This window comes from Copadichromis virginalis, linkage group LG7 (genome assembly GCF_057382275.1).
Source record: "Copadichromis virginalis isolate Kocher_CV1m ecotype Utaka linkage group LG7, C_Virginalis_male_GT1.1, whole genome shotgun sequence".
NCBI lineage: Eukaryota > Metazoa > Chordata > Actinopteri > Cichliformes > Cichlidae > Copadichromis > Copadichromis virginalis.
Genome location: NC_140624.1, coordinates 5,891,072 through 6,179,429, shown reverse-complemented (window position 1 = coordinate 6,179,429; position 288,358 = coordinate 5,891,072). Strand labels below are relative to the sequence as shown.

The window sequence follows — 288,358 nt, the reverse complement described above, 5'->3', positions numbered from 1 at the left end:
AAAGCAACCTGGGCTTCAGTAACACCTCAGCAGTGTCACAAGACTGACTGTCTTCATCCCACGCTGTACAGATGCAGCAATGTGTACGAATATACATCCTATTCAGAAGCTGGGCAATCTTGCATTTTAAATCTTGTTTGGATTGGATTGGTATTAGAATGTTGTGATCATTTGAGATACTGGATTCCAGATTAGCCATGACTGTCAGCAGGGCTGTGCGATATGACCAAAATCTCATATCCCGATATAAGAATTCTATCATCCCGATAACGATATAAATCACAAAAATGTAACATTTTCTGTAAATCCTGTGAATCTCGGGCAGCTCGACTTACGGGAAGTGTTTCTAGTTGCGCGTCATGTAGCTGGAGTCGAGTGTTTTAACAGATGCATGAAGCTATACATTTTTAGACATAAATTGTAACAGCCGCTGTTTTCTTTGTATTTATTACACAGCGTGCTGCGGGGAAAAGCCTGTTCTAACGTTTGAGTCTAAGGTTTGTTTTTTTGGCACCTGGTGGCTCTTTTTTACTTCTCATCCGTAAATAATCTGCTATTTCACGCGAATCAGTTTATTTTGAAAAGTCTCAACAGGATCTTGAGCTTTAAATAATTTCCCCCAGGGATCAATAAAGTATTCTGATTCTGATTCTGATTTATTGTGAAAGGTTTATGTGGAACATAAACAAGCGGACACGCGATGGTTTTTGTCACTACCCGATCCGTACCGGAAACCCGATCGGTACCCCGCATGCGCAAATCTTACGTCACTTCCTCTCTTTGCCAACATTGCGACATTCAATATATTTGAATGATACGGTTAGCGCCCAGTTAGCTCCTAGCATTTCTCAGCAGCTCTGCCTCCTTTTCGACTACCAGGATATTTAAACAATGAATAATCCGTATCCGCAACAAATTTTTGCTTTTCTCCTCAACAGAAAGCGTTCCCCGATTGAACAACAGTGCTGTAAAATAAGAAGAATGGTGCCTAATGACAGAGTTAATAATACAGACTTTATAATATGTCACGTGAAGATTCAGCAGCCAGATGAAGTGTTTACTGGCAATTGACAGTGATAGCGGACATTATCATCACTTTTCCAACAATCCTCTCCACACAGACAAGCATAAACACACTCGATTATCACTAAATCAAATGTAACACACGTTTGTAATGACGCTAATTCAGTTTACAATAGGGTTCATTCGCTCAGTCAGCAGGTGGCGGTATCCTCGTACACTGGGGAGTACACTGCCATTAAACGAACAGAAGAAGAAGAAGAAAACCCCTGCACATGCGCGGTACGGATCGGGTAGACCGATTTGTACGGTCTGACTTTGCACATGCGCAGTAAGGATCGGGAGTCCCGATCCGTCACTATCTTTTAATTTTTTTTATTTTTGTCTACATTATATTAAATGTTTCATTATCGGAAACATGTTAAGAGATACTTGTTATTCTTAACATCTTAACAGATACTCTGACCTGTAACTATCGTAAAATGCTTCGACCGGAAGTAGACACCTTTCGCGCATGCGGGGTACCGATCGGGTTTCCGGTACGGATCGGGTAGTGACAGTTTTACCACCGTTGTTGCTAAACACAACGCATAAAAACAGGCGCTTGTCCGTCCGTTGTGTGGTTATATTAAATATAAGAGAAAGAGAGAACTTTAAGAAATTAATATAGCCACTACAGTGACCATCAAAACGATGAAAAGAATATTGCTATAAACAGTTCATTTTGCGACACCACGAAACAAACAATAGCGTAAAATGAAACAATAGATGTTTTTATATCGTCATCCGACATATATTGTAGCGGGTCAGGGCTGTTCGGGGTTCTGTTTTTACAGTTATGGTTTGTTTATGTTACCATAGTGACAGGTGATGCCCTCTCGCTGCCACGGTGTGTCCTTCCGGGGTCAGGGGGCGCCCTGTGTGTTGTTGTTGCTGTGCTGTTGCCACGCTGAGCAGTGAGCTAGCGGCAGTGTTCTCCTGGCAGATGTAAATAAATGGCTGTGCTCCCTGGCTAGCTCATGGGAAGCAAGACCAAACGATACCTCTGTCTCCTCCTTGTCTGAGCTCGCCACAATATTGTAATGACCTGGCTGGGGTTGTTAGCCAGGTGCATTCTGGGTATTGTGTTGTCTCTGTGTTTTCTATCGTTCTACTAGTTCATATGTGTTGATTTGCATGTTGTGTTAGTGTTATGTTAATGTAAGCCACAGTGAAGTTGATGTGTGTTCTGTGGAGGGGGGTGAATTGGTATAGTTGGCTGACACCGCGACTCTATGTGGTGGGAGCGTGATAGGGGTTCGGTGTCAGCAGTGTTACGTTGTGTGAAAGAATACGGCAAATAAATGACTGGTGTGAACCACTACTGCCTCCTGCTGGATCATTGGGGATTATCAGTCTGCTGCTGAGACGCTCGGGGTCGTGCGGTGTATGAGGCACGAGCGCTCTCCACTCGCTGTGAAGTATAGCGATAGCCGCTAGCGCCCCGCTAGCCGTTTTAGCTAGTGAGCAGTTTAGCCAGTTTAGCTCCACTAACCCACGGTCGTTACAATTGGTGTCAGAAGTGGGATGCATGAGTGTCTAGCAGACACTATGGAGCCGACCATAGGCGAATTAGAGCGCGTAATCCGAGACAACAGCTCGCTTCTGGAAAGCATGGCTGCCGAGACCCAGCGGAGAAGACCCGAGCTGGGGCGGCCAGAGGGCCACAGCGCGCCCCGGAACAGCCACCCCCTGCTCTCCCTGCGACGGGAGGGGATTCCTGGGGCCGCACCACAGCTTCCTGGCAGGACGGCTGCTAAGCTACAGCACTACACTGGGGCGACGCAGCTGGAGCCGTATCTGGCCCAAGTCACGCTGGCTGCCACTCACAACGGGTGGGGCCAAGAAGAGACTGCCACCCACCTGGCGCTTGCACTGGAGGGCCCAGCGCTCCAGGTTCTGCTGGACCTGCCCCCAGAGGAGCAGCGCGACCTCCGGGCCTTGACCACGGCGCTCGGCAGACGGTTTGGACAGAGACCACCAGCCGAACAGAGCAGGGAGGAGCTGGCTTGCCGACGCCGACGCGAGGGAGAGAGCCTGGGGTCCTTTGCTGCGGATGTCCGCCTCTATGCCCGACGGGGCTACCCGACATTCCCAGGAGCGGCACGAGAGGAGCTGGGTCTCCACGCCTTCCTGAGGGGCCTCACACCGGAGAGGCTGCGACAGCATGTCCGGCTGTCATCCCCCCGAGACCTGGAGGAGGCACTGAGGGAGGCTGAGCGGGCTGAGGAGGTGCTGCGGGGCGAGCCAGGGACCCGACGATCGGCCAGGATGGTCGAGCGAGAGATGAACGCGTCCCAGTCGGATGAGGAGGAGGAGGCCAGACGAGCCCAATCAGAGGCAGTTCCACGTCGGAGGCGCCGGACGGACTGCTGTTATCGGTGCGGGGAACCTGGTCACCTCGCCCGGAACTGTCCCGCACCTAGTCCTCGGAGCCGAGTGACATCACCGACGGGAAACGGCCACGGGGTGGGACAGTGAGGGAACCCCCACCCCAATCGTTAAACCCTCTCCATGACACTCATCCCGTGGTGGGCCGCTGTGGGTCCACCCGTGGACTGTACCTGGACTGTATAGTTGATGGACGGTCTTGCCGGGCCCTGGTAGACACGGGGTCCACCATCTGCTTGCTGCGAAGGGGGGTGCTCCCGGAGACGGGTGGCTCATTGCCAAAAGACTGGACCCCTACTCACACAGCGTTGTACACTGTCACAGGAGAAAAGACCGTGATGCCGGGGAAAAAGACTCTGCAGGTGGTGGTGGGAACGAACAGTGTGAACCATGAGTTCTGGCTTGCCGACATAACAGACGAGTGCATTGTTGGACTGGACTTGCTGGCCCACTGGGGGGCACGGGTCGATGTACCGGGAGTTGCCATCCACCTTGGTACTGAGACCGTGCAGCTTCAAGTGGGCCGCGGTAGCCAGGGACAGACCCCCACCCCACCAGCACCCCCAAAGCCCTTACGCCCCGCAGCTCCATGCCACAGCCAGGGGCCGAGGGCGGCAAGGGTGCGGAAGAGGACCCAGGGGGTGGACGTAAGCAGGGCCAACATCCCGCAGCCAGAGTCGCCGCCTAGCTCGGCAGTCTCCCCGTCACCTGAGACTGTCGCGGCAGTAGAGGAGCTTGGGCGGCGAAGTGGGGTGCACCTCAGTGCGACACAGCAGCAGCAGTTGCAGAGCCTCTTGGCAGAGTTTATGGACACTTTCGCCGCCAGGGAAGAGGACTGCACAAGGACGGGCCTGGTGCAACACACTATAGACACTGGAGCAGCTGCTCCAATCCGGCTGCGGCCCCACCGCCTGCCCCTCGCCAAACGCCAAGCTGCCGAGGGACTGATAAAAGAGATGGCAGCTAATGGCGTCATTGAACCCTCGGATAGTCCATGGGCCGCACCTATGGTTATGGTGCGGAAGAAAACAGGGGGGTGGCGCCCTTGTGTGGACTACAGGCGTCTGAACGCGGTCACCCGCAAGGACTCTTACCCGTTACCTCGCATCGATGACGCACTGGATTACATCGCTGGGTCCAGTTGGTTCAGCTCGCTAGACCTCCGCAGTGGGTACTGGCAGGTGGAGCTCGCTGCCGAGGCGCGGCCCAAGACTGCATTCACCATAGGGCAAGGACTGTGGCAGTTTAAGGTGATGCCTTTTGGACTATGCAATGCACCAGCCACGTTCGAAAGGTTAATGGAAAGGGTCCTCAAAGACATTCCCCGTGCCCGCTGCGTGGTCTATTTGGATGACTTGCTGACTCATGCTAAGGACTTTGAACAGGCCGTGGCCAACCTACGAGAGGTTCTGACTGCTATCCGCGGGGCCGGACTAAAGCTGAACCCGGCCAAGTGCAACCTTCTTGCTCGCCAGGTGAAGTTCCTGGGACATGTGGTGAGCGAACAGGGGGTGGCTACTGACCCCGAGAAGGTGGTTGCTGTGGGGGACTGGCCTACCCCATCGAACGTCGCCGAGCTACGAAGCTTCCTGGGGCTGGCCTCCTATTACAGGAGGTTTGTAAAAGACTTTGCCACCGTCGCTAGCCCCTTGCATCAGTTGACAAACAAGGGTCAGCGGTTTGGTTGGACGGAGGGCTGTGCAACGGCTTTCGAGCAGCTGAAAACTGCCCTTGTGAGTGCCCTGGTCTTGGCGTATCCTGACCCCAGCCAGCCTTTCATTTTGGACACCGACGCCAGCAACGTGGGGGTCGGAGCGGTGCTCTCCCAGAGGGGAGAGGCTGAGGAGCGAGTGGTGGCATACTACAGCTGCAGCCTCAGCCGGGCCGAGAGGAATTACTGTGTTACCCGGCGTGAGCTGTTGGCTGTGGTCCTGGCGGTTCGTCACTTCCGACCTTACCTCCTGGGCACTAAGTTCCTGCTCAGGACAGACCACGCCAGCCTAACCTGGATGCTGAACTTTCGCCAGCCAGAGGGTCAGGTGGCCCGGTGGCTGGAAATACTACAAGAGTACGACTTTGAGGCCCAGCACCGACCAGGGCGGCAACACGCCAACGCTGACGCCCTGTCCAGGCGCCCCTGTTCTGCGGATGAGTGCCGGTACTGCAGGCGCATGGAGGAGCTGGACCGGGGTCCGACATCGGCAGCAGCAGAACCTGAGGGTGTGGGTGAAGGGCAGGAACCTTTCACCGCGGCGGAGCTACAGCAGCACCAGGTGAGCGATCCAGCGCTGGAGATGGTGAGGGACTGGATGGAGGCAGGGACACGGCCAGACTGGTCCGCCGTGTCTTCCCAAGGGCCCGAGACAAAGTCGCTGTACTCCCAGTGGAACAGCCTGGAGCTCCATGGCGGTGTAATCTACCGGCGGTGGCGAGCGCCAGACGGGGGAGGCGACATACTCCAGCTCCTGGTTCCCCGGGCCTTGCGGCCTGAGGTCCTCCGCTGGGTCCATGGGGCTGCAGGTACTGGCCATTTTGGGAATGGCAAGACGTTGCGACGGCTGAGACGGCGGTTCTACTGGCCGGGGTGTCGTCAGGACGTGGAGATCCACGTCCACTGCTGTGACGACTGCACGGCGCAGAAAGGTCCCAGCCAGCGCTCCCATGCCCCATTGCAGCAATACCTAGTTGGGGCGCCAATGGAGCGGATTGGAGTGGATATCCTGGGTCCATTCCCTGTGACTGATGCCGGCAACCGGTATGTCCTGGTCGCGATGGATTATTTCTCAAAGTGGCCAGAGGCGTACGCGGTGCCGGACCAGAGTGCGGTGACGACGGCGCGGACTCTGGTGGATGAGATGTTCACGCGGTTTGGTGTACCGGAGGAGCTCCATAGCGACCAAGGGAGGAACTTTGAGAGCCAGGTGCTGGGAGAAGTGTGTCGGAGGCTGGGGGTGAGAAAAACGAGGACCACCCCCCTCCATCCTCAGAGCGATGGTCTGGTTGAGCGGTTCAACCGCACGTTGGCCACCCAGCTGGCCATCCTGACCAGCCAACATCAGAGGGACTGGGACCAACACCTGCCCCTTGTTTTGTGGGCATATCGAACAGCAGTGCAGGAGTCAAGTCAGTGTACTCCTGCGGCGTTGATGTTCGGAAGGGAGCTCCGGACCCCAGTGGACTTGGTGTTCGGAGCGCCCCCTGAGCCGGAGATTGCTGGTGGACCAGAGATGGACTACTTCCGGCGGCTCAGGGAGCGGTTGCACACGGTGCATCAACTGGCAAGACGGACATTGGAGGGAGCCGGGGCCCGCCAGAAACGGGCGTATGATACCCGTGCGCACGGTCCTATGCTGGGGGCCGGAGATCGGGTCTGGGTGTTCTGCCCCCAGAGGAAGCGGGGGCTGACCCCCAAGCTCATGAGCCACTGGCAAGGCCCGGGCGAAATCCTGGAGCAGCTGTCGGAGGTGGTCTTCAGAGTCCGGATGCCGGGGCGGGGAAGGCGGGTGGTGCTACACAAGGACCGGCTGGCGCCATACCATCCGCTTGCCCCCAACCCGCAGGCTGGTGTGCAGCCTGGGGACTCCTCGCCCCCTGCGCCCGGCCCGGAGGGGGGCGCCATGGATTCCCAGTCGAGGCCGAAGCGTACTCGACGCCGGCCCGGACATTTGCTGGACTACATTGTGGACAGTTAAGGTTGTGGGGACACTAAACCTTTTTGGGAGGGGGCTGTGTAATGACCTGGCTGGGGTTGTTAGCCAGGTGCATTCTGGGTATTGTGTTGTCTCTGTGTTTTCTATCGTTCTACTAGTTCATATGTGTTGATTTGCATGTTGTGTTAGTGTTATGTTAATGTAAGCCACAGTGAAGTTGATGTGTGTTCTGTGGAGGGGGGTGAATTGGTATAGTTGGCTGACACCGCGACTCTATGTGGTGGGAGCGTGATAGGGGTTCGGTGTCAGCAGTGTTACGTTGTGTGAAAGAATACGGCAAATAAATGACTGGTGTGAACCACTACTGCCTCCTGCTGGATCATTGGGGATTATCAGTCTGCTGCTGAGACGCTCGGGGTCGTGCGGTGTATGAGGCACGAGCGCTCTCCACTCGCTGTGAAGTATAGCGATAGCCGCTAGCGCCCCGCTAGCCGTTTTAGCTAGTGAGCAGTTTAGCCAGTTTAGCTCCACTAACCCACGGTCGTTACAATATGTTATATCAAACAGCCGTAACTGTCTGAAATAATACAAAAAAGGCTTGGAATATTTCACATTACATTTAATGAATGTCTCTTTGAGTGTATGTCTAGTATATGACTAACAAATGCTGGTTTTTTTCATGATATTCTAATGTTTTGAGATGCACTAGCAGAAGTAAAGTGACAATCTAAACAGGTAAACAGAAAATGACCTTGAGTGTCAGTGGTATTAAATCGTACCTGCAAATAAAAGAAACATTGCTAACCTGAACAGCATTTGGTTGCTTGTACACGGCTTCTCAAGCTTTAAAACTGTCATATTAGCATTTTTGTAAGCTTTACATATTCTGTAGGACTTTACATGAGGGTACATCATTAAGTTAATACGTCTTCCCGCATACTGGTGAATGTTTTAAAGGCACTCTTAGATAAAAGAGTGTGGATTCAACGAAGAAGGGGAGAGACACAAGCCGGCACCTATGGAAAACTGAAGGGAAAGCTGAAAAGTAAATCAAAACACAAAATCCCCTCCAACTCTTCTGGGATATGGCACTCGCTCTAAATCTGGCAAACAGGGAGTACTGATGAAAGCAGGAACTGTTCCCACAGGGATGCAAATGAATCTTCTCCACCTCTTCCTTAGACCCAACACAACATGCCCACACCAACAATTTTATTTCAATTACTCACATCGCTCTCTCCCTCCATCCATCCATTCAGCCATCCACCCATCCATGCTACTCTGCTAAGTCTTCTTATCTGCCTCTTGTCAAATAAATTCATGAGCAGTAGGGGATTTGTCAAGAAAGATGAAGAGACGGGTGAATGCTTTGCTTCTGTTGTTTAGCGTTTTTCAGTGCGGCTCTTATCCCGGCCTTGTTTCTATTGTTAACAGATTCCTTGAGTCTTTATGGGACAGAAAATGGAGGTGTGTGCAGTTTTTGTTTCCCTTTATCAAGTGGCAACAGGAGCAGCACCTGCCTGTTTAATCTAGCAGACACAAACACTGTCTGAGTATAAACCACTATACTGATGACTTCCACTGCAAAGCCATTTACTGTCATCCAGTCATCTAAAAGCACTTAAAACATTAAGCACTTAAACACATTTGTCTTGATGCATTTCCCATTGAAGGCCTTTGACCAGCAGATCGTTCTCTTCTCATACAGCATTATCTGCTAATGGTGGTGTATGATTAGTTCTGCATCTTATAATACATCACGTTTTTATCTATTGATGGTCATGGCAGCAGCAGTGTAAACCAAGATACCCAAGCTTGTATCTCCATGGCCTCATCCTCCAACTCTTGTGGGACGACACAGAGGCTCGCCAAAGCTCACCAAGAGAAATAATCTCTCCACCGGCTCCTGGATCTACCTGAAGGTCTCCTCCCAGTAGGACATATCCAAGACGCTTGACCTCTCTTTATTCAGAAGGAATTGTAGCTAAATGCCCAAACCACCCCAAGTGGCTCCTCCTGAGAGGAGTAAAAACTTGACTCTTCTAAAATGACCTGTAAGCTGAGCCCATGCAACCATCGGAGAAAACTCACTTCTGCTGCTTGTTTTTTTTTTTTTTTTACGTGTTTAATAAATATTTTTAAATTGGTTATTTAACACCAACATATACTATGAAAATTCCATTCAAATCACAATTTACAGTACTGCTGAAACTATGCTAAACTATGCCTCCTAACTAAAAACTATGCTTTTATACATGGGGATAACCCATGGATAACTATCTTGTGATGTAGATATTTTATAGAGTGCAAAAACATAAAATAAACAAAGGTTTGCCTCATTGTCAAGCTTGACCAGACTTTTATTGCTGTTGCTTTTTTACCTTAATGCTCTTTATATTCTATGCAAAGCACTTTGAATTGCCTTGTTTTACTTTATTTGTCTTTAACAGAAACTTAACTTCACCTACCTTTAATATAACCTACCCCACTGAGGAAGACTGGTGGGGATTAGATGCAGAAACAGAGATAAAGACCAGTGTTACGTCTTATGATCTAATGACCTTCACCCAGCATGGCCCCAGCGTGAAACTGAGCTGTAACAGCAAACAGACAGCCCGAGACAGATTAACACTGACCACTGGTGAAACAAAGCAAGCTGGTGGGAAGTGGAGCGAGTGCAGGAAGAGCGGGAACCTTCTAAAAGGATTGTAGCCGATACCACAGAGTAATTCTTCTCCTCCTCTCTAACTGGGATACAGCAAATGGCAATAAAGCTAAATGCTTTCAAAGCCTAAAAAGGAAGGGAAAAAACCCCAAAAAACAAAAACAAGGAAAAGTGATAAATTATTTATAAAATGGACATACTGAGCTGTCCATTTTGAGATTTTTCCTAAAGCATGAATGCATGTTTGCATGTATATTTCAGTGCATGTGTCCACACACACAGCTGTTGATCTTGACAAACAGGCTTCTACTTTGCTGGCATCTGGTTGTGACAGTGCAGACCTCGGTGCTGGAGTCCTGCCTTGGAGTTTACTGCAGGCCCACAGCTTGGATTTCAAGCTTCTGTGAACTAACACCAGGCTGACAAATGCCTCAGTCGTAATAGTAAGAATGAGTGAAGGCACTGAAACACCCGCAGGAAAAACAATTCTGGACTGAATCTTTAAATAGCCTCCTATAACGGAGCTGTCAACACTCAGAAATGTGAAAAATGACAGAGAAGAATTCATTGTCTGTAGGGTTGCAATCAGTTATGAGAGGCATTATCAGAGGCTTATGGCTACATAAGGGATATGCACTGCTGCATACGGATCACAACTTTAAAGAGCATCAAATGAAACATCAGTAGAACTATGCTCAGATTTTTTTCTGGAATACATATGTTTTAGTCCTTTAATTGGGATCGATCAAAGAATATACTGAAGGAACAACGTAGTAACCTTAATCACACATGTTACCATTACATTACATGCAAGCCATGAAATCAGGAATCCAACATCCTCATACAATTTCAGGAAACCATTTTTGTTTTGTTCTCCTCTCTGATTTGTTCCACATTCGATCCGTTGTGTAAGATTGTTGCAGTTATTGTGTTTTGTGACTCACTGTTTCTGTGTCATTCTTATAGAGTTATGATTTAAAAAAAAAAACACCCTGTCTTAAGCAAGTTTATTTACCTAATTTTAAGAGGTATTAAGGACCTGATTATTTTATTATTATGTCCTGATATTTAAAACCTCACGACTGACAGAGGGTGTATTTTTCTTTTACCATGACCATATAGAAATCCTCTCCATCTTAGTTTGTTTCTCTTAACCTTCTGCTGCTCGGGCTATCAAGTTGTCCCATTTCTCTTAAGTGCCTTATGAAGTATGCGGGTTCAATAAAAGTTTATACTTTACAGTTTGCTTCATAGCTCATGTAGCGATAGAAAGGATTTTGCTGTAATAATTCTATTATCTCTCTGTCTCCCATTTGTCCCATTTAGAATGGCAACCTGTAGCTTAACCCCAGAGACTCTGAGTCCTTGATTAAAAAACAAAAATGTAATTAAAGTATTTTGGCGACCGGAGTGACAGCACACTGGAAAATTGGACAGAAAACAAAGTATGTCAATGTGAGGTCAGGCATCCTTGAGAAGGGTGCTCAAGCTGATGCACCAAGTGTCTCATGGGAGATCCATTTCCACTTGGCTAGCTGCAGATTCAATCAGTTGGCAGGAGAGAACTCTTTCAACCAAATGTCAGCGATGATGTCACTGAGTTGCTGTGAATTCATCATCCTGAATCACTGAATCACATCAACTATCCTTTTTAGCATGTGACAACATTTTAAATGCTAAATGTAATGGGTACTTGGAAAAAAAAAATGGTCATGTGTCACTTTTCAAATGTAAATGTAAAACTGAGCAGTTATGACGCTAATCTCAACGGGTCCATTTACAGATTAAGTGATTAAGTCTAATACCCAGCCAGCACACACAGCCTTGCTTCATCAACGACAAGTTTGTGTCGTGCAGCCGAGTGTGCTGAGTGTCACTGATGATCGAATATGTTTATTTACTAGTCAGTCTATGCTCTCTGCTCCTCATTATTCTCCGGGAAGTCTCCTACTGCCATCACCACCTCCATCCCATCTCCCATAAACCATCGGCAAGGCCAGAGCAATGTAAGGCAGCCGTATTTACAGCCCTGAAAGCAATTGGAGGTTAACAATGAGGCCTGGCTGCTGCAGTTTATGGGCCGCTGTAAAATTGCCACTATGATTAAAATCTCCGTCAGGTGAAAGACAATGGTGCAGCCCTTTATCTCAACACTCCCATGAAATATCTACTCGCACTCATCCTCCCTTTCTTTCCTCTATGACCTCATTTGCAGGCCTTTACCTTGGTTAACTGGCCTTTTACGGCTCACTGTCTTATTAAAATCTGGGGAAGCGTTCTAAGAGTTGTTGGCCTGCCCTTTGTGAAAGTGTGTGTGTGTGTTTGACAGTGCATTGTTTGCATAGCAAGAGTGCATGATATTTTTACAGACCTGATATTTTTGTGGTGTCTTTCTGATTTACCATTTAAACTGTTACAAAAAAATAACTTTTGACACTCCTCACTGAAGACTGGTAGACCCTCTTGACTTCCAGCTTGTGACTACCAAACAGTCTCTGCTTTGACAGGCAGAGCAGGTTACACTGAATACAGTGTCATTGAGCTGAATTACGTTTGTCACCTTGCTGTCTCTTTAGTCATTAAATAAAGGGAAAGGGTGAATGAATCCATCATCAGTTTGTTTAAAGTGAACTTTTTTTTTGTTAACTTAATGATCAGCATTCTTAAGAAAAAGTTATAAAGCAAAAATCAAAGTGTGGGTTAAACCACCTGGTGGATGGACTTTGGCCATATTACACACGCAGTGTAAATTCTAAAACCTTCATGTGCACTCAGATAAGGCACCACCAGCTGTTAATTGATTCAGTAATAATTAAACAACTAAGTGACATCTGGTTGTGACAGAGCAGGTACATGCAGTGTTGAATGTCTGCATGTGGCCAACTGACAAGGGCAAGCAATATACTTGAGTGAATTGCTTCCAGTATTACACCCCCCCCCCCCCCCCCCCGGACTATGAAAGGTAATTTTGAGTTCCGTTTTGCAACTTTTCATGAGCAATTGGTGGTTGAAAAGATAATACATAGCCAATGTAATCTAACTGTAAGCTATATTTACTTGTTGGAAGTGAACTTTCTCACAACAGGGACAGCGGGAAAGTTGTGTTTGTTTTTAGACACGATGTGGGTGTGTAATCAATACATTAATAAATTACAGTATAATAAAATATTGGTATCATCACAGAAATCATTCAGTACAATCCTAGAACGTATAGATAGGGAGTACAATAACATATAATATCTGTATTTCACATATTTACATAATGGCTACTGTATGTGCAGCAGCAACACACAGAAACTAAATTAAAGCGACTCCACGGGAGGAGCTCTCCCAGGTTTCTGCTGTTATATTGCATTTTGTGTGTATTTCATACCATCAGAAATACCATTACTGCAAAAGTAAATTTCAGTATTGTGGTATTCTGTATCTAACATCAATGGCAAGCATGTGACTCAAATATTCATTTACTTTCATACCAATCCAATCTGCTCATCGCTAATGCGTCTCTTTTTTCTCCTTTAGTCTCTTAATTTCTTATGAAGCCTCAGCACTTCCCTTCCCTTCTTATCAGGTACAAGAGATGAAGGGGTGGGCCCATAAAAGCAATCTGCCAGTGACAGGAATAGCAGGAGGCAGGGCACCGAATCTATATCTTGTTCATTTTAACAACATACACATTCATACACACCCACCATTCAACGCCCACATGTCCATATACTCTACATTGGAATATGTATGCACCAAATGGCAAAGAGGAAAAAAAAAAAAAACATCCTTTATGTAACCTCATTCTCATTCTAAAAAAAAGCAAGGCAACCACCTGGAGGCTGCAAATATACAACTACAGGCAGTTTGTGACAGTGGATACATTCATTATAGGTAAAAGCAGGTGGCTGGGAAGATATTATATCTTTCATTTTTTTTAAAAAAAAACACCCTGACTTAGTTTCTATAATTTCCAATCATGACAGACAACTATTGAAACAGATTTTTCATTATTATTGATTTACAGGGAAGAATGTACTTTTTTTTTTTTTAAAAAAAGGTGCAAACATTTGCTTCTCAGATCAGATGGTACTTTGATACTCCTCATCTTTACACGTCTCTAGACACACGTCTTATCTGTCCTCTTCTTCAGCGTATTCTTCATCCCATCCTTATATACTTGCCCTTAAAAAGTCCAGATAAACACTTTCTGTGTTTCCTCCGTGCCACCACTCTCTCGATGCATCTGACAGCAACCAAGAGAAGCACAGAACGCATTTACAAGGCCCGTGTGAGGACTGCAGCTTACTTTTTACACTAACACTCACTAATATCTATGATGCCACTGAGCTTCATCTATCTACCTCTTATCTGTTTGAAAAAAATACACTTCTATATGGCTCTGCTGTGAGAACCTGCCTCTAAAACACTGCCCAATTGCAATAAGGTCATTCTATTTTGGTTTAGGTTGTCTATTAATCTTGAGTGCATAAAGCCTTAAGGGATTTTCTCTGTTTTCATCCAAGCCATTTCATTTTATTGTTTGAAACTTCTGAAATGGCAGCTTTAGTGAGCTATTAGTGCAGCACTAAACATTAGAAAAGCTGAACAGGAGAGGTAAACAAAAGAGAAAAGACCCATATGCCTATGACCCATATTACAGTTTTTTTTGTTTTTCTTTTTTAAACACACTACACCTTCCTCTCTCTCGCACCAACACACACACAGACAGACACACTCAGCTTTGACTACCAGGCCTTGAAACACGAACTACAGGTTTGACCTTTGGCAGTGACATTATCTAAATAGGGAAGTGTTCACAGTGGAGCAGCGTAACATGAACTGAAGGTGTCAGCTATGCTGCTTTAGATATTCCTCAAAGATGCCAGTGCTGAATAAGAAGCACTGGCATCTTTGATGCACACACACACACGCATGCGCACACACACACGCATGCGCACACACACACACACACACACACACACACACACACACACACACACACACACACACACACAGGTCAAGCACTGCTGGAACAAAGAGCGGCTAAACGGTCATGTAAATTTATAATGAAGAGAAATGCGGTTATAGAGCCCAACAGGAAAGTCGTACGGGTGAGCCATGTTAACATGCACACACACAAACACAGGTGCACACACACACACAAACACTTGAAAGGAGAAAATAATGCTTGCTACAAACAAAGAGGTGTTATAGATAACCATAAATGGAGCTCCTGTACGGCACAGATCGTAAATCCAAATAAGCACCTCCAGCAGCGGGCCATTCCTATCTCTTATATTGCAGTTGTGATGATTTAGGGCATGTTTACAGTCAAAGTATGAACACCGTTCAATTTAAGTAATCATTATTTGAAGCAAACCAAATCTATCACCTGTCAATTAGGGGACATATGACAAAGTGGCACTATTAAAATTCATGAAGAGCGTGCCATAAACTTTCTTAAACATTTTGGTGACTTCAGCAAAACGCTTACAGTGTAGCTGAATTTTTGAGCTTCAGCGGACAAGACTGACTCACTCTGAGAGCTGCTTTCATTTAACTATTATAAAAGAGAAACCCTAACACCATCAAGAAGGTTTAGAGTTTAGAGGAAGGCGGTTCAGAAAAAGCCTGCCGGCTTCCCTTCACTACTCTTATCGGTGCAAGCACATTTTCTAAAGTCTTCCCTTAAAACGATTTTGAAGACGACTGCATTTTACAGAGCGAGATACATCGTCCTGTTCTTATGGCCGGGGCCCTCAGCTAGTCGACAGTTGCACAGCAATGTTTTAACAATGTGGATTTTAACTTGAAGTTTAATATTTTTAATATGTCTGAAAAACTCTTGGTTGAAACTCCTTCTGCAACAATAACCTAAAATCAGCATTTCTGGTAACTACAGAGCACACTGGCATAACATGTGGGAGAAATTTAGATTACAGAGCTGCTTTAGCTCTGACATATTCATAGGATATGACATCAGTGTCAATCCACAGAGTGCACAGTGTTTCTATTCTACTACAGTTTCCCAGCTCCTGAAGCAATATCATCCTTTATTATTATCCCAAATTCTACTTTCTATTCCATAATTAAGTATAGCTTTATTGATTTGTTCCCTTGTTTCATCTGTTTGCCTTTATTATTATGGTTTCTTCTTCTTGTTATCATGTATTATTTATGTATCTGTATCCTTGTAGAGCCTCACAAGTCCATCCTCGCACATGTAAGACACACACACACACACACACACACACACACACACACACCGGTTTTAATGAAATATGGAGAAATGCATTAATATTTCTTATTTTTACCTCCACACTTCAATATGTTGTATATTTGCTGTAACATTTTACAAAATCTGGTGATTTCATTTCAGGCAGTTAAAAGTTAGTACACCAGATTAAGCTACATATGTCTATATCATCTGCTTTTCAAGGGTTTATACCTCTTCTGGCATAAAACATTCAACACAGTCAGTGAGTATTTAATTACTGCATATCCGCCTTCAAAGAGTGAGCTGATCCTTTAGCACTTCCAGTAGTTTTATAGATATCTGAGCCTCAGGCAAGATACTGCTTCAAGGTAGACGGGCTGTCAACATGAGTGGCAAGTGATGGTGTGTAAACCTGGTCAGCTGAGATTTTGAAGAAGATATTAATAATAAATTGCCTGCCTTAAGGCTAGATGACAAACGGTGACTCCTCTGAGTATTAAATGTTCGTTTTTACAGCTAAAAAAAAAACAAAAAAAAAACTTTTGAGTCACCTCCCATTTCTGATTATTTTGTTTCTACTATAAGGAGCCAGACTTTCCTGTAATTTTTTAAGGTGATCTTTAGTAACAGTTTGTCAGGCTTTCTGAAAGTCCTTCAGGAGTGATTTACTTTTTGGGGGGAGATATTAAGCCACTTTATACTGATCTGCTCATTCAAGCACAAAAAGGCAACTAACTCAAGTTCTGAACCACTGTTGTGTCTCCACAAAACAGAGAAAGAACCAATTTTAAATAGTATCTGAGGCACTTTGTTACTGTTGCAGCCTGTTGCAGAAACACGTAAATTGCTCTAGTTTCTTTGACATTCCAACAAAGAAAACCCAGGAATAAAAATTGTGTTTTTGCACCAACAAGGTACTAATAGCTAATGGCTTTTAGCAAAAATAGCAAAAAAAACTTGGGCTATCTCAACATGATGTGTAGTGCGTCCTTAAAAAAATAAGGAAACTGGATGAGTGGATATGCCATGATTAAGGGAGGGTAACACGGAGAAAAGCCTGAGGTATGCCGAATTACACGAAAAAAAGAAATTGCAAGAAAGTTTCACAAGACTTTGTTGAAGTATTGACTAATATTGACTTTGACCTTGTTAGAATTGTAAAAACTTTATTTTATCCTTATATACCATTTTTCAATTTGTGTTTGCGTCTCAATAAATCACTGCACCCATTTCCCATGTTCCAAGCAAACCATAAAGAAAGGGCGGTTCGAGACTTCTGCACAGTGCTGCTAAAACAAACAAACACAACCTTGTTGCAGTTGCTGTGAGAAAAGAGAAACTATTACATGGTAGTTTTATGACTCCATAAATGTTCTCAATTCTGTAAGTCCCCAGATGGTTTTCAATCTCTAAAGACCAAATCACCCAAAGTAAGCAGCAGAAAGTACAACGCAGAAGCTGCTTTCCATGGAGAAATTATCAAAATATTTTTTCTTTGTAATCACTCCGCAAAAACTTCAATTCACATTGTAAATAGTACCACGATGGGTACATATTTGGAGAACGGGGTTGTAATGACAACAGTTTATCACATTTATTTTCACAGCAAGAGTTTTTTAAGAGGATTTTTGATAATAGTCCTCATTTGGACTGCACATGGGAAAAAAACAAACTGGTTTGTCATTTCAACACACAGCTGGAGGAAGTCTACCCCGGAGGTCCCGTACAGCTGAAAATTATCTAAAATAAATGAAATTGTCTAAAATTGCTCTACTTTCCTCTAAATAAGACTTGAAGTAAAGGGAAAAAAAGACTAAATATGAGCTTAAGTGTCAGATTATCTCTGCGGCTTACTGCTGCATGTACCAAGTGCTAATGATCCCTGGCTGTGGTCCAACTCTGTCTTATATTTTGCCATTGAAAATAACTCAGACTAATTTCACATCTCTCTGCGTGAAAACTATCAGAGAAATAAATGCTCGAAGAGGAGGTTAGATTGCATAATGTATTCACAATCTAATTTGAGCTGTGGCCTCCCAGAGCTGGAAACATTATTAAAATTCACTGCAGTGGGTGGGGTCAGGAGGCTAAGCTGGAGATGGGCTGGAGTAAAAAAAGAAAACTTTCTAAACAATAAAATCTGATGACAGACGCCTTTATTGTTTCATCTTCAACATTAGCCAGTTTCATGGACATCTTTACCTGTAAGCTGATTGTCCTGTTTAATTATGTTTAATGTTTTTAATTATAATGGGCGGGCTTTGTAGCACTGGACTCTTGCAGAATAAAACATGTAATAAGCAGTAGGTGCATGAACAGGACTACCTGAGCCCCCTGCACATAAGCAACGATCCACATTGCTGCTTAGTCAAAATGATGTGGGCCGGGTAGGGAGCATGTGATTAGTCATGGGCATCAAATTAATATTCACTCTTGAGTGGTAACACAGAAAATAGGAAAGGCATTAAGAAAGAAACACTCACTCCCGCATCGTCCTCCCTGCTGTCGCTGGTGTCCTCGCTCTTGTGGTGTCCGGCTGAGGAGCGAGTGTCCCTCTTTCGGCTGGCGTCGGTCCCCTCCGTCTGTCTCTCTCCATCTGGACCAAGGGGAAACATGGATATTGCTTAGAAAGACAGCGACCGCTATTATCCCAATTTTCAGGTTATTGTCATTCACATTTCCACTTTAATCATCATTAATGGCATCATTGTCATTCAGATTTCTCTCATTATCATCACCGTCATCATCACTGTCGTCAACAATAATTTGAAGCTATCACCCTTTTTTCTTCCAACTCAGCCTCTCCACTGTCATCAACCCCAGATAAAAGTTCCCAGAGAAAGGCAGATTAAGTGTGAAAAAAAATTGTAATTGGAAAAGCGAAAGGAGACAAGAGGGAAGAATAAAACCGAGTCCAGAGGGGAAATGTGAAGCAGGGGGAATGAAAATGGAGGGGGGGAGAAGGAAAAAAAAAAAAAAGCAAGAGATCGACAAACGGAGAGATAGAGAGAATAGCTTTTGCTGGGAAAGCTAGACTGCGGTCATGCCACCGATGGATTATGGGAGTTTTGCTGCACAATGATGACAGTTGCCTTGGCCAGGAGCGAACAATTGGAACTTAAAACTACTCATTACACGTGTGTATGAGTGTGTGTCAGCTTTTGTGTGTCTGTCACAGAGCATATGTTCAAAATTGCCATTTCTCTGCCAGTAACACGTGCACATGCATACACACGCGTTGCCACGGATGATCGCACCGCACGACTCAATACAGAGAAGTTACAAGATATTTAGCACTTTATGAGAGCCTGGTTATTTGGAGTTACAAGGACCAAATGGATACTATAAGGTTTCCTCTAAAGGTTTTCACATCTATGAGGACTTCATATAAAAATAAATAAATAAATAAATAAAGAGAATCCATACCCAATTCAGTCCAATCTCATTTTATTTGTATTGCCCTGGACTTGATCCCATTTGGCTGACATGGTACATGAATGCACAACACTTCTGCAGCCTGGATGGGCTGCCATAAAAGGTGGCGCCACTGCAATTGACTTGCCAATAAAATGGGAGAAGGAGGGGCCTCGATTGCATTACAGTGAAAGTGGTTCATTACTGTCCGCCTGGCTGCTGTAGCTGCGGCGTATATACACACACACACACACACACACACACACACACACACACACACACACACACACACAAGAATGTGCGCACATGCACACAAGGGATGGAATGTGATTAAAAGACAGAATGGGGAGAGCGGGTGGTCATAAAGCATAATGAGAGCTAATAGTTTTCCAATATGTCCCCTTAACAATGAGTCTGAGTGGGCTGAATTGGATGCGAAAGGGAAAAACAGAGAGGTATACTTGTGCTCATTCTCCTCATTCATGTACAGAAACGGAAGGGAACAATTGAACTACTGTCAAAAAGCAATCCAAGCCGAAAACAGACAGAATAAATAAAATGTCGCAAAAGTAAAAGTTTTCATCTCTCTAATTCAGCTTGTCCTGCATCCTATCAAAGTCTCGAGCAAACGTAATATCTGCAGACGGTTTGTTTTCCTCATTTGTTTGGAAATCATCCTGCCTGTCTCTGTTCATTCCCTCCGCAATCTCACTGATTCTACACAACTGTAATAAAAATACACTTTGATCTGAAAAATTATCATCTTTTTGTGGAACAAATGAAGCACTGGAGAAAATTACCATGTTCACAACGACTTTCCTTAAATAAACTCTATTCCCATCTTTCTCTCCGTGATTGTGTTCCCCTCTAGAATGAAGTGTGCCGAAAATGATTTTATAACTAATAATTAAATAAAAGAGACACTTCCACAAAACGGACAATAACACAATAACAACTAGTGGAAGCGGAGGAACCTGTAAGTGCCATTTTCATGTCTCAAACAGCCACTTGAGCCACACGAATTGTGCTACGAAAGCCATCACCCCACAGTAGAAGTCGATATGGACAGCCTAAGTACAGCCTCCGGGGTCTATCAAAGCTCCACCAGATCAAAGAGCAAAGAGCAGCTACGCTAAACCTCATCTCACTTCGAGCCCTACATTGTGGAGTCAAAAATAGAAGGACACTTCAACTTCCAGCACTATAACTTGTCAGATGTTATGAATGCGCATTTCCCTGGTGGGGCGTGTGCCTTAGAATGATTTAGAAGGCTGCGATATTAAAATGCCAAGACGTCATGCGGCATTGTAAATAAAGTATAGCAAGTTACCCAAAAATCACTCCAATGAAAAAACAAAATATCATTTCTTGATCATTTATCCAGCTCTTCATTTTGAAATGTATTTTCGTTCCTCTTCTGAGTAAACAGTGTGTGAGTCACTGCATGAGTCAACTGGCAGCATATCTTTCTGTAACCATTTATCTGAGACTATTAAGAGTAGGCACTGCACCAAGACACTTTTTTCCTTGTCTTGCATCATTTATGTAAGTGATCACCTTAAATGTGAATGTGAATACAGAAATTATTATAAAAATTAAACAACAACAACAACAAAAAAAAAAAAATCATCTTTGAAGCTGAGTGAGATAGTTTCAAACCCCACAACGAAGAGCAACCAGAAAGGGAAAAAAAAAAACCCATCCAAAGCTGATTTCAATAAATCGTGATTTGCATGCAAAATAAATATCAAAGCAGTACAGTCAAACAGACCAAATCCATTACAGCTTTTCTGAATGCCAACAATAAACAGAGAAAAGATTAACGGCATTAGAGTTACAAAGAAAGAAAATGGAAAGCAGGTGTCAGAAAGCAGGTGACCAACATGAGAAAGCAAACTTTCTCATGAAAAATGATTCATCTTCCAGCCTCTGAAGCAATGTCTTTTAAAATTTGAGAAGAATATTTATCTAAAAAAAATAGTGTATCTTCACGATAATGTCCATATCCCTACAAGAACAGCCCTATCAAATGAAAAGGAAAGTGGAAATTAAATTTATGCTGATATTTGTTACATTATAATTACACTTAAATCCTTTGGGGTCACTTTTAAGATTGAAATGTTTGGAAATACTGAAAAAAAAGGAGAAGATAGTTTTTAAACTAATTAATTCAATCAACTCTTCAACAATACAAAAAAAAGTGAAGATAATGAGAATAGCAAGTACTTTTCTGTGTGTGTGTTTTAGTTAGTGTGCACGTGCGTGTGTGTTTTTGTGGACAAATGTTCAAACATTCATTACCAACAAGTCCCTCAGCACGCTTTAATACTCTAAAAATGGAGACAGTAATGCAAATGTAACGCTGCATGGGTGCGAGTTCCTTTCTTAGCATATAAACCAAGTGACGACATGTGGTTCTGCACGGCTCTGGAGAATGACTCATAAATAATAGTCTCTGCTGGAAAGAAGTGATTTGATGACCAAATCAAATGGCACTGTAGTAAACTGGGACACGTATTCTCCTATGTAACCAGCCTGCACTCCTTCAGTGGTTGTGCACCAACTACAACTTTAAAAAGACCGAAAGAACAGGATGTGCAGACGGACAGCACAAGCAGACCATGATGAAATGTGCAAAAGCCACAGTATGGCGCTGCTAGCAAGTGGCTGAACTGTGACGGGACTTCAAGCCTCGATGCCGGCTCTAATGAAGTAATGAAGAGCCGACTGGCAGGTTAATGGAAGCCAATTGACTGTGCGCTCTGCCACCAGCAGGAGACCAAGCAGAATACTAATCCTTGAGGAGCCACCTCTCTCGTTTCTTGTGTTCTGCCTAATCAGTTCATTTCCCCCCCACTTCTAAAACAGGAGCACTATTTACTGTGAAGATAAGATGGTGCAGAGCAACTTCTTCAACCTCCAGAGGACACAGATAGTGAATAGCTTTTGGAGCACTTTGCAGATTAGATCTTTTGCGGGGTATATCGAAAATCACAATAAACAGAAGTGTTATCCAAAGGTTGACGTGGGCACAATCTGTGGATAGAGACAAGGAAGTGTGTGTGTTGGGGGGGGGGGGGGGGGGGGGGGGTGTTCTTCGAGCATCTTCTTCTTTTGAGAAGTAAGTAATAAATTCACCTTGCCTGGCTGCCCTTTTAAAAGTAAAGCTATTCTAAACTCTATGCCTTTTTAGTGAACTGCAGCTGTCAGAGCTCTCATCAGGGCTGTACGTGTGCCAATTTAAATGTATGCCTGTACTTTACTGTGTTTGTGCATATATGCATGCATTTGCGTGTGTGTGCAAACGTGCAAGCATTGTCTGCATCTCCTTTCATCTTCTAACAGGACTGACTACACTGGGTTTCACTTCGAGGTGGTGCTCCACTGTATGTTAAGTGATAGACAGAATGGTGATACAGCAGAATACTAATCACAGAATCAGAGGAGCGAGTGTAGCAGGAGCTACAGGCTATGCAATGAAATGAGAAAGAGGAAAAAATAAAAATAAAAAATCCAACATTATGGAGAAGAAAAATAAAACAGAGCTGGTTAAGTAGGACAAGTTTAGTTTAAACAGATATGAAAAAGCCAAGTCAAAACAAATTAACTAATAATCTATGTGGGAGCCCCCCAGGATCTGTTCTATGCTCAAGTCCCTCTGGTAAACAGGAAGAAATAATAGCAAATAACAGCACGCAGTCAAACATGCCAGCTCACAGTGGTTCATGAAGAACGCCAAGCGTCATTATCACAATTTATTTGCCAGTGTCATCTCTAGAGCGGCTCCTACATGGTCTCCTTTCAACTTGCGCAGTTAAGCATACTCTGTGTTAACACGGGACTGGCAACAGAGCCAAAGCAGGAAAGGAATATATTAAATGACTTATGGTTACAAATGGAAATTACAGTGTCAAAAAGGGGGTTAAAAATAACTGTAGTTCATTACTGCTGCAATATTTTTCTGTACAATGTCAGATAATAGTAAAAGTATTTAGTGATAAGTACTAAAATTTTGAACATATCAGCAAATCTGCTCATTGCTTTATTTGTGCTATTATCATATTAGAAAGTGGTCTGTCATTCAGAGCACAAAACACTGAACAACAACACAGCAACAATTACAAAATATTCAGTTTGGGTACAAATATGTCAGATTTGTACATTTCAGCTACTAAGGTCCAAATATTGTTTATTATTTAAGAACACATTAAACAATTTAGCTTAAATGGTCCTTGGGGTGCGGGTGTGTCACCAGGGTGCAGGGGAGACATCCCCTGCACAGGGGAAGGGGACAGGGGGGGGGCCCTGTCCCCTTCTGGCCACCTGTGCCTCAATTTTATCTCACAACTTAGACATCCACATTACTTACACTCTCATAACACACACACATATATATATTGGGCCTTGAGAGTGGGCACGTTAACGGCATCCAGTGGACGGTCTGTGTACTCAAACCTACCTCTGGCGCCAGTGCCCACCTCTCAATTTTAAATCCATGTAGACATTGAGGGTTCTCGGTAGGGGCCGTGCTAACACCTGCTGCTCTCTGGCAGCAGCACCATGCTCTCCCTTGTTTTAAATGCACTTTAGAACAACACGCAGCAACACTACACATGAGCGGGAGGAGGGAGGTATGGGGTCTTCACACACCCCCGTTCTCTACTAGCCATCGGGGCGGGGGGGCTGGGAGGAGATGTTGGCTGTCCGATGGGCCTCCCTGCTGCTGCGGAGCCTGGGACGGTCCGCTTGCCTCCACCCCGGGGAGAAGGGTAACATCTCTTGGGTCTGGGTGCTGTTTCCCCCTCTGGGGGCGAGGGTACCTGGACCCGGGGTATAGAGTATGTTTGGGGAGTGTGATTGTGTGTACATGTCCATTTATGTCAATCCTTACGTTGGGTGAGTGCTGAGTGTTTGTATATGTGTGAATGAGGGTGGGAATGCATGTTTGTGTCTGTGTGTGCCTGTTTGTCTGTGTCTATATGTCAGGTCGGGTCTTAGACTCCACCTCTCTGGGAACTCCCAGGCCCTCCAAAGTGTGGAGGCCTATCTCCCCTCACCACACTCCCTGCCGGTGACTGATGCCCTCAGGGGTCGGTGCGTTGGTGGTTCTTGGTGTCCGGGGCTGGGCGCTCAGGTATGTACCAGCTCACTCCCGGTGGCTACTTGGCGGGGCCTGGCGCCTGTTGCTTGGTCAGGCCTCCTCCGGGGTGCGGGGGGCCCTTGGTCCTCCGGCCTCTGGGCCTGCAGCTCGTTTCACTCTGGCACAGCTGGCTGCCGGCAGAGCTGGCGGGCACGCCGGTGCAGCCCCCTCTAGCTTCTGCTCGGTGGCTACTGGGTGACACCTCGTCTGGGGATCCTCAGCCCTTCCCATGAAGGTGGCACGGATGCCCCTCCGGTGGTCCTCCTTGGGCTCTCGCACTCTGGGGCCTCTGGATGTCTGGGGCCTGGATCTCCTCCATGCCTGCTTCATGCCCTGGGGGACAAGGCTCTCTACATCCTCTAGCAGACCATTACATGTGGAAACCATTTGAATACAAGCGCGCTGATCCACACAGGTGTGCACATGGATGTTCACTGTTCGTAGACTTAAATTACACTTTTCTTGGCTGCTACTTCAAAGCACATTGTGCGCTGTCTGTCCTGCGTGCTGCACAACAACATTGAATATTTAGTATTTACTGCTGTTTACACTTAGCTAGATTAATGCGATGGTGTTGTGTTTAGTATGTTGCTTTGGGTTTTTTTTTTGCTTGTTTTCTATTCTTTTTCTCTCAACAGGTGATCCAGGAGATTTTTTTTTTTTTCCCCCCTTTCTCACTGTCCCTCTTCCCTTCTGTTTTTCTTTTCCTTCATCTTTCTTTCTCCCTTCCCTATCCCCCACTCATGTCTGTCCCGTCTGTAACAACTGAAAATAAAATAAATAATAAAAACAAAGGACTATCAAATGGACCAATACAGCAATGCCACGATGATCCATTTGGCAAAATAAATCCATTGGGTATCTTGGTTGGTCTTCAGACAACAATTCTGACGGCTAAAGAACCAAATGGGACAGGCTAAATAAATAAATAAATAAATGGAGACAACAAGGAATCTGTAACTGTACAGCGACAGATGCAAGCTGATGAGGAATAAATCTATCACCTCCTCGCCTGATCTCAAGGTAATAGCAAGGGAGAGATTGTGCAGGGCTGAGACGGGATCCTCCCAGCAAACATTTTGACGTTGAATTATCATCAGCTGGCATCTTGTCATGGCTGAAAGATAGTTCCAAGATGAAAGTTGAACTGATGTTGTGGATATTAGTGCAACATTGGTTCGAGCTACATCTTCAATGTCGTCTAGAGGTCCATGTTAAACTTTCTAGTACTGGAAAGTTTGTGTTCAAGGATTGTTTTCCTACTATCTCTTTGTTGATTAGAAAAAACTAAATAAAGAAAATTAAAAACATTTCTCAATAGAAAGAACTGAGAAGAACATATTCCCTTGCTGACATTGCGGACAGCAAGGACATAATTGTATGAATTTGACACGATAAGGTCCGCACACCAATAAAATGATAAACTGTAAATGGCTTAATAAAACAAAAACAGGCTCAGGTGATACTAGTCTGTATACGTGGAGACGACTTTCTCTGGATGTCTGTTCACAGCCATGTGCCAACCAAGTCAGTTGCTTTTACTTTTAAATGCAATAATTCCTTCTTTCTAATAATTTGATCTATAATTCTCACTTTGTAAGAGACAGCCTGCTGTCATACAGCAACCAGGGAGATGATATCAGGGTTTCAACCATTTTTCTGGGTTATTGAGTTCTATTATACAGCAGTAAGTGTTCATGTCATACTGAAAATAAGGAATAAAGAAGAGGCCAAAACCAAAGTATTTTTTAATGATTGTAGAGTGAGTCACTCAGTTTTTCTACTGGACACTCGTCTTTGCCCCAACCATCCTCATACTGTAGGTGCCAAACTGGCAGATATGTTTGAGTTTATATATGATTAATCATCTTGTATTTTTTCTACTCTATATCAGGCATCTGTAGTTTTGTTATGATGACCATGAAGAATATCATAAACCCACACATGTTGCTGGATTTTAAAATTCTAGAGTGGGATGACTGTAGGATGGAAATGATAAATGGACTTGTTTTTCAAAGCACTTTATTTTACAAACCTCATTCACACAAACACTCTTTTCCCACTATTTGCTTTATATGTGCTTTATATGTAACATTAAAACTCTGGGAGCATCAGGAGGAACTTTGGTTAAGGAGGTAATTGGAAGATTGGTGGATTGATCCCAGTCTGTGTGCCAAAGTACAGTATGTTAAACATTCTGAGAAAAAAAAAAAATCATAAATGACCCCGGTTTGAAAAATTGAGCAAGAAATTTAAAATACAGGATCGCTTTGAATCAAGTATGGGGTGAAATGTAAACTCTGTGGGCAAACATTTGTCTGTCACATGTCAAATCAGACATAGTATTCTCATGTAAAACATGCAGGTAGCCTGATACCAGCCATGTAGCAGAGCTGCTTTTTCTAGCATAGATAGTGTCTCATAGTTTCTGGGTCACATCCAGAATCATTACCCTTCTGCTGGTGTCACTAAACAGGCACTCTGCTGCTTTGAGCTTTTGTCAGAATTATATTTTAATTACCTTTTTTAATTACCTTTAATTTTTAAAGCCTTATTATCACAATATTGTAATTCTCTATAGTGCACCACAGCATTGAGGCTTGCTCGGGAGGTAAATTAAAAAATAGTTTTTTATTTCTAATATTATGAAGGCACATTATAATCACTCGAACTAACAACTACTATACAACAGGTCCACGTATTAATGTGGAAGGTTTAGTAAAATGTAATTGTCTTTAGAGGCCTTTTCTTTCTCTGTATCATCTTCAGCTTCTTTAGCTTTATACTACAGACTTACTATGTGAAATCATCCCAAGGCCTCTCTATCGTATTAAGTCATAAGGACTGTGCATCTCAGTGGAGCACACTAAGGTCACCGTCATGTTTCTGTAAACATTCTGGGATTCTGAAAAGGGTAGCTGTGGCATTATTTTGCTAGAGGCAGCCATGTGAAAAAGAAAAAATTCTGGTCAGCAACAATCCTTAAGTAGATGCTGGCATTCAAATGAAGCCTAACACCTGGTATCAAGGCGACTAATTTGTGCAAGAAAATACGCCCACCCATTTACCACTAGCGTGTTCTTTGCAACACAAGGCAGGACTGATGGATGACTTCATGCTGTTTACTTCAATTTCTAACCCTGCTGTTAGTGTATCACAACAGGAATTAAAATGTGAAAGTTGCAGTAAGCGAGTAGAGCATTTTAAACAGTTTGATTAACAAAGTTTGATGATTGTGAAACCACAGTGTAGTCGTCTGCTGCTTCAAAGTTTGATTAACTGAATTTAGAGATGGTTGAGCTGCTAACAGGCATATTTATCTGCCTGTTAGCTTAAACAAGTTTAGTCATCTGGCCCTGACCTTCCTCGCTGTCAAGGTGGTTTTGCATGCTCAACTGTAGCAAACTATGTTTTGTTTTCCTTTGTTGCAGTCAAATCCCAGCAGGCCAGCTGGTTCTGAGATGCTGAAACAACAATGTCAGGAGCAGCAGCAACAACACCTTGCTTATGCATCGTGCCTCTTCTATTGTTAGCGTGATCATTTCTGCAGTCACATCCTCTAACTTACTTGTTGAGTACTAATGCATATGTGCTTAGATTTTGGAGGGACATTAAGCAAAAATGAAACCACGAACGTGAGGAAAGCCAACACATGGTATAAGGGTGTTTGGACATCAAAGCAAACGGTGATTTTATAGGAGGTCGGGACAGCAGACACGCACAGTAACAGCATGCGCCGAGTAAATTATTGACGAGTTGAACTCGTCTACTCCACGAGTACACTGTAACTCCATCTCAATGACGTAGGCTGTAGTCCCCTTGAGCTTGCCGCACCAAATGTGTGGGAACACTAAATACACCCCTCCCTCTCTCTATTGGGGAGATTAAAATTGCATAGGAAGATGAAACAAAGGACTGCAGCTTTTAAAAGCATGAGAATGGGAGAAAGAAAGGAAGATCAAGTGAGAGGGGAACAGGTTGCAAAAGTGGAGAGAGAAAGAGGGTAAGAGGGAGGGAATTATATAGAAAGTCAAGTAGAAGACAGGCACAATGGTGAAGACTATAGGCAACTTGAGCGGGATGCAAAGAGACTGTAAGAGAGAATAGAGGTGTGTAACCACAAGGCAAGGAGCCAAAGCTCACCCAGCTGCTCACACGTTCGCTAATTTAATCACTCGTTTCTCAAACAACCATTCATTGACTGATTTAGTCACTTACTTGTTCCCTCTTTATCTCTCCTCCCCTCTCTCTGTAATGCATTTCCAATACACTGCCCTATTTTTTATAAGAGGAGAGCTTGTAAACTTTTACAAAGCACGGCTTTTAACTCAGCAATCAGGCATTACAGTATAAGACATGGTTGGCATAAGCCAGTGAAAGATGTCAAACTGTTGTGCCAGAATAGTTTCTTAATGATTCCTTAAGGACCAACAAACATCCACGCATACACACACACATATAGATACACACAGGATAGCATGGCAGGGGGTAACTTAAGTGTAGCAGGCTTCACTGGGGCTCTGCTGGCCAAATGGAGCTAGCTAATTATAGCAAATAAACTGCACTGATCTGTGCTATTAGCTGGTCAGTAATGAAGCAGAGTGGAGGGCTCCTTTGACACTGATGAATGGGCCTGGCTCTGAGTGCTGCACTCCCTGGCCTTTAGTTCAGCTCTACTAACACAGCATTCTGAGCAAAGTGAGGGTGCATTAAGGCAAGGAGCATAACAAAGCTTTGCAGATGAGATAAATAGAGACAAAAGGATTGTGACAGAGAGGAGCGAGAAACAACAAAGAACAGACAGAGAGAACTTGATGGGAGGAAAGATGAAAAAAAAAAAAAACACAGCAGGAAAGTGTGCTTGTAGGCCTGTGGGTGTGTAGGGCAGAAATAAAAGACTGCACAGAGATGCATAATGTGCTGTAATATGGGTCAGGGGCAAAGAGGTCCCACAATCTCTCTTTTAGCCTTTCCTGTAGCATCTGTAATGTTTTGCACTTCATTAATAGCCATCTAAAGCCAATTAGGAAAAGTCAAATAACAAAAAACAAAATGCCTGGATGGAGACAAATCAGAGCCGCAACACCCAGCACGCACTCAAAGATTAATAGACACCCTGAAAGAAACTAGAATGACCTTATTGCAGTGTCAGGGTAAAAAATACTCACACGTCTACGAGCACACACATGCACACACACACTAATACTTAACAGGGTATTGTTGCAGCAAATCTAATGAATAGAATCAATTAAGCATTTGCATTTCAGAGCAGATGATTTTGGCAATTTACAACGACGGGGATCAGTGTGAGGTCTTTTGGCTTCACAATGAAAGTCAGTGCGTAAGAACTTTGCTCATTAATATAACATCTACTTTAGTACATGCATAAATACTAAAGGCAAGCTTTGGCCTTTCATTTCTCCATATTTGCATTACTTAGCATAGCGTGGCAATGCAGAGAGTAGCATTAAGTTGTCAGTTTACATCCACAATTAGGATATGCCAGGAAGCGCTTAGAGTTTGTCTTGAAACCATCTGGACTGTAATGAAGTTTTCAGCTGAATCTACTTGAAAATTTAATACAAATATTATCTGCTCTTAAAGTTTTCAAAGCTTCTGCAATTATCTTTTTCTTAGCTCACTAGGGCCAAGGAAACAAAGAATCAACTTGTTAAAATTTCAAGATACATTTTTTCCCAAGGGAGACAGAAAAGCGTAATCTGATCTAATCTAATCAGTGCATGCAATCCGGCGATTGAAAACAATGGTATAAATGTAAATATGTGTAGTTATAAATGTACAGTTTGTATTGCTTCTGTGAATCAGGAAGTTGGTGGTTGGGTCTAGTTCACATGGACTACAACCCCACAGAGTCCCAGGTCAAATTACTGACCTTCAGGTTATTTCCTTCAGTGTGTAAGTTTGTGGCTAGACATAAAAGAGCTTTATATGGGATAAAGCATTTAAATGTGTGTGTGAATGATTGAATGTTGTTTGTATAAGATGCATTTGAGTGGTCAGTCTAGCTTTCTATTTTGAATCGCATGCAAGAAAAAAAAAAAGACAATTCTGTTCGTGCCCATCTAGATGGATGGATCCTGGATATGGGCTGCTGAATATAACAGTCTGATTCCTCTGCTACCTGCCAGTACACTCTCCCCGCTAACCCTCAGATGGCCGTCTACCATCTTCTCCTGCTGCTCAGTGCCCATGGCCACCCTGAACTTCACTGGCCATCTCGAGCCCTCTAAGGTCAGCTTTGGCCCTATGCAGGGTTACCATGGAGACAGGAGTGTAAAATAAAACATTTTCATCAATGGCAAAATCCACCAAAAAGAGAGAAAGTAGAGCCAGAGAGCGAGAAAAGGAAGATGTTAAGAAGCTGCAGCAACCACTCACAGACAGACACATGATTGCGACCAGAGCAGATCAATTATATCCAAATGGAAGTACACATACACACACACAAAACAACATTAACTCAACATTGCAAAATGCCTTGACGCACCTGTGTGTTGCATTTGCATCAGTGCAAATAAATGCTCAAAGTGTGCAGACCTCTGGATAATGATGGTTTTAATTACAGCGCTGTGAGCAAAGTGTACAAAGATATATATGCATATGCGCACACACACCACTATTTAATCCTCACTGTTGCTAGTGACACCCAGAGGCCCCTGCTCCAATCATAGCACAGAAGATAAGGAGGCAACTCTGAGCCAATGCAGAACCACAACCGTCAAAGCTGATGTGTCACCGGGGAAGGAATTAAAGCGAACACACAGGGGTCGCCTGCTTCCTTGAGTCCCCTTCGCTCATTAGCATACATTTGTAAACAAAGAAATGAAGGCAACGAGGGCCTTGGTGCTAGTGCGGTGTCATGCTGTTAGCAAGAGTCAGAGCTAAACAGAGCATCTAAATGAGGTGAGAGCTTTGGAGGAGACCTTTCTATGATAATGCATCGATCTTCTGTGCTCCTGACAGCTGAGCAGCTACACTGGAAGACAATGAGAGAGAAACATTTTGTGTCTGTACCACGCCTGCATCTCTCCCAAAAAAAACTTCAGAAGACAATCTCACGAGTCGAGGTCCAGGCTTCAACTTGGTTAGTACCGAGCGACATAAGCCAGACATATTTTTCTGAAGACACTTTGCTTTAAGAGCAGGAAGAAAAGACAACATAAATGAAAAAGGAAGGTTAAGGAAGAAGAAAATGGGAACTTAGCTAGGGGTGTCAAATTATCGCGTTAATTGCGATTAATTAATTACAATGCTATTTAGCGCGTTATGTTTTTTAATCTCGTTAATCTAATTTTTAATCTCTTGACGTCATTGATTTTGTATGAGAGTTGCTATGTTATAAAATCCGTTTTTATGTGCTGGGCTCCTTGTGCTTGACTTGTTGGGGGTGGAGTCACGTCGTGAGGTCAAGGTGAGAAGTGGTGATTAGCTTACAGTGTGGATATGGAGGCGCATCTGAGAGTTGTTGGCCCAATGAATGGGAAATTTGTATTTCATAAACGCCCCGACGGCACCATTGACAAAGGTAAAGTGGTCTGCCTAGAGTGTAAGAAGGAGTTTGCTTACCACCGAAGCAGCTCAAGTTTGGCCTATCACCTCAACGCAAAGCACCCAGCCGCGAGTGCAGCAACAGCTAGCAGTGAAGACGTTAGCAATATAGCAAGCCAGAGCAAAGCTTTTCGCCAAACAAAACTAGAGAATACCCCTCGTATGAGCAAGTCTGCGACCGACAGGCTGACTAATGTTATTGCCAAGTGGATAGCGATGAACTGTAGGCCGATAAATATAGTAGAGGACGAAGGATTGACAGAGGTGTTGCAAATTGCGTCCAATGACCCGTCATACAAGCCGCCGTGCAGGACTACAGTAACGACCAAAATCAGCAAAATGTACGACGGCGAAAAGAAAAACAAACTTGAGATTTTGGCGGAGGATTCTCCCAACTGTGTTGCTATAACCGGAGATCACTGGACCTCAGCTGGCAACCACAGCTATTTTGGGGTGACTGGACACTTTATTGATAGTGAGTGGAACCTCAACTCATTTGCACTGACCGTCATGAGAACAGAAACCAGGCACTTTGCTGATAAATGCGCCGAACAGTTCCTCAAGGTAGCAAATGACTGGGGTATTGAAAACAAGATATCCACCATTGGCACAGACAGCGCAGCAAACATGCTGGCTGCTATGAGAGCACTTCCATATGAGCACATCGCCTGCAATGCTCACATTCTCCAGAGGACCATCACGGTATGTCTCGATAGCAGTGGTTTTGTCGGTGTACTGGCAAAGTGCCGCAAGATTGTTGGTCATTTTAAACAAAGCCCTGCGAGTACCACAGAACTTAACCAACAACAAGTAGCACTCGGAAAGAAGAGCGATCAACTTATACAGGATGTACCCACCAGGTGGAACTCGACTCTCGCAATGGTCTCACGCCTCCTATGTAACCGAGAGGCTGTCCAGGCTACGTTGGACCAACAGAACCACAGGTTGGTCTTGCCAACCGAAGCTGAGTGGGCGAAACTGCAGAGCTCCTGCTTGAACCATGCAAGTAAGTTCAAATAAACACCTTCCCATTTTAATTATATAAACTACTGTTACATGTGTAAAATCAAAATTAATGAACATAACAAGGAACTTTTAAGGACAATTAAATTGGAAATCAGTTACACTTTGATTTAAATGAATCCAGCTAGGTTTATTTAGCAAACCTCTCCACCTCTGCAGGTATGTGACAGAGCTGCTGGGTGGTGAGGCCTACGTCTCTTGCTCTGTAGTGCTGCCTGCTTTTCGCCATCTGTACCGTGTCATGGACATTACTGATGATGATCCTGCCTACGTGGTGAAGTTCAAGAATGCCTTCCAGAAGGATCTGGCAGCACGACGAGCTAATGGCAACGAGATATGGTTCGAGGTGGCCACAGCATTGGATCCACGGTTTAAGGATTTGAAATGTCTTCCAAGAGAAAAGAGGGAACAGGTAGGACAATAAGGTTAAGCTGGACTAATGAGTCCAATTCATTATCAAATCTAACTTTTATTTATTATATGGAACACAAAGTTCTTTACAAGATTAAATAAAATAAAAAAAAAAGCACTTAGTTTTAATCACAATCATTCATTCATTCATTCATTCATTCATTCAGGTGTGGACCATTCTGGAGAATATGCTCCAGGCAGCAGAGCCCAGAAGAGCAGATAGTCTCCAGCCCTCCACAGAGGATGATGGACCAGCTCAGAAGAAGAGGAGGAGCGAACTCCTTCTGGGGTCTGACTCTGACTCAGAAGATGGAATTGAGTCTGGAGAGCTGCAGCGCTGCAGAGCAGAACCCAGCATCAGTATTGATGACTGTCCCCTGCAGTGGTGGTATGCTCACTCAGGAGTCTATGAAAAGCTGTCAGTCCTAGCACAAAAGTACCTGGCCTCCCCAGCTACCTCTGTACCCTGTGAGAGACTCTTTAGCCTTGCAGGCCACATAGTGCAAAAGAAAAGGGCAGCCTTGCTTCCAGAAAATGTTACCAGGCTGGTGTGTCTTAGCGACTGGCTGAGGAAGAAGAAATGAGACACATGTGGTCAGCATAGCTGCTGTGTCATTTGTAGCCTACTAGAATAGATTGCTTGATGTTCAGCACTTTTTTTTGTGATGGAAGAATACTTTGATGTGCTAACTTGCAGCACTGCAATGTCAGTTTTATTTTTCATTATCTGAAGCAGAGGAATTTCAGTGCTGTATTGCTCAGAAAAGAGCAACTCTGATGTGCTAACTTGCAGCACTTAATTTATTTGATTTTATTTGTATTTATTTTTCCACTTATTTTACAAAAGAATACAACAGTATGTAAATGGTTGCATCTGTTTAACGTTTGTTAAACAATAAATGACTTTATAAAGTCACTTTCTTTGTTATATCAGTCTTTTGGTCTGCCACAATAAGTTGAGGGCTTTCCTCAGCTATTTTTAGGTGAGATTAAAAAAGAGATTAATTAGATCAATTAATTAAAAATCATAATTAATTAATCTCTATTTTTTTTAATCTCTTGACAGCACTAAACTTAGCTATACCACAGTAGGTTTGACCTAGAGCTTTTCAGAGATCTCAAACACTAACCTCTAAATAACCTGTTTACTATCTGTCCATCTTTTTGTCTCCCTCGCAGGCATCCTTCTCCACTTCCCTTTTATCTTCACTACCTCATTCTGTGCCATCTCACTTGCAATTACTCTTCCTACACACTTTGTATTTATTATCCCCCTTCTTCTCCGCTTTCTCTCTTCATCTCAATCACTCATTTCTTCCATTTGATGTATTTGTAGCAAAATAATACTTGAATATGGTTTCCGTGTGGAAACCCCGATGTGGTCATTATCTTCCACCAAGTGTCTGATTATCATCATTCCAAGGAGTCATTACTCTGCTGATCATATCACCTTTGTGCTAAGAGAAAGGAAGATGGTATATAAGGGTGGTGATGGGGAGAGGACAGATATAACAGATAAAGCAGGAGTTTAAAAAAGTATGTCTTGACATGGTGAGAGAAGAACAAAAGAAGAGGACAGGAGAGAAGGAGGAAAGAGGAATAAGAGAGTATCTAGGAAAAAGGAAGTGGTGATATGTTACATTCAAGGAGAAGGGGAGGAAAGGGAGATGGAAGAGGAGAAGGAGGAGGACAGAAACAATAATAGCCTTGTCTTATCACTGTACAGTGATAAATTTCCTTCTCAGCAGGGAGTCGGTGCCCAGGCTGGGGCCAGGCCTGATGACAAACCACTTCCACCCTGCAGTGCAGTACTGGCTATTTATGATCAGGCAACATATACGAGCTAGCCACGAAACCAGCAGGGCCCCAATTCATCTTGGGCCGTTGTTGTCACTCTTGGGCCCCAGTGACAACCTGAAATGGGCCTACTCCCTCACATCCCCCAACTCTGCCCTCGACTGTGACAGACACTTCAGCACATCATCCGCTGCTTACTGGTAATGATTCAATGTTACGAGCAGTTTTTCACCTATGTGGATTGTTACCTAACCACACGTGACATCTGACTTACAGTAGTTTTAAGGCGATGGGTAAGCAAATGTTTTATAGTGTTTAAAAACAGATAGCTTATATTGATGTACTTGTTGGTATGGATAGCACGGGTTGCCTAGTCAGCATTTCTGTAATGAAGAACAGTCGGATTAAGAGGCAAATTTAAAATTGCTGCGGTGGTGGGGGGGAAAAAAAGTGTAAAACAGTGAAGTTTCCTTTTAAAACGTGACGCAAGAGCATAAAACTGCAAGGCAATTATTATCCCTCATCAACAAGCCCAACTTCACTTAGTTGTTCTGTAGAAAAATCCCCCAGGACCGCCGACCCCAACTTAGTCACTAAGGACAGAGAGCACCAATAAGCAGAACACAGGGCACTCCGTAGTAATTAAATCATGCAAGCTGCTGTGATTGTTTGCATTTTGTTTCTTGTGTCTGTTTACCTCTTTACAGATTCCTGCTTTGCATAAATTATTCATTGGTGTTCCTTTTTGTATCCTCCAGAAACAGCAGAGGCTGGTCGCGCTGCAAATCTGAAGGCAAAAACACAACCCACTGATAGACATCTCTGACAGTGGCTTGGAACTGAATAGGAAGGAAGGAAGTACTGCTGTTAAGCTTTGGCACAAAGCACATAGAGATCAGCCAAATTCTCTATTCTTTTCATGTCAATCCAAATATAAAGCTCCTATTAAGAAATGTCAGACATTTGCAGACATTTATAGCGCAGAAAATGACAATTTGCCATGCATTTCCATCTTGTGAACATACTTTGTTCAAGTAGACCTCAATTGTTTAATGGAAGATATGGAATCTACAGCAAAATGACTATTGAAAATCATTGTAATTGAGGCAAATCACCAGCAGGAATGGAATATATTCAAAAGGGAAAAGAAGTGTTTCTAGGCACCCCTGAGCCATATTATGGCAATAACACACCCATCCTATTATTACAATATGGAATAAAAACAAGAGATTGTCCTTTTATGTGAAAATTAGGGAAGATTTTTGCAACCACATCACTTCCAACAGAAACCAAATTATAGCTTATTGAAAAGTATATTATGAGATAGCAGAGCTGTGTAACAACTGATGAATTCTGAATGTTGTGTATACAGCTCCTTTTGGTATTTGGCGAGTGCCTTTGTGTGTATATCTCTGTCACATGACATGGTTGTGTTTTTGTTGACTTTATAGCAGTAAAGCAACAAAACATCTTTAATGGAATTTTATATTTACACACTCAGGATTCTCTGCAGCTTTGCAGCTTTCAGCGTTACATGTTCACGGTTTGCATCAGTATCAACAGCAGAATTTGGAAAATAAAGATCTAACCAAAATGGTTGCAGATTAAAAAAAAAAAAACATAGCAACATGCATCATTAGTCTGCTGTGTGTGTAATTGAGAAAGCAAACTGACAGGTCCACTTTCAATTTTAAGGTATCGTCAAGGGAGATGGCATTACTAGGGTGAGAAGAGTGTGCTACAAAATCATTTTAATGTGCCTAATTGAACAGATGCCTAGCTTGCTCAGTGTTTGAGCACAGGCAGAGCTTCAATCAATGTGTTGTTTCCTCTAATTTGCAAAGCCAGATCACAACATGTCCAAGCACAGTGTGAGAATATCTCCGGCATTTCAGAGACGTAAGACATGATAATAGCTATTTTACAAAAATTGTCTGGTTCAATATGGATGTAAAGAGCAGTTAAAAAACTGTGACTATTAAGCAAGGTGACGTGCAACATAGGACACAGCTAGCATTTGAATGCAATAAGTAATGTAATGAAACAGAACAATACAAATTAGCGAGTTAAGTCATGCACTTTATCAAAATTAGCGACTATGTTGTGGTATGGAAAAATGAATGTTTCTTAATGAAGTAGACTACTCATACATATAAGAGTAGATATTCATTTCCTTTAGAAACTAATGCGGTATCATGACTTGGTAGTCATTGCCGAGGTCTTTGATAGTTGCAGTACAGACGTAGGTGAACTTTCAGATGCATGTTTATATAAAATTGTGCGAATAATCTAGAACAAAAACATTGCAAGTCAAAGTCATTCTTAAAAATATATCTACAGTTTCTTCACAGGCTGGTGATTGTCTGGAGACAGGTTGCATCCCACTTGGCAGTCTGTGGAATCACGTTGTGATTGAAAGTGGCTCACCTGTGAGCAACCAGTTGGTCACCACAACTACTTGCAATCAGTAGCTAATTGCAAAAAAAATTGCAATTACTAGACAAGCATCAATTTTTCATAGTCACAGGGATGTTGTGATCCTGTTTTTGTACCAAGCCGTTATAAGCACATTTGAAACAATTACAAATCACTTTTGTCTTTTGTTTTAAATAACTGCTACACTTTTCTCCGTACAGGTTTTATCTCAGATATTGTCTACATTGTCTTTTTATGCCCCACAGTCTGTCTCTGCCAACCAGTCAAATCACAGTTTCGATCCATGTCTGTCCAGACTTGTCATTGCTTTTGTATTTTTATGACATTAGACATTTTTGCGAAATGTTGTCATAGTTGTCATGTCAATTTTAGATAGTAGCAAAGCATTTTGTGGTAGCAGTCTGAAAACGGGAAGAGGAGACGAGGGGAGGAGAGGAGCCGAGCGGCGAGGAGCTGTCTTGATTTATTCACCTGTGACTGATATGGAACATACTGTCACCCATATTTAAACTTACTCTGCAGCCATTTATGACCTACTGAGTCAAGTGATGCATACCTGATTGAAACCTTAGCTAAACGTACAAGTTACACAGCACTGTATAAACACAAGGTTTTTCATTCTGTTTAACCTCAACTAATGAGAACCTGATAGGAGGGGCACTAACAGCTAATGCTTGAGATGTAAACCGGCTTTCACTGTCTCTATGGACCTTTGTAGTTATCTCTCTGGGAAACCAGGCATTCACCCTGTAGGAGGATTTAATCTTGAAAACCATCGCCTTGGGCAACAATGCTGACCCAAACATGAGCTAGAGGCAGAAAAGCAGAATTCGATCGGTTACCATTCACAATACTAACGTTATTATCCTGCTTTCGATGTATACACCGGCAGGAAAGGAAAAGCAAGACTTCCCTCGAGTCGTGAGCTAGTATTAACCTGACACAATCGTTCCTTCCTCTCTCCTTCGGTTGCAGCAGTGTACTTTGTCTTCTGGTTGCACCCCTCTTCCATCTCTGAACTTCTTTTTTCAATTGGTGTTTTATTTTGTAATTCCCCTTTCTGCTCCCAATACAATCTTTAGATTTTAGTTAATACATAAACAGACAAGCGATGAAGCAAATGGACTGACAATCAGCGCTTCAATACAAAGTTGTGCAATAGCGTGTAAACTCCTAGTGATTCTAAAAACATATTCATGAGGGAAAAAGCTCACTAAAACATTACCTTATAAAGAGAAAGTCAACACCAGCTTTTCAATTGGATAAAGTTTAAATCTACCACAGTGTGATTTGGGTTGTCTGAGTCTAAAGACCACTACAGATCATGTGACGTGGCAATAACTGCAGACATGCATCCAGCTATTCAGTAGATGTTATCCTACAGCTTATATGTATCTAAAATGACGCCCTCAACAGCTTATTAGAACCGCAGTATGTATGCCACACACACAATGTTTGCTTGTAGCAAACTTCTAAAACGTATAGAATTACCTGCACACTGTTAGATTGCAGTATCTTAACAGGAATTACCTTATCTTTGGGTCTCATCCCCAATGCAGGCTCCTGAAGAGTGATCAGTGCATGCCAAAAGGGTGTAAAAGTGAAAGAAGTCTGTCGATTGTGCAGGACTGCAGAAAAGAGGGCTGTTAGGGGAAGTCTGTCTCTGCTAAAGACAAAAGCTCATTCTGCTTACAGTGGTAATGCTCGTGAAAGCATTGCTTCTGCAACAAGTTATGCAAAGACTGAGGACATTCAACAAATAGGCCAGACAATACAGCCGTGTAACAAACAAGAGGGGGCCCAGACTGTTACTCTGCTATTGTTGCTAAACACATCTACTATGCACGTTGAACAGTAGAAAACAGAGGAAACGGGCCACAGTGTCAGGTGAGGGGATGTGGGTTGATAAGTATGGCAAGGACTCAAAAGACAGACAGATTACACGCAGGCCGTATCCACTTGCGTTCTATAAACTTACAGTTTAATCAGACATACTTCTTTATAACCAGGACACACAGAGACAGGAACAGAGATAAATAGTAAGAGAGAAGTAATAGGAAGAGGCAAATGAGAATGACAGAAAGAGAGAAAAGGACAGCGGCAAAAATAATGAGATAAGACAGAGGGTGACCTTAATCAGCCACTTGTCAGGATGTACATGTGCATGCACAAGTGCACACACGTATACACCGACACACACACCAAAACACCTATAAACCTGGTTGGTGTGTGTTTGCACAGCAGTACTCTGTTTCATTACAGGACCATTTCGCCCAACTAATACCCAGACAGGAGCTGGTGATAAGGAATGTACACACTCTCCTCGGTACACAACATCTCATTTGAGCAGAGGAAATTGGAACGAAGAGGAGAAAGGAGAAGTGCACAGAGAGGTGAGGAGGACAGCAGATGAGGAGTAAAAAGAGTGGACGGAAGAGTGCAGGATAGCAACGGTGAATGGATGTTTGCAGGAGCAGAGATAAGCCTGGTCCACCTCGCGCAAAGGCAAAGCTGTGAGTCCGAGATTGGGGAGGATGGAGGAGAAAAGGGAAGAGGGCACATACATAGTGGGAGACTGAGGTAAAAGGACATGCTGAGGGATGCAAAAGAACAGAGAAAATTATTTTTTCTTCACTTTTTTAATATTAGCCACCAGAGGGATTAAAAAAATATGCGGAGAACCACAGCTAAAAGAAAGTGTGATGGTTTGCTGGAAAACGCAACTACATAAAAGGAGGGACAGGAGAAAAGAGAGAGGTGTGGTACATCCTGATTTCTTTAATTGCAAGGACATTTTTCTTACACAGCGTCTCCCACTGAAGATGTAAGGAAGGGGACAGGAAATATGTGAGAAAGGACAGACGAAAATAGTTTTGAAAGAAGGAATATGTTCTTTCTTCTTAAATGGCTTCTGAAGTCCCATCTATCTCTAGTGATGGCGGCACAGCAAGTTCAGCTGTCAGTCAGATGTTAAAAGTTCTCTGTTCCCTTTTCTTGGTTCTCAGTTTGTATTTGTCCCCAAATATACAATTTCAAATGCTAATAAAGATTCACACTGCCGTTTATTTTTCCACTAACTCACAAACAACTTCAAATTTGCTAAAAACCCTGGTCATGCTCAGATGAGTCCAATTTCCTCATTGCTGAATGCAAACAAGTAACATGTTTTCTAAATTGAGTGAAACCTTCTCATGTCATGTCTATAAATTCACTAGTTAATTATACATTTTACCATTACAATGTTTGGAAGAAATACTTTCAATCTCACATGTTACTGAACAGAAATGACAGACAATTAAAATACTCTTGATACTTTACTGTAAGGCTTCATCAGTTAGCATGAATATATTCATGACTTCATGTGTGGAAAAGCACCATGTAAAACCACATGAACTATCGGGAACATACATAAATTAAAAGCATTTCATGCATGCCTTCATCCACAAACAACTGATTAGTGCAACAACTAAAGTGTTTTCAATCAAGATTCATGTTTTATTAATAATGTCCATGTCTTCATTGTCAACTCTGCAGGTCATGGAATGGGCTAGAAAACTGAGCAGTGATGACTGATGATTGATGACGAGGGTGACAAGAAATCGTCCATCTATCCGTGCTTCACCTATCCCAGCTGTCATAGAGAAAATGTGGGGTACACACTGGAAGAAAGTAACTTTCTTTCCCTTTTTGTATACAGCCTCTGTGTTCCAATTCAGCCTGATGTTGATGTGGAAGCGAAGATGCCCAATTACTTGTGCTGCTCCACCACATCAACATTCTGGATAGAAACAAGTGTTGCAGACATCTCATTCTCAGGTTGATCACCATCTCTCCAGTCTTACTCACATTTACAAGAAGCAGATGATTTCTCCCAGACCACGCCACTAAAAAAAAAAAAAAAAACCCACTAGTGCTCTCCACTCCTCCTCCTGCCCATCACCAATATATCCGACCACTGCAGAATCATCAGACTATTTCTGTAGGTGGCATGACTCAGAGTTGTGCTGAAAGTCTGAGGTGTACAAGATGAACAGGAATGGAGATAGCACAGTTCCCTGTAGAGTTCATGTACCACACATCACCAAATCAGACAGAGCACCGCCCAGTCTCACACATTGCAGCCTGTCTGTCGGTTAGTCAGCACTCTGAGATGGTGGGCATCATTACTGACCTTTTCTCTCTCAGTAGCAGGCAGTGGTAGTAAGGGAATATAGTGATGCATAATTCTTCATGACTTCAGAGACTTTCGTAAATAGTGTCGCTCACAGAAATGAAGTCAAAATCTTGGATTAGTTCTACTATTTGGCCACTGTATAATGTTAGAGTGATGATGATGTAGTCAGACAAATACGCTGCACAAATCACTAACAGAATCCCAGAAAAGGAGGGCATGTGTCCTCCTGCTGGCTGTTTTTTGTGTTTTTCACCCAAGGGTCCCCTCTCACCTCTTGTTTCTCAGAGCAGGAAAAAAAAAAACAATCACACTGGAACAGGTTTTGCTCGAGTGAAACACTTTCTGGTTCCTGCAAAGAGCGAGGACAATCGGTTAAGGGAAAGGGATGCAACACCAATGGCAGCAAAACTACTTAAGGCAAAATTTAAGGGTCAAAGGAAACAAAAACAAGTAGCATGACACATACAGAACAGCAAAAATGCACATGATGTTGATTGCTCAAGACAATAGGCCAGGAGCGCTCACACTATGGCCTGCACTGAGGGTCACAAGAAAATACAGAGGGCGTGACAATATTACTTGTAACACAAAGTAAAATGACTATTGGGCTGTGTCAAGGGACATGGGTAACACCAAACTTCTGCCAGGAGCTGACTCATGTCTGTGTTAACAGATCACAAAATAGGGAGTGAGGGGATAAAAATCTTACTCACTATGGCGAATCTAGCCATAAGGAATGCTGCCCAATTTGTATTCATCCATACAAACAGGGGCAAACAACTAGGGAGGACAGCAAACACTCATGCATACACTGCAGGGTCCTGGCTATGGGTATGCAAACACACATCAGTGATACAGTAAGCACTGAGGAAAAATAAGCAGAGGAACAGAGACACACACTAGCGTTGTGTATCACATTAAAAAGCAAATTGATATAGTATAGTTAGTAGCATGTTTCCCATCCCTTCACCCATACAATCTTCTGTAGCCTGCCAGTGAAGTTTGCAAAAGATTAATCTGCTGTAGCGTTTGCAGGATGTAAACTGTAGAAAATGAAATGTGAATGAATGTTGTTTTTCTTACAAACTATACCGTAGGATGAATGAATGTCTGCAGTATATCTATGAACAAATTCCATTTCCATTCTTAGCAGCCTCTGCCCATCTGTTCTTGCTCTGTGCAGCATCCATCACAGAGTCTAATGGTGGACCAATACTGTCAAATGTCTACTGCTCAGGATGAATTGAGCACCTACTCACCACCCTTGACCATGCCAGCGCTTGACATCAGAAACCAGGTCAACAGAAGATGAAAAAGGCTGCTGACCAAGCATGCATGCTGACTATCTCCCAACAAATGCACAGACAAATGCGCACATATGGTCCAGTTGTGTATTCATTTATAACCTACAGCAAGTTTGAGATGGATACAAGGTAGAAAGCAATTGCTAAATCTAAAATCAAAGGCAAAGCAAAAGCGATTTTTCCTAGTTATTTTTTCTTCATGTACAACAGGCACTGTGGTGAGGCTCCCCCCTTCCACATTTCCTTCACTGTAAAAATGAGTAAGGGAGAAAAAAAAGATAACATCTCACTGAAATGCCTTTAGACAATCAGGGAGAAGAGATGCACTATTATTATCAGGAAGCCCTGAGGCATGATTACTGGCTGAGGCAGCCAATTACATTGAAGCCATGATTGCCATGATTGGTTGATTCCCTCTGTGTTTCAGCAGCTAGCTGAAAAGAGAAATGCTGGCAAAGATGCTCTTGGCCAACTGAATTGCCCGATTAGAGAGGTAAGGACAAGAGAAAGGTGCAGACTGTTGGTGTGTTTCGTCAGAGAGACGAAATCACCACTGTAGATACATGTATGTTGAGATACATCAGTGTCCTGTAACTTTAAGGACAGCACATAGCTCATTATTCAATTTGCATTAGAGAACAATTAGGCACAAAAAAAGCATACAGAGGCAGAGTTTTGTCTTTGCAAATTGGGCTCTTCAAAGCAATCACCACATAAGCATATAGTCAAAAACAAACATTGATTGGAGCTTATGTTAAACAAAGAAAAAAAAAACCCAGATGGTGTGTGAGAGGCAGGCAAGCAATTTCAACAATTCCACAAACACGCACAATAAAAAACACTGGAAAGAGCCCTTAGAGGGGTTAGGTGTAATCCTGCTCCAACTCTCACGATGCCACTCTGTTCAATCATGATAAGCATGGGCAATCTCCATAAACTGGTGTAGAATTCGCAGGGGTCTGCGTTGTGTGTTGTGTGCATCTGTGTGGGCAAACATGTGATGCAAGATCAACATTGTTATGAGCAATCATGCTTAGGCTCCGTTTCATTATTTTCATGGTTGTAGACACCGAGTGATTGCATGTTAACACACATTTCTGCTCCAAATAACACCAAGAAGAAAATGGGTATTACCTCATGCAAATAGATATGTGGGCCTGTCCATCTACTGGTGCACATGCTAGAATCAATACACGGACATCATCATTCAAACACCGCTCGATGCTGGCACTAGATGTCAAAAGCTTCACATGGAAAATTTAATGCTACATCAATATTCTTTCACATGGATATTTCTGTACATGAAAGAGGGAACTCACAATGGCATGCTCGAAGAGTTTACGCATGACGTTTCAGCATCTTTTACTTTCTACAGCCTTCTGTACGGTTTAGTGTCATTGGTCTGAGAAAGACCTTTTCAAATTAAAGATGTTTAGTCACGTAATAAAAAAGCTTTAAGATAAAAATCAAGAAACAAACATGATATACATTTAGCAACAACAGTTTAAGGTGGGGAATAAAAACAAACAACAAAAAAAAAAAAAGAGGAAAAAAAGGTCCAACAATATTGGTGTTATTTAGAAAGATAATGGTACTACACCCTCCTCAGCATGTGCCTATATGCCTATGCTTTAAAGGGCAATAACCATTAAAAAGCGATAAACAAGATGGATAGTCCCTCTCCTCTTTGGTCTGATGACATGGCATCATGGCATGTTTTCCCCCCAAAAATGTCAAATTTAGATTTGTCTGGCCACAGAACAGTTTTCCACTTTGCCTGAGTGTTTTTAACTTTGGTCCAGAGAACATTGCAGCATTTGTTGATCATGTTGATACATGCCTTCTTCATTGCATGATAAAGCTTTAACCTGTATTGAGTTATTTGGTTGCTCAGCCACCAAGGGGGCCAGCGGCTCCACTGCCTGGGTCAGTCATGCTTCTGCCACGCCACGATCCTGGGTTTCGGCACCACTGTGACAGAACGACGGACCCGACCATATAGTTCGCACTTTACAACATTTTATTTGGTTGTTGTTTCCTCTAATACTCTATCACAGCTTTTCAGATGCCACCCACACACTCACAACAACACCTCAGGTCCTTGCACATCCTTTAAAGGGGAGACGTAATTGGTTGATGGAGCTCCAGTGTGTCTCAGCCTCCCCTGCAGCTGAGCCCCAAGCCACACCCTGCCACAACATTATGTTGTAAGAGTAAGAGTGGCTGGATCCAGGCAACTAACCACTCTTACTAGATTGCATAATGTCACCTCAACAAGAACAAATTCATTTGCTGAATTTCATGCAGATGCTACATGATTTAATTACGTTCACCATAGAAACATGGAATTATTTAGTTCAAATGACAAGTTTGGATCTTGTGCATGTAACAACCACCCAATTTCATTTTTTAAGTCGACTCACGAAATTCACAAGATCACATTAAATGTCAAACCACAGGAAAATCACTGGGGTTACAAGAGGCAGACAACCATACCACGTGTATGCTGTTACTATTTCTTATGGTTTAACTTGTCAAGGACAACGACATAAAGCATCATCAAGCATAGCTTTCCTACTTTTGTTAAGTCTGTATTGACAGATTAATGCCATGGTGGATCGTGCTGTTGCCTCAGAGCAAGAAGATCCTGGGTTCAAATCCACAGTGTGGCGAAGTTTGCAGTGGGTTCTCTCTGCGTACTCTGGTTTCCTCCACAGTTAAAAGTCATGCAGTTATAAGGGTAACTGGTTATTCTAAATTACCCAAAGGTGTTGAAGTGCAAATGGTTGTTTGTCTCTGTATGATAGACTAGCGACCTGTCCAGTCTGTACCCTGCCCCTATTACTTCCGCAGCCCAGATAAAGATAAGAAGATGGGTGGATTGGAAGTTGCTGCAAGTCTCTTGAATTTTTTTGTTGAACATTATGTAATATGAATACAACATGTACTACAGACATAAGTTACATTTCATTCATTCAACGAGATTATCATTGGTGTAACAAACAAATATTTTACTAGTTCATGTAACAAGACTGACTTTTGATGTGGCAAAGTGTTTAAACAATATAAGATGAATTTAAATAAATCTAATTAGACTAATGTGGTACAAACATGTTGATTGAACAAAAGTCAAATTAATTGAATGTTAATATTATGTTAAACCTACACACATATATCGTGTTGACACAACACAATCAAGATGGATTAATATAACATGATTTGTTTAGATGGAATATAAGTGGCAAGATAAAATTACGTTCATCCAATGAATTATTTTTTTGAGTGTACTTTTCCAGCCTTTGGTTGACCTCATCCTAATTTTGACACGTTTCTGCTCTTAAATTTAAAATGAGCTAATATTTTTAAGGAAATAGTAAAAAAATAAGTAAATGTAAAATCTGACATGTTTTACTGTAAATAAAGTCTGGGTTTATGAGATTTGTTTTTTTACATTTTACACACAGTCTCATCTTTTGGGAACTGGAGTTGTAAAATTTCACAATTGCAGTTGACTCACTTTCTGCTACAGTCTAAATACACATCTACTAGATTAAATAGTGGTTTTAAATCTAACAGGCTGTGTGTCATATATGTGGTTGTCTGTTTCCCTATTGTAGGTTAACCTGTCCAGGTGTCCACTTGCTTAACGAGAGCTGAGAAAAGCTCCAACCACACTGCAGAAGTTGGATAAGGGTTAAAAAAAACGAGTGGATGGCTTTATCCTCATTACTTAATAAAAATATCGATGTAAAATATGCAAGACCAGTACTATTTTCTAGCTTTTCAATTCACGGAGGAAGAAAGCATGGGGTATTTTCCACTGTTTTGGCGCTCAGGCATATTGTCAGTTCTAAAATACAAGCTGAAAAGACTCATAAAACTTAAAGAGTATCCCCATTAGGTTGGACATGGCCTCTGAGAGGTTTTTCTTGTGAAAGGTGAATAAGAATGGATGTCTCTGGGGCATCCCTTCCCTCTCAGTAAATTACAAAGAGATGCTATCGGCCCTCATGACGATAAGTTTTTAAAAAAGTACATGTGATAAAGGTTGAAAAAAGAGAAATACAAAGACAGAATGAAGTCCCTGAGGCCTCAAGTCTAGACTTTAGACCCTGTAATCATATTATCAGTGTTTCATTGTGTGTGGCTGGGCTTTTTTGTCCCAACAGTATACATTCAATAGTGCCTGCATTTTCCGCCGCTTCCTTCCAGTTTCAGCTTGGAGCCCAGGGTGCTTCCAGCTCCCACATTAGAGCTGGATCACTGCTTTCTTTCAAAACTACATATAGCCACTATGTCCAGAGCTTCTCTGATTCCTTGTCACCCTGGGTCAGGGTTAAGTAATTGGCTTGGCACAGACTCATCGCCTATAGATAGCTATACGATGACACTAACTGGGAAACAGTTCAACTTGCTACAATGTCACAACGAATCCTACCAAAGGTAATGCACTTATGGGATACCCATAGTTGGTGGGTATGATTAAAAATATGTATCTGGAAGATCTACTTCTTAAAGATCACACATTTTTGTGCATCAGACAAATTGGGCGAGTGTGTCTCTGGTGGGCAGGATTTCATTAAACGGCTCCCATCTGAATTGCTGTTCGTCTGAGTTAAAAGCCATCGATTTCCACACCACCTCCACACAAAACGAAGAAAGAAAAAAACGTGCCACATGCAGAAACAAGTCCCCATTGATTCCTCAATGGCATGAAAGAAACCTTGGCACATATAGTCTGACACTAGGACAGTTAGCTCCTTCCTCTCATGATGGGGGTTGCTAATTGACTTGACAAGTCAGTGAAACAGCACCAGAACCACAAGATGCAGCCTTCTCAGCTTGGATGTAGAAAATACTGAAGCTGCTGAAGTGCTAGAATTTTAAAGACTTTATCCTTTTTCTAGCATGGCACTGGCAGATTATGATTCAAGTCCTCAAAGTGGACCAGAAGTCTACTGGCAAAGACTACACAACAAGCTGGACTTCATATAAGTATATTTATGGATAAAATATATGGAAACACGTCCTCGGAAAATATCATAGCTTTTGTTACTTTTAGATCAATAATCTAGATCATGCTACACATGAAACAAAAGCAGGTCAGTTTGTCACCCAGAATGCACACCACTACATGCCAATCAATGGGTCAGCCTGCTAATTAGTTCCATACTGGGATAATATGGTGGAAGTATTGACTGGTAAGAGTTTGTCTACAATGCTACATAACTTTCAACTGGGATATTCAAACAGCATCTTCTTATTTTTGGAAACTGAAAGCTACAACTAATCTTTCCATCTATTAAAGTCTACAGCATTATGATGACTTATCAAACTTTACTGAAAAAAAAATATATCGATGCTTTAATATTAAATAAAAGCATGGCTAGCTTGAGATCAAACCAAGTGTGGTATTCAGCTCTCATTCTGATATCAACTACACACCTCTGAAGTGTTGTTATTCATGCTGGGTGGTATAAACAGGACTTGATATAAGCTTAAAGTGGCTTGTTGTACAGTCAGGAGGATCTGTGATATATAAAAAAAGAAACATGATTAAATATTTTCTCAGGATAAAACAAAATATTAAAATGATATCACACAATAAAAAAGTGAATAAAAGCTCCACTAGTAAAAACTGCCCCTAAATAATTAAAAACCAAACATTTGGCACAAGGCCATGAAAAAATTAAAGCCAGAACACTGAAGTGGCAAATTGACCTGCAGTATGGCAACATCCTGCAGAGTTGGGATGCTATTATCGAGACAAAATCTGTCTACAGATGGACAGATGGATAAATACCATCTACTCAGAACCCACTGGCTATGCTGTTGTGGGTGGCAATAAAACCCCTATGAGAGAATTATTGTGTCATCGTGCTGCCCGTGGTTCTCCATTACATCATCAGAGTTTCCATCTTCTGGCCATGCCGTGTTTCGCTGCCACCCAATGTGCTGGGGGAGGGGTGGCGACAAGGGGCCACAGAGGGCAGACCCTGGAGGGAAATCAGAGCCCGCTCTCTCTTTGTGTGATTCAATATCACGCTTGTGTACCCATGAACGGACGCCAAGACATTTAAGTTCAGAGCCAAAGAACAGGCCATGGCCACATACGGATTTAGCAAGGGCCAGGCTTACAAATGCACATCCTCTCACACACATTATACACACGCAAGGTAATAATGAGATAAAGTAGCTTGCAAACAAATATGCTGCGGGTGAGAGAATTTGCGAGAATCAGGTTAACTTTTAGAAATCCCATCCATGCAGTAAGAGTGTACACATTCTTTCACGCCATTCAAAGCAGCAGGTGAATAAAGAATAAAGAGGACTGCCTACACCGCTGCCAGAGGCTGAAAACCTTTTTCACGTACAGAAAGTGAAAAAGACTTTCAATCAGTCACTTCGGAATTTTCGGAAGTGAAGATAAGGGACGTCCAATTACCAGAACGTCACCTGAAGAAAACATTTTTTTTCTTTACACTGCAGTTTACGCCACAGTCAGAGCAGCCTGCTGTACAAACCTCTGAGTCTTCTGCTCACAGTCACTGATGTTCCACACGTCAGTGCGCCTGCCCCTCTGTGCTTCTGCTGCTCTCGCCTTGGCAAGTGGGTAGGAAAGGGGAATTGTGAATTATGAAATTGGATTATGAGTTCGGGAATTCACTGAGCCCCATATTGTCTCTCAGATGCTCAAGAGAATATTGGGAAGGGAGAATTTTAATATTTTTGAAATAAAAAATGAACTAGAACGGCTGTTGCACTAACATGCTGGTAAAAAAGAATAAAAGGATGCTTTATGGGGTGGTGAAGAAAAGGCGATTTGATATGTCTCAGTAAAAAGCAGCTTAACAGACTTTTAAAAAAACATTAAAATAAATAACGTATTTGTGTACAAACTAAAGCACTGAAAAGCAAAATGAAAAATTATAATGAATAATAATTTTAATTTTGAGAAAAATATGATTTTACAGTGAAAGAAATGTGTGGGATGTCTATTGCATGCTATGCTATTATTGTTTAGCCTTCTCGGTTTATTTAAAAACAAAAATCATGCTTTTAAAAGCTAGTTAAGCTTATCAGCAGCAATTTCACTGAACTTTTATTCATTCAACTACATGTACAAACACAGTGATAGCTGGGATTCATATTTTTTTTTTAATTATCTAAAACTTTAATTTTATTTTCAATTCAATTTTATTTATATAGTGCCAAAATCACAACAACTGTTGCTTCAAGGCACATTATATTGTAAGGCAAACACCCTGCAATAATACAAAGAAAACAATCCCCAACAATCATATGACCCCCTATTAGCAAGCACTTTGGCAACAGTGGGAAGGAAAAACTCCCTTTTAAGAGGAAGAAACCTCCAGCAGAACCAGGCTCAGGGAGGGGCGGGGCCATCTGCCATGACTGGTTGGGGATGGGCGGATAAGGACAGGAGTAGAGCAGGGCGATATGGCCAAAAATATTTATCACGATATATATTTGAAAATTTGCGATAACGATATAACCGACGATATAATTGATGCGAGACAAAATACAACTCCACAACATTACTAGCGCAAAAAGACAACCTTCCATTTATTTTCACTTAAACAAGAAGCTGGTTTTTATGTACATTAAAGCTTTATAAAAATGTAACAGTGCAAATGCAAATTCCTTGCTGAAAGTTTAACCAAAAGGCATTTCCAGTAGAAATGGGCTGACATATCCTGAGCATAACCATGTATAATATCCACTGAAGTTAAAAAGAGGTGCTTTGCAACATTAAACTGCAGTGTGCAGTACGTATTTTTCGGACCATAAGGTGCACGGGATTATAAGGCACATTAAGCGAAACAAAGCAGTCAGATAAATCAAACTTTATTAAACTCATTCTTCTTGCTTCCTCCACTTCTGTACCATTGATTCATTAATGTTGAATTCTCTGGCAGCTGCTCTATTCCCATGTTGTTGCAGTATATTAATGACTAACCTCGTATTGTGGATGGATTATCTCAGTTGTTCTCCTGACTGAAGTTTGGTCCGTTTACAGTATCCTGCCATGCGATTGCATTTGTCTCTAACCATGAAGAACCTTCACGTTAACTTTTATAAGTGGAAAAGTGTTAGTGTTCGTCCTCCAGCTTCACTGTTTATGTTATGCTAACATAGCTGTGTCGCTAGCGATCACGTAGCACATCATTATATACCAGCTAGCCCAACTTCAGTAACCCTACAAACGTCACTGCTGTTTAGTTTCCTGTCTTCATTTATGTTGGAAGTGATAGCAGAGCTGTACGTTAGATTTTTTTCAGAAATCTCTCCGTCAGAACATGCTATATCATGCTTAGGTAACTAGCGAAACTAACGAGCTAACTTCCGCTAGCTTCCTGCTAACTTCTAACTCCGTTAAATGTAATAACTTTTGTTTTCATGGATGCCTGGAAGTTAAACTTTATAGTTACACCTGGTAAAGCAGCAATGCTGATCGTTTTATTAAAGATGAAAGAATTTAGACAGTTTTTAACTCTAAGTGATGCTGCAGTGTTGTTTGACCTGAAGAATTCGGAGTTTAGGACCCAGATTACTCCCAGATTTAAGAGCATCTTAGTCCGACAAATATGACAATAACAACGGCCGCTTGCATGTTCTGCAAAAAAATGTGCTTTGTTGTGTATCTGACGGACAAACACCAAACCAGTTCCACATCACTGAAGTTGCACCATTTTTACAAACCAATTCTGGTTCATCTGTTTCACTCAACAATCGGCCATGTGCGTATGAAAACAAAGGCACTGCGCACGCGCGTTTTACTCCCATTCTATCGCGATATTTCATTTTCCTATCGTTGCCTAACATTATACCGGTATTACCGTGAACGGTATAATATGGCCCAGCCCTAGACAGGAGAAAGACATACTGTGGAAGAGAGCCAGAGATGAATAATAACAGATAATTAAATGCAGAAAGGTGTATAAACACATAGCAAGTGAAAAAGGTAACTGAAGAAGAAACACTCAGTGCATCATGGGAATCCCCCAGCCGCCTAAAGCTATTGCTTGTCGCATAGGGGGATATGATATCCCAATTAAGTCCAAATCTCCTGTTTTCCATATGCACACTATTCATTTGAGCCCAGATTTAGACCCTAATAAAACATTTTCTCTGCATTAGTTTTTCTCTCTTCCTTACTCCTGACCCACAGTGAGAACTTATGAGTGAGTGGGGCTCACACATGTAAATACAACAAACTTAAAAAATAGATACGGTGCTGTGAGAAAGTAGTTATCCCTTCCTTACACTTACATGTTTCAGATCATTAAACAAAATTTAATATCAAACAGATACTCAGTAAATACAAAGGTAAGTTTTCAAGAGGATATTTCTTTTAAGAAAAAAAAAAGGCATTCAAATCAACCTGACCTATGTGAAAAAATGACCCCCCACCCCCTCTTGAATTCATGAATTAACCATGAGTAACCACATATTTTGGAACACTGAGTTCAAAGAAAACTCATTGACATATATCAGCCAAGAAAGGGTTACAAAGCCATTTCTACATCTTTGAGAATCCAGTGAATCACAGTAAGAGCCATTATCCACAGATGGAGAAAACCTGTAACAGTGCTGAATCTTCCCTGGAGTGCCCAGCCCACCAAAATCACTCCAAAAGTGCATAAAGGACTCGGGCCTTAAAAGAACTGAGAACAAGATCTAAAGAACTTAGTTAAGGTCAGTTTATGTTTCAAACATTTTTAAAAAAGGTCTAAAACCGTTACATCAGGTCTAAAACCAAGCATATACCATCCACAAATACTCCAATGTGGTGGTGGTAGTGTGGTGGTCTGCAGCTCCTTTGCTGCTTCAGGACCGGGACAATTTGCCGTGAGTTATGAACAATTAATTTTGCTCTCTGCCAAAGAAAAAAAAAATATCCTAAAGGTGAATGTTCAGCCATCAGTTGCCCTGAAGCTGAAGCATACTTGGGTTTATGGAGCAGAACAATGATTGCAAAAACACTGGCAAAGTCCACCTTGAACAGCTCAAATTATTATTTTTTTTAAAAGCAGACCACTTTGGATGGCTTAGCAAAGTCAAAGTCCAATTGAGATACTTTGGCATGACCTTAAACAGGCCCTTCATGCTTGAAAATCCTCAGTGTGGCTGAATTAAAGTAATTCTGCAAAGAAGAGTTGGCAAAAATTCCTCCACATTGATGTGAAAGACTTGCTGTCAGTTATCACAACTGCAGTCATCACAGCAGTTCTTGCTGCCAAGGATGGCACAGCAGTTATCAGGTTTTTCACATCGGGTCAGGTAGGTTTGGATGGCTTTCCCCCCCATTAATAAATGAAATCACCATTTGAAAACTGCAAATTTCTCATTACTCAGACTATCTTTGTCAAATATTAAAAAATGTTTGATGAGCATTGCAAATATCCAGAAAAAACCCCAGAAAGAGTGCAAATACGTCCTCACAGCACTTTAATTTTTATATTCAATCATAAATGTTAGGGGGATTTATTAATGCCAGGAGAAGAGATTCCTGTAATCAATGAGAAATTTGTGACTTTTCTTCAGGATTGAATGCTCTGTGCTGTATATGAACAGCCTGTTTTACTGATATTAGGAAAGCAATAACAAAGCGTAGTGGCAGAGCTCCCCTTTTTATTTTGTTTCCTGCGTTGTTGTTTGTGATTTTGTTGTTGCCTTTGATGTGTACCAAAGTCACTATGCAAAAGGAAATTTGTAGATGGGAATGCAAAAAAAATGTAGTCATTAAAACCATCTCTTTTAACCCCAGAAACATTCGTAGGCACACGCAGACACAGCTGTCTAATTATGTGGACCACAAATATATCCTGACATCTCAGCTCTCAGACAGACGCGAAGGAAATGTTAGTTACCACATGATTGCATGTGTGCACACCCATTCAGTATCAGCAAAGCACTGTAGGCTAGATGTGTCTGTGTGGTCCTAAAGCCTTCTGACACCCCAATCAGCCTAACTCTCAATTAGACACTTAAAGAGAAAACACTACAGAAATGCCGGGAGAGATTAAACACAAACGGAAAGACATTTAAAAGAAAAGTTCCAGAATGTTAAGGAAAAAAGCAACTGAAAGGAAATTTTGCAGGTGCCGGCAAACATCCGACTGCACATCAGTTTCTTATTTATTTTATTTTGTTTTTACCATCCTGTTCCAGGAATTATGATATTACACACTGACCAGCTTAAGCTTACATATTCTTGTCAATAGAAAGTTAATCCTACAAGTGTGTGGCTCTTTACTTTTCTCCTGTCTCACAAATAAGCGGTCAAACCACAGAGCATGACAAGAAAATCGCACAGCCTATCAGTGTGGAGAACAAGATGACATAATGAGATGTCATTATGTGTCATAATGCAATGTAACCAGAACCTTTTATTTTATAAGACGCTTCCCTTCCTGCAGTCACTTTTCTCAACTAGCAAAAGCATAAAAATATACTGGGGTTGGTTTCACCAGGACATTAAAGCATTTTTAAGAGTCTCTGCTGGGAGGGTAATGCAGAAAGGAAGTAAAATTTTCCCAGGGTACCGGCGGGATTTTTCAGACAGCTCAGGTTTACATCCAGATTATTGCTTCATATTCTTCAGAGGTGAAATTGTACATTGAGCCCATATACTCACTGTCACTTCAAAGGCTTTGTTGTCAGCTGAGGGGCAGCAGGCAGAGACTACTCTGGCTTCCCCAGAGCTCTTAAAAATTCAGGGAGAATAGCAAGTTAAACAGAATCTGCTCTGATTGTTCACTGGTCACAGGCGGGTAGTAATCCAGGTCTTAAATAGCTATAAAGATTTTTGAGTGGAAAATAGACTCACCTAATACTGACCTGCTACTTACTCTTCTCACCCTCTTTTCTTGCTCTCCTAGTATTGACGCTCTGTTCTCTCAATCCCCGAAACAATCTTCTACTCTACTCCACAGCCATACAGAACAGAAACCTCGGTTTCTCTTCAAGTTGCTGAAAGTAATTTTGGAAAATGAAGGTGATGACTACCTGAGGCAGGGCAAAGGAGAAGTTGACTCCACAGAATGAGCGACGCGAACTGACATGTTTCCCTTAACAGGTGAAGTTCACGAGTTTACAAGTTGGACTAAATGAAAGTTTCACCCCAATGATTGACTCCTTGCTCTGTATTCATGTTTGACCTTTTAGCCCCAGGGCTGCAAAACAGACTTCTGCAAACAGAGAGAAGCAGGGGGTGTCTGTCTTTTTGTTCTTTTTCTTGCACAAGGGTTGACAAGGAATACAAAAAAAAAAAAGAAATTTCTATTATTCTGAAAAGAGCTTTAACTCCATAGTGATGTATTCATAAGTGTCTTTATTTACACCAACAACTGACGGTGTGATTTCCCAGGCACAATTCAGCTGCCTGACCATAATTTACACATTTCTGTTTTTCTTACATAATAATAAAATAAGTAATTCTTATAAATAACCGGGGTGCTTAAATCTGAGAGGGGAGGTTTGTGTTTTGCTCTGACTTGAATACAGCACTGAAGTTGCTGAGGGCTGCAAGCTTGTCTGAGCTAACAGGATGAGGTTGCGAGGCCAGACTCCCAGAGATGCTCAGTCAAGTATAAACAACCACATAGTGTTAGTAGGATGGTGGACAGAGAGAAGAACGATGATTTCATTTTTAGGTTGACTTTTAAACTAATGTCCAGTTCATTCATCTTCCAAGGGTGGCTGGGCTACTGCCACTGCCATGTGTGGATGTGAGGACAGTATTTTGTGTGCGAGTGTGTATTGTTCACTGGGGTGAGGTGTCAGCTGACTCACATGTAGCTGTGTGAGTCAAGCTGCTGACAGGAAAATGTAGCAGTAGAAAGCTGATACAAGCTTTGGCTTTACTGTCATTTAGATAATACCGTGAGCACACAGAAACACTTGCTCACTCAGTGCATACGGACCTCTTCTATATGCCAATTTCAGCACATTGAAAGCCAACATGCCCTTTTTCCCCACATGTTCAGCACTTTTTCAGTTTTCTCCACTGATGTCCACAGATCCCACTACCCATTTATGACAACCTTAACAGTACAAAGCTTCGCTTTATGGCGGAGAACAATTTTATTCCCTTTGATATGGAATAAAACCTCAGTTTGATGTAGCTTAACGGGTCTGTAGGTTTGTAAAATATGCAGAGTTCACATTGATCCTCTTTTAAAAGAAATCTCTTGGCAACTGGAGTCTGATAATATTCTCTTTTTTCTACTTGTCACGTTGCCCGCTCCACAGCTCATGCACCTATTTTCCTCGCAGCTGGAACTGAGAGGGCAAATGTTAATGTTTCCAGAGTTAGGTTCCCTGCAGTTTAAATAGGAGGCATGCAAGCAAATTCTACCCACAAATGTCTGTGTGTGTGTGTAGTACCCCACAGGTGCGGGCTCCCACAACCCCGGAAGGAATAGAATCAAGGCAGCAAAATAGGAATCCCCCGCAGCATATGAATGAGCACAGAGTGCTTGAATAAAGGGGACGGATATAGCGGAGGACATGAGTGCGGCTGGGTGTGTGGGTACCAACAAGGATAATATCAAACCCAGAGGGAAAGCAGCCTGCAGCAGGACACAGGTGCTACTTTCTCTGGAAGCATCGCACACAGGCAGCATTCTCTCACTGTAGCACAGACAGCAAGAGGTGAAGGGTGAGAGAGACAGAGTGAGAGAGCTGCATGTCTTGGCACATTGAAATGATGGAAGGCCACCACCTGCAGAAAGACCAACCCGAAGTGGAAAACCCACACTGTGGGAAACTGAAAGAGACACAAAGGCTTCACATTTCAGATTTTTTTAAAAAATGGTGTGAAAAGAAACCTTTTTGTTAACCAGGCTTTAGTTTTTAAAGGTACCGTTTGGAAGACCTCACCCATGTCAGTCGACTGCAGTGAACCGAATTCTGTTTTCTGTTTTCTTACTCCTCCCAAATCAAAAGCTTTATACTTTTGTGGCCGCTACAGAACAAAAAGATCAAAGATGCTACATATCTACTAGGGGTGCAACAATACACAAAATTCACGGTTCGGTTCGGTTCGATACTTTGGTGTCACGGTTCGATATTTTTTCGATACAAAAAAATGTTCATGCCTTTTTAATTTGTCATTTATTAAATTTTCACGGCACATTCCGCACCACATCTCTGTGCGTTCATCATTTGTTTGAAGCCAGCTCACCTCCTGCAACTACTTTTCCGAGAATACGTGCTTCTTTTGTGGTTCGGACTCCTTCTGACATTTCTTTGGAGGTGGAGGAACATCACAGTAATTGCTTAAAGGAGCTTCTTCGACATCTTTAAGAGTTCTAAACAAATGTCTGTCCTCCTCCTGAAAATCTTATGTATGCAAACACGCGTTGCAACTTCTTATCTTGTGCCCGTTTTTTATTTTGACAGCGAATGCGCACCTGCGGACCACTTATGTGCAGCCCTGGTTATTTCGCTTGTCATATTGCAGCCACAGAAATTCTTTTGTCCATGAAACCATAAAGCTGCACTTTCTTTTTGCCTTATGGTCTGATTTGTCATAACTTTTCCGTTTTGTGGTAAGTTTTTCTTTGGCTGTCACTTCTTCACCCTGACCTGTCTTATTTGGCTCAGCAGAACTAAAATATTGTGGCGAGCTCAGACAAGGAGGAGACGGAGGTATCGTTTGGTCTTGCTTCCCGTGAGCTAGCCAGGGAGCACAGCCGTTTATTGACATCTGCAGAAGAACACTGCCGCTAGCTAACTGCTCAGCGCGGCAACAGCACAGCAACAACAACAACAACACACAGGGCGCCCTCTGACCCCGGAAGGACACACCGTGGCAGCGAGAGGGCGTCACCCGTCACTATGGCAACATAAACAAAACATAACTGTACAAACAGAACCCCGAACAGCCCTGACCCGCTACATAGCCCCCACCTAAGGGGTCAGTCGTCGCCGACGACCCCATTACCCCACACAAAGTCCTGCAAATGTCCAGGTGCCTTCTTTTGGCGCACCGGCCGGTCACGACCGGCGGGGTAAAAGTCACTCGGGTCAGAACATGGGGTGCCACCATCATCCCGCTTCTGACACCAATGTGGCGAGCTCAGACAAGGAGGAGACGGAGGTATCGTTTGGTCTTGCTTCCCGTGAGCTAGCCAGGGAGCACAGCCGTTTATTGACATCTGCAGAAGAACACTGCCGCTAGCTAACTGCTCAGCGCGGTAACAGCACAGCAACAACAACAACACCACACAGGGCGCCCTCTGACCCCGGAAGGACACACCGTCGCAGCGAGAGGGCGTCACCCGTCACTATGGCAACATAAACAAAACATAACTGTACAAACAGAACCCCGAACAGCCCTGATCCGCTACAATATATATCCTGCTGCTTTTACGCACTCACATAATGCTCAGCGATTCTCTGCACGATCAACCTCACATGTTTAAGCTTGCTGCCGGAGATTTTACTTGTCATGTTTGCATAGTAAGCTAACGAACGTCAGAGGAATTGGTGCGCAAATTATCATCACTCACCAATCAGTGCTGTCGCTTTCTATACACAGTTCGTGTGATTGCAAAGTGAAAGCAAAAAACAAGCGCAAATTCAAACGCGATTTCAATATGTCACATATTGACAGTGGCTCACCGATGCCAATGACATAATTACCCAGCTACATTTCCGAAAGAATGGAAAAGCATTGACATAGATTTTTCCTTCCTACAATAGCCCGACGGGCAGGGTAGCCCGTCTGAAAAAAATCGCTAGCCCCAGGACATCGGGCTAGCGATTTTGCGAGCCCTGTATCTGATTGAGGAATCACTCATCTTTGGAAAAGATGAGAAATGCCTCTTTCCAAAATAAAAGCTATACTATCCGCTTCTTCTGGGCTATATTCTCAGCAGCATAAGGAGAATCATGTGCTAACAGCTGTCTAAATGACTCGGCTAAAGTTAGTAGCATGCTTGTTGTTTTTGTCTTTGCACTAGGATGATGTAAATGTGCAGTCATATTCCTTGTGTTCCCACTAGTGCTTTCAGGTTAATCTCGTTGAAATGACCTTAATGCCACAACACAGCAAATCTCCGTTAACGAGCCCTGTGCATGGGGCTAGACGGCCAACACGTTAACGAGCTAACTGCGCTAACACACTAGTTCCCACCTAGGTAATTGAGCATTGCATGGCACATCCAACATACTGTTTTACTTTAGTCCATGACTCGCTTACCTTCAGGGTCATACGTCACATGAAAACCAAAATAATTCCAAACGCCAGATCTGAATGGGGGGGGGGGGGGGGGGGGGTCCATGTTGCAAGGAGAGCTTAACTTCTGTCTTGCTAGCTTGCCCTGCGCTCTTCCTTCTGACTATGCTGTCTGTGTTGAGCGCTCAGTGAATCTGCGTTCGACTACTCCGCCTAGGCTGCGCTGTCGAGCGCAGATCCACTGAGCGCTCAACACAGACAGCATAGTCAGAAGGAAAGTTGATAAAATAAATTACAAATGTTGTATTGTTCGATACATATGCGTACCGAACCGAAAGCACTGTATCGAACGGTTCAATATCGATACGAATATCGTTGCACCCCTAATATCTACCCGTCGAGCAGAAGCAGGCAACTGCTGAATCACCTTTAAAATCCACCCCTCTCTCTCTGCAGCTACTTTCATCTGGGAAAGACTACTGTGCCAATATTTACCCTCATTTTATCTCAACGCTGATCACGTCTCTCTTTCCTGCGTTTTCTCTTAACTCAGATCTTTCATATCTTGAGTCTGAAGGTGCAGACACAAATTAAAATTTGCCTCCACGGCAACTGAACACCTATGAGTTACCCGCCCCTCTGCCTCTCAGTGGTCTCTAGCTGCATACACAAAACGGGATTAGGTGGAACGGTGATGTCAATCTCCAAGATTGTATGACGACTGATGGCAGGGCAACATGACCTCTTCCACAAGCCAGTGCTACATAAACTTAATAGTTTGCATTTCTGAGAATATGTCAGTTTGTTGGAAGACATAATTACACATTAATTAATGTAGATTTCTGAGTATTACATTATTTCTTTCCTGTTAAATAAATTCAAAAAAGAAATGATTGTACCTCTAAGCATAACTGAAACTGAATAAGGTGCAAGTCTATTTGCAGGGTTACCACTGAGAGACAGACAGCCATTCATGCTCACATTCACACCGATTACCCTAAAATATATGAGTGCGAGAGGAAACTGGAGTACCCAGAGAGATCCCACACATGCAAATTCCACACCGAAAAGGCCCCAAGCTAGTCGTGGATTCAAATCCAGAACCCTCTTTTTGTGCCAATCTTTGTGTTTGCCACCAAAGCAGCAGTGCAGTCCAACACTGGCACAGGATGATGAAGAGGACACAAGAATCATCCTTTTTATCTTCTGGTCATTGCATCTAAGCATAATACATCAAACCCCCTTAAAACATCACAACGTGGACCATGAAGTAAATTATAGACAATACACAGCACCTATAGCTACACAGCAGCAGAGAGCTGCCTGCTTGAACTCAGACATACAACGTGTACAGCAAACACACGTAAAGAAGACCGAACTGAGGGTCCAAACTGCGATTCCCACAGGTACAAACAGCTCTGACAGTGTAAAAAACTATTTAACGTTTCTATAACCTAATCAAGCTGAGCAAAGCCTTCACCTGAATGAGCATGTCTGTCTGATCAGGGTAACAAGCAGAATCCACTTCAATCTGTGACGACTCGGCTTAACATCAAGGACGCTCTGCTGATTGGATGATTTTTTTCTCCCCCCAGAGCAGCAGCTAGTTTTAAGGGCACTCAAAGAAAAACAAATTACTCCTCTTTGCGTGCAGATTCGATACACGTATGTGAGAGTGTGTGTTTCACCTTACAAATGTGCGACCTGAAAGCAGATTAGTGTGGAGAGGCAATATAATCAGCAATCCTCCAATTCTAAGCAAAGAAGAAAAAAAATGAGAGGGCGATAGAGAGGAGAATACAAGGTCTATGTGTGTGTTATCCTGCTGCATTGACCCTATTTGCAGAAGGGTCAAATCCCACACTCAATTTTTCCATCACTAACATGAGCTTGTTAGGTATGGAAAACTGTTGCAAACAAAAAGTCTCCTATTTACCCTCAGGCGTGCGCATTCAAAAAAGATCCACAAAGGTACAAAACTGCAAAACGTTATGCATAAAAACATCGACACTAAGCTGGGAATTGAGTTCCTGACAAGGACACTGGCTCTGGAAGAGGCGTTGACACAGTTTTTGCCTACAGCTTAGCAGTTTTAACAAAAAAAATTAAAAAATAATAACAAAAAGTCTGATAAAAGCTTTTGTTCATGTGTGACAAGCTGCAAAATGACTCGGCAAACACAACTAACAGTCAATGTAATAGTAATTATTTTGCCGTTTAAAATTCTTTTTTCAAAAAATATCTGTGAGTTACACAAGTACGCTTTGTTGTCACTCATGATTATACTCGATTCTATTAAGCTGAAAACAACAGAGATGTCTGGAGATTGCGCGGGAATATTCTTCCAGCTGCAAACTGGTTTATTTCTAAAGCAGAACGCTGACATCCACACTCTGGTCTGAGGGAGACAAAAGCAGTTAGTCACACTTTGCTGCCGAGTGCACAACGATATTATATTATAAGAGGGCAACCCCTGAAGAGTGTGACAACAGTCATCATGACAGCGGGCTCGTTTATTTATTTTCGTCTTCGCCGGCCACATTTACTAAGCTTTTGAACAGGACATGATTGTTATTGCTCAGATTAAAAGTGTGACCTTTAGTAAGTCACACAGCCTTTTTTTTTAATGAAAATTGAATCATATATCCTGATGTATAGGCCACGCTCTAACATGACAAAGTGCATATATTAACATCTACTGCATATTATAATGTCACTGCTGTTTTTACTTTAAATGCCCTTTTAGCAGTTTTATACATGCATATAATTTCTCTTGCCAGTTCCTATTGTTTTTATTTTGGAGAGAGGTGAGCCAGGAGCCACGCATTTATTTGTATGGACTGAATGATTTCTAATGCACAGCGCAATAAAGCGTGAACTCTGCATCACTCTGAGCAAAATGCCAAATAATTCCACAAACAAAGACACAACCTGCTTTGAATTAAGAAACCATCCGTCTTGTTATATGCAAGTGTACAAGTGTATAAACACACACAATATGCAAACAGATCTATCCATCTACTTGCCAGACCCACATTAAATGCAGCACATTAGAAATATTGCTATATGTCCTCCAGCACTAAACATATACAAGGCCTTGGCTGCTTTCTCCTTCTTCTTTGTGATCTAGAACAAGATCACATGATCTGAAGAAAAAAAAAAAAAAGTGCTAGACCAATGCATTATACCCATCGGCTTATTGCCAGTTCTCCTGTCCTCCCCAACAAATGTAAAAATACCTCATTTCCACCGGCGGGGCAGGTAGCAGCAGCCTCTTTGACAGAGAGATAATAGAGTTGAATCATTCTGCTCTGCTGAAGAAGGTGAATCTCCATGCCAAATGCACCTGGATGGAAAGCTAGCATTTGTCCCACGTCTCATTTGCAAATGTAAAAACGGATGTAAAAACAGGGAGTGGAGATGCAGGTGTCATTTTATTTTTATTTTTTGCTTTCCCACAGAGGACAGAAGTGAAAGAGAAGCAAGAAGAAAATGTAAAAGCAGGAGGGAAATGGCAGATAAGAGGGTGGAGGAGGAGGTGGAAGAAAGCATGGTGACATAAGATGTACCTCTGTGAGATGAGCTTTTAAGGATGTCCAGTGGGCACCGTCCTACGAGTGAGCAATAACACTAAGAGAACAAATGTTTTGTTCAGACGTGTGCTTTGATAAAAAATTATTTTAAGATAATTAGTTCTCTTTATTTTATATGCCTTTGCTATCCTTTGCTATCCTTGTCTTTTTGCTGTTGCTTTTATACTGTTAGAGCTAGCAGAAGGAAAATCCCGGATGACAAGCCAGACGGCTCTTAGCATTGATATTCCGCCGAGTTAGATATTGAAGGCTCAGCGTGACGTTTTGTCCTGGAGGAAGGAATTTATAGCAGTGCCTTCAGCTGCAGCCTTTACCGTGTTGGATACTGGGAAAACTGCCTGATACAGTGGGTGCTGAAATTTAAGAGTGAGTGAGTTTCTCATTCGGTATCTAATGGAAAAGACAACTTGGCCCAAACTCGGTCAGGTAATTCACATCGGTTGAAGCCGTAGGCGAGAGAAGTGGCCTATTAAGGATGCAGTTCCAAGGTGGCGAAAATCTAGCTTTGACAGTTAAATATTACCTCCCTGATTTAGTTTGAGTTGGGGGGAGGGTTACATTTTGTATTACACTGCAAAACATCCAAGCAAGATATGTTGAGTGAGAAGTTTTTTTAATATATAAATGCATAAAGATTCACTCGTGAAAGGTTTTTGTGTGGAGAACAATATGAAAAAGTATACTGAATTCAGCTAACATGGTGAGTATTGCACTGGCTTACTTTAAAAAATAATGTAATCCTCTAAAGCTCTGACACATTCTTACTTCAAGAAAGATCCTTTTTATAACTGTTTAAAAAAATTACGGCTATAAACGGTCGAGTGTGCGCAGAAAACGTCTAGCTGCTCAGCTTGTTTACCATGTTCTTGCTTCTCTGCTTTCAGCATGACAGCGTGCTTTATATCTTCTTGTATACAGCTAGAAGAAGAGCAGCTCTTGAAAATCAAAAGTTATCAATAAAAGAATTTAAAAAAAAGATTTGAAAAGGAATCTTGCAACATACGTTAACGTCCACTTCCGTGGCTTTGAGCTTTATCCTCTTATACAGCTGAATCAGCAGGATTAGTGTAACTGAGGCTCAGAAAAGAGGGAAAAACTCAAATAAATTTTGGCCATTACATGATAGCAAATTAAAAAGCTCGGTTAGTGAAGGGATGTTAAAATTCAGTGCACACTGCCGGATCTCCACTCAAAGCAAGCATGCACAGTTATGCAAACACAAACAGAGCCCCAGAGTAAACTGGAAACTTTCCTTTGCTCTTGAATACCTTTCCTCATGACCGGCCACAATAGGAAAATGGGAACAGTGTTTAACAGGCCTCGGGGAGCAATGCCGCGCTCCTTCACAAAGCGGCTCACATCAAGCTGCTTTGTGAATCAAGCTGGGCAGCAGGCCTTCGAGACAAAAGACAAAAGAATGACAAAGTGCAGCCCTCGTCCTCTCTCTTTTTCTTGCTCTCATGTCCTGTCTCCTTTGGCACTCCAACACGTAACCAAAAATAATAATAATAATTATACATAGAGGGAGACGGATATAAAATATGACAATGTAGAAAGGAAAAAACCTTAAGAGGAACCTTTATAATTCAGCTTAACGAAGCAAAAAGTTACAAAACTACAAAAGCGTCATATTTGAAAGCTGTCAGCAGGGTAGCTCCATCAGACCAACTGTGGAGCAGTGAGGAACCTTATCGTAACTGCCACATTTTTTTTATCCTTTTAAATATATAGCCACACATAAAATGCAGGATTTATAGTAATCTAAATGGTGGGAAAAGTCCTTAAATGTCAGAGTGAAGCAAACCTCAGACTCTCCCCCTCACTTCACCCGAGAAGCTTTCATAAATTTGATGAATTCCTAGCCCACCTCCAGATCTTCCCCACACTTGTAAATATTCATAAGTTTATGATGAATAGTAAAAATGTGCATGCCAGTGCTTTCAAAAGAAAACAGGGAATACAAGCGAAAACTACAAAGAGAGTTGCACGCAGGGACAGTCAAGCTTCAGTCAATTTACTCTTTCATATCAAGTGTTTCCATTTTCTGGAATTTTCTGCAGGGCTTAAAAAAAATAGCACTCAAAGCTGGTTACAATGCAACCAACACCTTTGTCTCCATAAAGTCAGTCTATTCCATCTCCAAGGTTTATCCATCTCTCTCCTCTGATCCCTTCCCTGCCTTTGTTGCAAGTCGTCACAGCCTCCGGGAGAGGTGACCTTTTCCATTAACCACCGCCACAGAAAGCTCATTCTGAGCAGCAGGGAGCGCACAGACACACACTCTTTGATGATTGATTGAAATCCTGCAAGGTCCGGATCGCTTACAGTAAGGAAACACCAAAGCTGATACAGCCCCAACACGGCACAGAAACCCCATGAAAGAAAATACTTTTTGCAGAGGTGGGGAGTAAAAAGCGGAACCAAACCTGAGCACGGAAGAAACTGACAAATCCCATCACGACAGGGATCACGATCGTCTACAGTCGATACTCCCACCTGACATCTGTCTTTCTGGCTCTCGCTCTTTTCTCTCTCTCCGTTTCTCACTTCTTAAACTCACCAATTCATTCTGATTCAAACTCACCTCCCCTGTGTCTCACAGCTGTGTCCTATTAAATTGTCCAAATTGTGTGGGTTTTTACAAGTCTCTGCTGAGGAAATTGGTCTTAATTAAATCTTAATGGCGTTGTTTAACAATGTGATTGGAGAATTATTAGATACCCCCGCTGTATAATCTAGCTACACCTGAATAGGTTTCTATATATTACAGGAAAAGCCTTTCTTTAAGAAGGTAGCCTGACTGGCAATGTATTTGTGGCATAGGTCCAATGTTTTGGGAAGGGAGGGACCACCCCCTTTCTTTTGTATTTGTGGTTATGTATGTGTTGATGAATGAGTTAGCGTGAGCGGTAGGTAGTCTCATCTCTCTGTGAGAGCACACTGATAAAAGTAATGGTAAATGGCCTGTATTTGTCTAGCGCTTTACTAGTCCCTAAGAACCCTAAAACACTTTACACATTCAGTCATGCACCCATTCACACTGGTGATGGCAGGTACATTGTAGACACAGCCGCCGCCGGACACTGGCGCCACCGGGCCCTCTGACCACCACCAGTAGGCAATAGGTGAATTGTCTTGCCCAAGGACACAACGACCGAGACTGTCCAAGCCGGGGCTCGAACTGGCAACCTTCCGATTACAAGGCAAACTCCCAACTCTTGAGCCACGATCGCCCCATAAAGAAGTAGCTACAGCAACTATTTTGTGTGTCTAAGCAGCCCCGGTATGAGTAAACTGTTAGTATCCAGCTGTACGCTGTGCTCGCCACCTCCTAAAGGAATAAAGCAATGTTGGTGAAAGTTTCCGATGCCTTTCTGTAGCTCTCCACTGTGCTGAGTTGACCCAGAGAGAAAGCTAGTTAGCAGCTTTGACCCAGACTAATGGTAGGAGCCACAAATCTGATGTATATACAGAGCTCCATGGACAGCACAGGCAGATTATTATGAATGTGCACCAGAAGCACTAAATGGCTTCGGTCATGAGTCATAGCCACATCCTCCCATGATGCATCCTGCTGCATGTCCCACCTGTTGCATGAGAAGGGTGTCCTTCTTCTGCCCAGTCGCTCCTCCCCAATTTACCCCACCCCAACCGGCTCCCCACCTCGCCCCAATCATAGCAAGCGTGCCAGTGGGCAGACAGTGCCATCATTCAGCTGCTTCCTCTTCTGCTCGGCTAAACACTGGGCCTAAAGTGCAGACGGCAGCGAGAGCGGGGAGGTGTGCACTCACAGACACATGCAAAAACACACACGCAAAAAGAAAAAAAAGAAATAGAAAAAACAGACTACATCACACATACACACTTGCTCCCTTTTGCACAAAATCTCTCTGTTTCACTCGCTTACTCTTGCACATACACAGTCAAATCTCCTGCGGCAAAGCTGTGGCAGCGGGCCAGAGATCTCATCTGCATGGGGCAAAGCTGGTACCTTGATGGTGGCTCGTTAGGCAGGCCAACACAAATTTCATTAACCCTGAGGTTAACACACTCTGGACTTGTGTTTTTTCCAGTGCTTTTCACTGACCTATCAACCCGACCTCTTTCATTTCTCAATTCTATATCCGCATCTGTTAAATCTTACATGCAACACTTAGGAGTCATGAAATGCACTGTGGGCATGTGAATGCAACACATGCTGAGTGTGAAATATCTTTGAGCTGTTTTACATTCTGTCCAGCAGCACTGTGCAATTGCTTTAGCATTAGAAAGAAAATGCGAAATGAATTGCAAGAGGAAGCCAAAAGTGTTACTGAGGAAATACACAAATTCTGACTGTGTGTGCAAAAGGAAATGTAATCAAATTCATGTACTGAACGCATCAAAGGTGTAGGGTATCATTTCCCTCCCTTAATCCTTCTCTTGTCTCCACCTTTAACAGGCAGATCTCACCGCGTCCGAAGCACATCGAGGATGCAGTCTGAGCTGTTACAGAAACAGTTTATCCTGGCTGCGGAATAAGCCAAAGAAAGAGAGATTTACTGGGTTGGACAAATAAGCTGTGGGGCAGATTCATGGTTGAGCCTGTGGCAGTTACCCCAGCTCCCAAGACGCAATCTAACAGATGCCACACGGGTATACTTTTATGACTCAAATGGAATAAGATGTCAAATTAAATGACAGTTTCATGCATAATGTTAATTGTTACATTTAATTATCTCTCAATAACGGTGAACAGAGGCAGGAACATTTTGAGATTCCATTTTCAATTTTCAGATCACAGCAAACGTCCACCTGGAAATTGAATCATGTGCTTGTATACCTTCAGAAACAGTTCTATGTGGGACTGCAAGAATATAAATTGCAACAGTAGTCCGGCTGCAATTTCATAACTCAGTGCTTTCAGATTTTACTTTGATGAAAAGTGCCCGAGCTCTTTCGCAAAGAAACAAGATACCAAAGTAATCTCTAAAATCCCAACTACCCAGCTGGGTTCACACCTGTCCCTCACTTCAACATGCTCAAACCATTCACCTGATGCAGACCTGCACACTGCGCTCTCGCTGGGCTCGACTAAATAAAAATTAAAAAAAATACACCTAAGATATAAAACTATAAAAAGTTCCATAACTGCTTTTTACTAAGCAGAGGGTGTATATCTCTGTTTGTTTGCTTCTTTACCAACAACTATCAAAGTGTAAGTGGGCACTGTGGATAACTGCATTATTTAGAAAGCTGAAAAGGAAGATATATTATTATATTCACCACTACATGAATAAATGATGAATAAAAAACTGCTATCTATGTGTTTAAGATTTTAAATCCTGATAGATCACAAAGTCTCTATAGAGTGCAAATACATTTATTAACTTATTAATTTTTTTACATTTACATATTTTACCTCATTATACAAATGAAGACGCTGTCATTCCTTTTGTGTTAAGGTGTCGACTACTGCTTGATTGAGCCGAGGCTCTCAACAGAGACGACAGCATTCAGTCAGAATCTTGTACAGAGAAGTGAAACCCCACTACAGTTTCAAATAATACTGTTCCAAAGGACCATTTACATTTTAAATTACTGATAAATGCCTATGTTTACTTTAATGTTGTTTTAATTGGATATATTTTTATCTAGTCACTTCTTTATTTTTTTGTATTCGGTAATTTCAGGCCTTCATGTAAAAGCAGTGTCTGTTACCAGTTTGGTGCAAGAGTGACCAACCATAAGAACCTCAAGAGCTAAAATTAGGAAAAGTGACACCGGAGGGCATGGTTACCATGACAGCGAGCCAACCTGAGCCTGCCGCTGCCGAGATACAACAACAACAAGCTAAATCAAACTTTATGTCCAACTGCAACTACATCTGAATGCTTGAATGTGATTATGTATGTGACTTGGTTAGTTTTTTCCCCCCTCAAGATTTATTACATTTTTATGACAACGTCTGTTTTAATTTCAAATTCCATCTAGATATTTAATAGATTCATGCTTCCTGGAAACCTATGAATGCACTTGTCTTCATAAAGTAAGCGCCAAGCACCACATGCGCCTTTCCCATATGTTGTCTCCATGGGCAACCAAGCAGTCAAGCTGTTGAAAATCCTGAGATTTCCTCCTCTTCGACTTCCTCTTTATCCACGGTGATGCAAGGAAAGGTATGTTTGGATTATGTGCCGTTTGACAAACACAGGCACCACATCTGTGTTTATATGAGGGGTGGCTGCGTGTATGCACATGCATGAACCGCCGCGTGTGTAATCGCAGTTAATCAATAGAGGGCTGTATGCAGCAGCAAGCTTTCCCCCTTTGCCTTCTCGCCCATTCCAGTGGACCTGTTGAAGCTGGAAAACAGGGGGGGCTGCTGTACGACTGGGTGGCTAGGTAAATGTGGCACTCATCTAATATGCACTGCTGATTTACCTGCCAAAACACATCTTCATTAAAATTCAGATTAAATAAAGGCCAGTCTGGCCAGTGTGCCGTCATAAAACTATTTAATTATACCTTTTGGCTTTCGTCATAATCATAGGTGCAACAGCTAGCATGGCTTTCAAGAAAATACAATTAAATGCCCTAAGTAACGCTCATATATTTACAAATGTCTCAATAAAATAAAATTATATTTCTTTGACTGGTCTATTCAGTATATCATAGTCAATCATCTTATTATAAAGATAGAAAATAAAGATTGTTGGGTTTGTAGATTCCCTACTACTAATGGGATATGAGAAAAAACCTCTTGGCCAACAGTTCCTTTTTCAAAGAGAGTCCAAAGGGTCAGAAAAATGCTACAAAGAGTCTACTCATGTTTTATCCCTCACTTCACAAGCTACATGTCCTATGTGCTTATAGTGACAGAATCAATAGCTCACTTCATGCTTCCACCTTACAAGCTTTAAAAATCACAAAAAACCTAAGTGGACTGCCCATCGCCCTGTTGCCGCTGGTCTATCACACAGATCCATCCTGTATTTAATAATTTAGTGGTATAATAATTTAGCACGGTTGTGGCTGACTTAGTGCTCTGAATGACGACAACCCTGAACCAAAGAGGCCTAATGACACTTCTAATGCAGATGCGGTCAGATTGAACCTGAGCTGATCTTTAACATGCCAGCACTCCTGCGCAAGGTCCTGCGCCCATGTGTGAATAGCACAGTTAATACCCCAGTGAATTCCCAGTGAGCAGGTGGGCGTCACATGTCCGACCTCCTGCCTTCAGCACGAGAACAACGCTTTTCCACAAGTGACAATACATCTCACTCCAAGCAGACCAGTGAAAAACAGCTCAGATAAAATATCCAAACGTTCGAATAATTTGGTTTACTTATGCCACGCAAAAGGTAAGTCGCTGGGTAAAACCAAAACAGAATCTTGCTCAAGGCCACCAGCACCCACTGAGAGCACTTTTCTTTCTCTGCAACACAAAGACTCTCATCAGACAGAGTTCATCCGTTCTGTTTCCATGTTCAAACTGGATTCTCACTTTTCTGCTTTTTTGAGAAACTATGGTGATACAGCTTCTCACAACATTAGTCACAATTAAGCTGGAATGGCCTCCGCTGGGCTCTTCATGCTTCTGTTTCTCAAAGCCCTGCTGGTCATACGGCAGTAACACTTCATCTAGTGGATGATGAAGAACGAACAAGAAAAAAAAAAGAAGGAGAAGATTGGGTCAAGATAAATCTAATTTCCTCCAAAATACAGACGACCAGAATGGAAATTTACCAGTGTCACTTCATATCGAAATAATGTCGTAATCAGGCCAAAAATGAAATTACATTATTTCTACCTGCCCCACCTCACTGCTAAGAATCAATTGAAGATTGTGTGGGAAAAAAAGAAAAAAAACTGGCAGCCCAATATGAATATTTACACACTTCATAGAGCCCCATTTCCAGTAATGGCTACATCTCACTTAGAAACCCTTAGTACGAGAAGGGACATGTTATTCATAAGAGGTTAAGTAAGTTGACCTGCTCAGATGCCTACTAAAAAGGAAGACAGTCAATTAGACACATAGATCGGCACTGCAAGCATAACAGCTTCCTTCCTCACCAGACAGCCGCAGCAGACACGTCACAAAGGCAGTTTATTAAAGGAACCCTTAAAAAGACGAGCATAAGTATATTGAAAATATCTGTGTGTGCTGAGGTCCGTGATTTCACTCAATGAAAGGAACTGTCATGCTCTTGGGCTAATTAATGCAAAATCGGGAACGACATGCAGCAATAGCAAAAATAAATAAATAAATCACAGGTAGTGAAGAGCTTCCATATATGTGAACACAGGTTATGGATACAAAACCACGAGTGTGAATATTTTCAATAAATGTAACCACACAGCACTGGCTCACCCCAGGGCTGTGTGCTCAGTCCACTGCTCTACTCTCTCTACACACACGACTGCACTCCTCGCCACCACAGCAACATCTTTGTGAAATTTGCAGATGACACCACAGTGGTGGGGCTCATTTCCAAGGGAGACGAGTCTACGTACAGAGACGAGGTGGAGCAGCTGACGTCATGGTGTAAGGCCAATAACCTCCTCCTCAACACTTCAAAAACCAAAGAACTCATAATAGACTTCAGAAGGAAAAAGGCAGAGATCCAACCACTATTCATAAATGGGGACTGTGTAGAAAGGGTGGCAAGCTTCCGCTTCCTGGGAGTCAATATAGAGGAGAACCTTTCCTGGAGTGTGAACACCTCCGAGCTGCTGAAAAAGGCCCAACAGAGACTGTACTTCCTGAGAATTCTCAGGAGGAATAACATCACACAGAGACTGCTGGTGTCCTTCTACAGAGCCACCATTGAGAGTGTTCTAACTTACTGCATATGCATCTGGTACACTAGCTGCACAGGGGCTCAGAGGAAAGCACTCCAAGGGATCATTAACACCGCCCAAAAGATCACTGGCTGCCCTCTCCCCACACTGGAAGTTCTACACAACGCCCACTGTTTTAAAAAGGCCCAAAACATCATAAAAGACACCTCACATCCTGGCCACTCCCTGTTCGAACTGTTGCCCTCAGGCAGACGGTACAGGGCAATCAGAGCAAGGACTAATAGACTCAAACACAGCTGTTATCCAACTGCAATAACACATCTGAATACTACAAAAAAATGTCCATCACGCCACTCTTGTGTTAATCTATGCACGGTCTGAAGCATGTGTGTGGGAATGTATGTGAATGTTTTACTGTTATATCTTATTAGTATTTTAAGTATTCTATCTATTTTATTTATTGAATTTTATTGTTTTATTTATATTTTGATATTGCTAGGGATGATGCAATGATCGGGGACCATTCTTAATTTCGTTGTTCTCATGACAATGACAATAAAGTTTCTGATTCTGATTCTTTGTGAAAACAGCAGTTTAATATGCATTTTTTTTATTCCTTGAGTGATCTGCAGTATACCTGCAGAGTACAATAATATTTGCTTCATAAAAGAGTCAGTGTAGGAATACTTTGCTGGGCATTTACACTCAAAGCCCTGACGCAACTTTACAACTAACTTAGCAGCAGTAAATAAATGATATTGGCAGTCTCCAGCCCTCCATATGATTCAGGATTCTCATGATCATAAACTATATCTGGTCTGTCACTGGGGAAACCCCAGCACTGAGATCAGACACAATGGAATGATCCTTGTATGTCAATCAGCCATGTGTGCATGTGCACGGACGGTGCCCACAGTTTCAAGGACATCATAATTATTGCATATCACTTTACACAGACAGCTGCAAGAGATACAGGCACACCAGCACCCAGCGTTAAATCTGAAGTAGGCTCGCCAGTGGTGTATTAGTTCCAGTACTTTTTATCATCAGCCATTCCTGTAATGCTCAGCATCATCTACTGTTACAGCCAGCCGCTACTGCTGTGCACTGTGGATAAACGCAATCAAGCCTTGGTAATAAGAAGCACAACAGCAGCAGGTGGAAATGTGCCTCTCGCTGCACTGCCCACCTTCTAATATTTTTCAGGCGTTGCTGTGACCTCTGAAGCCACCTTCACAAGCACCACTTTGATTATTGATGTTGAAGGTGAGGGCCTGACTTTGGACCAGGACACATAAACAGGTGCTTTTTTCTTAGCCTAGAGAAAGAAAAAAAAGCTCTGGCTAATTTATAAGACATGCTCTCACTCTCTCTGTGAGAGTGTTACTTGTTGTAGTAGATCAGGTTCTACCGATCACAGCAAACAAAGGAGAGCAATGTGTCAAAGCCAGAAGAGCGTTTGTTTCATGAAAACATCTGAGCTACAACTATGTGACTGTTTAGAGACTGTATGGCATTAAAATCTTACTTTTCCTACCCATCCTACAGGAGCTCGCTATTCTAGGTGTTAACTTTATAGCAGTGTTACTTTAGTTAATGATTAAAACAGTTTTCATAAAATGATTGTTAAATGTTTGTTTCCGGTACTCCTCTTAGAAAACTTGCATGAAACGAACAGACAGGTTTCTCTTAAAAAATCTACCTTTTCCGTAGTTGAAGTGTAGTTTGATAGTCTTGCCCTGGTTGATGTGCAGGTAAGTGAACCAAACCGCCGAGGTGAGCAGTACCAGCAGCAGCAGGAGCTTGAACTGCTTCCGGATCTTCTTCACGGGGAAGCGCAGCATCCTCGCTGAAACATCCTCCGGTAGGCGCCCGGTAGATGGTTAAAACGAGTCCAGAAGGCTGCTGACTGTTCGGGCGCTGCTGTGTTGTGTTTCTGGGCTGTTCGCGCCTCTGCTGAAGGACTACCTCTCCCAGTTACAGCGACGGCATCCCTGCGAGTGTTAACTACAGCCCCAATGCGCGTCTCGTCCTCCCACATCCACGGGGTGCCAGCAGCGCCAAACTCGTTGTATCCTCAGATCTGGTAGCAAACACCTCCGTGGCAGTCATCGTTTATGAATGCAGTCCGTTGTCTCCCCTCCCCTACACGAAAACCGCGGGTTCAGGCTTCCCTGCTGGAGTTTTACAGGCGTCCGAGAGGAAGCGGAGGAAAAAGGGACTGCGGATCAAAAGCCGCTGAGTTCTGCGACCGTGGGAATAAAATAGCAGTCCGACGATAATCTACGCAAATCCCCTAAAGCTCAAGCCCATGCTGACACCACGACGGTTTTATCGGCTACTCGAGGATCATCCACGACCACGGCTTTAGCGCAAAGTATCAAAGAGTAATAGGAGAAGTGTAGTTTCCGAGAGGAGATGTGGTCGCACTTAGCATTTCTGCAGGTGGGTCATTTAATCTTTTTACCGCCGAGCACAAATGAAGTGAAGTGGCCGTCAGTGAAACGCGGGCTACTGCCAGAGAAACCTCGAGGTAACTGGACTAGGAAGGGGGGAAAGGTCAGGGTGGCAATCGGCCAAATGTCACAACCCTCCGCGCTCCATCTATTGTTAAACACAGCGCACACAGAGAGCCTGGCTTCCAATCGATGGCAGCGCGTTCAGCTGGAGCGCGTTTTTATTGAAGTCCGGGGAGAGGAGGGGCGATCAGCTGTCATCCTCGTACTCGGGTGGGTTTAAAGCCCAGCGACGAGTAAATATTACGAGATGCAGATAAAAAACTGCTCCATGGCGGCGTAACAAAGGTGGGTTACTCAAAAGCGACTGTGCAATAATTTGAGGTCCGGGGAAGAGATGCCCATGTGCTCTGGTTTCTCCGTTGTCTTCACGGCAGGTGCATTTTTTTTTTTACCTCATTCTCCCAAAGTAGGCTAGCAGCACTGTCCGACTGCACAATTAACACAAGAAAGACCACAAGCGAGCGAGCACTTCACCAGGATTAAACAAATAAGCACAATACGTGGCACTGCTGGGATGCACTACCTTGTGTTGTTTTTTCTCTCATGAGCTTTTTTTCCCATTAAAACGCCGCAACAGCATCATCAGACCTGCGTGTCAACGAGCACTGGGAGTAAAAAAAATAAATAAATAAAAACCAGCTGAGGTCCAGGAAGGGTGTCGCGGAGAGCCCAGCAACAAGCTGAGGAATAACCGGGAGAGAACATGGTTTTGTTTTGCTACAATGAAGGAGGGTATCTCCAGTCCCTGCACAGCTCAGTACGCCCATCAATTGAGCATCTTACGGTGCAGAGCAACCTAACCTGAGAGGACGAGGAATGACAAGTCCGTTGTCCAATTACAAATACGCCATGGGCTCAGAGGAGGCGGGTCTACTTGTTTGCCTTCGCCGTTGCTTGGCACTCACACGATCCAGCATCCAATAGCTGAACGACCATCCTGAAACTTGTTCACCGTTCCTGTTTTACCATATCCCCCCCAGAATTCAAGGACCCATGTTAATTAGATGAGCAATGATTAGTCGCTTTTCAGGAAATGTAGAAATAACTCGCCAAATGAAACCGCACAAATGGCCTTTGGAAGATTAATTAAACCACTGTACACCGAAAAGGGGAGGAAAATCACATTTTATTCTAATTTTGGTGTTGGGTTTGTTAATTCCTTCAAAAATGTATTTCTAAATCAATTAGTTTCAGTAACACTCATTGCACGTTTTTTCTGATTAAAGCACACATTTTAATTCCTCGACTGGAGATAAATTTCATTTGTTTGCCAAACTAAATTGAAACAACGTCCCAGTTGTTTCAAAGAAAAATGATTTGGTCGGAATTACGATTTAAAACATTAATCGTAAGCCTAATACTTGAAGCGGAAGTGAGAAAATTACTAAATACTTCAGTCATGTCATTACGAGGCTGGAAACCTTGTGAGCCATCTTTACAAATTATCTAGACAGCCTTTGTGTGTGAGCTGTGTGGCGACACCCTGTAGACCAGTCATGACGCACGCTTGACTGCCCCCCAGTGGTCAACGATAAAAAGAAACTATAATGAACGCAACACTAATTTAAGAAATAAAAATAAAAGAAACGATTGCATATGTGTGAAAAAGTTTCATGACTTGTTGTTGCTGTGAGGGGCTGCTAATTATTTATATCTTATGAGTCCATAGTGCATACTTTTGTGTGTCGTATTTAATAGTTTAGCTACAGATTTTCTTAATAAAAGTGCTCAGAGGTTCTTTTATTACAGCAGGCCCCGCCCAATGAATTCAAATTTCAAGTTTTAATCATCGTGGTAGAATTTGTCAGCATAACCTGCTCCAGGGAGGCTTTGGTGTACATTTATTAGGCTGTCTGGAGTTGACTGCCCTTAAAAACTGTTGTGTTTGCATTGTAATGCATATTGTGATTTCCCTAAATCTTCCCTCTGACAAATACCCTCCATATGGTAACATTTAAAAAGACTCAAACTAAACCTGAAACTAATAAAAACTTAACTAAATCTAAACAGTTACACACAAAGCCACTCTGGAGAAACCTAAAGTGAACTAAAAACAAAATCCTGAAATGAAATAAAAGGGTAAGTAAAGAAAAATACAAAGTTTTTTAAATGTTTTCACAATAAACTAATTGGAAACAGGAATATTTTTGCAGTTAAGCTAAAAAATAGTTCAAAACAAAAACCATTACGTGTACTTAAAAAGTCAGTATGAAAGGAAAATGTGCACAAAAAGAAGAAGAATTCTATAGCAGTCAAAGCTAATTTTACACCGTGGGGCACATACAGCCCACACTGTTCTTAAGTGGGCAAATGAGTACATTTCCCCTTTATGTCAGCATAAAGATGTTTAACTACACATTACGTCCCTTAAGTGTTTTAAAATAAGAAACAGAAGTGCAACTTCAACAGCATGTTTCCGTTTTTCTGGATGATAAGTGTGTAAAATTACAGAAAAGTTCTGGTAGCTCGACGCCCAGACTCTCTGTATTTATAAAATACAGTGGGGCAAAAAAGTATTTAGTCAGCCACCGATTGTGCAAGTTCCCCCACCTAAAATGATGACAGAGGTCAGTAATTTGCACCAGAGGTACACTTCAACTGTGAGAGACAGAATGTGAAAAAAAAAAAAAATCCATGAATCCACATGGTAGAATTTGTAAAGAATTTATTTGTAAATCAGGGTGGAAAATAAGTATTTGGTCAATAACAAAAATACAACTCAATACTTTGTAACATAACCTTTGTTGGCAATAACAGAGGTCAAACGTTTACTATAGGTCTTTACCAGGTTTGCACACACAGTAGCTGGTATTTTGGCCCATTCCTCCATGCAGATCTTCTCGAGAGCAGTGATGTTTTGGGGCTGTCGCCGAGCAACACGGACTTTCAACTCCCGCCACAGATTTTCTATGGGGTTGAGGTCTGGAGACTGGCTAGGCCACTCCAGGACTTTCAAATGCTTCTTACGGAGCCACTCCTTTGTTGCCCGGGCGGTGTGTTTTGGATCATTGTCATGTTGGAAGACCCAGCCTCGTTTCATCTTCAAAGTTCTCACTGATGGAAGGAGGTTTTGGCTCAAAATCTCACGATACATGGCCCCATTCATTCTGTCCTTAACACGGATCAGTCGTCCTGTCCCCTTGGCAGAAAAACAGCCCCATAGCATGATGTTTCCACCCCCATGCTTCACAGTAGGTATGGTGTTCTTGGGATGCAACTCAGTATTCTTCTTCCTCCAAACACGACGAGTTGAGTTTATACCAAAAAGTTCTACTTTGGTTTCATCTGACCACATGACATTCTCCCAATCCTCTGCTGTATCATCCATGTGCTCTCTGGCAAACTTCAGACGGGCCTGGACATGCACTGGCTTCAGCAGCGGAACACGTCTGGCACTGCGGGATTTGATTCCCTGCCGTTGTAGTGTGTTACTGATGGTGACCTTTGTTACTTTGGTCCCAGCTCTCTGCAGGTCATTCACCAGGTCCCCCCGTGTGGTTCTGGGATCTTTGCTCACCGTTCTCATGATCATTTTGACCCCACGGGATGAGATCTTGCGTGGAGCCCCAGATCGAGGGAGATTATCAGTGGTCTTGTATGTCTTCCATTTTCTGATGATTGCTCCCACAGTTGATTTTTTCACACCAAGCTGCTTGCCTATTGTAGATTCACTCTTCCCAGTCTGGTGCAGGTCTACAATACTTTTCCTGGTGTCCTTCGAAAGCTCTTTGGTCTTGGCCATGGCGGAGTTTGGAGTCTGACTGTTTGAGGCTGTGGACAGGTGTCTTTTATACAGATGATGAGTTCAAACAGGTGCCATTCATACAGGTAACGAGTGGGGGACAGAAAAGCGTCTTACAGAAGACGTTACAGGTCTGTGAGAGCCAGAGATTTTCCTTGTTTGAGGTGACCAAATACTTATTTTCCACCCTAATTTACGAATAAATTCTTTACAAATCCTACCATGTGGATTCATGGATTTTTTTTTCACATTCTGTCTCTCACAGTTGAAGTGTACCTCTGGTGCAAATTACTGACCTCTGTCATCATTTTAAGTGGGGGAACTTGCACAATCGGTGGCTGACTAAATACTTTTTTGCCCCACTGTATAAGTTTATGTTAATTCACACAAAATGGTTTTTTTTTAAACCAAAATTTCTGTAGGTGGTGAAAAACAGGAACATGTTTGCCATTTAATTGTTTATCTGTTACTTAATTCCTTCGGTTTAGCCTGAATGGCCACGGGATCTTTATCAGCAGGAAATGAAACGTTAAACGTCCAAATATTTATGTCCTCCTTCACATTTTTCAGCTTTCCAGTGGATCAGATTGGAGTCTTTGCTGGGCCGATTCTAGACCCTTACCTTTGACACCCCCGTTCTATAGTTTTGGGCTTTGTCAGTTTGGTCAACACAACTGGCAGAGGAGGAGGCTTTGGTGTGTATACGTACTGGTGGCTGGGACTCAGCTGCCTTCAGAAAGATGTTTTTGTCTTTTAATACCTCAGAAATTTTTAAATACTGCTCTTGTGGGGTTTTTTAAACAAATAAAAATGAAAACATCCATTAAATCAAAACTATAACTCATAAAAGAAAAGAAAATCTAAACTGCAATAACAAAACTCTTTCTGGAAACTAAACCAAACTGAAAACGAAGCATCTTGCTGTCTTTTTGGATCCACTGCTAGACTTAAACACAATGCTGTGTTCATTATTTAGTGGCTCTATAGTGTAGTGAGTTACACATATACCTATCAACCAGTTCATCTGTGGAAGTAGACACAAATCCCTTGGGGGTTGTATCAGAAAGGATGTAAAAAAAATAAATAAATCTGGCAAATCAAATGGAGCTACCTGCTGTGGCAAACCCTTGTGAATAAGGCAGCAGCTAAAAGTAGCTTCTTCTGCAATAGTGATTATTTCCTACGGTACATACCATGTTGAGTTAGCTTGGCACTGGGATGGTGGGAATGATAAAAAGGTATAAAACCATCTCAGTCTGGCAGGTGGTATCAAAGAAAGGGTTGGGGGAGCTGTCGGTCTGCTCACACCCACACAGCCTGCAGAAGATGTCTAAGTGACAATATCTGTGGGTGTGAAAGAACAAGGCGTGTGATATATGAAATAAAAGGAGCCTCGCATAAACCTCTAGAGAACAAGTCGCCCTTTTGAATGACAAAATACATTAAACATGTTGTTTATTCCCAGCAAGATTTAGTTCCAGTCAAACAGCTGCAGCTATAGTAAGACGCTGATGCCATTATGAATCTAGATAGAGATCAAAGGACACAAAATCTGTCCTATCATATTATGACCTCAATTTAGTTTGTCCTGACTGTCCCTTCTGAATCAGTTGGATCACAAACCATAATCCCCTGTCTCTGTGGATTAATAATGTAATCTTCAGAGCAAACACTGAGCGTAAATGAAATGTTTAGGTATTCACCTGGGCTGTATTGAAATGAGTGAATGACGCCAGTCAGACATCATTCACGCCGAAACAAAAACTTCACAGCGTTCACCTTGCTTGGACTGTTGCAGTGAACATTGAAGGTATTTCATCACGCGCACACACGGGGTTTGAAAGTCACCCGAAGTATGTAATCAAGTAGTTTCCTGTGCTTCCTTTTTTTCCTTTTCCCATTTGGATGCAGGAGATTATCATAGGCCTTCTGAGGGACATTCTTCATTACATTTGATCATCTGACTCATTTTTGTGAGGCTTGAAGTAAAAACCGGTCTCTTTTGTGCTATAATCCCCTGTTTGTCTGTTCTTCTGTTCTTTCTTTTTCATCCAAGATCAGGCAAGCATCCAATGAGCAGCAAGGGACCTTCACTTTTTTAACACATATTACAAGTGAACAAATTGTCACACAGCACATGTAGCTTCATTTAGTGACGACTAACACAAAGAAGAAGGTGTAGACTGGCTTAGTAAACGGTTTAAAATGATCTGAAACATGCAGTCGGTCAGGTTTCACGTTTGTGATTTCTGTTTTGAATTTAACTTGCAGTGATTTTACTTCTGCAGGAACATTTGGCACCCAGTCCCACCCTGCAGGGATCTCCATGAATCCTGGAGGCAGATGAGCTGGTGTGCAGTGCAATGATATGGACAGAGAGGGTATGTTCAAGGTGGGGACAGATAGAGGTAGGTATGCTGCTGTTTTGTACGGTATTGCAGAAACCATGCCCATGGGGAAGAGTCAAGGCCCAGTAGGCTGTGAGGCACTAATTTAGCACTGAAGTTAGAGAAAACTGAACCACAGGGTACAACATCACCAGGAGCTTGGTATGCAGAGGGCATTATCTCAGAATATGATGATGTTTGCAATTTGAACAAAGAAAACGTGACACAGACGAGCAAATGAGGAGAAACCAGCCTCTTTGTCAAGGGTGCCATAGTTTTAATCAGCAATTCTACTAAACCAGGAACTGCAGCTTTTTAGGAATTTCTTTCTTCGCACTCACCCAACATCTGCTTGTCTATCTTTGACTGTCTCTGCACATCTGTCGGCCTGCCTGCCTGTCTGTCCACCCGTCCTTCAACCTTCATCTCCTTCAGTCTCTCACAAACACCCCGCCTTGTTGTCGTCCAACCTTCGTTTTTTCCTGGGCAGCACAGCAGCCCACAGGCTTTGATGAGAGGTCTAAGCTAAAATGTCACAGGGATTAACAGGTTTTGCCTCCTGCATCCCTCCGGATCAGTTCTGGCTGCCCTCTGTGCCTCAGCTTCTTCCCCCCCAAAACAGGTGCGGATTGGCATTTCTTTCTGCTCCTCTGTGTCCTATTGAATTTATTTCCAGAGAGGGAGGTGGAGGGAATAACATTCTTCCATGTTTATAGATGAGTAAAAGAGGAAACAGGGTATGAGGAGAGGTCAAGTGAAAGGATGAGGAGGAAACAGGAGATCAAAATCCTTTGAGCAAAATATTTGAGTGAAAATTTGTTTTCTATATTTCAGTTCAGCTTTGATTATTCACTTATTTATATCATTTTGATAAATATTGAATCTTCCTTTACAACAGATGCACAGAAACAGATGTGTGCCCTCAGAATATAAATGCAAAATAATGGAAAAGTTGTCATTTAAAACTCGACTTTAATTTTTACATTGAGTCGCTGCACAGAAGATGGACGCAAGCACTCTGCAGCTGTCTTCTGCAGCCATCCAAATACCGTTGTCTCCAAATGAGTTGTCTCCAGAGATGTGCGGCTCAGAGGGGCCTTCACATAGATAGAGCTGTTGCCATATTAAGCAGCAACAGCAGTGTTCTCTCTGATTGCTTCTGCAAAAAGTTAAATAGACCTAAACGCCCACACAAGTCCACCCTCTATCTTTCCACAAAGATTTTTGTCAGTTGTGGAGCACTGCTGCAGTGAATTAAAGAGCAAGCTACAATCCCATGTGAACAAGTGAAGAATCTAAATACAGAAACTGTAAAAATAGCTCTGCTGTCAGTGTTACGTTAGCGGTGAATGTATCAAAGTGTGAATTCTTCAGTGCTCTTAGTCGTGAACGGTTTATCTGAGGAGAGGGCACGCAATATCAAAGGACATCATCAATGTGATCTTTGATGTGCTGAATATCGTAGCTTCTTTTTAAAAGTACCAACTTCTTTCATTATGTAGTCACTGAAGAAGCTCCGACAGCTGAAACCGGAGTGACTTTCTTAGTCTTAGAGTCCATCTTTTATCAAGAGTGAATGTGTATCTTGGTGCTTTCCAGGAATTCAGTGCTGACAGAAAAATCACACAAAATAAAATTCAACCAACTGAATCATCCTGTTTTTGTGTTTTTGAGTATGAATGTGCTTAGAAAGAAATCTAGGTCATTTCGCCATCATTAATATGCCAGCCAGGTGTAGCACAAAGAGGATTAGAGGGAAATAATGCCAATAGGGCTCTCTATGTCTGCCTCTCCTTCATTCTATCTCTTTCTCTCAAAACCAAACAATCACACTTAAGTGCTCCCCGCTGTACCTCAAAGAGTATTTCCATGACAAGCAGTCAAAATTTGCAATAAAATATTTCTGTATTATACCAAGCTTCAAGGATGAGCTTGTTTAAAACCCATTAAACAAGAAACAGTTCCAAAATTTAACTTCTGACATTGCATAAAATCATTAAAGTAAATTTCAGCACAGACACTGTATAGTTTCCCTGCTCCTAAAACTCACAGGTAGGAGTTTTAAGCAGCAAACTTCGCCTGAAAGACAATCATGAGCCAAACTGTGCCATTCACAAATGTGAATCACTGTATATCTCTGCAAGTTTTCAATATAATTTTGGCCGATCTAGTTGTTGCTCTGCACCCCATTCTAATGCCAAACACACCAGTGCAACTCCACTGCACCCGAAGGTTAACTAGCTAACACAGATGGGCGCAAATACGAAGCTTGATGCAGAAGGCAGAAATCGCATCCGTCTTCGCTGAGTGTTCCTGTTTTATTTTGATATCTGCTGGTCTTTTGTGTCTTGTGTCCATTTTTACTTCCTTCCTGTCATTTTCCAAGTAAACTTCAGCTGTGTCTTTTTACTCCAGGTGTTTCCAGGGGATTATGGTTTGTGATCCCAAATTACATCTTGTGTACATGTAGTTTCAGTCTCCTCTTCAGCCACAGTGTGGTTTATGCTTCTATTTGCAGACTTTGTGTTATGTAATTTGGTTTCCTGCCAAATAAAGGTTGGTTTTAGTTTGTTCTTGCCTGTCTGTGAGTCCTGTGTTTGGGTGCTATTTCTGCAAACCTCGACACACTGATCATCTGCCAGATAGAGAGGAAGAACTGTCATAAGTTTGAAAGTGGCTTGAGTTTATACCTTCCTCAGAAATGTAAAAAAAAAGAATATATTTTGGACATAAATGATTATCTGTAGCTTATGTAGTTTAGTCATAACATAAGAAATCTAAAGTGTTGGTCTTGCAACAATATTAAATTTTACAATTAAATAAGAATGGTCTCATATTCTCAGTGTGTTCTTCCTGAGGTCATGTTTTGTTTTTAGCAGTTTTACAAGAAGCACTTTTTACTGTTTTTTTCCTATCTAGCAGGAAGACAAAATCTCTAAAGATTCATTCTCAGAAAATTGAAGTCAGTAACTATCATCAGTGAAGCAGATGTCTGAGGTCTTAGCGGGCCCCGTCTCTAGAGATGAGAGGAAGATCTACTCTGCCGACCACTCAGACCAGTCCACCTCCCTGGATTTATTTCATAAGAGGCAAAGGAAGTGAAAACAAAAGGGAGATGCCTTCAAAAAGCAAAAACATAGGACGAAAAAAAGAAATTAGCCAGGCAGGATAAAAAGCACAGAGCATCCTTAGAGGGAATCCAATGAAAAATCAGGTGGACTTTAAGGATCTTGTGCTTCTGATAAATTAAGCAGAAAAGAAGATGGGGGGTGGGGGGCATCACTAGGAATGCAAAACTGGGTGGATGAATTGATGCATTGATGCATGACCACTACATGGTGCCATGGTTGTTACTGTTGTCTCACAGCAGAGATGATCTGAGTTCAAATCCCCTCGTTAGCTGGCGTCTTTGTGTGGAGTTTACTGAGTTTACATGCTCTCCCTGCACCTATGTGGTTTCCTCCAACTACCTTTCATAGTTTAATTACAGAATCTAAACTGGCCATAGGTACGGATGTAGTGTAGAATCAATATAGATGTGAAATCAGGGTCTTGTTGTGTAGAGCAATCAATGCAAATCCATTCAATAATAAAAGATCACTGAAACAGATGAGCAGGAGGAGGCCGCCAGTTTTACAGAAGTAAGATCATCTCGACAACAAACTTTCTCACCTTATTTCTCATACCACCATTCTTGTTTTTTTTTAAACTCACTCTTCAACTTTCAGCCAATATGAGCAGGACTGCAACTAAAGAACATTTTCTCAGTTAACTTAGTCATCATCTTTCAGTCATCAGAATCATCTCATCATCTCATCTTCATCAAGACTGGATCATTTAGCTGAAATCGGCTCTGTTTTTTCACCAATGCCTTCCCACCAGTGCTCCTTTAAAGCGCTTCTGTTTTCACAACAGACGAATTCTTTTTTACCCTGAACTCACACTGCACCAACGCTATCTGTGCCCACCTGCTGCCTTTTGGACTGGTTTGGATATTTAAATATTCTCGTCTCTGTTAGACTCTCCAGACTCCCACTGCTTTCTGGACTTCTAATTTTCTTCCAACTTTCTTTAACTTTTGTAGCAATATTTTCACATTTGCTTTTTTTTTTCTCTTTTGAGTTACTCTCATCTCATTGTGCAATCCCCTCACTTTTTCATGTGCTACTTTCTAAACTACTTTTTAATTAAGTAATCATCAGCAGTGATTTTTTTTTCAGATCTTTTATAGCAATAGCAGAATTAGCATGAAAATGTAAAAAATGTCCCAAAAACACAGTGTATCCACAATAGCTAATTATATGGTAGCAACTAAATGCATTTAGCGATGTAGACATGATCAAGATGACCTGCTGAACTTTAACTCCTCCAAAAAGAGAAACTTTCAAGTGACTGACTGGTCTCTGTCTCTGAACGCACCATTCCACATAAATCAAATCAAACTCAAACTGCTTCTCTGAGCATGACAGTAAGTTCGCTTTACTCAGATGGCCTCCACAGCAACCACATCTCAGTTCAATAGAGCATGTTTGGGATTTGGTTGAAAGGGACAGTTTGCATCATTGATGTGAAACAGAAAAATCTGCATCAACTGTGAGGTGTTAGCATCTCATTATAGACTAAAATTTTAGCAACTTTTTGAATCTATGCTGCAAAGAATGATTTCGTTCTGAAGACAAAAGTGGTACCTGGTAAAATCAATGAGCTGTAAATGGGCCTTTGCTCAGTATCTGTTTTTTAGGAACTAGACAGAGAAGAACAGGACATACAATGAAGAGGAAAAAGTAAAAATAAAGGGAAAAAAGAAAAAACATGCATATGACATTTTAAAGTTTTTATTAATGTAATGATGTGTTCAGATATTATTATTTCTATCAGTAGTTTTCCTTATCTGCCATACTGGAATCGACAAATAAATTTTTTTACCCATACGTTATCTTCTTGAAAACTGTAAAGTGTGATTTTCTTTCTTTTTGCAAATTTGCAGAAAAACATCAAGGGTGTGACCTCAGTGGAATTCATACAGACTTCTTCTTTTTCCTCTGTTAAATGCCACAGGCATTGCCCCAGTTGGAAAAAAGAAGGGGGGATGGGGGTGCTGTACCGTTTCTCTTCATTATATTATTTTATATTGTATTATATTATTACAGTCTATAGTTTAGCCGTTTATCCTGTGTTGGAGTGATAGACACACTGCAGCTCTCGGCACATGGTATAACCAAGCTTTTTAACATCCTGAAGAGCACACAAGGACACGCAAGGTCTGAGAGCAGAGGATGATAATGTATTGGTTAATGGATGTATCATTGCTAGATGTACATACATTTTCCACTTGTAATGATATACTGAGACCTCTGACACCCAAGCAGAAAGGAAAATGTTCATCAGAAATGGAGGCTGCTAGAAACTCTCTGTCAGCACAAGCTCTTTGGAGAACATTAATGCCTGCAATAGCCCACAGAGTACCATCAAACAAAGTGACCTGTGGGAAATATTAGCATTATGGCCCTGCTGAGTGTAGCCTCAGCAATCATAACCCAGAACAGATCACAGCCTTATTTGTCCAGAGACAGGACACAGCAGGGGTTCAAGCTGAGTGCCCTATCATGGCTCATTCACCAAAAAAGACTCGAGAAAAATGTGGAGACCAAACTGGCAGGATCCCACAGAGCGTGGAGCATTGTGTGGATTAAGAACATCATAAGAGGAGACATTTGGGCTGGAAGCAGTATAACCAGAAACCTTGGGCACAGACTAAATCTATGAAAAACTAAAAGCTTTTTAACAAGTAAGTTTGGTTGGCTGTGTGTCTTGTTTTTTTCTGAAATAATCGAGCCAAGGGGGGAATAAAAATCCTTTTGCAATTTGCTATGCTGGCTGCTGAGAGAGCGAGAGAGAGATCAAGGACACTGAACAAAGAGGCAGAGAAGTAAGCAGGGAGAAAAGACGTTCTTGTGTTCCACTTGCAGTGAGACAGCAACCTGTTCAGCACTTTGTAGCTTGCAGTCACTTGCTACTCGGTTAGACTGTAGAGTTATACCATCAAAGAGTTTGCTGGGGCTGCTTAAAAACGACTCTCTATGGCAGGTATCAAAGCTTACAGCGCTAATTAGCTCTCAATGTGTAGTTATTTGCTGCAGGAGGCAAAACTTACATAAACTTCTTGGATTTACATTTTTTATCACTCATATTGAGGTTAATTGCTCATTTCATTGGCTTTTAAAGTCAAATTTACATGCAAAACCCCAGGGTGAGGAAAAAAGGTTGGATTTGTACACTAGCTCACATGTAAACATGCTCACGTGTAGTGAAATGCATGTTCGGTTCTTTTCTTTTGTTAAAAAAAAAAATCCTATCTAGTAGGTAACAGTATACGGAGCTTGACATTTGCTCATACTTTCACGGAGGTTTTATATATCCAGTATTGTTCCTTCAGCTTCTCATAGTGTGTATTCATTATGTCCACACAAAGAAGTAGATACACAGCTACACATGTGAAAAGAAATTAGGGCTGGGCATGAGGGAGAAATCCAAATTCAAAGTAAGAAAGAAGGAGCACAGTTCATCAGTGATACAAACACAATGCTTTATCTCACACAGCAGGTGTGTGGATTACCTTTTAATTGGATCTTGGTGTGAGACTGGAAAAGGCAAAGGCCTATTGTAGTCGCTGCTGAAAGGGGGATGACAAAGCAAGAAAAGGACAGGGAATGAGCAGAGGAAGGGAAGTGAGTTACAATCTTGCATGCTTTTGGGAACACACACCCAATCACCACAGGAAGAGTGTGTTAAATGCAACCGGCACACTTTTATATAGACCTAAACACATTCAGGTATATAAGCATGAGCACAGGGCTAGCGGTTCTTCTGCTTGTCCTATTAAGTCACAATATAGGATATTAGCTGTATCACTGTATCAGTTGGAAAGGATGTGCCTTTGTCCCCTCTTATCCACTAGAGTTACATGATGTTGCACCTAACCCCACGGAAGTGGGAGCCCAATATCTGCCATTTGCAAAACTATACTTTCACATCTCTATTGGTGTCTACTTAAAGCCAGGTGCAGTTCACCTCACCTTTACATCACTATCATCATACTATCAGAGCTCCTCCAGACCTCCGGGGTCAAAGCAGAGCACACAGAACAGCACATGTGAGAGAGGCAGATGACCTCTTCCTGCAGCTCGTCCACCTTCACCTCCTCCATGAGCTCCACCAAGTATCCTAAGGTGGCTCAGGGCTTGGCAAGGAGCGCAGAGGGTAGGGATCTTGCATGCAAGGAGATCCTCCTTCATTCTGGCATTCTTAGCGCTAAATCTTTGGTATTATGAGACAGGCAAGGAAGGACTATCTAAAAGAGCTGTCTTTGCTATAAGCAAAAGCAGCATAATTAACTAACATCAATGATTAGCTTCAACAACCATGTCAAATCCCCTAATGTAGAGCGCAAAAATAAAGTTTATTACCTACTGCAGACTTCTCAGCACTTAGTCAGGCCTCCGTTCTTTTTTCTCTTCTCCTTTCAAAAAAAAGGAAAAAGAAACAATTGTGCACTTAGGTTGCCTGTTTGTACAATATTCTGATAGTCTTACTGTGGATGTACTTGACTCACCTTTAGAGCACTCTGGGGTTCAATGTAAGACCTCCGCTGTGGTGGAGTCCTTCAACCAGGTACAAAAATCCCCCCAAATCCCAGAGGGAGAGTCTGTCCCAGATTTTGAAGTGAAGCTACGGCCCATCACTGCCCAAGAGGGTGAGTTGAACCATTCTTTTCATTCCACAGCAGCTTGAAATTTTACAAAATGCCCTTTGCATCTTGCAGAATCTCTCCTCACATTATATTGCAAGCAAGTGCCCTTGAGACTATAAGAAAAGCGTGCACCAGCCAAATTTAGACACTTGCCCATGATTTGCCTGGAAACACTGGATGACACAAACAAAACTCTACTGGGAAACAAAAGTTTCATGTGATGTGAAAACTTTAGGTAAACATTTTTTCTTACTGAGCGAAGGTACTGTGGGCTGCATCTGATAAAAGTCCTAACAAAGACCTCACCAAGGACAGAAATACTGTGATAAAGACTTTATAGTTCTCATCACCTCTATTGAAAAAGCATTTGCTGCTTATGCTGAATACCAGTGCCTTTTTAGCATAAAATCTACGCGTTTTAATCTGATTCACTCTACCTCTACCTGTAAATTATAGATTAAGAGAGCTGCAGAAGCTCGCCCATCACAATATGCAGAATACTGCAGAGTAGCCAGGCTATTATCATTCATGGAATGACCCTACAGCTACTTGTCTCAAAAGGAAAGCAGAAAATGATGATCCTAAATCATTTAATGTTATGGCAACTGTTATAGCAAAATATAAATCTTAACCTGATCTGTCTTTTTGTCATTCATAGGTGACAATGCTGCATTCAAGGCAAATGTGACTGGGAATCCACAGCCCAGTGTGAGCTGGGAGCGAGCTAGTGGGTTCCCACTGTCTGTGGCAACAAAATCTTCCCATGACAACATCGACAAACAGCATATACTGAAGGTTTGACACTGTAAAACTACATGACTTATCCTTGGCCTAATTGAAATTTGATCTACAAAATACTAGTTAGACCTGCCATGATGTATGAAAAAAGGACCGGAGGCAGATCTGGAGGTCGCAGAGGTAAAGATGTTAAGATTTTCATTAAGAGTGACTAGGATGGACAAGATAAGAAATGAATACATCAGAGGTTCAGCTCAGGCTGAATGGTTTGGAGACAAAGTTAGAGAAGTGTGTCTGAGATGGTTTGGACATGAGCGGAGGAGGGATTGTGATATATTTGACCAGGATGTTACCAGGCAGGAGGAAAAGAGGAAGATCGCAGAGAAGATTCGTGGATGTAGTGAAGAGGGACATGCAGACTGTTGGTGTGACAGAGGAGAATGCCCTAGAGATAGGATAAGATGGAGGCAGATGATGGGCTGTGACAACTCCTAAAGTGAGCAGCTGAAAGTAGAAGTAGAAGAAGATTAAATTTCCCCCTTTTTATGTGATATTTTAAAACATTAAGGGATTTTGTTCACTGTCATTGTGTTGCTGCTGACTAATGTTAAGCTTGTGTTATATCTGATGAGCATCCCTGTTTAATTTTAGTCATCTAACACTATACATGTAAGTAGTATTTACTGTAGCTTTGCATGTACTTGTGTACTCTGTTTTCTCAAGTTTTTCACTGAATGTTACTCTATTGACAAATAAATCATGCCATTATTTTTTTTAAGTTAAGACTGTAATTTCAGCATCATTATCTGGAAGTGTGAATTCAGGGTTTAGGGTATCTAGTAAAAATGTGTTGCTTTAAAAGGTGAAATACTCTTTCTGGGCATGGTATCTCTGTACAGCCTATCATTTAGCTGAACAGCTCCCCGTTTTGGTGCTGTCAAGTGAGATGACACACCATGCATCATGAGGAAAAGTAGACAGGACGGGGAAAAAACTCTCACTGAACCTTTTATCTATAACCACTCCACAGTGGATTTAGTGCTTTCTCTGTACCAGCCGGGGAGCTTAACTGAAGCTTAAATAGCTATTATAAAGCAATTAACTTGTGGGTGCTGACATATGCATCTCCCCTTGCCATCTGTTTCTCTGGTAAGGGATGACTGTTAAGTTCCAATACTGTGTGTTGAGGAGTTATTCCTATCATGCCACTGCCTTCTACTGCTTAAAATGAGTACTGCAGTGGGATAAAAATGACCTGAATGACAGTGTGACAGTTTGAAACGTCTCACTGTAACTAGACACGTTGCTTTTTCCTTCATTAGTCATTTACCTAATGTCTAATACCTTCTCTCCAAATTAGATCAAAAATCTGACCTTGGAGGATGCCGATGTCTACAAGTGCACTGCCTCCAACAAGCACAGAGATGCTGCCTTCTCCATATCACTCAGTGTTACAGAAAGTAAGCCAGCCATATCGTACAGCATGGGTTGTTTGGAAGCCATCAGCACAGTTTGCCTCCAGTTTTCTCCTAGTGCCACAGGTGAAAGTTGCTTTCTCTTTGTTTCCAGAACCACCAATGGACTTCAAAAAGATGCTGGAGAAGCAGCAGGAGCACACGCATGTTGTCTAATACTAGCTGTGACACTCCTAGAACCTGTCAAGGTGTGATGGAGCACTCTCTGATCAATTGCCAGATATATGTTTTTGCATGTATCCAGAAATACCCACAGGACAAGATCTAAAGAGTTTCTGGTGGGACTGAGGAAGATTCTTTTCAGCTACTATCGCACATATTCCTATTCTATGTCATGCATGCAAACAAGCATAGTATATACCTGTATAACTGCTTCCTGTGTAACATATTTCTTCTTTTGCAGAGGTATGGAGAAGAGAAGAAGAAGCCACCTACAGAGGAGGAGATGTTAAAGATCCTGGCTGGAGCTGACAAGAAGGACTGGGGGGGATCTGTGCCAAGTATGGCTTCAGCAACATCAGAGGCATTCTCAAGAAGTTCAAGGAGATGAAGAAGAAAGTGGAGGTGGAGGTAGACCTGTGATGCAGAGAGCTTGCACACATGACACAGGATCAAATAAAGATGAACAGGTTTGGGATATGATATTTAAAAAAAAAACAGCTTAAAATAGAGCAAGGGAGAACTGAGAAAAGTTTACACAACTTGGCGACAAAGTTAAGTTAGTAAAGCAAGTCAGCTGATGTGAAGATGGGAAATAATTCAAAATGTCATTATTTAAGTATTTCTACATTTGATATGTTTTACAAGATGGTGCGTGTCTTGAAGCCCCTGGAAGACATCACTGCCAAAGTTGACATCGTGTTCAACACTGTCTTGGAACTGAAGGATCCAAACATCAGGATCAGTGGTTTTTGGTAAAGCACATCAGTTTTCTGGTTCAGTGTCAAAGTCTTCTTATTTATGAATGTTACCATGACATAAACCACTTGCGATTTCTCCCCTCATCTCAGCGTTGTGCTTGCAATTCAGGGCGCAGAGCTGCAGTGGGTCCAGTACTCTCATGGGAAATATGAAGTGAAACTGATGGGAACTAAGCACATGCTATGCATTTCTATTGCGTGCACCTGAGTGACATGGGCACCTACACTCTGCAGGTTGGAGACAAGAGACTTTCGGCATGTGCAGAGTGGAACTCGGGACTCCTTCTCACTGCTCATAATACAGATTTTATTGTATTTACTGTCCCCATTTACATACTCCTTTTTACATGCTTTCTTTACATCTGTCATTACTTAACACCATGTCATATTTTATCCCCTCCATTCAGTGTCAGTATTTATTTGACCCAGAGATCAGACTTTCTCACTTAGTTCATATTACTCAAAAACCCTCATGTCAACCCCCTCCCCCCCAGATCCATAGCTAGTTGGCTTGGAATCCTTGGATATGTTTACTTGACTGATCAATAAAAACCCTTCTTGTCTTCTGCTTTATCTCATTCAAATGAACTGCTTAAAGTCGTGTCTGACTTAAAGCCAAAAAAGAGTAAATGAGCGACAGACTGCTGTGTTTGAGGTCCATCTTTCCAAGAAAACAGATCGACCCCTAATCTGGAAGGTTAGTGTAGTTAGTGTGTAGTTCAGGAAGAGAATCATAGAATTTAATTACACTTTTACACTATCATATGATATCGCGTATAGGATGAGACTGAAAATGCTTTTTAAAGATAGTTTCCTGAATTTCTTAACATCTCAGTTACTCTGTCTGTGAAGGTTCTCAGTCATCCAGGTCATCGTAGTCAAAGGAGCTTGCAAAGAAAAGCGTCTGGACTTCTTTAAGTTGCTTGAAGACGTTTCACCTCTCATCCGAGAAGCTTCTTCAGTTCTAAGGTCAAATGGTGGAGAGTCCCAGATATAAACCTAGTGGGAGTATCCCCCCACAGAGGGACAAAAGGAGCCCCTGATGATCCTCTAATCGCCTGAGCCAAGGTGGGAAACTGGGCGTGGGTCCCAATCAGCCAGAGTTTCGGGTGTGTTCATTGTGAAACCTGGCCCCACCTTATCATGCGAATTCCTGAGGTCAGATGGCCCAGGATGTGAGTGGGCGTTAAGGCGTCTGGGAAGGGATCTCAAAACTGGATTATAGATGGCAGAGAGTTGGTGTCGTAAACCCCCGCCTCTGTTCAAAGATGGTCGCTCACAGTGGACATAGATGCTTCTTTCACTCCTCTTTCAAACCATCTGTCCTCTCTGTCCAAAATGTGAACATTGGCATCCTCGAAAGAGTGTCCTTTATCCTTAAGATGCAGATGGACTGCTGAGTCTTGTCCTGTGGAGGTGGCTCTTCTGTGTTGTGCCATGCGCTTGTGAAGTGGCTGTTTGGTCTCTCCAATGTAGAGGTCTGAGCATTCCTCGCTGCACTGTACAGCATACACCACATTGTTAAGTTTGTGTTTTGGCGTTTTGTCTTTCGGGTGAACCAGTTTCTGTCTGAGCGTGTTGCTGGGTCTGAAATACACTGGGATGCCATGCTTGGAGAAAACTCTCCTGAGTGTCTCTGATACACCGGCTACATAGGGGATGACAATGTTGTTGCGTCTGTCCTTCTTATCCTCCCTCGCTGGTGTCTGGTCTTCTTTTCTGTGCCTCTTTGCTGACTTTAAGAACGCCCATTTAGGATAGCCGCACGTTTTGAGTGCTTCCTTTACATGTGTGTGTTCCTTCTTTTTCCCTTCAGGCTTAGAGGGAACATGTTCTGCCCGGTGGTGTAGGGTCCTGATTACTCCAAGTTTGTGTTCCAGAGGGTGATGGGAGTCAAAGAGGAGGTACTGGTCCGTGTGTGTGGGCTTCCGGTAAACTTCGATGTTGAGTTTGCCGTTCTCTTCAATGTGCACAGCGCAGTCCAGGAAAGGCAGACAGTTGTCCTTTGTGTCTTCCCTGGTGAACTTGATGTTCTTATCCACAGCGTTGATGTGCGCAGTGAAGGATTCCACTTCTTGTGTCTTGATTTTGACCCAGGTGTCGTCCACATATCTGTACCAGTGGCTGGGTACTCTTCCTTTGAAAGAGCCAAGAGCCTTCCTTTCCACTTCCTCCATGTAAAGGTTGGCTACAATAGGTGACACGGGGGAGCCCATGGCACAGCCATGTTTTTGTCTGTAAAAGCCTTCGTTGTATTTGAAATATGTAGTGGTGAGGCAGAGGTCTAACAGTGTGCAGATCTGATTGGGTGTGAAGTTGGTCCTGTCCTCCAAGGAGCTGTCTTCTTGTAGTCGTTTTCTGACAGTCTCCACGGCCTCCGTGGTGGGTATGCAAGTGAAGAGAGAGACTACATCAAAGGACACCATGGTTTCATCTGGATCCAGGGTAAGTTTCTGGACCTTGTCGGTGAAGTCGGTGGAGTTCTTGATGTGGTGTGGGTTGTTCCCCACGAGAGGAGCAAGGATGGTAGCAAGGTGTTTTGCAATGTTATAAGTGGCTGAGTTTATGCTACTGACTATGGGTCTGAGTGGGACAGCTTCCTTGTGGATCTTAGGAAGTCCATAGATGCAGGGTATGGCATCCCCTGGGTAAAGGCGGTGATATGTAAGGCGGTCAATAATTTTGTCCTTTTCAAAGTCTTGAAGGCAAGCTATAACTTTCTTTTTGTAGCTGCTTGTGGGGTCTCGCTTTAGGGCTTCGTAGGTATTGTTGTCACTGAGGAGAGTAGTGATCTTTGTATGGTAATCTGTAGTGTTTAGGACCACGGTGCATCTTCCCTTATCAGCTGGTAAAACAGTGATGTTTTACCTCTCGTGGGGAACAACCCACACCACATCAAGAACTCCACCGACTTCACCGACAAGGTCCAGAAACTTACCCTGGATCCAGATGAAACCATGGTGTCCTTTGATGTAGTCTCTCTCTTCACTTGCATACCCACCACGGAGGCCGTGGAGACTGTCAGAAAACGACTACAAGAAGACAGCTCCTTGGAGGACAGGACCAACTTCACACCCAATCAGATCTGCACACTGTTAGACCTCTGCCTCACCACTACATATTTCAAATACAACGAAGGCTTTTACAGACAAAAACATGGCTGTGCCATGGGCTCCCCCGTGTCACCTATTGTAGCCAACCTTTACATGGAGGAAGTGGAAAGGAAGGCTCTTGGCTCTTTCAAAGGAAGAGTACCCAGCCACTGGTACAGATATGTGGACAACACCTGGGTCAAAATCAAGACACAAGAAGTGGAATCTGTCATGCGCCGTGGTGCGCGGGCACGAAAGGATCCAGGCGCAGACTCCGAGCTAACAAAAAGACACTTTATTAAAACAACGAAAGGCGACCCGGGGAAAGTAGAGAGCAAAAACAGAAACTAAAAATCCGGGGAAACAATGACACGAGGAAGCCGGGATCGGGACGGCGGGGGGCTGCAATAGAAAGGGGAGATGATTACTAGGGAGCCAGGAAGCGGGGAGAACATATCAGGACTGAGTTAGAGTAGGGGCTTACGATAGAACGGAACCGTGGGAGCTCGGGAGGGAAGTGTGGCAGTCCGTGGGGGCAGGAAGTCCGTGGAATGGCGAGTGGGCCAGGTGAGCGCCGCGAGATCCAGTTGAGCCGGAGGACAGGCAGGTAGCAGACGCCGAGTAGAAATCACTGTGGGGATGACTACGGACTGGCGTGGAGCATCCGTCAGCGCCGGATTAAGTGGATCTCCGTGTAATCACCGGGATGGAGAGCAGGTGTGCTAGTGATGGCCCAGCCCGGGGGTGTGGCTACCCGAGCATCACGCATTCCACAGACCATGACAGTGCCCCCCCCTCAAGGGTCGCCCCCAGGCGACCGACCGGACTGCGGCCTGCGGAGAGAAGCGCGGAAATCAGCGATGAGGGACGGGTCCAGAATGAAGGAACGCGGAACCCAGAGGCGGTCCTCGGGACCGTACCCCACCCAGTCCACCAGGAACTGCCACCCACGCCCACGCCGGTGCTCAGCCACGATGCGCCGGACCGCATAGGCCGGGTGACCGGCGACAAGCCGGGCGGGAGGAGGGGGCTCGGACGGAGGGCACAATGGGCTGCGGCGGACGGGTTTGACCTGGGAAACGTGGAACGTGGGATGTATGCGCCAGGAAGTAGGGAGCTTGAGCCGAACTGCCGCCGGGTTAACAACCGCATCAACTTCATACGGGCCAATGAAGCGGGGGGCCAGCTTCCGGGAGGACACACGCAGCGGAATGTTTTTGGCGGCCAACCAGACCTTCTGCCCCGGCTGGTAGTCGGGGGCGGGGGTGCGACGGCGGTTGGCATGGCGTGTGTGCTGTTCCTTCGTCCGCAGGAGAGCTTGGCGGGCCCTGAGCCAGACCCGCTGGCAGCGCCGGAGATGGTGCCGAGCGGAGGGGACTGCGAGACCGAGTTCGTCTTCAGGGAAAAGAGGAGGCTGATAACCGAGGGATGCCTCGAACGGGGACAAACCTGTGGCAGACGAGGTAAGTGAGTTATGTGCATATTCAACCCAGGGCAGAAAGGTGACCCAGGAAGTGGGGTTTTGGGACGCCATGCACCGTAGCGCAGCCTCTAGCTCCTGGTTAAGCCGCTCGGTCTGGCCGTTAGATTGCGGATGGAAACCCGAGCTTAAATTAACTCTCGCGCCCAAAATGGAACAAAAGGTCCTCCACACTCGTGAAGTGAACTGTGGGCCTCGGTCTGAGACGATGTCAAGGGGAATACCATGGAGCCGGAACACGTTTTCAATTAGGGCTAGGGCTGTGTCAGGGGTGGAGGGTAGTTTCGGTAGCGGGACGAAGTGGGCGGCTTTAGAGAACCGGTCGATGATGGTGAGGATGACGCTCTTTCCCGAGGAACAAGGAAGACCGGTAATGAAATCTAATGAGATATGAGACCAAGGCCGGTGAGGCGTGCTGAGCGGATGGAGCAGGCCCGCTGGGTGCTTAGTGGACAATTTGTTGCGGGCGCAGACAGTGCAGGCAGCCACGTACTCCCTCGCATCTTGTCGTAAAGTCTTCCACCAGAAATGCCGTTTGAGAAGACCAATGGTTCTGCTCACGCCAGGGTGACACGAAAAACGTGCAGTGTGGACCCAATGGATTACCGCTCCGCGGGCAGCAGCGGGGACAAAACGCCGTCCAGGGGGTCCGGTACCCGGGTCAGGGTCTCCCGGGAGGGCCTGGCGGATAACCTCCTCAACATCCCAGGAGAGGGCGCCCACCACACAGGTTGGGGGGAGAATGGTGGTTGGTGACGATGTCTCCGTGTCTGGGGAGTACTGGCGGGAGAGCGCATCTGGCTTGGCATTCCGTGAACCTGGGCGATACGAGAGAGTGAAGTTAAAGCGTGTAAAAAACAGGGACCAGCGGGCTTGGCGAGAGTTTAACCTTTTAGCAGTCCTAAGATAAATTAGATTCTTATGGTCCGTCCATATGAGAAAAGGCTGCTCGGCTCCCTCCAGCCAGTGGCGCCACTCCTCCAAGGCGAGTTTTATGGCCAAGAGCTCCTTATCGCCTACGTCATAATTTCTTTCAGTAGGGGTGAGCCGGCGAGAGAAGTAGGCGCACGGCTGGAGCTTACCTTGAGGTCCAGACCGCTGAGAGAGAACAGCCCCGACTCCGGTGTCGGACGCGTCCACCTCGACGATGAATTGTTTGGTGGTGTCGGGGTGGAGCAGAATGGGCGCCGTAGTGAACAATGCCTTCAATTTGGTGAACGCTGTGTGGGCCTCCAGGGGCCAGGTGAAAGGTACCTTAGGAGAAGTGAGGCGAGTGAGAGGCGCGGCGACGTGGCTGTAGTTTCGAATGAAACGTCGGTAGAAGTTCGCGAACCCGAGAAAGCATTGGAGCTTCTTCCGCGAATCCGGGACCGGCCACTCCAGAACCGCCTTGATCTTAGCTGGGTCCGTCTTCACCCGTCCTCCTGCTAAGACATAGCCCAAAAAGGAAACCGATGAGGCGTGAAACTCGCATTTTTCTGCTTTGACAAACAGTCTGTTTTCCAGTAACCGTTGCAGGACGCTCCGGACGTGAACGTGATGCTCCTCCATGGTCCTGGAAAAAATGAGGATGTCATCCAAGTATACAAAAACAAACACGTTCAGGAAGTCTCGGAGCACATCATTCACTAGCGTCTGAAAAACCGCAGGGGCGTTAGTTAAGCCGAATGGCATAACCAAATACTCGAAGTGGCCCAGTGGCGTGTTAAAAGCGGTTTTCCACTCGTCCCCCTCCCTTATTCGGACCAGATGGTATGCGTTTCGCAGGTCCAGTTTTGTGAAAACGGTGGCTTCCTGGAGAGAGCCAAAAACGGAGTTAATCAACGGAAGAGGGTACTTGTTCTTTACGGTGATGTCATTTAAGCCCCGGTAGTCAATGCACGGCCGCAGCGAACCGTCCTTTTTCCCCACGAAGAAAAAGCCCGCAGCAACTGGGGAAGAAGAGGGTCGAATGATACCGGCCGCGAGTGATTCTCGGATGTAGTTTTCCATAGACTCCCTCTCGGGGCGAGACAGGTTGTACAACCGGCCGGAGGGCAGCGGGGCACCAGGTAGCAGGTCGATGGCGCAGTCATAGGGGCGGTGTGGTGGCAGAGAGCAAGCCTTGTCTTTGTTAAACACTTCCTGCAAGTCGTGGTATTCGGGTGGGATGGAGGAGAGGTCAGGTGCTTGTGTAACAGGTGGGGTCGGGTTAGTGGGTGGAGCGAGAACTGCTGATCTCAGGCAATTCGCAAGGCAGAACAAACTCCAACTGGCGATCTTGCTTCCTGCCCAATCGATGTGGGGATTATGTCTTTGCAGCCACGGGTAGCCTAACACGAGCGGGGTGTCGGGAGACGGGAAGGTAAAGAACGAAAGCGATTCGTTGTGGTTCCCGGAAGTGACTAATGTCACGGGCGCGGTCTGATGAGTGATGTAAGCAAACACTTGTTTATTCAGCGCTGACGCAGGGAGGGGAGGTTCCAACAGAGTGAGTGGAATTTCCAGCTCTTTAGCCAGTCTTTCATCCATGAGATTCTGCTCCGCCCCAGAATCCACTAATGCGCTGCATGTGACAGTCTTTTTATTGGTTATTATGGCAACGGACACAATCAATCGGGGTCTAATAGTATTCAATGTGCAGCCCACCCGTATCCCCGAACCTACCGGTGAGCTGGTCCGTTTGGGCGAACCGGGCAGCTGGCGATGCGGTGTCCCGGCTTCCCACAGTATAAGCAGTCCCCGGCCCGAAAACGGCGTTCCCTCTCCTCCGGCGAGAGCCGAGAGCGCCCGATCTGCATCGGCTCCGGCGGAGGAGGAGACTGTGAGCGAGCGCACGCCGCTGGAGAGCTAAAAGGGGACAGGGGCAGTGACACGCGAAAGTCTGGGTGCAACACGGGTTTCGGTGGCTTGGACCGCCGTTCGGCCTCCCTCTCCCGTAGACGCTTATCGATCCTACGGGCGAGTGACACCAAATCCTCGAACGTTTTAGCCGCCTCGTGAAACGCGAGCTGATCCTTAATCTGATCGTTCAGGGAGCGTAAAAAAATTCCCCTTAGGGCCGAATCGGGCCAGCCAACAGCGGCTGCCACGGTGCGAAACTCCACTAAATACTCCGCAACGCTACGCCGACCCTGGCGGAGCACCAGTAGCTTTTGAGCGGCATCATCCTCGGAAACTGACGGAGAGAAGGTTGCTTTAAACTCGTCGAGGAAGTCATCGAAGTCGCAGCGCTGTATCGGGTTAGCAGATAAATAGGCTTCAGCCCACGCCAACGCCCTTCCCCTCAGTAGTCCCACGAAGTGGGAAATCTTGGCCGCGTCAGTGGGGAAGGCGAGTGGCGAGCGACTGAAGAAAAGAGTACACTGAAAAAGGAACCCCCCACACTGGTCCAATTCGCCGTGGAAGGGTTCCGGCGGCGGAGACGTCACACAGCGGTACGCCGAGTCGGGCTGTTTAGCGCACATCTCTCCCTGTTTCTCGCTCAGCTCCTGATACTGATCCTGAAGCGAAGAAAGTAACTGATCGTGTCGGCCGAGCACGGCACCCTGCTTATTAATAGCTGAACGTATCGGGTCTGCTGGATCCATCTTGGCCAGTCCGTACTGTCATGCGCCGTGGTGCGCGGGCACGAAAGGATCCAGGCGCAGACTCCGAGCTAACAAAAAGACACTTTATTAAAACAACGAAAGGCGACCCGGGGAAAGTAGAGAGCAAAAACAGAAACTAAAAATCCGGGGAAACAATGACACGAGGAAGCCGGGATCGGGACGGCGGGGGGCTGCAATAGAAAGGGGAGATGATTACTAGGGAGCCAGGAAGCGGGGAGAACATATCAGGACTGAGTTAGAGTAGGGGCTTACGATAGAACGGAACCGTGGGAGCTCGGGAGGGAAGTGTGGCAGTCCGTGGGGGCAGGAAGTCCGTGGAATGGCGAGTGGGCCAGGTGAGCGCCGCGAGATCCAGTTGAGCCGGAGGACAGGCAGGTAGCAGACGCCGAGTAGAAATCACTGTGGGGATGACTACGGACTGGCGTGGAGCATCCGTCAGCGCCGGATTAAGTGGATCTCCGTGTAATCACCGGGATGGAGAGCAGGTGTGCTAGTGATGGCCCAGCCCGGGGGTGTGGCTACCCGAGCATCACGCATTCCACAGACCATGACAGAATCCTTCACTGCGCACATCAACGCTGTGGATAAGAACATCAAGTTCACCAGGGAAGACACAAAGGACAACTGTCTGCCTTTCCTGGACTGCGCTGTGCACATTGAAGAGAACGGCAAACTCAACATCGAAGTTTACCGGAAGCCCACACACACGGACCAGTACCTCCTCTTTGACTCCCATCACCCTCTGGAACACAAACTTGGAGTAATCAGGACCCTACACCACCGGGCAGAACATGTTCCCTCTAAGCCTGAAGGGAAAAAGAAGGAACACACACATGTAAAGGAAGCACTCAAAACGTGCGGCTATCCTAAATGGGCGTTCTTAAAGTCAGCAAAGAGGCACAGAAAAGAAGACCAGACACCAGCGAGAGAGGATAAGAAGGACAGACGCAACAACATTGTCATCCCCTATGTAGCCGGTGTATCAGAGACACTCAGGAGAGTTTTCTCCAAGCATGACATCCCAGTGTATTTCAGACCCAGCAACACGCTCAGACAGAAACTGGTTCACCCAAAAGACAAAACGCCAAAACACAAACTTAACAATGTGGTGTATGCTGTACAGTGCAGCGAGGAATGCTCAGACCTCTACATTGGAGAGACCAAACAGCCACTTCACAAGCGCATGGCACAACACAGAAGAGCCACCTCCACAGGACAAGACTCAGCAGTCCATCTGCATCTTAAGGATAAAGGTACCTCTTTCGAGGATGCCAATGTTCACATTTTGGACAGAGAGGACAGATGGTTTGAAAGAGGAGTGAAAGAAGCCATCTATGTCCACTGTGAGCGACCATCTTTGAACAGAGGCGGGGGTTTACGACACCAACTCTCTGCCATCTATAATCCAGTTTTGAGATCCCTTCCCAGACGCCTTAACGCCCACTCACATCCAGGGCCATCTGACCTCAGGAATTCGCATGATAAGGTGGGGCCAGGTTTCACAATGAACACACCCGAAACTCTGGCTGATTGGGACCCACGCCCAGTTTCACACCTTGGCTCAGGGAATTAGAGGATCATCAGGGGGTCCTTTTGTCCCTCTGTGGGGGGGTCACTCCCACTAGGTTTATATCTGGGACTCTCCACCATTTGACCTTAGAACTGAAGAAGCTTCTCGGATGAGAGGTGAAACGTCTTCAAGCAACTTAAAGAAGTCCAGACGCTTTTCTTTGCAAGCTCCTTTGACTATCTCAGTTACTCCAAAAAAAAGGAACCCACAGATACAGTATACTGCCATTGTTTGAGGAAATATAAAACACTGGAACATAATGTGGAAATAGTTTTCCCAGAAGTGTTTTTTGTTTTTGCAGGTAAAGGAAAAGGAGAGGGAAAGAGATGAAAAGTCTGATGTCTCTCTGTATGAGGATGACCTCACCTACACCTTAAAGATTAAGGATATGAAAGCCACTGACACTGGAAACTAAACAATCAGCACTGGAGACCTCACTGCCACCTTGCTGCTTTTTATTTGCCAACACGAAGAAAAAAAAACTAGTTTGTCTTGTTTTTGTTGTTTTGTTTTTCCCAACAGAGCTGTCTTGTTGGAGCTAATATTTCTAGGGAAACAAACCTTCACAGTTGAGATATGAGCTGCCACTGCCTTGTTTTCCTCCCCTGAGATTAGAAGCTTCGCTCCTTCGTAGCTATGCAAAACAACATCATCTTCCCTGTTTTTCAAATGAAGATGTATGGGGAGTGCAATAAATCCTCCCTCCTAGTGCTCAGTTGAAAGTAATCCAACCAAATCCCTGCTCACAACAAGCTCATTTATTACAGCTCTGCCTAACAAGACATTTACTTGCCCAAGGTGCAAGTTGGGGCATGTAATTATCTTTACAAGGACACGTGGCTGTCCTCTGGGTTTGGACCAAGAGAAGCATAGCAATTGAGGTTGTGTTAATTATAGTTATTCATGAATATGAGTACGCTCTATCTTTTTTTTTCTGGGACTGAATATAAAGAACAAGCCTAATAAGTGCAAGAGCATTTAAATTCTGTTCATACTTTCACCTTGTAATCATCAGTGTCTGTGCTTCTACTTCTAAAATTACTAAAACTTTGTAAGTGTAGTATGCTAATAAAGTCCACATTAGCGCTAAAGTGCCTCTCTTATTTTCATTCTTCCTCTGTTTTAATTCTATATAGGCATTCCCATCAAGTTTACCAGAATGTCTGTGTGCATGAGAGAAGCACAGCCCGCCTGGAGTGTGAGATGAGCTCCAAGGACGTGCACATTCACTGGCTGAAGGATGGGTGTGATATCACAGCAAGCGGGCGCTACATCTTCATGCGTGAGGGGAAAAGGGCTGAGGTTATTATAGAAGAGTGTCAGCTGGCTGATGAGGGAGAGTACTCTGTTGTCTGCACTCAGGACAACGATGCACACGAATATGTCAAGTCTGCTAAAGTCACTGTGGCTGGTAAGAATTCTGCTCTATAGAGAAAAAGAACCCTTAAATTTTCTTGGACTATAAGGTGAAAGTGCATGTGTTCCTCCACTGATCAAACAATGCAGTAAACTGCAGTTACAGCAACAGAGAAATAGAAAAATAGCACAGTGCTGTTCAGAACAAAACAGAGTGTCAGTGCCAAAAAAGATGCTTTGTGGAAACAAAACACAGGCCTATTGTGTGTATTATTATAGTACTGCACAGCCACAGAGTAGTGGTGAGAGTAAGTGCTCCAACTGTTGAACTGTTAGCCACAGATTCCTATCAGGCAAGCACCCGGTGCTCTCCCTTGCAACACTGCAGTAGAAAGACTTGCGAGTATGGCGATCTATCTTCTTCACTCTTGTGTAACTTCCCATATTCTTTTGTCTCTCCCTTGTTGCACTCCCACACATCCTTCCTCCTCTTTCAGGCTGTTACCCCTGCAGAATTTTTATCTGAGCAGACTCCACCATGTTCACAAATTGCTTACTGCTCTCAAGTTCTGTAAGTATGTTTTACAATAGTCATGCTCGTGACTTCCACCTTTCAGCTTCTGACAATAAGATGGATCATTTTGGATGTAAAATACTACTAGCATATTTTAGAGAGTAAAATGGATGTTTCTTTTGCAGATTTCAGCTAACGTTTTTGAATCAGCCAAAGCCAAGGCAATGGAAAAAACTGTAAAAATCTAACAACACAGCATAACTGATTAATAATTAATTCTATGAATGTTAATTCTCTCTAAGTTCTTTTTCTCTGTGTGTTGCCAGAGTGTTTTGCCTCACTGAAGAGTGGTATGTCAGATGTTCAGTGTTCGACAGGGTCCCCTGCAGAGCCGAGTGTTGTTCTTGCTGATGAGAAGGTGGATGGAGTATGGCTGAAGGATGGGGTGGAGGTAAGACATAACGCAGAACTGGATAAAAGACTTGTTAGCTGTTAATCCTGAAATGTAAATTTGGCAATTTTTTTTTGCCTTTTTCATCCATCCTTTTGTGTTAAATTCAACAGTTTTCGAAGCTGAATGGAGTTCAGGTGGTAAAACAGGGAGCTGTGCACAAACTAATTTTCTCTGGTGTGAATGAGTCCCATGAGAGCAAGTACACATTCAGAGCTAAAGGGGCTGAAAGTGAGGCTGTGCCCAGTATTGCAGGTTAGTGCAGTGGTTCCCAAACTGTTTTGCTAGGTCCCCCTTTGTTTTACAAGAAAAATCCTCGCTCCCCCCCGAAACCCCCACGCACAAACACATCCTCCAAACACACACGCCCATGTTTTTTTTTTTCAAACTCCATTGTGGTTTATTTCTATGGGGAACAGCTGGGACAAATCAGACCTAATGAGACAAGGGGAAGCAAAACTAGGCACACTGCACAGGGACTTTCACAATAAAACAGGAAACAAGATTCTTTATTTGTCACATGCATAGTTATACAAGTACAATACTCAGTGAAATGTATCTAAACTTACAGCATCTGGTATTACAAAGGCAAATCAGATCCTAAGCTTACCTGGTATAAGGATGGTGTGAAGGTTATGGAGGATGAGAGGACCAAGGTGGAGCAGACAGATAATAGCACCTCATTGGTGCTTAGCAGGTGGATTAAAATAAAGGGTGTCATGCTGTATCATATGCAGATACAGTTGTTTTTTTATTTACTTTGGATGTTTACTTGATGCGTGAGAGAAGATTAGTGGCGCATTTATGCGTTGTCTCAAGAGCGACTGTGGTGCTGCTGTTACTGACGTGCAACTCATTGTGATTGGTGGATGAAATCACACAATCATATTAATTTAAAGCACTTTTTGAAATGGAGGTTTGTATTTAACTAACACATCGCTTTCTTTAGACCGCCCAAAGCCTCCTCAAGGGAAAGTTGAGTTTCTTGAGCCGTAAGAGAAGTGTATCAAGATGAAATGGAAGGCTCGAAGTGACAACGGGGGTAAGCAGGTCACCAGTTTTGTGATCGATCGCTGTATGGTAGGCAAGAGGTCCTGGAACAGGGTTGGAGAAGTGGATAGTAGCATTAATGCCTTCACTGATGATAAAGTGGAGGAGGGCCATGCATACTAGCATTGCATCAGAGCCATCAATGAAGAGGGAATGAGTGACCCTCTGGAGACAGAGGAGGCCATGGTGGAGAGCCCATAGGTGAGCACTAATCATGATCAAAATCAGCCCAAATAGGTCCAACTAGAGGTGAAAGGTAAAGAGAAATGCTTTATGGTTTACAGTTCACTGCAGTTCCACTTCATTGCCATGCTAAAAGTTTCATATCCTGGATTTGAGATGTCTATTGACATCTGTTTAAAATCCACTTATCCAGAGCCTCCAGGTACAGCATCACAGCCTCATGTGTCTAATTTAACTAAGAACACCATGACAGTGAGTTGGAGTCCTCCAGCCAGTGATGGAGGAGCTTCAGTTCACGGCTACATCTGTGAACTGAGGAGAAATAAAGGCTGCAAATCCATAAGGAGCTACTCACTGGTCAGGCTTGGAGCAGCGTGCCAAGCCAAGCAATCTCATGCGTCACTGCAAATTTTTTATTGAAATCAGTGGTACTGTTACAAGCCGAAGTGCCCATTTTAGCATTTTATCTAATAACTCCTGACTCCTAACCTAGCTTCCTTACTGATGCTACATTCACATCTATCACATTCAAGCCTTTATTACTGTTTCTAGAAACCAACTTCATGGTGTGCGGATTGGTGGAAGATATGGGGTATGAGTGACTAGTGTAAACAGGGCTGTTGCAGGCACTCCCAGCAACGTTTCTAATCCCATGCCGGCTAAAAATCCAGCACGTACGTCTTCCCCTCACAGTGTGTTGTTTATTTTCTTCCTGAATCAGCAGGATGGAGCCCATCGGTATGTAGGCTCCCATATTGAAGCTTTGAGTTTTGAATTTGTGTCTTAACCACTTAGTCATTTGCTTTATCACCTATTTTACTCTAAATGGATACCGTGCTGTATTAAAAAAAACTTGAAATTAGCAACTTATCCAGTAATTTGGAAAATGTTTACTCAGATCAAAAATTAAGTGTAAAGTTTTGCCATTTCTAATGTATGGTTTTGCTTTTTTTATGCCCCTGTTGGCCATTAAAAAAACCTGAGCAATTCACTTTATATATGTGGAGTTTATGTTCCTTTTATTTCTGTACCTAAATATTTGATTTATTCAACAGTATACAAATTTAATTTTCCCCTGAAGCAGCTCCCGGCCTAGTGAGGAACCTGAATGTATCTGATTCCACAAACTCCTCCGTTTCTCTAAAGTGGACTCCTCCATGCCAAGGAGATGAGCCTATCAAGGAGATGCTAAGACGTGGAGGAAAGCCACTAAGATCCCTGTCTCCTGTACTGCCTTCACAGTGGTGGGACTTCAGGAGCAGATGAGGTACCACGTCCGTGTCTGAGCTGTCAATGAAAAAGGGGTGGGGGAGCCCACTGAGCTAGCAAAAGGTGTATTGGCCATAATCGTGTGGTTTTCCAGGCTGGAAAGGCAATTTGCCTTGACTTCAGCTTCACTGTAAGACTTCATCAGTGAAATAAAGTGGCTAATATTTAACAGTTGTCTTTCTCTTCAGGAGGATGTAATAACTGTACCTCGAAACACAAACCACAAACATCCAGTCAGACACATTTATATCCAAGATGGCATTCTCACCACAGGAAGACAGGTCATCACAAACACCAAGAATCACTCCCAGTCATTCACTTCTTCCACTCAGCAACTTGACTCTGGCATCTGTTCTCCTGAAGAATAACTATGGAGAGGCTCACTATAAAGTCCATGTCAAGGTTATAGGTAAGTGACGAATGCTTCATTATTTACTCCCCACTTTGTCCTTCTTTAATGATTGTATTCTGTAACAAGAAGTCACTTCAGATCCATTTTTGCTGTTTTGATAGCTTTATACAAACTTCCAGATCTGTCAAGAGAAATTTACAGTAATTTCTTCCTCTTGTTCTCCTGCTGCTGTACTCAGATGTTCCCCAACCGCCAAACAACCTCCAGTTGGTGGAGGAGATCCTGGACACAGTGGCTCTGCAATGGGATCACACCCGTGACCTGGCTGATGAGGATCAGGCAACACATTATGTACAGCTTCCTGGTTTACTGTGACCGAGTGTGTTTTCATTAGCAAGTACACTGTTACTGGACTGCTTCCAGGAAGGAAGTACTATTTTTAGGGTCACTGCACAGAATTCAGTCGGTGACAGGGATCCCTTAGATTCAAAGCAACCTTTCATCATCGCCAAGGAGAAAGGTAACAGTAGTGTATTTCTCAGTCTCAGTCACGCTCTTTACTCAGATTTATTTATGTCTGCTGTGTGTTTCCAAGAGAGCATCAACAGCCTTCAGGGGAAGGAATATGCATTACCTCAAAGTCATGTTAAACTTACTTTCCTGCTGCCGCTGAAGGACTAAGCCGTTCTCAAAGGACATGACTGCATCATGAGCTGTGCCTAACAGGGGCTGCCAACTCCACTGGTATGAAAGACATGGCTACTGATGTCAGCAACCATAATATATGTGAAGCAAAATTTAAAACATCTGTGCGTACAATCTTTGTACACACAGATGTTTACTTCTGTTGCCCACAAGTAAAAAAATTCTCCCCTTTGTAGGCTTGCTGGTATCAAGGGGAATCCATGATCTCTGATTCCACTCACTTTTGGCACCGCACAGTTAATGGAGTGTGCACTCTAGTCATCCCCACTTGTGGAGCTCAAGACAATGTAGAATACACTCTGGTGCTGGAAAACCCTCTGGGGATGGTCAAGTGTACCTGTAACCTAGTAGTGTATGGTAGGTTCTACAATGAGAGAGGGTGGAGAGTGAAATAATTAATAATTTATAATGATATTACCTTACTAAATATATATCTATATGTTAGGACTTTCAGATAAAGATGACAAGGGTCTGCTGGAGAGCTTCCTGACTAATCAGAAAAACAAAGAGATGCTTATTTTGGAAGGAGTCTTCTATAATTGGCCACTTCACTTGTTCTTACATTGCTGTTGGCATTTTCACTCATTTTGGTTTGACTAAGTTCTGTATATCACTGATTGTAACTGTTAGGCATGTTGTAGTTTTCTGTTTTCATTTTTTTCAATTCTGGTAATACTTTTAGCAAACACTAGAGGTCAGACTCTCACTCTTCCTTCAGGAGTGGCTAAATGTTTGGTATGTTTGGGGGTTGCTCGTCATTAGTCAGCTCATTCAGCCAGAGAGATTGTCTTTTATCTTTAGCTCACAAATGCTTTTCTGTCTTAAAAATAAGAAAGAAAGAAAAGAATAGAAAAAAAATGTTTTTTTCTTCCTCCTTATAGGTGTCCAGTTCTTCCAGAATAGCTTGTTTCACGGGACTCTGCATCAGGCCACCTATTTAAAAAAACCCTCCAGTTTGTTGCTCTAGTTTTTGTGTGACCTTAAGATTCAAACGAAACTAAGTTAACTCACGGTACATGTTGCACCACATCCACAACAGACAATAGTGTGAGAATAGTTTTCTGCCAATTATGCAAAAGGCCACAATTTAAAGCTCACTTATCCCCATAGCTTACTTTGCGGATCTGTATCATGTAATTACAATGACCTGTGCTTGAAGGCAGGCTGGAGCCGTTGTCAGATATCTTTCTTTTCTTGCACACCCAGCATTGCCTGGCTATTGGACTGTGCTTTAAAAAAAAAAAAAAAAAATCAAAGTTGCCTCAAGATGCATTTCAAACAAAAACAAGAACTTGTGTACCTCAAAGTGCTACAGGGCCTCAGGTACAACTACATTTTTAGGACAGTCTGCACGGATCCGTTTTCACTTCTTCGTTTTTGGTTGTCTTTTGTTTTGAGGTTTGTTTGGCTTTGGGTTTTTTTGCTTAGTTTTTTGTGTCTTTTGGCCAGTGACACCAATCTGCAGCCGATTTGAGGTCAGGTGATCAACTTTGCATGCCAGCTGCTTGGCCACTGCTTGCATGCTAACTTACTGTATTGCCTTACAATGCAATGCCTGTATAAAGGATGTGTATGAATCCAACAGATTCTACTTTCAACCATAACGTCCACTTAGCCACAGTGTTATCCATTCCTTTTAAATCCAGTGCTTTAAAAAATACCAGATTACTTTTAATCTGCATATCCGACAGTCTCTTTAAAAGACATTACCTCAGAGCGGACTGCTGCTGCTTGAGACTGAGTGTGGTCTGGTAAGGAGCTGCCAGCCTGACAGAGAGGGGTTACAACCCCTCTCTGTCCTTGCGTCACTATTGCTGGCGCCCACAACTCCATTTGTATAGACCCACCAGAGGACTGGCAGTCAGACTGCCAGGTTCAAATCAATTAAGCACCAAAAGGCACTAAACTGACGTCACAGGTACCTTCCGTTTCTCCCCTATTCAGCTAAGCCACAATAAAGTTGAAATACCGTGGAGTGAAACTTTGAATGGTTAGTCTCGGCATTTCAAAGAAACTAAAGGCTGCTGCGCTCAAACGGAACTTGATTCTTGTGCATTTCTAATAGATTTCTTTGATGTTTTATTGCATCACATTTTTATTAATGTGATTAAGTTTGTTTTTTTTTGTTTTTTTTTTTTTAAAAAGGACTTTCTTCACTCTTCAGGAGTGACATTATTTCATCAGTTTCATGTATATTTCTTGTCTCACGAGGTCTGTTTTTATAAGGGCCATAAAAAGAGATACTTTATTTCTTAGAAGACTGGACTTCTTTGATGGCAAGACTTTGGCTGCAAATGAATGGGACACATTTGAAAAGAACTGGCACGGATTCAGCAAGACAAAATTCTTAAGATGTCTGTGTGCATGTTGAGGAAGAAAATACAGACAAGGTAAGGTAACAGGAAGCTGAAATGGAAGAGAAACAGAGAGCCTTGTCGGTAGAACTCTGACTGAGTTTTCACAGGGTTAACTGCTGTTGAAAGCACATATCCCTCGGCCAGACAATACTGCACAGCAGCTACTAGAACAGAGCTCTCTGTTGTCCTCCAGTTCATTCTGTCTGTAATGGCACTTTACTGCTGAGGACCATCAGCTTCAGTAGAAACACAAAAAAAACCAAAGAGTTATAAACATCTGCTGACATTTTCAATGCAGTGATCCTAGGAAACAAAACAAAACAACAACAACAACGAAAAAAACAAAAAAACAAAACACATTTTGCTGAACTTGCATTGTAATTGCATTTATTTCTCCAATAGTTATTCACATTCATAGCAGTTTCACTACAGGAAAGAAACTATTTCATCTCTACAGTCACGAAAGAAAGAAATCACAATAAAGTGAAAAAAAATCAAGGACAACAAGGTAAAGCACGTCATTGAATTAAAAGAAAAGTGAAACATTCTTTCAATAAACGGAATTCAAATTCTGCGTTGCAAGGGACCTTAAAACAAGAATTAAATAATCTGTGGGAAACAAATTTGGCTTTTCCCACATTGACAGGCAAAACATTTTGGGTTTTCATTTTCTGCAAATGAAAGGATAACACTTTAAAAAAAGATTTATACATCAAGGTAAGTAACACTTAATTAAAATGAATGTCTTTTAAAGAAAACACATGATTCTCACATGCTGATTTGTCACTTTCAAAACACTAACTTTTCGAGAAAAAAAATGAAAGGAAAAATGAGCATATACTTTAGAGGATACAGTACACAATAATCCTTTGTTAATAACACTTTCACTGCTAGGTTTAAGGAGAGATCAACTGGCCTTACTTTGGGTACAGAAAAGTGCAGAATATGGGGAGGGGGAGGGGGGTAATTTTACAAAGATGTTTATTTCCACATATTTCTCTTAAGCTCATACTGATGTTGCAGGGCTGTCAGCTGTAGTAAAAAACAAAACAAAAAAACATTGGTGTTGATGTGGAGGAGTCACATCAGCCCACTAGTCATGCATGATAAATATACAAACTTTACAGCTATCCGTTTTGAATGAAACCCACTTCGTAATCATGAGCACAGTGCATTAGCAGCAAAGTCTTCAAATCAACAATCACAAGAAACAACAGCAAAAAGAATTCAGCAAGAAAACTTCTAATCAAAGAAAAGTGCTAACCTATTCAGAGGACCAAGTGAAACCACAGGACTCACTGTGGAGACCTCTGACAGCTCTCTCTGGTCCCTTTTATATGCGCACACAAAGCTTTGAACAACGGGCCGTTGACAGACTAAGGTAAACTGATGCGCCTGCTGGCCTGCCATCTGTGGGGGAACAGGGTGGTAGCTAACAGCTTCCCCTCTGTGTCATATTTCACCTTGTAATCTAATTCAAGCTACAATATCACCCAATAATAACCTTCGTCCTCAATGAAAAAGCTAAAAGCAATCCTGCACCAGTGGTGGTGGTGGTGGTGGTGGTGGGGGGGGGGAGATTTCTGTCACCTGTGAAACAACAACAGCTGGTTTGACACATGAGAAACCTCTAATGTTGACAAGTTCCACTCAGTCAAATGAGTTCAGTTTTGAATTATAATTTAAGCTTGGTTTCTGGAGCCCAAATCAAATAAAAGCAGATACTTTAGAGAAGAAACCGTTTGGCCAAGAAGAAATATTTCAAAAATAAATGCTCTGTACTGTAGGAACAACAGTCAGGAGGCTTTGTGTAGCAAAGGACAAAGAAGGAGGTGCCCACAGAAATTGCCCACATAGTAAGGATGAGTAAGACTGCTTGACTAAGTCCCTGCATGGTTTACTTGAGGCCATGTACTAGAGTCTGTGTTGGCTAGCATCTCTACTTGCACTCCACTTTCTTTTAAGACTGCTATCAAGCTTCGGTGGACGGCTTTTAGCACAAAGGCGGCCGATATTAATTGTTGACAGAACGTGCTCCATCGGTGATGAAAACAGGGAGAGAACTGCAGAGTCAGAGTCTGCAGTGCTGGGAGGACAAATTAAAACACGCAACAGAAGAAAAGTGGTCACACGACCAGACTGATGGAACATTTCTGACTGACAAAGCAGAAACATTGTGCTGACAAGCATAGTGACAGGCTGAAAGAATATTGAGGAACTTTCTGGCAAAGCAGTAGTCAAGAATAGCCACTTGTGCCAAGTGTCTTTCTTGGTCAAAGCAAAACTGCGATACTGATAAAAACCTTGATGACAGTCAACACCATTGTCTGCCTGCAGATCTGTCATGGTGGCTAAGGTGATGCCTAAACACCTTTTGAAGTGTTTGAATGCGTGTGGGGTTTTTTGTGGTATGTTTTGTTTTTGTGCGCATGTAGCTGCTGACAGCTGTTGGGGTCAATGACCCAGCAGAAGAAACCCATAACATGGGCTTGTATTTTTCCACGGTTGCTTCATAAACAATATATACACAGCATCACATCTGAGAGTTTCATTATTAAACTAGCCTAAAGTTCTTAACTGACAGTAGATCTGCAGTCTGTTACAAAGCTGCAGTTCTGAAGAGGCGATGGGCATGAAGATGGTTTTAAGAGCATTGTGATAATACAATAAAAATACCCAGTAGTGTGTGTACTTCATAGAAACTCTGTTGGTTCACAGCATTTCGGGCCTCGAGTTGGTTCTGATTTGCCACAAGAACACACAGATGTTTAAGCAACAGCTAAGAAAAAAAAAAAAAAAAGCAGTGTACGCACTCTCACACATATGCAGACGCTCAAAAACACAAGTGTAGACATCTGAAGAAAAAGTTGCAGTGTAATTCTTAAATATTCAGTAAGACACTGAGTTTTAAAATAAAATAAAAATTGCAGGGGACAAAACAAACGAGAGGTGAGAAGCAGAAATATGTAAGAGATGAAAGACAAAATAGGAGCCAGCCTGTTAGGGATTAGCTGTGGCGGATTTTGCAGGATTAAAGCTGATGAAGTGTCCTGTGAGAGGGAATTATTGGGAATAATGGGATAACTGTTTCCTCACATGACATGCCAGTTCCCTTGTCTTCCCTATTTTTTTCCCCATTTTGGTTTTTCAGTTTGTTTTGGCTGCCTTAAGGACAAAGCGCACACTTTTGTGCATGTATGCGTGCATTTCATTATAAGCGAGTGAGCCCTTTCCCAGGGCCCTGACAGACACACACAGAGTTGATAAACAAAAAGATTCCATCCTGTAACATAGCCCTTCTTTTCAGTCTTCATAACATTGCTATTAGGCCAAATAAGCGCATGTCAGCTGATCCATTCTAGCAATAAGATCCCCATGAACTTTTTCCAATAACTAACACAGCAGGAGCTGTGGGTGTCAGGTGTGTGTACGTGGTAACATCTGCACCTGCGTTTCTTAAAAAGCTGCTGGTGGGGAAAACAAATTCCTGGTGGACTTAACACCAAAAGGAGAAGCAGGTGCACACTACACAGCAAGTAATAATGTGTGCAGTAGTCTGCTGTGACTATGGTATTTAGTGTGTTCTCTTTGTGACAGCGGGACACTGATAGCAGTGTGAATCTCAGGAGAAAGCTAAACTTCTTCCCCATCCAACATAAATGTTCAGTCATGAAACTTACAGTACACACTGGTTTGTTGACACCCAAATTTCCCTCCCTGAATTTCAGCCTTATTGGTTTACTTTTTATCATTTTTTAAGCTGTGCATCTAGTTATTCGAGGACATCATGGAAGAAAAAATACTTTAAAAAATACGTTGATGATGACTTATGAAAGTGTAGAGGGGCAGGATTGTTATAAATAATATCAAGGGGATGGCAGATAACGAAAACAGGTTTGGACAAGCTTTTAGAATAGCACCCTTAATTAAGGGGAACACAGAGCAACAGAGAATGGAAAAAATATGTATATGTCGGTATTAAAAAAAAACCCTCCCTTTTTAACAACAACAAATAACAAACTAAATGTTAAATAGTAATGCTGGACAACATAAAGCATACGTCTGTGCTGGGAGTGTGAGGTGTGTGAAAGGACTGTGTGCCAAGCGAGGTAAAAATCAAATACATCAACGCACACAGACCCCATTGCTCTCCCATACACACTCCTTGAAGGTGCCCAGTGACATGCTTCCATTAGCCAGTTAAAAGTATGTAATACTCTCTACATAGCAGGTTAATATTACTGCACTTATCACCTTTGTAACTAGGTTGAAAGCCATTCTATTTTTAGAGGAGGCAGGTAGGACTGTTGTTGGGTGAGGCAGAAGATAATACTACTGTATCTTCTTGGTTAGAGGACACATGTGAGATTACAACGCTAATGGGGCAGAAGGGTGATGTAAAGGCTGTAGTGGCCCAGCGGTGTTTGAGCACCACACTGAGATGAAGGCTGGGGGCTGGGAACCTGGCAGTGAGATGTGTCCATAATCACATGGTTTGGAGACTGCTGCAACTCATGTTCTCTTCCTGGCCACCTCCACGTCCTGGCACTCAACAGCTGACAGTGCTATGAGCATCTGGGCAGCGTAGTAGGTGGCCATGATGATGGCTCGCGAATGGGGCACAGGGAAGCAGAACTTGTTGACTGCAATGGTGAGGTCAGAGACCATGAAGAGCACGGCACCCAGGCAGGCAGACAACTTGGTCCAGGTCCACAGGTCATTCGCCAGCTGCAAACCTGCGATGGCCCTCCAGCCCATGAAACCAATTAGGGCGATGTAGACGGCCACCAAATAGGTGAAGGGGCCAGAGAGGTAGGGGTACAGCAGGATATAGCACAGAAAGGATACAGCAGTGATCACCAGCCCAGCACGCACGTTAATGGGCTTCATCCCAAAAGCAGAAGAGTAGAGTATATGGGTAATGGCAAACATCAGAAGGCCTGTAGAATATTAAATAATACATGAAATCATAATAATTAGGTTTTAATACAAGTTGCTTCCATTGAGTTTTATTTAGTCTTTCTAATGGTTCTGATTAATGTTTTCAACGGGCTCAAAAGGCCAAGAAGCCAGGGGGAGTCAGGTGATAAAACAATTCCTGAACCAGGGGTTATGTCTGTTAATATTTGATGGCTGTTTACAGAGATGTTTTTAAATGGACACACCTAGACATTTATTGTTATATGGTTGAATTACATCTGATGAGATAATTGTTAAAATGCAGAGCTTTTCCTCACCATGGACAAAGTAGCCCTGCTCCTGCCAGATGAGAAAGGCATCACCCAGAGCAGAAAAGATTAGACCAGCCAAGATCTTGCGGGCACTGGAGTGAGCACAGAGAAAGGTGAAGCCATGAGCCAGCAAAAACACCCACAGGCAGAAGATGGGCAGGCATTTGATCAAGGCGCTGAACCAAGATGGGCTTGAGGTGGGCAGCCACAGGACAAAGTATACACAGGTTGCTTTGAAGAATGGCACCAATTTAGGGCCTTCACTCTTGACCTGAAAGTAAAATGAATAGTTACATTAATAACTGAAATATAGTTGCAAATACATGTGATGCTCTTATAATCATCGACTTAACCTCTTAAGCCCCAAGCCTACCTGATGTCCTGCCTTTTGCCCCCGTATCTGGAGGCGTTGGGGCTTACGAGGTTAAAATAGATGCATTTTCTGTTTGAGCTGCATAGTGTTATATTTGTGAATAAAGGAGGGAAAAAAAACAAGTAGTGAGATTTAAAACTGCTGACTTTGTGTGGCCATTAGTTTCTTGCCGTCAGCCATACGTACACGTGTCACTGAAACCAAACTTTGTGGGAAAAGGCTGTCGAAGGAAATGAGAACGCTCCCAAACTGTGACTCCTAGTAACCTTTAAATTTCTCCTTTTTGCAACTAATTTTATTATTTTGTTTTTCTTTCTCGTCTGGTTTACCTTCTTCCTCGTATATGAAGTTACTGAGAACTGTGAAGTGTAATCATCACTCAAGTTCCTCTTTCCAACTGTGTTACCAGTCATATTTATTTTTGTCCAAATAGATGAGGCACACAACACGCATACAAATCCAGAGTATGAAAAAGTTTCACAAAACCCCTGGAATGATGAGCCACCGGTGATTCTGAGAATCACTTTTGAGGCAGGCCTGTGGGATTAAAAGGCAAAAGAAAAAAGAAAGTGGGTGAGGTGGAAGGGAAAGGCACTGAGTGTGGGTTCACTAGAGGTGAGATCGCTGGACGAGAGAAGAGTATATGAATAAGGCGGGAAGAAGAGGAGGAACAATGGGTCATAGTGCAGCAAGGAAAAGTTTCAAAAGACTGGGCAAGAACTGCTGGTTTGATGTCCCAAAGGGCTATTTTACAGCGTGTTTTTTTGCATCCTACCCTGATATATTCAGTGGTAAGCAAAATGATGTAAAAAAAACCAAAAAAACCCCCCAAAAAAAGCCCTGGCATGGTTGCAAAGTTCAAAAGAGAAAAAAAAGGAAAGAAAGGGCAACTAGGACAAAGAGAAAGGAAAATAAGAAGAAGCACAAATAAAGAAGCCTTAGGGGGGAAAAAAAAAAAAAAAAAAAAAAAAAAAAAAAACACCACAGTGAATGAGCTGGTGTACCACCATTCAGATGACAGCTGGATGTAGTAGCAGAGGAGGAGTAGGATAGAGACTGAAGGATCTTACAGTTTATTTCTGTGAAGGAAGGTAGAAAGGAACAGACCAGAAATGCACAATTCTTCAAAAAAGTAACAGATCAAATGACAGTACAGGATCAACTGAAGTGTTCAGTTTATTTTAATTCAATTTTAGTTGTATACTGCCAATTTGCAACAACAGTAGAATGAATGAGACTTATATAGCAAGGTAAACCCCTACAATATTAACTGGAAAACCCTAATGATCAGACGATTCTCTGTGCTGAAGCACGCGGAAACATGGAGAAGGAAGAAGGGGGTGAGGTTTAAGTGACCGAGTTTAGGTGACACCAAACCTACTCTAGAGTACCTGATAGACTACCAGCAGGAAAACAACAGAGATCTGATGCACAAGTTCATACAGTCATGACCATATTGAGCTAAAAGTAGGACAGCAAAATAACTATTGCCTGGGTTCTCCAGTATTAAAAGCAGGATGCTGAGAAGATCATTTGCATGTTCCCTGAAAGCATGCCAGACTAGGAAGGCACTTTGACCATTTTTCTAAATGTAATCAACAGTCTGCTTCAGGGAGGATGCAACAAACACATTACTTCCAAGGGCTTGTGTGGTGCAAGGACATCCATTGAGAACGAGACAATAGAGGAAAAAGGCAGTAATGTATCTGTCTAAATTTCCTGAATTATATGGTCTCCAGGAAAGCCCTTGCTTGGAAACAGGTTTCCATCAGGTAGATATGCCAGGAGTGTGTTTTAGCACTCAGTTAGCTATATGTTTATCCACTGCTTACATGTGTTATATGATCCTCCCAGGAGCTCTGCAGACCTACTAAAGCTTCATACACAACATTATTTGATATTGTTCCATAGTCACAATATAAGTTTTAGCTTATATCCTTAATCACATCCTTAAGATGTGATTGCAGAGTGTATGAAGATACCTAGCACACGCACACAGAGCTTCTGGATACCTAGTGGTCTGCGTGCCAAGATTGGACATTTACTTTTAAACTCACCTCTTAAGCCGCTTCAGCATATGGATTACAATACTAAAATTACCCCTGATTATTACTTCAAATTCTTGCGTTATAAAGTACTTTTAGTTAGATGTATCCTGTAAAAATAAAAGTTGTTTCAGTCATTTTTCTTTGAATATTTAGGTTTCCTACCAAAATGGCAAAAAGAGAAGTAACAATACTTGCTCTGCCACTTTTTCACTCTGACAAGATTAAGATAAATTTCAGCAGTTTTGTTTTCTGCTTTCACAATACATTTAAGATTAATATCAGTCTCCTCTAGGTACAAGTGTAATGCTGTTTTCCACTGCCATCAAACCAGGGCTAGGTATATAATGGGAACTAATGCACTCCTTTCCATTATCCACTTAGGTTCGCTGTACAAGTACAGCGAACCTATCTATCACATTAAGGCCACATAGGTGGCGAGGCAAGGAGACGGCCCTGGCAACACTCCCAGACTAACCGATATGAAAATTCTACTTAAAAAGCCAGGGTTGTCTTACTTTAGGACAGAGCACAAGAAAACACCACATGCCATATCTGTTACACTCCTGGGACTCAAGGATGACTTTAGGTATTCTCATTACACATTTAGCAGTTAGTTCTTATTAAATAAGGTCCAGTGAAAACAGTTTACTATGCTCAATAAGGCAGTGTCAGTTTGATTTCTATCTACAGACAAGACTAATGATTGGTTTGGCACTTAAGAAAGGAAAGGAAGTTGGGAGGAAGTCAGTGACTCCTATAACCTTTAGTCTGTTCTATGCTGGGTTTGAGATACTTTTCAGTTTCGTTTTTTATTCTTTGCCATCCAATCATGGCATGTACACGCTAAACAAAATCCTTTAAGAAGGAGAAAGGCATAACTAAAATAGGATTTGAAACATTTATAACATAATCCTTTAAGTCTTCTAATACAATTAGGCTTCAATTTTGTTACAGTGTTCTATAAAAGAAGTTTCATTTTGCAGACTTAGATATGAATCCAGATTATGATAGTATCAGGAGTTCAAGTATTAATTTCTGTCATATCCTAAACAATTGCTGCTGTAATATTTCCCCACCCCCATTAAAATGTGATTGCACAAATTTTTCCATCAGGAAAGCATAATTGCTTGTGGGAATCCATAAACTGCTTTATACCAGTTTTAATGGGTTTCTTGCTCAGATGATCAGCATTGTTCTCCTGTTCAGTTTCTTGTACTTGACTGAAATTGGTGGAGTTATGTAGCACACTATCATCTCAACTGTAAACCAGTCCACTCTTATTCGTGGAGGCGTCAGTTTGTCTGTGGGAGCACTGAAGACAGGGACATTAGCGATGGCTGTTAGTCCTGTAATAGCCGGCTGTCGCCAGAAAAAAAAAAAAGGAGAACATAATACCTCACTTAAGAAGCAAAGAAAATGAATCATTTCGTCATCATTTATCTGTCTAAATGATCACATTATAAATAAAGGATGTTTGCAAAAGTGCAGGACCATATAAAGCTGAACAGCTACACACACCTGCTCCTGTCCTCTGTTAAACAATAATACTGTTAATGATTGACTATATTTGCATGATTAGTCAATACACATCGACTGACCTTTAAAAGGCACCTCGTATCCTAAACCAAAGAAAAGACAATTTGTTCTTTCTTTTTTGTGTCCTTTTGAAGTACAGAAATATGGCGCCTCTAAAGTCTGCACAGCTGGCATGTGAGTCTTATGACAATGTTATTTCTACGAAGCATCACACAACTCTGTTTTTTCCATCTTTGAGCTGCTTTAGCTCAACAAAGATGACTTGAAGACATTTGGGGATGCAGACTAGAAAGGAATACAACCTTACTGCTGCACTGTATGACGTCTTGAGTTCCTGACGTAAGAGTAAAAACTTCAGTTTCTGATAAAAAAAAAACCAACAAAACAAAATCCCCCCCACTGTGGGCACTGGATGTGCTGATGCCTCTACAGATGATCAATATAGCCAAAAATAAGCAAATCAAGTTAAGGCAAGCAACGTGAGTCAAAGTCTTTGGGCAGTACAGATTGGTTTCAGACTGCATGTGCTCTGCCTGTTTGAATGGTTCCTTGACATATCTAGATTTAAAAATGTTCATAGAGTCCCTTATAAGGACAACATTCTGCTCACTGTTGTAAAACTGAGTGTAGTACTGTGTTTAAAAAAAAACATACCAAAGAATCAAGCAGGAACTGTTGAACTGCATCTAAGTAAAACTGAATAATAGCAGCCTCCAGTGGGACAATAATCACGTTTACTTCTGAACAGGTACTGGCAATTATCAGACACTAACACACCAATATATTATAATTTTTCAGCATCAGAAAAACAACCCTGAATAAAAGCATACATCTTTTTCTCAGCAATGTTGGGACCCTAATAGAAATAAAGGAAAACCAGGACCTGCACAGTATCTTCATCACTAAGGAAACTAGTCTGTATGGCAGGCATTCCTCCACACAGGCTTACACACCCGGGTTTTCTACAGGCCAACTTACAATGAACCGTCCTTCATGGCCCCAGCAAAGGGGGTAAAATTTCATAGCAGCTCTGCTAGAGCAAGATGATGCTCCACCTGCTTAAATTATTCATGTAGTTATCAGCTTTTTTGTCAAAATGGACGATTTCCAGGTGAGGTCCATTATTGAGCCAATAGATACGCCAAACAATAAACTCTATATAAAGCACAGCTACAACAAGGGAGATGAAAAGAAAGCCAGAATCGACCACAGCTCGGCGCATGCGTTACTGGAGGGTAAGGAACGGGGAAAAAAACCACAAAAAAGGTCGTGGCATGACAGCTTTTTCTTTTTTGTCAGGGATAGCCTTTCGAAATTTGTGTATGTTCAATACCGAGAAGGAACAAGCGAGCAGCGTCGCTGCTGTGCCAAAAAAGGGAAACGGCTAGACGGAAACAAGAAAGTTTCTGCCTTGTGTCTGCACAAACACATACAGAGGGACACTATTTAATGACGAGAAAATGAGATAGCTGCGTGAGTTACCGCGAGCACCTGACCGAACGGTTTTTCATTTAGCAGACGCGCTTATTTACTGGCAATTAAATAATGAACCAGAGAGCATGCGCTGGCCTTCCGAGATAAAGTATGACAAGATATGAATAACAACGAAAATGCCCCAGTAAATGCTTGAATAGCAGCTCGAGGCAGTCGACAATGCACACATTAAGGATGTTATCTTCGGAAGTCTCGTTATTGTATCACTAGCTTAACTAGCCGCTGTTTATTCCTGAATGTTTTAAATGGCCATTTGAAACTGGTACTTACCACTGTTACTGGAGAAACCATTTCTCCCTCGGTGCTGCCCGTGCCGCTTAAAAAGGATACACTGATTCGTTTGAGTCTTCTTGTTTATGTTTTACTGAGGAAGGCGAGATGCCGATTGTTTTTGTCCTCGATCCTGTGGGCGGTCCGACATCAGAGAGGCAGTGACAGGCCTTTCAGTGTTGACCAATAGGTGCAGAGACTGGTCTTAGAGGGCGGGATTAGGCGTCAGGCGACGCCCTGATAGGAGGAGTCGGGGTTCCTTTTACATACCGGAGCAGATGGCCTTTATTTACATTCTACGGAAATGGAGCTTGATTTGTCGAGCTTGGTTTTTGATTGCACATTGACAGTTCAGCGTTAATTGATCATATTGAGCGTTAGAGATGAGAAAACATTACTGCTGTATGGATGATGAATTGAAAGCTATTAAGCTATTAATAACCACTTTTCTGCCGGAGCATTTTCAACTCTGACACCTTACGCTCCTCTTTTTTTTTTTGTTTTAATTCAATTAAATTCAGTTTTATTTAGTGCCAAATCACAGAAACCGCTGCTTCAATTTGCTTTAAGGTCATTGTCTCCAAACCATACGCCATGACAGGCCTCACTACTTTCTTGTCAACCTTCACTGTTGCTGCTGTCCTACTGTCACAAACCACTCTTGTCACTCCTCCCCACCTGCTCCAACCTGTGTGCGCTCCCTTCTTCAACTTTCTTGTGCACTGTCAATTGCTTTTTATGGCTGACCCCAGGTATTTAAACTAGTCCACCTTCACTACTTCTACCCTCTTGCATTTACTGTAACACCTCTCTTTCTCTAATTCACACATGTATTCTGTTCCAACTTTCATTCTCTTTTCCCTGGAACATACCTCCACCTCTCCAGGATCTTGTCCACCTGCTCTCACTACAGATCACAATCTCACCCACACTTTGAAGTCATCTATCACCCCTACCACCTCACTACAGTCTGGCTTCATACATGTTCTCCACCACCTTCACAGGCATCTCTGCGACTACTTATGTGATACCAGTTTCTCATTTTCTCTAGCTCCACAAAGCTACAGTGCAGCTTCTGATCTTCTCTACACTTCTCTATCAACACCCTCAAAGCAAACATATTTTATTTATCTATCATTTTTTCTCCGCTTGAAGACATACTGCTACTCACCGATTGTCAACTCCCTTCTTAACCAAGCTTCCACAACTGTTTCCTAGCTAGCTAGCTGTCGTGGCTCATCAGCTTTATGCCTCTGTAGCAGGGGCGATTTTAGCCCATTTTGGGGGGTGCTTCAGCACCCCCAAAATGAATCAAAGCACCCCCAAAGATTTCTTACTTTTTTAAAAGATATTTGCTGTTTGTGGGACACACTACTAAAAATATAAAAAGCATACAGTACTTAATTGAGATGGAACATTTTAACAACAAAAGTATAGATAACCCCTCCCCCCTCCCAAAATGGTTTGTTCCAGCTCGGCTCTCCCCTGCTCTGGCTCTAGCGCCGTTGCTGTGCCAGAGCGATAGTGGCTGCAGCTAGTGATGGCCAAATGAAGCTTTCCGAAGCACTGAAGCCTGTATTGAAAAACGGTTCATTACTCGAAGCTTTTCAACACAGTCCTCTCCGGTGACATCTGGTGGTGAAAATTTTGAAGAGCAGCTTGAATCTGCAAAATAAAACGGACTGCTCAATTATCACTGCTCACTCAAGAGTGGAGTTCTCTCTGATATTGGGCCACCGTTCAGTTGCTTTGAACATGTAATTGGTTTTGTTTTCTCGATTGGGGGGCTGAAAAAAATGTAATGCGTATTTGCGTAATACATTTTGATCAATAAACTTTCCCTATTTAAACATGCACTATGGTGGCCTTTCTTTGCTCATAACTCCTTGATGTTGGTAAATACAATAAGTGAGCAATATATATAATATACATATGATAATGCACAGCACATTATGGAGTATGCCCCTGCTGTGAAGTCCTGCCTCCATCTACTTGTTGTTTAATCACTGGACAGCTTGACAGGTTCATACAAAATATTAGATTAGGCCAATTGTCCTATACATATTTTTGACCTAGGGGTGGGATTGATTGTGAACTGGAAAGGGAAAATGCTTAGGAAGCTGAGTACGGCTGCATCGTCACTGATTTGTAGAATCATTTTGATTCGATACAGGATCCGATTCAATTTGATTGGAATCTGGAAAGTTTTGCCTCAGTCAGAAATATTACAAGTCTGATCATTTAACAGTATATATCCATAATTTCGTATCTATTAAAAGAAAGCTGACACATGTGAGACTTAATTAGAGATGTAAACAGAGAGTTATGAAACCTGCAGCTGCAGAAGCCAGCGGGAAAAAAAAGAGGCAAACACAGCGCGGACCCGCCGACACATCAAAATCTGACTCTGACGCGTCGGGTCCGCGCTCTGTGTTCACGTTTGTATGCAGAATCCGTAAACCTGCTCCCAGTTACTGTTTTAGCTGCATGGTGTTTGACGACATGTTGTGAGGTTTAACCTGAGATGCTGGCGTTTCAGGCATAATAACGTTAATTTACAAATCGACACGGGATTTTAATGAATCAATATCACTTTATTCAATTTAGCATGGATTGTAATCAGAAAAGCGATAATCAAAACCCATCCCTAATCAAGAACTTGCAAAGTAAAAACATGATCAATGTAAGGTAGCCCTTTTGTTATTTACATTTAAAAAGAGGATTAGTGTTACTGTGCGCTGGCTGAGTCTGTTTCTTTTCTTAGAAATAGTTTCTCCTGCCCTGGAGAAAATCCACTTGCATGGAACAGAAGAGGCTGTGGAGTGCAGGAACTACACTGCAAGTTGGTAGATATGCAGGTATTCCTGGGTCCTGCAGACTATCACCTAAAAACAATAAACAAAATGATTTTCTAAACTGTAGCAATGTAATGTACGTATAGTGTCAAATACATTGTTGTAGTCTTCATTAGCTTTAATTCACATGGAAGTGTTCCTAAAGTCATATGCTGTAATGATATTTACATTATGAAAACATGATTTTGGACATTTCAAGTTTTTCACTTCGGCAGATAAAATGAATTGAGCAAAATCAACTCAAAATATTCCCACACGCCAGAATGTCCTCTCTTCCTCGCTGGCTCCATATCTGTCAGTGGAATGATCACCTCGTCGCTATCTGTCACCATCAACACACTCCACGAATCCCGTGGATGATTCACTTCCTTATATCTGTTTGAATCAGGTACCGAAGCAGTTATGTGCGTAATGAAGCTTCGGACGTCACTGGTCACGTGACTTTTGCCAAACGAAGCAAGCCTCGACACAGTGCTTCTGAACCAGTGTGTTGTTTTTTTCGACACACGCTCCGGAGCGTCAGCTTCAAGCGGGCCATCACTAGCTGCAGCGGAGGGGAGGTGGAAGTTCCTTGCAGGACATATTAGCTGCATTTAACTTTCGGTTACTCTTTATATAGTTAGGTAGGGGTCAGGCCATGTTTCTTTTTAGCTGAAAAACATTACACCCAGGTAACCTGCAGTGTTGAAAACTTGTTTTCCAATGATGTTTGCTACCCTACAAACCGTCCTCCTCTGTAGTAACATCAGCGATATTTGACTGTCCTGTTGATCTCATTGAAATGTATATAGCCTATTTAAAATCTAAAACTTAACATTGTCCGTAGCCTGCCGTTGTTACCACTGTTGCTACAACTGTTTGAAATGTAATGAGAGAAACTTTTTTTTGTCATATGTGTATGTACCGATATTGAACCCTAACTGAAAACCTAACTAGCTAACTGACTAGTTAGTACCTTGGGTAATGTTGGATCAGTGTTTCAATATTTATATCCTTTATTAGATGTACATGTGGTTTGGTTATTTGCCTTTTGGTTGAAAGTACACTGAGAGAGGACTTTTTTATTAGTGATCTTAATAGTATTTTTTTTATCTAATTGAATACAATCTATTTGTGTATGATTGTCAGTCCAAAGAGGGAGAGAGGAAAGAGGGGAGCATGAGGAGAAAGTACAAGGTCAGGAAGAACCAGGTAAGAAAACAGACAGGGAGTACTAACAGACAAAACAAAAACTGTTAAACTGGCAAAGAAAAAAAAACCCAATTAATTTTATTCATACAATCTGGAAGTTGTGTTCTCTCTAGATTAAAGCTGCTATACAGAATCTGCAAAACAAACTGGGTTGTCAGCCCTGGCACTGCATTACCATATTGAGCTTCAGTCAGAGGAAGTCACGGTTGCCAAAGACTTTTTGAAGCTCAAGAGTGAGGCTGGTGCCATTCCAGATATGTTAACATTGTACAATCTTCTGGATAATCAGATCTTCCCCACACTGAAAACTGTTATTCAGGTTGCCCTAACAAACCCAGTTAGCAGCTGTGGTTGTGAGAGGTCTTTTAGTGTCTTGAGTCAGCTCCATACCTGGCTGAGAAGGACCATGGGTCAAAGCTGACTCCAGCACCTGGCTGTGATGTCAGTTGAGAAAGAGATGCTTGAGAGACTTGACCACCAAAATGTGATAGACAGATTTGCCAACCTCAAGGTGAGGCGACATAGGTTAAAAGAAAAGAAAAAATCTGCAGAGCCATAGTAGTATCTGCAGTAAAGATCTTTTCATACATTATACCATAGGCCAAGGTGTCTCAATTTTCCTAATTTTTTAATAATATTTTGTACATTTCAAGGACTCTTTTATTTTTGGAGTGTATTTTTTATGTATCTGTATTATATTAAACATACACTTTAAAAGTGAATCTCTGTCCAAAAAATGCACTCAGTTTACTTTTTACTCACTATGAGCATCATTTTCATCATCAGTTTTTTTTTAAATTCCAATCCATTCTTCTTTAGCAGCATTTAAATAACCTTTATCAGATTTGATGGTTTTGTTACAGACTTGTCAAAAAAGTGTTTTGCTTTTCTTTCACAAATGTGGGGATTAAATTGTGTTAAAATGTACAAAACAGTGATGTCATGTTTTGTGACGAGGACCCAGGCACAGAGAGACTTGATGAATTTAAGAATCTTATGATTTAATAAAGAAATTTGCAGACTTGCACAGAGAGGGTAAAATTATGATGACTGATAATGGAGATGAAGACAACAGACGATGAGGACAGGGAGGAACAGGGGTTTAAATGCACCAAGGAGACAGTCAGAGGGAATTTGGGACAACTGGAGACATTTAGGGATGCAGGGACTAAAAGAGACAAGGAAGAAGTCTCATCGTGATGAGTAAAGTTTACCTTGCCTGGATGGGCAGCTCTCTGGGTGCTCAGCACCCCCAAAGCTCTGATCCTTGAATCGCCCCTGCTCTGTAGTAACGACACCTCTGTACGTACGTCACACTCTTGTTTTTGAAAAACAGTACCAATACACTTCTTCTCCATAGGCATCCACTCACTCTCCAAGATTGTTGTATTATCTTTTGTAAGCCTGTCCTCTTTTATTACATGATTTTTATTGTAAATATTTCCAACACTGGAAACAAGTTGTAGCATTCTCTGTGTTCTTTTTTGACCCAGACATAAACGTTATTTATTTATTTGACGAGGAAAGAAAAGACACGTGGAAACAGCTCTGTTGATACCTCGCATCAAATTTCTAGTGTTCTAGATTTCCACAGTAGTGGCGACACCATGTGGTCTGCAGCTGTCAAAACGTGTTCTGGACGGACATTGCGTAAGGAAACTATGGGGCCGAAAACGGAAGTGCTCCTCATACATGTATCCGGCAAGTGTATGGAGGAACTTCTGGAAGTCCCGTTATACGAACAGACAGTCGGTTCCTTTATCCACGATCAAGATGGATCACCGCTTCTCAAACAACGAGTTTCTATAAGACTGCATCTTATAGTGTATATAAGATGCAGTCTATGGGTTAGGAGGACCATGTGACATTTTCAGAGTCATCGTCCTGTCTTCAGCGGACACGCGTCAACAAAAATAAATATTTGTATTTGGAAGTTAATTTGTTGGGTTATTATTTTGTTCGTGAAAATGAATCAAAAACTCGCTCACATATAAAATATTACACGAATACACTTCGGACTAAAACGTTTTCTGACTCGTACTCCCACAAAGCCGGATATACGCACAAGTGAGTCATCTTACTTCCGTTAGTAGCTCTTCGGACCTTTAATTTTCGTTCTACCCAGCTGCTAGTCTCTACTAACACCCGGCGTCGGTTGTGCTCGATTTATTTATTTTTTTGTTATTTGGAGGTTTTTGTCCATCTGTAGGTGCTGAATACGCAAATTTTGATGGGGTTTCCCTTAGTTTGGTGCGTTATCAGCGCAGAGCGGAAGTTCGCCTTTCGAGCTTTTTGGTTAGCTGACGTTAACGTTGCCAAACGTTAGATTAGCTAACTTTGCTAACGCGTGCTATTGTGAAGAAAGTAGGATTAACTACTCTGTTTGCAAATGTCCTACAGTAGACTGTTACTGATACAGTCGTTTGTTACAGCTGTCTGGCTAAGTAAAGTTTGGAAACGCCTGAAAGCTAAACAGTCATTCAGCACTCCTACTTGAGTCTTCAAACAGCCAGCCTACATCGCCGACCGAAATGATGGATTTTGATAACATATTGAACATCGCCTCACAAAACCAGGGCCTCAGCAGTGTACAGGTGAGTAGAAGGCTCTCACTGGCAGACGTTTTACTCAGGCCACTGAGAAAACTTAACATCTGTGGGTATGTGTGTGAAAAAACAGATCAGGGAGGGTCTGTTAATGTAGCCAACTTTCATTGTCGTCATACTGTATAGACGTGTACAAACATGCTACATTTTATTGTGACATTAGATTACCATTTTTGCTATATCATTATGGGGAGGACTGTAAATGTTAAACAAGAGTGTACACTTTCCCCATAAACTACAACTTGTATTGTATGTGTTCTTCTCTTTGAGCAGAAGAGATACAGTTTACAAGCTGGACCCCCGAAAAAGGACCCAAAGTCAAAGGGTGTAAATCCTGCTGCTGTGCAGGCACTTCTGAAGAAGCAAGTCACTGAAAACAAAAAGAAAGGTATTAATGATTTAATAACTGTTAAGTTTCTAATGCAGAATATTGGGATTTATTAGTTATGGACTGTTGTATACAGATTGTTCTTCATTCATTTTGTGTGTGTGTGTGTGTGTGTGTGTGTGTGTGTGTGTGTGTTTTTTCCTAGAATGGGAAATGAAGAAACAGAAAGAGGAGCTATTAGCCAAGAGGGTTGAGTTAAAGTCAGACCGTAAAGCGCGTGCCATGGCCTCCCGAACTAAGGATAACTTCAGAGGCTACAATGGTGTCCCAGTGGTAGAGGTTCCCAAAAAGAGGAGATCAAAACATGATATGCAGGAAGATGACTTGAATGGGGGAAGTTTTAGGAATAATACAGTTGACCCAGAGGATGATGAGGACAACTACGAGTATGAACAGACAGATTCAGAGCCAGAGTCCGAGCCCGAGCCACTGAGGCCTGGGAGAATAGCGGGAAATAGTAGCAGTAGTAGTGGCAAAACCTCTTCTAAAAAAAACAATGGGCCGCCCAAGCCCCCTGCACCTTCCATGAACTTTGCTGACTTGCTCAAATTGGCAGAAAAGAAACAGTTTGAACCAGTTGATCTAAAACCCAAAGTAGTGAAAAAGGAGGAAAGGCTGCGCACAGCAGATGAGATAAAGGAACTGGAGATTGAGCGCAAGGCTAAGAAACAAGACAAAGACAAAAACTCAAAGGCAGACAGAGGAAGAGATGGGAAGTCTCAGTCTGGTTATAGTTCAAGTCAAAAAAACACTTTTGAGAGGGAACAGAAGAACAGCAGACCACAAAAGATCTGCTTAGAAAAACAAAGTGTGCCCAGTGGGTCAATAAAGAAGTCACAACCAACAGTATTTAATGATACAGGCCTCTCTTTTTCCAAACTCTCTGGTAGTGATAGAGAAAGAACCAAGCTGTCTTGCAGTGATAAAGAAAAATCCAAGACAAGCTTGTCTAATTCATCAGGTGTCATAAACAGTAAAGTACCTTCAAAAGCCATGTCATCTCAGGTTTTAGCCAAACAAGGGGCCCCAAAGCCCTCGTCTAGCCACAAATCCAGCACCTTAAGTGACCTTAGCTTCAGAAGAGAAAGCTCGTCATTACTTCAAGGAAAAGTTTCAGGTATTCCTGGGAACAGGCCCTCTTGTACAGCTGGCACAGGCCAGAAGTCCAAACAGGTGAGTTCTCAACAGATTAAGCCTAGTCAGGGTAGCTCCTCAAAGCAGGGACCCACAAATGGAGACCCCAAGTTCGGAAGGGGAGAACCACCACGGTCTGGAATGAATTCTGCAGCAAAATCAGGTGGAAATTCAGTGATGAGACCTTCTTTGAGTGGCCCCCCTAAGGCTGGGAGCCAGCCTCAGTCAAAAACTGGAGGAACATCTGGTAGTGTGCCAAAGGCCAGGCCTGGTGGTAGTGGCCTTCAAGGTCATCCTGGAAGTATTGTATCCCGACCTCAAGGAAGTGGACCAGGTCGGCCTGGCAGTGGAGGACTTGTACCAGGAAGACCAACTAGCAGTAGTGGATTAGGACCTGGAAGACCAAAGTGCACTGTAGTGTCAGAGACCATCTCATCCAAGAATGTTGGTGGACCCAGGCCAGGCATGCCACCTCGGCCGGGGATGCAAGGCATGCCACCTCGGCCGGGGATGCAAGGCATGCCACCTCGGCCGGGGATGCAAGGCATGCCACCTCGGCCGGGGATGCAAGGCATGCCACCTCGGCCGGGGATGCAAGGCATGCCACCTCGGCCGGGGATGCAAGGCATGCCACCTCGGCCGGGCATGCCACCTCGGCCGGGCATGCCACCTCGGCCGGGGATGCCACCTCGGCCGGGGATGCCACAGAGACCTATGATGAACAGGCCACCAGGTAACAATCAGAGTGAAAATAATGATATGAAATTAAGTTAAGTTAATCATGGGTTCAGTTACGGACACTGTTTAGTGTTTTAGTCACGAGGATATTTAGTAGTGTTACAAATAGCCTGACGAACATAATCCAGAAACACTAAGCACCATACAAAGAACTTCTCTCTACATTTTAAATAACATTCAACATTTGAACTCTTATTGCAATGGTTACCTGTAACAAAACAAGCAAAAAGTATTTGTAGGTCAAATGTATAGGTCATATAAATGGTGAGTATTTCATATTATAGTGTAATATATGTATGTATGTATGTATGTATGTATGTATGTATATGTGTGTGTATATATATATATATATATATATATATATATATATATATATATATATATATATATATATATATATATATAAAAAAAAAAAAAACACCCAGCACGCCCCTGCGGGCGGTTTATCCTTCAAGCTCGGGTCCTCTACCAGAGGCCTGGGAGCTTGAGGGTCCTGCGCAGTATCTTAGCTGTTCCCAGGACTGCGCTCTTCTGGACAGAGATCTCCGATGTTATTCCCGGGATCTGCTGGAGCCACTCGCCTAGCTTGGGAGTCACCGCACCTAGTGCTCCGATTACCACGGGGACCACCATTACCTTCACCCTCCACATCCTCTCGAGCTCTTCTCTGAGCCCTTGGTATTTCTCCAGCTTCTCGTGTTCCTTCTTCCTGATATTGCTGTCATTCGGAACCGCTACATCGATCACTACGGCCGTCTTCTTCTGTTTGTCTACCACCACTATGTCCGGTTGGTTAGCCACCACCATTTTGTCCGTCTGTATCTTAGCTCGGTCATTCTCCACCACCCTTGGGGGCATCTCCCACTTTGACCTCGGGACTTCCAGGTTATACTCGGCACAGATGTTCCTGTACACTATGCCGGCCACTTGGTTATGGCGTTCCATGTATGCCTTGCCTGCTAGCATCTTGCACCCTGCTGTTATGTGCTGGATTGTCTCTGGGGCATCTTTACACAGCCTGCACCTGGGGTCTTGCCTGGTGTGATAGACCCCAGCCTCTATGGATCTTGTACTCAGAGCTTGTTCTTGTGCTGCCATGATTAGTGCCTCTGTGCTGTCTTTCAGTCCAGCTTTGTCCAGCCACTGGTAGGATTTCTGGATATCAGCCACCTCCTCTATCTGCCGGTGGTACATACCGTGCAGGGGCCTGTCCTTCCATGATGGTTCCTCGTCTTCCTCCTCTTTCTTGGGTTTCTGCTGCCTGAGGTATTCACTGAGCACTCGGTCAGTTGGGGCCATCTTCCCAATGTATTCTTGGATGTTCGTTGTCTCATCCTGGACTGTGGTGCTGACACTCACCAGTCCCCGGCCCCCTTCCTTCCGCTTAGCGTACAGCCTCAGGGTGCTGGACTTGGGGTGAAACCCTCCATGCATGGTAAGGAGCTTTCTTGTCTTTATGTCAGTGGCTTCTATCTCCTCCTTTGGCCAGCCTATTACCCCAGCAGGGTACCTGATCACGGGCAGGGCGTACGTGTTGATGGCCCGGATCTTGTTCTTACCATTCAGCTGACTCCTCAGGACTTGCCTGACCCTCTGCAGGTACTTGGTGGTTGCAGCCTTTCTAGCGGCCTCTTCATGGTTCCCATTTGCCTGCGGGATGCCCAGGTACTTGTAACTGTCCTCTATGTCTGCAATGTTGCCTTCTGGTAGTTCAATCCCCTCAGTTCTGACTACCTTCCCTCTCTTTGTTACCATCCGACTACACTTCTCCAGTCCGAACGACATTCCAATGTCATTGCTGTATAGCCTGGTAGTGTGGATCAGTGAATCGATGTCTCGTTCACTCTTGGCATACAGCTTGATGTCATCCATGTACAGGAGGTGGCTGACAACTGCTCCGTTCCGTAGTCGGTATCCGTAGCCAGTCTTGTTAATGATCTCACTGAGGGGGTTCAGGCCTATGCAGAACAGCAGTGGGGACAGAGCATCTCCTTGGTAGATCCCGCACTTGATGGTGACTTGTGTTATGGGCTTGGAGTTGGCCTCTAGTGTTGTACGCCACATCCCCATTGAGTTCCTGATGAAGGCTCTTAGGGTCCCATTGATCTTGTACAATTCTAGGCATTCCAGTATCCAGCTGTGGGGCATTGAGTCATAGGCCTTCTTGTAATCAATCCAGGCAGTGCACAGGTTGGTCAGTCTGGTCTTGCAGTCTCGGCTGACTGTTCTGTCTACCAGTAGCTGGTGTTTTGCACCTCTGGTATTCTTGCCAATTCCTTTCTGTGTCCCGCTCATGTATTGACCCATGTGCCTGTTCATCTTAGCCGATATGATGCCTGACAGGAGCTTCCATGTAGTACTGAGGCAGGTTATTGGTCGGTAGTTGGAGGGGACCGGTCCCTTCTTGGGGTCCTTGGGGATCAGGACCGTCCGACCTTCGGTTAGCCATTCCGGGTGTCTCTCGTTAACTAGCAGCTGGTTCATTTGTGCTGCCAGACGCTCGTGGAGTGCAGTCAGCTTCTTTAGCCAGTAGGCGTGAACCATGTCGGGCCCTGGTGCTGTCCAACTCTTCATACTGGAGACCCTTTCTTGGATATCTGCCACTGTGATGGTTACTGGACCCTGTTCAGGGAGGTCGCTGTGGTCTGCCCTCAGATCCACTAGCCACTGAGCATTGCCATTATGGGTTGCGTCCTTCTCCCATATGCTCTTCCAGTATTGCTCCGTCTCCAGCCTTGGTGGTGCTGTTCTCTTATTATTGTTCCCTTGCCACTGAGAGTACACCTTTGCTGGTTCTGTGGAGAACAGCTGGTTTATTTTCCTGCCTTCTATCTCTCTGGTGTACCTCCTCAAGCGGCTGGCCAAGGCTGTGAGTCTTTGCTTGGCAGTTTCCAAGGCCTCAGGTATGGACAGCTTGCTGTATTTCTTATGCACCTTCTTTGTCGCACCTTTCTGCAACTCTGTTAGTTGGCTAACCTCCCTCCGTGCTACTTTGATCTTGCCCTCTAGCCTTCTTCTCCATGGAGGGTACTGCCCCTTGTGGCTGTTCAACTTGTAGCCAAGCATCTCACTGATCACTGCTGCCGTATTGTAGATCAGCCTGTTAGTGTCGGTAATAGTGGTTGTAGGTATTGTCCGTAATGCTGCATTAACCGGCTACGGGAGATCCAGGTTTCAAGCTTGGCCATTATCCTATTTTTCAGGTCAGGTCAATATATATATATATATATATATATATATATATATATATATATATATATATATATATGAGAGAGAGAAAAAAACAACTTCCCGTAACCCACAAGCAACACAATACAAAGGAAATTGTATTATACATTGTGCACACAGTAATAAACCCATCAGCGTAATATTGTGTTGACTGCTGCAAAACAGCTCTTACCCACTGGAGCATGAACATGGGACATCTGGGGGGTGTTACATTGTGTCTGTGTCAGGACACTGACTGTGGATTGTTTGGACCGTGTGGATTGCAGGGTGGGGTCTGTGTGGAAAAGCATCAATTCCAGCAATCCTAAGCGGCATAGGCTAGAATTATTATATCATATTATATTATATTTAAAATTGCTAACATTTGCTAACAGCCTGAAAAAAAACACAACAGTCTGCTACAGGGCAAAGGGTTTGTTTGCCCAACTGAATGAAGTGTCAGCAACACTCACAGCCTTTGTCCTCATTATTGTGTCGCAGAGCTGCGACCTACCTCAGACAAAACATAATTTCAGTGTCTTCTCCCTACTATGTTTATATTGACAAGGGAAAAATTTGATATGCCGCATTTTGAAAGTAATTTCTATATTCATTATCCAGGACCGATGCTGCCACCTATCACATCTGCATACAAGAGGAAATATGAGGATGAGGAAGATGAGTATGACTCAGAAATGGATGATTTTATTGATGATGGAGGTGAGGTGCAGGAGGAAATTTCTAAGCACATAAAGGAAATCTTTGGCTATGATCGAAGCAGGTAAGGCGTGTCACTACATGGTCTGATGTAAGGAAAAATCCATTTAATTGAACTGAAAATCAAATTCTATATTTGTTTTCAACCTCTGCAGATACAGAGATGAGAGTGACTATGCACTAAAATTCATGGAGAGCAGCTGGAAAGATTTGCAGAAAGAAGAAGCTAGGAGGTAATAAGATTTTTTTTGGGGGGGGGGGACCTCAGTTTCTTTTTCTGTCTGTGTGCCATTTGTCCATAGTGGTCTACTCCTTTAAAAAAAAATACAAAATAATGTTTTGTTCTGTATTTCTGTGATTTGCCACTTTAGCCTGAGAATGGCTGTGCAGGAGGATCTGGAGGAGGAAAGAAGGGAGGAAGAAGAGCTGAAAAGAAAAAACGTCAAGAGGAAAAAAATGAACTGAGGCCTCATTGTCGTTGAGAGGAATAAAATAAGATCATTTTCTTCATTTTGCTGAGAGATGCGACAAAGGGATATACAAAACCCAGTGACTGTCCACTTTGGGTGCTTTGTCATTGCTTCTCTCCCTGAGATTAGATAAAACCTAGCAGCATCTCAAGAAAACTGGAGAGGAAGAATTTTAGTAAAAGAAGGCTTAAAAAAGACAATATGCACAAATTATTCAGGCACTAGGATTAAAGTTCTCACATTGTCCTTTCTTATTTATTTTACCTGCTGAGTGCAGGGATACCTACAGTCCCATCTGTTTAAAAAAACAAACAAAAAAGATTGGCATCAACAACTACAGTAATGGAAAAGTGTGATTGATTTCTTTCTTTCTTTTTCCTCTTTTTTAAAAAAAACAAACAAACAAAACAAAACGCTAACATGAAATGTTATATAAATGATGACATGCTATTTTTGAGGCGAAGTTGTTGCATATTTTTCCAGACTTTTATTGTAAACTCAGTAAAATGTAGACGACATTACCATTTGATACTTTGTTTTATCTTTGCAAGGATCTGACTGACAATAATGCATTAAGGCTTTTGTTTAGTTTTATGTCTGCATTTTCAGAGTATGACAATCTAAAGCTTTTTTTGGACTGCAAATGCAATGCAGCAGGTAGTCAATGTTTTGCTTTGTATTTCTGTGGAAGAGAGAGCAAAAACGATTTCCTTCCCTAAATTGTGTCGAGTATTTTTGTTTATTTTATTTAAAGAAACTGGCATGGTCAGTATGTAAGGTTGTGCTCATACAGTGTGGTAATGGCGTTACATATGTTTTTGTACCTGCCACTTTGCCGTAGTTGATGTCACAAGTGGGCGGGATCCGTCGCCCTGTGTCGCCTGACTACTCCTTAAAGTTTGCGGAAGTTTGTTTTTTAGAGTTCAAGTGGAAGCAAAGTCTCAGTCTGGTGGAAATCAAAAGAAACGAGGATTATTTTTTATTTTCTTTCGGGGAGTCGTGCTTTAATAGATGGACCTCACGTCAGAGAAAATCCAGCGGATTCTTTCGAAGGTTAGTGATTTATTACGAGCTGCTTCGAAAGATCCTAAGTTAAAACTCAAAACATAATTGCCGGGTAGTATAGCAGGCTAGGTTAGCTGCTGTCTCCCTTCACTAACTAGCCGAACCAGCTCTGTTACTGAAGTCTGAGAGAAACCTGGATGGCAATGAGACGGGAAAAAAGAACAGAATGGTAACTTATTTAAAATAGTAATGAGACAGGAAGGGCAATTAAAAAGTGCTAAACTGAGCTGCTTTCTACTCGTGTCTAACTTTGCGTGGACTGCAGTATTATTGTGCTTCACTTATTGTTGTTTGTGCCAATGAGCATTTCCATTGTAGGTGTGGAATACAGCAATACGCAATGACCTGTTGGACCCTTCAAGAAAATGTCAATATAAAAGTAATTGTTGGGTGTTTTGTTGTCAGAATAAATGTACGATGACAAATGTTCTTACAGCCACAAATAAATTAATTAATGTAAATAAAAGATTACTGTAATGACCCAAATCTGTAGAGAACTGATGTGGTACAATATACCTCATGTGTGTAATATATAACCCAAATACGAAACAGTTAAGTCTTCCTTCTCTGCCCCCTGATATTAGTACAAATTTCGTGATGTTGCTGTTGAGGAGTTGGAGAAAATCAATCGAATCTATCCTGGGATGACGCTATCCACAGGCACATACAGTAAGTTCTTACATTAAACCCATTTACTGCTGACCTTCGCACACAAGAACATTAAACTTATACTATCTTTACTGATATTTCAGCATTTAGTGACAGCACCCAAAAAGACCTTCTGAAATTAACTGGCACCATCCCGGTCCAATATGAAGGTGTGGCTGACCCAAACTCTTCTCACTTGCCTCCCAATTTTGATAGAAAGAGTTGTATAATTTAATAGCATCACTAATTTGAGCATGAGGTCATAATTTTGTACTGACTGAGGTGTCTCTGTCCAAAGGTCGCTCCTACAACTTCCCCATTCAGCTGTGGCTGTTGGACTCCTTCCCATTCACTCCTCCCATATGCCACTTGAAACCCACTTCTAACATGGTCATCAGAGAGGGCAAGCACGTTGATGCCCATGGACGTATCCACCTACCTGGCCTTCACAACTGGGATCATGTAAGATCTTGTACTGTCTGGTTGAAATTTAAAATTAAAAGCGGACAAGGTGCTGAAATGTTGCTGTTTCGTTTCCTCTGTAACAGCCAAAGTCATCTGTGGTGGGTCTTCTGAATGAGATGGTTACCAAATTTCAGGAAGACCCTCCATTGTCCTCAAAGACCACAACAGACAAGAAAGATCCCCATGAGCTCCTGGCGTTTGTCTCCAATTTCCGTATCAGTGATGGTGCAACTCCTAATATATAGTTTTATTATAACTGATGATCACTAATGAGACAAGTAGTTCATAGTGATGGCTTTACTAAATTTCAGGTGGAATCAGCCATCACGATCAACCAATCAACAAAGTCTCAGTTATTGGGGGAGGAGATTTAGGAATGGCATCAGTGATGAGCATTTTATCCAAGGTAATCACCTGATTTTATTGTATTTTTTTTAATAAACTGTTATGTCATACAATTATTATTTCACCAGCTTCAGATGTTAGCAATTCCTATTTTACTATTCAGAAGTGGTTTATCTTGTTATTTGCTTTTCATCCAGTGTAAAGTGGATAAACTGGTTTTCATTGATGTCGCTGAGAGTTCCACCAAGGGTGGCAGTACAGATCTGGAGATTTTCAGTCTGCCAAAGGTTGAAGTATCCAGAGGTACGTCACACTGCACCATCAAATAACCCAGAGATGCTTCTTTGCTGAGTCACCAGTGATGTCAGTTTGATTAGAAGGGAGAGGACTGGCACTGTGCTTGTGTAGAGAGCATATTTGATGACTCATCAGGAAAGAGGAAAAAGAAAACATTTGAACAAGAATGGGAATGCCACAGTCAATGTTTGCTGAATTAACAATGCCTAAGCTTTGTGTTTTTCTTTTACAAGTTTTGCTGTGACAGGTCTGCAGGAATTAATTACCATTGTCTCTGCTGTGCTAGATATCTCAGCCTCTGCAGGCTCCAGGGTGGTCGTGGTGACTGCAAACGCATGGAGCAGTGAACAGTCGTATGTCACCGTGGTACAGACCAACGTTGACTTGTACAGAGGAATAATTCCCAGTCTGGCACGTCTCAGCCCTAGCGCAGTGATGCTAATTGCATCACAACCAGGTCGGTAACAGCAGCAGACACGCCTTCTACTGACTGCTCGGCTCATTATATAAATAACGTACGGTCACTCACTCTCTCCAGTGGACATAATGACCCACGTTGCCTGGAGGCAGAGTGGCTTGCCTCCAACACATGTGATTGGAGCAGGGTGTAACCTGGACTCGGAGCGACTCAGTCATGTCATGGATATCAACCTGAACACACACAAACCAGCCTGGGTCATAGGAGAACTTTCAGATAACAAAAGTGAGCCAGAAAGAAAGGACTGACTATTTAAATATTTGTTGTTTTTTTTTTTTTTTCCTTCAGTGAGTTCCTGACCTGTACACTGACGGTTTTTCCATTTACAGATATGTCTTAACCCATTTATTCACCTCACGTGTTTTTCCCCCAACCATTTCAACCATAAGCAGTAATGCTGCACTACTGGTTCAACTTGTACTTTCTTTCTATTCTAAGGACTTGGAAAAAAACACCAGTCACCCAAACAATTACGTTTCTGTTTTTGTCTCACAGTTGCTGTGATGAGTAACTCTGGGTTGAACTCCAGTGCATCACCTGAGATTGCCCAAGGATCCAGCTCTACCAAACCACTGTTAGACAGGTACTGGAATGAATTATTATAACTTTGAACAAAATGTTATAATAACTGTAAAATATTATAAGTGCATTTTTGATCAATTAAGTAAATATTTTTCTTTTTAAAAAATTGTTTATTTTAATTTGTGCCTGCAGAGCCTTTGAGATCATGAAAAATCGAGGCCAGCGGTCATGGTCGGTGGGCCTTTCTATCGCCGACATTACAAATAGTGTCCTGACAGATAAGAGGAAGGTGCACTCTGTCTCCACACTTGCTCAGGTAGCAACACTAAGTGGCTTGTTATTGAAGCAACTAATTCAAATAATGTGAGTGAGTGTGTGTGAGAGAGTGTGAGTGTGTGATGCTTTCAGGGCATTGTAGGAAAGGTCATTGATTATCTTGTTCTAAAAAAAAGCCTTTTCTGTTTACTTTAGGGTTGGGGTGGCATAGCTGTAGAGGTGTTCCTCAGTCTGCCGTGCATTATGGGAGTAAACGGTTCCACACGCCTAGCTGGAGTGTCACTGGGACAGGAAGAAGACTCCAAACTAAGGAACAGCGTTACCTCCCTTTCCAACCTCATGGCTCAACTTAGGATATGAACGATACGAGCGGTGTGGGCGTAGCTGTGCTACTTACTACCCCGTCCTCAGCGGGTGGACTGTGTCTGTGCTGAGGTTGCATGTGGTTTCTCCTTGCACTAAAGTTTTTAGGTTACAGGCGTTACTTCTATTTTGAATTTATATAAACCTAATCACAGCATTTGTTCATCCATTCTCCTCAGTGTATAGCAAATCAGTCAATACTGTCAATGTACAGACAGCATTTTGTGTTCCCAGTAACCACATCTATGACAAGCCGTTCATTTTGTCTGGGTAAAAATGACAATTTGTCACAACTTGATACATGAATGTACAGAAACTTTCTGCAAAAACATAAAAACTTGTGACGCTTGTAGCCTTTAACTGTTTTGTCAAGAACAACCAAAGTTGAAGACAAGAGTGCACTTATACCTAAAATGTATGTTTAACCCATTCCAACAGGAGAAAAATCAGGGTGGCTGCAGATAAAATATGAAGTACGAATATTATACGTACTGTAGGATGCTGGCGTTGAATCAGTGGATTATGTTGGAATGTTCTTTCATATTTAATATTAAGGAACTTCTAAAGGTCTAAATTTAAATCTCGTGCCCTAATGTACTTTGTGTAAAGGAATAAATAAAAAAACTAATTTAAGCACCTTGATATTGAGGTATATACACTATATGATACTGTGGGGTGTGCAATAAATATCTGAAAGCAGTTGTGAATTGTCTTTGCAGAAAAGAGGAGAGAAAAAAAAAAAAAGAACAGATAACCTGGGTTTGTCTCTTTATAAAACTCATAGTTGCATAACTGCACAAAAGCTTTGGTCTGAGCCCAAATCTCACTGATGCCAAACAGATCCATAAAAGGAGTACTGATCCACAATTGGTGGGCAGGTCACATGACAGAATACTCCAGCAAGCCAAAATATACTTGTGTGGGAGCTAAGGTCCAAGTTGTTAGACAAGAATGTACAGTGAGTCTGCAAACCTAGACCAAAGACTTTAGCACTAATTTGTAATTCCATAAAAAAAAAAAACCCATTAAGAACAGCAAAGTCTGTAATAACAAATGTCAGTGCAAAAAAACAAAACAAAACCCAAAACTGATGTTTACATACAATGTCATAATTGTAAGAACATAAACATGTTTGACTATACAGTAGTTCCTTGTATTTTATATTATGGCTCAACTTCCATTTCTCAAAAAAAAAAAAAAAAAAGTCCTTATAGCAATTAAATAAAACACTAAAGTCACCAATAGCTCTAAAGTATGTGAAGAAACTCAGATGAATTTTTCTTCCTGGTTTATATCAGTTTTAAACAGTGAGATATGGGATTTGCTCATGTATAAGTCTCTGAATATGTGCACATTCATAACCAAGAATAAAAGGAAGAACTATTAACAAGCAGAAGTAGTTTCCCAAAAAGCATCTCGGTCTTTGAATCTATTCTACCACTGAACACTAGATGGCGCTACTCTCAAATAAAGTATCAATGGATTTTACTGAGAAACTGCTGATGTGATGGAATAAAACCTCATTTTAGTCTTTCCTTAATTAAATTTGATACATGCATGTTTATATACACAGTACATTATTGCTGTGAGATCAAGTATTAGACAAACAGATAACACTGGAACTATTACTTTGAAAAACAAAAGCATCCAAACAAAGAAATTAAAAAGACAAACAAAGTACCCACTGCTACCTGCCTGGGAAATAGCTGACCTGACCAGGCTTCATGTGATATAAACTTCAGTATTTAAAGCAGAGAAGTATCACATCGTTTCATATTGCTGCTGGTGGATACAGCTTTAAACTCTCTGAAAGGTTTGCCTGTGCACTGCATTAGTGGTCCTTTTTTAAAATCAAGTACTGACCTAAAAATTCTGTAAAGAATAATAACAGTTTCTCATTACAGTTTGATATACTGTTAGATATGTGAGCCTGCTCACAGTTTGATATAAATTCAGCATAAATGTACAGGCTTTGGTTGCAAGGTCTCATTTGGCAGCCTCAAAGCCCTTGTGTTAGAGTTGCAACCCTCAGTGCACAATGATAAGGTTAAGACACTTTGTTGGGACACTGTTAAACAGAGAGAAACAAACCAATGGTGAAATGCGCAGGTTGTATGGACAAACAGTCTGAAAATTTCTTATTACAATCCAAAAAACTGAAACCTCATTTTCTCACATGACAACAAGAGCAGGCAAGTTAACACTTTTTCTGTGCAGCCAACAGAATTTAAATACAAATTTGACACCACTGCCCATAAAAGAAGGTGCAAGAATCTAATACACGAAGCATGAGCACATGAGCACACGCGAGCACACACACAACAAATTTAAAACTTACTGGCCTTTCACCTTGAAAATGTCTTTGAAAACTAGACAAGCAGTAACAGAGAATCCCAAGCATATTGTCAAAATCAATAACTCAGTAACATTTGTATAACACTTTAAAATGTCACCGACTTGGGCAACTGATGTCCACTTTGAGGCACCCTGCAAAAGTCTGGACTGGACTGGACCAAAGCTACTCCTACTTCTGACTGTCCTGAGGATCTTAAGTGAGTCGGAGGTGACCCGGTGTACAACAGCGGTGCTGGGAAGGCAGAATGGTCTCTGGGGCCCCTGGAGAAAGGCTTAGAATAACCGGGTGACATGGCTTTGTGCGGGTCTGAACAGCTGGCAGTGGTGCATTGGAGGGGACTAAGTCTGTCGGCAAAACTAGGTGGAGGAGGGGCAAGGATAGGATCCTCCACCCAACTGCCCTCTCCTACATATTCTGGTTCTTGTGGCAAACTGGGAAGGGCACATAGTGAGGGAGGGGAAGCAGAGTGATGCATGTAGACAGGAGGTGGAGGCAGAGGGTACACAGCAGGGTCATATTCTCTGTTGTATGATGGGTTGTTGTGCAGGCTAGGAATTTCCTCAGGAGTGGAGCTCAGCACTCTTTCTAGATTACGGTCATCTTCATCAACCTCCGAAAGGTTGTCATACTGTGAGGTGTTAGAAGGCCGTCTATCTCCTGCAGATACCGGGACGTATAGAGAGACTGGGAACTTGGTTGGCTTTGGGGGAATTCTGGGAGAGGAAGACGAATCTGTGAAGGCACGATTGGGGGAGGGTTTTGAGGGCAAAGATTTTTTCTGCAAAATGTCAAGTGATGTCGGAGGTTTAGGGTATAGTTTTGGGGATAGCTTAATTTGATTGACCAGTGGTGAGGCTGAGCGGGGGGAGTGAGAGCACTGCTGGATACCCGGGCCAGTCCTAGCTCCCAGATGGGGCGAACAACCTCCCAGTGGCATTTGGTCAATCTGGTTAGGGAAAATGAAAGGTGGAGGTGGTAGATCAGGGAGATCCATGATTTCCTCCTCAGCTTCCATTGTATGCATATCCAAGGGAGGGGGCTCATAGGGTGGAGGCCAATCCACAGGTTCTTCTTGGATCTCTGTGACTGAGGTCTCGTTTTCCTCGTTGCCCCTCTCTTGACTAACTGCTGGGAACAATTCCTTAACATCTCTCCTTACCCCTACTTTTGGAGGGATCGGAGGATTTCGACAAGGCCTCAGAGAAGATGGTGTCCCTTGTGTGTGAACCACAACAGGGTCTGGTGAAGGCAAACTAGGTGTGTTTGGCCTGGAGAGGCTTCTTGATTCCTGGGGCTCTTCAAGGGAGGGAGGCTGATGTGGGGTGATGCCAACTGTTTCCTGGGTATCTGTACTGGGCTGGCTCTCAGACTGCGGACTTATTTTGACCTTCACAGAAGAGTCAGGCTGCAATGGGAGAAGGAGAACTGGTCTCTCTTGACCCAGAGGCTTCTTGGGTAACTCATCTGACTTGGCTAAAAAAGGAAACAGAATTTGTGGGTTATTACAAGACAAACGCTGTGGACAAAGAAGCTTAGGATTGGGGGGGGGGGGGAGGCCTGTAAAAGAACATAGGTGCACCTGGAGGAGGTTGGTCCAGCTTTTTACTGCGTAGTTCAGTCATTGCTGTCTGCAACTGTTCAACTACAGCATCATCAGGCATGAAGAAAGAAGCAGCCAGCTGCTCCTGAAGAAATTCTCTCAGGTCCTCTAACTGAAGTTTCTGCAGGCGCTCTGATTACACACACAATACAGACAAAGGAGGAGCAAAGTAATCTATGAGGATAATCTCCATGAGGTGAGGAATAGAAATGTTACTGTTAAAAAGAGTAGTTAAGCTCAGATGTAATGTTTAAAGATACCAAGTAAAGAGATGCCAAGTAAAGAATTGGCCTGTTAAAGGAGTTGTTTTGCAAGAAATCAACCAATGTGCTTAGCCAGTGCTAGAGTATGCCACCCAATGAAAAATCAGCTTTTGATTCTTCTCCACAGCAACCGACTACTTCTGTTATGTAAGCCATCCAGTTAGGAAGCAGCCAACCGAGAGGAAGCGTGCGATGTAATCCACACAGTAACACACACTCGTGTAGCAACAGCAGCCGCGGCCGTATCTAGGGATAAAGCGCGGCATGGCACAGCCTCATACTCACTTTTGTGTAACTTGAGGATAGTGTAAGCCATAGCAGATAGCATCTTCTCCCCTTCCAATATGTAGATGTCCCATAAACGCAGGGTGAGGGTGAAAGGTGTCTGTTAATTTAAGAGTCAGTCTCATCAAAACATAATAAAACTGCCATAGGTGTAGTTCTAATTTAAAAGTGAAAGTAAAAGTAAGCATTGTGAGGCACTCATTAATGGGACTAGATATAACCCCCCCGAAAAAACAGTGAAGATCTGGAGGAAATCCAAATACTCACTCTTTCAATGAAGCACTGCAGAAACCATTTTGTGGTGTAAATCCCTGTTGTCATCTGCTCCTTGTCCTGTGGAGCAGGAATGAATGCGAAACTCTGCCTTAGAATTTGTTTTCAGTTATAAATCTCGCTTTCCAAATACTCTGGGATCTAAGATCTGCAACATGCGGTCCTTTGCAACATGAATTAATCAAAAAAATGAGAAATGACCTGATTGTTTGAAATGAGTCTGAACTTCTAAGGTTTCAAAGAGCTCAATTACTCTTGTGGATGGAAGGATGGATGGAAGGCATCAGTCATCAGTCTGCTACTCACCAGGTGTTTCTTGAGCTTAGGCAGCATTTTGGACAGGATTAGCTCATGATGAGCCTGGAAACGGTGCAGCTTGGGAAATCCCGGGATGAAGAACCCTAGCGGGGAGGGAAAAAAATTAGTCAGCAGACTATAAATTGTGTATGGCAATAGCAGAGATGTATTATATACAAATTAAAGAGAAAACGATTACTAAAGTTAGTAAAGCATCCTTATATTTTTAATTGGTTTTAAACAGTACAGTTACTTCCCAGACATTAATTAGCTGTGCTTTCCTGTTTCCCATCTCTGTCTCACCGTGCATGGAATGCTTGTTGTCGGTAAGGAGTTGGGACAGAGCCCAGAAGGCATCCTCCTCATTCAGGTACATGAGCAAGATGGCAGCGATCTGACTCATCCCCTGGCAGTAGCTCACCTCCTGGGGGAAGACAGGAGCAGAAATGGCTTTAGTTAAACAGAACGGGCAAATGAGAGGAAGTATTCATAATTTAATAGCGCGCACACACACACACACACACACACACACACACACACACACACACACACACACACACACACACACACACACACACACACACACACACACACACACACTAAGAAATGAGGGAACAGAGAGCATCTGAATGTCTTATGAGGTCTGAAGACAGACTCTGGAAGTTTTACTGTACACAACAAGATGTAGTGTTGGTATTATCAGCACTTCAAACCTGGATTGTACAAATATGTACACTAGCCAATCAAAGACTCTCAGTAATGTCATGCATCCAGCTTCAATTACTGACAATATGACTTCACAATGATTCAGTGACTTAAACTAAACTAGCCCTTGGCAAGCACATACATGCAAACACAGACACATGCTTAGTATTTGTCCATATTAAGGCTGATTTATTGTGTAGCTACCAACGGACACGACAGAATATCCTTCCAAGGAAAAGCATAAATACAGTTAGGGTTATGGTGAGGTTAAACTACACATTCCCCACATTCTTCACTACCATCACATAGGCAAAAAGAACAAACATGCCTCCCCCCCTCCAACTCTCTCTTCCCTTTTCTCTCTTGGCTCTCCTACTGACCCAGTTTCTTCTGAGCAGTGTGTGAGAAGAGGGGAAAAAGGAAAAAGGGAACGACACATGCCCATTTCCTCTGGCTCAAACACCTCTACCACACAGGAATCGACTACAAAAACCAATCAGAAAAACAGACTTTGGCTTGCCTGCGTGTGGTGTACTCTTCAAAAGTCTATTGCTAAATTTCTGCTAGTTGAAAAGCGTAGGAATATTAAAATCTGTTCAATATGAATGCAAATGATAGATGTAAGTGTTCAGACACAGGATACAAATGCATACGAGTGCTGGTGATTCTGTGCATGTGTGTAAACTCTGAATTTCACCATGCAAAGAGAAACACTTGGAAAAATACACTAAGACCCTCAAGCAGATGCATGAAAAACTCATTATCTCTGCCTTCAGATCCACAACTGTGATTCAAAGACACTGGTGCAGAGACACTGTTAAGATGACTGCTAAGTGAAAAGTAACCAACTTGGCTTCTATGAGAAATGAGGATGTGAGGTTTGTTTTTCTAAAAGCTGCGCTTAGCTGGAAACAAGGCATCCTCTTACATTAAGACAGAATAAAATCTTAGAACAAAAGAGAGTGAATTGGCTTAATATTTGTCCTGAAGCTAAAATATTGTCAAAAGGGGAAGTTGGTCTAATAGTGTGAACAACGGTCTATCTGCTACACTGTGTAGCAATTAGGCCAAGCCAGTCATAAATAAAAGATCTCTCCTAAGGCTTTAAACAAGAGTGACAACAGATGGGTCTGGATAGCTCGGCCTGTTTTCCACTGTACAGAAACTAACACTCTTGATGGATGTGCTGCTTGTTCCTGTGCAGCTAGTGTACACAAGACTCCTCCATATTATGCAACACAATGTTACCGTAAGTACGGACACAGATACACGGACAAATTTGCTCACCGTGTTGTAGACAGAGTAAGCAGCTAGTACGTGAAACAGCGCCTGTTGCCTGGAGAGAGAACAGAGAAGCCACCAGTTAAAACAACCAAACAAACTGAAACGCTGTGTCGGAGTAAAGCGGTTCAATTGAACCAATTATTTTATCCACCCAGTCGCTTAATCAACCCTCAGTATTGTTGCTACACATTTAAGTCTTAATGTGTGACAGGACTTCTTTTATGGCTGAAGAAAAAAAAAAAAGACCAAAAAGTTAACTTTTATGGTTTTCTTTTCGTAATGACCTTGTGAAGTAGAGAAGTATATATTTTGTTCATGATATGTGAAAATATGCTGTCATATATGGAAAGCCCCACAGATGTTCCAGAAATTACATCTGATTACAACTGCTTCAGACCTTGAACACAGGCGGCCAATGTGTGTAGGCTAATGTGTACAACGTGCACACGGCGTAGGGATAGTAACAGATCTAATGTACGCAGATGTAGATAGGACAATGCCCCCACAGGCTTCTATAGTAAATAGATGTCTTATGGACAGGGACAGAGACAGGAAAGGAGCTTTAAATAGCTGTCAGTTTCTCAGTGTGTGTGAGACAGCTGCTGACTTGCAGGGAAGGAGTGGGCAGCCAGGCAGGATGGAGCGGTGTTTTGGTCTATTTGGACTCAGTGGCTTTGAATTGGAGGGGAAGTACATTACAAAGGGCAAAAACAGAGCACTCAGTTACACACTCAGAGTGAAGAGTAACACATAACAGCGCCTTGCCCCAAGCAAATACAATGAGAAACACAAGAAGGTATTTAGTGTTTGGAAGGTAAGTCTGTGTACATTTGGTGATATAAGTTTCTGTTGTTGCAGTGGTATTACAGTACATGTGACGCCAGCGCACATTTCTGTATAATGCCATTTCCTGTGGGGCTTTGCGCACTGACAGGAAGGCTAATAAAATGCAGAGAGGAGGAAACCACATCTTTGGTTTTGTGTGTGTGTGCATGGCACTGTGTGAGTGCGTGTGTAAGTGGGGAGGGGACAGGGCTACTGCAACGTTTAGGTCAGAGGTCACACCCTGCAGGAACCTCTGTCAGGGGAAACCTGGACATGTGACCTGACAAAACAAAACAAAAAAACCTGACAAGCCCACTTGTAACAAAAAAAAAAACAAAAAACAAAAAAACAACAACCAAGGTTTAACAGTTTGTATGTGTGTATAATGTGTTACATGTGGATACAATGAAATACTTCAGCTTCCTCCTGAGTGAAGCTAAGAACTCACTTGACTCCAAAGCGATCCATGAACATGATGTGGTTCCTGAAGGTTCTGTTAACATCCAAGTCTATCTGCTTAATTTCTGTGGAGAAGTTACGAGCCTGCTGCTTCATTTTCTGGATAACAGGGGAATGACATTTCTGTGTGTAAAAACCAGGACACAGTTTCTCAAAATCATAGAAAATTGCCAACAATTTTAATAGCTTACCTCATATTTACCATCTTGTTTCACCTTCTCTATGTCTAAAAGCAAGGCCCAAGCTTGTCCTCTAAGTTGGAGAGGAATACCTTTATATACACGCTTCGCCAGCTGAAACAGATGTGACAGAAACACATGAACACAGGCGTCACGTTTGAATGCTTCTTGAGGTGTACGCCTTTTAGCTCTCTTGATTGACACGGATTCATCTCATACACTCATGTACTTGTTTTTTTTTTTTTAGCCATCTCCTCACGATAGTCTGGTAAGAGGAGATGGATAAAGGAGTGAGCTGTGCTTAAAAGAGGAATGGAAAACAGATTATAAAAAGAAACAGAAATAGTACATCAGATAGCCAAGCAGAAAAAAGGAAGCATGGGCTAAATTAAGACATGTTGGTGTCTGAATGTTGATGGGTGACTATCGACCTTTTCACTGCTCTTGTATTTGTCCCATTTCTTCACCATCTTCAGCCATTTCTCAACTCGCTCGAGCTCCTGCTGCTTTTGCTGGAGAGAAGAAAGACAAAACAACATGTGGTTCAGTGCATGTGAGAGTCGGACATAAATAGATCACTTGAATGGTAAAAATATGGTAAAAATATGAAGTAGCTATACGTTAAAATGTTCATACCTTTTCTTCAAGCACACTTGGTGTTGGAAGCTCTTCCTCACTGGAGAAGGGCAGGAATACACAATATGTATCAAAGCGGTAGATTAAGAGAGTAATCTACATTTTATAATGATAAAAAAATCATCATAATCTGAGAAGTAGCATAGACAGAACGATGGGACCAATTCAATGCAAGGGAATGTGCACAAATTTAAAATAGTGCAAGGTAGAGACCAAAGCTTCAAATGTACTTACTGCAGGAAGCCAAAGCGGTCTGTGATTTTATAAATGCTGTAGTCAGCATCCTCCCACGGATCAATACTGACACCCTCCTGCCTGCCCTGAAACACAAACAGTTCAAATCATGCATATTTGGACAGATCCATTATTTTCCTCTTTAAACCCTGCGAGTCAGTGCACTACATTTTAAATTAGGAGCCTGAGACATGAGCCTTGACATTTTCTGATGATGTTCTGCCTTCCTGACAGATGCAATTGAGACTTAGCCCATGCAAAGGTAGGGAGCGTGTGAATGCTGATCTGTGTAGTATCCTCCAAATGAAACGTGACAATCTTCTGTGGCTACACCTCTACAAATGCATTATGCTTTGCAAAAATATTCTAAGTGTAACCACAAATTGGTCACTATGGAAATGTTCACAGTCACAGGTTTTCCTGTAAACACCTACCTTGTCATATTTAGAGATGATTTCAGCCCGTTCTTCTGCTATTAATGTGTCTATGTCCTTCTTCATGTCAAAATCTATAAGAAAACACACAGAAATAGATTAAGAGAGTAATCTCTCTTAACCTGTGTATATGCCAATGCATTGGCATATACATTGGGCATGTGGAAGAATATTGACCTAATATTGAGGTAAATATTGATTTACTGCTGGTGGTATGGTAGGATAATTACACACTTGATCCATGATATAAAATGTTGCTTGAATGTAAAAGAGATAACTGTAAGATAAAACTGCTACAATCTCCTTGCATTAAACTTAACGAGATCCCTCCATAAAAATATGACACATACAGAAATTGTGGGGTAAACAGCCTATGAGTGTATGCTGGAGTTGGTAGAGGGCTTGAAACAGCACGAAGCAATGCAGCGCAGCAGCGGCACTGACATGTAGCAAATTTCGAAATTTAAATATGGAATATAACGGATGAGGCATGTTACATGTTTATGACGCAGTGCAGTTAGAGTTGGCTGTCTGAATTAGCTTGCATGGTATTGTCCAATGCAATTCTTCACATTGACTTTTTGAAGAGTGTTTGTTTTAAAAAGGTTACACAGGAAATTAGTATAATAAGTCAGCTCTTTGGAATAATACTATGTTATACTGATTCTCGACACATGCAGCCAACAGAAACCTCAGGCAGTAGATTTTTCGTAGCATGCCAAGCAGCAACAGGTGTGAATGCACCTGTCATCTCACACAAAGACCCTTTAACTTTTCCCTGCAGACCCTTACTCATTGTGCTGACAGGAGACATTGCATTTGAAGCGATCTACAATTCACAAAACGTACAAGTTCAGGATGCAATTTGTTTCTCAGGTGTCTTCCCACACACATAAAAAGGTATCCAGTGCTGCTGAAATATGAGCACTTCTTGGGACTCTCCTACAATTAAGCCTAATAATGGAAGAGGTTTGCCACAGTAGAAACAGGTGCTCAGTGAAACCAGACCTCTGAACAAATGGACTCTGTTGCTCTTTGCTTTCCTTTTCAAAATTTCCCTTTTCTCATCCACCTCAGCTTGAGCCATTTCAGGGTTTTGATGGCATCAGCATACTTTCTGAACAGCTGTGTAAACCGTCTGTGAGGTGAGCTCGGTAACCAAAGTCTTATCTTACCTATATCACATGATCAGATAATGTGGTCTTACTAGTGTATTTATCATAGGCTAAATAAGTCGTAAAGAAATAAATTAATAAAAAGCTGAGCACGTTAAGGCAACTATTGTTGTGATCTGGTGCTATATAAATAAAACTGAATTGCACTGAATACTTTAACTATGCACACAATGTTTTTTAACATCGGAGTTGATGTGTGGAGTGTCATGGCACCACATTGTAAAGCTACATAATTGTTTTTCTTAATTAATCGAATTTTTAAGCCCTCTTGATTTAATTGTATTTTCACAATTATCAAAAGTTTAATTTATGTTTCTCTTCTAAGACATGCACTGAATTTAAGTGAATATCGAGGACTAATCTTATTTTAATGCAATGACTTAGTAGGAACGTCACACAACACGGATGTGTAAGCAAGGTTATGCCAAGAGAACGTGCTCTGTTATTATGAGTTCAGCTTTAATGGTACTGCCAGTGAAACCTAATTCAAATGCATGAGGAGTTAATTGATTTATATGCCAACAACTTTAACACTTATGGTCATCAAAGTGAAGATTGCTTTACTGCATTTTCACATGTTTATAAATGTAAGTTGTAAATGTATAAAATATATATATACACACTCCGAATATGTATAACATTTCATTATGCTTTGTACAATGGAATTTCACTTTTTAAAAGTCCTGTTTGCTGAGGGAATTTCTTTAAAAATAAATAAATAAATAAATAAATAAATAATTAAAGCATCTGTCGGGCTTCATCATTAGGTCTCAGATGCTTTCTTCCTGTGTTGAGTCTCCACACTGCTGATAGCATTGTTTTTGAGCCAGGAAGAAAAGGAAACTAGTGACTGCCACTCCTTCAATAACAGGTTCAAGGAAAACTACAGAAAGAGTGGGACAAAATTCTTCTTCCTCCAGCCATTAAACAAATATTTCAACTCTTTCAGACTTGGACTGTGTGATCAGCAAGAAAGATTTCAGTAAAACTGCAGTTGATCTGTCTGTGTAGGTTCTCAGTCATCCAGGTCAAAGTAATCTAAGGAGCTTGGAAAGAAAAGCGACCGGACTTCTTTAAGTTTTCTGAAGACGTTTCACCTCTCATCCGAGAAGTAAGATCATATCACACTAATACAACTGGTGATTTGCTTATGACTCATAAGCAAAATACAAGAGAAAACAGCTGAGGCTACATCCGTGGCTGCATCAAAGTAATTTACTTTACTGCCCTTTTTAAGTGGTGAACAGGAAGGTGGTTACTTGTGGTCGGGATCAGGGTGTCAACAGATGGAAGCTCAATGGAAAATCTGCTTAAGCAACTGAGAAGGTCACCAAGTGGGAGAAACCTCACACGAATATCACACCTGGGGGAGTTAATATGAACAGGGATGTGTCATTTGTCTAACTGTGTAGAAAACAGAAGGAATGAATAAAGGTTATGTGTTTGAAAGAAACAAAATCGGCCGCTTGAGATAGTGAGCAAACAGTAAGCTGGAATTTGAGATGGTTAACACCGCTGAACATTCAGAAGAAGAAAAACAAAACAAACAACTGTATGGCTACGTTTTGACAACCATGTTGCTAACAGGGTAGAAACTAAGGCTTAGATGACATCATTTCCTGTTATGACATAGGGCTCTAAATTAGGCTCACATATATAAGCTCACAGTGCACAGTTGTAACCACAAAGAGCTTGCAAAGCATTCTGAGTCACAGTCAGCTAATTACAAGGTCTTCAGCGGTGATGCCGTGATGCGGCAGTCAAAACTTCCTTTACTGATTTATCACTAACATTTCCTATCTCTAAATGTTGCTCACATACTCTAAAATGTCATGGATAAAGCCATAACCAGCCTGGCTTTTGCAAGGAAAAAAATTAAGCCAAGTAGCTTTATTTCAAAGACTTACTGGTAGCACACTTTTAAACAGCTCTCCGCACTGAAAACCAAAAGGCCATTTATAGTTCTATCAGCTAACTGCGGTTCAAAAACTAAAAGATATATTTAATCTCACAGGAAACAGAACACAATTCTCAAATGTTATTTAAACATATTTCTGTTTCCCTTGGTTTCTGATCATCTCTCTTTTGGCTTATAATCAATCTTAATCCGAGCGGATTCCGATTTAAGACAGAGGATTATACAAGCGCCAAGTAAGAATGAAAGCTTGGGATTACAAGTAGTCTGGCAATAACTTACCGTAGGGCCCTGGAAACTAACCACAAGCGCTAGACTCCTATTTAGATAGAGACACAATGACATATTTGCAATATGTGCATGTGGGTTGATATCTTGAACTGAAGCCTTCAAGTCAAACTACCTCAGACAGTTTGTACCAGCACAAGGGCAAAAACACAAGGGAGACGAGCTAAGGTCAAATTTGGAAATACTGGAAAAAAGTTGACCTGAATCCCGAAGGTCAGATTCGTTGTTAATATCTGATATTAATATTGTTATTAATATCAAATTTTTACGTTAATGTATTTTATGTGGCTGTCACTCAAAACACTAACCTCACTGCTGATGGCGACGCAAAGCAAAAGACGCCAGATGTTTCGTTCTTTTGAGCACACGATTAGTCAGCGCTGCATGGTCAGCCAAAGGACACTCAGATCAGACAAGCTTGAACCATGCACCAACTCAGCCTGGTTACCTTGCAGAGTAAACTCTCACACTCACTCTTCAGATGCATATTTTATTATAAACATGTACTGTAAACCACCACTGTTCCTGCAGAGGATCTTACAACCTCACTGTCAGGGTACTAATAAGCATGAAGTGTCAAAGACAAACACATTTTTAATGAGTCACGACTAAGATGTAAATGATCTAAATCTGATGCTTTATCAAGGGTTTCTCACTTCCCTACATCAAATGAAAAAGCAATTCAAATTAAGAATATGGTGGAATTATACATCTGTTGCTTAAGTTTATAATCGTATTAATTACTACAGTCATTAGCAGAACAATTTATGACAATTAAATTGAAAGAATGTCCTGTGGTGCATTCCATTTCCCCCGTCATTACATTAGCTCAGTGGTGTAGCTTTGTGGCGGCTGTGAAGAACAAGTATGTCATTCTAGTTCAGAGAAGGGAAGCTTACAAGCAACCACATGGCTTTAATTTCCACATGAAGAACGCTCAAGTCCCAGATGGCAACAGTGCTCCAGTTTTGTAATGGGTGTCAGACACACAGTGTATGCATGTAAGCACGGATGTGTCCAAGAGAAGCAGAAAAGAGCTGGAAAAAGCAGACAGAGAGCAACGGCCACGAGGTGCCCTCCCTACTTTAAGCAGGGGCGAAGAAAGATGATCATCCAGGGTCAAATTAGATGGTAATAGAGGCCAACTGAGAGCACTATTAAGAGATGAGGAATGTCATAGAAAGCTTAGAACCTACTTAGAGAACAGGAATCATTATTACAACAAACACAAGAGTGACTATTTTTGCCTCTAAAAAAATAAAGTTATGAAACCTCCATTAAAGCAAGACCAAAGCAGCTGAAACAAGATTATTGTATACTCAAGGTGAGTTAATCAGAGAGAATTTTTCCTAAGTACAATATAATGGACATTTAGCTACCAAGTCATATTTTTAGAAGCCACGTTTTAACATGCTCAAAATATGATCACATTAATATAAAAAACAAGCTCAGATATCTCAGTATCATCAACAGCTTCTATATATGGCTCCATACTAACAAACATGTTTGGCAGGTGTGATGGTGCATGGACAAGAGCCATTTGTTTCACCGTGCCCATGCCAGTAGCATTTTTCTCAAGGCTTGCTCATAGTGGCTACTGACTCATAGCAAAGTAAAATAAACTGTGTACTAAATCTTTTCTTGACTGAGCTGAAGCAAACAGCAAGTCCATACTAGGAATTCAAAGGACAATTTGAGACAAGAATAATACCACCCACCTTAGGCCACTTAGAGAAAATCTTACTTTTGAGAAGCTATGGTCTCCTTAACAAAAGATTCCCTGTCTTCCTTACTGTCTGGGCCCTTTCCCCTGCCGCCCCATCTCACTCACTTTTTTGTAGTGTTTATGCATAGAAAATACAGACACAGACGTTGTGGCCCAGGGGGAAACATCCAGAGCTCAGGGACTGAGAAAAAGCACAAAGGCTCAGAATAGCTTGCTGTCCCTAAGGACTTTTTTGTCCTGCTGCACTCTATATTACCCATGTCCCTCTGCCTTATCATTTTTCCAGAGAGAGCCACACAGAACATAGATTATACCAACATTACTCACCATCCAAATGTGCCCTTTTTCCTTTCATGACAAAGAAAAAAACAAGATGGAGCAGGAGGAAGAGGGCTCACCTCACCTTGTATCACTCAGACTGAAAGCAGTCTCTGTTCATTACTGTGGCTTGAGAGCAGGAAGGGGGGGTCTAATTATAAAAATGACCACACAAAGTTTTAGATGCTAGAGAAGCAAGCCCATCGCAGGCCTGTTTCCCAGAGTGCAAGCAATTTTTTGAGGAGTGGTATGAGGAGGACAAGAATGTCAAGGGAAGAATATTTATAATCACAAAACCTCAGATCCTGCAGAGAAAGCCACATTCTCATAAATGGATCCTCATCTTAGGAAAGACACAGTCACAACATAAGTGGTGTAGCTAGAAAAAACCCCAAAACCCAACGTATATCCACACTTTAAATAACTACTGTTGTGGTAATGTTAGTAAACTCATACGTGAAGCTGAATGACTAATAAACAGAGAAAAACAGGTTTTAAAAAAAGCAATGCTTAAATCATGCTGATGATAGACAGATCTCATATTTAACCATTTACAAAAGCAGCTTGCTGCACAACAAGCGTCCTTCACCAAATTAAGAGCAAACGCTCAGGTCACATTACTAAGTTCAAACGTAACCTCTGATACAGCTTCCACTCTTTACAAACCATTATATTTTGCCCACCACAGCACAGTGCTAGGTTTTGGAAAGCCAAATAGATTAAATAATTCAAGAAGGTGAACACAAAGAGAGGATGTTACCCAATGAGGAAGAGCCGACCACGGCCAAAGTCAAAAGCTGAAGAAAAAAAAGAAAAAATGCCAGGCTTACCGTTACACACGGCGCGTGTGATTCGGTCAGTTTTAAGATTGTTTACAAGAACAGAAAGAGAGGATTATGGAAGGGGGACAGCATACACTGGAAGGACACTTAAAGCAGTTCAGCAAAACGAGGTTAAGTATTTGGGGCAAAAACTAATTTAAAGTGGCATCTAGAAAAGACACAAACAGAGCCAATCATAGAGGGGAAATTCCAAGATGGTCCGTTTTAGCCATTCTACAAATGTCAAAAAACAAACAAACAAAGATTTCAGCTATTATCCCATGAACCGACCACTCGTGTCCTCATGGGTGTAGCAGTTTTCAGCCTGAGTGACAATTTACAATCTCAACAGTGGTGTGACCTCAATTTCACTAATGACGGAGTGTGGCAAAAAGAATTGGGATCATTTATAGACAAACTAGCTCATGCAACTGTCAAAATGAGTTCTCGCAGAAACCTAGTTTCTTGCACCATGATTGTGATAAAGTAACATACTGATCAAATGCTAAAATGCTGTATTTGAGACTTAAGGATTATAATAGTGTAAAGTAATTTTATTACACTGGTATCTATAATCTATTTGCCCTCTTATAACTGCCTTCTTAATATGATCATCCTTGTGTATTAATATAATTTTAAAAGGTGCTAACAATCGCAGTCTTCATAAAAGCATCATAAATGCCCCACTATTCTGAGATATTCACGGACTATACTATTAAGTTCCAATCCACTGGATGACTTTGGCTTTTCTGTGCAGAGTTTTCAAGTTCTTTCTAGGAGTGCAAGCACAGGTTTGGCAAATGAGGAACCCAAGTTGTATGTAGGTGTGAGTGTGACTATGTTTGTCTGTATGTAGCCTGTAAAAACACAGAAAAGCTATTCAGGGTGTGCAAAGGTCTATTACGCAATGCATGGTGACACAAACTCCAGGATCTTGTCACCCTGAAAAGAAAAATGTAGAATACTAATGGCTGGGGATATTGAAATATTTTGAGGAAAATCTTACTCATTTCTGTCCAAAATAGCTTCTGTGACATCTACCCTACCATAGATTATGATTGAATAATACTGTCAGATGAAGGGATTTTGACCAGCCCATTTGTGATATCTCGACCTAGCATGGCTCACAACACAATGTGCGAGACATTTTCATACAGATCAACAAGCAGTGTTGCAGCTTCTGGTTCTGATGTAGCTCTCATTTGAAATAGGCCGGACAGCTTTATGCACGATACAGTAAATAAAAGAAAAACAAAAAATTAGACATTATTTTGTTGGTTGATAAAAACAGACCAACACCTGGACTTGCCTCAAGTGTGCCTCGGAACAACTTTTCATAAACATAGCTATAGCCTATACTACTAAGCCCCCACACGCGATATGGTACACCTCCCCAGCTCTGACCACGATTGCATTGCAACAAGATGATCAGAGATTACCTGTAGGTGGTTTAATCATGTGACAAGGCCACTGAAAACCTTTCACGGGTTACACTATTGGGGTAAAGTGTTTCTTTTTCTTCTTTCTTTAAAAGGCTGGCAAAAGGCTTCACTATTCGGTGCTTTTTGTGACACTGGCCCATTTGTAAGCCTTTGGAATCTATCATAAAGCCGCCATTCAGACCAACAAAAAGACTATTGTTGCTTCTCTGCTGTAATAATATTATCCCAACAGAAAACAATGCAAACTCCTGGCTGAAAACGAACATGTGAACCATAAACAGACGTAAATGTTGTATCAGAGTAAAAAAAAGAAAGCGTCTGTGTTTATGGTTTATTTGACTAAAGCCAATTATGATCCTTTCCTCCAAGTGCTAACCAAGGGATTTACTTATTATCTATAATACCGCAGAACATAATACTACATAATTGCTTTTAAGTCTGCTAAGCAGGGATATAAAACAGCAAATTTATAAAAGCTTAATGAACACATCAGTGTTCTAAAAAAGGCAAATTCTAGTGAGTCATTAGGAAAAAAAGACAAGGATAATAAAATAAGGGCTCACATGCTCTGCCTCACATGTGGCTGACATCCTGCTTGCAGTCAGAACAATGTTTAAAGGGAAAAGTTTTACTCACACACATATCCTAAAGTCATCATGTGCTGTTGGACTCTAGATCAAATTGACGGTTTGAAAACGATGAGATCCACGTAATATTCATTTTTGAAAATGCCATGCCCTATCTGTAAGTGCACACAGATTTACAGATTTATTTTTCTCATAAGGGAAAATCTAATATTAAAGGGTGGTTGACTTATTGCTATCTCAAAAGCTTTACAACATAAACCAAATGAAATCAGTTCTTAACTAAAATAATTAGGAACAGATGCAGGAGATAATTAAAGAGGCAGGAAATTGTGACGTATGGGTGGGGTTCTCACAACAAGAAGCAAAAACATAGAAACACCTTTCTGATATGAACAGAAAGCAGCATCTTTAAAAAAACACAGCTGTGAAGTGTGTGTATGAAAACCTAATATAGCACTGACTTAATACGCCTGTACAATACTTCTCATGCTATTACCAAGTACATATTTAAATTAAAGAGGTAATGTGCACATTAGCAATATGCACATCTGTAATATGAGTCTGCAATCCAACACAGGAGAGCTAGAGCTGCTGGACATCTTTCACTTGAGTCTGTCTGTCTGTAACCTCCCCCCACTCCACATTTGAACCAGCCAGACTCCCATTAACCTTCCAGAGGGGGGACCAAACACGGTGTAGCATGACATACAGACCAGCTACTGGCCTACTTTCGGATGCTGGAGTCTGCTTTCTGAGTGGTGGGATATTCAGAGTAAACCCCAGCTGGCTCCAGTTAAAAAACTATGTCGCTTTTCGGACATAAAACGACAGGACATTGTGTCGAACACAACTATAGTTCCCGATTTTGACACTTCTCTCATACCTGCGAAGCATACATTAACACAATGCGGAACTTAAAGATGGTAAGAGCGAAACTGATTAAGAAATGTCTTTGCTTCGTGAGAAAAAACCCCAGACTAGTGGTGTTCGGGTGAAACGCCAGATAATTAAGGACACCGAGTCATCTTCCCTGTTCTTAAACACTTGTCTTGTCACGGTTAACACGTAATTTAACAGCTGGAAAGCTGCAAAATCAGAAATTCCCAAAAATGAATACCGCTCCTACACTTCTCTTAACCACAGAGGGTTTGCGAAGTTAGCCAACTTCTCTCACCATAAACCGTATCTGTTCCCTAAAAAAACCCTAAAACATTCACGAGCACAAACCTTCACTTCCATTAACGGTTAACACGAGCGCTTTCTAACAGCCCTGCACGTGCGACTAGTTTTAAAACGAGTGAACAGGGGTTCATTTACTGATCTCTAGCTGGTTGCGCAAGTTGTGAAAACCTAACAGGACAGGAAAAGACAGTAACAAACGGGTCGTTTCGTTACAAGCGCTAATCAGATGGAGAAGACAACACAGTGTGTCAGAGACGCTAAAGCTGTCTCCGCTCACCTTTTGAAGTGACTTCTCTGTTGCCGCGCTGTACAAACTACATCCACTATTCTCATTCTCTCCCTCGCTGCGAAGGGGAGCTGTCACACCGACGTTGCCACCGCGGTAAAGGCTCGTCCACGAGTGTCGACTACCTCCGCTCAAATCGATGTTGGTCAAACGGACAACCCCTCCACCCCTTCCTCCCTCCTCACTCAGCCCTGCTCCACATGCCGCGAGCGAGTTGGCTGCAGCTGTCTGACAGGCTCCACACCAGTGACAGCGTATGACGCACGCGCATGAGCAGCCGTGGGATCCTTACGTCTCCGTGAATCCAAAGTTTGGACGTGTTTTTCGTGTTTGCACGGAGGAACGTAAAGGCGAACACACGGTAGGCTGTCGATTTTAAGTGTATACAAAATGTCAACAAGGGAGCTCTTGCGTCGTTTCCCTCATATTGCGTTCATGTCCTGCGCGTTCAGAGCGGAAATCTCCCCAGCTCGCGTACTGAGCTTGCGTACTGAGTTGTCAGAGACGAATGATGGAAGCGCTAAGGAAGGCTATAACAATAATGCATCTTAACGCACTGGTGTTCTTAGAGAGTTTGTAGAGTATTTGACTTAAAAAGATCTAGGAAAATGAATGTGAGAAACTCTGTCCAAAAAAAGTCATATTGCGCCCTCTGTTGGATAAACAGTAGCTATGCAGGTGATACTGAAAGCTGAGCTGCATCCCATAAATAAGGTTTGGGTTTTTACATATTTAGACAAGCAGACATTTGATCTTCTAAGAAATGCTCAGTGATCAGGGATTTTATTTTTTCCCTCCTTCGGCTGATACACTTTTTTGGAATTGTTGCTATGGTGATAAAAAGGAGCACCAGTCTCCATCTCACCCTGTCCATATCCTCTTCTGTCACACCAACTCTTCTTGACTTCATTCATGAATCTTCTCAGTGGTGTTCCTTATTTCTTTGTGCTTTGCAACTCAATATTCAAGTATATAGTAAATGGACTGGCACTTGTATAGTGCCTTTCTATTTAATTTGAACATGCAAAGCGGTTTATACTTCAAGTCTCACACTCATGTTCATACAGTGTTTTTTTTTTTATCAATAACTAAGCAATTTTATTTAACACTCACACTTTGATGGATCCAATGCCAATACTGAAGGGTACTTCGACAGGGGTACTTCCAGATTTACTTTTTTAACCTCCTAGGACCTGGCGTCCACATATGCAGACATCACATTTTGGGTTATTTAGACTAAAATACTCAATTTTGCTCTACATGGGCCTGATATCCACTTACAAGGACATTATACTGCTACTGTTCTATCAAAATTCTAAACGAATATCCTCATATGTGGCTCTTATTTTTCTTAAAAACAAAAATAAGGTAAAAAAAAAAATCTGGTAATTCTTTGTTTTTACATTGGCCCCAAAATGCCCAAATATCAAAGAGAAATTAAAAATGCATGCTGTGGAAGAGTTTGGGTCTTAGGAGGTTAAGGATAAATAAGAAAAGTAATAGATGGAAATTTAATTATTTAGATCTGTGGTCAAACAATGCCTCACAATATGGCCTCTCAAAAATGTTGTGGATATATGATTCAAGGGAGGAATTTTTATATTTAATGCTTAAATGTTTATTTCTAAACTATCTGAAAGAACAAATTAATAATTCCAGGATGCCCAAATGCAAAATGTAAAAAGAAGTTTCCAAGAGAATCCCAAAAAAGGTTTATAATGACTTTTGCAGCTGGTTAAGTCCAAGATTACATCAGTTGACATGTATTAGAAGCATACCAAAACAAAGCCTTTGTTGATGGAACATCAGAGCAGAACTTCAGCAATAGTGAGCTCTGGACAAAGTGTCAGAGATGGCAATGTTTGGCAGCAGTAAAAACACAAATTTCTTCCAGACAGAAAACTTTTCAACAACTGTGACACAATGGCAGAAACATTATAGATTGCAGTTGCTTCATGTCCTTCGGAGCTGGTCAGTAAGCAGACTCTGATGCAGTTGAGGTCAAAGCAGAAATAGTTCTTTAGACTGTAAAATAACTCTAAGCACACTAACAAATTAAAAATTAAAAATGACAAAAACAGATTATAATCCCTTTAACATGGTGCAGCTTTAGGTAGTCTAGTCTTGGTGTTCTTCTTTATTTTTTCCCTTTTTAACTATGTGCAGGCCTACTATATAGGGCACCAGCTTTACCTTTCTACCAACAACTTTGCTGCACTCACTGCCCAAAGCAAATACGAGCATGCACTAAAATTTTCCTGGACTTGAGTAGAAGAAAAACAAAGGATATTTGACATTTTTCACTGTGACATCAAAATTTCAAATCTAAATGGGCTGATCCAACAAGGAGAAGGGTGGCAGAGCATCAAGACACACCTCCTGCTGTTACCTGATGATGCATATCTCTTTATATTTTAGTTTGAATAAATAGCTCAGCAGCAGAAGCTACATTCAAACCTGTGATGGACATGGCTTTTCCACCAGGAACAACAGTAATGAGTCTGTTTAAGACAGTGCCCCAACTACTGCCAATGCTTTATCCAACAAAACAACCCATCCACCTTGTCACCTATACAAACAGTGGGTGGCTTAACATAAATTCATTATCAGCTATCAGTACACTGAGAACTGAAGAAAGCAGTTTATTTCTATCAAACATACACTTTCCCCAACATTATCTCCTCATTCCATGTATTGGATATCAGTGTGGGGCATTGAAGCTTGCCAAGAACAAACAATGAACTCGTAGATACAAGTGGCGTTCCCAGTGTGGAGCAGTGAATGGAATAACATTGTTAGTTGAGAGATATTGAGTAAAGAGCCTCTTTGACCTACAAACTTCATGGAGGAATGGAGTTTGATTTCCTGACACGTTTAAAGAAAAGTAGCTTACATGACCAGGGCAAATTTTCATTTTGAGGATGATCATAAACTAACCAGCTCAAAGATCAACAATGAAGAACTCCACCCACCTCACCATCAAGGGCAAATTCCATATTCTGCACCCCAAACACTCATTCAAAAGCTGAAATCAGAGCTCTTCCACAACGGATCTTACAATTTGACAATTTTATATAAAGATCATTTATAACTTTGCCATAAAATTCAGTTGTACACCTGTCATACTGTAATAAGCATTAAACAGCCTTATCAGCTCTAACAGGATTGCACCATGACATTATATTCAACCCCATACACTACTTAACAGCCCACATTTCACCTGTTATGGCATGGTCATGGTGTCACTGATCCCATCTCCAGCGTAATGTCTTTGCACAGGTTACCAGCTGTCATAGTTTCTGTAGAGCGGGAGTCCTCAGGGGGGCGCTGTTTTAACCACCTTTATATACGGAGGCCGCCGAAAATTGAGATATGTGACGTAGCAAAATGGGCAGTCCGTGTATACAAGTCTGCGCTCTCATTCATAAGGAGTGTTAAACGTTAGCAGTTCCTGCCGACAGCCAGCCAGAGTCACATCCTCCTCACAACTGTAAGTTTTGCTCTTCCACGCTGACAACAAAGCTTTGTGCGTATTTTCTTTTTCTTAGTGCGTAGCGGCCTCTCATGACACTGTTTTCTTTCTCCGTCTCTCTTCTGTGCTCCTTTGGAATTAGTTGGGGAAAATGCAGAGCTACGTGCGCTACGGGGGGAAATATTACAGGCTAGACAAGTGAAATCCGTGACTGTCAATTTGTTGCAGTACCTTGTCGGCGTAGTGTGTGGAGCTGTGAGGTGTTTGCATGGCGTTCAGGCCATTTCCCTCACCCACTCACGCAGCTGCAGGTTTTCTGTGTGGCAGCTTGGCCTACAGAAACCAGAGATCAACTTCAATGTAAGCATCCTGCCTAAACCACTGAAACGGTCCATTGCACTCAAAGCTATTTTAACAGCAGGTCATGGGAATGCATGTCAAAGAGGCCTCTACTGCATATCTGTATGAATATAAACATTTCACCTGTCATGACTTTTCTTTCTTTCTTTGTTTTTGATATTGCTTCTCATGTTAGACTCCCCTGGTGATTCCTATGTTCTTGTTCCTAACATTTATGTCGGCAAAAGTCCAAATAAAGGCCTTTTAGTGGCCATCGCATTATAAAACGCATGTAACTGTAATGTAGAGTAACGCGGACGTGAACCTTAGAGAGCAAATTATTTGATTGCACCAGAGGACACATGTAGTGAAGGGTGTGGGTATAAATGTCACCTACCTGTGAAGGTCAGCAAAAGCTGGCTTGTGGTGTCCTTGTTGTAGGAGCGTGTTTACATTCATAAACTACAATAAAACACAATTTATAGGACCGGGAGGGTTAATTATTTGTTATTATAAATAAATAACACGTACTGTGTTTGTCCAGGTTACACACTGGTGACCTAATTTCACTTAGACCACGTGGGAGGATATTTGATATAATTTTACAAATGTAACCGGCATATGTGGGCCTAGCTTATGAGCCTGTAAGTGTTCGGTAATGACGGTTGGTTTTATGGGGTGAGTGTGGTGTTTGCAGCCATAATGATAATGCAGACAGTAGTACAGTAACTGCATAAAGACAAGGGCTAGTTGCAAAGACCTAAATGTTTATCGCCGGTTATACGACATCCACAGCAAAGGCTATGTTTTCAGTGGCTCCTTTGTTACCACATTTGACTGTGCTGGGTGGCACAGGACGATTCTTGAGTACTGTGTTGCCAGTTTTACGCGGCATCTAAGCGGCGCTGTGCTGCGACCTTTCCCCTAGTTTCTGCAGCACAGGGTGGATCATGTGATGTTGGAAAGTAGCTGGGGGGAGGGGACTGGCTGCTGAAACGCTGCTCTGTGGATGCTGTTCCTTCAGAGGAGTGGAAGAAGCGACGTGTACTGCTTTCAGAGTGCTCTCATTGAATGAAATAAAAGTGGACCCTGTAACAAAAAAAGGAAAAAAGATAGAAATCCTTTAAAAGAAGATGGTCTTTGCAGAGAGACATCTCTTTGGAAATAAGGGCTTCATTAATTTTCTGAATCTGTAAAACCTGAATCATGCTCGTCATTTTCAGGTTTATTCCATGGTAAATTTATGACAAAGCAGATGATCTGTGTATTAGAAGAATTATTTGAGGAAGTCTTATAAACTATGTTTAAAATATAACAGAATTTGTGCACAGCTTGTCAAGTTCATTCATGTTTCTTCTAAGCCAATAAAGCATTTTTAATTCAGTTGCTTTCTGTTTGTAGCAAGAAACAATTAAATCTAAATAAAAATATATATCCAGGGCGCTAGCAACTGGTTCTCATTTGTTCATAAAAAAGCATCATGTTAATTGTTTTCTTGGTTGCCTCATAAATATACAAACTACAATGGAGTCTTTTATAGTAAGTAAGCTGGAAGACCCACTTGTTCAAATACAATAGACCAGACATTGCTTTGATCAAGGTTACTTCCCAGTGTTGCCTTTTACTGAGACAAGTTAGTTTCAAATTTTTCCAAAACGAATGGGTGGGGTAGATAATTATGGTAGCTGAAAAGATTTACTTTATTTATTTATGCAGCCATATCTTGACTAGGGTTGACGGTTTTAAAACAAGACAGGCCTCATGCCAAACATCAGTTATGTTGGACTACCAGTATAACCAGTTCAGAGTTCAGACATTTGTAAGGGGTCACCCACCTGTGTGTGGCCTCTGATCTCAGTTTGCAGGAGCCTGTTTAGTTAAAAACATACACATGACTTTCATTTTGTGAAGGACGCTAATCCAATCACAACAGTTGCTAAAAGGGATACACAGTTTTTTATGATCCTTACCAAGCTGAGAGCAGTGCCCATTGTGAATTCTTTCTAATGCAAAAAAGTAATAATAATAATTAAAAATGATTTGTGCTTTAGTCACAATTTCTATTTTTGAAGTGGGTTTTTAAAAATATTTGTGTCGGTGCTTCCTCACACGACAGATGGATTGCTTTGTGCTTGTGCACAACTGCTCCACATTTAAAACTAGCACTAGTTTTGCCTTTAAACCTAGATTGTGTGAGTGACTGTGCAGGTGTCAGTGAAACTGCATTCAACTGTTTTAGAAGTCCAGCAGCAACCCTTTTAACCCTGTGGCTGATTCCCTGCAGATAAACAGATTACATCTAAAAATGGTAGATAATCGGCAGTGTTGGACAAATGCTTTCAAGACACTGATAGAAGCTGAGGGATAGTTCTGATATTTGGCTTACACCAATCATTCACAGCCTTGTCTAGAGATCAACACGCTGTGTTGAACCTTGTAGTGTGTAACCACTCTTGAAGTTACTATCTGTGTTTAGCTGTGTGAACTCTCACTTTGCTAATATTACTGTTTGCTCTTACTGTCCTCAGTGACCCTGTACATCAGTAGCCACCATGGCAGAAGCGCACCAGGCGGTGGCCTTTCAGTTCACAGTCACCCCTGAAGGCATTGATCTACACCTGTCTCATGAGGCTCTTCGCCAAGTCTACCTCTCTGGCATCCACTCCTGGAAGAAAAGATTTGTTCGCTTCAAGGTGGGAGGCATTAAAATAACCAAAGAGCAAAGTTCAGAGGTTTTATGTATAGTAATGGCTATGCACACAACATTACAGCTCTTTTCTATTTAACATTACAAGATCCCAAGTAATTCTTTGTTGTTTATTAGGTTGCTCACACTAGAAGGTCATAGACTCTCACACAAACAGTCAGCTGTGACACTAACCTTCCTGCCCGTTCTTTGTGTCCTAGCCTTTGGCCTAGTTATCTGTTTACACACCGCCATAGTGAATGACTCAAACCCAAAGACCTGCTAGCATTTTCACACATTCCTCTTTTGTTTCATGTATGTAATTAATAATTTGTCACATGTATCCTCATGACTCATGATAACATGTTATGAAGTAATTTAATTTTATCTCCTTGGCCCTATATGACCTCTTTAATCCCCAATTTGACTTACATTTCCACAGAATGGGATAATGACTGGTGTGTACCCGGGCAGCCCAGCTGGGTTCTCCATAGTGGTTGGGTCCTACATGGCTTACAATAAATTTAAACAGCTGGATCCATCTTTGGGGCTGTTTACCAAGCTGGGTCAGCATATGCCCATCAGGTAAGCTGATCCCACGAGGTGATATCCTGGTATTATATGGCTTTTTGTACATTTTTTTTCCTATTAAAAAATAATAACTTTTATTAGTGTTTTCTAAAGTAGATTGTTTCTAAGTATAACCCTAACTACCATGCGCATTTCTTTACATAGTGGCACAATGATAAGTGAGAAAGCAGGTAAACAAATGCAGTGGGAATTAGCTAGGTGTTGTTTGGCTGGAAGCAGGTATTTTGCCAAATGCGTTGGCAATGGAGTGTGTTTGACTCATACTTAAAGATGTTACAACATTTGCAATAATGCGCATGCTTCATACAGGTCTGTGTGTTACATGAGTCTGTAAACTAGTCTGTTTGCTACACATTTTCTTCCAGCTACCTGCCACAACTGATTTTATAATTTGCCAACAATGTTGATCATGTTTAGTAATACTGTGCAACCATGTCTTGAACACGCAAAGCCTTTAATGTTTTTCTTATCCACAGTGCTCTCAAGTCAAGTTGGCTGTTCTTTGATGGTGTTTTTTTTTTTTTTTTTTTTAAATTTATTGAAGAATGTCTGAAATATTAAGAGTACTGGAACCTTCTTTTTTGTTTTAGTAACAAGTACAACCTGTTGGTGTTAAAATGTTTGAAACCTTTAAGTTACAAATACAGAAAAATCTACTGCATGATCAGATCTGTCCTCATTAACCTTGGCTACACTACATAACAGCGGTTTAGGACTTTACTGCTGACAGTAAATTCATCAAAATGTTTTAGTCCTCCTATCAGAGCAAGTAACATACATCATTTATCAGTCATGAGTCAGTCTGTCTTTGCTGACTTTGGACATCGCCAAGTCAGGAAGTAGCTGTGTGACAGTAATTGCCCCATGTTTTCACTACGCTGTTGTAGTGTAGTGCAGTCTTAGATTGCTCATTTGGCCAAGGTTGATAATTAATTGTTTATACAATGACTTTGAACATCATAGCACTTATTCTTCAGTTAGATTACTAACTTACAAAAACATACTTAGTCTTGTAAAGCCCTATTAAGCAAAACCATAATTTGTGTCCACTCTGCAGTTAAATTTTTAACATTATATTGTCCTTCCTCCTGTTTCGTTCTCTGTCCACAGCCGATATATGTCCACAGACAGCCAGAGGATAGTCGGAGGAATTCTAGTGGGCACGAGCCTGTGGGTTACCATAATAATGATTATGAGGACTGTCCTCAAGTCCTTGCTGTCATGGCATGGATGGATGGGAGAACGTCATGGCTCCTTGTCCTGGTCGAGTCGCATTTGGATGGTGAGATAATGTGCTCCATTGTTCCAGTCACTGAAGAGGAGCTAATTGGTAGAATGTCATAGAGATTGACCTTATTGCCTTGAATAAACAATGCTGTTTTTGCAACAGTGTTATTAAGCACTTGTGAGTGTCTTCACTGGTCATATGCTGAATAAAATGTTCTACATTAAACAGGGCTGAGGTTTTATACTATATTTTAAACATTATTATAATCATGTGTGCTTGTTTTACTTATAAGATGAGTTCTAAACAGCAGGTAATTATTGCTAAATTATAATGCTATTAAGGTTCAAAAATTAGTCACTTGCTATGACAATTAGGTCCAGGCAGAGATACAATGCAAATCTTGTGGAGGCCATACTCAAAGTGCTACTTGTGTCATCTTGTTATTTACTGCTGGTTATGTCTTTGGACTTTGCCTCGTACCTTGCTGGTTTCCAGGTGAAGCAAAACATCACTTCAAACTGCCTTATCTCTCTGCTTATCCAGGTTCTAGTGAAGGTGTTCTCTGGCCGGAAACCAATGCTGTACAGTTTCCAGAACTCTCTGCCACGACTACCTGTTCCTTCTATCAAGGACACCTGCAAAAGGGTAATTTCTTATCTGGTGTTTTTATCTACATTGATGATCATGCTGATAAAGGTGCTAGGCTTTGGACTGGCACCAAAGTTGCATTTTGAAGAGCAAAAAACTTCTAGGTTTTCATTGAGGATACCAGTTAAGATTACCCCCCCCCCCCCCCCTCAAAAAACAAACAAACAAAAAAAAAACCAAACATGCAATATACTGGAACTGCATGTAAACAAAAAAGCCTTAAAGGTACTGATTTAAATTCATTTACACATTCCCTCAGGCTTTGACTCTGTGGTGCAGGGCAGTGACTGGAAAGTGATCTTCTTGCCTGTGATTGTCTGTCTGAGAAGACACTGTGTGCTCCTTTTTTTTTCCCTGCCCTTTGTGCTCTTTGTTAAGTCAGATACTCTTTGCTTCACTCTTTCTTACCTTGATTTTTCTGGTGTTTTCAGTACTTGGAGTCAGTGCGCCCACTGATGGATGATCAGCAGTTTGAACGAATGAAAGGCCTGACTCAAGACTTTGAGAAGAATCTGGGTCCGAGGCTGCAGTGGTACCTTAAACTCAAGTCCTGGTGGGCGTCCAACTATGTGAGTTCCTCTTCTCTGACTTTTCACACTGTCATGATTCTTAGGTCAGTCTTACCCTGAAAAGCAATGCATTGAAAACTTCTGTTTGTTCCCCCCCTTCTCTCTGCCTGTCACAGGTCAGTGACTGGTGGGAAGAGTATATTTACCTGAGAGGCCGTGGACCTATCATGGTGAACAGTAACTATTATGCCATGGTAAGGCAACTCCACCTCCGTTAGGTAATAGTGAGGTAGTCTCCTCATGATGGTCTGAGTGTTTGAAGGCATTTTGTGTGTGGGTTTTTATTTTTTTCCCTGACACCTGGCTAAATCCCAAAAGCTCCAATTTGAGCAGTTTTCATTTTAACGTGACCCGTTTATCACCACTTTGACCCCCAAAAGCGTGGATGGTTGTGAATTGCATACAAACCCTTTTAGCCTTTTAATTATTAACTCTTTGTGTGTGATCTTTAAGTTTTGCAGAGTAATCAGCAGTTATCTTGTGACATACTTGTTACACAATGTTGTAAAAGAAAAAAAACAGTAACGCAAACACTCGAGCAGCTTCACGGCACTATCTGCAAAACGAAACTCAACATTTGAGACTAATTTATTTATTGCTACTATATATATACTGGATAAGAACAGCACAAATAACAAAAAACTACGACCTCTGAGTTTATGATTTTGAATGAATGGAACGAACACTTTCAGTTTGTTTCTACGTGTGAACTGTCTAAAATGTAACTCAACTGTCTTCCTTTAACTTCGATTTTCATATTTGGCTTTTGAATGAGAGTATTTCTGTGCTACACACATAATCTAATTTGTAACTTAGTGTTTAATAACTTGAAATCTTTCTATGTACCCTAATGATATGCATTCTGCAACAATAACCCTCGTGTGTCCACGATTAATAATATACTTTATTATAATTTCTCAGGGCAAGTTATAGCTGAAGTCTTGTAGTCTTGGAGTTAAAGACGTCAAGTCTTCAGAATCCTGGCAGCCAATCACCTAATTACAGCATCTGTACTTTGTGGATGGGTTGACTGGCCGCAGTGTCTGCATAAATCTAAACCTCCCATTTTTTTACCTGGATCAGTGACAAAGTCAGGACACTGCAAATGTGTCAGTTGTGTGCAGTTGTTAATCGTAAATCTGTCACTAAAACCGGAACAAAAATGGATCCATGCTCTTGCTTACAAACCCTCTTTATACTCTATGCAAATTGTCTTTGACCAAAATAACTACAATGAATCAAAGGCCAGATTGCATTTGTATCAATTCTAGCTTTTACCTGTTGTAAGAACAACACATTATCTGAGGTTTGATTTAAGCTAGCTGCAGACTTCAAGTTCAAAGACCAGTTTGCAGACTGAGTTGTACAATCTAGATCACACCTAAGATCATTTTCTTTGGATTTTCTTTTTTAAGACAATACAGTATGAATAGGCAAAGTGTAAATTGACATAAAAGACACATTTTCTCATCATCTGACATAGTAAACAACTCATCCTCTTAATTAAGTCACAACTCCAGTGTGTCCAAAAATTAAAACCACACGTGCTGCCAGATGTATAGTTTAGTGGATAACACATTTGGCTAACATCTCGAAAAGTCTGTGGTTTGAGACAAGTCGAAGCGCAAATTGCTGAAAGTGTTGGAAACGAAAGGCATCTAGTGAAAAAAAATTGTCAGATGTGTGGATTATTCTCTTGTGAGTAAGAGAGCAAGAAGGAAGGAGTTTCTATACTGTCCCTGTTCCCAGATGAGCCATCTCAGTCTTTAGGCTTACATATTTGAAAGACTAATGGTGCTACAACAGGTTAAAACAAAACAGAGCTGCAAATGTTTATGGTATTGTTGTAATATTTAGAACAACATATTACTCAATAAATTAATCAGCTATCAAAAGTACAAGTGCACAGCTTTAGATAAGACGTTGGCAACTTGCTTAGTGTGATCTATCGGTGGAACTACAACAATAACAATGCCAAGAATTTAGCACAGGATTCACTGCACTACGGTACACACCTCACTCCACATTGAGTGCACCTTCAAAACTGGTCACACATCTGTGTTTACCAACGAGGAACAAAGATTCAGTTAAAACAAAGCAACAATCTGACTTTTTTAATGCACAGGTTAAATGTGCAGCTTAAGTGGTAGTTATTATGTTTCTGTTGCCTCACAAGCTGTAGGAAGATGTGAGAACTTCTTATTGATCATCTCTGTTTCTCCAGGATTTCCTGTACGTGTTCCCGACCTCCGTCCAGGCTGCCAGGGCAGGTAACGCCATTCATTCTATCATGCTGTACAGGAGAAAACTGGACAGAGCTCAGATCAAACCTGTGAGTACAGAGCTCCTCTGTTTGACATTTAATGATTTGTTGAACTATGTGAAGCGTACATAGTTGTAATATAAATTTCCTACTCATTCACACTGGCTCCATGTAAATATTTAACTCATACTTTACTGATTAATAGGTATTATCTCAGTGTGTTTTCCTTTTAAGTTTACAATGAAAAGCTGCTTATCTTTTAACGACCATTTCTTGTGTGCTTTGATGTAAGTTTGTTATCCACAGTCTCACGAATTATTATATTTATACTCTGTCACCCTCAGCTCATCGTAACTAACCATGCACTGTGCTTTCTGCTTGCTTGTTTGAAGTGCAGTTGTAATTACCAACAATGCAATATCACAGGCATTTTCTAAAAGCTTAGTAAAGAAACTAACCCACCCCAGTGCCATTTATTCCTGCATCCCCGTCAGCCCCTTGCCTTCACCAAGCTGCATGATGCCTAAGTGCAAATTCTTACACTTGCACAATAGCAAAATATGTTGTGAAAATGCCCACTTACCTTTCACCAAATCCAACTGTATGCATTTATGCAAAGACCATTGCATGAGCTAGCTCTGTTACAGACTCACACTCGATTGTCTCTGTTTTACTGTTTTGTGCCGGACGCTGCGTTAGATATACTTGCTGGCGAACAAGGTTCCTCTGTGTTCAGCTCAGTGGGAGAGAATGTTTAACACCTCCCGCATCCCCGGTTTGGAGACAGGTAAGAGGAGGGCACGTCTCCATCGTGCCCTCTCCCCCCTCTCCCCTGTGACCCTGGTCATGTTCATTGCAATAGCCTTTGGAAACCCTGATTACTATACTCGTTCTCATCAGCACAGCCCTGTGCTGTTATTGGCTTTAATACATAGGAATGTTCACATTTGTTTAGGTGATACATTATGTCACAATATTCTAAAAGCTTTCAAATTTCTCTTAAAAAATACTGTTGCATCAGGGCTTTGCTGGTGTATTTGAGATAGTAAGCCACTGGTTTCTGGACTCCGCTCATGTCTCTTACCCTGGAAACCTTGCTTATCAAACCAATCCTCATCACTCCCACTGCACTTCATCCAGTCTCCTGGTCATGTAGGTGTGTGTCTGCTGCGGCTCTCTCTGGGATTTTAGTAAATTAGTTTGTCATCTCTTTGTGTTTGACTCTCCCCTTTTGCTTTTCAGCTCATGCTCCTACACACTATTCCCATGTGCTCAGCCCAATACGAGCATATGTTCAACACGACTCGTGTCCCAGGTGTAGAAACAGGTAGAGTCTTTAGCTGGCGCCTCCTCTACTCCAACTGTACTTTTCCTCAGGACATTTGTCCATCAGTTTGAGTTGGAAGTCTGACCTCTATGAATTGATAATGCATGTGTGCTGCTGTGTGCACATTCTAGGACTAATTTGCATGTCACTGAAATATAGTTCATAAGTTTTAGAAGACAAACAGTCTTAGATAAATAAATAAAAGAAGTATATTTTTCATGCAAATAAAATATGCAGAATATGTATTTACTATAATACACAGTTTACGAAAGAATTATAAGAATAATGTTTTCACAGTCCTGGAAAACATTAAGTACACTGTTACTGCTGCCATAGGAATTAAAGGAGTTAGTAGTAGACAGGTGCAGTTAATCAAATGTGATTAATTTGTCATTAACAAGTGTGATCACCTGTATAAATTTAGAACTTGTTGTTTTCTTTCTGCTTGCTGGTCTGGAATATTCTGCTGTGTGTTAACACAGTCTCACAGTCTTCCCAAGAAGGGATGCCTCAGCAAATTAACCCCAAGATAAGAACGTGCAATGGTCATAGAAAGTGCAAAAAAACACAAGAGCTACATCTCAGAGTCTACTCTTAGTTTGCATGTTAAATGTTAAAATTCATGACAGTGCAGTTAGAAAATAAATATGAAAATAACTGTTTTTTTTGCTGTGTCAGGACCCAAAGAGAGCTATACATTAATAAAAAATCCTGCAAACTGCAATTAACTAAAACAATGCTGTCAAAAACAGTGGGATGTATTCATTTGTTTTAAAGTACATGACTTTACCTGTTTTTAAAATGACTTAATTGGAAACTTTATAAAAAAAATGGATCAGATTACATTGTTCTGGCCTTGTAGATTGAATTTCTGTAATACATAAAATTATTCTTTTTAAACGTAATTTAAGAAGTAAAGTAAAGCAGTGAAAATCAGCAAGTGTTTACTTTGATTCATTCCAAACTTTTTGAGGTGCCGTGTTTACAGGCACAATGACGTGCACGCAACTACTACAAAAAATATAAGCTTCTTAGAAGAGGTAAAAATCCTCTAATCAAGATTACGAGCAGTTAAGTTTAAAAACTCAAACCTGAAAGACTCGAGGCCAAGACAATAATAAATGTACAATAATAATAAATTGTGTTGCTTAGCAGCCACATGGGACCCAGCAGAAGGTATTTAACGCTACCTTTTTAGACTGAAGGCATTTAAAAAATAGAAAAATGTAGTGTGCTTTTAAAAATAAATTTAATAAAATAAGTTGTATTCAGTGTCTTTGTAAGCAGAAAGATCTGAGTTGCTGCAGTGATTAGAACGGCTTTCCAATTCAGCCCTGTGGTATACTGGGCCCAGAATACTCATACTGATGGAGGTCCTTACTATAAGAAACTACAGTAGGCTAAATATTATTATTTGGCTTGTTCTTGGTGTAAGTATTTGTTTCCCTTTATCCTACCAGTACCAAGTACATTGCTTGTTTGAGTGCTCAAGCTCCAAATTTGTAGTAAAATAACACAGTAGCAATGAGATTATGCAAGTAAAGCTTTGAAACTGGCTTCCCACATTTGTTCACATTGTTGTTCAAACAAGCATTGTGTTCCCAACTACATTCTTGTTCCCAGTCCTTCCCTTTTTCATCCCACTTGCTGCACTCCTCATTTCAACCCGCCTTAGTTTTTGTATTGTGTAAATGAATTATGTTTTTCTTTTAAAAGAAAACTGGATATCACATCTTTTTACTTCTGGGGCAAATTACTGTTCACTAACATCTGTATTGCTACCAGAAATAAAATAATGCAACATCCACTTGATATTTGATATTTCTATAATTATTTCTCCCTTTTCACAAAGATGTTGGCATTAAACAACATGCATTTCTGATTATACACACAAGTCACCCACATGATGTGTGGTATGCAAGTTCTTTTATTTAAAAAGAAAAAACACAACACATGTACAAATATAAATATACCCTTCTCCCCCACAACCACAGATTTTCTTCATCTGTCTTTCTTGTTTTCCTGTTTTCTCTCTTCCTGTCATTGTTCTTTCTCCACTAGACACCCTTCAGCACGTGAATGAGAGCAAACACATAGTTGTGTACCATAAGGGACGTTACTTCAAGGTGTGGATGTTTTATGATGGCCGGCTGCTGTTGCCACGGGAGATCGAGCAGCAGATGGAGAGGATCTTGGCAGACAAGTCGGAGCCCTTGCCAGGAGAGGAGAGACTAGCAGCACTCACTGCAGGGGATAGGTGGGTATCATTGCAGAATAAGCTGGAGCCAGGATTGATGAGGCCACACAATTTTACTTTTTAATCTGTAGCATGACAGGAAGTACAGCAATGTAGGCAATGCGTGGACATTTACAGTGGTCATAGGCTGAATCAGTGAGTTTGGTATTCTTCAAAAACTCCTGGTAGAACTTAAACTTTATTTTGAAAGATATATTTTAAGAAATTAAAAATGTGATTGCAAATTGCTATTTGAAATAAAGAAAATAAACCTGAAATCAAAGAGACATCAAAGTCATGTTAAAATAGGCTAATAATATGGGCCTGGGCATGTATCATATTTCAAGCATGGCAACAAGATTAACCACTAACTTGTTTTGTTTGAAGTGCAGCTGTAATTAAAAAGCAATTTAATTAAAAGCGATTTCACAAGCATTTTCTAAAAGCTTAGTAAAATACATTTTTACGGAGTAATAAAGAGTGTGGTGTTGACGGCTCACAGTTTTCTCATACTGACAAAGAAAAATGTACGCGTATTTATGTAAAATGACACTTAGCTCCAGCTTTTATATGCTTTCTGTTAGAAAGATTAAAAGAACATATTTTACACTCATGCAGTTATGTCTATGCTTTACTTTTTGAACATATTTTTTGTTTTTACCTTGTTAGGACACCGTGGGCAAAGGCCCGTGAGATGTTCTTCAGCCGTGGAAAGAACAAGCAGTCTCTGGATGCTGTAGAAAAGGCAGCCTTCTTCCTCACCCTCGATGATACAGAGCAGCGCTACGATGCAAAAAACCCAGTCAAGTCTCTGGACATTTATGCCAAGTCCCTGCTCCATGGAAAATGCTACGACAGGTGGAGATAAACTTTATAGATTTTATGGCCAATTTTCAGTAGGTTTGTGGCATTAACCTGTTTGCAAATTAACCTAATAATATTTTGTAACCCTTCAGGTGGTTTGATAAGTCCTTTAATGTGATAGTTTACAAGAATGGTACGATGGGACTGAATGCAGAGCATTCCTGGGCAGATGCTCCGATTGTTGGCCATCTGTGGGAGGTAAGTCACTGGTTTTGTGGAAAAAAGTAAATACGGTATCTCGTAATATCACAAGAAATATTATATAGTTAAAGCCGTAAATATTTAGGCACAAGTTTTGTCATTTTAACTCTGCACCACTACAGATCAAAAGAATCAGAGCAAAAACTTTAAAAGTAACCAAACCAACAGTCTGATGCATTCATGTCTTAGTAAATGAGTAATTTAGTGGTGAGCAACACCAAAACACCTGGACAACTACTAAAGACAACCAGTACAGCCAAGTCAGGAGGTAGACGTGTTATTGTTAAAATTGTTAAAATCTACCATCTAAAGATGCCTTCATGAAGGTAAATGCAGAGGATCTGCAAAAAGTGCACATACTTAAGAACAAGGTCAAGTTATACTTGTACGTCATAAAACATCTAAAGGACCTGCACATTTCTGGAAAAAAAATGTAGACAGATGAAACCGAGCTTAACTTGTACCAGAATGATGGGAAGAATGGGAAGTATGGAGAAAGAGAGAAACAGTTTATGATGGACATGTATGGCAGCCAGTGGAACAGGGTTACCTGACTGCTGAATTCAGCATGCCCAGGATACCTTTCTGTTATCTGGATTCACTTACTCTAAGCCTTGGCAATCAGGATAAGCATTCACATGAAGCTGGTTATCAGCTTGTGGTGCTGCTGGCAGCATCTAACCAATCTAAGAGTCATCATATGATTATTCTTCTACAGAAAATGATCCCTATGAGTGTCACCTACAAACTTACTACAATAGCTGCAATTCCAGTAGTGTAAAAGAGACTTGGCAGCAGATTAGAATGAAGCAGAAGAACATTTTCTAAATCAACAGATTAATGCATGGACATTCCTGTGACAATGTGACGCACAGTTTGTGCTTTGTTCAGAAGTTTTATTAAGACTTCACAAGCTGCATATATATAATATATATCCCCAGCAGAGAATCTATATCACACTTAAACATGCTGTGAATAAAAGAACAAGTGCTTCCAGATGACGGAGTCTCTGCAGACTGCAGTGACGTTTGGCAGTAAAGTTTGAATATGAAAACAAAATTCAAACATAGGCTTAGTTTACATGCAAATTTGATATGTCCCTTTTTAGGATCATATGTTATAGAAAAACAAATTACTATTGCAAAACTGTGGCCAACAAAGCTGCTTCTGAATTTATTACTGATGCTCATCAGGGAAACAGACTTTAGACACTACTGAAACACTTTAGACCCTCCTACACTCCCCGCACTGTCCAAGAGACTTCTAGGAATGGTGACGCTATTTTCTGGAGAAAATTGTTCAGTAGGTGGTGATTTCATACCTGCTGGTCTGGAACAGTTCACAGCATAAGTTACCATGGCAATATACCCTGCAAGAAGTGAACTACCGTAGATCTCAGGCCGTAGATCTCAACTTAATAGAGCGTGCTTTTAAGCATGCAAGCCGCATCTGAAGGTTACTGCTGCAGTAAATGCCTAACACAGCATCTTAAGTGACTCAGTAACTCATTCAGTTATTTACTGATTTTTTTTTTTTTAATCCAAGTGTTAAAAAGGATTTTTAATTTAAAATTAGTGTACGTGGTGGTGTACAGAAGCAAAATTGCAAGAAGACATTGCAAGAAAAACAGCAGAAACTTTTGAGTGAGATGAGTTAAAGTGTTGACTCTCTTGCAGCATGTACTTTCCATGGATCCAAAGCTGGGATACACTGAAGATGGTCACTGTGTTGGGAAGCCCCATCCTAACCTGCCCGGCCCTCAAAGGCTGCAGTGGACCATCCCTGCTGAGGTAGAAAATCTTTTACTTTACACCATAATTTTATATTAGCAGAACTTGGATTCCCTCTTGTGGAAGCATAAGCTAAGTACACCAGAGTGGATGTAATTAACTATATAGATGTTTGTTTATTGGATGTTATTTTTTGGATTTAAATAGCTTCTAAAACTAATCTAATAATTTAATCATCTTGACGTTTCTTCATAAAATGCATATATATAAATAGATATTTTTGCCTGAGTAAAACATACAGTTATGTTCCCTTTATTCCTCTAGTGCCAGGAGGCCATCGAGAGTTCTTTGACAGTAGCCAAAGCTCTGGCAGATGACGTGGACTGTCACATTATCCCCTTCACTGACTTTGGAAAGGGGCTGATTAAGAAATGCCGCACCAGTCCTGATGCCTTCATCCAGATTGCCCTGCAGCTGGCCCATTACAGAGTAAGTTCCTGCATCCTACCATTTTTTTTCCCTGTTCATATCCTTATCTGAAATAAGTTTTTTTTTTTATATATATTACAGAAAATATTATAAAATCAATCTCATATTTAAAAGTGTAGATGTAACTTCTCAGAAGCCAGCGCTTTCCAGCCGCATGCAATTAAATTAAGTTCCAGCAGAGGGCAGTCACAACTAGCTGGCCAGCATAGATTTGTAGGCAGTCAAGCAGTGTTTAGTGGATTTAATAGCGAATTAAAACTTTTATTTTTAATTATTCATGTTGCACTTTAATTAATAATATGACACAAAACATTGGTGTTGCACGTTAGTTGTGGTATGTTTCTTAATTGGTCACACCATTTTAATTAATAGCTAATAATAATACATAAACCTCCTAAAAGCCGCAGGCCTTTGTAATCATTTCTACTGTTAATGCATAAAAAAATATATTTACATAAAATGTTTTCTCTTTTTAATCGTGATTTAATTAAATGTAATTCTACTCTCTCAACAGGACAAAGGGAAGTTTTGCCTGACTTATGAAGCCTCCATGACTCGTATGTTCAGGGAAGGTCGAACAGAAACGGTGCGCTCCTGCACCGTGGAGACTTGTGCCTTTGTTCGTGCCATGGTCGGAGATGAGACAGTAAGTCCCCTCCTTTCATTTATGTGCTACCGATATTTTTTTTACTTATTGTTTTTTCACTTTATTATTGTTATTGTGTTATTAAACTATTTGTCATATTTCACTTCTATTCCTTTCGTATTTCTTTCTACAGAGAGAAGAGCGTCTCAGGTTGCTCAAGCTGGCGGCAGAAAAACACCAAAGCTTGTACCGTTTGGCAATGACAGGACAGGGCATCGATCGCCACCTTTTCTGCCTCTATGTGGTTTCCAAATACCTCGGAGAGGATTCACCCTTCCTGAAGGAGGTATGAGCTTCTTTTCACAAGTTTTGTGTGTTACAGGTACTCGAATAATGCCCATAATTGCTCTTATAAACTTTTTCATACATAGAAAAAAGTTACGAGCGAACGACCAATACAATAATGTGTCTTAATCTGTGGATTTCATAAATCTTTACATTTAGGTCCTGTCTGAGCCATGGAAGCTGTCCACCAGCCAGACTCCTCTGCAGCAGGTTGAGCTGTTCGATCTGGTCAGACACCCAGAATATGTGTCCTCTGGAGGTGGTTTTGGTCCAGTAAGTTGTCCATCAGCTTTCACAGTGTCTTTAACAGCTGTTTGTGTTAGTTTTCCTGCAACAAAACACATAAGGTTGTATAATCCTTAAATTAGAAAAAAAGTTGAAATATTAAAGCAATAAAAATGTATTACTGTGTATGGGATAAGCTCAGAGTCTACTCTCTCGCTTTCTTTGCCCACAAGGTGGCTGATGATGGTTATGGCATCTCCTACATCATTCTTGGTGAGAACCACATCAACTTCCACATCTCCAGCAAACACTCAAGCCCAGAAACTGTAAGTTCACTAATTTTCCATTTTTTTTCTTCTTTAATGGCCATTTTAAATGAAAAAGCTTACTGGAATCTTCTGCATTTCTTTCTTCTTTTGTTTTTTTAGGACTCGCATCGTTTTGGGACCAACATCAGACAGGCCATGCTGGACATCCTGGGTCTCTTTGAGCTCAACAACAAAGCTTCCAAGTGATGGCTGTCTTTGCTGGTGGAAGGCTATGAGTAACATATATTCAAAAAAAGGTTGTATAGAGTCACTTGTTGGTTTAGAGGTTATATTTATGTTAATTGATGTTACAAAAATAAGGATGATTGAAAGGAAGCATTATCGTTAATACGTTTGCAAGGCACTTATGTAAGCTGTATATTTAGGCGTAGCGAGTAACCGGTGGTGTTGGGTACAGGTAATGCACAGATCAAAGTTGGTTTTGGTTTTTTTTCACAAGACTGTACATACCGGTGCCTTACTGACCCACTAATGTAAAAAGGGCAGAAAGGGCGTCTGAGATCAAATCTGCATTAACATATTTCAGCTAAAGGCTTGTTCAGTGGCATCATCAAATACTTGAATTGCATTTTAAGTTGCATGATGGTGCAATATCTTTATTTCTGTTCCCATCCAATGCGTTAGCTTTGTCCTTAAATTTCTTTAATGTCTTGCAGTTGCAGCTCCTGAAGCACTGACCAAAGCAGCAAACTTGATGTTGAATTTCATTAAATTTGCATGCTGTGTGTGCTCTCCATTATTTCATAAAGTGAGGTTTAAAGAGAGGATGATTCTGAACGTTTAGCAGCTATACCCAGTAATTTCACACAGACAGGAGTAAAGTAAGGTGTCTGTGATTGCAAAAGTTATAAACATTCAGCTTGGATCAGAGTAGCGAGCCTTACATCACTGTAATGTTGAATATCAACACGTTGCTACTGTCTTTTCTTATTCCAAGTGCACAGCCAGTGTTTTTGTTCAGGTTTGGCGTCTATGACTCTTATTAAGTGGCGACAAAGGCACATGATTTTTTCTTGTTCGTTGTTTTCATACTCAGGTTTTGCTAACTTGGCCTAGTGTCCTAGGGTGCTGGCTACAACACTGAAAACGAGTGCTTTTGCTAACATGTAAATGTGCAACACTAGACGTTGAAATGCAGTACAATGCCAATGTGATTCCAGTGAGATGGTAGATAGCATAGCGTGAAGTTTGCTGTTGAAGTGAGAGTTCGTAAGACAGGGAGGTGTGCGTCTGGATTGAATCTGACAGCGTGAGGTCAACAGTGACTTTACTTCTTTTGTGAGGGGTTGAGGGGGGGAAATCGCCAATTAACTGTACTTTAGCTCTGTTGCGCACTTCATCTCTGACCCTATCGTTCAAACCTAGGAACTCCAGACTACCCGTACAGCCTTTTGTCACCTCAAAAAAAATTCTGTAAACTTTTATGAGCAATCGGATTGTTGGTTATATCAAAGCAGTGTTGCAGCTGTTGTTTTTAAGTCAAGAAAATCACATAGTCGGTTTTTTGGTCTTATCAGTAAAGTTGGATATCATTTCTTCTCTTCAGCTATTTTTTAAGAAATGCATGTTTCTAGTCATGTATAGGAATGCATTTTTTAAATAATGTATATGTTGTCAGTCCATCATATTTATTTTTTCAGGTTTTAGCTTCTGTATTTTAACACATCTTGGTTATTTGACAGCGGATCGTCACAAATGATGACCCCTAAGTTAAGGTTTTGCTGGTTTAAGAAAAAACATGGACAAAATGCTTCCTTTTCTTTTGTCATGACAGTTTTGTTATCCCAGACTAGTTTTATCTAGACCTCATGTTTACACTGCTGCATGTTTTTGAAGATGAAGCTGTATATGTTTGCCTTTAATTTAAAGAATTGTTAAAAGACAAGCAGCTGATATACCAAATTATGTTTGAACAATAAAGTAAATGTCAGATGGCTGCATCACCTCTGAGGTGTCCCTTTTTGCTTATTACGCTTAATACATATCTCTCCAAAGAAAAGCATTTTACTCACCACACAGCCACTGTGGAGGCTGCGAAACAGTCATTGGAATTGTTCGATTTATGGCCAAAGACATGGCATCAGTTTTTAGAATCAAGTAAAATAAAGACTAATAATCTTTGTGTATTTATTCCTCAGCATAATTTAGCTTTAAGGAGTTTTTGGAGTAGATTTGCTCATTTTAGTTTAGCTTTTATTTCAGTATTTAGTCTTTTTGTAGTGTGAGTGCTATTGTTGGTTGCTCTCTGAAGTTGTGTGTAATTTACTCAGCTACATACGGTCACGGGTCACTTTATTCAGTATACCTGTTCCAGTACTACTTATTAATGAAACTAATGAATCTAGAGGCTTAGTGTGGCACAAAGCATCTTATCTAAAGAATGTTTACTGCATGATCACAGTAAATCGAATTGAAAAGCACATTCAAATGTAGGCCAATTTTTAGCAAGTATTTTTTTTCCCCCACTCAGGTGGGAAAAATACTTTCTATATTTTTAAATTTCTATATTAAAATTCTGAGCATATTTGATACAGTGTATCAATATTTACTGTTATTACTGTAACAGCGCTAATGTTTTAATTCTCCCATTAGACAGCACTAAAACATAGCAGTACTTTGAGGTAAACCCTGTACACATTCATAAAGGTTTTACTTACTTGTCTTCTATACTGGACATCATACACCACTAGTAGTGCAGGAAAAATGTGTATTCCTCAGCTGGTTGGTGAGGTCGGTTCCTGGAAGTTGCTGGAACGAGGAAACCGGTCACAGAAAGAGCAGTGCATCAAAGCTACTACTACTAATTAAAAAATAGTTATCATATTCAGGGATTTCCAAAAGTTATTGTGTTTTATCCTCCAGCGACCATGGATAAATAAAGTCATAAAAGTGTATGTGTTCCTAAAGTGATATATTTGTAACCTATTTCAAAATCCCCCTAAGCCCAAAGGTCATGTACTTTGCACCATGACGATTGTTTATCCCTTGTTTGCATTTTACTTTAACTGCAACCGTCTCACCCCCATCTGCATCTAAAGGTCATAGCTATGTTCATCAGCTTTTCTTAGTTCTGACAATTTGTAAACCTCTTGAAACTGGTCTGGTGTGAAAATGAGATCTTTCCTTCCTTAGCTTAGTGTTTACTTAATAAAAAGGAAGCTGGGCGATGGCATTAGCCTGCCATCTGGACAGGTGGTTGAGCTCAAGTGGATGGCACCTAGGAATCAGTTCCGTCTCTGAGGGTATTAATAAGTCCCTCCACTAAGGCTGTTCAGGGTGCATTCAACAATTAACCTAAATTAAATTGAAGACATTTAAAGGCATTGCATGGTGACAGATTTCCAAAGAGGGGCAGGCAAGAAGTCATTACACATGACGGTTTTCTTTCTCTGTGCACCTGCCTTAAAAAAAAAAGATTTCGCTTTCAAAGCCACTTCTTTGTCTTTTTCAAAAGTGTTTTTTAAAAGCATAAAGTCTGTGCAGACTTCCTGTGCATAAAGGAACATCTGATTAGTATTCTAACAAATGAAAGAAGGACTTTCTTCTCTGCTCAAAATACAAGACCCTCACTCAATCAATTACAAAACCATGAAGCTTTAACCGCTGGCTTACCTAATTGGCAAGATGGAAAAGCCATTCACTCGGGAACAGACACTGACACCTAAAACCTTGACTTGCACTTTCTAAAAGTAGACTTTGAGAAAGATCTGTGGCCTCTGCTTGTCACCATGTGCCACTTGTGCCAAAACACCCTCAAAGAAAAGAGGGGAGCCAGCGTTGCCTATCCTGTTTTATAAGCTATTTATGCATGCAGGGGTAGAGATGATTCCATTTTGTCTGGCGGTAATCACTGGCAGTTGTTAACAGTAGAGAATAACATTGTTCTAATTGCTGCTACCGTATGTAGATCATTCGTGTCATTCATGATTTGGGTTTTTGGCAGGACAATTTGTTTTTCCTGCACTGCTCAACAACTTACATAAGGCTTGGTTATGCCCCAAACTAATTGGGTTGAATGTTAAATGTTGATTCACTGACCAAGGAAAAATATAATAATTGGACCTCCTGCTAAATGTTAGTTTAAAGGTGGATGTCTTTGACCACAGGATTTCTGGCAGGATCTGTACTATTGTTCTGTGAATTAGCATTAAACTGGAACTGACGGTGGGAAATCCACTGTTTAGAATGACGGATCAATATTGAACATATATGAAATTGATTTATTGTACACACAACTTGAATTCTTGAAACAACTGTCTAGTAACTGAAAATAAGGAACTTTATATTAAAGTTCCTTTAAGGTTTAGCAAAGAAATTAACTCTGTAACCTCTGCTGTCCCTTGGAGGAGAGTCTTCTCAAGTCTCTAACACTGCATCTTCATCACCTCACAAACCATGGAGCCATACTAAAACGTCTTGTGAATTTTAATCTGGCTGAGAACTGCACCCAGACTTTAAAAAGTGCCACATGAATCTGAGTGTTTAAAGTGCGGGTGTAAACGGAGATGGTGAGTTCGGTGGCCGGCTTGGAGGGACTCTGAATGTCTCCATTCAGCTGCACCTGTCTAACTGCACTAAAGGAGCCGGGACTGGGGCCCCAAGGTGGAGCTCAGCCAAGTGGCAGCAAGAGAGGAAGGTAAGGAAACGGAGCTCAGCGGAGGCTGGGCTGAATGTGAGTCCCCTGAGAATCTCTTCCACCGCCTACTCGCCAAGGTTATAAATAACTTTTATTAGGTTTACGTGGAATTAGCGCAGATGTTATTTGTCAGTATCTGCTCACAGATATAGACATAGACCTGCTGGCATGGGGAGAAGAAAGAGGGTAAAGGGTTAATATCAGGGCTTAGCATAAGATTACATGTGTGCAAGATGACAAGGATATTTGTTAAAAATAATACATTTGAATTCTGAAATTAAAAATGTGTTCATTTTACATATTTATTATTGTTATGTTTAATTGTGGTTTTGAAGCATGCCCCAGTATCCCTGGCATGTAAACAAACAAAAAACAATCTATTGACCACTATCCTAAAATGATGTTGTTTTATCTTTTGTTTCAAAACAGCCCTGACCTATTGAGGCATGGTGTCCACTTGACCCTTGGAGTTGATGTGCGTGGTATCTTGTATCTTGCACCTTTAAGCCCTGTAAGTTGTGATTTGGGGCCTCCATAGATTGGACTTGTTTGTCCAGCCATTGGGTTGAACTATAGGAAATCTGGGTCACAAAGTCATTGTTGTGATCTTCAAACCATTCTTGAACCATTTTTGCTTTGTGTCAGGGTGCATTATCCTGCTGAAAGAAGAATGCAATATCGTTTCCATGAAAGGTTGTAATCAAAGTCTGCAACGATGCTGAGGTAGGTGGAACGTGTCAAAGTAACATCCACATAGATGCCATGACACAAGGTTTTCTAGAAGAGTATCACACTGCCACAGTTTCCATAGTGCATCCTGGTGCCGTGTATCGCCCAGGTATGCAATGCACCCATAACTGGCTGATCATGTGATGCAACTCCTACATGAACCCTACCAAAGCATTTCATAATGTGATTTGTTAGTCCACACCCCCTTATTCCATTGCTTTGGGTCCAGTTGATGCTCACATTGTAGGTGTTTTCGGCAGTGGACAGGGGTCAGTATGGGCTCCATGTCCACTTACCTGTCACTAGTTCACTGCTGTTGCTTCCTTGGACCACTTTTCATAGATACTAATCACTACAGACCAGGAACACCCCAGAAGCACTGCAATTTTACATCACAAGTTGGACAAGTCTTCCTGCTTCTTCTTTGAGGACAAATTGTTCACTTACTTCCTAATATATCCCTAACAGGTGCCATGATGAAGAGACAATCAGTGTTATTAACTTCACCTGTTAGTAGTCATAATGTTGCGCCTGATCGGTGCAACTGCAGATTGCCACTGCCTGCACAGTCAAACACAAACCAGCATCAAGACAGAAAAAAAATGTGCAAACTTCAGGATTGGATTTGAACTAAAAATTCTGAAGTAATAATAATTAAAATCTGGCAGCTCCACTTGAATGTGGCCTCCAGTATGTCATGAAGTAAATGCAAACTTGATGAGTTAAGTAAGAAAATGTAAACTTTATTGCAACTTTGTCATTCTATGTTATCTGATTTACAGAAGAGAGAAAAACACTTGTAATGGCACAGTCATTGTATTACGGTCATTGCTGATACTGCAATAATCTAGACACCTGTGTCGTCCAGATTTGTGGCATATTAAGGCACATGGCTCACTCAGTCTGTAGAGGGAAGGAATAACACAACAAAGCTTTTCCTGCAACTCCTACATTAACCTACCAAAGCATTCCATAACAGCATTATATAATGGGAAAAAGAAAAGCTCCGCACATGAAGGGCTATGGGAAATCACAGTGTGTCCATTGTACATTCTGCCCCAGGAGACATTAAGACGTTAATGTGTTCACAACATACTGCGTTGCACTAAGACATCCGGTGATCTGATAGGAAACTTCATTAGACCTGAGTGTTTGAGCTGATACAGTCAACTTTTTAGATCAAAGTTACACAATCAATTTAGTTGAGATAAATGTTAAGTTTCCAGAGTTTGTATCCTCACTGTTTGCCATTTAAGATTTTCCTTTATGGAACAAATTGATTAAAAAAAAAAAAAGCAACACTGACAGTTGACTATAAAGAGCCGAGCTTCAGGGTATAAAGATTACGTCTCTTCTTGGACTGATTTTAAACATAATCAAAAAATAGAATCAGTCTCATTTACATTTCATTTGCTTAGAGCATTAAGTCTGGGTTCAAACAGCTTTTACAAGTAAACAACTAAACTTAAGAAAGTGATAGAAGTGTAAAGATAGTCCAGAGAGTAGGCTATGTAATGGTACACATGAGGAGAGAAGCTGAATTACTCACGAAGGTTTATGTCAGGTGGGCCTCTGCACATCTGTGCTTTCAACAATTCCAGCAATTTCAGGTGAATCCTTCACAAATACTTTGTTTCTCTCCAAAAAGCCAATTTCTCATATGCAAACATGGTATGCTTACAACTGAGAGCATTGTATTTATTTGATGTGGCTCAACATTTGGAGAAATATAAGTTTTGTACTTTATTTTTATGGTGAGAGTAGTAGTAGGTAGAAAAGTACCATCATATGACACATCGATCATATGTCCCTATCAAGTAATTATAAACTGAAGACACTCAACGTTTGCATAGAAATTGGAAAATAAATTTACCGGTTTCAGTAAAATAGGCTTAAGAAATAACAAAAATACAACTTTTTGTTTTTCCATTTCGGTTTTTGTACAGAATAGACAAATGAGAAATCTCCAAAAGAGTGATTTTTAGCACAATTGGAAGTCAGATTTTGCATCTTTTGGACCAAACTATCTTTATACCTGGTCCAAAGTCTTTCACTGAGCCTCACAGCTGCTGCTGGTGGATTCCTACTCATGAATGGGAGTGATATCACAGTCAGATTATCAGATAAAAAGGGTCTGATTACATGTATTTATACAAAATCTCCTTTTCACCCATGTGGTGTCATCAGCAAGGTTGTCTTTACAACTTAATTCGGCTCACATGTAAGAACACATCAACAGTCAGTAAAGAAAGAGGCACTCACTTAAAAGCGCTTGATACAGCAGGTTAAACTCTAATCTAAAATTTAAATATATGCAAAGTTACGATGAAAGTGGCTTGGCCTCAAGTTCATCAGCATACAGTACAAAGGGACATTCATGGATGTCTATGACTTAACTATTCTAAGAATATGAACTATGGGGTGATTGAGGTACATTCATCTTTCATAAAACATCGGCCCTTTGGCCTGATGAGTTCAAGTAAGAGCCTTTCCATAGAGTGAGCAAGACATATGGTACCATGGTGCTTGTATGTAGCTTCCTGTGTTAATTTCCCGCCAGTAAGTGTTTCTCTCAAAAGGCCCTTTTAACCGCCTTCCTTGTCTTTCTGCATCTTCATTTGGTCTTCTTGAGAAATTCAGATACTTTTAAGCAAACAAGGAGCTTGCTTTGTTCCTCCTTATGAAGAGAGCCAACAGCAGCTACAAATTTAAAGACTGTAGAAATGCAGTATGTAAACACACATACTTCTCCAGAACCATTAAAAAAAAGAAAACAAACAAACAAACAAAAAAAGCAGCAGAGTGGATGAAAAAGTCCAGAAACAAATCACTAAGAGGTAAAACCATTCAGCATAAAAAAAAACAAATGAAAAGAAGACAAATAACATAAAGGAAAAAAATATTTTGAACCATAAAGTGCAAGTATAAAAAAAAAATGTATATACATGTATGTATATATTTCTACAAATCGTCTCAAGGCAGCACTTGAGGCAGGGTCAATGGTCTTTAGTAGAAAAGTGCAAGTTAAGAACAGCACAAGTACCTAAAAAAAGAATTTGATTCAAAACAGTAACAGGATAAATCACGTGACTCTGTGGGACAGTCATCCGAGTCAGCTTCTCCGTAAGAAAACAGCCACCTCCGTCAGGGGGACAGGGTAGTCGTGCAAGAACGTCCCCCCGTCAAACACCCGTGCGTTCTGACTGTCCTGCCATTGAAAGCCCCCGTCAGGTAAATATATATCCCTCTGCACTGCCCCCTTCTCCACCACGGGTGCCACTAAGACCTGAAAATAAATACGTATAAGGGAGATTGCACATGCGTGACATCAGGATACGGCTGAAGTTGCTAAAACATGCCAAGTGCATTAGATCCCACATCATCAGAACTCCATTAACTGACCTCATCTCCAATGAGGAACTGGTCATTGATGGTAAAGGTCATGGAGTCAGTTGGATTGAGCCACCACATTGGGCGATAGATGGGGTTTCCCGTCACCTGCCACTCCTCTGCATACTTTTCAATCAGCGGTGCCACATCCCTCTGGTGCCTTGTTAGGTAGTTCCGAGTTAGGTTTAGCACCTATGGATTACCATTTGAGACACGAGAACGAACATTATTGTGGATTACAGTAAAAAGAAAAAGAAAAAACAAAAGAAAACAATTAGAATTATAACAATCGAATTAAAATCCATCGTTGCCTTTTTCTTGGGCAGTATTTTCATTCAGAACCACTTAGGCCTTTTTCACATCGTTCATCCAAAGAATCTATTTTCAAGAAATCTGGATCAACAGAGTAACTGAAACCAGTGACCAGCCCTTTCCTAAACTAAATCATCCACCGCAAGGATTTCAGTACAAGAAAAATATTGACAGTGAGGTCTGCTAAGGACATTTGTGCCATCTCTACACGCAGACTCAACTCAACAGTCACTCATTGTTGACTTAGTGGGTTTAACTCTGCCAAAGCCTTTGTGCTGTCTCCCTTTGCCCAAACGACTTCAGCATTTCTGGAAGGGTCACATCCTCTTCAGAGTCTCACGACAAAAACAAAACTTGACCGCCTCTATAAAAAAATGTATTTTTATGACTTGGGATTGAGACCATTTGTAGGAATGAGCCACTGGTTTGAGTGAATCTTTCCCTAATTGAGAAGCCAGGCATGTGTGTGGCTTTGAGGTTTTGCTGCTATTCGATTCCAACGTATTTGCTGCTGTGACCTGTCTGTGACCGACTGCAGTCTCACACATTCTGGAAATAAAGGTGCACCACATTTAAAACTGTAGTAAAAATGTCTATAAAAGAGTCATTTATCATGGGCAATGCAACAGTCTATCTCCACTAAAATATCTCCCCGCTCTCACTTCATCTGGGTTTATGAACTGAAGACCATGCAAGAGACCAAAATGGAAAACATTGCTGCTGTCAAATGCCTCGCCGTCCAAAAAGGCCTATTTTTATCTTTGTCACACAACACAAGTCACAACTAATATATTTTGCTGCTTTAGCTCCCTCCTAGTGGAAAAAAATTCATTTGATCACTCCCACTCTGTCACACTTGTCAATTACTCATGGAAATCTTAATTGCCACAATAAAGTATTTTTCCAAGACTTGTCCTCAAATTCATTATCATTCCTGCTGAAGTGGCCCTTGAGAGTGAGAGCGAGCCATAAATCTAGAATAGGGATTGTAATTCAGACCAGATGGACTCGTAACCACAGGTGAATGAGATGAGGAAAGGCGGGAGGGGAAGGGGGTTAGGGAGGGCATTACCCTTCTTCCTCTGCAGGAGCATAAAGCGTTTTTTGTTCAGGAACCTGAGCTCTGGTAACACATTGTCAAAAGCATCAATACCTGTCATCAGAGACTTAAGGCTTTGTTTTCCTGCTGTGCATGGTGAATAGTGTGTTCCTCATTTCCCATGGAGAGGTTCATGGTTCAGTCCTGCCCCTCCTGCTGAGGGGAGAGTCAGATCTGAGTTTTGATAGATCAGGTCTCAGCAGTCCTCTAGCTCCTCTGCAAAAGAATCGGTGGGAACTTCTCAGCGCTTGACCCTCAGAATTGAGGGCTGGCTGTTGGGCCAATGAACCACTTTTTCAACAGCAGCATGTGGGAAGGAAGGATAATCTCCCACCCCCTTTTAGAACATCTAATTGGCAGCATTCACACCTCACTACACTTGATCTCTCCACAGTAAATCTTCACAAGCGAAAATCTGGTTAGCAAGTCATGAGCAGAATGTGAACCTGCTAGGTTGTCACTAATGTGGATGACACAGCTGTAATGGCACCAAACGCAGGCTGCTGCCGGGTGGCTACACGAGGCAGACCGGTAGTATACCTGGCCCTCCCCGAAGATCCAGGGTGGTGTGTGGAAGCTCATAACAGGAAGAAAGGCTGCAATCTCCAGCCAGCGGATGAACAACTCCTCATCTGTGACCAGGTCTCCAGACAGAGAGCCACCTGTGCAGAGGCAGAGAAAAGACAAAAACAGTTAAACAGTGGGTACTCGTGTGGCTTTTGTAATTTGCAGATTTAAGACAATGCAATATGATGTACGTTGGCTTCTCTATTTTGGAAAAAGATCAATTTATCCTTTTAGATCTGGTTCATGTTAATTACTGGTGTTTTGCAAGCTAGTGTGGGCTATAACATTGTACTAAAACTATCTTGATACAACTCATACCTCATATCTAATGAACAATTTAAGATGTTTCACGGCAGTTATATCAGGCCCATGTTTTACTGACAGCTCCCAGCTTTGTCCAAAGCAACACTAATCAAGCGCTTTTTTCAGTTCTCACAAAAAGGCAAAAATATCACTATGTGATAAAAAAGGGACCCATAGGTTCTCGTATTACCTACTGCATCAGGAATGAGGAAGTTGTATCCCAGCAAAGTGTGGTGCAACAGGTTGGGAATGAAGGCCTTAAGACCCATCGGGCTCCAATCAGACTGCAGGGGGGTCATCCTCACAAAGAGTGGCTTGTAACTGGACCTGAGACACAGAAAAAGTCCTAATAAACACAAATGTGCCTTACGGGAAGCAATGTCATTGTGCATTAGCTGACAGATTACCGTGTCCCTGCAGTCATAATGGTGGAATCTCCTATCCTGGTGGCCAGGTCAGCCAGCAGGCTGATGTACTTGTCTCCACCCAGAGCTTGCGGTGGCCGCAGTGCCTGCTCCTCAAACAGATTCCCCTCGCCCCCTTCCAGCATGATGTACTCCATCCCTAAATGGGTTTGAAGGGCTCCTACCCTGTCCAGGAACCAGCTCACTGCTCCTGGATTTGTGATGTTCAGCTTTACACAGAACTTTCCTCGCCACTGACTCATCACAGGGATCTGGGTAGAGGGACAGAGGCAACTGCATTCTAATTGGTGTTTATTTTACACTGCTATTATTTTCTCTGTGGATAATTGACTAATTATAAACCGCAGTGCAACTGCTGCTGCAATTATAGATTTCCTGGTTTAGTCCTACTGCGTTTGCATTGCATTGCTTTTTTAATTTGATCAAACTGGAGCTGATTAATGCAGAGAGTCTGCAATGCAGGAGGAAAATATCCCCAAATCTCTGTCTGGTTTCATGTTTGACCGAATAGAGTGTTTTAGTAGCGTGAGGAAAGTTAACTGTCAGGGAAAACTGTACTTAGCATGAAATAAAAATGTGGTGGGTTCTTTATACTGCCTCCCACAACAACAAACTAAATGAAAATACATAAATCTCAGTTCAAAGTTCAAATGTGGATTACTGTGGACGCAACTAAGTGGTTTACAATAATGATAGTGTGTGCCTCTCATGCCTCACCAGCTGTCCCTGAGGGGCTGAAGGGAGACTGAGCCAGTAGGCCTCAGTGCCATCAATAAGGGAGGTGTGGAACTGTGTGGTGTCCACCCCCAGGAAAGGGGACATGGTGATGGAAATGTTAAGAAGCTTGACAAGTGGGAGGTCCCTGGTCAGTCTCTTGGACATCCCCCTTTTCCTGCTGTTGAGGTAGTCATGGTCCTGCAAAGTGACAAAAAGACAGACAACAATTTTAAATTAATAGTTTAATGGTGCTACTAGCATACACCTTTGCAAAGTTGCTTTGCAGAATTGTAGCTTTGAGAATGCAACTTCTGTCAGAACCATTTGACATTTGCTAGAGTCCTTTGGGAACTTTACATTACATAACTGTGGAACAAGACAAATCATATGTAAAATAGCTGTGGGAGGAAAGGCTATATTAGCTCATATTGTTTAATTTCTTAGATCCCCCCCCCACTAACCATTCATTTCTTCTGCTTTTTTTTAATCCAGAAAGAAGTAAAATGCAAAGAAATTCAAATAATGTGTTAGACTCTAGGCTTTTATTCTAAAAATTTACTTTAATTTCTATGTAATAAAATTAGAAATAATGCAAACCTATTAATAACCAAATCACTTTGATGCCAGTTCTTGCAGAGTAAAATGGAAACTGTACAATAAAAATTAACAGAGTGACTGAAAATGTATGGACTCTTGTAAAACTGGAGTGAAAGGGGATCATTGTTGCTAGCCACACTTCTACACAGCCTAATGTGTTAATTCTGTAAGTTTCCATGCAGGATTTTATGCTTGGCTGGTTCTTTATTGAAGTATGAAGGGAGTGAAGTGAGGTGGTACCAACAAAACTGGTGATTAATATCCTTAATATCCGCCATCCATCATGATTGCATATTATTCTGTATTATTATTTTGTTTCTGTTCTTTCACAACTACTGAAAATGCAATGGAAACATTACCAGTGTGTACGTATATAACAGGATGTCTGGAAATAACCTTTTATGGACTGATTGCATTTCTGCCTGCATGGTCTTCTGCTGTACAGTCTGGGTCATATCTGAGCATCAAGCTGGGATTACTTGCTCTAGTTGGCTAAGGTTCCTTCAAATCTCAGCACACCCAGTTCTTTGCCATCCTGCAGTTACCACACTCAGAGCAACCTAATACCTATTAGGAAAGGCTCTGTTTGTCTTCTCTCAACTATATTTGTTTTGTAACGGAACACCACCAGGTTCTACCAGGTGTTGACACGGATTGACTTGACTGTGGTCCGGTGGTGTCGTTACCAGGCAGTTTGCAATAGCATTTAGGGAAGGGAACTGTATGAATGTGCAGCTGAAAGAATATCTGAAAACATATTTGATGATGAAGTGCCCCATTTACATGCTGTAAGGCATCACAAAGTGTCCTGAAGATTTGATCGGCATTTTGTGGAACTAAGTTCTGTTAGGCAAACAAACAAACAAACAAACAAACAAACAAACAAACAAAAAAGGAAAAACAAACCTAATCTGGCTTTTGTTTTTCTATGTTGTAACATTTCACTGAACCTGTCCTCCCTCCCTTGTTCCCTGCCTCCAGTGCTCTGGAGATCTACTTAAGAAAACTCCTTCATCTCTATCTCTGACCAGTTGTGGGCCTCTGACCAATGAACTCTTACCAGATTTACTACCTGTCAGGGTTCCTGGGTCGTTGACTTAGTGATTTCAGTTTGTTCATGTTCAGTTTAGTTCGCCACATTAATGTTCTCACTTCCTGTTTTTTCCCATGTCAGCTTGTCTCTTGTGTCATTAGTCAGATTATGTTCAGCCCTGTACTCACCTGTTTCCAATCGTTGTCATCATTCAACCTGTGTATTTAAGTTCCTCGGTTCCACCAGGTCTTTGTCGTGTCATTGATGTTGTGTACGCTGTCCGTGTTTCCAATCCAATAAACCACCAGGCGTCACCTACCAGCGAGTCCTGCGTTTGGGTTCCTTCTTCCTCGCCTCCACACAAAACCTGACAGAATGACACGACCCGTGCCACGAAGACACGATTGGAACCCAGCGGACTCGGACCTCTATGAGCGGCAGGAGGCAGCACTTTCCCGTTGGGCAGAGGAGTTCAGGGGAAAACAGCGGAGAGAGACCATGTCTTCGAGGGGACTCGCCTGGCTCTGGGCAGGCCTCGCAGACGCCGCGTTCCCCCACCTGCTGCCTCACCTGCACCGGAGCATTTGCCGCGGAGAGTGGGCGTTTCTCGCCGTGTTTCAGCCGCTCCTTCTCTTGCCGCTCCGCTCCTCGCTCACACACCCGCCGCCTTATTCACTGGACCTCCAACCTCGCCATGCCACAGTTGCTCTGCCTCCCAACTCTGCTCAACGGAGGCTCCCGCGCCAGAGGCTGTTGTTTACCCTGCCCGTTTCCTCTTCCCGGAGAAAGCGGCGCGCACGCCTCCATAATATGGACCATTTTGAGCAACTCCCGGTGGTGAGTTCCAGTGATTGTTTTTCGCACTCTTCGTCTGACTCTTCACTTAAAAAAATAGACTCATCTCTGATTCATGGGGGGTTTCCCTCCTGGACGATGATGTGGACTGGGAAGATTTTTTTTTTCTGCTCCCCCAAGGACTGTTCAGTCAAAGACTGTGAATAGTGGTGGCAGAAGGACCAGAATAATCCCTGATAAACCTGGCAGTATCACACACCCAGTCATTATTTCCACCCCTATCAGTCAGCCTACACCCAAACCTGTGCCAGCTCCCAGGAGGAGGGCAGCTGCGTCCCAGTCCACTCCTGCACCCGTCCGTGTTCCTCGGGTGGGTGTGACTGGCGTCCAGTCACCTTCCATTCTTGTCCCAGCACCCAGGCTGAGGGCAGCCAGAACCCAGCCTGACCTCCCTAGAGGTTCGGAAAAGCTAGCCTCTCCCCCTACTAGTCTACCTCTTCATCCACCTGATCCAGCTTTCCCTGGTTAGGCTAGCGGACCTGTCCCCTGCTCGGGCACCAGCTTTACTAGCCCAGGCTGCAGCTTTATCCCCTTCACTAATTCAGTCGTTAGCTCAGCCATTAGCCTCACCAACCTCTGTTGATCCTTTAGCCTCCCCAGTCCAGACCCCTGTAGTTCAGTCTCCTGTAGTCCAGTCTCCTCCTGTCCAGTCGCCCGCAGCTCAGTCGCCTCCTGTCAGTCCAGTCGCCTCCTGTCCGGTCGCCTGTAGCTCAGTCACCCATCCTCCCACCGCCTGTGGTCCAGTCAGTTCAGCCTGTAGTCCAGTCTCCTACCCAGTCACTCATTCACCATCCTGTTCAGTTTCCTGACCTGCAGCCACAGCATCCAAAGCCAGCTGTGAGCTCTCTAGCTCCTCAGCCAGGGGTTTCCGCACCCGCTGGCGCCCACGCAGTCGCCTGCAGCCGCCCCACGCAGCCGCTCCTCCGTCACCGCCGTCGCCTACAGCCGCTCCTCCGTCACCGCCGGCTCCTCGTCCTCGACGGATTCGGCCACCTTCCAGGCCGCTGACTGGACCTCGTCGCTGGCGTGGCCGCCGCCGTCTTCCTCGCGGCCGCCCACCGGACCTGCTCAGTGGCCGCCGCGGCCGCCCACCCTGTTCCTTTTTTTTTTTCTTCTTCTTCTTTCTTTTGGGGGGGGTACTGGCAGGGCTCCTGGGTTGTTAGTGATTTCAGTTTGTTCATGTTCAGTTTAGTTCGCCACATTAATGTTGTCACTTCCTTCCCCCCCCTGTCAGCTTTTGTCATTAGTCAGATTATGTTCAGCCCTGTACTCACCTGTTTCCAAACATTGTCGTCATTCAACTTGTGTATTTAAGTTCCTCGGTTCCACCAGGTCTTTGTCATTTCGTTGATGTTGTGTACTGTCCGTGTTTCCAATCCAGCCAGTTCAGTCAAGGCTGGACTGGGACAAAAAATCGGCCCGGGCATTTTGACTAGAGACCGGCCCACCAGGATAAAGATTGAAAATGTGACGTCATTCAGGGATAAAACCGCAAAGGATTCTGGGAACTTGTGGCAAGAGGTACTAGCGCACGCAGGCTTTCAATTGAACTCACTTACACAGCGATAAAAAGAAACCCAAAAAATGGCAAGAAGCTGTTGTATTATTAACTGCAATAGCCGGTGGCATGACAGCCACAGGAAGCCGACGGGTAAAGAGATCGTTTTTTTTTTTTTTTTGTTTTTTTTTTGAAGTGAAATTTTTTAAGCCATGTTTCCAAAGTAAGAGCCGATGGATGGTCTGGATATACCAAATATAACGTCTCAGAACACCCCAGCTCACATGTTAGTCTGCTCCAAGCATTCCCACAAAGGTCAGAGTTTTGTAGTAGTTAATACATCATTTTTCTTAACATAATTGGTGATATAGGTTACAAGCAAGTCTGGCGCTGAACAGAAATTGTCGCGCTATGCTCCTTTGTTTATTGTGCATAAATAGTGAATTGTTCTGACACACACACAAAACCTGACACAACCTCTGTGGTTGAAGCAGTGGATTATGAAAATCTGCAGCTATGCAGCGGAAGAAATGAAGATGAATGAAAAAAGAATAATATACACATCTTAATTCTTGTCACTGGGTTAACAAACTTTTCTAGGCTTAGTAAAAGAAGAGAGCTTCTACTGAAAATAGAAACTCCATGAACTGGCTTCTCATTTCAAGACCTCGTATCAACAGACTAGTAGAATTGAACATAAAGCATGGCCCCTGCAGCCAGCTATAATGTCAACACACTATATTTGTAATGTTTAAATAAAAATTTAAGCTAAATACAGCTGATGCCTGCATCCGCAAAACTTCTATCTCCATCATTTGATACCTGCAATGGCAAATGGCAGCAGCACCGCAGCAGGTGGCCCAATCCACCAGGAATGTCCACTTCAGTGCGATAAAGCAAAGGTTGCATTCGAAAATGCTGAAAACAGCAACCTTTTATGATGCAGTGCTGACTTTTTATAATCTATTTATTAATATGAGAGCTCACACCTGCCATACAAAAACTGTCAAGACACTGAGTGTGTTACCAATCCTTATCCACTATTTGTTAAATCCTGTTGGTGGGTTAATTTTATTTTTTATTTCATTTAAACGGTTTAACCAGTGGGATTTTTATCCGACCCAGATTGGGTTTGCCTTAGCAGAATATTTTCACAATGAAAACTTAACTCTGTCACAGCCTTTAAAGGCTGGGAGAAGACACAGCACAGTTCAGTAGTCAGTGTGTGTCTGCATCATGTACCATATCAGAAAGGAGGGTGGTGGAATGTTCATTGAGGCTGATGACTCCCTCCCCAAGCTGGTGTCTCTTCAGACGATTCGAGAAAGTCCTCATCTCCCGCTCCACCTTCGGCCCTGAGTCCATGTTGGCGAGCAGCTTCCAGAATGGCAGCCTGCGGCACACACACAGGAATCAGACTGGAACAGTTAAACACAGTTGGCTCGCGAGACTAAAGTTTCAATCGGTGCTCACCAACCACACCAGTGCACCGCTGTTATAATAACCAGAAGTGAAGCAGAGTGAAATTTACATCTGGTCTAATCTAAATCTAAACTGAACTAACCGCAGTGCTTTCATGTTGGGCAGCTCCCTGCTGTGCTCCGAGAGCTGTTGCACTGCTTCCTGGTGAGCAGCTTTTACATTGTGGGCCACACACACAGTGTACTGCAGAGGGAGTCGCTCCATACTTGGAAGTGACTGTAGGCAGAACTGCTGTCTGCTGTCCAGCCCGAGCTGCAGGGGGATGTCAGGAGATACAAGCACTGCGACACCTGCATGGTAGGAAGCACACAGGAATGGGCGTCGGTCATTAGCTTACATTATGCTTGTGGATGAAACCTTGCTTTAAGGAGTCAGATAAACAGCTGCAATATAAAGTCACAGTCTAGGTCATACACTCATGCGAAGGAAAAGTCAGGTAATTCAAACAGTTATGATTTAAAGAGGCAGAGATCAGCGCAAATAAGACAGTCCATTGCAAATTCCACTTATATGACATAGTGCATGAGTGTTACTGAGACCAGTATGAGTATGACGGATGGAGTGTTGTGGGAGGTAGAGTGCAGCCTGTGTCAGCTGATATTGCTCCACTCAGATGTAAGAAAAACACTCCCCAGAATGAGATATAGCAGCACACAGTTGGATGAGTTTACCCTGAAACTACTGGCAAGTTCTAAGTAGGTAGGTTACACTGCAGACCAGTGAAATGAGATTCAGGTAGCCTGGAAAGTAACACTGAGGGCAGGGTTAGAAACATTTTTTATTTGTCCATTATGCTTGCTTCTGGGCAAACACGAGCATTGAATGTCCCGTGCATGTTCCCTCTCCGAATAACAAAACTTACCAGAAATATTGAAGATTTGAAGATGATTTTTGTCTACTTTATCCTTCTAAAACCTTGCAGTTAAGGGGGCCTCTTTAGATTTCTGCTACTGCATGCACATACAGTCCATCAGATGGCTTGCATAATGACAAGATTATGTGTAGCTGAAAATTGTATCTGCAGATGTAGTTGCCCTGGAAGGAATGCCCCATTCATCTCAGGTTACCCTAACCCTAACCACTTCTCCCCTAACCTGACTCCCACCTTCTCCCTCCCAGCTTTAACAACCTTCAGTTCCTCTGTGCTCTGCTTGGCTATGTTTCTGTCCCATCTAATAAACTGAGCCATTAACACAGACCCTGACCTCGTATTGAGATTTTGCAAAAGCTGCTCAAAGTAACCAAACTGGGGTTTAAGATTTGTGACCAATCAATGGACAGATTAGACAGTCTGAGAAACTGGTGAGACCTTGGCTCATTTCAGCTGCTCTCTCTAGTTTCAGTGGGCTTACTGTTCTCATGGAAGCAGGGACCAGGAGCAGGCGGGATACTCGTGTACCAGTTTATAATCAGATTAATAGTTTCAGAGATCAGTATTTAAAAGCCTTGTGAGGAGCCTTCAGCCTCAGGGTAATTCCCACGTGTTTGCAATGGATAATGTCAAAGAGATACTGGTAACACCTCAGCTGCCTCTCACAAGGTATTAGGTCAACATCCACGTGTTTGTTACAAATTTATAAATGGCAGATAAATGCAGATTTTATTTAGGAAATATTTATGATAAACATTTAATTTTATGTATTTCTGACATACAGAAATATTTTCAATAACAAAGGAGTTGAATGGACGCGATAGAAGAAAGTTGATAAGGCAAAGGTGCTTTGAAAGAGTATGGTGGTGTATGATGTGGTTTGCAGAGAAAATTATAAAGATTTATAGAAGGATGGAAGTGGAAAGAAAGTAGTGGAAACATACGCAAAAGGACTACACCAGACAGCAAGAAGCCTCGTAGACTAATGTGCTGCTGAAGCTGCAAACAGTGGCTTTTACTAAAGTGCATACAGAGTGGAAAATGGAGTTGAATTTGCCTTCTCAAGTCATAATTAATTTTTGTTGGAAATGACACTGCAGAGCCTCAAGGAAATGAGACAAACTGATCCTAAACTGCTGTACCTGTTATTCCATCTCGGATTAAACGTGCATTTTTGAAAGTTAAGTATACCAAATCCTGTCGTCTGTTTATAAAATCTTACTCAAAACACTATGAACGCACTGGTGTGCCTTTTTTCCTGTCAGGGAGCTTCTCATTTAAAAACAACCCCCCACCCAAACCATTCTAATCCTGTTTATTTATTACGCTCTATAAGATGCAACGTATGCTAGCAGGATTTATGATCATTTTAAAGAAAATGAACAAGATTTGAAGCCTTAAGTTGTTCCCATAGTGGTGTACCCAGGAGGTGAGGGAGATTTTTAAAGCAGCTTCTTAAAAATTCCCCAAAATTCAATACATTTTCTTTTTTCTTTTTTACTAGCTCTCAAAAAGTGACATTTTGTGACTGGTGGAAAATATGCTCTCGCCTCGCCTCTCGTTAATTTAAAGATTACACACGTTTGCTGTACAGATCTGATTGACGTTTCTCAGTTTTGTAGCTGTTGACACGCAAATCAAACAACTATCAGATATATGTGGACATACATTAATTTTCACGTACACGTCTCTCAGGCACACCTTGTTCAATGTGCAACTGCAGCTTTCCAAGAAAAACAGTGCTGAGCTTATAGGACCATAAAGACTCTTTGCTCACTTTCACTCAGTCTGACCTCAACATCTGTAGGTGGTAGCAGACCCTGTGCACCTTCACCAGGGTCGGTAAGGTTTTAATGTGGCGCCTAGGATCCTTGAGAGTGCTGGTCTGAAGGAAAATGCTACTCTATGACTCCCTGCTGCTGTGGACCAGATGAACTGCACTCGTTTACCTGTCATAGTTTTACTGTTCTTTCTGACAACCGTGCAAACTTACAGACCTGACTAGGGGTTAAAAAAATGTGCATTCAAACACTAACCCTGTGTGTGCGAGTTTGTGTGTGTTTGGCATGTACTTCTTTAACAATGGAAATTTCGTTTTTGTGCCCAACCTCAAGAAATTGATGGCCACAAAACTGGGACATTGCCATTGTAGTAAATTTCCAATCCCACTTATTGAAGAAATAATGAAACACTAAAGAGGCTCTCTCTGCTCTACTCCTATCATCAATCAGTTTTATTGTTTCAAGGGTGAGACACTGTGTTCTGTACAAACATTACAGATGTGTCCTTTTCACTACCAGCAGATTGGATTAGACAAACTCTAAAAACTGTGAGAGCTGATATAATACTTTTTGTTTGGCTTCAGTGGTGACGTTAGCAAACCGTTTAAACTCATATTCTGACATTCTCACTTGAACAAAGATTTCACTAAAGCTCAGGGTTAAAGTAAGGAAAGGGAAATGACCTGAACAACCACAGACAAGTTACGTGTCTATATGAAGAGTACAGAAGCTGTCCCGTTGTTACACCCTTTAAAAAGTCTTTCTTCTGTTTCTTGCCTGTTGTCCTTCATGGAAAGTATAAGAGGTCAACTGTGGAAAATGTTGTGGGGTGATTTTCATTCAGTAGTTCTCTCATACAGGAGATGACAGCTTGCTTTTAACAAAGCTTCAGCTGGCTAACGGTGTCATTCTTGAAGTGTTTCACATCTTACTTTGCAGGAGTGTCGAGGTTTCGGGGCAGCTGCCCAGGGACCTCGTCGTGACCTATTGAGCAACGCAGATGAGTGTTTTGGAGCAGTGTCCTACGTTTGGCATCTTGATCTCGGATTGGTTTAAAAACCAATAAGAAAATCATCTTTAAAACATTTCCAACGAGAAGATATTTAGTAAAAATTAAGAACACAGTTAAGAGAGCTAGATTTCTTTTCTGATTTCTTTTCTGATTTCTTACTCTTTGGTACTCCGTAAGCCTTATTTGCGCTTTCAATTACTGGTTAGGAGAAAGCGAGTGTATTTAGTCTTTGCATCTCCAAAACATTTGTAAAAAGCTTATAGCTTGGATACCTTGCATTCAGATTGCTGAATGACATTAAAATTTTTTGATAATTATCTGTTTTTCTTTTGTGGTTTCCTTCCTTCCTCTTCTATTGCTTTCCATGAAACTGAGTAATGGAAACATGTTTTAGCTTTAACTGTTCTATCCCTTGTCAACATAAAGCTCCGTTATATTAGAGACAGAAGTCACGTGTGCATGTGGAGGAAGTGGTGTAATATCTTAAAGAGTTGTTGTAAAGTTGTTGCGAGGAATCTTGGAGAAAGCGTGTTCTGTGTGTTTCTCTTCATGAAAAAAAAATCTATTAAGAAAAACTAGATTCATTACTGGCTGGCTGAGCACAACAGGAGGGGGACATTTAAAGTAGTTACACAATCACATTTTTAAAAAACTAACAGGTTTGCTCTGAACTTTCGTTTGTAATAACAATTCGGAAACTCACGATGCAAGCCAAACTTCAGCTCAGTACAAAGCATTTGGATACAGGCCATGGAAAAATGAAGTCTTTTATATATGAGAATAGAATTTCTGGCAAATAATTCACCTCTCACTTGTGTGCCAACATCCAACAATTATTTTACACATAAATCCTGCCGTGTTAATTAGTCACACACGGGACAAAAATGGCTACTTTGCTTTCAAATCAATGTGTTTCAAATAATCGTTTCCGCCGCTTGTATTCCCATTACTGCTAAAGATCTCATTATATTATAATCTATTTCATTTTGTTTGTTATTTTAGGAGACAAATAAAGAGACAGTTTTCATCTGTTACTGGTTTGTCTACTTAGTATTGTTTTAAGCCCACAGGCAGCACACAATAACAATCTTTTTGAACACATGCAGTATTCCCATGTCAAGCCTTCGGACCTCTAGCTGTAGCCCTTTTAATATGCCATTATAATGCATGTGATCTAGGATGCTACTTTGCTAATAGCTAATCTGTTCTTACTAGTCCAGTTGTGTTTTTGAATGGATAAAGACAGGTGTGGCTGTGATAAGTTCCTCCAGTTGGAAACGCTCTCAAATGTCACTCTGCTGCATGGTGGCATGCTGTATCTCTTTCATCCAGTTTCTCTACCTTGGCTTTACTTTGCTACTCTTTACCTCTCTTCTTGATTCTCTGTTTAATATGACCAATTACCATACATATATGCTCTGTTATCACAAATATTTCAATCTGTCTGCCATGGTCTTTAACTATCCCAAGGAGTCCTCTTAAGTTTTTAATGTCAGCCACAGCTCTATACTGCCCACAACATTTATAACTCTAGCTATGACTAACTAGAGTCAGTGTAGACAGGCCACTTGCAACGATCAGCGGGTTCAAACAGCTGTGAAGCCTAATGTTACGTTAAAACTGCATTAACTGTATGTTTGTTCCTCCAAAGCAGATTTATGAAGACAGCTCAGATGAAAGTGTTGTCAGTCCATTAATAATAAATAATATTAACCAAAAGTAAAGACATGTGGCGATTGTTTTACTTTTTTTAAAAATTACTATTGGAATACTGCCTTCCCAAAATCTCCTTTTTTTAAACGAAAAACAACACTGGAGTTCTTGTTTTAATACACATTACAATACACATTTATTGGCGCAGACATATCGCTGCATTTCAAATACACATGAACAGTGTGTACTGTGTGTCTATGACTGCATACGGTGCTGTGTGCATGCAGCTAACTCCTATTGAGAAGCACTATCCTAATCACGGTTTGCTGAGTGTTGGTGGACACAGCTGGATTTAAAAGCAACTTTTCTTGAGAAGAAACTGTTAGCACTTGGAAAGGGGTGAGGAGCTGTGCATGCTAATAACCAGTGATATATGATATAATTTCTTCTCTATATTTCTGTAAGTATTTTTCCATCTGCATTCAATTAGACTTGATTAAGTGCAAAGAAAGAGAAAAAAAGCAGGAACAAATCACTTTTCTAATTAAACTTTCACACGGTTGTATAACCTCACAAATCTCTATAATGATATCCACACATGAATGTGGATTTTCTTTGCCACAAAAACTTCTGTAATTGTTTCCTGTCCCAATACTATTATCCATAAAAATGAAGCAGTTATGACTCAAACACATTATAAGATTTATAGCTGAATTTTCCATAGTTTTTTTTAATTTGCATTTCATTTATAGTTCAGTTCTGGCTTCCAAGCTGAGTTTGCTTATTTTTTAATAGTATGACAGGTATTTGTCAGTGTCTCGACTTCAATAACACTGGAATACACGTGACATTACAGCCATAATAATGTTAAAGCAGCAGATTCTATTAATGTAGTCATCCCAAAACCTTTGCATTTGAATTTATCTCTATATTCTTTGATTAATGTATCAGATGTTTACACTTAGCCTGGCTTTTTAGTTCCATTTTAGTTAACTGGAATGTTTTTCCACGCTTTTACTTTGGTTTTGGTTAACTATAATAACCTAGTTCACAGTCATAATCACATTGGATTTTAATCTGAGATATCATGTGGTTCTTTGGACTGAGCTGCTGGGCAGATAAGGAAGATAAACGCAGCTAATGAAGACTGACAAAATGCTCTTTCTATACAGATGAGAATAAAGTGTTGTTATTTTGCCCGGAGCAGCAAAATGAGCACAAATTCATTTTGATGCATGTAAAATGCAATATTTTTGTACAAAATATAAATGTAAATTCAACATGTAGAGAGACTATAACAGGGGTCATGCAAATAAAGGGTAGATACTAATAGAGTATGCAAACTACTCTGGAATTAAACCATAACTGGATATTAACTCCATTCCTCTTCTTTCTGTGTGGAGTGTGCATGTTCTCATTGTGTGTATTCTGTGTACTCTGGCTTCCTCCAAAAGTCCAAAGACATGCAAGATGAGTTGGTTGGCGACTCTAAATTGGCACAAGTGTGATAGCCCTGCAACTGACTTTTGATCCTTCCTTGGTGTACCCCACCTCTTGCCCTATGACAGCTGGGATCGGCTCCAACCCCCCATGACCCTGAATTCCATTACTAGAAAAAATGAATGTCTGGCTGGCTGGCTGGCTGGATGGATGGATTGATTTGTCTGGCATGTGACGTGATGTGGTCTGAGAAGGTGTCCATTTGCTGTCAGTTCTGACAGTAAAACACAGTACATCACTGGACTGCCTCTGAAACTCTGTCTCGTATGCCTTTTGTAAAAGTGGCTGCTAATTCACAAATGTACCAAGTTTACACCGGAGAGAACAGCTCTTTCGTGCAGTTCAAGCAGGTGTAACATTTCTACTTGCAGCACAGGACCACACAAGTCTGAAGGTTAAAGCCCTTGTTGGTGATGAAATGTTCTGTAGGTTACACAAATTACTTCTTTAACTAAATGGACCGAGAAGCTACTAGTTTGTCACACATCAGACTGATTATGTTGTTGGCAAATAAGGAAAATACATGAAACTTATGTTCTTGTGATCTGTTGGACTGGTGTCCAATATCTGAAAGCAAAGTGAGAAGTGTTGAAATGCTTGGAAAATGTATTTGATCATGGAAAAACATTTTCTCTCGGGCCTAATGTGCACATTATGCAAATCCTGGAGCCAAACAAAGACATCCTTGAACTTTAAAGCAGGATATCATGTTAAATATACCTTTAATGCTCCAACAGGCATCATTGTCATTGCTGAGCATCAGTTTGCTATGTTTGGGGCTATGTATCTGTGAGAGGTTACTTGGCAACAAATAAACAGTTGATCTCATTGGGATCTCATGCTATCTCTGGCTGCATGTGTGTGCATGTGTGTTTTCCTCTCTGTGGAAAGCTAAGCAGATAAACAAAGGGTTACGGGGGTCCTAATAATTACTGGCATCCTTTCACAAGGTGGAAAAGGGATTTAAGTCATGTGACTCTCAGGCGAAGCCTGTCACTGTTACATAGCAAAAGATATATGTGTGTATATGCGGTTGCATGCGGTTCCATCAGCATGTAAATGACTGAGTGAAGCTAGTGCTAACAATCAGTGAAGTCGATGATTATTTGTGTCGCCTTATTGGGTGATGTCACTGCGTTCCCTGTGGCAGGTTATTTGAGTTTTGTAGTTACTCACAGCTAAATCCTAAACCATTTACAGAGCTCAAAGATATTCACTTAAAGCCCTACACCTAAGGCCTGCATGTAGAAATGAGAATATGTGAATATTAAAGATTTTTTGAACAATGTCAGTGTGCTAATAATAATAATCATGATCTCAGATTGATATCGAAATTCGATAGGAACAAAGATTAGTTTATTTAAGCAGTAGCTCAGAAACCAACCCAACACAAAGACAAATTGAATCTCCATAGTCCATGAGATTTGTGTAAACGCACATGCACACACTCTCTGCAGACATTCTTCATCAGTCATATTAACCATTCACATCCGCTAACAGCCCCTGCCTCTCCCCCCTTTACCCCCGAGGATAAAATCTAACACCCTCAAAATAACCTGGTGAGTTATAAGAGTCAGCAGGGCCTCCATCCAACCTGCTCTTTTAATAGAAACAAAAGACAATTACTCTGGTATTCCTAAGAGTTAATTTAAGATGCTACAGGTGGCTTGATTGCCTTTGTACTCTAATCTCTGAATTAATAAACTGACATGCCACAGCCAGCATCGTGTTACACTATCTATGTGGCGAAGCCAACTTATCTAGTATGTTGTGTGTGTTTTAGGGACGCTGCTTTAGTACCATTTTTGCCAGCTAAAGCATAAATGCTTACATGAGGGGCTGAAAAGGGTAGGACAACACAACAACATCCACAGGGCTTCCCTCGCGCCCTGGGATTCACGCCACACATGGTATACCCACTCATGTGGGATCAAGTTTCAAGAGTCCTTGTTCTTGTTCTAACGCTGCACCAATAGCAAGCGTGGCAAACTGCCAACATCCTTACTGAGGAGACCTTTTTTCTTGTAATAACATAGCCGTGGAGAAGATTTCTAAATCCATTTCTAACGACGAGATCGAGAGCAAATCCCATCAGTGACCTCTTACCCGATGAGCCAAGGAAGTAGCGCTCCAGGGCAGAGCCGAACCCAGAGGGATTGTCCTTCAGATCACTGACGATGAAGGGCTGCATCGTGGTGTTCTGATCGTTGATCGGCCAAGTCTGACCCCGAACACTGGCACCCCCGTACCAGGATATGTTGGCCATGGAGAAGCAGTCCTGAATAAAGACACGCATGTGCAAATATACATGCAATCACACATTAAAGGGAAAAGGGAAAGAAAACCAGAGTGAAATGTTTGCAAACAAGAAAAAATAAAAAATAAAACAGTGATTAACTAATTCGATTAACTTTATAAAAAGTCATATATTATTAAAATAGTAGCTGAATTAAGTATGGAAAGAGTAATGTTTGTGAGGAGAGGGTAAAAAATTTCTTTTGGTTTTAAAACACTTTAGCAACCTCACTAAAGGGCACCAACATTTTGTCAGTATTTGACAAAATAATAAGAAAAGAAAAGAGAATAGAACAGAAAGCTTTTGGTTGTCATCACTGTTCTGTGGTAAATATAAGGAAATTAGAAGTACAGCAGTTGATGCATTAGGGCAGCAACTCTCAAGAACAAATTATTTAAGAGCGTCTAAATATTTTAGGAGACTTACAGTCCATAATAAATTTCATTTCTGTTCTCAAATTAGGATTTTACTTTAATTTAAACAGCTACAAATGTAATAACATTATTCATAAAAGCATTGTATTAACAGTTTTTTGACTGGATGAGTTAATGTAATATTTGAAATTCAGTGTCAGTTAAGGTTGCATCTGGTATATCAGTGAATAAAATGCAGGGATTGAGCGTCAGAGAATTTTATTTCATTTTTTTAAACAAATGCTTCCCCTTCTGTCTTCAAGAGACAAATACGCAGAACTTAAGTTAATTTTTTCACGTCAGCAAATCTGGGCTCCATTAAGCAGTTTCAAAACAGGTGCCAAGTAGTCACCTGAGAGGCTCTGGGCAGGATTTTTGGAAATTATGAAAATAAATGTGACTTTGGTTTAGAAGATTTTCTGTGAGCAGTCACACCACATGACAGGGAGTTATGTCGAGGAATGTTCCAGTGGGGACAGATTAACCTACCCAAACTTTGCAACAGTTAAATGCTTCTGACGATTAAGGCAGGGGAAAGTACAGTAAGTACTTCACTCAGTGTAGTTAATTAAATGGCTTTAGAAAGAGACAGGAAGAAGCATAACAAGTCACCTACAACGATTTGACAAAAATTTTTGTCCCCTTTCTGATTTATTTATTTCTTTATTGTCTATTTGTCACACTTATGTTTCAGATTATCCCAAAAAATTAATATTAGACAAACAAGCCCCTCTTACTCTAACTCTAGTCCCACAGAATGAGACATTATCCACAAATGGAGAAAACTTGAAGAAGAGACAGGTCCACCAAAATTACGATGAGAGTGCACTGACAACTCATCCTGGAGATCACAAAAGAACCCAGAATAGCATCTAACTTGCCTCAGTTAAGGTCAGTGTTCATTATTCAGCAATAAGAAAGAGATTAGACAAAAATGGCATCCAATGGAGAGCTTCAAAATGAAAACCACCGCTGACCAAAAAGAACAAAAAGACTCATCTTGCATTTACAAAAAAAAAAACATTTTGGCAATCCCCAAAATTTTGGGGAAAACATTCTGTGAACTGATGTGACAAATGCTTTTTGCAAAGTTTGCGTCCTGTTACATGTGGCTTGAAAATAGCAGAGTATTTCACTAAAAGAACATCCTATCAAGAGTCAAACATAATCATGAGGGTCTGTTTTGCTGCTTTAGGACCTGGACGACTTGCAGTTATTGATGGAACCTTGAATTCTGCTTTTTCAAGAAAACCTCTACCAGAAAATCCTGAAGGAGACTGTTCGGCTATTCACTGAGGCTCAAGCACAGAATGACCAAAATACACAAGCAAATCCACCTTCAAATGACTACAAAAAACTAAAAAAAATTAAGGTTTTGGAGTGACCTAGTCAAAATCTGGACTTTAATCAGAGTGAGACACTTTGGCGTGACCTTGAAAAGTCAATTATGCTCAAAAACTCTTCAATGTTGCTGAATTAAAACAATTCTGCTCAGAAGAGTGGGCCAAAAACTACTAGGACGACTAAGACTTATCACAAACACTGGATTGGAGTTCTTGCTGCCAAGGGTGATACAAGCAGTTATTAGGTTTAGGGGGCAATTACTTTTTCACATAAGGCCAGGTAGGTTTGAACAACTGTTATTTGCCACACCTTTTTTGTGCTTAATAAATAAAATCATCATTTTAAACTGTATTTTGCATTTATTCATGTTATCTTTGTCTAAAATATGTGAAATTGTAAAACTAGCTTGATTATCTGAAACAAGTACCAAGTGTGACAAATATGCAGATAAATACATTTTAAAATGGAGGAAAAGAACACTGTATGTGCACATGTTTGTTTCACGTAGTTTAACATCATTCCGTGGCCATACACTGGAGATCAATATAAAAATCCAGTTAAATTTAAAAAAAATTATACAAATTTAAAACATTTATCCGGTTTTTTGAAAACGATAATCACGTATGCCGCAAGAAACACATTTAACTTTTTCTAAAAGGAGATTTCTACCATTTTGAAAGCTTCTCTTTTCCGTTAATAAGTTATATAAACAGATTGTGAGTGAAATACATTTTTTCTTCTTGATTATTGATATAAAATATATACTTTTAAAGTTCTTATTCTATAATATTTGACGGAGAAACTTTGCAAAGGGACCTGCTTATAAATTGTTGCACACTGTGCACCAGAAATAGGCTGTTATCAAAGCAAGGCAATGTCATTCCGCAAACTACAAACTACAGAGGGGGACATTAATGTTCCTAGCCTGAAGAAAGTGCAAAACTGGGTTTGCACTCCACATTTTGCTGTGTTTTGTGTATTTCGTGTGCACATAAAGAGAAACATTACCTTCAGCTCCACATGACAGTGTACCGGTGTCCAAGTCATGCTGTAACACTCCGTCTCCGTATCCTCATTCGCTTCGAGCGAGATCTTCACCTCGGCCACCGAGTCCCAGGTATAGCAGAACTCGGTCTTATTGAGCCAGCACAGGTTCCTCACGAAGGGAATCTCTATATCTGGGTTCCCTACGTTCCCGACGTCAATTTCCACGTAGGTCTTATCCTCAGTCAGGGTCTGTATGAGCAGCGAGTGGGTTTTTCTCTCCCAAATCAGTCCGCTGAAAGTTCCCCTAAGGATCCAGTTTTTGTTGGGCTGGTCCACCACTTGCCAGTATATGATCCCGATGGTCATTACGAAGAAGACGGCAACCCCGAGACAGGCTATCGCTCCTTTCCAGGTCTCGTTCATCTCCTTCAATCCCGTATCCCATGTTACCTCTGGGATGGGGCTAGGGTTCCTATTTCGAGCGTGGGGCATGTTGTTTTTGAGATCAGCAAAGAGTCAAAGAGTAAAAATGCTGCAGAAATCTCTGAGCGTCAAAATCATCTGTTGCTTCATCATGTCATGGTGTTTTCAGTGAAGCTACAGTGTGAACCATTCTACTCTTTATCATTACACGGTTTACACTGCTGTTTTGGGTTTTTGCGCAATTGTGCCGGCAACAGAGACCTGTCATGTGAGGAAAGCTGTGAGAAAAAAAAAGCCCAGCGCAGAAATAAAATGATATGAATGAATAACGGACTTACCACATACTGCTGATGTTTTAAAAGGATTGGATTTGTAAATAGCATTGGGTGCAGTGAGCTCTTAGGCAGCCTCAAGTAGGGTTTGGCAGCAATGCCTGCGAATAGCTCATAAGACGCTGTCTTGCTTGTCCTGCACTTTCTGACGTAACGCCGGGTAGTTTCTTCAGAGGAAAGGTAGAGAGGGGGAAATAGGGGATCAAGGGGGCCTGGCAGAGTCTTGGAAGTGCCCGCCGGGGTGAGGAGGCCACGGGCAGCCTGGAAGGGAGGGACCCCCATGCGTGCTCCCAGACTCTCCCTGCGCTCTCCATGCGTAAAGTCTGAGCACACTTCTCAACTCTTGGTTTGGTAGACGGCGAGGAGCGTCTATTGGAAATGGCAAGGTCGGGGAACATGCCATACCTCATCCAAATGAGATCCCCGGGTGTTTCAATGAAAAGCAAAGGGTAATGTCAAGGACTGATGGTGAAATCATGAAAGAAGCGTTCAAACATTTAGGATCAATTATATTCCAAATTATTCAAGCTTCAAGCAATTAAAATAATAAATACAAATTTAATTTCATTTTGTTTTGGTGGGTTTTTTGTCGTTGTTTTTTGTTTTGTTTTGGGGGGTGGGTGCGCGTTATCTTTGGGCTCATTACCACAATGGCCAAATATGTTTTTTTCCTCTATTTTTAATGACAAATAATTATGTCACTTGTTGACTGGCTCTACAGACTTTGCAGGGATTAAAATGGTTTTTGACAATTTGTTAGTTTTGCTGGTTACAAAATGAAATGAGGCACCTGTTATTTATCACACATCTCTGCTGTATCTCCAGGGCCAAAGTCATATAGCTCAAAGCAAATACATTACAGTAAACCTACTCCTTTATGCATTATGTGCATAAGTTATACCAAAAAGCTATATTTTGAATATATAAAAAAACATCAAAAATCAAATATCAAATGCTGGTCTAGGTGTTCCTCCTTAGTTACATATATGTATATATATATATATATATATATATATATATATATATATATATATATATATATATATATATATATATATATATAAACTACCACACATAAGAATATTAAAATAAATGCATGGCACAAAAAGAAAAGCCAGTACAGAGCAGACAATGCAAAACAAGATGATGGCAATGATTAAATGAGCTTGTGGCTTTTACATCCAGATGTGCCTTTCTCTGCTCTTTCTGTTAAGTGTCACTTGTTTTGAAAATGATCTGCATTCCAGCATGTGACAACAGCTTGCACTTAAAATAAGTTGTTTAACCAACATTCTACGATACAGTAGCCAAAATGTTACAACCAAGTGTTTTGTTTAACGTGTTGCTCTTTAGTATTGTGACTTTTGCACATTTTAGATACAGCAATCCATGGTAGATTCCATGTGTGTTTTGATATTTAAAGACCTGTGTGTCATTAAGTGTGTGAAGTTTAGTTTGTTGTGTGTGCTTCCGTTTCATGTGATGGGCAAAAGACATCTGAGGACAGAAATGCTGCAGGTGATGGTGTGATTGATTGAAGGTGGGATTCTGACTGTCAGCATTAATTTTGCCTTGAGTTATAAAGTCAGCATAGATTCACTGGACTTCTGGTCAACCCATACTTTTATATGGTGACTAATCTCAGTGGACACTGAGATTTGTTGATGCTGAACGCTGCTCTCACTGAAGCATATTTTCTGTTATGCAGTAACTTTTTGCAACCCAAGCTGTACACTGCTCATGTACATTTTAATTTATCACTCTCTATTTATTTCAACACAGCTCTTATTGTAACATGTTTATGGCTCTTTTGGTATCAAACAAAACTTTTATTGGACGCAAAAATGAGACGAGAGGAATCACAGATCAGGAACAATGTTGTTACGTTTGTAGGCTGAGGTCTTCTGTGGTGCAGTGCACCAGATATCCCAAGAGTGTTGACTGACATACCTTGAAGATCAGTTGCCCCTGTCCTCATTTATGCATGTCAGCCACTCCTCCTACCCCCCCGGTCTATCACATAACTCTGGCAGGGGCAGAGACACTGGATAAGTCTGTGGGAACCCGTGTGAGCGCTCTACCTAATCACCTTATTCCAAATGCAGTCAATTTAAAAATCTCTGGAAAACTGCATGCAGCTTTATGATTACATATTACCATAGGAATGTAGAAGAAGATTGTCTTGTTTTATTTTTTTGCAGTGCTTCTATAGGCACCTTGTTTGAGAGACAAAGAAGCTGAACAGTCAGTTGATCTTTCAGCTTACGTCTTTCTTACAGTGACTGAATGCAGCAAGTATTCAGGACCTCGGGTGACATATTTGAACTGCTACCTGTCTCAAACTGTTTCAGATTCTGCATTTTTAGACTGTGTCTTTTTGCATGTGTGCATGCACTGTACTTGAAGATTGCTCATGTGTTTTTGTGTTTTCACGCTTGCATTCGAAACCCTGAAATTCAAGTTCAGCGGTGGCCCTGTCGCAGCCAGGCTCTTGGGTCAGAGGTCAGGTTGGTAACTTCAACGGAACATCCGGGAGGGGGGAAGGGTCTACATTTACACGCTATCCAGATTGCCCATGACACTGGTTGCTATTTATAGTCAGAGGATTGCTGCACGGCATGCACCCAGTCCATTCGAGTGTGTGAACATGGGACAAGAAAAAAACATAGGACTCTGACCTTAACTGGCCACTACCTCTGACCACTCATTTAGTGTTGATGGCACAGGGGCAAATGTTTAATTAGGTGTAGGATGGACAGGCTAATGATTTATGCTTGCGGTGTCAAGTAGATTTAGTACTTTGCTTAGAGTTGAAATGATTTAAACCTTCAGTCATGTTCTTCAAACATAAAATATAAAACATCAAATATGAGATTATGTCAGAAAAACAGGAAATATCAGGAAACAGTGGTTGTGCACAATAGTTACTTATTTGGCCATATATATATATATATATATATATATATCGTCATTGTGGATGTTGGGTATCGAAGAATGTTGGGTGTCGAAGAAAAAAAAACAAAAAAAAAAAACACCCAGCACGCCCCTGCGTGCTTGAAGGATAAACCGCCCCTGTTAGTAGGCATTTCTCCCAGTTACACCTGTTAGAGTCTAACTGAGCCGTGTTTACTTGTGTTGTATTTTTCTGAGTGATAGGTATTTTTGCATTCCTTTTGTTTCTGATCCCCTTTGTAGTTATTGCTAACCTCCTGTAAGCAACATGGCTGGTAGGGGCCAAGACTCCTTTAACCTTTTCACGCCAGTCGCTGGGAGAGGTTGGAGACTGTCTGGGGCAGATGAAGTGAGAGACAGGTCTATAATGTCGCGTGATGAGCCAGCAGAGTCAGATGACATTATTGGAAATAAAGCTCATGAGCGCCAGTCCTCAACCCCTGCTTTGAGCGACGACAGCACACACAAAGAGCTACGTGAGCTCATTGGTGAATTGGGAACCCAGATAGGTGAATCAATCGCTAGCCGGCTACTATCCAGTCAAGTCCCACTTGGTCCAAACCAGACAGCTCCAGCCGAGTCCCCCAAAGTTAAGAGCCCTGACACCACTCTCGACCTCTCCAAAGTGAACTTAGTGGTCCGACAAGATATCAAAGACCCACCTATGTACAGAGGTGATGATGCGGATAAGTACTCTGTTCATGAGTGGATAGACATGATGGAAGTGTACTTAGAGAAGAGAGGGTTGTCTAGAGCCGTGCAGGTGGATGAAGTCTTAAACCACCTCCTCGACAGAGCTAAAAACATTGTTAAGGTGGGTTTGAAAAGTAACTCATGTTCTGGTGTAGTGACCAACCCTGAGACCATCTATGCCATACTCAGGCGTTATTTTAGTGATAGTCCTGGCTCCTGTCAACCACTGGCTGACTTCTATGCCACCCAAGCAGTTGCAAAAGAGACCCCAGTAGACTATTGGGTGAGGCTTAATATCGCTGCTGAGGCAGCTGACAAGCATTTACAGCGTCAGGGAGGCAAAATGGAGAACATGGAGGCAGAGATAGCCATGATGTTTATCAGAAATTGTCCTGATCCCAGCCTCGCCTGTGTTTTCAAATGTAAGCCCATCAGTAAATGGACAGTAATGGAGGTTCAGGAAGCCATTGATGAACACCAAAGAGAGTGTCATGCAAAAAAGAAGAGCCTGGGCTCTGCCAGACCCCATCCCCTCCTCGTGGCCACTGCGACAACCACAAGCGAGTCGCCTGAGTTTGAACTGAACCATGCCCAAGTAGGTACAGTAAAATGTTCCCAGGACAGCCCGGGTAAGGCTGCTGGAGCTGCCGCTTCAGACCCAAGTGCTCTAGACCGCGTGCTCAGTATGCTGGAGAGGGTGTTAGAGCGCTCCAACCAGCCTGTCCACCCCGTAATTAGACCACAGCCTCTAGCCTCAGCCAGGTTCCCTTCGTGCCAGGTTTGTGGCAATAGCTCACATTCCACGCGCACTCACTGCATGAGAGAGAGGAGATGTCTAGGTTGCCTGGAGGTTGGGCATCAGAGGAAAGACTGCCCCAGAGCAGCTGAGCCCATTACCCAGCAAAATAATCCCCAGGGAAACTAGGGTGCTTGCACTTGAGAGGGGACAGTGTGAGCGAAGAGTGTGAAACCCTCAATCCCAGTGATGACATACAGACTGTATACAAAGAAAGCCTGAAGTGTGCCCCACCTGGTACTGTTGTACTTTCCCAGAATATAGTAAGACTTGATGAGGCAGACAGCCTTTTTTACACGAATGCATTGGTGAATGACAAAGTCTCTTTGCAGGCCCTTCTTGATACAGGTTCCATGGCGTGTACCTTGAGCGAAGAGGCGGAGCGAGAGTTAAAGAGCGCTGGGGTCGCATTGGAATTAAGCGACACTCGTACCGACATTGTGCTAGTGGGCTGTGGTGGAGTTCAGGTTAAACCCAAGAGTATATGCGAGTTGAAAATGGAAGTGTATGATTGTACGTTCAGAGTGCCTGCCCTAGTGGTCCCCGGTCAGAAAGATCAGTTGATTTTAGGGACAAATGTTATCAAACACCTCCTCAGACACTTCAGGCTGTCCCCCCATTTCTGGCAAGTCCTGAGCAAACCCGAATCAGCAGAAGCGCCTGAAATAGTGCAGTTTCTGAATATGCTGTCTGGCATTAACCGGTGGAGGGGTGACAAAATGCCAGATGTCATTGGCACTGTCAAACTAGCTCAGGCAGTGACTCTACTCCCCAAGCAAGAGCACCTTGTATGGGGCAGACTGCCAGCGTCATCACCCCTTTCCGAGGGCAGCGCCATTCTGGTTGAACCACCAAAATCGCAAACTCATAAAAAAGGTGTCATTGTCTGTAGAACTGTGGTTTCTATGAGTGGCGATAGGTGGGTCCCTGTTCGAATCCTGAACACATGTGATAAGCCTATCACATTGAGACGAAACGCTAAGGTAGCAGATGCTTCCGCTTGTGTAGCTGTTGAAGATCTCGAAGTGGCTTCTGACCAAAACCCAAGTGAGACCCTTAGGGTCCAGAGCCAGACAGTGTGTAGCGACGCACAGAGTAGCCCTCCCTCCTGCCCTAGCCTGCGTGACAGCTTGCAGAAGATGGGGTTGGAGGACCTAGACCTCGACTCTTGTGAAGTCTCAGACCACTGGAAGGCTCAGGTACTGCAACTCATCCACAGGTATGAGGATGTCTTTTCCAAGGGTAAGCTGGACTGTGGACTGGCAAAGGATTTTGTCCATCGCATCCATCTGTCTGACGACAGGCCGTTCAGACTTCCCTATCGGCGCGTCCCTCCAGGGCAGTACCACAAGTTGCGACAGGTGCTCACAGAGATGGAGGAGCGAGAGCTGATCCGCAAATCCAACAGTGAGTGGGCGTCCCCACTGGTACTGGTGTGGAAGAAGAATGGAGATCTCAGAATATGCGTGGACTACCGCTGGTTGAACGCACGCACAGTCAAGGATGCCCATCCCTTGCCCCACCAGTCAGACTGTCTGGCAGCCCTGGGAGGTAACGCAATTTTCAGTGCCATGGATCTCACCTCTGGCTTCTACAATATTGAGATGGCAGAGGAGGACAAAAAGCTAACGGCCTTCACAACACCAATGGGGCTCTACGAGTTTAACAGACTCCCCCAAGGCCTGTGCAACAGCCCGGCGAGCTTCATGCGTCTCATGATGGGCATATTTGGCGACCAGAATTTCCTAACCCTGCTGTGCTACCTGGACGACCTGCTTGTTTATGCACCCAATGAAGCAGAGGCTCTCAGGAGGTTGGAGATTGTGTTTAGCAGACTACGTGCCCATGGACTGAAGCTGGCCCCCAAAAAATGTCATCTGCTCCGAAGGAGTGTGAGATTTCTGGGCCATGTTGTGACTGAAGGCGGGGTTTCGACCGATCCTGACAAGGTTAAGGCGATCACCGCTATCTCAGAGGCTGATCTCATGATGGAGGACGGGGTTACGCCATCCCAGAAGAAGATAAAGTCGTTTCTGGGTATGGTAATGTATTACCAACACTTCATACAGGACTGTTCTAAGATTGCCAGACCCCTTTTTACCCTGACTGCCGCTCCTAAAGGAAAGAAAGTAAATGCCCGAGGTGCTGCTTCTTTCCGGAGGCTCAGCCCAAGTGATTGGAAGAAGGAGCATGTTGACTCGTTTGAACGCTTGAAGGCTGCACTCCTTGACTCCGTTGTGCTTGCTCACCCTGATTTCAACAAACCATTTATCTTGTCGACAGACGCTTCACAGGACGGCTTGGGTGCTGTGCTGTCACAAGTCCAAGAGGGCGAGAGTAAAGCACGTCCCGTTGCATTTGCCAGCAAGGCCCTCGCCCGTGCACAGAGAAACTATCCCGCCCATCGCCTTGAGTTTCTGGCGCTAAAGTGGTCTGTCTGTGACAAATTCAGCCACTGGTTGAAGGGGCATAGCTTTACCGTCTGGACAGACAATAACCCCCTAACATATATTCTCACGAAGCCCAAGCTTGATGCATGTGAACAGAGGTGGGTGTCAAAGCTGTCCCCCTACGACTTCAGCATCAAGTACATTCCTGGCAGTAAAAATGTCGTTGCAGATGCACTGAGCAGGCAGCCATTCGTTCACAACCGTGTTAGTCAGAGACTCATGACTGAACCCTATGCAACCCTGTTAGAGGAGTCGCAACAGGTCAAAGAAATCTCGGTTCAGGATGCATTCAGGCTCAGTGCCAACCACCAAAGTGTTGAGTGTTTGGCCCCTGCAGAGAGCCTAGGGTGTTGTTCCCTGACTAATGATGAAGTTTCCGCAGTCTTCGCAGGCCACGCTGAGTGGGACCAAGGCTCAAAACAGAGAGCAATCTCCTGGTTGACTCAAGAGCTAGATCGGTTTCCCTCACTAGGCCAGAACACCTTGTCTGCCTTCTCGCTCCAGGAGCTACAGGAGGAGCAGAGAGCAGATGTGACACTGTCTCAAGTCATTCCGTTCGTCGTACGTGGTCGGCGTCCATCACGTAGAGAAAGAGCTCACCTGTCGCACAGAGCGCAAAAGACGATGAAACAGTGGGAAAAGTTGAAAGTGTTGGATGGTATCCTGTACAGAGTGAGCAAAGACCTGCTCACTGGCAAAAAGCGCCATCAGTACGTGACCCCATCCACATTAATCAGTCAAGTCCTGTCAGGTGTCCATGATGATGCTGGCCATCAGGGCCAAAGCAGAACTCTGTACCTAGCCAGGCAGAGATTTTTCTGGATCAACATGGAGCATGACATTCGCGAGCATGTCAAGTGCTGTAAACGTTGTGTTGTCAGCAAAACACTCGAGCCTGAGGGGAGGGCTCCTCTTGAAAGCATTAAAACTACCGGTCCTCTTGAGCTCGTCTGCATAGACTTCTGGTCCGCAGAGGATCACAGGGGCAAGAGTGTGGATGTTCTAGTAGTGACTGACCATTTCACCAAGATGGCCCATGCTTTCCAGTGCTCAGATCAGACGGCAAAACAAGTTGCGCGCCAGTTGTGGGACAGATATTTCTGTGTCTATGGCTTCCCTCAAAGGATCCATTCAGACCAGGGCGCCAATTTTGAGAGTGAGTTGATCCAAGAGCTGCTGCAAGTGGCCAGGGTGCAGAAGTCAAGAACGACACCTTACCACCCTATGGGTAACGGTCACACCGAAAGGTTTAACAGGACCTTGGGAAATATGATCAGAGCCCTACCTCCGAGGGAGAAGCACAAGTGGCCTCAGATGTTGCAGACATTGACCTTTGTCTACAACTGCACCGCTCATGAGTCCACTGGTTACGCACCGTTCTTCCTAATGTACGGGCGTATCCCCAGGTTACCAGTGGATGTCATGTTTCACAATGTTGCAAGGGACAATGATGTAACAGACTATGACAGTTATGTAAAAAGGATGAGAGATGACCTCAGAGAAGCACTCGCATTGGCCCAGACTAACACCGGAGCTAGTCAGCAGCGTCAAGCAGACCTGTACAACAAAAAGCAGAAAGGTGTTGACATTGAGGAAGGAGATCGTGTCCTTTTGGCAAACAAGGGCGAACGGGGTCGTAGGAAGTTAGCTGATAGGTGGGAGTCGACCATCTACACTGTGATCTCCAAGAACCCCACATGCCACACGTATCGCATCAGGAACGTCAAGAGTGGACAGGAGAAAGTTGTCCATAGGAACTTGCTTTTGCAGGCTAATTTCCTGCCCATAGAGTCCGAGGGCGAACCAGAGATGTCTTTTGCCAGTGAATCAGAACTCGGCCAGGAGCAGAGTCAATCTGATGGAGAATCCCCTGTCGCTGATCCTGAGGACGATTGTACTGAACGCACAGCCCGTTGGGTGGCTCAGATGACGGATGACTGTGTCCCGGCTCCTAGAGGACCCCAAGAGTGTGACAGTATTGGAGACAGTGTCTGTGCGCAGTTGGACGATGAGGAGCATCAGGACAGTGACAGTGCCAGTAGTGAAGTAGCTGCTTACCCTGAAGTAGATGATGACAACAACAGCAGGGCTTGCACTACCCCAGTTGAGGAGGGAACACTACCAAGTATCAGTTACCCTGAAAGTCAGCCAGTCAGCGAGGTTGGGAGCCTCGTGAAACATGGTGGTGTACCCCCAAGTAATGCAGCAGGCCAGATCAGGACGAGAGTGGGTCGAATAGTGAAGCCTGTGAATAGGTTAATCCAGACTATGAAGCAAAGAAACCTACAAACAGGCAATGTAGTGAGCAGCTTTGCCAAGAACTTGTTTCTGTGAGGGCTACTTGTTTTATATGTTGGGTGATTTTCATGTCAGATGTTAACACCTATTTTGAGATTGTCTTCAGCTCAGAGTACTATTCATCATATAGTAGCTGTTACCGTGTTGTTTGTTCAGGATAGTGTATAAGGCACTTTCTCTTGCGAGTAAACATTAGGGGGTCTGGCCAACTTTCTTCTGTTTACTTTCCCCATGAGTTGGGAAACATATTTGTTGCACGTATCACCGGGTAGTGAATTTCCAGATCACTGACAGTTACGAATTGTTATATGTGACGTTCAGTTGCTCACCCTTACCTAACGGGTTTTGAGAAGTTCAGGGGGGAGTATGTAGCTGAGATATAATGTACGAATTGTGAACATTCTCAAAACTGTATTGTACATAGGTTATACTTTTTTATTGTGTGAACTTTATTTTTGTGGAACTAAGGTTCCGTGTGTTATTGTTGAAGTGGGACATTAATCAGTGTAACGCCACCTGCGGCCACATTGCGGGTGTGGGGTTTCCTAGCCAGAGCTGTACGGACTCCACACTGGGTGAGGAGAAGCCTGCTGCCGCTGTGTGACACTGATTTTGCTGCTGCACTCTGTTTTATAGGAATAAACCCTGTTTCCAGCCAGTCCGTGTCTGTTGTCACAACGCAGTCGACCATTTCACATCTGCTACACATAACACGCATAACATGCTGTAGTCCAAACCTACTATATGAGCCTCGCCTGTAACAGCCGAAGGCCACTTTTAACTCAATTCTAGTTTGAAAGCATTCTCTCATTCATTGCTGTCTGTCTTTATTTTTGTTTCTGTAATTCCTAATCATCCGCTTTAATGTATCTATGCAGTGAGATGCTAACGTGCTACTAAGGCGCTGTTTTTGTGCAAAATTCACTGAATGTAAGGTATTTGGCTGATAAAGTGTCTAAAAAAAACCCTCATTACAGTAAATGTAATAGCTTAGGTAGTGCTGCTTTCACCTTGTGAGTCTGTGTATGTTGTGTGTATGTTTGTGGACAAATTGTGGTTCTAATGACAAAGACCTACTTTTGAGGACTTTTGCGGGTGCTTGTGTGAATCTATTTGTGGACAGCTTTCGTTAGCATTACAAACGTGCATGATGCTGTCATGCATCTTTGTCACATTAGCTATCACATAGCCTGTTTTACCCAAGCAACTGTTTAGGGAATGAGCTGGACCATTCTTCAAGAAGGTTTGAAGTGACTTCAGAAGGAATTGCTAAAACAGTGGATCTCGTTACGTGCAAAACTATTGAATTCAGCTGACAAACTTTTCCATCCATGTCTGGATCTTTAATTTACTGTTTCCTTTTTTCTTTCTCTTGGATATCCAATACCGACGACTTCTCCTGCGACTGCCTGAGAGTCAGAGGGGGAAAGTTTCCATGCTGCCCCAGTGCTCACTCTTGGCAGGACAATGCCACAGTAGACTGAACTGTTTCCGTCTATCCACCTCTGCTATTAGAGCGCTCCCTCCTCTACCCTCGAATTCTCCCAGCTTTTACTGTCCCAAAATATACAATCTCTGCTTTGCTTTTGCTGTCTTTGTTCTGCTCTCTTTCACTCAGACACAGTACAAAGTGATAGTGATGTTAAAAAAGTACAATTTCAGTTATTGAATGACCATTGCTTTAAGAATGAATTGTAGCTATAGCAGCTACATGCACAACTGAGTATTAGTTACAATTGTTGCAAATACAAATGTGATAGGGTTTGTGTATGAGTGCTTTTGCGTGTGTGGGTGTGTCTACTGTAGCTAAAAATGCAAGACAGACAAGCAGCCACCGACCAAATCATGACTTATTTAAAATTGAATGATAAGCATAATCAGCTACATCTATTTTCCCAAAGAGCCAATTTTAAACAGTGATGAGAACAGTTGTGATATCCCAAACTCTGTATTAAAAAAGCAATAAAAAAAACAATATTTCAGTTTGTGTTCTTACAGCAGCCAGTGAAATTAGTTAATGAGCACTGCTCATAAAATTAAGGGACCACTCGATCATCGCAGTAGAACACAAAATCAATTAAACTCAAGCATGTCAAACTGTCCACTTAGGAAGCATAACTGACTATGAATCCATTTCAACTGCTCTGGTGCAAATAAAAGCATAGATGCATTGGGGATGCAACAAAGAGACAACAGTCAAAACGGGAGTGGTTTTGCAGTTGGTCATGGTCAAAAGCTACTGCTCTGTCTTTATCTCCCCTGACTGCACAGGCTCAGGAGTGTAAAGAAGATACTAGAAGATGGCCTATAGCAGGAGGTGATCTGGACAAAGGTGCGGATGGCCATTAACCCAGGAGCATGACTGATTTCTGCTCTTTTTGGTGAAGACTGGAGCAGCAATGCCAGAATCCTACAAAACTGCCTCCAGGAAGCTGCTGTCTCCATGAGGATGGTACGAGAGCTCATTGCCCTTTAGTGGGAACTGTGCTCACGACACAGCACGGTGCAGATTATCTTTCTCCAGAGAACACCAGAACTTTCAGGGCCACCACTGGCACTAGCACTGGCATCTTCAAAGTTGAGAACTAGCACATGACAGAAGTGAAAGAATCTGGAAACACTGCAGCGAATGTTAAGATGCCTGGAACATCATCATTCAGCATGGCCAGTTTGGCAGTGGGTTAGTAATGGTCCGAGGAGGCATATCTTTGGAGGGTCACACAGACCTCCATGTGCCAGCTAATGGTACCCTTACTGCTATTGGATTCTCAGACCCGCTGTCAGGAATATTTTTCACAAAGCTAGAACACAGATGCAGGATTGAGCCACAAGACTACTGTGAAATGTTCTCTGCTTTCAGCTACAATGGCAGAAAAATATGCAGGAATCACTGTAAACATATCTGGTATGAAATATCTAACCAGCCATTTTCTTATGATTATCAAATTCAGGATTGCATGGGGGTCATGTTGCTATGAGGCAACAATGCTTAACGCTGATCCACTGTGTTGACCTGAATTGTTTATTTAATTTAATTTATCTGAATTTTATTAGGAAATCTCAGTGATATTGATGTGAAAAAAGTAAAATGCAGGATATAGATAATGATATTTAATATAAAAACACCCACAAAATACAAACAAACAAATACCGACTAGTGGCATATCAAATAAAGATAAGATAAGATAACCGCATCCTTCTCCACATTCGTTACAGTGATTTTAAATTCAACAATTGCTATAAATATGCATAAGTTTTGATTTTTCTGCAAAATACTCTTAGTCCAAAGTGTATTAACACTGATGATTAATAAAATTATGATATAATTACTGAAAATAGTTATCACATGGCATTAGGATTCACTGCCCAGGTGATATTTGCATTGCGTTTATAAAGCAATGGCTAGCGCCCATTTGGTCATTGGCCCATTTATGTGAATGCTACTTTGAAGGACCAAAAGGATGCGCTGCCAACACCCAGATGCCAAACACGAGATCCCCAGAGGTGAGTGAGCCTGGCATAAGAAGGATTTTCAGTGATATGGTGTGGCTGTTTGATGAATACTTCCTCCTAGTTAATGTCTGTCATCTTTTTTATTCTTCAGATATCCAAGTGATGCATTGAGATTGAAACAATCTGTTATTTACTTTCAGTAGAAATACTGCTGTGTATAAATAATAAAACAACTACTAAATGAATTTGTAGGTTACCTGCACTCTGATAAGCTCTGTGTGAATGTATCCAGGGCCGGCCCGTGGCATAGGCCGTATAGGCAAATGCTAAGGGCGCCATCCAAAAAAAAAAAAGTTGGTACTATTATTTCTAAATACAAAAAATAATCCCACGTTAATTAAAATGTAAAGTAAAGCTTATTTAATAGAAATATTATTTGTTACAACATTACGCCCCCCCCCCCCCCCCTCCCCGCACGGTGCGCCCCCTCCCTTCCCGTATCATGGTTCCTTTTGGACGTCACCACATCAAAAAATCAACACAAGGTGTCAAAACGGCCAAAACTGTCAGGTGCCCAGGGAAGAAAAAAGAGAAAAGAAGAGGAGGAGAAATTTCGTTTTTTGGGTGTAATAGTAGATGAAAATTTGACGTGGAAATCTCATATTGAGTATATTAGAAAGAAGATGGTCAAAAGCATTTATATTTTGGGAAATTTAAGAGATTTATTAGATCATAAAACAATGCGCATTTTATATTTTTCATTGTTTTTCTCATATTTTAGTTACTGTGTTGAAGTTTGGGGGAATACATATGAGAATACTATAAAACCTCTAAACTTATTACAGAAGAAAGTGATACGAATGATTCATAACGTTAAATATAGAGAACATACAAATAAATTATTTATAAAATCAAAATTATTAAAATTAGGAGATTTAGTGAAATTACGGACACTATTAATTATGTTTAAGGCTAAAAATAATATTTTGCCCTTTAAGTTACAAAGAGTATTTTTAATGTGTTCAGGGGGAGAAGATAGCAGAAGGAAATTTTATTTTAAGCATCAGCTAGCTAGGACTGCACAAAGATTAATGAGTCCAACGGTTAGGGGTATACGACTGTGGAACTCTCTTCATTATAATTTAAAGAACTGTATAAGTTTACATTGTTTTAAAAAGTGTTACATTCTTAAAACGATAACTCAATATGAAGAATGTGAATGAAATTGGAGTTCATTGAAAATGGATCCATTATAATTTTTTGTTTTATTTATTTAATTTTATTTTTCTCCTTGTTACTATGTGGAGTGGTATATTTGTTGTTTGATTTGGGTTAGGACCGGAGAGAAATGTTAATATTAGTTTGTTCCCTGATTTTTGGTGCCCACTTGTAATATAAGTTGGAATGTAGATAGGGGGCGGTGTTTAATAAGAATATTTTGTTCTTCCTGCTCCTTTTCACACATGGTTGTAGTGCTTTATTGATAGAAAGTGTGGTTGGTTTGTTTGATCTGTTGTACCAAGTGTGAAAAAAATAAATAAATGAAATGAAATGAAATTTATTGTATTTCATATATTCATTTTTTATTTTTTGTATTCATTTATTTATTCATATATTTTTTTATCTTGTTAATTATTCTGATTGTGAATTTGCTTTCTTTAAGTAAAAAAAAAAAAGGTCAAAGACAAAGCTATTCGGTTTCTTGTGAGTACATACACTACACTGCCGATGTAGGGGGGCGCCACCTAAAATCTTGCCTAGGGCGCCAGATTGGTTAGGGCCGGTCCTGAATGTATCAATCTATTATTAGTTGAATCATGAATTTTAGAGCTTATAGAATTTAACCTATTTTAATGAACAATCCAGTGTCGTTATGCACAATAAGCAGCAGCCACTGCATTCTGGCATTCAAGCTTATGTTTTTAAAGCAACCGTCGCACCTCAGGCTCATCAGCATAATGGCTCCCTGCTACAGCGTCGTATCAGCTGTCAGATGAACCAGTTCCAAAGAAACAAACAAGTAAACAAGCAATGAACTCAGCAGCAGCAATTATTTACATTTCTTACAGAAAAAAAAAAAATGAAACTGGACATCTAGTGGCATTATAGGACGCTCTGAAATAGTGCAACAAAATGCCTCATACACTGACGCAACTCTATAATAATAAAAGCCTTCCACACACACACAGACACACACACACACATCCACTCCATGACATCTTAACTGATGGAATCTCCCCTCCCAAGCACAGTGTGGATTGTCAGTGAGGTCCATTTCCTGCCAGGTCTGAACCAGCTGAGCCACAGACTCATGTTCCACTCAGGGGGTCTTCAATCATCTTTACCCTTGGTGCAGGCACATCGTGTTGTAAGAAGAGACAACAAATGTGGAGTCTGAAGCAAAGATAAGAAGATGCAGAGATGGGAGGAGGTCTCCCTCTGCTGATGCCTAATCATATATGTCCTGAGAATATACTCAAAATCTTCTTCTTCTTCTATCAACTGCTCCCTTTAGGGGTCGCCAGAACAGTCATTTTTTGCACATGAACAAACCATTGCAGGCTTTGTCTTTCTTTCCTTTCTGTCCAAACTGCTCAACCCGACTGTTTCTCTGATATACTAATTTCTCAATATGCTCACAACAATGACATTCTCAAAAATGAAACCGAATGCGTGACAAAGTAATTGAATCTTTTCAGTGCTTTTTTTTTTTTTTTTTTTAGCTGCATAACAGTCCGGTATAACATGGGGATCTTTTAGTTTATTATTCAATAAGCTGAAACAAGGAGCACACATATCATACAGCTCACTAACACCCTAGCATCACAGGAAGGTAGTATATCCAATGCGCTTGCGCATTGCCAATGTTCCCGGAAGCACATCCCTGCACGTGTAGGATTTGACAACCTTGAAAAACTATAAAGTAACTATCAGCGTATGTCTGTCAGTAAGAATTTCTAGGGATGCCAGTAACACGACTGCTGTGAGTATCAAGTGTTTTGTTTAAATAAGAAGCCTCAGTTTTACTCGTGGATACATTGCTAGTCATCTTTTCTGGCAGTTTAACCTAAGAAAGCAAGCTATTGCTAGCATGTCTCCCAGCTGACCTGTATGCACTCTGTCCTGAATGCAGTCGGATTAGTCCACGTTGCTGTCAATAACTGTCAGTGTATTTTAGACTGCAAGTTATGTGCTCACTGTGAATTTCAGATAACTAAGCAACAAGAACTTAGCGGGCGCTAGCCTGCTATGCTAAAAACAAACGGCATAACATGATGTTGGAGTTGTTGTGCAGTCACTTTGCAGGTTGGTGAAATTGCAGCAACTAATCTGCCGCAATATTAAATCATCGTAGGGGTAATGTGACTGTTTACGAGGTTTAACCCACGCTTATTAATACAGGGTGCTGTTATTAGTGCACCGTAGACATTGCACGGGAAATGTGTAGCTTGTATTGCTGAGCTACGTAAATACAAACGATCTTGCCTAATGGGGGACCACCGCTAAACAGAAACATCATAAACACATTTTTTCTATTTGCTCAAGATCCAATAAAATGCTACACTGCTAATATTTGATCATTTAGGTTTGGAGACTTGGATTTGTCTGTTTTTCCAAGTTTCATGGAGAAGTTACTATAAAGCGTGGCAGTGCAAAACAAACTCTGTGTGTGTGTATTTAATAAAAGATTGTTTCAGTGTCTCATATTCCTTTGAGTCTCCCCCATTTACCGGCTGCATTTGTTTGTGTCTGGAGGAAGACACATCTTTGACCTCACATCCTTAGGTATAGACCAGGAGTGCTAAACATAAAGCCCCGATCCTGCCTGCTGGATTAACTGTATTTTTATAAGTTTTACAGCTTTTCCTGCTGATGACAACCTCCCCCATAGTCATTCATACTATACCGAATCAATGTAAGCAATAAAACAGTTAAATGACAGAAAAGCTCCGTTAAAACAAGAAAATTTCAAACATCGACAGTACTTTTTTAAGTTTTATAAATAGGGACAGTTTGGGCAGTGAGCTGCCAGAACTTTTCTGTAATCTTTCACATTTTTCATGTAGAAAAACTGCAATGTGCTGTCGAAAATGCACTTCTTTATTTTATATTAAGATATCTCAGGGATTAAATGTGTAGGGAAATCTGTTTACACTGATAATAAACTGAGTTTTATTCGGCCAGCTTAAGATCAAAGTGGACCTTTTGTGGCCCTCGATGTAAAATATATTTGACATCCCCGGTCAAGACCTCTGTAGTTCAATGCTCTTGATTTCAGACAAAGTTATTCTTGCCCATCCTTATTTCTATTTGTTTTTTCAATTTGTCTTAACTAAGTAAAAGGAAAGATGCGCTACCTGCTTATATGGCAGTGAGTAAAATCTCCAAAGAAATTCCGTTCTACGCATTTGTGTGAGCTGAAAGTTTAAGGAACTGTTCCAGATATTTTTAGTAGAAAAGGGAACCCTCTTGGTGCTGGACTGACCTCAGCTGCTTATCTTAAATCAAACAAAGATTAAAGACATAATTTTACTTGATTATCTAGGTAGCAGTTATTGTGCTTTTCTTTTAGACAATATTATAGGATTTATGGGAACGATATCAAGGATAATAAGAGCCAGCCTGTGCATATCTCCTCAGATATCCTCTCTACCAGCTGGGCAATCCCCAGCTGAGGATCTTCAGACCTAGCTGGTTTCTGACCCTGGTGAGGCCGGGAAAAGAGCAGCCTCAAGACACTGTCCAGTTTCGCATCCCAATGGAGTAAGTCTTTGATTATAAACGTTAATATGTATGAGTTCATTACCATACACCTTTATTTATCACACCGTTCTCAGGTAAATTGATTTTGCAGCACATAATACTTGGAGAAACTTTTACTATGCACGGATTAGTGAGTCTGTATTTATTCTCAAGGTTGCCTCAAGTTTAGACATGGTTATTTGTCCATAAAATATAAAAGTGTGGTTTGCAGTCCATTTTTTGTTTAAGCTAATGGATGCCTATTATTCTTTGAGTAGGAAAACATAAAGGTGATTGCTGGAAAACTAAATTACAGTCTCTCGTGTGTTATATTCTTCTCTATTTTAACCTCCTAGGACCTGGCGTCCACTATTTTGGGTTATTTAGACCAAAATACTAAATTTTGCTCTACAGGGCCTGATATCCACTTACGAGGACATTAAACTGCTACTGTCCTATCAAAATTTTAAACGAATTTCCTGATATGTGGCTCTTATTTTTCTTAAAAACAAAAATAAGGTAAAAAAAAAAATCTGGTAATTCTTTTTTTTTACATTCATCGGGCCCCAATATTCCCAAATATCAAAGAGAACTTAAAAATGCATGCCATGGAAGAGTTCAGGTCTTAGGAGGTTAAATGTGTTTGTGACCCAACATCAGTTCACTGAGGCTGAAAATTGTCTTTTAGTTTACATTTAGGTATTATGCTACTCTTTTCCCTGATGTGAGGTCTTTGTTATTTACAATGTCTCAGCTCACAACCCCCTTTTCCCCAGCCCTAAAAAAAAAATCAACAAAACTCAATATTTTATTTGTCATTCACTTACTGCATGCATACTTGATTCATTTCAGCTCCGTGTGAGACTCAGGGAAACACTGCTAATATGACTCAATGTGTAAAACAGCCAGTAAATCCCACGCTTAACTTCCTGTTAATACTACTTTATTTAAATGCATAGTTACTTTTTCAAGCAAATTGTCTTTTATAATCACCAGCACTGGCCTCTAATCACCTCTTTCTGAACTGTAAATGAAAAGTCCTGAAAAGTCTTTTGGGAGAGATTTGAGTATTTCCTAACATATTAATTTAACAGATCTCACGATAGAGCTTGTTGTACATAATTATTATAACTTATATGTCAGATATAATGCCTCTGATCTAAAATACTTTTACGTCAGTGGAATATTTCATTTATAGTTTTATTGCCACAGTGTTTTTTTTTCCTGTCTTTTTCCACGGCGCCATAAATTACATACTAGTCCATTTGTTTAGTCCTTTCAGGCTGCCGTTGCCCATAAATGCAGGTGCTTATCGTTTGAAGTCTGCGTATTGTTCCAGTTGTAAATTTGTACACACATTAATCAAAAATCACAAATGCTTACTTGTACATACTGGCCCTTTTGTAAGCATTCACTCTATCTATCTCTCTCTGTTTAAGTACAAGCTGTTCAGCTCTAGAGCAGATTTCCTTGGATTGAGGATCCTTTTTTCTTTTTTTTCTTTCTCCATATGCGATTGATAATGAACACAAAACAAATGAGTAAGAGTGGTCAAGTGACTAATCCAAGAAGAGAACAAAACAAAACTACACTAAACTTAAAAAAGATATAATGAACATAAAATAAACTTTAAAAAGACCCAATCATTTTTTGCCCTGTATAGGCTGTAAATTTATTTTAGAGTTTAGACTATAGTAGTTTCAGTTGAACGTATGGTACAATGAACATATGTTTTGCATTTAGTCTGCAGTAATTTATTTTTACTGCCACAGTAACGGTCTTGCGGGACCAGTAATATGTCCCTGATGTTTGATATTGTGGCCACCAGGTGGTGTGACAGGCTCAAAAACAGAAAACGGAGGCCTCAGTCTTCCACAGTGTAGATAGTGTGTACCACCTCATGATTATCCTCTAATGAGCTTAGTTGCAACAATGACTTGTGACAGGCCGTCATTTCACTCTCACATGGAGAGTGACGCATGAGGTGAGGTCAAAAGTACTTTTATTTGGCTTTGAACTGGGGCATTTGAATCAGTTTGTACACATCGAGTCTTCACCATTAGTCTCTCAGAGAAGCTGCATCAACAGTGAGACAGAAAGGGAAGGCAAAACTAATCTTGTCTGTGTAGATACGATGTTCTTATTTTGTCAAGTTTCTGCTGTATCTACTGCGTCACTAAACGTGACAGGAGGTCCAGTCATCACTTAATAGTGACAAGCTGATTTTGACTACCGCTACAAGCCAAGGTCACTGAGGTTACCAGCACTCCTGAGGCAATGAGAAGCCCAGAACCCACACTGGGGAGAAAAATTGAAGTTTGAGGCAGATCATCTATGTGTCTCTGGTGGGGTTTAGACCATAATCTGTTCATCCAGGTGCCTGGCCTCCCACTCTGATTCTTGCCTCTTCTCTGCCAAACTCCTAGGGTGCTTATGTAATTGTGTGTCTTTGTGTGTGTGTGTGTGTGTTTTTCTGTATATACTTGTAAGTGTGAGTCCGTTTGTGCGAATGGTGTGTTTCTTTGTGTATATATGCACAAAACTGGGTAAGTGCAGGGTGCGTGTGTGTTTATAAGGGTGTGTAAGGTGTTCTGTTTTTTTCCTCACAGTCTTTGATGCTTGCGAGAGGTGCATGGCTGATTGATATGCTGCTGGGGCCTCAGTGTGTGCTTGGAAACACTGTTATTTTTTTCACTTTTCTTAACAACATCGTAGTAAATGGACCCACACAGAGAGACAATGACAAATGTCACTCCCACTCCCAGTTTATTGATAAGTCTGAGTCACTGTGGCAGTGAAAGCTGTTGTAGTTATGATTCTCAAGTGTAGGCGGTGTAAGCGTGGGTAAATTTTAGAGCCGAGCAGCTGTTAATGAGAACTGGTAACTGTTGGCGTTCTCAAGAGAATAACACAAGGTGGCCTTTATCTTGCTGACACCTGGGAGCTAGATATCCATAGTTGTTTGTCTTGCTCTCTTTTGCTTTTCTCTAGTTTTCGTACTTTTTGGCAGTATCACTCACTTTCTGGCATGTCTTCCTCCATCCTTTCCCTCTGTCCCACCCTGGGCCTGCTGTTTATTGTGCTTTTCTTAAGCACTTTGCTATGTGTCCAAAATCAATCCTCCTTTGACACTTGTTTTTTGAGACACCTGGGCTGTGTTCTCTGGAAATTCTCTTTCTACCTGCCAGAGGGAGGTATTTGTTGGTCTTTTTGATTGTTCTCAAACCTTTTGTGCTATGTAAGTATTTCCCCTCTGTTCTATAACATCATCAAATTTCTAGGCTCACACCCACGCACACCTTCTTGTACCTCACCTGGCATGGCGAGAGGCCAGTACACTCTCTCTCACACACATGCACACAAAGAAAAGAGCATGCCATTGAACTTTCAGTTGAGTCTGCTACACAGTCACATTTCATGCTATGCAGACTAATAACTATGAAACCAGACCATGCTGTGGTTTCTCACTCTAATCAGACTTGAGCGAACTGACCCTGTAGTACTGCACCTCACGATTTCTTTTGCCAATGGTTCAGTTCCTGGACCTAACAGCGTTGGAGTCACCAATATATCTGGTCACCTCTTCAACGTAATAAGCACACGTTTGAAACTGTGCCATTTTTTTTTTCATGCTTGTAAACCCAAGTTAATGTCATATTAAGTCATTTAGCCTGTAGATTTGTGATGTAAACTCTATTGACCTGTTTCTCGGTAAGAACTTTTGTGACTTTCAATGACCGGCTCTTTGATCTATTTTTGTTCTATTGTCAGGCTGCAGGGCAAATAAAAAAAACTAATCCTTCACACACTGCTTTTATGCTCTCAACTTCTCAACTGTCTCTTTTCTCCTCAAGTCTCGGGTTCCTTGGCAGCTTTCCCTCTAAACAAAGTCGGCTACTATGATCTTGATACTTAGTGTTTAGCACTTTATGTGTGTGTGTATTGTCTCTGAAGATGGGAGGGTTAAAGTAGAGACTGTACGTATCTCAACCTAAAATTGACAATGGGCAGGTCAACAATGTGGAGCGGCTTTCATTTGCCTTTCATCTGTGCAAAAGATACTCTCCTGTTTCATTCTCACCGCTAAACCACTTTGACGCAGTGCACTTTGATGTTCATGTGTGCATGTATGAGTATGTATGGGTTGTGTAGTGTACCTTCGATGTTTAAACTATTGTGTGTGTATATAAAGGCCTTATTAATTTAAGCTAGTTTAATGTTTCCCTGACATTCACCATAAAAGTGTGCTGTTTGTCTTTATTAAGGCATTTTTCTTCAGTGTATAATCCATGTATTATTTCTTGTAAGACCACCACCCCCCCCCAAAAAAACCCCCCAAAAAAACAAAAAACTGTTAGATTCACAGTTGATGCAAGAGCAATTCAGACAGCAAACAACCAGTGCCTGAGATTTCTTTCCCTAACTCGTCAATAATTCTTTCCATTGGGTTCTGGTGCAGAACCAGTTCTCCTTGATTCTGATCCTCTGGACTGAACGTTTAATAGTTTTACTATGTAAAGCTCGGATATTATCAAGTCATGGTGGATGGAGTCTGTGGGCTGTATCGGCTGGTCATTAGTGACTTTCTTGATGTAACCCCTCCCAGAACCATTAACGTCAGTGGTTCGAATAATGTCTCTGTGGTAGCTTTGTTTTTACTACCACCAGTCTTCTTTTTTTGTTTGTTTTGTTTTGTTCTTGGTGAATAAAAATAATGATGAAATACATGAACTGGTTCTACACTGGGTGCCACATCGGGGCATATGTGATCATAAAAAGCCTAATGGCTCCTGATGAGATCATAAAGGAAGGGCAATTTTTAAACTGTAATGTGTGTCTGTTACTTGTAAGCTGTAAACCAAAAAGACTATGAGCAGCCAAATATTTAATGCAGCTCTTTTTTTCTTTTTTCTTCGTCAAACAAGGGGCCAATTAAATGTCTTTTAGTAGTTTCTGAACAAAGTAATCTTTCTATGGTTGTGACAGCAAAATCAAGCTTATACAAAGTGATGTTTATCTTAAAAAAAAGGAAATAAAGCACTATAATATACTTTCCTACTCTAACCTTTGTAGGCCACAAGCCTAATTCAACCCTTCACACAGCGCTTTGCTCCTAGACATTTGGGTTTGGTCTCAATCACAGACCTCCAGATTAGCAGATGACCTACTCTTCCTCTTGAGCCAAGAGCAATGCCATATTCTTACAATGTAATGTTTTTAGAGTGGAATCAAAATCAGTTGGTACATTTTTGTGTTCATAATTCCATCAATTTTGACAAGATCCCCAACTACACTTTGTCTTACGGATGACGATCATTTGAGCCACAAATTTTTATTTTGGATTCATCGTTCTGTAAGACTTTCAGGCATTGATTTGTTTTTGTTTTTTTTAAAGATAATTTGGCATGCTTCAGACTTTTCGACCTGTTTTGATATCCTTTAGAATGGCTTCTTGACAGTCACCCTTCCATTTAGACTATGATGATAATGCATCTATTATTACTTAAATTAACAGGTTGCGGATCAATGGAAAGGCCGTTCATCTGCTGTAGACAGAGTATAAGTTGCTAAGTTTGCTAAGTTGTCTGTGTAGACCCAACACTGGCCCATCCCTGACTAAGGTGCCTCTTTTGCGATTGAGTGATTCATATGTAAGTATTAAGTAGCTTAACAAACAACGAATATTCCTCTGAAAAAAATAAAGTACTGGAGTGAAAAAGCAGCCAATGTCCAGAAAAACACTTTGAAAGACTTTGGGAAAGCCTGGAAAACTATTGCTCAAGACTGTTTTAAAAAACTGCAAGATGCTCAGAAACAAAATATAAAGAAATGGGGCTGGTTTAAGACTTTTGCACGGTACTATAGTGGAACTTAATACTTGACATATGAATCACCATGACTAGGGATGGGTACCGGTTAGGGCTGCTCAATTAATCGAATTTTAATCATGATTACGATCTGGGCTTTCAACGATCATTAAAAATGACTGAGCCGATTATTAGCACCTCCCTCGTGCTTTACTCTCGCGCTGCTCCGTGTGGCAAATCGAGCGCACCTCTCCGCATTTCGAACAGCGTCACAACAATTAAGAGGACCCGAGGGAAGCTCGGAAAGCTAAGCAGAAGTTATTTGGAGAGGAGAGTGACTGCCGTTGGTTGAAAAGAGAGGTAAAAAAAAAACTTCAGTGGTTTGGAAACATTATGGGTTCACGGAGTCAGATGTGTCAAGTAGACATAGTTTGTAAACTTTGCTACGGTGTCGTAGCTGCACCACAGAGCAACACTGCAAAGTTCACTAAACTTAGATGTTTACATTTTTCATTTATTTTTTATATTGCAAACATATTATAATTTTTTAAAGTCATTATTCAATACATTGTTATTGTTAACCCTTTAAAGCCTGTCAGAGCAGCACGCTCCGTTTTGTGTAACTATGTTTAAATCCCTGTAGAACCTGAACCATGTAAGCTAGCGCAATAATTATTTTGCATATGAAACTTACATCTCATGCCATCAGCTTGTCCTCGGTCACGGTTTCCTTCCATAAAAAGCGTTTGCAGGAACAAAAACATAATATTCCAGAAACACGCTTTGCCGATCCGATCAGCTGTTCGTAACACTTCCCACAGTGAAACAGACGTCAGCGCAAACTATCGCACGTCACTTCCTGCCCGAAACAGGAAGTGACGTCATTTCGCGGAAAATTTAGTTTTTTACTTGTAGGCCTTAAAAGCCTATACTGGTGTTTTTATAAGTCATGTTTGACTTTTCTGAATAGTTTCTGGGATGCTTAGAACTCGAATTGCACTGCTGGAAATAGTTTATTTTGATGCACATGCTGTTTTCTTTGCATCATAGGATTGTTTTTTTTGTTTTTCCTGCAGTATATAAAAATTGCTATATCTCCAAAATAAAACTATGAAGACACTCAAAATAAATTTCCTGTTGTTGTAAACTATTTTTTGCAACTTTTTTGCATTTAAAGTTTTGAGGGATAAACCTCTTAAATTTCTCCAAGTAGAAATATATGTAAAAAAAACCAAAATGATTTTACATTTTTTTGTAGTTTATTGCACTTTTTTGCAATTAATGTAGTTACTGTGGACTTAATGAATACATATTATTAAAATATGGGCTATAACAGTTGTATTGATGTATAGCAACTTGAAATGCTCCCACAAATGGCACTACAACATGTAAAAAAATAATATAAGCTCTGGCGGACTTGGTTCTATAGTAGGTCTTAAAGGGTTAAATATCGTCAAATAATCGAGATCTCAATTTCAGTGAAAATAATTGTGATTATCATTTTTGCCATAATCGAGCAGCCCTAGTACTGGTATCTGGTGCCATGATGGCACCGATTCTGACATAAACGGTAGTAACCAGACCGAAAAACAGCGCACATTTCGGTGCTTTTTTTCCCTGAGATGTGATACACACAGGCGAAGTGGTCAAAAGTCTGGCTGTACTTCACAGCAAAATATGCAAACTCAGCAGCAACAAGTGCTTTAAGCTGATACTGTGATACTGTCAAAGGAGGTAACACCTCGAATCCGATGAAACACCTGGCGACGCATAGCGTTTTTTTTAAAGCCGAAAAATGCGCCGTATTTGATAGCTTGGTGGTGCTGCGGGTGTGGTGCCTGTTATCGGACCCGCAGTTAGCAACATCCCCCAAAAACCCGAAGAGGAGAGTCCTGGCCCCTAGCCCTGCCAGTGTAGCAGAAATGATGACGGATGATGATGCAGCAGCAGCCGTTCTTCTCTGCGTGAGTAGCTTAATGTTGTTCGTGTGTAATTTACGTTGAGTAGACTAACCACGTTATTAAATTAATGCATGTAAGGTGAACTAGCAAACACCGTCATAGTTACATGCGGCTGTCTTCTTGTTTGATGGCAGATACTCCCTTCACCCTGGCCAAAAAGGCTAAAATGACCAAAGAAAAAGTGGAAAACAGTTAAACATGAGAGGTTTTTGGACAAAGTTTGTGTTTTTTCCATTGTTTAAGCACTGCGTCCAGCCAAGAGTGATACCATATATGCCCCATAGCTGCAGAAAAGGCTAACATTGTTATCTTTTTACAAAAAACAGCTGAACATGAGAGGTTTTTGGACCAATTTTGTGTTCTCCATTCTTTAAGCACTGGTTTGAGCACCGTTTAAGCACCGGCACCGTTTCAAAAGTACCGATTTGGCACCGGTACCGGATAAAACCTAAACGATACCCATCCCTAACCATGACCCTTCAATATAAAGGCAAATTGAAGGGACTCTTATTGTGAATTGATGCTATATAAGTAGAACTGAATTGAATTCAACTTGGGTACCAGGTTGTCATAGCTTATTACAGAAAATTGAGATTTTGTTGACACATTAAGGATAGCAGTTCTAATGGGAGTTTTTCAGTATTGTCATACACTGTCAAAGCCACCTCTTGCTCTTTTTCAAATGTGTCCTTTCACCTACTACTTTCATGCTTTCAGAGCACAGGTGTAAATTGACTACCTAAAACCAGTGGATGTGATACTGATAATCTTTTTGGCTCTATGCGAGTTAGCCCACATTTCAGAATAGGAACGATCCAGAAGCTTGTAGATTCTTTGCAAGTGAGAGATTACATCTGAAAGCAACTGCAAGTAGGTTAATCTGCAGATTGATGAATCTGCTTTATTGTCGCACATAAACAATCGTGTCACAGCCAGACAGAGCAAAAGCTTCAAAAGCTTTACCTCGTTTATGTCATCCTGCTTCCAGCCCTTCTTTCTTTAACACTGCATGATATTAGATCAAGGTCCCTTGTCTCCCTTTACACTCCCCCTTTAACAATGCAGAACAATATAACTTTTTTAAACTGTTTTCTGACAATGAAGCTAGTGTTCCTGAATTAAACCTGCTTGGCAACAACGGACCATAATTGAACCTAATCCATCGTCTGCGTCATCTGATGCCCTTCTAGGTTTTGTGTTTGGAGTTCTTTCATCGTCTTGGCTGAGGAATCTTTGTAGCATGAGTGTTTGCGTATAAATATATACCAGTTGCTGAGGAACGATGCCGTTAGCCTTAGCAGTTGCTGGAGACAGGTTTTCATTCTTCCTGAGAGGCAGAAGTGCGAAAGGTTAGCTTGTGGAGTCAGATGGGTGTTTATACTGGGATGATGATCAGATGCTGCCTGCATCGCTGCTGGAGACGCCACGCCCTTTGTCTAAGTTTAGCCTTGTTTATGTGCACACTTAACTTGACATTTTCTCCTCAGCTTTCAGCCCAAGGCTTTCTTTCAGATTGGGTCCTGGTTTGTAGCTGAGATGGGAGTTATGTATTGACTCAGGTCACAGGAAAAACAGCTATCTCATGCAACCCCTGTCAAGTGTGTGTATGAATTTAGAGTACTGTATAAAAATGCAAAGCAGTTAGATATACAACTAATGCCATAAAGTGATTTTATTTATCAGTTAACTCCACACAATACACAATGAACAGAAAAAACACAACCTCATCAGTTTTTGTCTGCTTGTGGTTACAAATGAGTGCCAAAAACTTGGATAACAGTTTTTCTGTTTGTTTGTTTGTTTGTTTTGGTACATGAAGTGACTAATGTCAAATAAACAAACTCATGTTGGTGCTTGATATGTCACATTTCTGCCGATCAGTCCACATAAACAGGTACCCTCATTACTTCAGCATGGCTGTTTCACAGCGAGCTTCGGTTTCAATTTAGGTTCTGTTCATTTGCTCTTTTCCACAATGGCCAGTTAAAGCATTTTGGGCTTTAAGAAGCAAACACAGAAAAAAATAATAAGAGATGGCCCAAACACATGGTGGGACAACCATTTGTTTACACTAATCACAGCAATTTGTGTATGAATGGTTACAGTTAGCAAAAGGTGATACAACACACAAAGCAACTGAGGTCAAATTAAAGATGTGATTATTAAAAAAGAAAAGAAATGGTAGTGTATAAAAAGTAAACGGAAAAATATCCACCGTTTCACGATTTTACATGTTGTCTTTGCACTAGTTTTAATTAAATATTCAATTTGAATGATTTTCGAGTCATTGCAAATTTTTTTTATTTTTAATATTTCCATTTTACATGTATCACAACTTTTTTGCAAAGAGTTATAGTTTGGAAGACAGTTGTTGCAAAGTACATAACATAATACAAACATGAATCGCGGTTTGTAAATATACACTAGAAGCTCTTGTATCCAGCAGCAGAAACTTTAGCTCTACCCCCCCAAAAACAGAAATTTATATAACCTGGTAATAGAACTCTTTTTTTCTATGGTGGATGCCATTGCTGTGTTTGTGGTGGCGGGATAATTTTAGTTGTAAAAGCAGTTGGGATTTAGAAATATTCTCCTCTTTAATCAGGATCAGTTCACTGTGCTAATGATCCAGAAGAGACCTCAGTGGCCTCTAAGCCACTTTCTTCTCTTCCAGTTCCACGCAACTGCTTTCTAGGAAAACCCGACTGTGTAATCAGTCTTTCTTCCCCTCCTGATCTGACGTACCCCTGGTCACTTTGCTGTGCTTCACTGCCCTCTGGCACACACACTGTGAGACAGTAGTTATGGTGGAGGGGGGGGGGGGAGCGTAAATGGAGCAGAAGACGGATTTGCATGCCACATCTTTTTCCTCTTGACAGTAGAGACAAATGCATCTAGAAATGCTCTCAACGAGATCCTTTTTTGTCACAGTAAAGCAGAAGCCTCTTCACACTAATGCCCCTAGTGGACCAGGACCACGATTGAATGTTGAGAGGATGAAACTCACTGCCAAGCTGGTTCTCACTTTTCATAGCTGGGCAACTCTCTGAAGTTGATGTTTAGTAGAAACCCTGTGATGGTCAAATCACTATATCAAGCCATATATTTTGATTAAATGGTGGATTTGAATGTGGAAATTCTTATTCAAGTATCAAAAAGAGCAAGGCCTCAATGCACAAATCTTAGAGGGTCAAAGAGAAGGTTTTACTTCTGCACCAATGTCAGGTTTGCCAAACTTTAGTCTATTATAGGGGGAAAAGGCAATTGTTTGTATAGCATGGGAACATATATTACATCACTCTTAAGTACAAAGAGTCTTTGTATTCACAGATGGGGTTTTCTCATGCAAATGTTTGCCTCAGCTAATATTGTTACAACAACTCAAGGTATCGGGCCGTCACCTTGGAAAAACGGTGAATATTACATTATCCTGTTCTATTAAAGAAACGTATGAGGTGATAGAAGATGCCATATCCGAGGCACTCATGTCAGACCACAACGTCGCTATTAAGCACTTTGTCAGACGCATTTGGGAAGTGCTTTCTACCAGGCTAATCCAATTGGCTTGATTGATTAGCAGTTAAAAGCCTTTCTTTCCCTAGTCAGAGGAATCTGCTTCAAATGCTGCCCAGCAGGCTAGCTTTAGCTAGGCTGGCCTGCCGGATCAGTTGGTGCCAGGCCCACTTCCTGTGTAGGGTTTCACAGGACGTGATCAATACTTGCAGACAGCTAATTGGATGAACACTGACACTCACATTTCTCCTCTCCACTTTACGGTCCATAGAATAAAAGCTGAATATGGGTTTGTACGAGAGTGTCCTGTCCGTTACATTTGATAATATAACAACAAAGTTTATGGGAATGCAATGTGGAAATGAGCTGCATCATTTCTATGTAGGTGTCAGTTAAGTGAATGTGGCATTATATGATCAACAGTGATCCAGTATGTAAGCCTGCAAGGGCTCGACTTTAACCGCAAAGATTTTTTCTCGGCCTGTTGTGTCTCCAAACACACGTCCAGATTAATCCTTATCATATGCAACGCCTTATTCTTGGAAGCCTCCATAACCTCTGTTCTGTTTTCTGTTTTTCTGGGTATATCTGGACAGAATGACCAAGTACGATGTAAAGAACTACTTGGAGAAGATCTATAATGTCCCTGTGGGAGTTGTCCGCACCAGGATACAGTTTGGTGAGTCTTCTCATTTCTTTGCACTCAAGCACAGAGGGCCTGTAACTTTTTCAGAATTTGGAGTGATTGTACTGTTTCGCAAAATATCATCATGTTATTGCCAGGGTTGGCCTTATCTCTTTGTTTTTGTTGTTTGGGATGAAAGTGTGTTCGCTCAGCTCTAAATGGGATACAAGCACCATCGTTTTTTTGGGTGTTTCTACTCTTTCTTATTTTCATCTTCATTGTAATCTTCTGCTTTTCTTCTGATAAATGCGGCCATGACAGCTAATTTAAATGGAAAAAAAGTTTTTGATTGGGATGTTCTTTACATTTGGTGTTTGAGCCTCAAGTACTATAGTGCTAAAATGGGCTCCTTCTTTATATATATATATATATATATATATATATATATATATATATATATATATATATATATATATATATATATATATATATGTGTGTGTATGTATGTATGTATATATATATGTATATGTGTGTGTGTGTGTGTGTGTGTGTGTGTGTGTGTGTACTGATTTTTTATTTTATTTTTTATTCATGTTATATTTATTCGCTTTATTTATTAAACCATTTAATTACGCTCATCATTTAATGTAATCATTTACCTTTATGAGCTATTTTCTTCAGTGTTATTGTATTTTTTTTATTGAGCTAAGTTGTTTTTCAAGTGCTTGGTGCTGTAACTCAGTCATTTCCCAGTCTTTTTGGATGAATAAAGTATTTATTTTGAGTTTATAATTGGCTTTCTTTGCCCTCATCACATTTTAATCAGTTTCTATGACACTAGTGCATCATAAATATGATGTTGTACGGGCAACACCAACACAGTTGATGCCAGTGGTGGAAAAACATACAAACATCATGACTTTGCATGCGTCTAAAGGCTTAGTCAGTCCAAAACATTGGGAGAGGGTGGTGAAAACACTTGATTCCTGGTATGCAATACCAAGCCACAAATATTTCATCCAAATTAAAATCCTAAAGTTGTAATGCAGCTGTTCTGAGTCAGTGGGGTAGATGCGCTCGCACACACACACGCACACATGCATACGTGGTATAAATATTTTGATTTCAAACCGAATGCATGACTTAAGTACAACATAAAAGATTTGCATATAAGTAATGGACTATGTGCAAACTAAATATGAAACTTTTTTTTTTGTGATGTGTAACTCGGTACACAAATCTTGTTACACACTAAACACAGTTCACCCTTACAGTGAAGATGTACCGAAATGGACTGTTCAAAAAAATAAAGTAACAGTTTTTAATCAGAGTATAGCATCAAGTCAGTTAAACGTCTGGAAATATGATCTGATCAGTTAAGTACCACAGGGAGTTGGTAATCAACCCCCAAAACAAGGAATGGTTTTACAGGTGGAGGTCACTGACATTTTTTTACCTCTTGGTCTTTTCTGACAGTTGGACATAACCGTAGGTCCTTAACCTGTCAGCAGGACTGGCATTTGGTCCTTTTGTGCAAGGGGGACAGAGTGAGCAGTGTTAAAGCCCTACAAAATGACCTTCAGCAGGCCACTGTTGTGAATGTGTCTGACCAAGCGATCAGACTTCATGAGACTCTGACATCCTCTAGTGTGCCGTGTGCTCACTGTCCAGCACTGTAGAGCTCGATTGGCATTGAACATACAATACCAGAACTGATAGGTCTACCACTGGCGCCCTGTTCTTTTCACAGAGCAGATTCACCCTGAGCACATGTGACAGATGTGAAAGGGTCTGCAGAAGCTGTGGAGAATGCCTGCCACTAATGTTGTTCACCGTGACCGATTTGGTGGTGGAGAGGCATATCCATGGAGGCATGCACAGAACCCTACAGGGTAGCCAACAGCACCCAGACTGCCAGTAGGTATCAGGATGAAATCCTTGGAACTATTGTCAGACTCTACACTGGTGCAGTGGGTCTTGGGTTCCTCTTGGTGCATGACAATGCCCGGTCCCATATAGGGAAAGTAGACAGGCACTGACGCTACCATGTTGCACTTTAGACTGTGTAACTGCTCAGTGATGCCCTGGGCCAGATCCCAGGACAGCACCCGTCGTCTCATTAGCAGCATGCTCCGATGTTGTCAGGCATGCATAAAAGCACTTGGGGCCACACAAATTCCTGTGAAGCATTTTGACTTGTTGCACTGAAATTTCGGCAAAATGGAGACGCCCACGGCATTTTATTTATTTGGATTTTTGTGGTGTCTTTGAATTCAACCCTCTCTAGGTTGATGATTTTCATTAAACTATTCACTTGTCTTTTGTTCCTAACACATTACCCAGTCCATATCAGTGTAGATATCAACATGATTTTTCCCATTGAGTTCTTATGTTTTCAGTGTTGCTTGCAATGTATAAACAAGTCTTGTCTGTAACTAGCAGGATGTTTGATCAAAGCATTGATTGAAACTTGCAAAACTACTTCTGTGTACTTTCTGCCTGGTGCTATCTATCTGTACGGCCCCATATTTGGTTATCTGGTGTAGTGCTTAATGTTATACCAAATTACTGCCATATTAAAAATGTAATGCATTTATTTAATTAAATTATGTAAATGTAATTTCATAATTTTTAATAGGGACAAGCATTTCAAAAACATATACCGTAATTGTCGGGCTATAAGCCGCTACTTTTTGCACAAGCTTTGAACCCTGCGGCTTTTAGTCAGGTGCGGCTTTTCTATGGATTGTCCATGATTTTTGTCATATCGTAAGACGATTTGTTTTGTTTGTTCCGCTGTTGTACGGCACTACGTTGCCTGGCGGAAGGGCATGTGATCAGACACACAGTATCGGGGTTCAAGAGTGGTATGTTTGTCACATGTCCATCCGCCAGACAAAATAGTGCCGTACAAGTAGCGCGAAAAACAAACTTCAAAGTAGCGCTATGCGTTCAGTGGGAGTCGTGGATGACGAGCAGCGATAAACTTGCGAAAAGCAAGTTATGCTCAACTCCACCGGTGGAATCTGACAGCGTGGAAAAGTGTGAAAACATCCATGATCACCAACGGATTTCGAAGGGCTGGACTGCTGCATGATGGAGAGGAGGACTCCGCCACGGCCCTTCTGAGGGTGTTCGACTCTGACACTGACAACGAGGATTTCTTTGGTTTTGAAAGTGACAACAAAGGAAAGGAGCTGAGAGTGTAGACGTAGCCATCCTGAGCCTGTTCGTATCCGACACTGGAGAAGAGGACTTTGGTGGTTTTAGTGCGCAGAAAGATGGTGGTGAATGACTGACTTTTCTTCTTGTTAAAGCCGTGTCACTGCACCTGAGCCTAAAAGGTAGTCCAGATCTATTTTTCTGGTGTGCTGCAGGTTATTGTTATGTACTACATTTGTTACTCATTTATGAAGCACAGTACATGTTTCGTACTTGTAATTACCGCTACTTGTACATATACCTAAAAAGTTATGCAAATGTGTACCCATAACTTGTTTTTCAAAATATTAATAAAAGGGGTGTGTCTCCAAACAGCCATCTCTTTCCTGACAATTCCCTATGTGCATATTCTCTTACATATGATAAGTCAACATTGAAACACCTGCGGCTTTTAGTCAGGTGCGGCTAATGTATGTACAAAACAGGATTTTCCCCTGATTTTAGCTTGTGCGGCTAATATTCAGGTGCGCTTTGTAGTCTGGGAAATACGGTACTTTGATGTTCACTGGAAGTTATTCTTCAGAGATTACCCCCCCCACCCAAATTGCTCAAATAACTGAGCATATTCATAGCAGACTTGTGACATGCTGGTACTTGTGACATGATGTTACTAGCTCATTACGTCCTACAGGGTAGGCAAAAAATATTTTTATAAAGTATTTAAACACGTCTACATTTCTTTAAATAATTTATCAAACGTCTAAAAATTTAACTTGGCAGCGATTCATTTTTGTTTAATTTATTTTTTTTATTTAATTCACAATAAAAGCCTCAAGAGTTTGCAAAACTTTTCAAAGGAGCTAAAAACCATAATATAAATCTTTTAAAACTGTTTCTGACTTGTGCTGGTTTTACTGGAAATTATTTGTAATCATGAGGTTATATTGTTACTCTTCTTTTCCCCCATGATAATTCTAATTCTCTATTGTGAGAATTGTTTTAATTGTTTTTTTTATATAGCACTGAGGTTCACAGAAGCAGGGTTTTAGGAAACATAAAGTCTAATTGGTTCATTTTTGGAGACTGTCAGCAGTGGTTAGCGGTGATTAGCAATTTAAGCTTACAATGTAGACGGCCTTCCACTGACATGCAGCAGCGGGAGTGTTTTCCAGCGGCTAGTTGCGGTGGTGGTTAGCGTGCCTGGCTCTCCTTTCTCCTTAACACACACAGCTGCTTATCTGACGATCTGCTGCTGCAGCACTCCAGCTGTCCCAGGACACCCCATGCTCCCTCCACATAAACACATGCTATTCACTTATAAACTTGCTGCTTCGTCCCCTCCTCATCCCAACCTCGAATCCCTGAGTCCTGCGCCCCTGTCAGGGATAATTTCAGAGCCAAAACCAGTTTTATCATTGATTTAGTAATCCTATTGGCTTTTTATGGGTGAGTTAATGGCTTAAGTTTTTAGGGGCTCAGTATAATTCTAGGAATCTGCAAGTTCATGATAGAACAGAGGAAAAGGAGAATTGAATTGCTTGAAGATGGAGAGATGCTAAGACCCTTCTTTGCTAGCTCTGAAGGTCCAAGAGGAGAACACCCCTCCACTTCTGGCAGAGAGAGGTGCCAAGCTTAGCCTAGCCTGCAGTCTGAGGAACCAATTAGAACTGTTTATTTGAGTTGTGTCATTAGAAGCTAAGAGAAAAGCTCCTTGGTTGAGAAGAAGGAAAGAAGGGAGATTTTGGGGGATAGAGTCGGTCAGAGAAGTAAGACTAGCTGAGGGCCCCGGTTATCCTTAGGTACGTCAGAGAAGGTATCCCTGTCTGCGTCAGGCGTTCCACTCCATTTGCAGTGTAAAGACGGGAGCAAGCTGAGGAGAGTAAGGGGCGCAAAACAACCCTTTCTTCCCTCCATATGCGGCAGGGGTATTTTGGAAGGAGTTGCCATGGTTACTCCTCTGGTCTGGGATTTGTAACGTGATAGCTGGCTGCCAAACCGCAATCTCAAAGAGGGAGGAATTGTGCTTGCGTTTGCGAGTGTTGTATGAAAGGTCTGTCTGTGTGTCTGTATACGTTGGGAAAGGAAACCAAGGGAAATATACTTTCTTTTATATCTTTTCGAGGTATTATGCACTTGTTTGTGGGTTTTCAAAGACCTTTCGATGTTTTATGACAGAACTGGTCAGGGTCGTACCTTGCTATTTCAAAGGTTGTAGCATTTCCCTGTGGATTTCCTCAGCAACCTAATGGCAAACATATACACACACACACACACACACACACACACACACACACACACACACACACACACACACACACACACTTTTTTTTTTTACCTTCATCTCCCACCCACTTAGGGGCCTCCACTTAGCCAGCGTGGTGGAGGTGGTGGTGGGGTGTGTTTTACAACCCTGCTCAGGGAAAGCCCTGAGCAGTGGGCTGCCCGGCTAGTGATTACTAGCTACACGTACCACACACACATAGGCATGGACACACACTCACGAATGACTCACTACAGGGGAATGTTTCCCTTGTTTTTGAATGTCATAAACTGTTCCCATGGAAATGGCAGTTACTCAGAGGGCCTGTTGACTTGACCACTGGGGTCTTATTGAGATTAGAGTTCTATGGGAGAGATGGACCATTTGATGCGCTGGTTAGTATCCGTCATCATTGTAGTTTTTGTTGTAATGTAAAGATGTGTATACCTGTATCTAGGGCCTCAAAAAATCTCTTTGATTTATTTGAAGTTAAGTCCCTAGCCTGCCTCCACACACATGTGGTATCCCTACACATGCACGCACTCAGCAGTTACCCGGTTCCCTGACTTTCAAACCCAGAGAGGTCTGAAAGGAATGAGGATGATGTCATCATCACCTGCAGTTGTGAAAGAGGTTAACCAGCACTACATGGTAAACAAGATTGGTTTGTCCTTTTCCACACATTTTCAATTATAACTTTGGCTTTTAGCCACTATGAAGAGAAGATAACCCTTTGTTCGTTTTTTGCAATAGTTCACTTTCACCTCGTTTTCAAAGTTCAGACAAACCACTTTAGTTTATCTGAAGCCAAGATTCCAGAAAGGGAACCTTTGGATAGAATCAGAATCAGAATACTTTATTGATCCCTGGGGGAAATTATTTAATTAATTTAAATAATTAATTATAGCAAAGATCCATCCAGAGAAATTGAAAGAACACATAAAATTATTTTGTTCTTTCAATGACTTGAAATTGTGTAATGCTGAAGTTAAGGATCAGCAGTGGTAATGCACTGGAAGTCTCCTGGCAGTCCATGGACAGCTCATCTACCTGTAGAGAGTGTCTGTTGTCGATAGGGACAGCGTACAAAGTATGTGGTAAAACTAGTCTGTGGGAAACTCTTGCTTGTACTGTTGTTGGTCAGTCAGCCAGCTGCTGAAAATATACAAAAAGCTTTTTTTTTTCCCCCATCTCCTTTTTGTGGTGAACTTCACTGTCACTGCTTTCGCCGTTCTGGCTCACTTGTCAACCAATTAGTGTTCAGCTGACACATGTTGTCATCCTCGTCCAGCAACGTGCAGTTGGGATTTTTGAGGACTGCATGGGGAGTACGTTTGCTTTGTTTAAAACCCCTCTCCATACCACTCCCTAGGGAAATGCATACGCAAATGGACATATTTGTGGTAGCACAAATTAAGCTCAAGTCCACTGCTTCCTGGGCTTTTGTCACCCTGTGCTCGTCCCTTGTTGTTTGATGTAGCTAGAGCTTCTTGCTTAAAAAAAAAAAAAACCAAAAAAAGAAAAACACTCACTAGACTCCTTTAGTGTTGTTCAGAAAGGAATGGAGCACACTGTTGTAATTTCTGGGCAGATAATTAGTGCTTTACACGTTTTGTTGACTGACTCGTAGTACAGCTAAAAATGTTGCAACACTGCCCACAGAGAATAATACTGGTACCATACTAGAGACTATAAGTCTGTAACTGATAAGCCATAATGATATTCATTTCTTTTAACATTATACTGTTATTTTTGCTTAGTCATGCTCTCACTATATTCATAAATATCATCACTTTGTCCCTATGTTCTCTTTCTAGTTTACCTTCAAAAGTAATACCTGCTGCTCTTTCTCTTTTTCAGGGTCCAACAAGAAAAGAAATCATCTAAACCAGAAGGTTAAGCAACCAGATTATAAAGTAGCCTACGTTCAGCTGGTGAGAAAACATAAACACACACACTTATCCTTCTACTCCTATCTCTTCTGGTTAGTGTGTAGTGTAGCTATAGCTCACAGACTCCTACCCAGTACACAGTGCAAGGCAGAGACCTCACCACAATAACGCTCTCTTTTTTTTCTTGGACGGCCAGCTGTGTGTGTGTGTGTGTGTGTGCGCGCTCGTGTGTGTGTGTGTGTGTGTTTCTTACTGTGGGGGCATTTTGGGGGCATTGAACTTTAATCTTTTTTTCTTGTGGGCTTTTTTTAAGGGAAGAACTGGGGTTGGTTGAGATGGGTATGTTGCATTGTCCTGCAGTTGGCTTTGAAGGCTACATCCTTAATTCACTCTTCCTTATACACATGCTTGAGAAGTACAGTTTCTTTACCTGACATTCTTCCTTTGTTCTTGAGAATAAACCACGCGCATCATATTATCTCATATCTATAATTTGAATCTTTTTCCTGTGCACCTCACCAGGGCTTTGCCATATCCTACTGTACATGGTAATCCTGGAATAAATGTTTACGTGATTGAAATAAGTGTAATTTAAATTATAAAGCTACACCATGAACCGTGAAGAGCGCGCAAAACAGAGCAAGGCCAGATATGTCTGAGAGCGAGAGCAGCATGTCATTTTTTTGAAGAAAATTTACTACCTGAAAGGAGAGATACTTCAGGAGTATGGAAGCCATTTGGCCGCAAGAGGTCAAGCCTCAATCAAAGCAAGGGGCTTTGCAAAATATGCAAGAAAACTGTAGAAATAACAAACTTATAATAATTTTTGAGGCAGAAGCACACCATTGAGTAGATGAAGCTATGATGGCATGTGAGGGGGAGATACTAGCAGCTGGTGAAGTAAACAAATGAGTCAACCGAGCATCAGGGGAACACTCGCTGATTGTGCTCCATGTGACAGGAAGAGCAGACGGTGGATGAAAATTACTGATGCAGTTGGTGCATCAGGTGGACAAGGAGGGATTTAAGCAGCTGGGCAAAAAGCTTGACCCAAGTGGCAACATTTTAGTTAGGAAATAATTTTTAATTTCCGTTTTATTATGTGATAATGTTGTGCAGCCTCTTGAAGAGTTACAAGATGAAGTTACTTTAGTTATTGTTAGACTAAAATGTTAAGCCATCATGTTATACGTTTATTTGCAATGTCCAATGAAAAAAAACGATCTATGCTACTTTTGTGCTTGCTTTTGATTTGTGCTTTGTCATGTTATCAATGATGGTAGCTCATTCCAAAACGATGGATTGCAAGTTGTTATCGCAGATTAAATTTACGGTATTATCACAAACATCCTTGAACAGCTACATCAGCTACAGCTCCCACCCGTACGGCTCACACGCTCGGGCAGCCTTCTTGAAAAATGGGTTGGGGTAAAAGTTAAGCGCAAGACAGTCTCTTTGGTTTCATATGAGACTTTTTACAACAAATATTGAGATATGGTTGGATGGAGCAGTCATGTTCACTTAGAAAGCTGTTGCCTCCAGACCTTTACGTGAGTATTCTTGATCATTTCACTAAAGCTTAAAGTCTGTTAGTATTTGTACATCCCTCACCCACCACTTGCAAAATAAAACATCACTAAAGTCACCTTATTAATGGCCCTTTGATCTGTATGAAAAGCAAGTTTTGTGCAATTTTTGTTTTGTGACTGCTGTTTTGATCTTGCCCAGGTAAATCAACACTGGGGTAGACACTTGTATATACTGCACCGCCCACCCGACCGGGTGCCATCAATCTTGAAATGGATGAATAATGAAAACTGTCTAAACATGACAAAAGAGGATGAAAAAGAGGATACATAATTGAAGCAGCCATGAATCTTTTAAAGGGGAGACTTCCTCTTGTCTAACACTAAGGCAGTGGCTTGTGATTTTGTGTGTGGCAGGAATTCCCAGCACAGTTAGTAGTGACGCTTCTGTCTCACCAGACATGCACCACCATTGTAGGTAGGAGGATGCAGAACACTGCGCACACTTGGGTACACACACCTGTGACATGTGCATCATTCATGCATAATGAGCCCTAGAGGATAGATGTTTTTCTTTGAGTGTCATTTGCTCCCTAGTCACATTCATGTTGCAGGTTTGTCAAGTCGTGCACACTTAACTGCATGCAGAAATGAAGATTTGCTGTCTCTTTGCTGCTAAATGGCTAGATATAAAAACCAAAACCCTGTCTAAATTCTCTGGCTGATTTTTGTAAAAAACATGCTTTCTCCTCACCCTTTCCTATAGTACTTAACTTTCTTAAGTATACACGTACGCACACGTTCACACACTCTCAAACACAAAGGCCCAGAAAACTCTTGTTTCTTTTGCAGCAGTTGGTAGAAAACAAGATTGTGCCTAATTGACTCCACATGTGGAAGAGTTTTCTGTGGGTAGATGCTCACACTGTGGTACCCCCGTTCTACTACCCTCATCCTTGTCTCCCCCCTCCTCCCCCTGCACATCAGCTAATATTGCAGCAGTAATACGTTTGCCCCCTCTCTCATTCCTTACTCTAGGTTTGTGGTTGAGGGGAGGCCTCCCGTTTTGCAGGGTTCCGTGACGGCCATTTTCCTTAGGCTTAGGGGGCACCCCAGTACTGGGGGGGGGGGGCTGTTTCTGCATGTGTGAAATGTGCATTGTGTGTGGGAAAGTGTGTACAAGTATGAGGGGCTTTAAGGGTGAGCTAGGGAGGTGACCAAGGCCATGATGGAGCCGTGCCAGAACAGGGAGGTCCAGAGACTGGGCAGAGCAATCAGGGGGAGGGGAAAGAGGCTCTATGTGTGTGAAACTGGGTGGTGGGTGCTGGTGGTGAGGTGACAAAAACAGCGGTACAAATCTTCAGTAAATCAGATTGCTTTTAAGCCTGACTGGCTTTCAGTGGGACTAATGTGTTTAAAATCAGACTGCTTTTATGCACCACTTGGCCCAGTTGAAGGCTAACTCAAGCCGATGTGCTCAGGGTAGGGCTGGGCGATATGGCCTAAAATCCATATCACGGTATAATTTGAAGCATGTGTGGTAATGATATATATCGCGATATATTCTTTTCTTCTGTATAACGTATTTTACACACTATAAGGCACACTTAAAATCCTTTAATTTTCTCAAAAATCGACAGTGTGCCTTATGTATGAATTCTGGTTGTGCTTACTGACCTCGAACCGATTTTATGTAGTACACGGCGCGCAGAAATCTGTCAAAAATGTTTTAGTACGACTTTGGTAAGCTATGAAAGCACACCGCTTGATGGATTGCCGGAGCATTACAGCTGCCGCAGTCAGGAGCCTCGCGGAGTAAAATGAGTCCAAAACTCTGTCTGCTTCAGGTCCCAAAGTCAAACAAACACTGCGGCATCACTGAGAGTTAAAAACTGTCTAAATTCTTTCATCTTTAATAAAATGATCAGTGTTGCTGCTTTACCAGGTGTAACAATTAAGTTTAACATCCAGGCATCCATGAAAACAGAATTTATTAAATTCAACGGAGTTAGAAGTTAGCAGGAAGTTAGCTCGCTAATTTTCACCTAAACATGATATAGCATGTTCTGACTGAGAGATTTCTGAAAAAAATACAAACGTACAGCTCTGCTATCACTTCCAACATAAACGAAGAGAGAAAACTAAACAGCAGTGACGTTTGCAGGGTTACTGAAGTTGGACTTGCTTGTATATAATGATGTCCTATGTGATTGCTATCAAAACAGCTACGTTAGCATAACATTAGCGCAGTGAAGCTGAAGGATGAACGCTAACTTTTTCCACTCGATGAAATTTAACGTGAGGTTTCTGGTGGTTAGGGACAAATGCAATTGCATTGCATTAACATGAAACTTGTTCTTTGAAATTTTGCGTTTCACTTGTCCATTTAGAAAATTCACTGTAACCATTTTAATAGTTCATCTGTGCTGTTATTTTCCAGCCTAGATTGTATTCTGTAAAATGTTTCTTAGAGATTTATTTAGACATTTAGTTTCGGGGTGTTTAGTGATTTAGTGATGAATGCTGTCATTTTTTTGATTTGCATTTGCCTTCCTAACTCCTATTCATCTTTCCACTGGATTGTAAATCACTTTGTGAAGTTTCTTAAAATAAGTCATCTGTAGCTAAAGCATTGGTCATGATTTGGATATTACAGTGATAGTTTACAGGTACCTGTTAAGAATTACTGGTACAGATGCTATAAATGATGTGTTAACAGTTGTCTGTAATAGTGTCAATGTCAATTTATGGATAATTATGGGGGTGGAAATGAAAACATGCAGATTGATTGAGATTTATAAAAAAACAGATGTAGATTTTATTGAGTGTTTTCAATAACAACACCATATTAACAAACATATTTTTTGTCTCTGAGTCAGATTACAATCCTCAAAGTTGGTATTTAGTTAACATTATAGTGCCATTTATAGTGTTTTGGTGAATAACTCTTTAAGTCACTTACTTGTCATACAAGATGCATCTTGCCAGCTTTTTAGGAAATGTTATTCTCTCTTCAATTTGTACTGAGTGGTTGTAAATTTAGTTGTTTTCACACAAAATCTTCAGATGGTTTCGGGGAAATAACACTTGACCTTTCTTACAAGTGATACACAGCAGGAAGTACTCTGCTACGTGGCTGCACAGTAGTGCCTGGAAAAAAATGCAACTGAGGCTAAATGTTGAAATTGCTGTTGAAATTCTTGAGAGAACTGTTTTAGTTCTTTAGCTTTTCTCTGCATTGCTTCACTCTTCCTGGATGCCAAAGGCAGAGGTTAACAAGAAATGCAAGTACAAATTATTATATTTCACTTACATGAGTCATGTATAATGCTTACAGAGATTTGGGAAAAAAAAAATTAATTAATTTTTATGTTCATAGTTGTTTGATTGCATCTCTTATACAGGAGAGGAAATAATTCTTTGATCCCATGCTGAATTTTGAAGTTTGCTCACTTACAAAGAAATTAACAGTCTTGAATTTTTATGGTAGTTTCTTTTTAATTGAGATATATATATATATATATATATATATATATATATTAGGCGTGCAACGATACACAAAATTCACGGTTCGGTTCGATACTTTGGTGTCACGGTTCGATATTTTTTCGATACAAAAAAAATGTTCATGCCTTTTTAGTTTGTCATTTATTAAAATTATAAATATATTTTTTAACTCAAAAATACAGTTTTTAAATTTAATGTTGCTGAAAAAAGTAATAAAAAATAAATCTATCTGATCGAGAAATCACTCATCTTTGGAAAAGAGAGTTTATTACAGAGAAATGTCACTTTCCAAAATAAAAGCTATACTATACCCTTCTTCTGGGCTATATTCTCAGCAGCATATTAAACACATAAGGAGAATCATGGGCTAACGGCTGTCTAAATGACTCGGGTAAAGTTTGTATCATGCGTGCTTGTTGTTTTTGTCTGCTTCCACTTTGCACTAGGATGCTGTCGGAGTAAATGTGCAGTCATATTCATTGTGTTCCCACTAGTGCTTTCAGGTTAATCTCGTTGAAATGACGTTAACGCCACAACACGGCAAATCTCCGTTAACGAGCTACCGCGGATCGCCCCGTGCGTGGGGCTGGACGGTGTCAACACGTTAACGAGCTAACTGCGCTAACACACTAGCTCCCACCAATGTAATTGAGCATTGCATGGCACATCCAACATACTGTTTTACTTTAGTCCATGACGCGCTTACCTTCAGGGTCATACGTCACATGAAAACCAAAATAATTCCAAACGCCGGATCTGAATGAGGTTCAATTTGCCTGTTGCAAGGAGAGCTTAACTTCTGTCTCGCTAGCTTGCCCTGCGCTCTTCCTTCTGACTATGCTGTCTGTGTTGAGCGCTCAGTGGATCTGCGCTGGACAGTGCAGCCTAGGCGGAGTAGTCGAACACAGATTCACTGAGCGCTCAACACAGACAGCATCGTCAGAAGGAAAATTGATAAAATAAATTACAAATGTTGTATTGTTCGATACATATGCGTACCGAACCGAAAGCACTGTATCGAACGGTTCAATATCGATACGAATATCGTTGCACCCCTAATATATATATATATATGGAGAGAGAGAGAGAGAGAGAGAGAGAGATCTCAAAGAGCTGTCAAGGATGTCAGCAGGAGTGCCCCCCCCCCCCGAAATAAAAACATTTACTTTTTATTTCAGCATGTGCAATTTCTGGCATTTGTTGGTCCCATTATTACTCCCTACCCAGCACTGCCCCCACCCCCAATATGGCCACCCCTGTGAAAAAATTCTGGAGGCACCTCTGGCTACAAGATCAACAGCAAGAGGCTTTGTGAGAACGACCATTAATTGCGCTTGATCATGCCTGGTGGGGTGAGAATCAGGGCCGGCCCGTGGCATAGGCCGTATAGGCAAATGCTAAGGGCGCCGTCCATCAGGGGGCGCCACGCCAGTGCCACAAATGTTGAAAAAAAAAAAAAGTTGGTACTATTATTTCTAAATACAAAAAATAATCCCACGTTAATTAAAATGCAAAGTAAAGCTTATTTAATAGAAATATTATTTGTTACAACATTACACTACACTGCTGATGTAGGGGGGGCGCCACCTAAAATCTTGCCTAGGGCGCCAGATTGGTTAGGGGCGTTTCTGGTGAGAATGATTACAGGAAGGTACGGATCAGCTCAACACTGCACAGAAAGAATTATTAAATGAACTGAAGGCAGTTGGGACCACAGTCTCTAAGAACACCATTTCTTAGCACACTATGTCATAATGGTTTGAAGAATTGCATCACCCACAGTGTCCTCCTGCTCAAGAAGGCACATGTACAGGCCCATCTTAAGTTTGCCAGGGAACATTAAATTATTTACAGAAGGCTTAGGGGAAAGTAATGTGGTCAGATGTAACCAAAATCAAGCTGTCTGGCATCAACTTGACCTGCTGTGTTTGGAGAAAGAGAAATGCTGAGTATGACGCAAAGAAGACCATCCCTACAATCAAGCACGGACATGGAAACATTATGCTTTGGGTTGTTTTCCTGTTAAGTGTACACTGCACTGAGGGCTCAATGGAAGGGGCATGTACCATAAAATCGTGGATGAGTACTTCCTCTCAGCCAGAACACGGAAGTGAGATTGCGGATGGGTCTTCCAGCATGACAATGACCCAAAGCAATATTGCTAAGAGAACAAAGGAGTGGCTAAAGAAAATGCACATTAAGGTCATGGAGTGGTCTAGCCAGTCTCTGCTGTTTTCCAGTCATTGTAACCTGATAGAATCAAAGATGGCATATCCATGTGCATTAACAGTCATCCAGACTCACTGGCAGGATCTAAGTGTTGATGTAAGTTCATGTTTTTGTTGGGTATGATTGTGCAAATCCCACTCAAGCTCAGAGTTTTATCTGTAGACAAAAGCTCACTTCATACAGTCAGAGATGGTCTGCATAAGGCTGAGAGTAGTGAAAGTAGGTGATGAGCAAAAACTTTGCAGCAGAAGGGAGAGCAGGAACACAGATGGTACAAGGTATTCTCACGATGCCGGCCTTTAGTCGTCATGAAATGAGCAGCTTGTTTTGTTTACACATAAGCCAGTGATTTCACTGTTAGCATAGTAGTGTCAGTGTAATTTTCCATCTGAAAGATTCACTTACACACATGCACATTTTTGTAAAAGTTAAAGGCAGATATCTTTAACCCATACAGTCATCTCATTTAACAGGTGAAAGGTCTCTACTATTGTTTATGTGGCTGCTGGCCAAGATCTCTTTAAAGTAGTAAATAAGCTGTCAAAGTTTCTCTCCTTGGCCCCAGTCGCTGACAGCATTGGAGCAAACCAAAACACTGTCCTGACCCGACGACCACAGAACAAAACAAGATACGGGGTTGGACCAGCACTTGTAGAGTAAGTGGTAGCTTCCTTGAAATCGAAATTGCTCATTTCCCATGTTTCTTTCAGTCGCTTTCTCCACCCCGCTCAATCCACATGGAAGCCATCTCTCAAAGTGAAAAGGCGCAGGGAGAGACACAAACAAACTGAGTTAGACTGAGTAGCAACTATGGAGGAGTTGTGACACAGCTGGAAAAAAAGGAACAAGAAGAGAAGAGGAAAAACAGCTGTATTCAGAGCGATTATGTGAAGGAAGCTATGGCCAAGTATGGCTCTCTTCTCTGTTTGACTGACACTAGATGGCAACGTTTTGCTGTATAGCTTCTCTTACTAGTCTCCCTTTTTTCTTGTATCTGTTATTGACTCCTTGTTGCTTAATAATAGACACAGTATGGTTGTGCATATATGTGCAACTGTGTGTATCTGGCTAGGATAAAGGGTGGTGATGGAGGGGGGGTACAGGATGGGTTGCTGCAAACCCCTCTGACCCCCAGCCCCTCCCCTCCTGTTCTCCACTCTGAGTGAAGCCCTGTTCTATGGGACTGGAGGTGCTGAATCAGGCAGTGAAGCTGAGGGAAATCTTGCTTATCTGTGTGGAATTTTATTATTTTCAACTATTTGGATCATGATAGCTCCCATTCACCTTCCCTCCCTCTTCCTCCTTTTCACCTTGTCACGCAAACACAGGCTTTCCTCACACAGCCTTGCCCGTCTGCCGCTTTGCTTCCTTCCCTTCTCTGTACGGCCTCACCCTTGCTTATCACGCCAATTAACATTTTTAACTTCTGCACTTTTCCCTCCCGAGGCGGTCTCATCTTCCCCTTTGGGTGGGATGATTTATCAAAAATGCAATTTCAATTCAGTTTGTACCTCTAGTAATTCTTGTGAGAATTTTCTCCTTTATGATAGGCCATGGAGCACAGAAGTTAACTTTAAACGCATACCGAGGCCTTAGGTGCTATACTGAATCATGGTTTCTTACCAAATATTCAATTTAAAGAAATGTATTTTATTTATTTTTTTAATGGGCTATTCATTTTTTCACCTTTCTGAGGAGAGTTGACCATTAATTCTCCGATTGACAGCTGAAATAAGAAACCGGATTTGTCCAAGGATTTGTCCACACTTATTTAGAATGGCATTGAGGGTTTAAATTAAAAGCTCACAGTGAGTCATATACAGTGCCACTAGGACTTTTGTCATATTCCTACATATGAAGCACAGATCTGCGCAATTATTCAAAACATAAAGGAATCGACCGTCTGAAAGATTGAATCGAGAATGTCAGATATATCTAATATTTTTAGTGTATCGCAAGAGTGCACTGAGCTATAACAGAGGCTTTTTTTTAAGTCTTTATAATAATTAAAAACAAACGCGATAAATTAATTTTCAATTTATCTACAGTCTTGCATCCTTGCGTGTGCATAACTGTATCTATCAGCATTGTAGGCACATAAATCATCTAAAGGAAGGCATAAGCTTATCCACTAATTAGTGTGTTTACATATATATGTGTGCACAGACATGTGTGTATGCTGGTGGTGAGCATTATGAAAGCAGAAGCTTTTCTTGGCAATCAGGCTTCTCTTTAAGGCCCCCCCATCTCCCTGTATGTCTTGATTTGGAAAATTCTACCCCTAAGCAAAATCTTGTGCGAGAGTGTGTGGCTGTGTGTGTGTGTGTGTGCAGGTTTCATAAGAGCTCAGTAGAGAGAGAACATGAATTATAGAGAGCAGAGCAGGGTCTAGGAATCTCACACGCAAACCTTTTCTTTTTTACTTTTTAATTTTATTGACCGTAGTGGAGGCTCTTAGTTGTGCCTTCACATGTTTGACTCTTATGTCCAATTCATTTTAGATGCTTTAAGTGTTAATGCAGTGACTGTGCTGTAGATGGATTTGCATAGGGCAGGTTTAATTATTATCACGAAAACACAATGGAAACTCTCAAAAGCACAGTGCTATAGTAATTTGGTGTGACAAACAAATCTCACAACAAATCAACGGCTCACTTGAACTATATGAATAGTCTTCAGGGCTCTTACAGCCTCTCTGTCTCCTGTCTTTTCTTTTGTTGTTTTCTATTTACTTTTGCTTTATCTCTCTCTGCAGCATCTTCTCTCCTCACCCTCATTTCCTTCCACATTCTCTCCAGTTTCCCCTTATTTAGATAGCCATGGCAACACAGACATACACACTGACCCATACACAAGCGCGCATGCTCGTAACCTTTTCTTGATTACCCCTGACCTCTAGACCTGTAATGACACAGCTGCCACTTTGATCAGCCAATCAGCACGCGGCGCCACCCGTGTTCTCAGCGGTGCTGCCACCGGCTTGATAACATGTTCTGATAGGCCTGTGTTGATGTATTTCCTGTTTTGGTATGCTTCTTCATTTTTATTTTTTTTTTCTCCACCAGCTGGTCCCCACATTCCTCAGAGTGAGGGAGGGGGGCAGGGGCAACGCCGGGATGTTTATGTTCATGTGCATGTAGGGGTGAGTGTGTTGTTTTTTGTGCAAGGGTCTAGCTGTGTTTGTGTTTGGTAGCCTAGATAGTTTGGTCTAGGGCTGGGAGGGTGTGGGGTAGGTGGAAGGGATGCTTGAGAAGGGGTGTGTGTGTGTGGTGGGGTTGTTTACAAGTATTGGCAATCGAAATGGGGTACATTGTAGGGGGTTGTGGGGGTGACTGACATACATGCAGGGGATAATGATGGTGAACAGCTGTTTATGCATATGCTTCTGCGTGTCTGTAATGGGGAACAGTAGAGATAGGCAAACTTTAGGCGTAATATGGCTTTAAGGTATGATGGAGGATGGTGGAAAAACTGAAGAAATCGAACTCAGTTAGTTGTTGGTCATTATTGTTAATAATGGACAGATATATTTGTGTGTGTGTGTGTGTGTGTGTGTGTGTGTGTGTGTGTGTGTGTGTGTGTGTGTGTGTGTGTGAGAGCGCACGGTTGTTGCTGCTACTTCTGCTATTATCATCTGAGTGTCCAGTTTGAGATCAGATTGATGTGAACGTCTTTGTGGGTGGCTGGATGTGTATTTAGGTAGTGATGATATTTTCCTGAGAGCTCTGTTACCAGGCTCCAATGTCTCCAGTAGCAGGCTGGGAGCAGACATGCCCAGGCATGAAACCTATCATGCATGCGCACGTGCACACATGCACTTTCTCACTCACGCCCTCCATTTGTCTCTGGGCAGAAGTATGTGCTTATGTATTACTGGATGTCCTACACTAGTATGTCAGAGGGTTTCAGCGATAAATCTTAAAGTATTTTCAGTTGGACACTAGAGGCGATGTTCACCAACGTTCTTTACTCCTGGTCCACAAAGTCAAGTTTACACAAGGGTTTTAGATCTCTTCTTATCCAACAAATGAATTTGACATTTTCTGTATGGTTGAATTAAATGGTAAATGGTAAATGGCCTGTATTTATATAGCGCCTACATTGTAACCACAGCCACCCTGGGGCACACTGACTTTAACAGTCTTGCATCCTTGCGTGTGCATAACTGTATCTGTCAGCATTGTAGGCAGTAGAGGTAGGACATAATATTAGTAGGACTGACAATGAGGCACGCAAGGACATATACTACTGCTTGCCAAAGCTGACCAAGTTATTTGGCCATTACAGGGCTGTGGAGGAGATGTTATTGTAATTGGAGGGAGGCTGAGGGTCATAACCCTAAATTAAGCCATAGCAAAGTACTCTTGGTTTCTACACTTCATCTGTTTTTTAACTTAATTTTGTTTGTATGTTTTCACACAAAATCATTTTAATTTCGCTGTCTTTCCTGGGTGCTATTTAATTTGTCTTTTAATACGTACTTCTTTTACATCCCCACTCTCCTTACTTAATATTACTGTTCCTGGAACTGTTCATTGCCAAGACATTTGGACAGAAGAGTGTGTATGTGCGCGCGCGTGTGTGTGTGCGCGCGTGTGTGTGTGTGCGCGTGTGTGTGTGTGTGTGTGTCAATGAGATAAAGTGAGAGTGAATGTGTGGCACACCCAGGAGCCAGGCAGCAGGAGCCATTTACAATCATCTGGCTACATCTCTTCTCCTGCCCTGTTCCATTGCCTTTCCTGCCTCGCCTAGTTTGCTTTGACCATTTACTCTCTGTAATTGCAGATGAAAATGCACTGTTCATCTTGTGTTTTATACATGAACTGTGGAATTATGTCCGAAATGTTTGAAGTTGCCATTTCTTACATGTAGAAGAAATATACCAGTAGAACTGTGATATTCTTGATACCCAAATTGATACCATGATGGTGGCAGACTGTTTATTTGGAATGATAACATTATATTTTCACAAGTTAAAGACACAGAAAATGTTAGGGTGGTTGCAGAATATCTCATTAACATTGCCACAACGTCTAAAGTATCTATTTTTACATTAGCTGTTGCAAACATTTTATCTCTTAGAGCATAGCTGATTTCACAATGACAGTGCCAATTGTCGAAAACAAAAAAAAAAGTCATGTCACCATAACCCAAAATATGCCTTTATTGCACTAGTTGTATTTACCATGTGTAGTTTTTCACCTGTGGTATTAAAGAAAACAACAACAAGAGAGAGACAACATTTTTTTGGCGATTTTGGTATTGAAAGGTATTGTAACTAGTACTTCAGGTGATTTCCCCTGTTCATCTTAGTAGAAATGCTTTTTATGCTAATGATGCTGCCTTGGACGTTGCACTAAAACACTAACAGTTGAACCATTTAAACCATACTGTGCACGTGGGAAAACATACTTAGATAACACATTGACCTACTATAGACCGACCTACTGTATTTAGGCACAGCCAAACACAAAGAAAATATTTGCAACACTATAGATGTCTTGAAGGCTTTCCAAGTTGGTGTCATTACTGTTGGTCTATTACAAATGAGTTTCGTTTTAAGTGTGTGGGGTTTTTTGTTTGTTTGGTTTTTACAACCTGACAGTGTTGTTCTTTTATATAAAACAATAGGAAAAGTATGAAGCGTTATTATGAGAAGGGCTATGTCAAATCATATCATCTGCGATCATCCATCCATCGTCTTCCGCTTATCAAGTTCAGGGTCGCAGGGCAGCTAGAACCTATACCAGCTACCACACGGCGAAAATTGGTACACCCAGGACAGGTTGCCAGTCTTTCGCAGAGCTAATGCATAGACAGACACGGGCAATCTAGAATCTCTAATTAACCTAAGCTGAGAGTACCTGGAAAGAACCCATACATGCATGGGGAGGCGCCGGACACATTCAAACCCTGGACCTTCTTAATGTGAGGCAACAGTGATAACCACCATGCTACCATATCTATGATAGCACAGAATGTAAATTCCAGGTACCGTAATTGTCGGGCTATAAGCCGCTACTTTTTGCACAAGCTTTGAACCCTGCGGCTTTTAGTCAGGTGCGGCTTTTCTATGGATTGTCCATGATTTTTGTCATATCGTAAGACGATTTGTTTTGTTTGTTCCGCTGTTGTACGGCACTACGTTGCCTGGCGGAAGGGCATGTGATCAGACACACAGTATCGGGGTTCAAGAGTGGTATGTTTGTCACATGTCCATCCGCCAGGCAACATAGTGCTGTACAAGTAGCGCGAAAAACAAACTTCAAAGTAGCGCTATGCGTTCAGCGGGAGTCGTGGATGACGAGCGGCGATAAACTTGCGAAAAGCAAGTTATACTCAACTCCACCGGTGGAATTGACAGCGTGGAAAAGTCCATGATCACCACATTTTAGCTTGTGCGGCTAATATTCAGGTGCGCTTTGTAGTCCGGGAAATACGGTATTTACATTCCCAAGGACACATGTCCAGGCATGTCTAAAAGCAAGAGCCATGTGATGGCCTCAAATGACCATTTGGCAAAAATGGACCTATTTCAACTCCCTCTAACAAAGCAGAGTACTTTTCAAAAAGCTGGAAACAACAAAGCACTTGAGGTAAAAAATAAAAAATAAAAACCCCACCAATGACTTCAACCAGGCTTCAAAGGAGGAGATTCTAACAGCTGGTGATCTGCAACCCAAATGTAAACAGATGACTCCACCGAGCATTGCTAGCTGCACTCCATATGACAGGAAGAGCAAATGGTGCATGTTATTCATTACTGATGCAATGACTTTAAGCAGCTGGTTGAAAAGTCTTACCAAAGATACAACTTCACAAGTAGAAAATATTTTTTCCGTTTCATTATTTGATGATATCAAGAAATCATTAAACAGCAGTCATGGTATACCTTTACTTTTAGGTGGTTAACACTGTGGCAGTGGATATGTCGCTAATACTACAGTATAATGCTTCTGCTGGTATCTCATTTCAATAGTGACAGTATTGTTTGTTTTTTCCATAGTCAGAAATTAAACTATAATTATTATCAATTATACTTTTTTTACTTAGTCTAAATTTTGTTTAAAAGCCCCTTTTCACTTGTATTTATGAAGTGGGAATTATATCGGCTGTATTTAAGATGAAAGAAAACAGGCTCACAACTCTTAAATTCCACCTTAAAAATCACTGTCAGCCTGTTTGGATAGTGTCTCTTAAACGCCTTCTGCGCACATGTACACACACAACTATTAGAGATGTCTGTCCTTTGCTACAGTTTACCTCATCATGGTATGTGGTTTACCTCACATCACCACATTGTTTTCTAGCCACATAAGCCACTGCCTCTCACCGTGTTGTCAGCACCTCTCCGCCTCTTCATGGCCCAGATTTCTCTCTCACTTTATTAGCATCTGTCTACATGTGTTTGATTTTTGATTAGCTCAATATCAACAAGCTGCAACATTAAATTGCATCTGTGGTACATGGCAACATAAAAGCGACATGCCCTGGTCTAGGGTTTCTCAGCATTGTAATTAGATGATCCATGTTATTCTTTTCACTTGTGATTTTGTAGCTTATCGGTTTATCTTTGTGTCCCCTATCAAATGAGGGGATTGTTTTTCTGGCAGTGTATAAGAGCTGGCGTTAATGGCTCAGTTTCGATTTTCAGACCATTTAAAGCCCTCTGAGGCTGTATAACCACCTGAAGAACTCCTTTTTCTTTAACTCGGTCAAGTGTGGTCATCCAAGAAGTTGGTGTACTTGACCCCCACCTCGCAGTCACAACTTATTTAGCTCCATAATAACTCTTGGTGCTTGATGTTTTGAGAGAGCACAAAAGAAATGCTGATCTCAGGCTGTAAAAGAGTGGTTAGAAGGTCTTTTCACATGGATTTTATTGAGATTATCTGAATGGAAGTCACTATTTGACCTGGAGAGTAGTTTTACAGCTGTTAAACAGTCTTTAAAGTAATAAAATGTTGCTCCATGCTTCTTTCATTTCAGAGGACATAAAATGTGATATGAAAAAGGCTATTTTGTGGATTTGTGATATTGGAAAATGAAATCAAACTTACCTCAATGGAGTTTAGTAATCAAACCTCTTTTTTATTATTATTATTATTATTATTAGTCTTGGAATAGTTCTTATTCTATCCTTAGCAGTCAGCGGGATCTAGATCTTAATATATCATCTTTCACATCATGAAGTCTGGTCACAGTCCAGAGAAGCAGGTTGAATTAGCCTTCGCTGCCTTCAGTGTGCGACTGTGCCATAATGTTCTATTCAGCTCCAGGCTGGTAAAGTGTCACTTTACTGACCTGGCACTTTCCTGTTTTCATCAGACACTTGAACATATCCACCCAGAGCAACTGTGACTTTCATATTTTATAGTTAAATATAACAGCCATCGTTTTTTCTTGAATTAATTTTAGTTTTTTTCTCCCCCTCTTCTTACAGGACACTTACTCCAACTGTTTTAATAATGCACCCATAAGGAGTCAATTTTAAAAACAAAAAAAATTCTTAGAGCTGTTTTTAAGCTATGACTGCATGCTCAGTTTGTCATAGATCAGTGGGAAAGGTCGATCGAACTGAATAATTGTCCTTTATGAGTTTCTTTTTGTCTCTCGCCTAGTCTTCTGTTTTCCCATCTCTGGGGTCAGCAAAGAGGGTTACTTAGGTCGTGTGCATGACTTTGTGTATGTGTACGAGCACACATATGGATTCAACAAACTCAGGTTTCAGATGGGGTCATTTCACTCGAGTACAGTGTTGCCTGGGAGGCTTACACGAACTACATGCAAGCAGTTCAGTTCCTCCTCAATGTAGCGGTTAAGAAAACATGTTCACACCAGTTGTTTTCCTAATTTGACAGCTGCCCCCACCAACTGGTTAAATCTCTGACAGTGGTCCCGAAATGTGACACTGGCCAGACTGACAGTCTAAATGCACATTTCCTGGGGCAAAACAAGGCACTGAATTAGAGCTTAATAAAGAAGTATACATGTACCTACAGATGGGAAAAGTGAAACGGTGTGGTAATGAGTCAATGACAACATTTACCCCCCCACCACCCATTTCTTTCTTTTCCCCATTGAGAGGAAAACTGTGTTGTAATGGATTGTTCATGTGCGTAAGAGGAGTATGTTTACATTGCATGGCAGTACGGGATCGCTTCCCAATATTCCTGGATGGCAGCTTGAGTCAACTGGAAGCACGTTGAAGATGGCAAAGATGTAGGGAGAGGGAAAATACGCCTCCTTCAGTTTGTCATCTAGGAACAAAACGAGTACCAGAAATAAAAGCCTTAGAGGAACAAATGTGGAAGAGAAATACACATAATAATATTGCCTCTTTCTCCACTTTTGTCCTTTTTGGCCAGGACTGGGTCATCACCATAAATCACTCAATATGCAGTCATACACACACTCCCTCTCTCACTCAGATACACAGAAAGTCAGACAGACACCCAGGACAGATCATTGTAGCTCAGCGCCAGGAGATGGATGAGACTGGGGTTTGCCTCTGCTGTGGTGCGATGTATACATTTCAAACAAAAGTATGAATCCTCTCTGCCAACACTTTCTCTCACTGCGAAAATGTGTCCAGCAGACGGTTGACATACATGCACGCACACACTCAGGGCGCGGCCTGCTGCCAACAATAAGACTTGTTTAACGAGTCTCAGCTCTTTGTTGATTTCAGTCTTGCTGCTTTGTTGTTTTTGTGAATCGCGCTCTCCGAGGCTGGTATTAATCTTCACTGTCTGTATACATAAGGTACCCAGAACTGCTCTGTATAACTGGGAATTGTCATGCGACAATGTTTGGTTCAGGTTGGGTGAAGTCTTGTTTCATTCACTGCTTCATTGTTCATGTTGTTGTGAGCTCTTGTGTTTATAGGACTGGGGTAGACCCCTTCCTTCGTCACCTCCTACTTTCATCTTTTTCCTGTCACGTTTACTTCCTCGCATACTCTAGCCCCATTTTTCTCCCTTTGACCTCCTTTCTCCTTCTCTTACTCCTGGCCTCATCCAGTGTTTGCGTTCTGGATTCTGGATTCCTCGATGGCAGTGTGCGAGAGTGCAGCGAGACACTGAAGACCTTGGCGTTTTCCAGGTGTTTCTCTGGTGTTTGGCAGTTCTCTGCCTGTGCCTGACTTATTTTGCACAGTCATCTCTTACTGTTATACTGCACTCACTAGAAAACCTCCTGTAGTTTGAAATTGAAACAGAAGAACAGGGTAGCTTTTGACTGAAGGTTGTGCATGTTTTTCTCCAGGCACTCCTCAAATCTGGTATCAGAATTCAGACCCAACTGGCCACATGTTGAGAGTAACATGAATTCAGGCCTGTGTGAAGTATCCTACCAAAATAGCAGTTTCCATAATGTGTTTTGGATAGTTGGATGGAGTTACTCAGGCTTTTCCAAATACCATTTTCTGGGGTTTGGTGCCTGAGTGTTAATCAAAAACAGGGGTAATGACTTGGGCAAGACACGCCAGAATTTAATCTTGTGACACTGACAAAATTACCATATACACAAAGAAAGACCACAGCTGTGCTTTTGCTGTTTCAGCTGTAACTCTACACATAACACAATCACTGCAAACTCAAGATGCAGGAATTTGAACAAATTTGGTAATTTTTTATGTCCAGTGTTCTGCAGTTGAAATCGTTTTTGATTTACTAGTCTGACTCATTAAAACAATTCATTTAATACAGAATTGTTGGTACCGCTTTACTTTTTGTTGCGTTAAGCATCATAAGTTTGTATCTATTATTGTACGATCTACTGTACATTATAAAGCACCTTGAGGCGACTGTTATTGTGATTTGGCACTATCTAAATAAAATTGAATTGAATTAAGCAGTGTAAGGAGTTGTACACGGACACTTGGAAATCCAGGGTTTTGTCAGGTAATGCCACGGAGAACTCCACAGGTTCCCAAAGTGTGGGGCCCGCCCCCTGGGGGGGGCGCAGAACCATTGCTGGGGGGCACATATGAAAAGAAAAAAAAAAAAGAATGCTTGGACACTGCTAGCATAATTGACAGGTTTTTGGCGGGATTCCCACACAAACGCAAAGCAGGAGATGAAGCATCGCCAAATATGTTTCCAAACCAACTTCCTTCCAAGCCAAAGACTATAAAATATGGTGAAGCATATCTTCCCTTTGGCTTCACCTGCACAAGTGCCGAGGTAGGTCTCTGCGACAGAATTACTTTCCCCTGCAGATAGAGACAAAATACTGTTAATCTATCTGCCATTATAGAAATTCATCTCATGTAATGTTGATCCAACATGGCGGCGCGTGCACACGCAACGGCTTCTCTCTCTCCCAAACAAACTACTTTTTCGTGTTTTTCGTCCTGTAAGTTGCAGTGTTTTTGTAAGTCTTTGTCGCGTCTATCTGTGTGCAAGCGAGGATATGCCCGAACACTTCTTCTCGACATCGGCAGAAGCAAACTTTTTAAGTTAAACTCTGTGGACACCGAGAAGCTGAAAGATCTGGGTCTGCTCCGAAGGCCTACTCAATCACCGACCCCCACTCCCGCACTTCGCCCACAATGGATGCGCCTCAAGCGGTGTGAGAGGAAGCAGAAGAGGGGTAAGCGCGGTGGCATCCGAGCTAGGCTAGCGGCTAGCCCACACAAACCCGCCATCCCCTCTATCGTTCTGGCCAACGTACGCTCGCTAGAAAATAAACTGGACGACATCCGACTACTACGTTCATCTCAAAGGAATGTAAAGGACTGCTGTGCTTTTGTGTTCACGGAAACATGGCTCAGCGACAGTGTCCCGGACCGCGCCATTCAGCTCGACCAGCTAACATGCTACCGTGCTGACAGAGTCATCGTCGCGGGAGGTAAGACCCGCGGGGGAGGACTTTGTGTTTACATCAATGATGCCTGGTGTCGCGATGCTGTTGCGGTCTGCAAACACTGCTCACCAGTGCTGGAGTTAATGGTTATTAAGTGCCGGCCATTCTATCTACCGAGGGAATATACAGCCATACTCCTGTGCGCTGTGTACATCCCTCCCTCCTCCAATGTCAACAACAGGAATGAGGCACTGAATGAACTGTACCAGCACATCAGTGAGCAGCAGACAGCCCATCCTGATGCTTTTCTCATCCTGGCTGGGGATTTCAATCATGCAGACTTAAAGTGCGTGTTTCCAAAAATACAACAACACATAGACTTTCCAACAAGGGGAAATAACACACTGGACTTTGTTTACACCACCCAGAGAGGAGCTTACAAAGCTTTTCCCCTCCCCTACCTCGGCGCCTCAGACCATATCACTGTCATGCTAATGCCTGCTTACAGACCGCTCGTTAAAGTGACCAAACCGGTTCGTAAGCGGATACAAGTGTGGCCAGAGGGGTCTTCAGAGGCTCTACAGGACTGCTTTAATACTACAGACTGGAACATGTTTAAGCAGGCTGCCACCTATAACAACACCACTGACCTCCAGGAGTACGCAGAGACTGTTACTGCCTACATCAACAAGTGTATTGAGGATGTAACAGTCACGAAAACCATAACTGTCCGGGCCAATCAAAAACCATGGATGACAGGAGAGGTCTACAGGCTGCTGTAAGCTCGGAATGTTGCCTTCAGAGATGGAGACGAGGCAAGCCTGAGGACAGCTAGGGCCAACCTTTCCCGTGGCATCAGAGAGGCTAAGAGACAGTACTCCAGGAAAATATCTCATCACTTCAAAGACAGCAGAGACTCACGGAGCCTGTGGCGGGGCATTCAGACCATCACAGATTACAAGCCCCCACCACAGACCTGTGATAGCACTATCCCCCTGCTGAACGAGCTGAACACTTTCTTTGCTCACTTTGAAGTCCAAAACAGCACCACTGCACAGAAGACCCCACCCCCTCCTGGTGACCAGGTGATGACTCTGTCACCGGACAGCGTGAGGAGATCCCTCAGCAGGATCAATGCACGTAAAGCTCCGGGTCCTGACAACATTCCTGGTCGTGTACTGAGAGACTGTGCAGTGGAACTCACTGATGTCTTCACAGACATCTTCAACATATCACTCATCCAGGCTGTCGTCCCCACATGTTTTAAAGCCACCACAATCATTCCGGTTCCAAAAAAGTCATCTCCCTCCTGCTTTAATGACTACCGTCCTGTTGCACTTACTCCCATCCTGATGAAGTGCTTCGAACGACTAGTCATGCAACACATCAAGACTGTCCTGCCCCCCTCCCTGGATCCCTTCCAGTTTGCGTATCGGCCCAACCGCTCAACCGATGATGCCATCTCCACTGCACTCCACTCGGCACTCACACACCTGGACAAAAAAGACTCATATGTTCGAATGCTGTTCATAGATTTCAGTTCAGCATTCAACACTATAATCCCCCAACAGCTCATTCAAAAACTGGTCCAGCTGGGGCTCAACACCTCACTGTGCAACTGGCTGTTGGATTTCCTCACCGGAAGACCTCAAGCAGTACGGGTCGGCAGTAATACATCCAGCACCATCATTTTAAACACAGGGGCCCCGCAGGGATGTGTGCTGAGCCCCCTCCTCTTCACTCTGCTGACCCATGACTGCACTCCATCATACAGCTCCAACCTCTTCATCAAGTTTGCGGACGACACAACGGTGGTAGGTCTCATTAGCAACAGGGATGAGACCGACTACAGAAGTGAGGTGAGACGCCTGGCCACGTGGTGTGCTGACAACAATCTCTCTCTGAATGTGGAGAAGACGAAGGAGATTGTTGTGGACTTCAGGAGAATGCACACCCAACATGCTCCTCTGACCATTGACGGAGCGTCTGTGGAGAGAGTGAGCAGCACCAAGTTCTTGGGTGTGCACATCACAGAGGATCTCTCCTGGACGTACAACACCACAGCACTGGCCAAGAAATCACAGCAGCGTCTCTTCTTTCTCCGCAAACTAAGAAGAGCAGGAGCACCAGCCCCCATCATGTACACTTTCTACAGAGGCACCATCGAGAGCATCCTGTCGAGCTGCATCACTGTGTGGTTTGGAGCCTGCAATGCGTCCTGTCATAGAACCCTCCAACGCATAGTGAGAGCTGCAGAGAGGATCATTGGTGTCTCTCTCCCCTCCCTCCAGGACATTTACAGCACCCGTCTCACTAAAAAAGCCCTTTGGATAGCGGCTGATCCCACGCACCCAATGCAAAGCTTCTTCAAGCTGCTGCCGTCGGGGAGGAGACTGCGGAGTCTCCAGGCCAGGACCAGCAGGCTGAAGGACAGCTTCATCCATCAGGCTGTCAGGAAGCTTAACTTCCTCCCGATTCTGCCCCCTCTCCCCTCTCTCCTCCACGGTCTCACTGAACTCTGTCACACACACACAAACACACACACTCTCTGACTCACTCACTGGCCTGCACCAGTTACCAGTCACTTTGTGGAGCATTGGACTGCCATTACCTCATAAGACTTTGTTGTTACACTTTCTCTTACCGTACATTACTAAATCTCCATTTGCACTATTTGCCTATTTGCACTACTCTGCCTGGTTTACACTCAATGTCACTTACCCATTATATTGTATATTGTATAGCTTTCTTGTTATATGTAAAATTGTATTTATTTAAATTTTTACTTTTTAATTATTTTACTTGCATTTTTAATCACTTTTATATTTAAATATATTTAAATGTTCATTTGCTATTTATCTAGGGATTGAGAGTAACGCAATTTCTATTCTCCGTATGTCCTGTACATGTGGCAGAATCGACAAATAAAGTTGACTTTGACTTTGACTTTGACAATAACGTGGCGCACAGCGTGACGTGAAAAAAGGCACATAGCTTTGACGTTGCGTGACGAACTCTGTATTCCTCGTCCACACGTAAACGCAAATACGGAGTTTTAAAAAATCCTCCCTTTTCGGTGTTTCGAAACGCCGTTTATGTGTGGATGAAAGGCCCAAACGCATAGAAACAGTTGCATTTTCAAATATACCCGCGTAGGTGTGGACGTAGCGTAAAAGAGTTAGTAGTTTATTTCATTGCTACCTGTAAATTTATTGCAGTTTATTCATGTAGTTGTCTACTAAATGTTTGAGGTGTGAAATAAACCACAATAGAGTTTGAAAACAAAATATGGGTGTGTGTGTGTGGTTGGAGGATGTGTTTGTGCGGTTGGGGGGGTGCAAAGATTTTTCTTGTAAAACAGAAGGGGGCCTAACGAAAAAAGTTTGGGAACCACTGATACAGTCCAAGTCGAGTGCAGCAGAACAAAGACCATTGTGGAGGGTCTATTCTCATGTCCAACAGTATTATGAACTAATAAACTTACTGGAGCTTGTACTTGGTAAGCTTGTTGTTTGTTGCTAGTTTTTCACACCACTGTGCAGACTCTGAGATCTATCAGCAGTTACCAGTTGCTGGACTATGTCAAATTTTAGCATATTGCCCAAAATGCTATAGGCTGTCCTTATTCGCAGCTATTTTTACAGTAGACACAGTCTGATTCATTCTGCATCTTTAGCTTCATGTTGCCTCTCCCTCTGGGAATTAAACTATGCTTTGCAGTAGGGCTGCTCGATTATGGCAAAAATGATAATCACGATTATTTTCACTGAAATTGAGATCACGATTATTTGACGATATTTATTTAACCCTTTAAGATCTACCATAGAACCAAGTCCGCCAGAGCTTATAATATTTTTTTTACATGGTGTAGTGCCATTTGTGGGAGCATTTCAAGTTGCTATACATCAATACAACTGTTATAGCCCATATTTTAAAAATGTGTATGTATTAAGTCCATAGTAACTACATTAATTGCAAAAAAGTGCAATAAACTACAAAAAAATTGAAAATCATTTTGTTTTTTTTACATATATTTCTACTTGGAGAAATTTAAGAGGCTTATCCCTCAAAACTTTAAATACAAAAAAGTTGCAAAAAATAGTTTACAACAACAGGAAATTTATTTTGAGTGTCTTCATAGTTTTATTTTTGGAGATACAGCAATTTTTATATACACTGCAGGAAAAACAAAAAAACAATCCTATGATGCAAATTTGCAAAGAATGTGCATGTGCATCAAAATAAACTATTTCCAGCAGTGCAATTCGAGTTCTAAGGCCTACAAGTAAAAAACTACATTTTCCGCGAAAATGACGTCACTTGCGATAGTTCGCGTTGACGTCTTTTTCAATGTGGGAAGTGTTAAGAACAGCTGATCGGATCGGCAAAGTGTGTTTCTGGAATATTATGTTTTTGTTCCTGCAAGCGCTTTTTATGCAATTTTTGCAAAGCTATATGTGGAAGGAAACCGTGACCTAGGACAAGCTGATGGCATAAGATGTAAGTACAACTCCTCTGGTTTCATATGGAAAAAAATTTATTGTGCTAGCTTAGCGGTTCAGGTTCTACAGGGATTTAAAAATAGTTATACAAAACGAGCATGCTGCTCTGACCGGCTTTAAAGGGTTAACAATAACAATGTATTGAATAATGACTTTAAAAAATAATATAAAATAGTGTGCAAATACTGATAACAGTGCAAATGTTTGCAATAAAAGAAATAAATGAAAAATGTAAACTTTGCAGTGTTGCTCTGTGGTGCAGCTACGACACCATAGCAAAGTTTACACACTGTGTCTACTTGATCCACGTCTGACTCCGCGAAGCCATAATGTTTCCACACCACTGAAGTTTTTTTTTTTTTTTTACCTCTCTTTTCAACCAACGGCAGTCCACTCCTCTCCAAATAACTTCTGCTTAGCTTTCCGAGCTTCCCTCGGGTCCTCTTAATTGTTGTGACGCGTGTTCGAAATGCAGAGCAGTGCGCTTGATTTGCCACACGGAGCAGCGCGAGAGTAAAGCATGAGGGAGGGGCTAATAATCGGCTCAGTCATTTTTAATGATCGTTGAAAGCCCAGATCGTAATCGTGATTAAAATTCGATTAATTGAGCAGCCCTACTTTGCAGCAATTATATGCATGTTTCTCTTGGTATTTTGGGGGTTGGAGACAGACAAAGTAACATTCACATCAGAGCCAGACCATTCCTTAACGCCTACACACTGACCCCATACAGAATGTTTCACATATTTAGTTGATTGACAATTGTGTTCATTGAAACAATTTATTTTTATTGTAGCAGGCCTCTACACATAATAATTGATCAATCGGAGTCATTTAAGTGGATTTTATTATGAAGAGGAAGCTGATAGTGTAAACTACAGTTTTAATGATCCTTATTTTCATTTTTTTGGAAACCCCAAACAGCATATCATAAAGATACATGAGACTTACAGAATAATCTATTAGTATAAATATTTACAAGTGTGCATAAACTCTGCCTGGGTTTGGTGTGCGTGCTCTGTGGTCATCTAGAAATAAGCACTTGTAAAGATGGGACAACAATGTTATCTGTATAATTACATGATTTTCTTCATAATTTCATGGTGTTAAAAGAGCAAATATGGAAGAATAATATACATCAGGTGGGGAAAAAAGGTAGACGGCAAGTGGTAATGTAGATTTCTGCAAAAAATTTTTTAACTGGATCCAATTAAACCGTTTGTTTCACTGTTTTACTGTCACACTTGCTCAGCTTTTATGTGCAAGTAGATTTGGTTAATTTGATGACAACAGCAGCTGCAGTCACAGTAGCAATAGTGATGGATAGTACCAGTAATTAAAGTAGTAAACACAGTAACAGCAGCAACAGTAATAGCAGTGGTGGCAGGAGTAGTAAATTCTTGTATGGCTGAGATGTTTCTCCTGCTTTGGCACTAATCCTGTCACACCTCCGCCACTCCTAGAATGTCAGTTGCAGGGTCATCAGCTGGAGGCAGGAGGACATATAGGTGATGTTTCCTTGCCATCCCCTATAGCTGCCTTTTGGTTTTTACCCAAACTGCTATCCTTCCTCTGGAGCCACAACCAAAAACTTGATTTCTCAGCCACCTCCTAGCTCCCTCAAAGCTATCCACAGGTTTGGGCTACCACAGAGTAGTTGGATAACAAATGACCTTTTATAGCAAAACACTTTAAGATCGTCTGTCTACAGCTTGTTGAAGCATTACATCATAACAGTATCTTTGAAAAGGTTAGGTTTTATGTAGCATCAAAGAAGTGATGTCGTGCTTATTAGGATTACAAATGATATCTTAACTGCTGATAGTAGTGAATGTTCTGTTCTAGTACTACTCAGTGCAGCAGTTGATACAGTGTTTTGTTTTATCACTCCTCTGCAGCAGTTTTGGCAAGCAGAACCATTGTCTGAATGTATCGTTGTGCCAAACACATTTTTTGTTTTCATTGGTGACCACAGCTCTCAATACTGTGCACTGAACTGTGGAATCCCCCAGGGGTCTATACTGGGACCTGTCTTTTTGTGTGTGTGGCCGCTGTGTCACATTAGACAGGGAGACAATATTACATTCCACTGCTATGCCGATGACGTGCAGCTCTAAGTTCTACTACGTTTTTAAAGTTTTAAAACGTATATAATGTCGAACGGTTATTAAGAAATGGATGAGTGAGTTTCAGACAAAACAAGAATTTGAGTAATTGGCACAGACGAGCTGCATCCAGGTATCGTGTCTTCTTGCCCGGATGCAGGGGTGGGTACAGTGCTGGCTGTAGCTCAGGAGGTAGAGCAGGTCATTTACACAGGTTGCTGCTTCAATATTGCCGTATGAATGTCTGTGGATGTTAGATAGAAAGGCACTTGCTTAGAAAAAGCACAAAAAAGTGCTTGTATGAATGGGTGAATGAGGTAAGTTGTTTAAAGCTTTGAGGGCTCAGGTAGAGTAGAAATGCCTTTCCTGGGAAATTGTCTTTATGAAGAAATGCTCCTGCTTCACCCAGACGGCATCATCTACCACCATGGTTTTCTGCTGTTTCTGGCTAGCTTTAAAACAGAACTGTCACAGTGCTCCCAGATCAAACATTTAGTTTGATCTGTATGTACTAGGGCTGCCACAAACGATTATTTTGATAGTCGACTAGTCACCGATTATTTTTGCGATTAGTCAACTAATCAGATCATGCATCCATTGGACATAAAACGTACAGCTTATTGCACAAGCATGCATCTGCTCTTATATAACTATCATTAGCTTACAGCTTTAAGTGTTTAAGGTATGTGCTAACTAAAAATAGAGACAAGATGATAGTTTATGAAATTTGCTGATTGTTTCGGTGAAATTTAATAAACTCCTTGCTATCTAAAATATAACAGGACACTCGAGTATATTCTCGAGCATCTCACACTTCTGATAATCAGAAATGTGAAAACTATAACTTTAATCTCAGCCAAACCGATTTACTCAGGAACAAATAAAATACTAAAAAAAGCCAAAAATAAAATTTTTAAGTTATCTAAGTGACTTATATATATTTAACCTGAGTAGCGAAAGACGGCGGTGGGTTTGAAAACAATTTGCCGGGAGTCCGGTGTTCTCACGGGCTCTAGTGAGCCTTGCCCCCGGCTAGCTATCGAGTAACAGACGTATCCGAAAATGTCGGAGCGCTTTTGAAAATATGTGGTGTCTTGATAAACTGAGCAGATATTTGAGGTTTACACAGCTACATTCTCGCCTGAAAATATGTTAAACGTTTATTTTGTGACCCAGAAAGAATAATAAGAGTAATATTAAAACTAACTAGCTGCCGCCATTGTTGGCAACTGAGCTGGGCTGCGCTATGAATTCTGGGACACAGCTTCTTCTTCTTCGGGGTTTAACGGCAGCTGGCATCCTTGTACATGCTGTGCTGCCATCTTCTGTTTCAGTCCGTTATTACACTCTTAAATCCTACTACTTATTCCTGCGTCGACTATTAAATTAGTCGTCGACGATTTTGATAGTCGATGTAATCATGACTAGTCGACTAATCGTGGCAGCCCTGGTACGTACTGTAGTCATGTTCTAACCTATAATTTAGGTTTGTATGCACTGTTTGAGGTTAGTGAAAAGCACCTTTTCGGTAGATTTTAATTATTTTTTTATCAATTGTAGTTACAGCAGTGGCAATACAGTCAACCACCTGCCTATTCGCGGTTCAGTATTTGTGGATTCGCGGATTTCTATAGCGCTAAAATATTTTTTATTTTCATTTTATTTTAGTGACTAAATACATTTCTTATGATTAAAAAAAATTGACTAATTTTCAAATATTAACATTAATGTAAAAACACCAAAATATCAGTAAATTGTTTTGTTTTGTTTTTTTTCTTAAAAAAGATTTGCCAAACAACGCGCAGATTCCTAACACAAAGCTCACGGGAAAATTAAAATAGGCATTTTTAGAGGTATTTGCAGATTTCAGCAATTCGTGGGCAGTTGTGGTCCCTAATCCCCGTGAATTCCGGGGGTCGACTGTAGTGGTGTGGCCTTAGCCCGAGGTGTCTGGGTTCAACTAAGAAGAGTTAAGAATGGGTTTCAGATGTAACTAAGCACAGATGTATAACTCTTGTGGGTGAAGGTTATTTTCTCTGTGATTCACTGTAATTTGATTCTATGAGAGAATTGATCATGTAGGTTCTTTTAGTGTTTTAGATGTATTGACAAATATATTGAGGATTGGGTTTTTATATTTCTCTGGTAGATGTTCTACTGTTGTTGGGGAAACTACTAAGTTATAGCACTTTGCTTAACATGTAAATGCCCTGTGATAAAAATGACATGTTCTTGCATTTTCCCCTCATTTGATCCTTTGACTCTATTGTTATCAGTCTCAACTGAATTCTTGTTGCCAGGTGTCCACGAGGGACGCTCAGAGAGACAGGCTGTAGATATGTTTGCATGTCTGCATGCATGACCTGTCTCTGTGTGTGAACGCACTTGTGTGCAAGTGAGTGTGCATGCATGCATATGTGTGCTGTCTGTACTGTACTCTATGTCAACATGACACAGGCTACATTTTGCCAGAGATGCATTAGTTATGGCTAGAAATGGGTTAGTATGGAATAAATAATGGATACCATCTTTTCCCTCTGAATAAATCAAGACCAGAGAAATGGACAGGAGAGGAGAGCTAAAAAAACTAAAGACAAGAGAGTGAGTGAGCATCTGTGTCATATGAAGAGTAACAGAGCAAGAATGGTGACACACTCGCCTTCATTTTTGCAAAGAACTGTGATTTATTTTAGGAAGGTGCAGTTTGACATATTTGTTACACAGAAAGTGATTTACAAGATTGATGGTTTTTGAGTCTTAACAAACAACAGATTTCTCTCATTAAGTAAGAACACAGTGTTTTTTAAGCTAACATTTTTCTCTGTGCTTTCTGTCTTTGCCTCCTCATCAGGCGCTGGGCCAGACATTTACTTTTCCTGACATCTTCCCAGAAAAAGAGCGGGCACCGGCTGAGGGCTCTATGGAGGAGATGCAGGAGAAGTTCATGGAGGACGAAAAGCAGAGGCAGAAACTCGACCCCAGGAGAGGAGGGGTCACCGAGTGGTTTGGACTCTGAGACAGACTGACAGACTATGCGTGTATGTGTGCATTTCATAGGGATCAACATGCATTGACTTACAATATTTTGATGATACTTCTGTTTCTGTAAGAAACACTTATAAGTGTGCATGAAAGAAGAACGAGCATGTGCGTGGGAGACTGCAGCCATGTGTTTCGTGTGTGTGTGTTTGTGTTTGTGTTTGCGAGGCGTCAACTGAGTAACCCGAGCCAGAACAGAATCCGAGGAGGAGGAGAGTGGCCAAGCTCCATCTTTGATGAACCCAACTCACCAAATTTCTATCACCTCAGATGACCTCTTCTCTTCCTCCTCACACTCTACTTTTCCCACCTCCTCTCCTTTTTACCACCATCTCTTTGGCAACAGTGTAATTGCACCTCCTCGCTTTGTTTCTCTCTCTCTTTTTTTTTTGTTTCAGAGGTTTTCTCCCTGCACCCCTACTGTGTTTTCCCAATTATGCTCATCCCTCCACTATGATCTTCTTCTTTCCCACCAATGACTGTGATGTCCCTAGTAGCCATTATTCTTAGGCTAGTTGGATCTGACTATCTGGGCAGCCCACAGCCTTCTCTCTTTTATGAGTTTGCCTTGGATTAATTGACCACTTAAGGTAAACAACAATTAAAATGTTTGAGCAAAGCGAGCACATGGAAATTACAGGAGGGTTATATTGCAGCATTTTGTGGTAGCCCATCTTGCCGTAACTCTGGAAAAAGATTGTACTCTGTGTGTGTATCTTTGCCTACCGCGCAAGACTTACCAGTGAATCTGTCCTATTGTACATGCTGTTGGAATAAGACCTAATAAACAGTCACTTGCTCTGCTTTGTCTTGTGTTGTCCTTTCTTCATCTCCCACGACTGCTGTGTTGAAAAACAGCCACCTTGAGATTCTGTTTGCTGCACAAGTTTGCCTGCGCAAGTGCCAATGTGGTCTGGTAGCTGTTTTGACAAAGTAATGATCTGTGTTTGAATCGGGCCAGTGGAGGATGGAGCTCCGTTACGGTAATAAAGCCCATAAAAGGGAGGGACTTCTCCTGGGCACCCTCAGACCCTCCATTATACTGAAAGGCCAAGGTTACTGTAAGTGTCCCCCAGCCGTGACCACTAATGCTCTCTGGCTAATACAAAGGTCCAGTCCCTGACCTCACCCAGCCAACTCATCTATCACTAAGGAGAATGTCAATATTGATCCTGTTGGCCCTTTGTCTGCTGCCTGGAACCACTCACCCCCTGTGTTACTATAAAGCAATCTGATTTGGAATGAAACAAGCCTCCAGTTACACAGCCCCTCCGTTTCTCACTCTTTCCCTTGTTCTCACTTTTTCACTTTTTTATTTTCTTCTTTCTTTACTCTGCTCTCTTGTTGCCCAACCTGAACCTCCAGAGAAACAGCTGCTTAACCAACTGAGAGAGAGTCCAAATTCCTTTTCTCGCTCTCCCCCTGGCCTGAACAGACCCCACATGAAAGTTGGGAAATCAAGTTGTGGTGTTTTCCAAGTAATTATCTGTTCCTGTTGTCCTCTTGTTCTTTGTCACGGGGAAGCACTGTTTGTTCTACATGCATTGGTACATTAACAGCAACTGTCAACAATAATCTGACAGTGAGCCGCTAACATTAAATCTCTGTTTAAGGCCTGCTGACAGTGGTGGTTATGTAGTGTTGGGGATACATTTTTATTTTTTTAACTGCAGAGACATTGCACATTAGAATAGAATAGAATAGAATTCAACTTTATTGTCATTGCACATGCACAGGTACAGGGCAACGAAATGCAGTTTGCATCCATCCAGAAGTGCTTTAGTGATATAGATATATTACAATATATATTAGCAATAATATAGATATGTGAGTATATTACAGAAATGGTAGATGAGCAGCGGTTATCCAGCCGGACATGTTGGGGGCGGTTGGTCAGGAAGTCCAGTAACCATTTGCAGATGAGGGAACTGATACCCAGGTCTGTCAGTTTCCTGATGAGTTGTGAGGGGTGGATTGTATTGAATGCTGAACTGAAGTCTATAAACAGCATTCTGGCGTAGGTGTTGTTGTTGTCCAGGTGTGAGAGGACAGAGTGCATTGCGATGGAGACTGCATCCTCTGTGCTCCTGTTCCGGCGGTATGCGAATTGGTGGGGGTCCAGGGTGGGGGGGAGACAGGATTTGAAGTGTGCTAGGACCAGTCGCTCTAAGCACTTAGTGATGATGGGGGTGAGTGCTACTGGGCGGTAATCATTGAGGCAAGATGGGTTGGAGTTTTTGGGTATCGGGACGATGGAGGTGGATTTGAAGCAGGCCGGTACCACAGCGTGGGCCAAGGACAGATTGAATATGTCTGTGAGCACTCCTGCAAGCTCCCCAGAACACGCTCTGAGAACACGCCCGGGGATGCCATCAGGGCCTGCAGCCTTGTGGACATTGAGACACACTCGGTTAATGAGCTCATCTCTTGCTCACACACTTAAATGTCTCTTAGTCATTTCAGCTCTAAGACAAGTAAACAGGAACAACTCATTAACTGATAAACAGAAAAAGACAAAGTCATATGCTAGAAGGAGTGGGTTATTGATGTAGCGTCCTCTGAACAGTTCCACCATGACTTACATTTTTAGGGCCAGATTTCCTGAGGGCAAAACCCTATGTCATATTTCCTAAAGAGGTCTGTCAATTTTGTAACTGAAAACACTGACAGTTATTTTTTTATACTGGGCTTATTGCATATGTGGGCCTGTTTGTAGTTTACGTTTCAGAGTGCACACATTTTTCTGCAGGCAGTTTAATGCAAAATTCCACTATATTTAACACTGAAAGAAGCACGCTTCAATTTGTGATTCTGTGACACTAAGAGTGTTCCTTCGTTTGAAACAAATGCATAATTAGTGTGCATGGATCGCTCAAAGGTGTAAGCATAGTGCCAAAGCTGTAGCCCTCTCCTGTGGCTCGTCACCTCACACCGCACGTTTAGAGCCGAGCTCCACATATTTCTACTTCTCAATAATGCTTTGATGAAAGAGAGCAGACCTGAATTGATATCCAGGTGGAGCAACAGAGACAGATATACATATAAGGATGCCTCTTTTATTGGGTATCACAATTAAATTTTAGAAGTGAGCAAAATGTTTATAGTGGTCCACAATATAAAGAGTGGTTCAAACTGAAATGGGATTTAGAAAATAAAATTGATGAGTGCATTTACGTGCATGGCACAGTGACAGCAAATCCACTCACGCACGGTCGGATCAGGATCTGATGGTAAATGATGATTTTTGTTCTTCCGCACGTCCTGCAGGTCAGCTGTTAGATTTCAGGTTCTACGGTTGAATAGTTTGATATAAAGCAGGTCTCTTCTGCATGGATCCCCTGAGCTGACACGTTTGGGGATGGCAAACATTTGTCCACATGGTTGCCAGCAATTTCTAACTAGCATTTAAGAGTTTTCCGTTACATCAAAGACATAGATTCTCAGTCAGCGGAGAGACAGAAACACGTGCATAAAACCTTTGCTCACCTGGTCTCATATGCACAATTTGTGCAGTTGCAGCTTCACTATTGCTGCTGAGTAAATATGTACCCTAGGTTGGTAATGTATTTAGCACTACAATGCAAGCACACTACAATTGAAAATGAATATCTGTATGGCACCCACATTGCTGCATTACAGACACCACAGAGTCTCTATAAAAGAAAAAATTCATAGCTACATACATCTGTATTGTAAATAGACACTTCCTTCACCTTTTGGTGCCTGAGATAGTGTGTATATAACCCTACCACCACCACCTCCCTCCTTTCACCCTTCTACTTCACATGCAATAAAAACCTACACGCGTTCCCCCATCTGGTTGTGTCTATGCTATCCCTTGTTTGTTTGTTTGTTTGGTGTTCTCGTTGTGTGTCAGCTGCCGCAAGGTGGCTGTGGTGTAAGGAAAGGGGAATATGGAAGTGTGCAGGCAAGCTAGCTCTGCACTTGGGTGCAGCTGAACTTGGGATGACTATAAGCAGCTCCAGATTTATAAGGATCTTGGTGTGCTTAAACATGATGCTTTATGTATTGTAATGCACCTCACGTTGTGTAATTGCGGAGGAAGGGAAGATGAACATGTGTGCGCAAGACACGGAAAGTTCAGTAAGGGTGGAGGGAGAGAGCAGATGGAGGTGAAGGAGAAAGCAAAGTGAGAGTGAAAAAGAGATGACATCATCAAGAAAATGCTGAGCTGGATTTAAAGGCAACTGGATAAAAGAGGTCTGATCCCACATTGCACCATCTCTCTTCCTTCTTTTTCCCCTCTCTCTTCCACTCTCTCTCTCTCTCTCTCTCTCTCTCTCTCTCTCTCTCTCTCTCTCTCTCTCGAGATGTACAGTGCAGGTTGTGTTGCCATCCCTACACGGTTAGTTAATGGAAGGAGGATTGAATATTTTAAGCAGCACATCACTCTCTTCCTTTCCCTCCTTACCCCTCTCTCCTTTTTTCTTGTGCGGTTGTGCATTAGTCAAGTGCACACATGACCCTGTTTCTTCTACTGCAGTCCACAATTGGAATCTGCATGACATCATGCTGTATTTTTGGCATGAGTGGTGGTATAGTGAGTGTCCTCTCTGACTCTGTAGCCTCTCTAGGGACCTAGATCTCCTTCTTGCTGGTTGTAGTAACTGCCCATTTGCAAGTGAAATCTTTGCCTGCAGATGCTTCACTGCATCCTGTAAATGCTAAGGAATTTAGATGAAGCATCCCACAATAACACTGCAGATAACTTTATCTCATCAGTGTGTTGTCACTGGGGTTGTCTTGTGAGGAGAGCCTGTGCCTGACTGCGTGCGCTGATTGACAGTGAGTAAGAACTTCTCATATACTGTAATGTGACAAAACTGACAAAAACAATACAAACTTTGAGCTGAAAGTGTTTTCCCATACATATGTAAAGGCAATCCATTCCAAACTGTCTGTAAAATTATACATACTCATATAGTTCTACAGTTACTACACCTACCACCTTCTTGTGCAGATGCACAGACTTTCACACACTCACACTTGTGTTCGCTAAGACAACCGGGGTTGCCTGCTGAGGATTCTGACGGCCTCTCTTGGACCAGCGCCATGCACATTCCTCCTTCCCCAGGTTGCCATTGGTTCATCTGAGCTCAGCCAGTGCACTCTGTCACCCCATAAGTGTGGGCTTATGTGTGTGTGTGTGTCTGTTTCAGTGCGAGTCCATGAACCATAAGACGCTTACATAAAAAAACATCTTCCGTTTGAATGTAGGACACACACAGTCAATATAGGCGCCTAATGCTTGTGTTCATGGCTCCTCGTGAACTCCTCACATGCAGAAAACGTACCCTGATATGGCCCCTCGCTGTATATATACAGTCATACTGTAGTCACATTGATACACGTGTTGGCTTAGTGCCATGAGTAACAATTTAAGGAATACACTGGAGAAAGAACAGGCTCTTCATTGTTGTTTAGATTGCTTTTTAGTAAGTATAAAACATTAAACTCATATATTCTAATAACATTTTCTAATATCAGGAGGTTTTGGTTGATGGGCTTGTTTAGGAAACCCTAAATGAAAAGTCTCAATTTTTTTTACCAAGTTAAAAATTGAAAATAGCACATTGTCAAAATATTGGTTATACTAAAAAATAGTGATTTGTAGTGTTTTCCCATCATTCGTCTTATAATTCCTTTGAACTCACAATCTAAATTTGCCACGAGATGATAAATGAGATGACGGTGAGTACCGTTTCTACCCATATGTAAATGTCACTAGATAATTAATATAGACATGGATAAAATGAAGATAAAGCAATTTTTATTACTTTTTCAAGCATCCTTTGCAGGTGATGGTTACTTGAAATCTGGGCATCACTAAAGCCATAAAGCTGGGTCTTTACTGTAGATGTCTTTAGTTGTTTGTGGGTCTCTCTACCTCCCATTAGTTTGAGCTGAAATACAGCTTGGTGGGGTGATAGTCATATGACTCACTGACTCTCCACTTCTTTACCTTCAAAAACTTTTGGGTCGCTTTCACATGTCATTGTCCATCGCTACCGTGAGGTGCTGGCCAGTCAACTGAACGAATCTGAGCAGAAAATATAACTTCATCAGGCTAGTTTTGTCTTCTGTCAAATCACCAGTAAACAAGAGTGATCCATTACCAGTGGAAATCATGAGTGCCTATGCATCACACTGCCGCCACTGTGTTTTACAAGTGATGTGGTACGCTCCACAGTCGTTACAAGGCTTCTCCATACATCTTTTCCTCCCACTTTGATAAGTCATATAAAGTTACAAGGCAAGATGAGGTAGTGGCTGTTCTTTCTGCCGAAATGCAGTTTAATAGCAGGGTTTTAATAGTTTTGCAATTTTCATTAGTTTTTATTTTTATTTAGTTTTGACTTCAGATTTTCAATTTTATATCATTTTTAATTAGTTTTTACCATTTGTTTGCTAGTTTAGTTTAGTTTTTATTTTTATTTTTTGAAAATCCTTAGTTTCAGTTTAGTTTTGATTAGTTTCAGTTATAGTTTTACTTGTGTTTGCAATAATTATGTGTAACAAAATATCCTTGGGTATGTTGCTATTCCAGCTACCATACCCTGCACCCTGGACAGGTCGCCAGTCTGTCGCAGGGCTAACACGCAGAGACAGACAACTCACATTCCCACCTATGGGGAACCTATGAAACCTATCAACCACTGATACCAGGTACCTATAAAAGATAAATCTTGGCCCCAATGAGACTATTAACTCTTGCAGCACCGGGTGTTCATAATTTTAGTTCAAGTGAATTGCTAAACTTTTTAAGGCAATTGGCTCACATAGTTGTGTAGATATCCCAGTCTCAATAAACATATTCGCCAACGCTTCCTTTCGCTTGTGATGTTCCTGTGAATTGACAAACCAGTAGCCATCAGGTCGCTGTTGGAAGCACTGCATTAATGTTTTTTGTGGAGTTGTCTTGGGATGCATCACGCTGCCTTGCCTGGGGTTAGCTTCTGTTTCTGGGGATGAGGGTTGGGCGTGCTCCCTTACCTTCTCAAGGTAAGCTAGGTTAGTTACAAGACACTTGCTTTATCTAAAACACAATCATATTCAAAGTAATCCGAAATTGGACCCTGGTGATTTCTCCCGACTTTTGCTGACATGACACTACGCGTGGATGGAGCGGCGACACACATGACTCGACTAACGTACTTGCCACCCGCTGGCATAATGAGACACAGCAAGAAAAAAACCTGGAAACTACACTCCATTTTCACCCCAGACTATTGTATGACACACACACGTCAATGAAAACTCAATGAATTCAGTTAATTTTAGTTAGTTTTGTGAACACTCATTACAGTTTTAGTTAGTTTTCCTGTTTTTGCAAAGTCTTGTTTTTATTTTTATTTCCGTTAACGAAAATGTTTTTTCACTTCTAGTTTTCGTTATTTCGTTTTCGTTAACGATAATGACCTTGTTTAACAGTAATTTGATTTATTTATTTACTGGATATTGTTAGCTTAGCAGCATATCTGCTAGGCTTATGCATATTTATATTATGCATATTAATATTTATTTATATCTGCTTAATTTTTGTTGTTTGGTACCATACTTTTAGGTAGTTTAGACTTGCGGTTTGTTAAAAGTACACGAAAAGAAACTCCTTTTTGTTGTTTATTTACAATTATATTTGATTATGATTTTTTTTAAAATATTTTGATTATATGCAATATTGCCTTATATAGTAAAGATAGTTGGACTGGATGGTCCATGCTCCTGCCCACTGTTCAACACATTTATTTAGATTTTAAACTTTGCAAAAATAGCGATGCCTAAATATGAAGAGCCATGGAAGATAAGGGAGTTGGTTCAATGCATCTGGTATGCGTGTGTTTCAAAAATCATAACAATGAGAAAAAGAAGGGTTCAAATAGGTTCAGTTCAACAGAAATCAACTGGGGTCTGGCCACCCATCTGGAGTACAGAGCACTGAGCTCTGGTTTGCACACATACCCACATGTGCACTGGTCAGTGAACCCCTAGCTGGTGGAATCATATTGGCTGGAGGCTTTGCCAAGTCAATAACACAGCCTGATCCCTGATGCTGAACTTCCTGGAAGTCCCGACTCGTCTCAGCACTTCATACCTGCTCACGGCTCCAGCTGCTGCTTGGCTGCACAGTGGGCTGAATGGAGATCAGGGAGTCTATCACTCCTTTGCGCCTGCCTGCAGGTCATTCTGAAACACCAGTTTAGAGGAGAGCAGAGGAGAGGACAAACCATAGGAACATTGAGCCATGGAGATTGGATTGATTTGTTTCTACTGACAATAAGATCCTATGCATATTAGCAGGGGTTTCTTCCCATGATGCACAATTAGACTGCGGTCAAAAAACTCCTTGCAGCACCCATGTATATGTCTGAGAATGATCAGAAACTATTGTAGAAGAGACACATGAGAGGAGGGTGAAAAGTGTGGTTACAACGAGCGGTTAGGAAAATATTTGTGAAGGTGAACTGTCGAGAGACAGATGGACAAGAAGAAAAACAGAGTGAGGTTTAGAAGCTATTGGTCTTGGTTTGGGGGATTAGAAGGGATGCATGGCGTAAGAGAATTTGTGTCAGACATCTCTGGTCTAAATGGCTGTTGGCTACTTGCTCTTATTTACAACATCTTCACTTTCTTACACTACTGTTTCATTTCCAGCTGCGTCGGTCTTACGTCAGAAAATGCCACTGTTAGCTATTACGTTAGCCAACATAATGACAGAACTGCTCCCGCAGCCAAAGACGGCTCAGCGACCTCTGGCTTGATTTCAGCCAGCATGGCTTGCACTTTTGTGGCCTGGATTCATACAGCAGGGTATGACTTACCAGGTTTGTCCACCAGGAGCTGATTACGGTTGCTTGGGCTCAGCAGACAATGAGTTTGATGACCTCGCTGGCACTGTTTCAACAAGGGGTACTCAACTATTGCGACCTGAATTTGACTGTCTGGCTGCCACTGATGTGGTCTGGGTTCAGTAGACAGAGCTTGACTTGCATGGCCTGAGTTCATCAGATGGAGTCCAACTTTTCTGGCTTGAGCTTGTCAGACAGGGCTCAACTGGTGTGGCCTTGGCGGATACAGAGCCTCGCGGTGATTGAGGATGTGTTTGTTTCCCAGGCAGCGAGCAGGCAAGGTGGCGGCATTGCTTCTGCACAGCTGAGAACTTGGTGTGGGGGAGAGGGAGCCAAAACAAACTACTGTGATTGCCTCCCATATGCCCTCCTGACCTCAGTGTTTCAATTGCCAGGCAAAGAAGAGGAACAGGGTGAAGGGAAAGGAAAGAGGTGGTTTTTGAGAGGTTGTTATTGAGGTTAGAGCTGAGGTGGCTCTTGGTAGTGGGAGAGGTCACTTGAGTATTCAGCAGAATTCTGGTTCAGGACCCTTAATTTAGATCTATAAACAATATTATTTTGTGTATGTGCATAAAGTAGGCATCAATTACAATCTCTGCTCCCCCTCTTCTATCTATCTATCTATCTATCTATCTATCTATCTATCTATCTATCTATCTATCTATCTATCTATCTATCTATCTATCTATCTATCTATCTATTGACCAAATGATGATTTTACAGTTAATAGTCCATAGAGAGAAGTGATGAAGAACAACAAAAGTTAAAGGAAGGAATAAAGGGGGTAATGGACAGGGAGTGAGAGAAAGGGAGACTTGTCGTCTGAGAGGCTGTGTGGTTCGGGTTAGGTTGTGGTTTAAGCCTTGAGAGAGCGGGAGGGGAGAGAGTGGGAGGCGCAGGGGGCGAGCAAGGCAGCGCATACCCGCAGCATTCAAATGGAGCTCCCATTGGGAGGTTTTACGCTTCAAAATGGTTTCCTGTGACGTGGATTGTGTGTTTGATTTGAGCTTTGAGGGGTTTGTGTTATTCTCGGGAGGGGAGAATCTAGCACGCTCTCATTTCCGCACTACCAACAGCCAGCAGAAAGTTGGCAAGCCGAAACAGGGGGATTGTAAAGACAGATTTTTCTTTCCCTCTTCGTACGAACCACATTTTTTCTGCTTTTACTTTTTTCGCCATGTTTTTTTGCTGAGCCTGCTTCAGGACTTAGCCTGCATATTGATGGATTGTTCTTAATAATTGGACCTGCTCAGACCTGTGTCTTTCCCTGGTTTTCCCAGGCTGCCTGATTTTCTGCTGATCTTAACATTTGTGAACAAAAAAAAGTGTATTATTTAGATGTGTGGACACATTTGCTCCCTGACACAAATGCATGCCTGCAAAAATGTACAAGCCAGTTTGCACGTAAACTGCGCAAGCTGTCAAACACATACTTTGGAACTAATTGCAAACAATGGATGCCAGCTGGGCAGTAGGTGCAAGCAGTACAAATGGGTCCAGGTTTATTCTTTTTAAACTAGCTTTGAGGAGAAAGAACGAGAAAAAATACAGTCAAATGGGGCAAAAAACACCCCCCAGAAGATAAAGTTTGTAGATAGAATAGAGGCAAGGGTCACCAAAAAGAGATGGTAAATGGCCTGTATTTGTATAGCGCTTTTCTAGTCCCTAAGGACCCCAAAGCGCTTTACACAACCTGTCATCCACCCATTCACACACACATTCACACACTGGTGATGGCAAGCTACAATGTAGCCACAGCCACCCTGGGGCGCACTGACAGAGGCGAGGCTGCCGGACACTGGCGCCACTGGGCCCTCTGACCACCACCAGTAGGCAACGGGTGAAGTGTCTTGCCCAAGGACACAACGACCAAGACTGTCCAAGCCGGGGCTCGAACCGGCAACCTTCCGATTACAAGGCGAACTCCCAACTCTTGAGCCACGATCGCCCCATTGCGCCAGCTGGAGGTTCAGCCGAGCTCGTCCAGCCACCTTCTGCTTCTGCTTCGCCTGGTCCAGCTTCAGCCTGTGCTTCGCCTGGTCCAGCTTCAGCCTGTGCTTCGCCTGGTCCGGCTTCGTCAGAGTCTTCATCTTCGCCTGGTCCGGCTTCGTCAGAGTCTTCATCTACGCCTGGTCCGGCTTCGGCCTCTGCTCCTGCTTCTGCCTCACCTGGTCCGGCCTCAGCTTCTGCCTCGCCTGGTTCGGCCTCATCCGAGTCTTCCTCGGCTTCTGCTTCTGCCTCGCCTGGTCCGGCCTCATCCGAGTCTTCCTCGGCTTCTGCTTCTGCCTCGCCTGGTCCGGCCTCTGCTACGCCTGGTCCAGCCTCTGCTTCAGCGTCGCCTGGTCCTACGGCTGTTATGCCGCCGCCCAAGCCTCGCTCTGCACCTGGGAATCTTCGGCCACCTGCTGGACGTCACCGCCGTCGAGGTCGGCCACCTGAACTGTTTCTACGCCGTTGCCGTCCACACGGTCGGCCACCTGAACTGTTTCTACGCCGTTGCCGTCCGCACGGTCGGCCCCCTGAACGGTTTCCATGTCGCCACCATTGCCGTCCGCACGGACGGCCCCCGGAACTGTTCGACCATGGACTTCTGTGCCGTCGGCCTCCGGGCCGGCCCCCTGATCACATGAACTATGATTTTCTGGACCGTCACCCTCCGGGTCGGCCCCCTGAGGAGTCATGAACTGTTCCCTGCGCTCCTGTGATTTTGATGGACATTTTGGTTTTTTTGGCCTTGTTTCTGGCCCTCCGTCCTGGACCCCCACCGCCCGCCCTTGGTGGGTTGTTTTTGGTTTTGTTTTTCGAGGTTTTGGGCGTCTGGAATCCGCCCTTGAGGGGGGGGCTCTGTCACAGGCTGGGTCTCTGACCCAGCGCTCTGAGTTCATGTTTGTATTTGTCTCATTTTGACAGACATTACCAAAAAGAGAGGGAAGGGGCTTACACCATGGCAGCAGGAAGCCACCTCTAAGACCATAAGGAGTCATACAAACCATCAGAGCGCTTACTGTTCTGCCAACTACTGTACTTCACAGAGCCAAGAAAATGCCAGAAATCAACACTGAATGTGTTTGTGTTGGGGGAATATCCGTAGAACCCCACTCTCTTTCCTGATCAGCAGTTTTCTTTCTCTCGTCTCTCTCTTTCACGTTCCCTCTCTCTACCTTTTTCCTCTCTCCTGCCCGCCATCCCACCAGTCTTTATTTTCTTTCTGTAAATACCGTACCGTATATGCACTCCGCTTTTGTAAGAGGACAATTACTGTAACAGAGTTTCTACTGTGTGGTGTGCATGGAAAACTCCTAGAGGCCAATTTTCTCCACGAAGTTATGAAAATAGTTTTGATAGAATGACTGGGCTTTCCCCAGTATGTGGTGGCCGAGTATCTCTGGGGTTCCACTGCCATCCCGGTCCCCACCCTCTGCTTCAGTATCCCAGTTGTATTCTTCTAGTTATCTAAGCATTATCCATTCATGAAATACCAGCCAGCAGTACACAGCCAACAAATACATGTGTCAAGGACCGGTAAGTGTCTTCAAGAACCTCTTGATATCTGTGTTTCCTTTACAGCACTGGAAATTTTATACAACTTTTGAAGGTCTCCAAATAGCTTTGATCCTAAAGTGCAAAATACATATAGCATTGCGCCATTTAATATATATCACTTTATGGTGATAGCTAGCAGCCACGTTATAGTTTGGATATCCAGATGCAGGTTAAAAATTCGGAAAATAATTCTCTTATTAACTGGGTATTCCACTGGTGTTGCTGTTATCTTATAAAAAACAGAAAAATGGTTGGACTCATATGTTCTTCCATATGAACGTACTTTAAGTTGTATACGTATAAAGTATTAACCTTATTCACCACTGCTGGTAACTCCACATGTCTGATTTGACGTTGGATTCAGATTATGATAGACTTTTGCATTTGATTCCCTTTCTGATGCGGTTCCAGAAGGGCTTTGAGTCTTCTCCTGGGATTGAACAAGAGAGCTTTTTAGGCAAATGAACACCGCACCATTAATAACCATTTATAAGGAAAAGTGAGTTTGCGTGTTCTCCTCATACCTGCACGAGGTTGTCTCCAGAAAATCTGCCAATCATGTAAGGTTAATGCTGCCTATGTAGCCTGAGATGGTAAAGCCTGAAAATGAGCTCTCCACAGTCTGTAAAATACATGGGCACTTTTAGTATGCACATATGGTGTTTGTGTGTCTGTCTCATCTGTTTAGTCTGCTCATTGTGTTTTGCCCCTTGCACATTTTCATTTTTGGATCTGAGGTGCTCCACAGTGTTCTTGTGTTCATGTTAGATCATCTAAAACATCTTCAAATGACCTTTTGTGGTTATAGGTGACACGCAAAAGGAAGTGAACAAAAGCTGGCTGTCAGTGACAGAAATTCACCATTTGAGGAGAGACAAAGAAAAGGAACACTCTCTGGCTGATCTCTCATCCCACCTCTTAGCAAATTGCTTGTTGATTGTGTACAGACATTGTTGATGGTGCTCTCCTGTACCAATAAAGCCTAGTGTAGAGCAGAGCAGGGGCCCTCTAGGTCTTTTTATTGTAACGAGAGTACATTTTGGCCGGGGCTCCAATTCTCAGCACGAAAAACAATAATAACAACATCAGCACACAACCCCGAGATCTGGACCTCAGGCAGAGGCAGGCCCAGGGAGAACTGATATGCTGCTAATGTTGCGGGCCGCTGGTACCGTCCAACACATAATGCACTTCTGAAGCGACTGGAACTGCTGTTGGCAGCTCAAATGTACAGTTAGTGAAACAGTTTTAGGACTCAAACGTGCAGCTGTTTAGAATACATGTGAGCCCAGGCCTTAGTGCTAGCCCACCCCCTTCCCTCTTTCCTGTACACACATTGGTATAGAGAGAGATTCCTAGGTCTCCTGAAGACAAACGAAAGAGAAGGAATCCATGTCCAAATAGTAGGGAGTTTACACAGAGACCACACAACAGCATCACAGCGGTCTAATCTATTTGTAATTAAAAAGTTCGCTCTGCAATGTCCTCACCCAGACAACAACATATCCATCTTGCCTTGGCCTTGTTATGATCATGGCCTGTTTTTTTTTCTTGTTCTCCTTTCCCCTTCTGTTCTCAGTTGTTGTTCCTGTAACATAATATTTGTTTATGCTTGTGTGTATCTGTGAAAGATCTCTCTGTTGTGTTGGTGACATCTTGAGAAGGCAACCCATGACCCACTAAATGACTCACAAAAGAGGGACTTTATTATGTTTATTTTTTAACCCACTCTCCGCCAGTCTCCAAACCTTTAAAACATCTACCATATACCACCAAACAGGCAAAATTACATTAGGAGCTGGACTGTATTTCAATAAATATATATCTACTACACACATCCCATCCCCACTTAATGCAGTGCAGTGCGTGAAATCAGATTCTTACAGTTAGTACATTTGGAGTAAAATGTTCTCATTCCTTCTTGGACGACTTTCTTCTACTTTATGGTAAGTCCAACGGCAAAAAGAAGAGATGGGGAGAACGGAGGAAAAAGGAAAGAAAGATGAAAAGATATATTGAGAGATTTAAAGGGCAGAGGAGGGCTCAGGTGACTCAGCTTTCCCCCTGGAAGCAGAATGAGGGGAGCTGTGGGTTTGAACCCCCCAAAGTTTTACTAGAACACAGACTTTTTAACAGGAGGGAAAAACAATGTTATAGCTGCTTCCTGCACCACTGAGTGTTCCCCACCAGTAAACATAACAGGGATTGGGTCATAATGTTATGGTCTGGCATCAGGTGAATACAACGTTTTTTTGTTGTTTTTTTTTTTTCTCCCTTTCTAGCTAGCCAGACACCACCCCTCCTGTTCTTCTGCTCTTTTCCATGTGGAGGAATAGGCTCCAGTGTTAAAGAAATATCAGTCATCAGCCTTGTTATTGCGCACTCACTTGCTCCATCTGCAATGCTGGCACTCAAACACACTCTTTGTGTGAGTGGACACGGTGGCTGCTCTCCCTCTCTCCTTCTCCCTTTTCACTCTCTCTTTCTCTCTGTTTCTCTTTTACTGTTAAATGCTACTTATTATTTCCCAACAAGGCAGGCTGGGGGAAACTCTGATGTAAAGGAACGTACTTACCTACTTACTGTCAGCAGCGTGTGCTCTTTAATTGGGTGTGTGTTTGCGCGC

At 41.9% G+C, this 288,358-nt stretch overlaps 10 protein-coding genes across 17 annotated transcripts in view; 6 read left to right on the top strand and 4 right to left on the bottom strand.

Annotated features, from left to right (window-relative positions):
* Positions 1-75,108, bottom strand: part of b4galnt4a (beta-1,4-N-acetyl-galactosaminyl transferase 4a) — a 160,665-nt gene extending 85,557 nt beyond the window's left edge. Inside the window, exons 1-2 of the mRNA XM_085461382.1 lie at positions 73,534-75,108; positions 18,454-18,566 (exon numbers count right to left, since the gene is read on the bottom strand). Coding sequence (XP_085317508.1) covers positions 18,454-18,566; positions 73,534-73,675 — 255 coding nt within the window. The 5' untranslated portion in view covers positions 73,676-75,108. The remainder of the gene's footprint in view (positions 1-18,453; positions 18,567-73,533) is intronic.
* LOC146704315 (E3 SUMO-protein ligase ZBED1-like) lies at positions 31,759-34,443 on the top strand. Of its 2 annotated transcripts, XM_085461381.1 has the most exons (3): positions 33,085-33,099; positions 33,276-33,528; positions 33,695-34,443. In XM_085461381.1, exons 2-3 carry the CDS (start codon positions 33,358-33,360, stop codon positions 34,109-34,111), a joined length of 588 nt encoding a protein of 195 aa, XP_085317507.1. In that variant the 5' UTR covers positions 33,085-33,099; positions 33,276-33,357; the 3' UTR covers positions 34,112-34,443. The 2 variants fall into 2 exon arrangements, with proteins under 2 accessions (XP_085317506.1, XP_085317507.1); XM_085461380.1 differs by lacking the exon at positions 33,695-34,443 and having other exon boundaries at positions 31,759-33,099; positions 33,276-33,359.
* Positions 75,109-86,384: 11,276 nt separating the features above from the next.
* On the top strand, positions 86,385-109,020 carry LOC146704313 (immunoglobulin superfamily member 22-like). Its single transcript, XM_085465153.1, is given in 35 exon segments — positions 86,385-87,739; positions 88,098-88,232; positions 88,888-89,024; positions 90,328-90,427; positions 90,537-90,569; positions 90,572-90,630; positions 90,846-90,924; positions 90,927-91,012; positions 91,250-91,384; positions 91,472-91,555; positions 91,558-91,618; positions 91,928-91,986; positions 91,988-92,059; positions 101,396-101,662; positions 102,103-102,505; positions 103,291-103,415; positions 103,529-103,670; positions 103,920-104,129; positions 104,200-104,280; positions 104,365-104,646; positions 104,649-104,666; positions 104,842-104,976; positions 104,979-105,005; positions 105,201-105,245; positions 105,248-105,322; positions 105,730-105,831; positions 105,834-105,989; positions 105,992-106,061; positions 106,156-106,266; positions 106,268-106,326; positions 106,508-106,618; positions 106,621-106,706; positions 106,708-107,013; positions 107,151-107,331; positions 107,429-109,020. Coding segments are annotated over 35 exon segments (4,272 nt in total). The 5' UTR covers positions 86,385-87,645; the 3' UTR covers positions 107,575-109,020.
* Positions 109,021-109,701: 681 nt separating this feature from the next.
* Positions 109,702-120,480, bottom strand: tmem86a (transmembrane protein 86A). The gene is made up of 3 exons (XM_085461379.1): positions 120,284-120,480; positions 114,569-114,833; positions 109,702-114,271 (listed from the first exon to the last, which is right to left on the bottom strand). The coding sequence occupies exons 1-3, from the start codon at positions 120,302-120,304 to the stop codon at positions 113,844-113,846; spliced, it is 714 nt and encodes a 237-aa protein (XP_085317505.1). The 5' UTR covers positions 120,305-120,480; the 3' UTR covers positions 109,702-113,843.
* Positions 120,481-124,267: 3,787 nt separating this feature from the next.
* On the top strand, positions 124,268-134,309 carry spty2d1 (SPT2 chromatin protein domain containing 1). Of its 3 annotated transcripts, none has more exons than XM_085461374.1 (7): positions 124,268-124,329; positions 126,762-126,923; positions 127,209-127,323; positions 127,469-129,190; positions 133,024-133,183; positions 133,275-133,352; positions 133,491-134,309. In XM_085461374.1, the coding sequence occupies exons 2-7, from the start codon at positions 126,861-126,863 to the stop codon at positions 133,582-133,584; spliced, it is 2,232 nt and encodes a 743-aa protein (XP_085317500.1). In that variant the 5' UTR covers positions 124,268-124,329; positions 126,762-126,860; the 3' UTR covers positions 133,585-134,309. The 3 variants fall into 3 exon arrangements, with proteins under 3 accessions (XP_085317500.1, XP_085317502.1, XP_085317503.1); XM_085461376.1 differs by lacking the exon at positions 124,268-124,329 and adding an exon at positions 126,254-126,396; XM_085461377.1 differs by lacking the exon at positions 124,268-124,329 and having other exon boundaries at positions 126,405-126,923; positions 127,469-129,064; positions 129,128-129,190.
* Positions 134,310-134,386: 77 nt separating this feature from the next.
* uevld (UEV and lactate/malate dehyrogenase domains) lies at positions 134,387-138,163 on the top strand. Its single transcript, XM_085461378.1, has 12 exons — positions 134,387-134,642; positions 135,239-135,323; positions 135,407-135,472; positions 135,601-135,764; positions 135,851-135,992; positions 136,079-136,173; positions 136,310-136,415; positions 136,696-136,866; positions 136,948-137,112; positions 137,383-137,470; positions 137,602-137,725; positions 137,881-138,163. The coding sequence occupies exons 1-12, from the start codon at positions 134,601-134,603 to the stop codon at positions 138,043-138,045; spliced, it is 1,413 nt and encodes a 470-aa protein (XP_085317504.1). The 5' UTR covers positions 134,387-134,600; the 3' UTR covers positions 138,046-138,163.
* Positions 138,164-138,322: 159 nt separating this feature from the next.
* On the bottom strand, positions 138,323-157,778 carry LOC146704309 (uncharacterized). The gene is made up of 14 exons (XM_085461370.1): positions 157,610-157,778; positions 147,879-147,952; positions 147,445-147,530; positions 147,211-147,250; positions 147,006-147,086; positions 146,587-146,688; positions 146,385-146,494; positions 145,115-145,163; positions 143,426-143,546; positions 143,132-143,226; positions 142,820-142,885; positions 142,553-142,652; positions 141,984-142,136; positions 138,323-141,877 (listed from the first exon to the last, which is right to left on the bottom strand). The coding sequence occupies exons 2-14, from the start codon at positions 147,942-147,944 to the stop codon at positions 140,490-140,492; spliced, it is 2,457 nt and encodes an 818-aa protein (XP_085317496.1). The 5' UTR covers positions 147,945-147,952; positions 157,610-157,778; the 3' UTR covers positions 138,323-140,489.
* Positions 157,779-157,816: 38 nt separating this feature from the next.
* Positions 157,817-179,689, top strand: cpt1ab (carnitine palmitoyltransferase 1Ab (liver)). 3 transcript variants are annotated; one of them, XM_085461372.1, is made up of 19 exons: positions 157,817-157,979; positions 163,958-164,122; positions 164,558-164,700; positions 165,817-165,988; positions 166,478-166,579; positions 167,014-167,151; positions 167,268-167,345; positions 169,376-169,483; positions 170,114-170,201; positions 172,803-172,998; positions 173,647-173,835; positions 173,934-174,039; positions 175,719-175,832; positions 176,097-176,261; positions 176,776-176,907; positions 177,041-177,193; positions 177,352-177,465; positions 177,651-177,743; positions 177,846-179,689. In XM_085461372.1, the coding sequence occupies exons 2-19, from the start codon at positions 163,982-163,984 to the stop codon at positions 177,930-177,932; spliced, it is 2,319 nt and encodes a 772-aa protein (XP_085317498.1). In that variant the 5' UTR covers positions 157,817-157,979; positions 163,958-163,981; the 3' UTR covers positions 177,933-179,689. The 3 variants fall into 3 exon arrangements, with proteins under 3 accessions (XP_085317498.1, XP_085317497.1, XP_085317499.1); XM_085461371.1 differs by lacking the exon at positions 157,817-157,979 and adding an exon at positions 161,014-161,108; XM_085461373.1 differs by lacking the exons at positions 157,817-157,979; positions 170,114-170,201 and adding exons at positions 161,015-161,108; positions 170,657-170,741.
* Positions 179,690-183,833: 4,144 nt separating this feature from the next.
* Positions 183,834-208,879, bottom strand: LOC146704307 (SITS-binding protein). 3 transcript variants are annotated; one of them, XM_085461367.1, is made up of 11 exons: positions 208,008-208,874; positions 207,268-207,930; positions 204,313-204,484; positions 195,472-195,679; positions 195,150-195,300; positions 189,925-190,122; positions 189,190-189,458; positions 188,973-189,109; positions 188,453-188,574; positions 186,514-186,693; positions 183,834-186,397 (listed from the first exon to the last, which is right to left on the bottom strand). In XM_085461367.1, exons 2-11 carry the CDS (start codon positions 207,736-207,738, stop codon positions 186,224-186,226), a joined length of 2,082 nt encoding a protein of 693 aa, XP_085317493.1. In that variant the 5' UTR covers positions 207,739-207,930; positions 208,008-208,874; the 3' UTR covers positions 183,834-186,223. The 3 variants fall into 3 exon arrangements, with proteins under 3 accessions (XP_085317493.1, XP_085317494.1, XP_085317495.1); XM_085461368.1 differs by having other exon boundaries at positions 207,268-207,718; XM_085461369.1 differs by lacking the exon at positions 183,834-186,397 and having other exon boundaries at positions 186,630-186,693; positions 188,977-189,109; positions 208,008-208,879.
* A 14,605-nt stretch (positions 208,880-223,484) lies between these two features.
* On the top strand, positions 223,485-274,126 carry mrpl23 (mitochondrial ribosomal protein L23). Its single transcript, XM_085461366.1, has 5 exons — positions 223,485-223,626; positions 225,285-225,407; positions 237,264-237,346; positions 244,575-244,648; positions 273,135-274,126. The coding sequence occupies exons 1-5, from the start codon at positions 223,607-223,609 to the stop codon at positions 273,297-273,299; spliced, it is 465 nt and encodes a 154-aa protein (XP_085317492.1). The 5' UTR covers positions 223,485-223,606; the 3' UTR covers positions 273,300-274,126.
* Positions 274,127-288,358: the final 14,232 nt, after the last annotated feature.

Coding starts and splice junctions, on each gene's coding strand:
- LOC146704307 (XM_085461367.1), bottom strand. CDS start 207,738: ATGCCCCACGCTCGAAATAGGAACCCTAGCCCCATCCCAGAGGTAACA. Junction 195,301..195,471: donor CCCAACATGAAAGCACTGCG/GTTAGTTCAGTT, acceptor TGTGTGCCGCAG/GCTGCCATTCTGGAAGCTGC. Junction 189,110..189,189: donor ATTATGACTGCAGGGACACG/GTAATCTGTCAG, acceptor TCTGTGTCTCAG/GTCCAGTTACAAGCCACTCT.
- spty2d1 (XM_085461374.1), top strand. CDS start 126,861: ATGATGGATTTTGATAACATATTGAACATCGCCTCACAAAACCAGGGC. Junction 127,324..127,468: donor CACTGAAAACAAAAAGAAAG/GTATTAATGATT, acceptor GTTTTTTCCTAG/AATGGGAAATGAAGAAACAG. Junction 129,191..133,023: donor TATGATGAACAGGCCACCAG/GTAACAATCAGA, acceptor TTCATTATCCAG/GACCGATGCTGCCACCTATC.
- LOC146704315 (XM_085461380.1), top strand. CDS start 31,989: ATGGAGGCGCATCTGAGAGTTGTTGGCCCAATGAATGGGAAATTTGTA.
- cpt1ab (XM_085461372.1), top strand. CDS start 163,982: ATGGCAGAAGCGCACCAGGCGGTGGCCTTTCAGTTCACAGTCACCCCT. Junction 174,040..175,718: donor TTGTTGGCCATCTGTGGGAG/GTAAGTCACTGG, acceptor ACTCTCTTGCAG/CATGTACTTTCCATGGATCC. Junction 177,744..177,845: donor AACACTCAAGCCCAGAAACT/GTAAGTTCACTA, acceptor TTGTTTTTTTAG/GACTCGCATCGTTTTGGGAC.
- tmem86a (XM_085461379.1), bottom strand. CDS start 120,304: ATGGTTTCTCCAGTAACAGTG. Junction 114,834..120,283: donor TGGTTTCTCCAGTAACAGTG/GTAAGTACCAGT, acceptor TTTTACTTTCAG/GTCAAGAGTGAAGGCCCTAA. Junction 114,272..114,568: donor GCAGGGCTACTTTGTCCATG/GTGAGGAAAAGC, acceptor AATATTCTACAG/GCCTTCTGATGTTTGCCATT.
- uevld (XM_085461378.1), top strand. CDS start 134,601: ATGGACCTCACGTCAGAGAAAATCCAGCGGATTCTTTCGAAG. Junction 136,867..136,947: donor GCTAATTGCATCACAACCAG/GTCGGTAACAGC, acceptor CACTCTCTCCAG/TGGACATAATGACCCACGTT. Junction 137,471..137,601: donor ACCAAACCACTGTTAGACAG/GTACTGGAATGA, acceptor TTGTGCCTGCAG/AGCCTTTGAGATCATGAAAA.
- mrpl23 (XM_085461366.1), top strand. CDS start 223,607: ATGCCAGTAACACGACTGCT. Junction 223,627..225,284: donor ATGCCAGTAACACGACTGCT/GTGAGTATCAAG, acceptor ATATCTCCTCAG/ATATCCTCTCTACCAGCTGG. Junction 225,408..237,263: donor CAGTTTCGCATCCCAATGGA/GTAAGTCTTTGA, acceptor ATATCTGGACAG/AATGACCAAGTACGATGTAA.
- LOC146704309 (XM_085461370.1), bottom strand. CDS start 147,944: ATGAAGAAGGACATAGACACATTAATAGCAGAAGAACGGGCTGAAATC. Junction 143,547..145,114: donor CTTACTCTGTCTACAACACG/GTGAGCAAATTT, acceptor GTCTTCCCCCAG/GAGGTGAGCTACTGCCAGGG. Junction 143,227..143,425: donor CAACAAGCATTCCATGCACG/GTGAGACAGAGA, acceptor CCTCCCCGCTAG/GGTTCTTCATCCCGGGATTT.